Source organism: Haematobia irritans, chromosome 1, assembly GCF_050003625.1.
Source record: "Haematobia irritans isolate KBUSLIRL chromosome 1, ASM5000362v1, whole genome shotgun sequence".
Lineage (NCBI taxonomy): Eukaryota > Metazoa > Arthropoda > Insecta > Diptera > Muscidae > Haematobia > Haematobia irritans.
The window spans coordinates 8,027,257-8,258,795 of NC_134397.1; the positions used below are offsets into that span (position 1 = coordinate 8,027,257).

The 231,539-nt window shown below is 33.3% G+C and overlaps 12 protein-coding genes and 1 long non-coding RNA gene across 24 annotated transcripts; 5 read left to right on the top strand and 8 right to left on the bottom strand.

Annotated features, from left to right (window-relative positions):
• Positions 1–14,917: 14,917 nt before the first annotated feature.
• LOC142220912 (uncharacterized) lies at positions 14,918–26,019 on the bottom strand. Its single transcript, XM_075290328.1, has 7 exons — positions 25,780–26,019; positions 25,370–25,519; positions 25,196–25,304; positions 22,628–25,129; positions 22,254–22,552; positions 17,585–19,797; positions 14,918–16,572 (listed from the first exon to the last, which is right to left on the bottom strand). Exons 1-7 carry the CDS (start codon positions 25,786–25,788, stop codon positions 15,036–15,038), a joined length of 6,819 nt encoding a protein of 2,272 aa, XP_075146443.1. The 5' UTR covers positions 25,789–26,019; the 3' UTR covers positions 14,918–15,035.
• Positions 26,020–28,375: 2,356 nt separating this feature from the next.
• LOC142220155 (uncharacterized) lies at positions 28,376–41,346 on the bottom strand. 3 transcript variants are annotated; one of them, XM_075289130.1, is made up of 8 exons: positions 40,847–41,346; positions 39,458–39,732; positions 38,556–39,224; positions 34,679–34,837; positions 32,770–34,603; positions 31,715–31,990; positions 31,316–31,638; positions 28,376–30,578 (listed from the first exon to the last, which is right to left on the bottom strand). In XM_075289130.1, exons 1-8 carry the CDS (start codon positions 41,160–41,162, stop codon positions 29,019–29,021), a joined length of 5,412 nt encoding a protein of 1,803 aa, XP_075145245.1. In that variant the 5' UTR covers positions 41,163–41,346; the 3' UTR covers positions 28,376–29,018. The 3 variants fall into 3 exon arrangements, with proteins under 3 accessions (XP_075145245.1, XP_075145244.1, XP_075145243.1); XM_075289129.1 differs by having other exon boundaries at positions 32,770–34,615; positions 40,847–41,345; XM_075289128.1 differs by having other exon boundaries at positions 32,770–34,837.
• An 815-nt stretch (positions 41,347–42,161) lies between these two features.
• Positions 42,162–44,541, top strand: Alg9 (alpha-1,2-mannosyltransferase Alg9). Of its 2 annotated transcripts, none has more exons than XM_075289132.1 (5): positions 42,162–42,377; positions 42,445–42,822; positions 42,884–43,098; positions 43,160–43,422; positions 43,478–44,541. In XM_075289132.1, the coding sequence occupies exons 1-5, from the start codon at positions 42,259–42,261 to the stop codon at positions 44,354–44,356; spliced, it is 1,854 nt and encodes a 617-aa protein (XP_075145247.1). In that variant the 5' UTR covers positions 42,162–42,258; the 3' UTR covers positions 44,357–44,541. The 2 variants fall into 2 exon arrangements, with proteins under 2 accessions (XP_075145247.1, XP_075145248.1); XM_075289133.1 differs by having other exon boundaries at positions 42,162–42,371.
• A 356-nt stretch (positions 44,542–44,897) lies between these two features.
• Clbn (Nuclear export mediator factor NEMF homolog Clbn) lies at positions 44,898–48,058 on the bottom strand. The gene has a single exon (XM_075289131.1). The coding sequence runs from the start codon at positions 47,981–47,983 to the stop codon at positions 45,002–45,004; it is 2,982 nt and encodes a 993-aa protein (XP_075145246.1). The 5' UTR covers positions 47,984–48,058; the 3' UTR covers positions 44,898–45,001.
• A 2,574-nt stretch (positions 48,059–50,632) lies between these two features.
• On the top strand, positions 50,633–51,295 carry mRpL51 (mitochondrial ribosomal protein L51). Its single transcript, XM_075289134.1, has one exon. The coding sequence runs from the start codon at positions 50,732–50,734 to the stop codon at positions 51,266–51,268; it is 537 nt and encodes a 178-aa protein (XP_075145249.1). The 5' UTR covers positions 50,633–50,731; the 3' UTR covers positions 51,269–51,295.
• A 2,499-nt stretch (positions 51,296–53,794) lies between these two features.
• On the top strand, positions 53,795–57,026 carry Mcm2 (DNA replication licensing factor Mcm2). The gene is made up of 4 exons (XM_075289135.1): positions 53,795–53,953; positions 54,013–55,047; positions 55,111–56,202; positions 56,264–57,026. The coding sequence occupies exons 1-4, from the start codon at positions 53,948–53,950 to the stop codon at positions 56,783–56,785; spliced, it is 2,655 nt and encodes an 884-aa protein (XP_075145250.1). The 5' UTR covers positions 53,795–53,947; the 3' UTR covers positions 56,786–57,026.
• LOC142220162 (putative ATP-dependent RNA helicase DDX55 homolog) lies at positions 56,981–59,038 on the bottom strand. Its single transcript, XM_075289136.1, has 3 exons — positions 58,868–59,038; positions 58,415–58,810; positions 56,981–58,357 (listed from the first exon to the last, which is right to left on the bottom strand). Exons 1-3 carry the CDS (start codon positions 58,967–58,969, stop codon positions 57,041–57,043), a joined length of 1,815 nt encoding a protein of 604 aa, XP_075145251.1. The 5' UTR covers positions 58,970–59,038; the 3' UTR covers positions 56,981–57,040.
• A 760-nt stretch (positions 59,039–59,798) lies between these two features.
• On the top strand, positions 59,799–73,370 carry LOC142220164 (meckelin). 2 transcript variants are annotated; one of them, XM_075289147.1, is made up of 9 exons: positions 59,799–60,136; positions 66,991–67,697; positions 68,780–69,103; positions 70,552–71,196; positions 71,268–71,540; positions 71,601–72,119; positions 72,253–72,340; positions 72,398–72,561; positions 73,189–73,370. In XM_075289147.1, exons 1-9 carry the CDS (start codon positions 60,121–60,123, stop codon positions 73,267–73,269), a joined length of 2,817 nt encoding a protein of 938 aa, XP_075145262.1. In that variant the 5' UTR covers positions 59,799–60,120; the 3' UTR covers positions 73,270–73,370. The 2 variants fall into 2 exon arrangements, with proteins under 2 accessions (XP_075145262.1, XP_075145261.1); XM_075289146.1 differs by lacking the exon at positions 59,799–60,136 and adding an exon at positions 63,787–64,170.
• A 1,207-nt stretch (positions 73,371–74,577) lies between these two features.
• Positions 74,578–155,773, bottom strand: bon (tripartite motif-containing protein bonus). 8 transcript variants are annotated; one of them, XM_075289138.1, is made up of 11 exons: positions 154,460–155,773; positions 83,407–84,502; positions 83,064–83,342; positions 82,782–82,874; positions 82,233–82,645; positions 82,039–82,165; positions 81,708–81,982; positions 81,228–81,402; positions 80,312–80,675; positions 79,546–79,681; positions 74,578–78,638 (listed from the first exon to the last, which is right to left on the bottom strand). In XM_075289138.1, the coding sequence occupies exons 1-11, from the start codon at positions 154,667–154,669 to the stop codon at positions 78,282–78,284; spliced, it is 3,525 nt and encodes a 1,174-aa protein (XP_075145253.1). In that variant the 5' UTR covers positions 154,670–155,773; the 3' UTR covers positions 74,578–78,281. The 8 variants fall into 8 exon arrangements, with proteins under 8 accessions (XP_075145253.1, XP_075145260.1, XP_075145259.1 ...); XM_075289145.1 differs by having other exon boundaries at positions 80,312–80,648; positions 82,782–82,871; positions 83,061–83,342; XM_075289144.1 differs by having other exon boundaries at positions 79,558–79,681; positions 82,782–82,871; positions 83,061–83,342.
• On the bottom strand, positions 97,114–97,649 carry LOC142237259 (uncharacterized). The gene is made up of 3 exons (XR_012722413.1): positions 97,575–97,649; positions 97,414–97,507; positions 97,114–97,343 (listed from the first exon to the last, which is right to left on the bottom strand). It is a non-coding gene; the product is annotated as an uncharacterized LOC142237259 (long non-coding RNA).
• Positions 155,774–157,321: 1,548 nt separating the features above from the next.
• Vps39 (vacuolar protein sorting 39) lies at positions 157,322–160,559 on the bottom strand. Its single transcript, XM_075289148.1, has 6 exons — positions 160,401–160,559; positions 160,073–160,341; positions 159,786–159,989; positions 159,211–159,723; positions 157,848–159,149; positions 157,322–157,786 (listed from the first exon to the last, which is right to left on the bottom strand). Exons 1-6 carry the CDS (start codon positions 160,468–160,470, stop codon positions 157,478–157,480), a joined length of 2,667 nt encoding a protein of 888 aa, XP_075145263.1. The 5' UTR covers positions 160,471–160,559; the 3' UTR covers positions 157,322–157,477.
• Positions 160,560–162,940: 2,381 nt separating this feature from the next.
• On the top strand, positions 162,941–173,362 carry Sptz (zinc finger FYVE-type containing 26 spastizin). The gene is made up of 8 exons (XM_075289149.1): positions 162,941–163,335; positions 164,077–165,912; positions 166,963–168,241; positions 168,296–170,040; positions 170,665–170,917; positions 171,108–172,285; positions 172,344–172,468; positions 172,723–173,362. Exons 1-8 carry the CDS (start codon positions 163,273–163,275, stop codon positions 173,162–173,164), a joined length of 6,921 nt encoding a protein of 2,306 aa, XP_075145264.1. The 5' UTR covers positions 162,941–163,272; the 3' UTR covers positions 173,165–173,362.
• Positions 173,363–174,731: 1,369 nt separating this feature from the next.
• Positions 174,732–179,716, bottom strand: LOC142220168 (uncharacterized). The gene is made up of 2 exons (XM_075289150.1): positions 178,212–179,716; positions 174,732–175,217 (listed from the first exon to the last, which is right to left on the bottom strand). Exons 1-2 carry the CDS (start codon positions 179,347–179,349, stop codon positions 174,775–174,777), a joined length of 1,581 nt encoding a protein of 526 aa, XP_075145265.1. The 5' UTR covers positions 179,350–179,716; the 3' UTR covers positions 174,732–174,774.
• Between the last annotated feature and the right edge of the window lie 51,823 nt (positions 179,717–231,539).

The window sequence follows — 231,539 nt, forward strand, 5'->3', positions numbered from 1 at the left end:
ATATACCTAATATGGTTGTAGCTGGCATGTGGTTGATTACCAAGACGGTCTCAAAATGTATGACGTTTCCACATGTCTTGGGCCGGAAGTCTCAAATGACTTAATTTAACCAATGTTTATTTCTGGTTACGTTGCAAGTTTCATACAACTTTTGAGTAGCAAGCAAGTGACACCCAAGGAGACCCACATTTGTAGTGCATATATAATGTGGCTCTATAGAGTTACCATAATGTATTTTTGAAATAATGGGAAAATTGAATAGGCAATAGATAAAGGTACAAGTCCAGTACAGTCGTCTGGGTATATCCGAAAAAAATTATAAACCTTTTTTTATTTGCTATAGTTTACAAAGTCTTAAACTACGTTCACAATATACTCAAAGTCTCTCCGTTTCGAAATCATTTTCCCACACAAAAATCAAAAATGCCAAAAAACACAAACTTCTACCTTAGTGCGATCGTCGTATTATATAGTTTTTTTACGTTAACTTGGCAATACTGGTATCTTCATACAGCACTTTGTGTTATCACTTAAACGTCATGTTGAATGGCCCTGTAAATAAACAACAGTGTGAGTTGTCTATGCCTGTGTATGGATGTGCATGTGTGTGCGTCTGCGGAGAGTCCATGTATGAATGTGCATTTTACCGGAAATCAATTTAATGAAACGACTGGGATTTTTTTGTGCCTCATTCATACAAATGTCATGTCTAGCCTTGTATGTATGTGAAATTTAACTCTCTGGTGGGTCTCTGCTAGAGTTATGAACTGTTTTTTTAACATGACAGTTTGGCTTAAATTACAATGTAAGCTCACTCTCGCGTTGTTTGTGTGTGAGAAAGAGTCATAGTGGCATGCAATGCAACTTTAATTGTTGCCGTTTGTAATACTGTAGAGTATTTTTCTCGTACTCAAGCTCAACTGCTCGTGTGGATTAAATACTACTTGCCTGAATATATTTCATGGTTCATGTCTCAACAATTAATGTGACTTTGGTTCTTGCTAACAAAGTCACCATAAAATTGTTTCTTAACAATTTTCTTGTCATTTATGAAGTTTTTGTTTACCTTTTTTTGCAAAGTGTGCTCGAGTATATATGAAATGCATAAAAATGGATAGTTTCTCCATCCACTTAAAACTCAATTAAAATAGTTAAACAAAAATTGAATGGTGAAAGATAGTTGGATGTATAACGCTGTCATAGTTAAAGAATTAAAGACATTTATTATACCGTAGGACATCGAAATATTGGCCTCAGGCCCCATAAAGGACACATATTCTATGAAATTCTGAGTCGATCTAGCTTCCGAACGAAACAACTTGAAACGTGGCACAAGGTGCTATTATCGATGTAGGTCGGGTGATATTGAGAATCGGACCACATTTAGGAATAACACCTGTAAGAACGGGAGGAGCTGACGTTTGTTTTCTTTAAACAAAGCTTCTTTGAATCTGCTTTCGTGTGTGCCCTACAAACTATCCTATTAATATAACTACCACAAATCTGGCCTATAAATAGAATTAATTTGATTGAGATTTATTTTCACATCCTATGCAAGAGTTAATGTTTATCACAAAAAGCCTATTCGTCTACCAAACAGAGTTCTTTACAGCGAAAATAAAAATTGTAAACGTGCTTGTTTGTCTATATAAATTAAAACAAGTATATACGGCCGTAAGTTCGGCCAGGCCGAAGCTTATGTACCCTCCACCATGGATTGCGTAGAAACTTCTACTGAAGACTGTCATCCACAATCGAATTACTTGGGTTGCGGTAACACTTGCCGATGGCAAGGTATCTTAAAACTTCCTAACACCGTCTTCTAAATTATAAGGTAGTCCATACGTAGTATATATTAAACTAAAAAAGGCCGATTAAATACGTATATAATTAAGTTTAAAGTTTCTATAGAAATAAAATTTTGACAACATTTTCTATAGAAGTAAAATTTGGACAAAATTTTCTATAGAAATAAAATTTGGAAAAAATTTTCTATAGAAATAAAATTTTGACAAAATTTTCTATAGAAATAAAATTTTGACAAAATTTTCTATAGAAATAAAATTTTTACAAAACTTTCTATAGAAATAACATTTTAACAAAATTTTCTATAGAAATAAAATTTTCACAAAATTTTCTATAGAAATAACATTTTGAGAATGTTTTCCATAAAAATAAAATTTTGGTAGGTTATTTTTGGCTCGAGTAGCAACCATGAATATGAACCGATATGGTCCAATTTTTGTGTGATTGGGGATCGGCTATATATAACTATAGACCGATATGGACCAATTTTGGCACGGATATTAGAGCCTTATACTAACACCACGTTGCAAATTTCAACCGGATCGGATGAATTTTGCTCCTCCAAGAGGCTCCGGAGATCAAATCTGGGGAACGGTTTATATTGGGGCTATATATGATTATGGACCGATATGGACCAATTCTTGCGTGTTTGTTAGAGACCACATTCTAACACCATGTTCCAAATTTCAACCGGATCGGATGAATTTTGCTCCTCAAAGAGGCTCCGGAGGACAAATCTGGGAATCGATTTATATGGGGGCTATATATAATTATGGACTGATATAGACCAATTTTTGCATGGTCATTAGAGAACATATACCAACACCATGTACCAAATTTCAACCGGATCGGATGAAATCTTCGTTTCTTAGAGGCTCCGCTCCGCAAGCCAAATCGGGGGATCGGTTTATATGGGGGCTATATATAATTATGGACCGATGTGGACCAGTTTTTGCATGGTCATTAGAGAACGAATACCAATACCATGTACCAAATTTCAGCCGGATCGGATGAAATTTGCTTCTCTTAGAGGCTCCGCAAGCCAAATCGGGGGATCGGTTTATATGGGGGCTATACGTAAAAGTGGACCGATATGGCCCATTTGCAATACCATCCGACCTACATCAATAACAACAACTTGCGCCAAGTTTCAAGTCGATAGCTTGTTTCGTTCGGAAGTTAGCGTGATTTCAACAGACGAATGGACGGACGGACATGCTCAGATCGACTCAGAATTTCACCACGACCCAGAATATATATACTTTATGGGGTCTTAGAGCAATATTTCGATGTGTTACAAACGGAATGACAAAGTTAATATACCCCCATCCTATGGTGGAGGGTATAAAAATATACATTTCGTGGTACATTTCGTAAATACAAGATTGCAACTAAGTTCAAATTATTTTTCCCAATATGTGATTGATTGAAAATTGTAATATCGTTTGTCTTGAGCATGAAATTTAAACTGCATACTATATTCAAATTGCATATAAACTTCGAGTAATTTATATGCCAAAAGTTTACCTCTGCACAGAACATTTCAACAATATGACTCCAGGAAGAATCCCATAAATTCCAATAGCTACACATAAACAACTCATCCATTACAATGCATTTTTCTCTTTACACTTGGGCTTGTTAGGGTTAGTTCACACGGGGCAAATAAACCCACAAGAATAGCAGTAACGTAGAGTTGCCAGAATTGTTAACCATACCAGGAAACATTTAAAAATTTGTTCTAAACGATACCCAGCAAAGAATGGAGCACTATTTCAGCAGGATTGTAAGGGAGAGCGGCAGTACCAATTGCTTACAAAACAACCGAATCAGCGCTGATTTTTGTGGACTATGTCCCGATTTAGCGCAGCTTCTACATAGCGCTGATATACTTGCTCATTTTAATAGAAATGAATTGGTTACAATAACGTAAATGAGTGATCATAAACTAGTTTGATTACTCGTTTACGTTATTGCCACCGATTCATGCAGTGTGGATGCACTGCCTACTTTTATGTATACCAAAAAGCGCAACTAAACTTTTACTGCTGAAGTATTTTATGCTGGGAAGTTTGAATAAAGTGCCTTTTTACTATAAAATAATTTCATTAACGTTAGGCTTTTACTTCCACCCAGCAAAAAAAAAGCGTCGCCAAAAAAGTAGTGAAAATGTTCTCTTTGGATCCGGAAGTGGTGCCAGATTGACGCAGAAGCGACGAATTTAACATGGGCTTGTCATAGGACGGATGTCCACCATTCAACAGCCGCTGCACTGAATTTGCGAGGCGAATTCAGTGTTTTGGATGTGAAGTAAGAAAATTTGTGATATTTTGACAAATAAATAACTTTTAATTTTTTTTATGATTTTTAACGTATTATAACGCTTGTCTGAAACGTTTGTCATCAAATGTTTTTCTAGAAAGGATTTTGCATTTTTTTCCGCAAAATTTTAATAATTTGTACCATTTTATGAATTCTTAACCAGTTTTTAACCTATTTGATAGAAAAAAATAAATTTCCCATTAAAAATACGAAAAAAGCTAGTTATACAAAAATTGACTCAAATGAACTTCCTGCGCAGTTAACATAAGGAACATCTTTGGGATGTTCCTTATTTTAACTATTCTCTTAAAGTTGTGCCTTGAGAAGAACTTCCAATATTTTTTACTGGGCAGTTAAAAGAAAGTAAAGTGCAAATATCTTCTCTCCGGTTAGGTTAGGTATAGTGGCAGCCCGATATTTCAGGCTCACTTAGAATATCCAGTACATTGTGATACCACAATGGTGAATTTCTCTCTTATCAATGAGCTCATTGGAAAAGGACCCCCTTTTTATAGCCGAGTCCGAACGGCGTTCCACGCAGTGAAACCACTTAGAGAAGCTTTGAAACACTCAGAAATGTCACTAGCATTACTGAGGTGGGATAATCCGCCGCTGAAAAACTTTTTGGGGTTTGGTCGAAACTGGGTTTGAACCCACGACCCCGTGTATGCAAGGCGGGCATGCTAACCATTGCTAGATAGATATATATTGGCTGACCCTTTAGTTTAGGCTCACATAGACTACAGAGTCCATTGTGATACACATAGACTACAGAGTCCATTGCAATACCAATAATGGCGGACTTATTCACTTATTTTCAAACAAAAATTAATCTGCAATTTAAAAATTATTTTTTTGACAATAAAAATGGCTTTAGATCAAAGACATACAACTTTGAATGAGGGACTCAATTTTCAAATATGAGTATCCGAAATTTAATGGAAAATGTATAGCAAAGATTATGGACTTTCTCTTAATGATTATTATTTTAAAAATATTTACCTTAGTTAAATTATTTAGGTTACTTAATTTTTCCCATTACGTCAATAATCGATTTGTTACCTCGTGTTCTCGATTCTTCATTTAGATTACATTGTCAGTTTTGGGTCGCCAAACTGGTGCTACTCTCTAATCCTTTCATTCAATTTATTTGGTCCTTGGGCAGAGCTTACATAAATTAAATGCAACAGGATGCTTTACACACCTGAAAGAAATCCTTATATTCACATTACATGCCATTCGTTTTGCATTAATTTGACAATATTTCATTGTGGCATTTTCACCTCTTCTCCTCCTCCCATTTCCAAACACCTCAATGGGCAAAAAGAGTCCTTGCACCAATAACTGTGATGACTTGTATGCCATGTATATGGGGGTATGTGTGTTTCATCGAATATGCTTGGTTGACTGGGTTGGATATCTTGAAAACTTCGTTGGTTTACAGCTTAAGGCAAAGAAATAATCGAGCAAATGGAATGAATTTCACGCTATGACTACCGTCTGCCTACCCCAAGGAACTCGAAAATTTCACTGAACATGTGTGATTGAAGATTATTGAGTTTTTGTTAAGGTCGTTTAGTGGCGAATTCATGAGTAAATTTCCCATAATGGTTTAAACATTCGTATGTCGTTTACATTTTAAAGATGGAAGTGTGAATATGGAAAAAAAGGAAAAAAAATCATTCGTTGCATATTTTTATTCACATATCCTTGATAATTTTTATATATTCAATTCAAAAGCTTGGAAAAAGTTAAAAAAATTTTTAAAGTACATCTTTAATGTGGGGTATTTGTTTCTTTATCAATGGCATACTCTCAAAATGGTTGAGTTGTCCAATATTCAAATAAAATTGGCATCCCATTTCTCTCTTGGGTATACCATCCGGGAATTTTAATTTCTTCAAATTGGTACAGAAGATCGAATAACTTGACCGTAGAGTCTATCTATAAAGAAAATGATTTATTATCACAATCAACCGGCTATTGTTGATTAGCTCAACCACACCCTCACAAAAAATCGCCTCTGTAACATATACTCCCAAACATATTTTGCTTCAAGCATATACATTTTTGGGTATTGCCCAAACATTTATATGTTTGATCTCTTCCAATATATAATATGTTTGAAAGCATATTGGTCTAAACAATATATGTTTGGGTAGTCTAAGTTCCAAACATTTCGTATTTTTGCATCCAAATTCAATAATGTTGTCTTCCAAAAAACAATATGTTATTATGTGACCATATAATATGTTTGGAAGCATTTTGCACCCAAAAATATTATATGCTTAAAAAAAATTCTCTTAAACAATATTGTGCTCAAAATTTTATTTATTTATTTATATATTTACAATCATAATGAATTATGAAAATAAACAGGTAATATAGGTGCTAACAACATAGGTTTTCGACCTGAATGCTCAAAATTTTGTTTCTGACCAATTGTATATTCCCCCACATCTTTCTCACTTCCACGAGATTTTTTAGTTCTTAGCACCTTTTTCTGTAATACAAACATTGTAGAAGAAATTATTCAATTTTATGATTTTTTATTTTATTTTAATTTTACCTTTTGCCGGACGGGGATTCGAACAGCGGACCACACAGTTTGTAAGGATCAAAGAAGTAGCTGATCAATTGCCCAAGGAAAAATAAAATGTTAATTTTGTAATAACAAGCAACAACCACCAACTTAATTCAATATCGCTCCCTGTTAAATAGCGCTCCAAGCTACTAAACACATATATGTTTATAGGCTATTTCTAAATTAATATATGTTTGCATTCAAGCATATTATATTTACAAACATTTTATGTCCCAAACATAATATGTTCTAACATATTAACATATATGTCCCAAACATGTTATGCTAGATTATGAACATTATATGCTTGAACTCAAAAATATTGTGTTTAAAAATTTGTGTTCCAAACATATAATGTTTATAGCCAAACATATGAAAAACAGTCTTTTTCAACCGTGCATTCAATGTGAACACAATGTTTGCGTATGACAACCACGGTTGCCACTCGCACGGACGAAGAAGACTGTTTTTCATATGTTTGGGTGTAAAAATTATATGTTCGGAACTCAAAATTTTTAACACAAGCATATAATGTTCATAAACTAGCATAATATGTTTGGGACATATATGTGAATATGTTAGAACATACTATGTTTGTGATATAAAATGTAAATGTAAATATAATATGCTTAGATGCAAACATATATTAATTTGGAAATAGCCTATAAACATATATGTGTTTAGAAAGAGAGACCTAGAGAGTATGCTGCAAAAATAATGGAAGTAAAATAATGGAAGTAAGCAATTGGCGCCATAAAAACATATCCACACAAAGAAAATTTCATTAAAATTTTTTACTACCAGTGTATGCACAAACAATATTTTGTTTGGACCAATCCTGAAAATATATATGCTTGAAGCAAAATGTGTTGGGGCTATATGGTGCGAGCCAAAATCTAGCAAAATTTGGGGAAAATTTGGCCAAAAAAACTACCAAACAAAGAAATCTTATTTTTCAAAATTTTTATAGATTTTTTTTAATTTTATTTCTATAGAAAATTTGGTCAAAATTTTATTTCGATAGATAATTTTGTCAAAATTTTATTTTGATATAAAAATTTGTCAAAATTTTATTTCGATAGAAAATTTTGTCAAAATTTTATTTCTATAGAAAATTTTGTCAAAATTTTAATTTGATAGAAAATAATAATAAAAAATTTTGTCAAAATATTGTTTGTATGGAAAATTGTGTTAACATTTTTTTCTATGGAAAATTTTGTCAACATTTCTTTCTATGGGATTTTTTTTTCTGTGGGAAATTTTTTCAAAATTTTTTTCTATGGAAAATTTTGTCAAAATTTTATTTCTATGGAAAATTTTGTCATTATTTTGTTTCTTTAGAAAATTTTGTTAAAATTTTAATTTCGATAGAAAATTTTGTCAAAATTTTATTTCTATAGAAAATTTTGTCAAAATCTTAATTTGATAGAAAATTTTGTCAAAATTTTATTTTGATAGAAAATTTTGTCAAAATATTGTTTGTATGGAAAATTGTGTTAACATTTTTTTTCTATGGAAAATTGTGTCAACATTTCTTTCTATGGGATTTTTTTCTGTGGGAAATTTTTTCAAAATTTTTTTCTATAGAAAATTTTGTCAAAATTTTATTTCTATGGAAAATTTTGTCAATATTTTGTTTCTTTAGAAAATTTTGTTAAAATTTTAATTTGATAGAAAATTTTGCCAAAATTTTATTTCTATAGAAAATTTTGTCAAATTTTGTAAAAACTATTGTACTAAGCACTAAGATTTCATGTCCTTAAAATGTGAATGTCATTTTGCGTTGCGTAGAAAATAGATTTCAAAGTTGATAAACTTTTCATTGAAAACGTTTTGTCCTTAGACTTAGGTAATTCGACTTTAATAATTAAAATTAAGATTCGATGATTTTTTGTAACTTTGCTATAAAGAAAAGCATCCAAAAAGATTCTTAAGAATAGTTTATACTTTTAAGTTGTGGTGAACATAGTTTTGAAAAACTTTGATTTTACACGACGACAAAAGCTGAAAAAATCATAAATTTAAATTGGTTTCCTAGTATTAAATACGCACAACATAAATTTATTAAATGTATAGCTACTGTATTTTCACGAATCGTAATCAATACGAAAATAATTAACGTTAAGAACTGGGTACACTTTTTTCAGTGAATGAATTTGTTCACAATGATATATAGTTTCTTTGTGAACAAATCATAACACTTCGTGTCTTCAACCCCGTATTGATCTTCTTTGAATAATTTTCAAATCAATATCAAAAGGGTAAAATCTATACATTTGAAAATATTCTCGATGCATGCAATCTCAATGATAGCTTTTAGCACTCTATCAAATATGAGCAATATTATTTCCACTGTAATTACGGTTACTTAATGACACTGAAAAGTATGGACAAAATTAAGCGGAGGCAAGTATGTACTGCATTAATATTTATTAAAGAAATATACGTCTCTCTAATTATATGCCAAAACGTATGAACTGAATTTTATACAACCGTTTAGACTATCCTTTTACATTTATTATTTACACTATACATTCAGGAGTCCTTCGTTCCTTCCTTCATATTGGGTTGACAACGATTACAACGCGAATCCAAAAAAAAAAAAAAAAAAAAACAACAAAAGGATGAAGCAAAGAAGAAGTAAGTAAAACCAAAACAACAATCCGGTCATGCCACTTAATTAAAAACAAGAAAATTATGCATATTAAATAATTTGTTTGCAAGTGAGAATAAGCTTTTTAGTATCAGTGTGCGTGTGTGTGTGCAACGATTTAAAGTAGCTAACGATACTCGAAGGACTATAAAACTGAGCAAAAAATGCATAAAATACAAACACAACGTGTACACACTCAACTCATAAACTCAAACCGACGTGTACTCTACACTAAGTATGAGTACAGTGATAGCATAATTCAGGTATAAATCTCTGTACGCATATATATACAGGATAGCGGAAAAGTAACGCAACAAAGTAAAGCTCTATTCTTTTTCGATTTTTTTTTTAATTTTATTGTTCAAAAGCAAAAAATGTTGGAAGACAATTTGTTCAAATTGGCTAACTTTAGAACGAAATATGGCCGGTGATGCTCCGTCTTGGGATCAGAGATGGTCTGTATCAAACTTTTTTGGGTTTGCGACTGTCGCAAAGTTGTAAACGTCGTAAACGTCACATACGCGTCGTAAATGTAGAAAAAGTAACAAAAGTCGCAAACTGAAAATACTTTAGTCGCGTCAGCTAGGCAGCGAATTCGATGATATCCAAGACGATGGTATGTGCGAAGAAGTTTCAATTCTTAGGAATGTTCACAATTTTCGGTTTTAGTCCCCCAGTTCCCTATTGCCTTTTGCACGAGTACAGGGTAACCGTGGATTTTTCTCGTCCTTTCTTAGCTTTAAGTTCAGTCTCCTGTCCAATATAACCCCAAGGTATTTTGCACACTCACCAACGGGAATTTCGATACCACCTAAGAAAATAGGCTTGACCATGGGAAAACTTTCACAAATTTCTGCAGAAACTCACAGCGAATGCTGTTAAACTAAATTAAAAAATGTTCAGGATTTCTTCTATACAAAATTTGGTTTTCTACAGTAGGTTTACGACCGTCGCAAATGTATGTCGCAAAAGTCACAGTTTGTGAAAGGCCAACCCTGCTTGGGATGATCGACACTTTGGTATTTTTTAGTGGCAACCTTACTCTCTCTTAATTGCCCCAGACGAAAAAGTCCAACGGATTGCAATCCGGAGATTTTGCTAGCCTTTGTGATGCGAGGAACCTCCTTTTTAAATGATTCTTGGTTGACGCGTGCTGAGTGCGATGGTCCTAAGTTCTGTTGGAATATTCATGGCCGGTGACCGAAATATTTGTCTGCCCAAGACTTCAATACGAGGGTTGTCTTTTATATTTAGGAATCGTGCAAACCTAGTGTTGCAATCTGCCAACTTACACTTTATCGTCTTTTTTTATGTTCTAAGTACTCAGAACGTTTTGACATACGAGCGCTATTTGCGTTGTATGGCGAATTCAACCGAGGTCGTAGTTCACTCCAAGACAAATTTCATGAAGGTCGTACAAAATCAGTTGTTGTTCCGGAAACCATTGGTGGTGTCAACTATGCAAGGTCGTCATATTGAGACAGTTTTAGGCATTAGTGAGACCAGCATACATTTAATATAGCATGAACATTTTACCGTCAAAACAAATTTGTTCGCCTTGAATCCCACACAATTTGTCAATCGAACTAAAAGTGGCTCTTGTCGATTGGTCGAAAGAAATGCTCCGAAAATACGATGGTGTTGCTTCGAAAAACTGGACATGTCGCATAGAATAGTTAATTCTGAGTGGTACGCAACCATTTATTTGCCAATTGTCTTACAAGATATCAGGAAACCCAACCGACGAAGACGGATCACACTTCACCAGGACAATGCGAGCTCTCACACATCGAATCAAACAAATGCATTTTTGAGTACTCAAAACATCGATTTAATGGATCATCCGCCGTATAGTCCTGAATTGGCACCGAATGACTTCTTTTAATTCCCGGACATGAAAAATAAAACGTTTTTCGGCACTTGAAAAAGCGGTAGATGAGTTCAGAAAGCATGTTTTGGAGATATCTCATTCAGAGTGTCAAAAGTGCTTCGACAATTGGTTCAATCGCATGTAAAAATGTATAGATCTTAATGGGAAATGTGGTGAGCTCATACACTTTTTGGAAATTAAATTTTCAATATATACTGCATTCGTTTTCAGGTCACGAAAAAGTTTTTTACCACTTCGGCATGGAAATCGTCATTTCTGGTGTAGTTACCGTTTTTTCGTTCACTTTTTGGAATCAATGCAACACAGCCAGTATCACGGTGACGACCAGTCGTACCAAAAACAAAAGATTTATTCCCATTTAAATGCTGGCGGGCTCTAACGATAGCCACTTATGGTTTTCCAATCAAATATAAAGAAATCACTCTATCACGCCTGCTTTCCGTCACGAATAAATTTTTCCTCAATGCAAATGAACAAAATGCTTTTGTAAGCAGGTAAGGTTAGGTGGCAGCCCGATGTATCAGGCTCACTTAGACTATTCAGTCCATTGTGATACCACATTGGTGAACTTCTCTCTTATCACTGAGTGCTGCCCGATTCCAAGTTAAGTTCAATGACAAGGGACCTCCTTTTTATAGCCGAGTCCGAACGGCGTTCCACGTTGCAGTGAAACTACTTAGAGAAGCTTTGAAACCCTCAGAAATGTAACCAGCATTACTGAGGTGGGATAATCCACCGCAGAAAAACTTTTTGGTGTTCGGTCGAAGCAGGAATCGAACCCACGAACCTTGTGTATGCAAGGCGGGCATGCTAACCATTGCACCACGGTGGCTCCCTTGTAAGCAGGTAAATATTAAAATAAAATCTCACTGGAATAAATATGTCAGTTGTCACATTTGGAAAAAAAATCAAAAAGTTAACGTTTTTCTAAATTTTGAAAAAATTTTAATAGCTCACTCCACAATTCGATATGTCCTGCCAGTGCAGTATACATCTTACATTACTCCTTTTGGAGAGCAGTAGTTCATTATTATGACCATTGTATTATCGTGTTGGGGTTTAATCGAATGGGCCAAGAAACAAAAAAAATATTTTTGCATATAAATTGCATGCATAAGCGATTGTCGTTTTCGTTCTTCTATATTTTTTTGTTTTTTTCACTTTTGTCCATCATTAAAAGGAATGTGTTAAAATGGGATTTGCTATTATGGACACAACAAAAAACAAAACGAGTCTGAGGCAACAAAAATGGTAAAATACTTATTTACGCATTTTCAATTGACTCGAGAGATGATGTATGAACGTTGTGGGGTAAATGGAAAAAGGAAATTTCACATTCAACAACTTCATGTAGTTGCAAATGAAATAATTCATTTACTTTATTAAAGATCTTAGTGGTTGATGATAATTAATGGGATAATCATTATTAAATGTGGCCGTAGTCATAATTAAGTGTTTGTATATTCCTACACAGGAAAATAATTTGGAAGTTTTCATTACATTTAATGTACATATATATCGAAAAATTCATCTCTTATAGAATAACTTCACAAAAAGTTGCTTTGAGGTGATATATAAAAGTCTTTAATTTTAATCAGATTTTGCAATAAATTTAATTTTCTGAAACTTTACCATTACCATTTAAAGATTACCATAGAATATGTGCTAGTATTGTTGGGAGTTACACAGCTACGTTACGATTCGCATCATCTTTGAAAAAGTACAGTCCAATAATGCCACCAGGCCATAAACTGCACCAAACTGCGACTTTTTCTGGATGCATTAGTAGCTGGCAATGTTTCTGACTGATCTTTACTCCAAAACCGACAATTGAGCCAAAAATGAGCTTCGTCGCCGAACTGACCATAAAAATGAAGAAGCGAGCGATGAATTTTCTTAGCAGAGCACTTTATAATAAAATTAGATTTTATAATAATTTTTTTAAGACGATTCATGGTTAAATTTTAGACCCTATTTGACAGTAAAACAGAATACTGTCTAAACCAGTGTTGCCAAAAGATAATAGCTAAAACATTACCTTTTATAAACCGAAAACCTCAAGAAAAATTCTAATTTTTTAAAGTTTTTCCTTTCTTTTTTTAAATTAAATGCGAAAAACTATTTTTTTTATAGAGATACAATTTTGATAACATTTTGACCACATTTTCTATAGAAATAAAATTTTGACAAAATTTTCGATAGAAATAAAATTTTGAGAAAATTTTCTATAGAAATAAAATTTGGACAAAATTTTCTATAGAAATAAAATTTTGAGAAAATTTTGTATAGAAATAATATTTTGATAAAATTTTCTATAGAAATGTTTGGTAGATTTCTGGTAAAATTTTCTTCAAATTTTGATAGATTTTTTTTGGCACGAGTGGTAACCGTGGTTACAACACATTGTTAAAGATTAATCCTTTCCGGCTTCTAATTTCCTCCTATAGAGCCACCAAAATGTAAAAACTATTAAACATTGTGCTGAGTGAAAAAGTCCCTATATTGTGTCCCTAGGTTATGTTAGGTTAGGTGGCAGCCCGATGTATCAGACTCACTTAGACTATTCAGTCCATTGTGGTACCCCATTTGTGAACTTCTCTCTTATCACTGAGTGCTGCCCGATTCCATGTTAAGCTCAATGACAAGGGAAATCCTTTTTATAGCCGAGTCCGAACGGCGTTCCAGTTAAACCACTTAGAGAAGCTTTGAAACCCTTAGAAAAGTCACCAGCATTACTGAGGTAGGATAATCCACCGCTGAAAAACTTTTTGGTGTTCGGTCGAAGCAGGAATCGAACCCACGACTTTGTGTATGCAAGGCGGGCATGCTAACCATTGCACAACGGTGGCACCCTAAATCCCAAAAAGACGCTAAATATTAGAAAAAAACCAACATATAGGGAATTTCCCCTACTTTTGGCAACACTGGATTCGATTTTGCAACATTTGCGTATCCAAAAGAAATATCTATAATGTTTTTTTACCACTTCGAAAAAAGTGGTTTTTATCCCCAATATGCGCTCTGGATATAGTGCAAATTTGGATCATATCCAATGAATTTTAAATGGGCTTGTAATAGGATACCATACACTAGATCTAGTCCCCACTTACATTTTAGCTTTTGGTAATGCTGCAAAGAAGTACTTTCCTGTTGAGACATATCCATGAGAAAGTAAACAAAATTTCCATTTCCAAGATTATAAGGCAATGAGAGTTTTTGCTGGGCGTCAAGTGATGGTAAATCATTATTCCCAAACAGATGGTATTGCTGGGGGTATGGCATAAATTCTCTTGGTAATAACTTTTTTTCATTTCAACTAGATTCCCAGTTTTTGCAGCAATGTTTAAAATGGATCTTTTGACCTATCCACTTACTAGAATTTGTTATCAGAAAAAAATCGACCTTTGCAAAAAAGGATAATTAACTAACAACTTTAATTAAAGATGATTTTCGACTTTTTAGAAAATTGAAAACCACGATTTAAATTTTGGATGTCTTCGAGAAATTGAAAATTGGACATTTCAAATAGACCCAAGTATTAGCTACCAGGAATATATTTTAATATAAATAAACTTTAGATAATTTTTTTTTCTGTAGTTTAACTGCACTTTAGCCTCCTTATCTCAAACCGTCAGACTAAAAATAAAAAGAACACAAAAAATTTAAAAATTTTTTCCATTTATTTGTTTTTTTTCACATGATTTCCTTAACAAACTACATACATACATATACAATAAAGGTACAAATATGTAATGCAAAACAAAACAAAAATATCAATGTCAATCCTGGTCCTCGTCAAAATTAAAAATACGATCCAAATCTTCTGTTATGCGATGACTAAATTCCTTACTTTGTCTTGCCTCCTCTGCTGCCTCCAGAGCTGACCAAAAGCTTTCCCTTTTACGGGGGGCTGTATTATCCTCTTCTAAACTGGAATCTTGAAATTGCTCCCAATAGCTTTTCTCGGGAGATGGTGTAACATTCACTGGCTTTTGATATTGATGGTCACTGTTTTCTTCTTCTTCTTCTGCTTCGTCATCATCATCACGCATATCATCCCAAAAACTTTGTTTGCTATTATAGGTTTGTGTGGTAGACTCATAGGATTCTTGGGAAGATTGTTGAGACCATGAGAATTGAAGAGAATCGGTCATATCATTCTGATTGAAATTATTCTCCTGATGATTAATGACATCATCATTCTTTTGACCAAAACTAAGAACATGATCTTGATTTTGCTTTTGTTTTTGGAAACTGGAATAATAAGCATGATCTTCATATTTCTTTGGGTAACTGGAATGACGATCATGATCCTCATATTTCTTTGGATAACTGGAATAATGATTCTTTCTGTGGGTTTCAAAACGATTATCTTCTATTTTTTGTTTATTATTTTTACGATCATTTTCGTATTCATATTTATTTGGATGACCATCTGCTTCCTGGTGATTATGATAATCATGATTATGACCTTGTGATTGGTATTTAGTTTGCTGATCATGTTGATTTTCATAATTAGCTGGGAAACTATAACGATTGCCAAATTCTCGTTGATAGCGATCATGATTTTCTTTGTCTTTAGAATAATTATTTTCTCTATCTCCAGGATAATTTCCATACTCATCCTTATCCTTTTCTTCTCGACCAGATTGTAGTTGATAGAGTCCCATTTCATTTAGGCTTTTCTGGCCCATCGTATCGTATCGTTTTTCCAATACTGGCTTCTGATCAGTTTTTATTTTCTCCATTAGATCCTCAAATTGATTTATCTCAGCAGCGGCCAATTCCAAATTGGGATATGATACATGCTCAGGAATCTCTGGTGGTATTATACTAAGCGATGTATGCTTATCACCCGTTAGATGACCCATCATAGTTTTATAGAGAAAGGGATAATTCTTTTCAAAATTCATTTTAATACGCAACAAACGTTCCAACATGGATGGCGTGAGGACATGCTTACTTTGTGGAACAGTTGGAGGCAGATTAGCGGAGGCATGGTAAGCAGGATTTGTAGAAGTATTTCGGCGAAAACGATTCAATAGAGATTCAAAAGTACCACCTCCTGTAAAAATGGGTCTATACAAATCGAAAGGTTTATAATGCCATGGATCGTCTTTATGACTGATGCCGTGTAAACCCATGAAAGGTCTCAAAAGTTGAGGATGGTAACCAAACAGGGATCTTTCACGTTCAGATAACTCATTTTCGTCCTCATATGAGTTGGTATTGACAGATGAAATGGTCGGTGATGTTGAAGATGGTAACGATTCTATGAAGGATGATTTTTCTGATGAATTTGATGTTCTTGCATTACTATAGTGATGATCATTAGAGGAGGAGGATGTCATATTGGATGAATGGTTTATGCATATGGGCGAAGGCGGTTTATGTTTTATGAATCATGAAATATAAACGAAAATAAATAAATAAATAAATTAAAGAAAAATCAAATAAAAATGAATAAAAAAATGGTTTAACATATTAGGGAAATTACAACAGATTTTGGATTGGTCGCTTGAAAGTATTTAATTTTTTTTTGCTGAAATATTTTACTCTTCGGATCAACTATAAAATTATAAAAAAATTAATTTATTTAAAAATAAAATAAATTAGGGTAATCAGTAATCAGAATATAAATCTCAATTTTTCGACCTTTTGTATTTTTATCGAACTTTACACTTTTTAAAAATCTGACAATGTTGACATTTTGAGTTTTCGACTTTTTAAAAATATGGAATGGTCGACTTTTCATGTTTTTAACATTTTGAAAAGTTTATTTACGATCTTTTGAAATTTTGAAAAATGTAGTTTTTGACTATTTCTAAATTTGGAAAAATCGATTTTTTAATAATTTTGAACTGGGGAAAAACCGGATAATTTCACATATTCATATTCATCGTATGTTTGTCCAAATATATTTGGAAAATTCTACTTTTAGACATTTTGAAATTTTGTAGGTTTAAACCACACTAAGAAGCTTAAATTGCAGTCTAAAATATACTTTCTGTTAACTGATATTTAAAGCCTAACAAAGCTACATGAAATAGTTTTCAAGCATCATTAAAATAGTAAATCAGTGATCATACCTAGCAATAAAATGTCTTTTGAGTAAAAAATAATATTTTGCAGAGATCTTCCTCTTAAGACCTAATGACAAAGAAAATATTAGCTAAGCTACTTTAAACGCATCCAAAAATCTGTTAAATTTCCTCAGTTTGTTTTTGTGATGCCTTGAAAGGAATGCTAACTCTATACTAGTGTCTAATGAATACGCTATGACTTAAAATTAATTAATTAAAAATGGCCTATGATTAAAACGGAAATTTATTTTTCCGAATCGGATGTTTCAATTGTCGACGTCGTCGATGGTATATCCTTGGCTATGGCATTTTTTGTTGGTCTAACTGAGGATATTCTAATTTTTCGACGCTTCGGTTTTGACGACGATGACACAGGAGTGGACATTACACTTTTGTCTGTGGTAGTCGAAGATGACATCAAATTTTCGCTATCTGCCACCGTTGATCCAGTGGATTTTGTTTTTCTCTCCTTACTAACTTTACTTAGTTCATGGATAAAGTCTAAAATCTCTTCTATGTGTTGACTTTTTTCTTGTTCATTCCCTTCTGGGGTTTTGCTGATGGAGTTCACCAGTGACTTGGATCTGTCATTTGTGCCTAATTTTTTGGAATGTCTCCTGTGATGACCATCATATTTATTGGAAAAATGTTTTCCTTGAGTTTTCGATATGGCATTGCGCTTATTCGGCTTATATTTTCCCCTTAAGGCATAAACACTGTGGGTCGTCGATTCGGCTGGCTCTAGGATATGATTGCTTTTGGAAGACTTCGAAGAAGCTTCACCATTAGCAATTTTCTCTTTAATGTTATTGGCAGGTTCACTTCCAGATTCTTGCATAGTTTCCTCGCCATTATCCTCATTGAATCTTTCCTCCTCCGTCATAGCATCGTCGGTTGTATCACTTTCGGCTATTGTGGTGTCCCTTTTAAAAGATTGCGTGGATTCATACATACCCTCATTAGAGTTCTCATTTTCCGGAAGGGACAAATGGAAGCGACCATCGGACATGTATTGACGATGCAGATCTTTACTCAAATGAGTTTTCTCATAGCCCTTTTGGGACATATCATCTATCCATTGTTTGAATGTTTCCTCATCCTCCTTACGTATGGTCTGAGTTGTAGTCTTTGTATCATATGATTTCTTTTTGGGGGAGCTAACTTCCTTATGACCCACATCCGAATGTTTCAATGCATCCTCGAGAGTTTTCAATAGCTTTTCTTTACACGCAATGCAACAATCGGACAAACGCTTCTTCAGAATGTCATAGATATTCTCAATACTTTTGTCACAAGTTTTGATAGGCTTATTCTGCGTTGGTGGTTCCAGCTCCGAGTACTCTATGCGAGAACTTTTATCAATGGAGTTACGTGATTGGGTCCGGCCTGCGGATGATGGACCCAAACGCACTGCATATTTATTGGGTTCATAAACCCGGACCAAATTTCCTCTCATGCTATTGGGAATTGTTGCCAATTTCACCGCCAAGGGTTGTTGGACTGGACCAGGACCGTAGCTAATCTCTGGCAGTGTATAAGTGAGAGGTTTTCCAGGATTTAGGGCGGTATATAAGCCATTAGCATTACTAACATGATATGCATTCGCATTAACTCCTCCGTATTCATCTACAACAGCCACTGTAGGTTCATAGGGATTCATCACTGATATGTAAGGAGTTTGAGGTATGCTATGCTGTACCGCATTAGATATAGGGACTTGGGGTTTATGTATTGCAGACATTTGGACACCCGAATTTTGTTGCGATACAAACTGATTGTAATGATGGGTATTTAAAGGAGCCGAAGGACCAGATGTTGCAGGACTATGAATTTGACTTTGTTCATCGTTATGGGTTTTGGGTGAAGCCCTCATATATCCACTCTCTGCCCCATATTGATCTTGATGAGCACCTTTATCATCTATCTCCGCAGTATCATCGCCTGCTGAGATTTCCATTGGTGTCTTATTGGCCTTTTCCAAGGCTTCTCGTATTGACTCGGCATTATAGCGTTGCAGAGCCTGCTCGGGAGTCTCATTGGGATTCAATGTTATCTCTTTTAATGAATTCTTATATGTCTTCCTCAACTCACTCAGCGACGACTCATCAATGGGTTCGAGAGTGGTATATGGAGCCGAACGCCTTGAGCGTTTACGTGATTTTTTACCCGGTCTTACAACTATAAGAAAACTTTTATAATTGGCAAAATCATTAGAAGCTAACCTTTTTGTTTGATTTTTCAAATCGGCATTTCCGGTAGAAGTGTCGTCTAAGGATTTGGATGTTGGTGCACGTATGCGGTTGTTGTCATCGGATCTGGTCAGCAATATCATTTTCTGAAAAGCGTCATCTGTTATTGTTGTATTGGGTGATGATGGAGATAAACAGTTTTTGTTGTTGGTGGTGGATGCAATGGTGGGGAGAGCAAGAACAGCATCGGGTGCAGAGAGAGAAAAATGCTACTGAACATGAGTGAGATTTTTTAAATTGGGCGATAATGTTAGATGATATTTGCGGAAAAAAAGAGTATGAGATATATGTTATAATCAAGCAGAGAGTGAGAGAGGGAGAGTGATTAGTGAGAGATATATAGTCATTGAGCGCAATCGATAAAAAAAAAAAAACTACAACTACCACAGATGTATGAGATAAAGAGAGAGAGAGAGTTTGATGGGAAAACATAGATAATGGATTGTTTATTTTCAAATTGAATGTTTGAAAGCGAGCTGAATTTTAATATTTTCCAAATGTTTATGTATATATCAAGAGCGCATAAAAATAAAGAAACAGTTTGAAGGGAAAACATAGAGAATGGTTTGTTGAAAAAAAAAATAAAAACAAATTTCCAAATTGAATGAAAGCGAGCTGTATTTCAATATTTTGCAAATGTTCGTGGTTATTCAGGGTGGTATAGATATGTAGTGAAAAAATCAATGGATTTTTTGAAAATTATTTAATTAATTTGAAAATTAGTTTTGTATATGACTTTAACGTTTATTGAAGCAGCATTCGATGTCATATATCCTAACGAAATTCTAAGCTTCGCATTAAGACAAATGTTTGTGAACATAACTATCCATCAATATAATTTTTTTGGCCTACTTGAAAATATAGACGACTTCGTGGACAAATACCCATACATAAATAGTAACATTAAATGAAGAAACAACCACATGATAAAAATATGGCCGAAGGGTTTTTTAGCACGGAATCCTGCTAAACCAAGATTTTACCTTAGTCCTATATTATGGTCAAAGAAAGGCGTTGCTATAGACACGTGAAGGCTATTAACACCTTTGTAATATTGCAGTGGGGTCTGCTCCCATATTTTAGATTAACAATTAGGGACCTATCTCTAATAGTTGAGGTCAAACAGAATGTTACAATATATGTGATAGATTTTAGAGAAACTTTGAAGCCCTATGAATGTAGCTTCGTGTTGTACTGTATCGGAAGGTAGATTTTAAATACATGACTACCATGAATCCATCCTTGGTTATGCTTTTGGGGTCATATTTATTTCTGAGTTTGGATCCGATTCCCATGGGAAATGCCTGTCGATAACTCTTTTTACAATTTTGTTACAAAACGAGAATAATAACAAAACAGTGTTATCGTCATGAACATTTTTTATTGCCCAGCTGTTAACAGAGTTTTAAACAGAATTCTTTACGACAAATAAATGGATGGCCAAATATGCTGCTTAATATTGTGGTTGTTGATGATTAGGTTCATTACATTTTTCTTGAACCGGATGTGCATACCAATGTTTTTTTTTATCAATTAGCTAACAATTTTTTTAAAGCATTTTGGAGTTTAAATGTTGGCTCAGAGCACGGTGTATACCCATGCATTTACGTACACACCGATTAATTGGTATAGCAGTTAATATTTATCGTTAAAAAAATATGAAGTATTTAGTCAAATCATTTTATTCTGATCTCATAGGCATACAAAAATCGAAAATTAACTTTTCGACTGTTTTTGTTTTTTTTTGTGATAATGTGACATGGAAATTAAGGACCAAGGAAGAGCGAACAAGTGTGGGAGCGTAACATCAAAATCCTTAGAACAGGGATTATTGAGATTATTGTGATCATGAGATTATTGTGATCATGTTATACATATATCTTCAATTATTTTAGTATTCGTGCCTCTGGACTAAGGTGATGGGTTGGGATTGATTCTGAGCTGCCGGAAGTCACTTTATTACCACGATGAAGGGCACGTAACAGAATTCGATGTCAACTTTTTATAACCTTGAAATTCCATTAATCGACTTTTGAAGTTTTTGAAAATAAACTCTAAATCGACGTTTGATGTTGGTCAAAATCTAATAACCGACTTTTAAAGAAAAACTCGAAAAGTCGATATACCATAGCCTTAGATTATTTTTCAGCCAAATTAAAGCATAATTTGAGCCAATCGATTTTATGTAACTGTTTTCAAGGGTTTCTCTTTAAGCAAATATTGACCTTTTTCCCTTTTTCAGCAAATTTTTCTGCTGGCCCTATTAACAAAGGTTTTTTCACTCGCCTGAAAGCCTTTCAAAGTATCTCTAATATTACGAACCTGCCTAATTGGGGATTTTAGTCGGACACCTTGACTGCATGTAGGTTAGGTTAGGTGGCAGCCCGATGTATCAGGCTCACTTAGACTATTCAGTCCATTGTGTAGTCCACAGTGGTGAACTTCTCTGACTGCATGTAAACCCTTTTAATTCTATGTCACTGAAACTATACCAGATGGATTCTCTATACATCCGAGAAGTTTCTAAGGATAAAAGACGCTTATGACTTCAATGCAATGTAGTGATATTCAAAGGCCTTCGAAAAATGTAGGGTGCAATTATGGAATTGAAATGCTGGCGTTTATATATATCCATGGAATTAAGACAACTAAATCTTATACTCACCGGCATCGTTTGATGTTCTCTCAACATCTCTTCGATTTCAGCATCGCCCGTTGCCGTTCGATAATAGCCTCCAGACCCATAAGCATTTGAACCGTATGCGCCACCACCATAATAATGTGAAGAACTGGGTTTAGATGAACCGCCATAACCGTAGCCATAACCAGGATTAGAGTAATGGCCATAAGTGGGACGGTAACTACTGCCACCGCCATTGTAATAGTAATTTATGACAGGTTGAACTTTATCTTTCTTATCCTTTTTATCCTTGCCAGTTAGAGAATCGAAAAAGTCTTCCAAACCTGAACGTCCATGATGTGATGTTTGAAAAAAATCTGGATTAATATTTTGATATCGCAGAGAACCAAACAGATTACCTTTATGACGAGCCTTTCCTGCATTTTCAGGCATTTGTGGTTTGGCCTCACCACCGACGGGCTTAGCGGGATCATATAACCCCATTTGGCGTTCAACATCAATGTTTGATGTTATGGGTGTTTGATCGGTCTTCAAAACATCTTGGATATTTGATTGTCGCTGAATTGTAGGATTGGAAGTATCAATGGATGATGTTTGACCCGATGTAGCCGCATTACCATTATTTGTCATAGGCATTTGTAGGGGATCTGCCATATTTATCATTTGACGTTGTAGCTGTTGTTGCTGTTGGCTTTGTCCAATCATATCCATTGAGGGATTAGTGAATATTCCAGTGTTTGTCATGGGTTCAAATTGTTCTCCGCCACTATTGATATTTTGCCTCATTTGTTGGGTATCTACCGAGCTGGTAGACTGCAGTTGACTTTTGCCATCCATGGTAGGCATCCATTGTTGTTGTTGTTGTCTCATTTGCTGCATGCTAGTTGTATCACTTGGAATGGCCATATTTGGTTGTTGAGCCATATTCATTTGATCCATTTTTTGTGTTTCTCCATTACTTCTGCTGCCTTCGAACCATCCACGTTGATTAGAGATAATCGATTTTTCCATAGGACTTTGTATTTGTTGTTGCTCGGGAGTAATAGTCTGTGTCGAGTCTTGACGCATTTTTTGATCTTGTGCCACTTGTGGCATGTCTTTTGTCATTGACGATCCTTGACGGAGTTGTTCCTGCTGCATGGGCATTGAGGGCGTTGGTTGACCACCACTGGTCATCATATCCGATGTTTGCATATTCGTATTATCTGTTCTGCCAATGTGGTGATGATGAACAAAATGAGCCGCTGGTCGACCGTAATTCAGAGGATGACCATAGCTTGTCGGGTGACCCCCAAAGCCTCCGTAATGCGATTGGTCGAAATGATGATAGTAAGGATCGCCAGGCGTTCTTTCATTGTTGTCTTTTGGCATTTCCTGTTGCTGTTTGTCTGTCATCCATTGTTGTTCGCCAGTTTGCTGACGTTGCTCTGTTTGCTGGATGGGACTTGTGAATTGCGCAGCTGCTGAGACATCCTGAGTATTCTGTGTTGTGAGAGTGTCTTGAAGCCATGACATATCTGGTCCGTTTGTAGCAGCCACACGATAGGCATAGGCCATCATTTGCATCAATTCATCCTTATTGATGGGAGATGACGTTGCTGTTTGTCGTTTGTTTGGAATTCCCGATATATCGCTACCAATATATTTTCCATTGGGTGTCTTGTTTCTTAACAGTTGGTCCTTTTTCTTAGCATTGGAGGCCATTTGTAAAAGCTTCTGGACATATTCATCCCTCAATGTATTCTCTATATCGGCCAGAGTGATCTTATAAAGTGGTGTAGAACTTAAAGTCAAAGGTTTCAACGACTTGTCGGCTTCGGCTTTTCCTCCTTTGGCCTCTAGCTGAGCCTTCTTGAGGGCATTGGCTAGTTTAACAACATCCTGCAATTGCTGCAGCTCCACAATAAGTTTCCTTTCGAAGGCTTCCAGTTTCATTTGCATTTTCATATCTTCATCGGTAACCGATGAAGATTTGCCCTTGGCCAAAAGAGAATCTCGGCCATTTATATCTGCCTGGCGGAACCATAGAATAGGTATTGTTTTCTTGGTTAGAGCATCTCTCATAGCAGCCCTCAATTTCATTTCATTTATTCTGTGCGAGATTGCTTCTTTGGGAGCAATGATATAGGGCGATGGTGGTGGCGTGTCCGGTTTAACGCGTACTTCTGAAATGTCAGAAGCTGCTGCTGCTGCTTGTGTTTGTGGTTGGAACCAGGATAAGTATTGTCCTGGATTAAAATTGAATGGAGCATTTCTGCCCCCTTCCGAGGATGGTGGAGGCAAAGTTGGCGGCACAAACTGTTGGAATGATCTGAACAAAGGATGATCCAAAAGCATGGAACTGTCAAAGGGTAATCCTGGCATAGAATTACCAGAATTATCGTTAGCCTTAGGGGCAAGTTCATTCTCCACCCGCTGTGTCATTTCTGATGCTGATGGCGCTTGTGGTGGTGGTGATGTCGTTTCTGTTTCTGTTGCTGGTGCTGGCGTTGCTGATGCATCAAATGACGGTATAGTTCCATTCAGGATATCTCCCATACCAGGGAACATTCGTTCGGGTAATATCGATTGCCCAAAGGTTTCACCCAACCTACCGTAGTCAAGTCCACTAGCTTGTTGAGCAGCACCCAAAACAGGGGCTTGTGATAACACCTCGTTGAAGCCCTCCCCCATGGTCCTTCCCATGGCTGGTACTTGTTGTTGTAACTGATCCCTTATGGTGCTCATATGGCCCAAGAACTGTTGGAAAAAGTCTGGATTGCGGACCATACGCTTTAGAGTTTCCTCATTGGGCATGGGTAGAGCAGGCTTTGGAGATTTATCAGATTTGTCATTTGCCAGAACCAATACAACTTTCGAGGCTTCTGCTTCAGAATCTAAAGGTGCTGCAGAAAGGGGAGCTTGAGAAAACCAATATGACATGAGTGTTTCTAAACCGGGAAAGATCAAATAAAAGTTATCCATACTTCTTCCTATATTGCGGCCAAAGTTATATCCAATATTATGACTGACACTCTTGAAGGGATCATAGGAGAATGAGGGCATAAAATTCGATGTTGTTGAACGTTTTCCCACCTAATATGTGGTTGTGTACTAAAATTTATAAAGGGGACCACAAGGATATTGATGAGGACACATACCTGATCAAAATGGCCAGAGCCATAGTTGCTTCGGGCCCTACTCGTTTCATGGCTATCAGTCAATTGTTCCTCTTCAAAGTTCGCACATGAGACCAAGAGCCAGGAATGGCAGGATATTAACAACACAAATAAACCAAATCTTATATTGAACTGGAAACATTTTTTAGGAACACATAGGAACATTTAATATTTAATCTGGAGCAAGTGTCTTTTATGGTACGGTCTCACTGGGCAAATACTTGGCTCAAAAAAATCAACTCCACATTGCAACAAACACTTTTGTTCAAATTGGATATAAAACATCATTGTATACTGGATGGATACTGTATCCACTCATTTCGAAAATGGTCTTCTCATTTTGGTTAAATATTTGCCTAGTGTGACCATAACCTTATTGTTTCCACACATACCCAATTCATACTGCAGGCATTAATGGACAATAGTATTTGTTCTCTTCTCACTTCTTCACTAGATTCCTTTCAATAAGGACACTTTTATCGATTCACAATTGTTTTTGTTTTTTTATGAATAATCCTTTGGTTTTTACGAACTAACACAGACACTTGAATATTTTATTTCTCCACGGAACCACTTAAATGGACGGAGCAATTATTTTTTATTTCGTTACGTTTCGTATCTCTTTACCGTTCCGTTAGCCAATTCAAACTGAGCTTTTAAGTGGCAGCCAACCGTAAGATATAGACTACTGCCATGACCCTCTTTGCTAAAAGTGCATACCGGCCATGTTTTTGTTGCATTTTTGTGTTAACCTAATTATTTGTGAAATTTTGCATTTTTACCACCAATATAACCCAAATACCCATTTACAATTGGCTGTTGATGATGTTTTTGCGAGAGTTTGTTTTTTTCCTATAATTGTGGGGGTTCTATTCCAAAGTAACCTACTATTCTTGTATTTCCCGGTAGAAAATTGAGCGATCGCGATCAGGGACACTTCTATCGAATTGTTAGTTTTTGGCATTTTACTCCATCCACCATGGTTGCTTAAGATCACGCATTTCTTGCTTGAGACATGTCATAATACATGGTCATAGACGTCGAAGAATTTGGCGTTCATTCTGCATCGATAGCAACAACAATGGACTACTGGCATATATTGTAAAAGCATTTGGTCACACATTTTGGCTATATTTCTGTCATTTGATCACCAAATGAGATTTTCGCATATCTTTGCATATTTTGCGCAGTTCCAGTGGGCTGCTGATAAGAACCCAATGGATGGGTACACAGAAAAAATTTAATTTTTCTTTTGACTAGAATTACAAAAAGTTGAGAAATCTTTGATCGTAAGGAAAATCAAAATGTTCACTTTTCGATGTTTTCAAAATTTGAAATAATCGACAATTATTTGTTTTTTTTTTCAATATTTTCAACTCAAAAAACGACATATCGATGTTTTCAATGTTAAAATAGTCCAATTTCGAATTTTACAAAAATTAATTTGTTTTCTTTGTAGACGCGATGCAGTCAGACTGCGTCACGCTATTTTATTTTCATTTTTGTGACAAGTTTTTTGATATATTTTATACTGTAATGTTATGGATATGCGGAAGCTCTGTGCAAAATGGGTGCCGCGCGAGCTCACATTTGACCAAAAACAACAACGTGTTGATGATTCTGAGCGGTGTTTGCAGCTGTTAACTCGTAAAGGAAAAACCATCAACAGTGACTATTATATGGCGTTATTGGAGCGTTTGAAGGTCGAAATCGCTGCAAAGCGGCCCATATGAAGAAGAAAAAAGATTTGTTCCACCAAGACAACGCACCGTGCCACAAGTCATTGAGAACAATGCAAAAATTTATAAATTGGGTTTCGAATTGCTTCCCCACCCACCGTATTCTCCAGATCTGGCCCCCAGCGACTTTTTCTTGTTCTCAGACCTGAAAAGGATGCTCGCAGGGAAAAAATTTGGCTGCAATGAAGTGGTGATCGCCGAAACTGAGGCCTATTTTGAGGCAAAACCGAAGGAGTACTACCAAAATGGTATCAAAAAATTGGAAGATCGTTATAATCGCTGTATCGCTCTTGAAGGGAACTATGTTGAATAATAAAAACGAATTTTGACAAAAAAAATGTGTTTTTCTTTGTTAGACCGGGGACTTATCAGCCAACCTGTTATATGAACTCAGACCTGTCGAACTTAACGCTGTTATTGCTTCTTAGAAGTTTATCTTAAAAAGAACTTTGCTAATATCTCGTTAAAATAATTACATCCCCATACCATTTTTCTAAAAATCCATTTAATTTCGTAAAGTGTAACAACAAAATTAACCACAAAAAGAAACTGACTCACAACAAAATTGCAATCTCAGCACTCAACCTCAATATATATTTTTGTGATTTCTACAACTACTAAAAAATGTAAACATTAAAAAAAAATACAAAATATGTGCTTAATTGCAGAGAGGAAAAGAAACTAAAACGAACTAAAAATATGGAAAATAAAACTACTTATATTAAAATCACACGAATTTTCAACATAAATATGAATATATTAGGTATGGTCAGGCTGGCCAACCAATAAAAATTCCAATAATTTTCAGTATTCATTTATTCGTGTTTGAGGCCATATGTTTTTTCTCACACTTGAAGTTATATTCTCTCAATCTGTGATTAGTTTTTACACGGAGGATATAACAAAAGTTAGTTGCAATGTTAACACGGTATCAATTGTTGAGTTATGACCCTAATGAAGATTTCGATTCTAGTTCAAAATATAAACGTCTTTTTCAATACCTTTGAATTTAGGATCCCTCTCAATAGCAATGGCTTTAGAATTACACTTTCATTTGGGCAACACTTTTTCATAAAAGCATATGTGTGAAATGTGTTACAAATTTCACCTGGTTAATCACCTCACCTCTATTTTCTTCCAAAATCTCCGCTTTCCAATTCAAAAACATAAATAATTTTTTTCTGTTAACAAAAACGTAAAATGCTTTTTATTCCTCAGCAATTGAAATATGAAAATTAAATTAACATTGAAAAAAATAAAAAATTGTTTTTAATTCAGTTCGTAAGTAATTGAATATAAAACTAGCTAAAATTAAATAGAAGAGAAAGTAAATAAAAATACAAATTTCTTGTATCGAATACACACATAGCAGTGGGACAATTGATATTCTTACTCAGGGATAATTATTAAAAGAAAACCATTTGTAAGTATTAAGTCAAGTTTTGTTCATACGTATACAGATACTATTACATAGAAAAGTTTTTAAACGGAAATTATTATGGTTTCTTATTCATCGAATTGCAAGATTTTGCATTAGTACAACTCAAACCGGAAATGATTTGTCTATTCTATGTAGCTGAGAGTATTTCTTCAGTACTGACCTGCAGTTGTTTTTATGGCCGAGGGCCAAATAAGAGTTAATAATTCGTTATACCTCAACCCTCCTCGATAATGGAGGTGCTGTTCCGGTTATTTCTCACAGCTATTATGTCAAACTAATTAAAATTAAATTAAAAAAATATATATAATCTGTATGGAAATACAGATGACTAAGTACACTTGTTATACTTTTTAAAAGTACTTGAAATACATATAAAATCAAATTTAATTCATATTTTATGATATGGCCTTAGAATAAAAGGAACAAACGTCTACTTTTCACGTTAATATGACTAATCCCAACATTCTTCATCGTCATTGCTTTGGGGTTTTGATTTGACTGGAGAATTAAGAATGGGCGATGATAGTGTCGATGTCCGTCTGGGTGAGGAAGGCGGAGGTGTTCTTTCCGCCGGTGGTAGAGGTGATGGAGATTTTTGTTTATCGCCATTACGCGGTGATGTTGAGGGTGATGATGGCCTGCCACCATAGCTGGACTTATTATTGCTATCAAAATCGGAATTGTTGTTAAAATTTTTGTTTCGATTGAATTTGTTTCGGGGAGATGTTGACCAAGAGGTTCCTTCATTATTATTCTGTGATCGCCGGTTATTAAATCTTCCTCCTCCCCTTCCTCCCCCTCGACCACCACCAAAGCCGCCACCCCTACCACCACCTCTACGAGGTGAAAAGCCATTATTGTTTGGTGGCGACGATGATCTTGTGGGAGAATACGATGATGATTTGAAGTACCGAGAATTGTCGTTATTACTATTGTAAGGCTTGTCTGATTGATTTTGGTTATACGGTTTTCTAAATTGATTATTAGGATTTCCATCACGACGGTTGTCATTGTATGTATCCTTTTTCGGTGATTGGTCGGTAGTATTTTGCACATTTTCCTTTTGATCGTGATGTTTGTGGTGTCCGCTACAACAACAATTCGATGCATTGGCCTTTGGTGGAGACACATAACAGCTGACAAAATTATTGTGCATAGGAAGAGCGCCTCCACCGCCGCCACAAATGTTTGGGACCGTCATTCTTGGCTGTGATGCACATTGTGGGGTAGATGCCAAGACCTGTTGTAAGAATCTATTGTATGTGGCACTACAAGCTGTCCCCATTGAGCATGCATGTCCGCTTGAACAACCTGGTACAGAACCCATAGATTGTGTTTGAACTGGTTGGGGTCGTGGGTCAACCTGCTGTTTACCTATATTGCCATACATATCTACAGTAATGCCCAAATGTTGCATATTATCCAACAGCTCTATGGCATTATCCAGTTTGAATATATCGAAAATTGCACCAGGGTGTATACGACGTTCCCGGTGATAATTGTTCAAAGCTGTAACCAGATGTGTCACCGATTGACTTACCGGTATTTTTGATGTGCTTGGCAGATTACGGAACCATTCCGATTGCTGTATAATTTCATACAAAATCATATTTGGAGTACGTTGAGACGGTAAAACATTCATAAGAGGCGAGGGCATAAAAGTTTCAACAGCGCCACCCATTACTGTGGGTGATGTTAGTCCAAAGTCGGTATGTGTATTGGCAGTATTATAGGTAACCACTACTGAGCTGGATGGTGTGTTGGGGCTATTATAAGATACTATAGCGTTTTCATAATTGGGTGGTTGTTGTACAGTAATATTTCGTTTTCGTGGGTCGAATGGAGAAGTAGATGGATAAGAAGTTCCACTTCCAAGGTATGGACTTGAATGCATTGTAATAACTTTTGGATCCCGTCGAAATATGCGAGGATCCAATGATGAGGTTTTAATAAGTTTGTCAATGTGTTTGGGCTTGTTTACAGTTAATCCAGATAAATCGATTTCCCAGAGCTAAAAAAAATCACAAATAAAACAAACATGCTGAATGATAAACGTCATTGTTTGAGAGAGTGATGAAAGACGAAATCCCAAATAAACTATAAAAGCAATAATGAAAACATTTGTTTTTCTGTCAGAAAATTTCCAAATCATTGGAAATCATTGTGAAAACCAAATCAAAATTTCATTCAGTTGGAATCAATGGTCATTTTCTGCAAGTTAGTAGATAGTTTGGCAACTAGTCTTCTATTTCAAAATTGTAAATGATTTGTTTTTTATGCTACAAAATGGAATTTCTAATTTTAAACTAAAAATTACCACAAATTGAGTTAAATATTCAGCTTAAACCTTAAAGCTAGAAGTAAGTTTTGCTGAATACAAAATACTTATTTAATTTTTTCAATATTAGAATGTCATTTATTTCTAAAACAAAAAAGGCAGTAGCTAATTTGCAATTTTTGTAGCAGACGAAAAATGAGTTTTTTAATTTATTTACTTCTATTGTTCTTTGAGGTGACGATGTCAATTCAATCGCCTCAATTAGTTGTGGTTTTTCAAATTTCTTCGGTTTATTTCACTCAAAGAAATTTGTTAGTATACACATCAGACAAATCTGCTGCAACATTAAAGTCTGCTGAAAAGAAAATGTAGCGATTTTATGCAAAAATCTAATCTATTCAATCTAACTTTTCCTATGAGTATAATAAAAGATGATTTGTATACCAATATCAAATGAACATTTTACTTACAAAGTATGGTCTATAGACATGTTTAAGACGTGCATCAATTTCGCCTAGTTCATATTCGGGGAATACAAGCAAACCTCCAGTTCCTTCCCCCTTGACAGGTGATGGACTTGCTATATTATCCAGATGTGTTGGCGATGATATTGGGGTTATAAATTGTCGGGGATCGTCCAAGTCAACCTGTTTTTTGGTCAAGTCTGTAGATGGTAAGGTGTTATATTTTGATGTAGACCTTTTATGGTGTTGGTTATTTATTTCGGGTTCACTTCTAGACTCCTCATCAGAACCATATTGAACGATTTTTCTTCCAGTGAATCTATGTTGATCTATCATGAAAACGGAAAGTTAGATATTTTTGAACTTTTTTATCCCTCGTATCTCCAAATAGAGTATTGCTTTTACCTGATGGTGATTTTTTACTCGATGTAGGCGAACGAACTACCAACACACATCGATTTTGATGTTTGACATTGTGACTGCTTGAAGAACTATGATGCTGTTCTTCTTCATCTATTTGATGTTGTAAATCTTCACTTATATCTTCATGTATTTCCTCTTTTATTTCCTCCACTTTGCGCTGCTTAGTGTGTTTTGTTGTATTGGAAGAAGGAGAAATTGGCAATGTAACAGATGGTTCCTTTTCATTACTTGACGAATAATAGCCAGTTGTACTGATGTCTATGGAAGCAGAAATTGTAATAAATATCATTTTCACAAAACAAATCACATAAGCCATAAATAAATATAAAAACTAGTAGAAAATTTACAAAAGGTGATGTAATAAATTATTAAGAAATGGTAATTTAAAATCGAATTTGTAAAGAATAAGGAAGACATGTCTAACGGAATGAGCCAACAAAGTATTGGTAATAACGATAACTTTATCCTTATTCAGAGTTTTGGGGTCTCGTATGTATATAGGTTAGGTTAGGTGGCAGCCCGATGCATCAGGCTCACTTACACTATTCAGTCCATTGTGATACCACATTGGTGAACTTCTCTCTTATCACTGAGTGCTGCCCGATTCCATGTTAAGCTCAATGACAAGGGACCTCCTTTTTATAGCCGAGTCGAACGGCGTTCCACATTGCAGTGAAACCACTTAGAGAAGCTTTGAAACCCTCAGAAATGTCACCAGCATTACTGAGGTGGGATAATCCACCGCTAAAAACCTTTTTGGTGTTCGGTCGAAGCAGGAATCGAACCCACGACCTTGTGTATGCAAGGCGGGCATGCTAACCATTGCACCACGGTGGCTCCCTTATGTATATAACTCTAACTCTTTGAGAAGAGTATATAAACGACTGAGTTCTAGCAATTTTTAAAACTCCAACATTTTAACAATAGTTACTGGCTAGATCAAGCAGATATCGACTGCTGTTTTTTTGCAGACTTGTTTCAGAAGGAAGATCAAAAAACACGAATTTAAATTAAGTAAAATTTATGTATGCTCTTACCTTCGATAACTAAATTTTTGCGATATCGGAAACTACGTAATGTTGATTTAACAAGCGATGATTCACATGCCAGACTATCTTCTTCCAAAATACCAATTGAATCCATTTTTGGCATCTTATTACGAATAACTGGTTCGCTTTCAAGATCCTTTTCATCGTACGTAGCGGTTGTAGGAGAAGATCTCTTTTGGCGTAAAACATGAGATGTGCCATCACATAAATTAGGCGACGCATTACATGATGTTTCCGATGTTTTGCCATCTGCGCTCGTATCTGTGCATACATTAATAACATCTGTTGTTGATGTAATCGAAGTTCTATAAGAAGTCTCTTCGTGGTGATCTTGCACTTGCTTTTGCAACGATCGCAAGAGTTGAGGTTTTAATTTTGCCACAGCCACATAAGGTCTTTGTAAATTCTTTAAGGCTACTTCTGATGATTTAGTCGAATTTGAGTTTGTACGCAAAGTATCAAATAAAACCTGGCGTCTAACCGATTTTGTAATTGTTATATTTCTGGGACGTCTTGTTTTCGGTATGCCAACTGTATTTTTTACCAATAAAATTTTGTTTTTCCCACTAATTTTTTTGGATACTATAGTTTTTTTGTTTTTTTCGTCTTCATTTTGTATGTCAGAGTTATTTTCTTTGGAATTCAAAATGCCAGCATTATCCTCCAAAACTTCATGATCACCATACATGGCTGACATAAGAGATTCAACACTTGCGTCGTTCATATCAACACTTTCATTTTGTAGTTTAGAATCGTCTCCAGTTTTATTTACTTCTACATTCGTTTTTGAGCTATCAAAATTCAATTTTTGTGGTGAATGTTTGTCCAAACAGACTTCATTATCAGATCCAAGTTTATTTTGGCTTTGTTGCTCATTTCTCAATCCATTAGCCGAATTTTTAGAAGTGGTCGATTTACCTCTGGGAATTTTTAGTTTTCTTAGTTTGTGAGTTATTTTAAGGTTTAGTTTTTTTGTGTCAGTTTCTTTTTGCATGTTCGACCGCCGACGGGGTCCATCTCCAACAGCTACCGGAGATTTTATGGGAGACTTTGGTATAGATTTTTCCGAAGATTCTAGTTCCTCATATGGGGGTGAATCTTCGTCAACTTCCTCCGATTTTTCTATAGACATATCATCAATTATTTCTTTTTCCGAAGGGTTTATTTCGAGACTGAATAAGCATTCGTTTTCATTTCCATTATCGATGGGGTTTTCGTTGAATTTTGTATTAGACTCATTGGCATCAGGTGCTTCTTGACTGTCGCTATCTTGATTTTTCTTTGGCGACGGGTTATCAGATGCAATTTCGTGTTCCCCCAATAGAACATCTGCAGAAAGCAATTCCACCGCATTTGTATCTTTTGTGTTTGGTAAACTCTCATTTGCAATAGTCTTTTCGGAATCCATAGAATTGATACTTTCACTAAGACATTGTGTCGACAAGGTCTCCTTTTCGGTGTAACTTGCTTTGTTATCATTATCGATGCAAATATCTTCAACTTCGGCATGTAAGATTATACAATCATCCTCTGGAAAAGATTCCTCGACAACAGCCTCACAGGGGTTTGCTGCAGGAGAAATTGTATTTAAATCATCCCTTGAAATGGCCTGATTTTTCAAAACATTTTCTTGTTGAATTAGTTTTTCATATATAGCTTTTAGTTCTAAATCTCTTTCTTCATCAGGATGTTTATTTTCTTTAAATTTCTCCATACTTTCCACACATATATCAATGGTCTCCTTCACGTTGTTATAACGTTGATCTACAAAGTTTTGTGGTGAGGAGGTTGTATCTGGTTCTCCATTTGAAATTTCCTCAGGCTGTAAATCTCTCTTTATAAGTTTTTCCTGTTCATTTAGTTGTTCAAATATATCAATTAATTTCAAGGTTTTTACCTCATTCAGTACCGTCGTATTTTTCAATTCATTCAAACTGTCTTTTAGTGAGTCCAGAACTTTTTTCCTTTCGTCCACATCGCAAGTGTTGTTCATATCATCTTTGGATGTAGTCGTTGAGTCTACAACGGCCGATGTTTCGTTGGGGGGTTCTTGTAACTGGAATATTAGAAATAAGATTTTTATTCAAATACACATATTTTAGGCTATTTTTAATAAATTCTTACACAACTAGTACAAAGTTCCTGTTTTTAAGTTTTTATTCTTTTTATTTTTTTAGTAGTAGTGGATTTTCCACCTGACCTCTTTTAGTAGTTCAATTTCAATTTAAATTACCTGCCATATATAATCCTTGTTTCATTTTTTGTATTTTTTCTATTTTTTTTATACTAACTATACTTCATCCTAAAAGCTGATATCAAAATTCAATTTTAGTAGATTTTTGTTTTTTGCTTTTCTTTTAAAACTAAGTCTACTCTTCGTATTTCAAGTATTTGATAATTATTTTTGATGTCTGCTTTTAGATAGTAGTTATAATAATTTCCTGGTAACGTTACTTAATGAATGAATTATATTTTCTAACAATTATATATACATATTTATGGATCTTAGTAATTTAGGTGATATTATCCATGACAATTCATTTTTACGTTCCCAATTGTCCTCTTTTAATAACAACCTAAATTTTGCTCATTTTAATGCACAGAGCTTCAATATTAAGCCAACGTCAACAAAATTAGCAGAAATTCGAAGTATTGTTGAGGGTAGTCTACTCGATATAGTCGGCGTGAGTGAGACATGGCTTAAGGGCCAAAATTCTAATGTCGTCAAAATATCTGGTTATTCTTCCTACAGAAATGATAGGCCACTTCGGAGAGGAGGAGGTGTTGCCTTATTTATTTCCAGTCGACTTACGGCAAAGGTTGTACATTCTGGTCTTAATTATGGTGTGGTGGAATGCCTTTTTGTGGAAGTGGTAGTTGGGAGGGAAAAAATTTTGGTTGGTGTTGTTTACCTTCCAACTGGGGACTTCGAGTCGCTCGAGTCAGAACTTTCTGATTTGCTGGTACGCTATTCTAACATTATAATAATGGGGGACTTCAACAACAATTTATTTGACGTCGCTAAGTCGTACAACCTGAGACGTGCATGCCTAAGAATGGGGGTTTCCTTGGTTCACAATAATGTACCAACGCATTATGACGCATTTCATCAGTCGTCTTCCCTCATTGACTATTTTCTGATTTCTTGTCCAGAACGTAAGCGTGCTGGTGGGCAGTTTATTTCACCTGGTATTTCAAAGCACGCTTTCATTTATTTATCGTTAGATTTTAGTGTTCGCCAAAGCAGCGACATCTATGAGTATTTTGATTACAACAATTATGATGATCAATTGTTGCGAAATACTATCTCGTGTGTTGATTTCTCGAATTTATACTTAACCTCCGATGTCGATTTGCAGCTGCGTGTGCTTATGGCTGGAATTGACACAATACATTCTGCTTTTCCTAAAAGAAGAGCAAAGTTTTTCAATAACAGTCGTGATGACTGGATTAAGTCTCCCCTTGTACGCTACCATCAGTCATTGGCTGATATAGCTTATAAAGCTTATCTTCGTGACAGGAATCAAGAGAATTGGTCAAATTATTGTAGGGCCAGAAATCGGGCTAAAGCCGTCAAAAGGAGGTTAAAGAGGAATTGTCATGCCGCTATGTTTGATCGCTGTGGACACCTAAGGAATTTTGGAACATAATTAGGGATAACGGCATAATTGGAGGTGAAGTATCCCCTATTCGTACAGATAATGTTAGTAGTGTTGATGACCTGAATGATGGATTTGTAAGTAACCAGTTAAATGTCGTGGGGGATTTTGGATCGTTTTTAAAATCTTCACTTGGTGAAGCGGGATTTTCATTCAACTGTGTTACTATTGACGATGTCATCTGTGCTTTTTCGTCCGTTAAGTCTAATGCTTCTGGAAACGATGGATTTCCACTCAAATTCTACAAAATAGTAATACCACATATCGCCGACCACTTCCTTCATTTGGTCAATACCATTATCATGACTTCTAAGTTCCCTCGTGAGTGGAAAACGGCAAGAGTGTGTCCGATTAAGAAAAAGTCAAGTCCGAATTGTCATGAGTATAGGCCGATAGCGCTAATGCCTGTTTTATCTAAGGTATTCGAATATATTTTGAAAAAGCAACTTAATGATTATCTAGAATTTAATAAGTTACTTTCTGATTGTCAATGTGGCTTCAGAAGTCATAGAAGCACAACAATGTTACTGCTTGGCCTAACTGATGCTATAAGGGGGAGTTTCACGCATGATAAAGTATGCGTTTTACTTTCATTAGACTTAGAAAAGGCCTTCGATCGCGTAGATCATTTCATATTGGTAAAAAAGCTTCACCAATACTTCGGCTTCGGCTTTAGTGCCTGCAAACTTATTGCTTCATACCTTACAGGTAGAAAGCAATATGTGCAGATCAATGGAGAAAGATCAAATATTTTGTCGGTAAGGAGTGGAGTCCCACAAGGCTCAATTCTTGGGCCTATGCTTTTCATACTTTTTCTTAATGATTTATTTGCGAATCTTGATATGTTTTGCTCCACTTTTTCGTACGCCGATGATGTTCAGTTGCTTTTTCGGGGGGATGTTAATAATTTAGATGTCTTACAAGCTAAGATTGATTTTGTAACTAATAGTTTATACAGTTGGATGTGTCTCAATAATCTTTCCGTCAATGGTTCTAAGACAAAAGCATTAATTTTTTCATCTCATCCTGATATTGGACTAACTCTTTCTTATAATGGGTGTGATATTGAAGTCGTCCACAATTTAAAATGTTTGGGGGTTACCATTGACGATAGACTTTCATTTGATCTACATATAGACAATGTTATTAGTCAAACGAATTTGACTCTACGTCAATTGTACAACTCTGATTTGATGCTGCCTTTTTCATTCAAAAAGAGACTTGTACATGCTTTGGCAATGCCCAATATTCTATACGGCATTGAGGTTTTTTGTGGCACAAATGCTGGTAACATAAGGAAAGTTAAACTAGCAATTCATAGAATAGTCCGTTATCTACATTCATTGCGTCGATATGACCACATATCTCCTCATGTCCAGGATTTCCTGGGGTGCCCATTTTCGAGTTTTATTGACTTCAGATCACTTGTTCTTTTCCACAAAATTTTCAGTGCTCAGTCACCTCGATTTCTCGTGGACTTATTTTCATTTGGCCGATCGCGGCGAAATCAGATTGTTGTACCTCTTGCCAGAGGTCATATGGACAAGTCATTTCAGGCTAGAATCGCCAGATCTTATAACTGTCTCCCTACTAATTTAAAGGACTTCTCGATTTCTGATTCGACATATCGTAAAAGATTACTCGATCATCTTGGATCACCTGCATGAAGCTTATCCAAACTCGAGTTAGTAGTGCTGCTTTGTTGTGCTTGTTTGAGTAAATAATATTTTCTTATTTTGTCTTTTTTCAATCATAATGGGAACTAAAAATGTTTTATCATATTTCTTTTTTTTTATATATTTTTTATCATATTATTAATTATAATTGTCATATTTCATTTTTTGTCATATTATTAATTAATCTATTTTATACCTTATATATGTAATTATACTTTTTATATACTCGCATATATTTTCACATTGTCATAACTTCAATTATACTTTAGTCACGGTTAGTAGTCCATTGTAATTTACATAAATTGGCCGCTATGTGGCTTCAAATTACATAATGAAAATAAATAAAAATAAAAAAAAAAATGCTTACAACTATTTTAGCCACAAAGGAAACTAATCCCCCTGAGGTAGTAATTTTAAATAATTTATTTATAGTACTTACATTGTTTTTCGATTCACTGGAATTTTCGTCAATCACTAATCTAGAATCACAGTCATCATCGTCATCGTCAACTTCTATAATCTCTGACACAACAATAGACACAGGCTGATTGGCGCTCTCTGACACTGGAGTATCATTTATCAAAGTAGATAACTCTTTTTCCTCAATCAAACAAATAGTCACTGGCACATTTTGCCCATCGTTTGTAACCACATAACTATCCCTTGCGCATGGGCTTTCTGAAATATTGGGATCACAGTTCAAAGTATTCGGTTCATTATTTCCAGCCATTTCTAAAGGTGATGTGTTTTCGGGATCCTCAGCCACAATAACCGATCCATTTATTAATTTACTTTGAAATTCATTTATCATTGTCCAGAGTTCACCAATTCCTTGAACTTTTTTGATAAAGTATTTGTCTGTTTGTTTTTCTAAAGTATCCAAGATGTGATCTCGTAATGCATCTTTCATCATTTCATCCAATATGCCATTATGCATAAAATGACAACTATTTGCATGAGGACATTCCAGACCCAAATAGTAGTACTTGCATGGAAATTGAGAATGTGAAAAGGGACACCTTATTTCATTGGGACACTTTTTATTTTTTATTAAAATGTGACAAGGCTCCATAATTTTATTGGTCGTTTGGGAGAACTTTGAAACATTCTATTGCATGAAAGATAAAAAAAACAAAAATCGTTGAGAATTTCATATACATACTAGATAATGCGAGGCAATGAATTTCACAGTATGCCAAATATTGAGTCTACTTATAAAGTAAAAGCTGTAAAGATTTTCAAATACTTCATTATATTCATTGATTTGAATTTTAACCTTAAGTAAATATTTTAAAATCTTTTAAGAAGTTGCATTTACACTGTGTTAAATCATGTACTTACATCATTAATATTTCTTTTCTTTACAACTCGACTGCCAATACGCCTCTTAGGTATTTCACGAGATTTTGGCAGAGGGTTTTTCTCTTTTACATTTTTGGAGACATATTTTGATTTTGCCGCGATGATATTTGAAGATTTTGTTGTCTCATCTTCTGGACACTGTTTAGATATGGACATTTTAGTTTGATCTTTAGTTTCGTCTTTCTGGGCAGGAGCTTCCAAAGCGAGAACACTCGGTTTACGACTTCGTTTAGTGGATTGTTTAGCTCGGGAAACTATTTTTATAATTTAAAAATAGAAAAGATCGAAGTTCAGTTTTACAAGTAATTTTGTATTGTTGTCAATAAATTTCTCTTCATAGAACGCGATTTTGGATTGATAGGAAGCGTGCATGCAGAGGATGGGCTTCAAATCCAACTAAAGGAGGAAATCGCAAATGAATGATTCTGAGGACAAGGAATAGAATTCTGCAAGGTATGACCCATTGTGGAATTTGAAGTAAATACGAATAAATAGAAAAGCTTATTCAAAAAAATTTCATTTAAAAAATTCAGCTGAAGAAGGGAAAGCAGCCACTGTTTGTTGAAGTAGCAATTTTTTCTGCTTGTATTTAATTATACGTGCCCCAGTAAATTTTTAAGTTTGGCAGAATTTAAAAAAATCTATGATCGTTGTAGAAAATTAAAAGTAATAATAAGTCTTACACTTTCCCACATTTCTGAAATATCTCGGATAATTTTGGAGCGTTGGAATAAACAAGAAACCCCACGTAAAGATATTATGAGTAGCAAATCCCAAAATTTTCATTTGACGATAGTAATACTAAAACATATACAGTAAAACCTCTGAAAGGTGGACACCCATGGTCGCCTAAATTTTGTCCACCTTTGACAGGTTTCCAGGTATCAGAGGTTAATTTTAATGTGTTAATATAGCAAACGTCCCCGGAAAACTGTCCATGTTTGGAATGTGTCCAAGTTTGAGATGTTTCACTGTACTTAGTCTCATATTTTTCGTTACAAAAGTATTTAATTCTTGCGATATGAAATTACAAGATATTTACAACAGCCACCGACAAAAAACAGGACTTGTTAAATTAGAAATTGAAATTGCTTTTTTAAAAGCAAATTGTTTAAAATTTTTTTCGTTATCTAAAATTTTATGTGTCAGATATAGTCAGATTCCAATGTAACCTCAAATACTTTCTACAAGATACATAGATCTAAACAGTTGGTCCTGCGCATCACATGCAATTTGAAAGATTTGCTCGGCTTAAACAGTGGGATAGGTCATAATTATTTCAGACTCGCATTGCTTTCCCAAGGACACCCAACATCACCCCTCGCCAAGAATTGATCTCGGTCGTCTGAATGTAGTTCTTTCGCTTACCCATGAAATTGTTTTTGGCATTGTTCGCAACACTGGTAGATGTACAATGCACAAATTGAATATCAACAACCGGTCCACTCGATCTGCTTACGGCAACAAAAGAACTATCATGTATAATTGTATTTCCGACAAAAGAATGTTGTTGAGGTTCATCTGACTTCCGAAAGACTTGAACAGATTTCCTTGTTTCTTGGACTGATAGTACGCTTGAACTTCTTGTTCTACGCAATTGGCGTTTTTGCGACATTCCTACTTGTGAAGAAATTATAGCCTGTTCTTCACCAACATCGTCTTCAACCCATTTCAAGGCCTCCATGTTCTTTAATCAAGGGAGATATGGATGGAAATGGTTATGTTCAAATTAAATCACTTTAGTGTCACACATCCTCCGGAAAATCGAACGTTTTCCTGTTATAGATTGTTTGAATTCTTTTTCCAATTCGAATTATTTCAATACATAGATTTTATGTGCAAAATTATTGAGAAATGACGCCAATTCCTAACGGATCTTTACAGTGTTGCCAATGTTTATTAAATTATATTATAGAGAAATACTTTAATACAACGCTTTTGTAGTTTTTACTCATATACACGGCCAAAAAGGTGAGTAGTCGATTGTTAAAGTGCAAATATAAGTTAATTTGTAGCGTATATCTATAAAATGTAAAATACAGCGAAACACTAATATTTACAACTGTTGTTAGCACCCTGTTTTGCAATATTGAGTTTATTTACAATGTAGAAAATGGAGTCGCAAAATGACTTTTTGGCAACTTTGTGATCTGTTGTCGGGCAAAACGAAAATACAAAAAAATTGAATAAAATTCTTTCTATAAGTTTCATTAAGGCCGGTATGCACCTCTAGCGAAAAATTTCATTCTCATAAGAAATGCATTGCTATTTATGCTAACGAAATTTTCGGTAGCGTTCAATTTCGTAAGCTGGTACGCACCTCTAATGAAAATAACAGGGTTGTCAAAAACATATTTTGGCAGCAAACATTTAATTTATTACAATCATTGTGTGCGTAAAAGTTTTAAAAGGTCTGTAAATAATAAACTATTTATTTGAGGAATATTTGGAACATATATTAACAATTTTTAAAAGCGATTAGCTGGTTTAAAATTTGTGTACACAGCCCTGTTTTTTTGTTGTAGACTTAAATAAATTTTTGCTACCGAAAATTTCGCTAGAGGTGCATACCGGCCTTTAACAAACATTTATTTTTGATTTTTGCAGCTGTTGCCGTAAGTCTACCATTTTATTGCACCATGAAACCATAACTCTATTGAAAATATTTAGACTTGGCTACCCTATATTCTTCCGTCCATTTTTTCAGCTGATACAATTCTACGACTGCAGGTTTTAGGAGATTCTCTGGAAAAAAATATAGTTTTATTTTCTTTGGAATAATGGCGCCTCCCGCTGCTAGACAGAGGTACAATGCCAATAAACAAGAGAATGCTTTGACCCGAAAACCGCCCAAGAAGCTTAGCTCAGGCGCATCCAAGAAGGAAAATAAAAAGTTGGTGTGATTAAATTATAAAACAACAACAACCGGCTTTAACATCTAATACATATATATATTTTTTTTCAAGTCCTACGAAAAACAATGAAAAGGACGTGAACGGTAGTTCTCCGGATAAAACAAATGTGAATGTTGTGCCATCTGTTCATACAGCCTTTAAGACTTTTGTAAGTGCCCGTTTATGTAGTGCTATCTGGGCGTACATATCTGACTGTGATGAGACCTATAATTATTGGGAACCCCTTAACTATATTATTAATGGTCACGGACTACAAACATGGGAGTATAGTCCACAGTATGCTTTACGTTCATATACATATTTGCTTTTACAAGGAGTCCCCGGATGGATTTATCAGAAAATTTTTAATCCAAATCCAGTTCTTATATTTTATATGGTGCGTTGCATGTTGGGTTTTGGTTGTGCGGTAATGGAGCGATTTATGTACAAGTGAGTATTTTGAATTATTATATGCAATAAAAGAATATAAAAACGAAACTGTATTTTTCAGATCTATTTGCCAAGAATTCGGGATACACATCGGTCGTTTGTGGTTAATTTTCCAGCTATTTAGTGTAGGCATGTTTATATCTAGTACGGCTCTTCTTCCCTCTTCTTTTGCAATGTATTTTGGCTGTTCAGCCCTAGCTGCATGGTGGACACAGAAATACCCTCTAGCAATATTTTTCGTGGCAATAGCATCATTATTGGGATGGCCTTTTGCTGGTGATATATTTAAATACAATTTTTATTGGATGTTTAGTTTAAAACTTATTTTATTCTGTAGGTCTTATAGGGGTGCCAATAGCCGTGGATATGCTGCTACGTAGACGTATGTTTAGGACTTTCTTTTTATGGGCAGGCATTTCGTTTGCTACTATAGCAATACCAATGATTGTCATAGATTCCACGTACTTTGGAAAAATTACCTTTGCACCTCTAAATATTGTCTTGTATAATGTCTTTACAAGCCATGGACCAAATATATTCGGAACAGAGCCATTAAGCTACTATTTGGTGAATGGCTATTTAAATTTCAATATTGTTTGGGTAAGTTCTTAATAATAGCACAGACTGAAAACAAACTTAATTTCTATAATTTCAGTTATTGTCACTGATTACACCAGTTATGCTGGTAATCGATTACTTTGTAGTACCCGCAAAGTCCAGCTCTACCCTACATTTTCCCCGTTACATCACTTTAGCACCGTTTTATCTATGGCTTTTGGTTTTCTTTACCCAACCGCATAAAGAAGAACGTTTCTTATTCCCAATTTATCCCTTAATATCTTTATGTGGAGCCATTACAGTGGATGTATTTCAACGCATTTTCTTCCGCCTGAAGACATTACTTGTCAACATGAAAAACTCCTCAAATGGAACGCATTATCTTGACCATTCCATGTTCATAGCCATATTGATAATGATAATTAGTACGCTTACAGGATTATCGCGTGTATTTGCATTATATCGTAATTATCATGCACCCATGGATCTCATGATGGAATTAACCCAATTCAAAACATCGCCTCAGTATAGGGCAGATCAGATCTATAACGTATGCATTGGGAAAGACTGGTATCGTTACCCAGGAAGTTTCTTTTTCCCTGCTCAAAATTTTAGATTACGATTCCTTAAATCGGAATTCAAAGGAATGCTGCCGGCTTATTATTCAGATGGCGAAAATGCCACGCAAATTATTCATCCCTATTTCAATGATATGAATCAAGAAGACCAACGTATGTATTTTCCCTATGAAGATTGCCATTTCTTGATCGATTTTGACGAAGGAAAGTATACCGATCTAGAACCCAGTTATTCCAAGCGTAGTAAAGATTGGACGATTATGAAGAGTTTACCATTTTTAATACAAGAAAAATCGCATCGTTTCTATAGAGCATTTTATATACCTTTCATCACTGATAATTATACATCTTATGGTAATTTTAATTTATTGAAAAGAAAAAAGATGAAACATAGTTAATTGCTTGAGATAGTTTTTGCAAGCATTTTTATTTGATATCTGGTTATGATTTCAATACATTGACAACGAATGATGTTTCATTTCAACATTTTGTAAATGTTTTATTTGTAAATACCAGAAATAACAAGACCGCATATATACAAGCCAAAGAATTAAGTAAAGAGAAAATATAAATCTTTTTTTTTTAAGAATTTGCACATTGTGTTCTCATTTTCGGATTTTAGTAAGATTTTACAAACGTTAAATAAAGTAAGGTGGGTGGCTGTTTTCACATACTTAAGGCTGATATACAAAATTCTTGTTATTACAACAGCTGGTCGCATATAACGGGTTGTTTATCCTATCGGTGGTTACAAATCAGATGATGAAAACGTGGCCGGTCATTAGACAATACATCTTTAGTGGTGATGAAGTCCAATACTAATTAGCACAACCCGATAAAAGATCCTCATCTAGATAAGAACTCATTGAAACATCCATATATAGAACTGGCATCCCTAATGTAGAACATTTTACAATAAATAATAAGAGACCCATGGTATCCAATTTGTCAACGCTGCTTTATTATAGGCAATATATTTTTACATTTTGATTTCTAGATCGATTATTTACATTACCTTGCTTAAATAACAATTTAATTTCAATTCATTTCTTAAATTTCTGCAATTGTGGTGCAGAGAGTTTTACTTTTCCAGGTATGTTGCGTGCTAAGGCTTCTTCTTTAATACTCTTTAGTAAATCCTTTTCGCGATTAGTACACATTTTGTCTTTTGAAAACATAGTTAAGGCGGTTTTCGCTGCTCGTCCACGTTTTCCAGTGCCGGGTGTGAGTTTTACTTTATACTTATAGTGTTGTATGGATTGGTACGGGGCAATCATAGGGATAACAAATAATAATTCGTCATCTTCAAAGGGCTGACCTGTTAGTGAATCAATCATGTCGACATCAGCACCTGTATTCTTCTCATCAGCATCATCATCATCTGGTTCCTGCATGGCCAAATTTTTCTGTTCGAAGGGTTGCTGCTTCGGTTTGTTATTCTTTAATGCCATAGCACATTCTTCCAATTTGGGATCTGTTACTGTTGCTGTTTTCTTTCCTGCAGATTTTAGAATTTCCATTCGCATTTGTCTTTCTTCTTCATCTTGATCCTTATATTTCGATCTGATTTTCTTTAGTTTTCCCTTTTGGCCTCGTTTGGCCTGGTTATTGCGATTTTCACTGTCTTCAGAAGCCTGTCTTTGGGCTTGCTGTTGCTGCGTCTTTCGTTCTTTCTCTTCTTTACGTTTCTTTGCATTCATCTGGTGTTTTTTACGAGATGGGGCTGCGGCTATAATCGTTGATTCTTCCTCTTCATTGGGTATTTCTAACGCCTGCGTTTGTTCCTTGTGTACCTCCTGCGCTTTTGATTTCTCTTCATTGTTAATTGTTATACGACCAGTATCGTGTTCAACTTTAACCTGTATATCTGGAAATTCAGAATGGGGATCTTCATTATCTTCCTCCAGTTCAACTTCAACTTCTTCCACATCTTCAAGTTTTTCGTTTTCAGTCAATACTTGATGTTCGTTGTTTTGTTGCTCCTCTTCAAAAGTGCGTACCTTTCTTTCACCACGATGTTTTTCTATGAAACTGTCTTCCAGTTTAAAAAGTAGTGTTAGACCCATTATCAGGTGACAGGAGGGCAGAAAGTTCTTCTTTCCACGTATCATAAAACTACCCGTACCAAGATATTCTCCCGTAGGCGCTGTTTTACTTACTTGATCACTACGCACCCAATAGGCATTCGTCACTACTTTTGCATCCCATGCTACACTGTAGGAAATAGCCATTGTTCCAGCCTCAATAAGAGTCTTTGGTGGAACATCAGCGCCACTCGGGTTGCGAACAATCACACTACTTGCACCTTGAATCTCTGCATGAACATAGATATCTGTCGGTCGCATATATCTCTTAACGATTAACTCATTCTGTTGGGCATCTCTTCCACCAATAACTAGAAAATTTTCTGAACTTATAAACCAATAGAATTTTTCAAACCAATAGACTTTGCGTGCTTTCGATATAGTTGAAATAGTCCTGACATCTTTCAATGTCTGCTGCGTTTTTCGTTCTGCAGATTTAAGGGCCTTTTGGGAGGCATCAATTGTTTTTTGCTCCTTTTGTGCTGCTGTCCTCTTAAGGTCATAATATTTCCGGGCATTTGCCCATGCAGAAAGTGCAAGGTCAACATCAACAAGAAGAGTTGAAAGGGAATTTTCCTGGTCTTCGTCGTCACTTCCGTATGGATCACTTAATTTCAGTGTAATGTGGTTTATTTCCAATTTCAACTGCTTAATAGATGCTGCTGTAGGATCACCATTTGCTTGGGCGGCTTTGACTAATTCGTGTATATCTGGCCATGACATTTGATTAGCAATCGCTGACCTTATGGCCAAAATAGCATTGTCTACAAGTAATTGATTAGCGGTAATTAATTCAGCTTTCTGTTTATCTTCTTCCTGGGCTTTGGTAAGATTCTCCAAACGCTTAGCATGGTCAAGCTTGACATTGGACAATTTTTTCAAAGCTTCCTTTTCTTGTTGCAAGGTTTTAATATCGATTTTTTGACCCTCCAATGTTGAGTAGAATTCGTCAACAGCCAGCATGAAAGTCTCAAAATTTGCAATAGGCTCGCCTTCATATTGGCAAAATATAAGAGGATGATATTCAACATTTTGGTAAAAATGTTCCACGTCGCCACCGCTCTGTTCGGTTGTTGGTTTCTCAACTTTTTTCTGCACTATATAGCCTTTGCTCGGTTTCTGACGTGCAGCTTGGAGTATTTCATGGCCTTCTTTTAGAGCGTGCATAAGATTTTGCAGGTCTGTTTCGATATTAAATGGTCTGGAATTAGCTTGTTTGGTAATATCGCGTTTGTTTTTATTTTTCTTCGATTTCTTTTGTTGTTCTGCATCATCTACTTTGTTGCCATTGTCGTCCTTTGCACCAATAAAACAGTTATCCAAGCCATGTTTTTTTAGAAGATGTTCCACCACAGCCGGGCCGCAGTCTATGAGGGACATAATTGTGTTTTTCATATTATACGAAGGTTCAGATGAATTAATGATCTCTATCAATTTCTCCTCGCTAGGCATATCCTCCTCTTGCTTGGCTCTATGCATAGGATATTTCTCACGAATAGCAAAACGTACGTCTTCACCTTCCTGGTGAGAACGTAATATATATGCTATTGTCATTTCATGGTCTGTTAGGATGATATTTCCTCTATCATAGAGTTCCAATATGATGTGATAAGCAGCTTCGCCCACTCCAAATTGAAAATCAACAATACGATCGGTTCCAATCTGCGAAAGTTTTTCCAAACGCTTGTTTTTCAAATGCTTCCTGAGTTTCATACTGAACCCCGAGGGCGCCATATTTTTGGGCCATTCGAAGGAAGTGGTATGAAATCGTATACCTGATTCGATCAGCAGCACTTTCTTATTTCCTTCTCCACCACCTTGAAGGCGTATCAAATATGTCTTATTATCGATATCATAAATTTGATTAACACGGAGTCCCACGAGACTCTGGAGCTCCGTGACACCACATATAATGTCAAAGGAATTAAAACGTAATTTCATTTCTTTGCTTTCTAATATCACAAAAATAGAACCAAAAATAATTTGTGACACGACACGCACCGAAAAAACAGCTGATTATAATTCATAAAAGATTGGCGAATGAGCAGGATTGCCAAATCTAATTTCTCATTCTGTATGATTAGATTCGAAGTCATTCGTATGGACCGTTCACATTTGTAGCTTTTAGCCACAATGTAAAATTCTATACAAACTAGGGCTGTCATTCGGGATCGATTTTTATATAAATCCCATGATTCGGGATTTCAAAATATAGAATCCGGGGTTCCCGGGATTTTTTTCGGGATCCCGAAATTTTCGGGATTTTTTAAATATTTTATGTAATAACAATATTTTATATACTAACAGCGCCAAAAAATTGTTGTACATTAAACCAATTTAGTTTAATTCAATTTTATTAACATAAAAATAACATGAGGGTGAATTAAAACCAATTACAAATTGCTATCATAGTAAACGAACACTTAGTCCAACTGAACAATATGAAGTAAAGAAAAACAAAAAATTATGAAAATTTTTATCTGATAAACACGATCTTGCCATCTTGTCGACGGACCTTTTATCATTGCTTTTTATTTTATGTGGCACAAATTGCATTTCACATGAACTCATTGTTCAAAGGAAGACCTTATCGTTAGTTCGATTTTTGATGAAATTGTGCTTTTTATAGTATATCCCTGCCAGCATTTCAAAGTTCCATTTCATCCTCATCGCTACCATAGACTCGTAAGTGACACTACAACAATCGCCAACTGTGATGGGGGAAGCGTATCAAAAAGTACGGAATGTACATAAAAACATTTTGCCATCACTATTGTTACAAGAGCATTTTATATTTTGTGAAACACCAAGCGCAACTAGCTTATTATAATTTATTTTAATAAAAACGAAAATTAAGTGTTAAAAGCATAGTTATTGCTCTTAAAATTGTGAAAGTTATATTGGTGAACAATTTTCGAATTCGAAATGGAATAGTGATAGTTTTTCAATTATTTTTTCAGAAACGCTGCCTCCATCGAGAATAAACAAACTGGCTGATGGACGCTGCAACATGTAACTTGCTACTTTTAACACAACATCGTTCTTTTATGAATGCAAAATATTATGTTAAATGTGATGTGATAGTCGTATAAATGTTATATTTATAAGAATTTATAAATGTTTAACCAAATCAATAAACACTTAAACCCTGCCAACATTTTTTGAATTTGGGGGCGCTTCTGAGAATCCCCACTTCGTCGAAAACAATCATATACGACATCAAAAACTCGTCGGAAAAGCGCCGTCACTATTGAGAAGTTGTACCACGCCAAGTTACTGCGAAAAAGTTTCTTATCAGTGCAATATTAGGTGCCTATTTAGATCAATTTCGAAGGACGCCAATAAGAACCCCTGCAAACTATCAGAAAAAGTGAATTTTAACGTAATTGTAGAAGAATCATTGTGGTCAAGGAAAACACGATTGTGTAGATGTTTATTGATTTGATTAAACATTTATAATTTCTTATAAATATAACATTTTTCGGTTTATCTCATCACATTTAACATAATTTTTTGCATTAATAAAAGAATGATGTTGAGTTTTAAGTAGCAAGTTACATATTGCAGCGTCTATCAGCCAGTTTGTTTATTTTCGATGGAGACAGCGTGCCTGGAAAAATATTTGAAAAACGATCACTTTATTCTATTTGGAAAGTCGATAATTGTTCGCCATATACCTTTCACAATTTTAAGCGTAATATCTATGTTTTCAGAACTTTATTTTCGTTTTTATTTAAATAAAATATAAGAAGCTGGTTGCGCTTGGCGTTTCACAAAAAATAAAATGGCTCTTCTAACAGTAGTGATGGCAAAATACTTTCATGTACATTTTGTACTTTTTGATATGCTTCCCCCATCACAGTTCGCGATGGTTGTGGTGACATTTACGAGTCTGTGGTAGTGAAGAGGATGAAATGGAACTTTGAAATGCTGGCAGGGAACATTCGTGTTTTACTTGAACACAATAATTCTTTTACAACTATCTTAAAATACACTTTTTCTGATAGTTTGTAGGGACTCTTAATGACGTCGTTCTAAATTTATCTAAAATGGCACCTAATAATTACACTTATGCGATACTTTTTTGCAGTAATTTGGCGTGGTTTTGGATATTTTATATGACTGTTTTCAACGTGGTGGGGATTCTCAGAAGCGCCGTCAAATTCAAAAAATGTTGGCAGGGATAACTCATGTATAATACATTCTTACTCAAGGTGTACCATAAATGTTTATTAACTCAATTTGTCGGGTATGAAATCTAAGGGCCGTTTGCGCTGAATGAAGATTCCAATTTACTAATAAATAATGCTAAAAAAACACCAATGAAATAAATTGGAATAAGTTTTTCGGGATCCCGAAAAATCCCTTGATTCAAAATAAAAAAAATTACGGGATTAATCCCGTCCCGAAAATCCCGGGATTTCGGGACGGAATTTATCCCGGGGACTGCCCTAATTTCTCAATGGTATTTGTAAATCAGTGTACTAATAATAATTAATCCATTTCATTCCCATAGTGTAAATGGGACATTGGTAGGACTACCATCTTTGAATCAGCTGTAACACTTGTTATTTGTTGGGTCGTCTATGGTGCCCTTAAGTTGTTCCACTGTTGTTTTTTTGCTGCAAACAGCAGTAGAACGAATTATCTAATTGCTGGAAACACGGTTTTGACCAAATAGTTAACAAAATGTCCATAATAAATAACATTATTAGGACAACAATGTCGAAATTGTGCAACGCTCCAGCCGCACTGATGAAATCATCGTCTGACAAAATTTCTGGGCCAGTAGTAATTCATAGTCGGTGTCTTTCATGGGAAGAGAAGAGAGCACGAGGGCCACTAGTGCGCCGGTATGGATACAAGGATCATATATTGCAAGGTGGTTTGTTGCCTCACTGGGACAATGGTCAAAAATTGCCTATGCCAGTATATCGTCCCAAGAATCCTTGGACTTCAAAGCGAGCCTTGTTTGGCCAAAATGATTACATTGATATATTGGGAAATGACCGTTTGCATCCCACTAAAGTGTTGTATTCAGTACCATCGTGGTTGCGAGGCGTATCTGGAAATGAATATCAAGTATTGTTGCGGAAACGTAAAATGTTGTCGAAAACAGTTGCTCCAATAGCCCGGCCAACAAAGTGGAGGCAGATGGAGAAGCGTATATTGTATTTGTACAAATTTTTGAATCGCAAGACAAAGACGGGTTATTCTAAGCAATAAAGCTAAAAAAAATTTGTTTTTTCGTAATTTTTTTTATGTCATTTCCACGTACTGAAAAAATTTGTAAAATAGTATGGCTTAGGAAGGTGAGTTGCTGTATTCGAATTGATATACTAGTTCGGGAAACTGCCCTCCAGGAAGGCAAAAGGTTTTCAGATATGGATTTCAAATGTGTCAATTCATTAATTTTCCCTTTTATATGATCCATTTTTATAGTGTCCATACTTGTAGTTGTTTTACCATAATCTTTTTAAAGCGTGTCGTATCTTAAGAAGTCTTCAATTATGGTCTAACCGTTACAATTTTTATTAAAGATGCTTTCCAGAATTTCATTTGCGGTATAATCAACTAACGCGAATTCAGTATTAGGCCAGAAAGGCTTTGCTAAGAATTAACTTAGCTCATATATACCGTAATCGAAGAGTCAGAAGATCGTCTCTAATATTCATAGTGAGAAATTGTGGACTATTGTCGAAGCCGTTTTAAGATACAGCAAGGTTTTAGAATATGCAGCAGGAAAGATCGTCTCTAATATTCTTAATGAGAAATTGTAGATTATTGTCGAAGACATTTTAAAATAGAGTAAGAATGCATAGAATCTATATGTCAAGGTGAAAACCGGTTAATGGCCACTAAAGTGCAATAATTGTTCAGTGAATAAAGAAGAATATGCATAATTATCATAATTGGAGTTTCATTAGTTTTATTGCTGGTTAATTTAACCCTAGACAGACATCTTTCGCTTTTCGCGTTGATTACTTACTTCGGGCCTTTTGGAGAAGCAAATTTCAAATCATGCTAAAATTGATCAATATCCAGGTTAGTCATATGTTTGAAGGAGACGGTAGAGACAATATTGTCCATCCGTAACACATTTTTGTAACCAAAGTCCAGGTCGCAATTTTAGTTCAATCGACATCAAATGTAGCACAGGGTCAGAATAAAAACCTATTGATTTTGGAAGAAATCGTTTCAGTTTTAGTTATAGCTCCCATATATATCTTTAGCCCGATATACCAGAAGCCAGAATTTGTGCTTTGAATTTTGCACAAGGAGTGCAATTTATAGTTTCGTAAAGTGTGCTGAATTTGGTTTATCGTTTAAAATACCCATAAATATGTTTTTTCGATTTCAAAAATTGCCAAAATATCCACATTTTTCTTGCAAAATCGAAGACGCGTAAAACATACCCTATTCAAAATATATGTCAAAATATTAAGATAAGTTTCATAGAAAAAAAGGAATAACCAAAGGCTTTTAAGAACATGGACATGTGAAAATAACATACAATTTTTTCCCCTTTGCGCTCGCGGTAATTATTTGGACAAACGTTGCATATATGTGAATTTCGAATAAATGTGAATTTCTAGTTTCCATGGTAACTGTCAAACTAAAACATCTCAACCCGGTGTGAACGGTGAAATGTTTTGGAAAAACGAAAGAGGAAAACGAGTCGGTGGGAACATAGCATTAGGCTCGAAATCTACTAAAAGTGGATTTGAAATCCCATTTTATAAGGCAACTGACAGTTGAAATCTAGTTAAAGTAGATTTTGAATGTGTAATGTGTATGAGGTTTAAGGCAAATGACAGTTTAAATCTAGTAAGTGGATTTTGGAAGTGTAAAGGTGGGTATTAAGTTCGAGTTTAGCCGCTAAAATCGCTAAAGTGAAAACTAAATCAGTAAAAAACGGCATAGAATTATAAATATTTGTTGCAAATTTTATTATAACTTGATGGGGAATACCCCAAAGCATATTTTTACAAAGTTTGTATTCCTTAAGGTGGATTAATTAAAAAAAAACGGCATAGAATTATAAATATTTGTTGCAAATTTTATTATAACTTGATGGGGAATACCCCAAAGCATATTTCACAAAGTTTGTATTCCTTAAGGTGGATTAATTAACAAAAGTAATCGTGAAAAAATGGCGATTTTAGCGGCTGAACTCGAACTTAATACCCACCTTAAAAACGTAATTTTTTCACGATTACTTTTCTTTAATAATCCATTTTAAGGAATACTAACTTTGTGAAAATTTGCTTTGGGCTTTTCCCCATCAAGTTATAATAAAATTTGCAACAAATACGTATAATTTCATGCATTTTTCTTACTGATTTAGTTTTCACTTTAGCGATTTTAGCGGCTAAACACGAACTTAATACTCACCTTTAATGTGAATATATAGTTTGCGATGTCGTTTTATGTTTTTGTTTGATGGATAGGGACACATGTAGGTACTTTAACATATTTAGGCATCATCATCCAAATTTCCGTGGGATATTTTAATTATATTCTAATGGTCTTTTGATTACTAAAATTAATTTGAAGATCTGAAATTAATTAATTAATTGTTTGAAAAACATTTGAATTTTTGCATTTTTCAAGTGATTGTGTTTATTGGGATTGTATTGAAGATATTGGGTACTCATTTAATTGTAACGAGTAGTCAAAAAATTAGTCAGTAACGAGTACTTGTAATCAAATACTCGTTACTTTCCCAACACTATTTTGCGCGCCAAATTTATTATTAATTCGCGTGTATCAAGTTTGTTGTGATTGAGAAAAATTCATTACATTGTGCATCTCGCTGGTGATTGCAGGCAAATACCAAGCACTCCGTTCGTTATTGTTAAGTTTTGTAATTTGTTTATTGTTGAATAAAGCTGCATAGCAAGAATGGCTGTAAGTATTTCTAAATTTGTTGGGAAAATCTTGCAGCAATCATATAAATTTCTTTATAGGATTTGCCTAGTTCACCGCCTCCAGCTACTCCCAGCGATGCTGTGGATAGGCGTGATTTACGTGCCGCCATGACTTCTCCGGTGGGTGACTTCGAGCCATTTGAAAATGAAGATGAAATTCTGGGTGATCAAACCGTACGAGACGAAGAGGAAGAAGATGGAGAGGAATTGTTCGGCGATAATATGGAAAATGATTATCGCCCCATGCCCGAATTGGACCACTATGATCCTGCAATGCTGGACGACGAAGAGGATTATTCGGAAATGTCCCAAGGGGAACGTATGGCAGCCGAAGCGGAGATGAGAAGACGTGATCGTGCCAAAGGTATACATCGTGATGATCGCGATCTTGGATTTGACCAGAGTGATGATGAAGATGATGTGGGTCCAAGAGCAAAACGAAGGGCTGGAGAGAAGGCAGCAGCTGGGGAAATGGAAGATGCCGAAATGGTTGAATCGATTGAGAATTTGGAAGACACCAAGGGTCACTCGACCAAGGAATGGGTCAGTATGTTGGGTCCCCGCACAGAAATTGCAAATCGTTTCCAGTCCTTCTTGCGTACATTTGTCGATGACCGAGGTGCCTATACCTACCGCGATCGCATAAGACGCATGTGCGAACAGAATAAATCGTCATTTGTAGTTTCCTATACCGATTTGGCTAACAAGGAGCACGTTCTGGCTTACTTCTTACCCGAAGCACCATTTCAAATGTTGGAAATATTTGACAAAGTCGCCAAAGATATGGTATTGTCAATTTTTCCAACTTACGAACGTGTAACCACTGAGATACACGTGCGTATTTCCGAGTTGCCATTGATTGAAGAGCTGCGTACGTTCCGAAAATTACATTTGAATCAGTTGGTTAGAACTTTGGGCGTTGTTACAGCCACTACTGGTGTTCTGCCTCAATTGTCGGTAATTAAGTTCGATTGCGTGAAGTGTGGCTATGTTTTGGGTCCTTTTGTGCAATCACAAAATACTGAGGTGAAGCCTGGCTCTTGTCCGGAATGTCAGAGTACAGGACCATTTTCTGTAAGTAATTCTATTTGCATGGCCCTTGTACAGATTTTAAATAATTTAAATTTTCAATGATAGATAAATATGGAGCAAACACTTTACCGCAATTATCAAAAAATTACTCTTCAAGAATCACCTGGTCGTATTCCTGCTGGTCGTATTCCCCGCAGTAAAGATGTCATCCTTTTGTCCGATCTTTGTGATCTCTGCAAACCAGGGGATGAGCTCGAAGTTACCGGAATTTACACAAACAACTATGATGGCTCTCTTAATACGGATCAAGGCTTTCCCGTTTTTGCCACTGTTATCATAGCCAATCACATAGTTGTCAAAGATTCTAAGCAAGTAGTACAATCCCTAACAGATGAGGACATTGCTACTATTCAGAAGTTGAGTAAAGATCCTAGAATAGCTGATCGTATTATAGCTTCAATGGCTCCATCGATTTATGGTCATGATTACATCAAAAGAGCCTTAGCATTGGCACTTTTTGGTGGTGAATCGAAGAATCCGGGTGAGAAACACAAGATCAGAGGAGACATAAATTTGTTGATTTGTGGTGACCCAGGTACTGCCAAGTCTCAATTTTTAAAATATACTGAGAAGATAGCTCCTCGCGCTGTATTTACAACTGGTCAAGGTGCTAGTGCTGTGGGTTTGACTGCTTATGTAAGACGTAACCCCGTTTCCAAAGAGTGGACACTGGAAGCTGGTGCTTTAGTTTTGGCAGATCAGGGAGTATGTCTTATCGACGAGTTCGATAAAATGAATGACCAAGATCGTACTTCTATTCATGAAGCCATGGAACAACAATCTATTTCCATTTCAAAAGCTGGTATTGTGACCTCTTTACAAGCGAGATGTACAGTTATTGCAGCTGCAAATCCAATTGGAGGTCGCTACGACCCTTCAATGACATTCTCCGAAAATGTAAATTTGTCAGAACCCATTTTGTCCCGTTTCGATGTTTTGTGTGTCGTAAAGGATGAATTCGATCCAATGCAAGATCAACATTTGGCAAAATTTGTTGTAAACTCGCACATCAAACATCATCCATCAAGTGAAAATGAAATTGATGATTCGCAACCTAATTCCGTAAACGAAATACCGCAAGAACTATTGAGACAATATATTGTTTATTCCAAAGAGAACATTAGACCTAAGATTACGGTAAGTAGTTAAAGCTGACTGCTGTAGCAAATGATATTTATTGATAAATTTTCCCTTATAGAACATTGATGAGGACAAAATAGCCAAGATGTATTCCCAATTGCGTCAAGAGTCATTTGCCACTGGATCTTTACCAATAACAGTCCGACATATTGAAAGTGTTATTCGAATGTCCGAGGCCCATGCTCGAATGCATCTGCGTGAAAATGTTATAGAAGCCGATGTCAGTATGGCCATACGCATGATGTTGGAATCATTTATCGAAGCCCAAAAATTCAGTGTTATGAAGAAGATGCGGGCAACCTTCCAAAAATATTTAGCCTTCCAGAAGGATCATTCCGAACTGCTATTTTTCATATTGCGTCAGCTTACTTTAGATCAGTTGGCCTATATACGATGCAAAGATGGTCCTTCGGCAACTCATGTCGAAATTATGGAAAGAGATTTGATGGAGCGAGCCAAGCAATTGGATATTTTCAACCTGAAACCATTCTACGAGTCGGAAATTTTCAAACAAAATGGTTTTGCATACGATGCGAAGAGGCGTATTATTTTGCAGATAGTAACAGAAGCTGCAGTATAATTCGCTTAAATCTCTAATTATTTTAAGTTTATATTCTCTATTGTGAGAGTAAATACATAGTTATAAGCTAAGTATTCAAGATTTATGAAAATTGTTTATATTTTCCTTGTTTCTCTTACCCTGTTTTTTTTTATTGAGACGACTTTTATAGATTTAAAACCAATCTCACTTTGGTAAAAAAGTTTGAACAAATGCTTAATGGTCTATTACTATATTTACAATAAAAAACAATTTTAAATAACTTAATTGCGTTTATTATTCGTCGTCTATACCCATTTCCTTGTTGAAATCTTCTTCGGATATTTTATTTTTCTTGAGTCTTTTAAATAGCCGAATGTCGTTGGCTAATTCATCCAAATCTTCTTGGGTATATTGAGGTTTACGTTTCTTCGCTTTTGAGCCATTCGCCGCTTCGTCGGCCTTTTTGCGTTGTTTCTTTGCTTTCCTTAGCTCTTTTTTGGTCTTTGAATCCATTTTCGCCTTTTTTGTTTGTTCCCAAGATTCAGTTGCCTTTTTGTGCTTCTTTTTGCCTGGCCATTGACCAGTTTCTTCATAGGTTTTAACTTTTTCCAAACGGGCCTGCTCTTTTTGTGGATTCTTGTATGTTAGTTTGGAAATATCTACATCGAAATCTGGTCCAACAAAATTGTCAGCATTTAGGGTTTTAAGTTCGGGCATACGAGGCATTTGCAATAAACCATAACCGGTGGCTGCCTTGCCCAAGTCCATGTCCTTTAAACGCAATATAGCATTGCATTCGTGTTTACTATAGGCTTGAATATGAGATACAAATGCTCTCACAGCTTTATCATATATACCCTTGTCCGATACTTGCAACTTGTGTAACTTATTTAGAGTTGCTTTCAATTCTTCTTTTTTGTATCCATCGTCATCCATGAGATTTAATTCCACTTTTTGATTGATTCTCAAAAAGGTCACATATGCATCTTCACTGGGTAGAAGAAATACTAAAGCATTACCATCGTTCTCTTGGCGAGCTGTTCGACCAACTCGATGAACGAAACTCGCAGCATTGGATGGCGGATCCCATTGCACTACCCAATCTATTTCTGGAACATCCAAACCACGCGCCAACACATCAGTGCATAGTAGGATGGCTTTGTTGTCTTTTCGGAACCTTTCGATGACATTTTTACGTTTGTTTTTCATTTTACCATGTATACCGAGTATAGTCCGCTGCTTTACAAAATGCGGCATTACCTCTGACCAGTATTCTACACATGCACATGTGGGAAAGAAAACCATTACTTTGCAATTGTTCGTTTTAGGGGATTTGAGAAAATGCAGTAAAGCTATAAACTTTTCATCAGCCTCAATTATTTGGTAGAAATTTTGCAAACGTACTGGTGTATTAATTGTAGATTTCTCTTTGACGGCCACTAAAACGGGATTACGAAGACCAGCTCTTATGAGATCTGTAACTTCGGTTGTTTGAGTTGCGGAGAAGAGACCAGTTCGTCTCTGACGGGGTAAATAGGCTAAAATGTTGTTGATGGTTGCTTTGAAGCCCAAGTCTAATAAACGGTCAGCTTCGTCGAGTACTAAAAATTCCTAAATATTATGGAACCGTTAACTTGTTATATCAATTTCAATTGTCTATGCACTTACCAAACTTTTAACTCTTGCGGCCAAGTTTAATGCGCCCTTACGTTGAAACAAGTCCTCCAGTCGGCCAGGTGTGCAAACCAATACATTGGGACCATCGGATATCAGTGATTTTATATCATCTTCTATACTATTACCACCAACAATTAGCTTTTGCTTAATAAATGATAGTTTATCATGCTCCAGAAATTGTTCCAAAACTTCAGATATTTGTACAGCTAGTTCCCGTGTAGGAGATATGATAATTGCACCGATTTCCTTGGGTAGCCATGGTGTTTCCTTATGACGTCTTTGTAACATCTCCAAAAGGGGAACAATGAATGCTAGCGTCTTACCAGAACCAGTAACAGCTTCAGCGGAAACATCTTTCCGGGCTAATAACAAAGGGATCGTAGCAGTCTGAAAAATGAAAGAACAATCATGTCTATGTTATTATTCATATTCAGGTGGACTTACTTGGACCGGGGTCATTAGGTCGAAATTCATATTTTGAATAACTTCCAATACGGGCTCCGACAAGGATGGATTGTTTAGTGATGTCCATTTTTTACGAGACATTTAATTTTGATTTTATTTATTTATGAGTTTTGGGTGTTTGTTTTGATTTGTGCTAACACGTGGTAATGTTGCCAACTTTTCCAAAATGAGTTTTTATGTGGAGATTTGAGCGTGTTTGAATAAGGTTGCTTCTTTTAACCCTCTAATGCATAATCCCGCCTTTAGGCAGGCTTCGTAAAATCAGGAAGCTTTTAGTAAAACGCACCTTAAGACAACAAAAATGGATAAAATAAAAAGAGAACTTAGTAAAATCTGTTCAAGAGGCTTTGCATCATATACTGAATTTTACCACATAAATTATTCTTGTTTCGTTTTCTTACTTTTGTGTCGTTAACATTGAATATTTAATCAGCTGGCAAAATAATTCATGCATTAGAGGGTTAACACAAACTGCAATACAACCCTGTGTTGCAAGCCAAGCACTTAAATACCGTTATACGACTGATATATAAATTTGAATATGCAGTTTTATAAATTATTTTTTTTTCTTATATGTGATATATAAATTTATTATAATCATTATGTACCACAAAAAACAGCTGGTTGCCAAAGAAATAAATTTAACCCGCACGAAGGTGTTTAAGGACGACAGGAAAAGAACACACCGCTTCGCTTGTTTTTTCTTTCGGAAAAAAGTTGAAACGTGCATAATTATATGAGTGTGCGCACAATAAATGTAAACTTGATGCCGAAGTTAAATATACTTAAATATACTTCAGACAAAAAAAAACACATTTGTTTACAACCAGGTTTGTATACGGAAGTATGAGTTTGTTTTTTTTATTTATTTATGAAGCAAAAATAAAGAATAATGTTTTAAGTTATTAGATTGCCTCCGCCTGTTATTGATCCTGGGACCATTCTTCTGATTTGTACACTTTCGGAACTGTTTAAAGTGCGGTGTAGGAGTGCACCCCTTGACCAGGGTGCCGTAATTAGAATTATGGGGACTGTATTCGAAGCATCTTCTCGACTCCATTAATGCGGTGACCGTTTTCTTCATAACATCAGCTCTAATTTTGTAAGTTAGGCCTGACATCCCAGAGAAAACAGCGGAACTCGAAAACGAACGTGACTAGTTTGGTTCACTCTGACAATCCTAAATCTAGGGAACTCACTCTAGTCATTTAACGGACATTAGCCGAACTCGAATGCATATATATAGTAGTAAGTAATTTTATGTAGACTCTTCAAACTATTTTGATAGAAAAGGCATTCATTCCCCTGAATGCTGCAAATTTTTGATTGGTGTCAAAGGTCAGAGACTTTGTTCGCATATTATGTAATATGTGAACACATAATAGTTTTCCAGTCACTGGTGATTCAGCAGCACTTCAGTTATTAGGATCTCTTGGTTATTGCAGCAAGAAAGCTGTTGCTGAGTTTTTTCTATGAGTATCAACGCAATCAAGTGGCGGTCTCAACAATGAATTTGAATATTTAATGACATTTAGCGTTGGTACTTTTATGTAAAACCATTTTCGTGTAAAAATGGTAACAGGTGTAACCGGCATTAACAAAGTGCAGGGCCGCCATTCCTAAAATTATTTTCAACTTATATCAATTTTTTATATTGAATTCGCAAAATTTGTAGACAAAAATAAGTCGACCTTAAACTAATCAATGAAAATTAAACTAATAGCACAATGCCAATTTGAATCACGCAATGTGGTATGTATGTAAAATTACCACCGTAGTCATCGTCTTTTGAATGTAATAACAAGTAAATGCATTATCCTTTAAGGGTGGTTAATAGACGAATATACGCATACACATACAAGTGCATAGAAAGGTAAGCGATAATAAAATAGTTACCTGTTACTATGGCTACTACATCTTGAAGAAAGCTTCGGTATTGAAATAAGTAAGAAAGATATAATCTTGGGTGACGACGACTCTTTGCCAGGCTACACCAATAGTGGTGAACTTCTTTCTAATCACTGAGTGCTGCCCGATTCCATGTTTAACTCAATAACAAAGGGCCAAAAATAATCACAGAAAAGAAGTGAAATCTTACATTTTTAATGTATGAAATGTTGAAATAGTAATAAATATTTACTGCTGCGATTATTTACGACACTGTACCACTTTGGATTTCATGTTTTTCGATAAATTAGTCACAATAAATTGCTATTGTAAATCGAAGAAGCACCACTTTATCAAAATACAACCTGACAACACCGGCGCGACTTGCACTGATGAGATGTTCTGGATAGAACACCAGTGCAACTATGTTCTGGATAGCACATACAAATGTTGCATTCAGTGCTAAAAGAAAACAGCCCTATTGTTGTGTAGGGTATGTACACATGAAAGGGTGTTGCTAACAAAGCGATGTAATATTATGATTTGGTAAGATTTTCTTCACTCATACCCCATCCATCATTACTTTGGCATTACATTATAGTTCTTGATTGCAGTAAAAGAACCCGCAATACTCTAAAGACATGAACTAAAAAAATAAAAAAAATTTTGTTATTCATAACAGCAAAAATGTTTCCTAAAACAGCAGTTTTTGTCTGCTGAAAAAGAGAAAGAAGAGTATTCAATGTTGTTGTTACAACAAATGTGTATGCTAAAGGTTTTTGTACACTAGGAATGCAACTACCGAAGACTGTGACACGTGAGATTTTGTGGTCCATGACAAATATTTCTGCTGGCCACAATTTTATAGATGTTTAGTGTATACAAATCTCATGGTCCGTTTATTTAAAAAATGTTTTTACTAAAATGTTAATGACACACAGAAAAAAATCTGATGCTAAAATGAACTAATATTTATTGCACAAAATTTATTTTATTTTAGTTTATTTTTAAAACTTGGTAAGAAATTTTCCCCAGCCCAACGACTTTTTTCTTTATTCTCAAAAATTTTATGAACTAAATGGCAGTAAAATTTCAATGACATACAAATAGGTTCAAATCTAACTAAAACATAAGAAGTTATATGCAAAATAATTTATTGACAGTTTATCGAACGAATTTATATGGTAAAAGTAGGCTAGAAGTTTTCTTTAACTTTTTTGCATGTAAGTGAAGAAGTTTTTCGTACACTTCTCAAAAATAGTAAGAGTGAACTACAGCGTGGTTAAAATGGGAATGATCTGGCGCGTAAGATTTTTTCTTTATTTTTAGTTCATTTTCGCTTTTCGAGAAACCTGCATTTCGTTAATGGTAGTTAAAAATTCAAAAAATGTTCGTTAATTTAATGAATCTAAAAATTTAGAATACAATTTAGTTGTAATTTTCGCACGAGATAATTAATTTTTACCATAATGTAGTTTACTTTTCTTCTGTGCACTGAAAGCATACCGGTTCCAAAGATTTTTTCATTACACTAATGATTTTGGTATAGATTCTCAGCCAAAAAAGCGGAGAAGGACACTTTTAAGACACAATTTTTCATGTGCTTTCAAAGTCCATTAAAAAAGTATTAACGAAGACCAAATTTCCAAATTCACACTCGACTACAAGAAAAAAGTTTGCTGCTTCAAGTAAAAACGTCTTAAAATGAAAGTGTTAAAAAATTTCCTATTTTCAAAATTTTAGCCAAAATGCAAAAAGGCAACAAATTTAAAGAAGATTTCATTAATTTTGAAGGTTTTTTTCAGAAGTATCACAGCCAAGTTGACCTTAGTAAAAATATAATTTCTTTTATGTTAGGATACTCAATTTTAAGTCGAATCTTTTAACTATAAAGACAAATCAACTTCATTGAAAAGTTTATCGAAATTTCGGCAAGGAAAAAAACTTAATATCAGAGAAATGTGTTTTCTATGCTAAGCAAAATTCGTATTTTAAGGACATGAAATCTTTGGCCTCACAACAATGTTTTTTTTTTCAGTGTACGATCTCCGTATCGGTCATGTATTATAAAGGGCGACTTGATTACAAATATTATTGCATAATCAAAAACTAATATTTTTTTAATGTTTGAATTTTTTTAAATGTCCAATTTGTACCATCCGACTGTTTTGGGCATATTGCAATAGTAATTCTATTATTTTAATTTTATTTCTGCATGAAAGTATCATAGTCGATGAGACCCTGAGATGTCAGACAGTCCGGAGAGAATTTGTAATTGTATTCGAATCAGCGGAAAATGTCAGCAAACTACTGACTTTTCAATAGTATATCTACTTTTCCAAAATAGCAGACTATTTGCTTTTTTAGCTAAAAATGTTTCAGTGAGTTTTTGCTATATCGAACAGTCTTTTTTCTATGGGTGTAGAAAATAAGGACGCAATTTTGCTTAATCCCATTTTTTATAAACTAATTCATTTATTTACTTTTATATTTACAATCATAATAAATTATGAAAATAAACAGGAAATATATTGAACAGGTCGAAAACCAGGTCAACTGTGTCCGTCTTGAACTTTATATGGTATTGAGTACATGTTTCCAATGAGTGTAGTATTCATTGTTATCAATTTCAGACAGAAAATACTGCGAGAAAAAAAAAACAATCCGCAAATCTTGATCCTCAGATATTCCAGAAGTGCGTGCATGTAGAAATATTTTCACACCTATATATCTCCCCTTTTACTTCGTCAATTACCAACTATACCCCCATATATATACACAAGCACGTGTATACTTACATCAACTTACATGTATAAAGTTTTGAACTTATTTACATAAAACAAGTCTAGAACAATAACAAAAACAAGGATACCTATGTGAAAACGTGATTGGTACAAAACCGTGCAAGGTGTTTTTCGCCTAATTGCGTGGTTGTTGTATTTACTGTTTGTTGTTTATTTAAATATCAAAGAATGTTCGTCCTGCCATAGAGAAGTAAATTCAGTTATTTTTAAGGGTTAAAGGACGACGGTTGTGTTAAACAAAAAGAAAAAAGGAAAAAAACTTCGAAATCGTTTTTGTGCCTATTGGGTGTGAATGAAACTTACATAAATGTTTTTGTAAAATATTTCAAAATAAAAATTGAAATTTATTTTTTTATAAAAAAGGATAACACACAAGAACCATGATCTTCCATTTTGTATATGTGTTATTTTTAACGGTTTTTATTGGTCATGTGGATGATGTCGTATGCCATGAACGTGATAAACTTTTTAATCGAACATTATTCGCCTTCCATGAAGTCAATTGTGCTAAAAATGAATTTTACGATATTAATTATTTCTCTTGCGTTCCCTGCCATACGCTTGGTGAAAATTTACAACCTACCGTTGATAGTAAGTCATTTTTGTGATTAATTTTGGAATGCAATTTCCTGCAAGGTCTAAAAGGAAACATTTCTAACATCGAAAGGCAAAATTCGATTTTCATCTAAATAAGTGACAAGTGACTAATTGTAAAATAAAATCTAATGGAAGATATAAGGGAGCCACCGTGGTACAATGGTTTCTATTACCGCCTTGCATACAAAGGATCATGGGTTCAATTCTCGACCCAACACCCTCTCAGTAACGCTGATGAGATTTCATAATGGTTTAAAGCTTCTCTGAGTGGTTTTACCATTGCGGCGAAACGCTTTTCGTTTCATATATAAAAGGGAGGTGTCTTGTCATTGAGTTCACTATAGAATCGGCCAGCACTAATTGAAATCGGTTCAAGACTTCAAAGAAAAATGCGTGGATGTAGGCCAGTCATTTTGAAATTTGGTTCTGAAAATGTCAATGAAAAGGATGTGGACCTGAAGAGCTATCGTGGTGGCAATTTGGCAGACATTGCTTTATATTCGTGCCTGTTCTGCTACACGTGTATGACTGTCCTGAGGTGTCACACTTAAGAGGTTTGGAATACACTTCACATAATGAAAAATTTACACAATTTTTTTTCTGTGTGGGCCAAGTATATAGCTATCGTATGCAAAATTGGACAATTCACTTGCATATGGTACGAAATATGTAAAAAAAAACATACAATTTGAACAAAAATGTCTTCTGACTGAATGTGAATGTTTAGAGTTTGTTTTTACTTTTTTTTTTTGTTCCACAGTCTACTGTAAATTACCCAAAAAAATAGGTTTAATTTATAGTTTCTGTCGGCAAATAAAACTGTTTACAACATAACATCTCCTCTTTTTAATGAAATAATAATCCGATCATATATCTCAAAATATGAAATTTTATTTTTTCAAAAACAAAATAACAATATTTGTGGGAATACTCTGTATTTTGCGATACATCTCTATTTCCATGAGTAACTCCCTTATGAAGATACGTTTAAATATTTGAAGAAGGCGACGGAGGGGAGATAACCACAGAAGAAATATTTTGTTCACAGAAAAAAATATCACCAAAATATTTCCAATTAAAAAGTTAATTGAAGTTGAACATTTTTTCAATTAATAAATTAATTGATACAATTAACTTTTTAATCATGATAGAAACATTAAGTTAATTAAGTCAATGATTGAAAATTTTAAAATTTTTAATTAAAAAATTAATTGATACAATTAACTTTTTAATCAAATTCGGAACACTAATTCAGTTAAAAAAAGTGCTGATTTTTTTTAATTTTTCGTTCAAAATGTATTTCAAACAATCATTTGTTAATCCAAATAAAAACTCTAAGCCAATTCAGAAAGTAATTAAAAATAGTTACCTTTTTTAATTAATAAATTAATTGAATTTTGCAATCAACATCAATTAAATTTTTAATTGAATCAATTAAAAAATTAATTGAAATTTACTGAAAAAATCTATTAATTGTTTAATCAAGAATCTATGCCCAATTAAAACTGTGATTGATACTATCATTTTCGTGATTTCAATTAAAAAATTAATTGGATCAATTAATTTGGTGATTGAATCAGAAAAAAAATTTTTTGTGTGTTGGTATTGATCATTAATCTTGCTGTATCTGAAATAGCAAATGTTTGGGTAATTTTCTAGCAAAGCGAACACTTCCTATTTCAACAGACAAAAATTGCTGAAACAACCAACATTTTTAGTTGATATAAAAACTTTTTCTTTTGAGTGTGGTCAAAAGAACACGATCAGCAGTTTTTGTTCGCTGAAAAACCTTCGTTTTTATTACTAAAAATTTCTTTTGAGTGTAGTAATAGCAAAAACAATACGGCTAAAACAACAAACATTAACTGCAAAAAAAAACCAAAAATAGTCTGATGTGTTGGAACTTTAAAATAGCATATAATTTTATTAGAGGTATTTGAAAAGTTTATTCCGTTGGAAGTATTTGATTAATTGGTATCGAAATTTTCTTTTAGCAATATGAAAATCTTAAAGTGACATTAGTTAACGAAATCAAAACTTTTAAATTCCTTGGGTTTATGTCGATAAATAGACTTTTTGAGTGCAAATATAATGGGATTTGAAAGGGTATCAAAAGTTCGAATTCCAGGATAATAGTTTCTTCCGTTGAATGAAAAACAAGGATTATGAAAATATTTGTCGAAAGTTGACCTACACTCAAAGTAGGGACAGCAGAAAAGTCTGCTAAAACAGTCGATAAATAGACTTTTTGAGTGCAAAGATAATATGATTTGAAGGGGTAACAAAAGTTAGAATTCCAGGACTAGTTTCTTCCGTTGAATGAAAAACAAAGATTATGAAAATATTTGTTGAAAGTAGGGACAGCAGAAAAGTCTGCTAAACAGCAAAAAGTCTGCTGAAAAAGTGACTGCAGCCACTGTTTGCTGAAATATCAAACATTGTCTGCTATTTTTTAAGGTCGATTACACTAAAACATGTTTTAGTTTGGCTGAAATAAATAACACACAATTAAAAAATATTTTATGAATATCTATAGTATTTGCCCAAAAATCTGAATATTTATCAAATTGAGGCATAACAAAATGTTTGCTGATCGCATTTAGGAGCTTGTATGTATATCACAGTGCAAAAATATACCAAAAACTATTTTTGGTTCTTAAATATGCTTTGGGGAAAATGTATAACCTAAAAATTTTATAATTTGTTGTTCGTTAAACCCTGAAGTACAATAATATAACAGCAGACATGCTGCTTCTGGCAGACTTTTTCCATGAGTGTAGATATTTAATAAATTTAAATATTTTCTGATTCCAGAATTCACGTGTGCCTGTAGGATGTTTTCCCTTTCACCTACCATAACCACAATTTATGATACCATAAAACCATATCGAAGCTGTGGTAATATTTGCAACAATACTCAAACTCAAAAAACCAATAAAAACGTGACGCTTCTTACACCACAATATTGTCAGACAAAAGAAGAGACGCTACCAAAACTCAATTGCAAATTTAAGTACGTAAATCGAACGCATACATTTTCAGAACGTGCACCGGTGGATGTATCTCGATCAATCGAAGTGTCTAACCTCAATGCGCAATACGATGGACTATGTGAAAAATGTGATTTGCAATACAATTTCCATTATCAGGATTATTGTATTGCTAATGGCTTGCTAAGACCATTTCTAAACTACAATTCCTTTTGGCAGGCAACAACACAGCACTTTGGGGATTTGAAATTTGTTGCCTTCTTTTGTATGGCCATGAATAATAATACTGCATGTAATCATTTGGCCAATCTGTGTGTTCTCTCGTTCTATTCATTCGATAAAAATTCTCCCTGTAGTAAATTTCTTTTGTCACAAGCCTCCGATGTTGTCTACCGTTATGGTAGTGTCGATGAACAGATGTCCCATCAACAAATAAAACCATTCCTCTACTATCGCAAGGGGAAAGATATGGCAAAGGAATTGAGGGAGCCCATAAAAGATGTACACTACAGTTTGAGTGATCACGACAAGGTGAGTAAGAAAGGGTAATACACTACATGCTTAGAAAAAAGCCAGCAGTCGGTGTCTGCTGCTATATTTTTGTATATTTAAAAGCTTTATTTTGGCTTAAAAAAATGCATACATATTTAGCTATTTCTACAAGCAGTGACTGCGTCCACTTTTTCAGCAGACTTTTCGCTATTTCAGCAGATTTTTAAAACAAATTTCTTTGGGTGTAGATACCAAGTTATTTTATGGACCATCAGGATAGAACTTTTGAAAAAATTGATCCCAAAAGTAGATTTGGTGTAAGACAATTTTGAATTTAAAGGTCTCCTTTTAAATCTCATTGTTTCCAAATTCAACTCGGAGAATGAAAGGCTAGCGACAGTTTTATGCTCATACTTCGACCAAAGATAAGAATTTTGTATAATATATTTGTTTACACCTAACAAAATTTGTTGTATTTGAGTCGTCACTTGTCCGATTTATGTCGACGGCAAAATTAATTTACACTCAAGAAGAGTTGTTAGTAGAGACAGCAGAGAAGTCTGCTAAACAGCAGTTAAGTCTGCTAAAACACCAAAAAGTCTGCTGAATGAAAATACTTTGGGTAATATTTTAGAACATACAAGTTTTACGAATGATTATTCGCTGGGCCACAAAGTACAGAAATATAACAGCGAAAAACTGCTGCAGTGTTTTGCAGGCTGTTTTCTATGAGTATGTGGAATTAAGAGATCATACTGAATATTAAACTGCCAACTTTTGCGATTTTTTAGCACCTTTTTCTAAAAAGATCACAAAAATGTTAAAACATCAGTAGTTTGTCTGCTGAAAAGAAGTAATCAGTGTTTGCTATTATTGGCAGAGTTTTTTCTATGAGTGTAAAACAATTTGTTGTTAAAACAACATGTTGAAAATTGGCAATAAAGGAAAAGTCTGTTGAAAGCTTATTTATATTTAATAAAATTTTTTTCTTATTTTAAAATACTAAAAATAAATTTGACTCTGTCATATTTACTAATTTAACTCTGCCATATTTACTAACCTTTTTTTTTTAATTCCTTTATCTTGAGATTGATAATAATTTACCTTTTTATATTTTTCAGAACAATCGTTTATATTTCTTTAGCGTTTCCTACGCTTTAGAAGGAACCCTACAGAGATGGGGCAATTTGAAATTTAATGACTTGATTTTATGTCCATACCTTCCTCAAGAGTCAAATATTGCGAATGATAATTTCATTAGATTTGGTAAAAATTATGATGTCATCGAATGTGACTTTTCGCTGGGATACCTTATGGATATGACCAAAATTTTTGGCAATAGGAGATTTACCAGTTTGTTTCTAAACTATACCAGAAACGATAAAGAGAAGATGTTTCTACATTCGATACCAGTCTTGATTGAGGATATTACGCTGGAGAATAAGGTAAGTTTTATAACCTTTTTCTGTAATTAGATACGTAATTTTTAAGTAACAATCCATGAGAAAGATATGTAAACTGAGATTGATAGCAAAGACAATTGTTATACACCCAAAAAATTGTTCGTAGATACAGCAAAAAATTTTGCTGAAAATACTAAAAAATTGTAATGAAATATGTCTAATCACACGTACAGAAGGGACACGATAACCTCTTAGAGCAAAATGTTATTGTTGGATGGGGAGAAAAAAAAACATTTTTGCCGCAAAAATGTTTTCTCGTCAAACAAAAAATTGTTGTCGAAATCAGACATACATATGTCCGAGAATATAGCATGATACCGACAAACATATTTCACGTTCACCGTCCAAAAATAACATTTTGCTGTAGGAGGTGATCATATTCCTTCTCTGGGAGCAGAGGCAAGAGGTGGGACTCTTCGTGTTTGAATTCAAAGAACTTCGTTACCGGGAGATTCCTTCCGGCAGCGACAAAACCTTGGAATTTTCACAGAGACCAGTCGTATTTGGTAAGGCTCGATGAAAGCGGATTTTTTGGCCGAAGGCAAGTTTTTATTTTTATTTAATTATTGATTTGTAGTACATCGAGACAAATATTTTATAACATTGTACTAGAATCAATTTTGTTACTACACAATATTCATTTATTTAAAAATTTTTATTTTTTTTATTTTCTCGATTTTGTAATTTGAAGCCATGGGCCGATATAGATTAAATTACAATAAAGACTACTCCAAAATTTAGAATACAAAATTATAAAAACATAATGACTTAAGACTAAAAATAATAATAATAATATGGGTAACAATTATTTAAAAAAAGGAAACAATATATAAATATAAATTTATGTTTATAAAAAAAGAAAAAATACTATAAATAATAATAATTAAATCACATATTTATTGATTAGTGTTAATAATTGTACATGACGATCATATTAAGCGGTAAGACAAGTAATGGACACTGCATACTATAAAGTTTATTTATTTTTATTTTTTTTTTATGTCAGATTAGCAAAATGAAGAAGTAGCTTTTTTCGATATGTAGGACAGGAAACGTTGCATGTTCTCAAAGTTGAGGGTAGCGCGTTAAAAACACGGGCTACTCTGACCCCGAAAGATCCACCCAAATAGGGCAGAACTCTAGGTATAATCAACTGATTTGCCCTGACCGAGTGACAGAACGTAAAACTACTAACAAGAAAAGATGGAGTACGATTACGAAATATTTTATAATTAATTATTAAAAATTATATTTTACCCAGCACCCTTGCAAATTAAGGATGCTGAGTTCAAGCCCATTTACGACCAAACACCAAAACTGTTTTTTGAGCGGCGGATTATACCCCCGATATTCATTAAATGAGTGCTACACATACACTCATATAGTTTCCATTTTATTTACGAAAATAATTTCAATCCTTCTGATTTCAGCGACCCCAAAAAGAGGACTGGCAATTGGTGAAACGATTTCAAATGATTGAAGTTCATCCTCGACATGGTTCAATATCATCAAAAGTTTCTCCTGTCTATGAGGATGATCACAAACTTTTAATTTATCGGTCCGTACGTTATGCAGAGAAAGTGCAATTGCATTACGATATACATAGTGATAATCGCATTTCAATTCCTGTGTTGAAATTACGCTACCGTCACATTGAATTCACAAACAATACCACATTGCAAATGCCACTGAAATTTAAATTTATTATTAGCTATGATCGAATTCAACAGGATACAACATTAAAAGGAGCTGGATTAATCAATGAAGTTGGCTTACCCTTGCTCTTGCTATTGGCCATGGTGATTGCCTTTTTGAGGGCACGAAATACACGCAAGAGACGTTGTTTATCGGGGACAAATGACAATGGCGAAGATTTTTGTCATTTTGCATATTTTACTGAATTTCTTTTACATTTGATTTCCTATATGGCATTGGCATTTCTTTTGTGTTTTCTCTTGTGCATAACCATAAACTCGTTGGCTTATCTCACTCAATCGACTGTTGACTTAACTTTGCCCTTGGTTAAAGATCAAAGCTCCTTGGAATTGTTGGTATATGCAGCTTTCGTTTTGAAGGTAGGTAAACATGGAGAAATCAGTTGTGATTTCCAAATATTTTCTCATGTGGTATCTACTTCCCATTTCAGTTGATATTCGTTAGCATACACCTTTGGCGCTTATCACATTTCAATATCTTCTTCATTGATTGGGAGAGACCTCGATGTGGCGATTCGAATCATTTAAGTGTGAAGAATAATCTGGAAACGTCTTCCGTTTGTTCTAGTGTACGTACCTTCATCAGTGATTCAAATGTTTCGGCTTGGCGAAGTATATTTTTGGCCAATGAATGGATACGATTGAGCAGTAAACAACAAACTTCCACAATACTGCAATGTCTGGCAACATATGTGGTGGTACAGGTAAGTCATAATGAGATTACAATCTTATTGAAAATTCTTCATTGATCCACTTTTCTACAGTTCTTTAACCTTTTGGCCAAGGCTCACAGTGATATAACATTACAAATATTCTTTATATCAATGGTTTATTTGACCATATATGTTAGCCAATATGTAATAAAATCTTTGATTGCACCACGTATCTGGGAGAATCCTATCAGAAAGTACACAGAACATTGCTCTCTTGCAAACATATCTGTTTTTGCATTGGTAGAACCTTCGTATGGATATTACATTCATGGCCGATCACCACATGGATTTGCAGATTCGGATATGGCAACAATGCTTATGCAATTGCAACGTGAAACCCAGAGTATGTGTGGTCGTCGCGGCTTATTAAGTGATACGGATCAATGTTATACCATAATGCCACCAAAGAATCTAAATAATTATTTCGATAAATTACTATTGCCATATCAGCGTTCATTTGGTCAAACTTCCAATTTCCAAAAAGAAGTCAACACCGTGGAAGGTTCGCTGGAGAAAACCTCTATAGCCTATTCGAGTGTCAATCGTTTCTTTTGTGCATTTATAGATCATGTGAGTATATATAGGGAGTGTCCTATTTACAGTGGGGTAAAATGGAGAAGATGAACGTCAAGACATATTTTTACACCTGAGTTGCCTTAATCACAGGCTTATTTATGCTCCATTTTTTTTTATTTTACCCCAGGGCGTTAAAGACATGGATTACATTATCAAGGAAAAAACTCTTCTGGAATCTCTTTTCAAATGCGAATTTGAAAATTATCTAACGGATAGTAAGTTGAAATTTCTTTAAAAAAAATACAATCTAATATTTTTTTATTAAATTTTAGATAAAGGCACATTTTATATTGATAATGCGTTTTCCTTTAGACAAATGTTTCTGTACGGCAATGAAATAGAGATTTTCATTTTACAACTTTTATTATTTATCGCTGTGTATTTAATGACCCATTCATTATTGGCTACTGTGATTGTGGTGTATTTGTTTAACAAGGTAATTATTATAATATCACATATTAATATTACCATGAATCATGGAAGCCCGCAGACCCATAGGATCGATCTTATATACAGGGAAAAACAAAAAAAATCGATTAACCGACTTTTTGTGAACAAAATACCGATGTCATCGTTTTGTAATCTTCATATTCGCTAACTGAATTTTGATCTTTTTAAAGAGCCGGGAGGTTAATCGGCACGAAAAGACAACTTTTTGAATCAGATTTTTTTTTAAACCTGGGTCCCCCACATTATAGATGTTGAAGATCGAACTTGACGTTTCTTTTTATATCTTTTTATATCTATGACAGCTCTGTTCATCCAAAGAAAAACTAATTTCCTCTCGAACAAATCTTGGCTACATGTACATACCTGACATTATTCAGACATTTATCATCTTTGGTCACATCACAATCGAAATAATCACATGTGGCCCAATCACAACTAAATCCCAGTTGAATTAAATTTGTTTGAACCGCTATAGAATTCCACTTTTAATGTTGAACCATTTTTTGTCCATAATGTGGATAAGGGTGTAATAGATGAAAACTAGTATCAGTCATCACACACCATGTATTATTTCAGCAACATAAATGACATGGATTTTATATTTTATTTTCAGATTATTCAATGGTTGTTTGTTGGTGCAGTAAAAGATAATATTTCCATCAAAACATTGATAGATAAACGATTTTTAATATAAACTCCTATTAATGTAGTTAGATTGTTTCATATATAATTAAAAATTCTTTTAAAAAATAAAATTAATATTTTGTTAAATACTTTATGCAATCGAAAAAAATATTTGATAATTGTTTCCTTCCCTGTACTAAAAGTTCAGATGAATTATGTTATATTTACTTCCCCATATCAGTGGATATGTCTTTAATATAGGAAACATTTTATGCTGCATAGTGTAATCGTCCGATATGTTCATAATATGTTGGCTTTCCGTGTTTAAAGCATAGATTAATAAAATTAGGTTAGCATTTTCTAAATCAGTAGATTTGTTCGAATTGGCTTTTTTTCAATTTTTACCCATACAATAAAACTACATTTGTATTTTTTTACATGTAATACGAAGTTTATTTATAAGATAATATGTATATGCATTTTTATTTGCTGTCGTTTTTTCACTTTGTAATTATTTAGATAAATTTAAGAAAAAAAAAAACATTTTACATGGTGGTGAAAATCAATAATAATAATAATAATAATCAATATTAAATATTAAAACAAATTTTTTTTATTTATAATTGTATAATAAAAAAATAATAAATTCAAAATCATATCATTAGAAAAATTGAGTAATAAAAAACAGAGAAGAAAACTCTATGATTATAGAGTTATGGGGAGTGTGGGAAAGGGTTTCTTTTCTTATGGTGGAGAACATGAAAGAGGAGAAGTTTTTTTTTTTTGGGGGGAAAGTTGATACACTTACAATGTACTAGTTGAAATTGTATAACTACTAGTTTATTGTTATTATTATTTTGCAATTATAATATTAATAATAACTTTTAAAAATACAAATTGGGAGTTTCAAGTGTTTCTTTTTTTTTTTGTTTGTTTGTGGAAACATTTGGTAAATATTATCCTTCATTACAAATTTTAGGTTTAGGTCTGGTGTTAATTGAATTTCTAATTTAGAGGGTGTTTTGGGTATTAAAGAAATCTAGTAATTTCTTAATTACTTTTTTTATTTTGTCATGTTTAGGAGGGAAACTGAAATTATATCCCTTGTCATTGCCATTAGCCATACAATTAAGACTTGACATTGTTGCATTCTAAAATCCCAGCGATTTTTTTTATGATTACAAATACATTTTAAGGTGTATGTCAATGCTATACTATAAATAGGTTCCTATGGATGTTAATTTATATTTTGGGTGGTTTTGTAATGATTGGAGTTGAGACAGATGGAGCTCAGTGTAATGCAATCAATGTTCTTTCATCAATAATTCTTAATAAATTATTATTTTTATGTATAGGGTTTTATTGTAAAATATTAATATTTTTGTTTTTTATTTTGTTTACTTTATTTTGCCAATTAGTTTTTAAAACTAATGAGTTTCAGTGTTGTTTCCATTTTGCGTAACTACGAAATTCCTTATTTTTCTTCACTTATTTCTAGTTCATGTTATTCTATTCTAGGATGTATAGTGCTGTTTTTTATCTTAAGATAGTTATCTACTCATATATAGTACATATAGTTAAAGAAATTGGAAATTCTATATTCTAATCACTATTTAAAAAAATGAAGAAACATAATAAAAAACACAAGTCCAAATTCTATGCGAAATCTTTCTAATTATTACTTAAAACTATTTTTATAGTTTTTATGTATACATTTATTTATATTTATGTTTCTTTTATAATGTTTCCTTCTTTGTTTAATTATGGTGGTTTCCATTTTATTAAGCCTACATATGTGTATGTATATATTTTTGTATTTATAGTTTTTTCTTATTATATTTTCTTTAGATGTAATAATTTTTATTAATTCATCATACACAACAACAATACTTTTTTCTTTTTGGATTATGTGTCATATTATATTTTATTTATATTTTGTATTTTTTTTTTTAATATTCTGGTGTCATTGGAAATGCAAATGAAGTGAACATTTTTAGGATATGTTTTGGAAAAATGTATTTGTGTAGATTCACTAATGGAGGCATTCAAGTATGTAAGTGCATGTTATATTTTAGGGTATTAGCTTAAATTTGAAGCACATGTGTTAATTGGAAGAGGGTATGAGGAATAATAATAGGATTTGAGGAATAATAATAGGATTTCAAATCACCAATTCCACCTATGTTTAGTTTAACTACAATTTTTGGAAAATCCATTTTGATTTGTTATTCCAATTTTCACCATTTTTATTCTCAGTAGTTAATATCTGTCGTTTTGTCTAAAAAAAATAATCAGAAATGATCTAATTTCTTTACTTCGTTAAAAATAATTGTCACTAAACAACAAAAGATTTAAAAAACAAAGTATTTAAAATTCCTTGAATTCTATTTTTGATCCAAAAGTAAAAATTAAATTTACTGTATATGATTGCCAAATTATAGTGAATTGTACTCGATTTTAAATTGCCTTACATTCGACAATCAGGACCAACAATTGAGATATTTTCTTTAACATTTTAGTGTTTCTAAAGTCATAAAATAGGAATTTGTTTATTTTTGTAATAAAAAGGTAATTTACCAGCAAGTTGAAAAGTTGGTGTACCCGCATTGAACATAGGGGTGTTCAAATTCCTATTACTCCTATATTCCTTTCAGGGTCTCAGTTTAATGAGTTCTAAAGGCGTGCTATACTTTGTATAGGATTACATGGAGAAGAAAAAAGTTTCTGCAGGTGATAAATTGCAGATGGGACAATTTTTGGCTCTTTACGGCCCAAGACGAGATTAAACCTAGAGGGTGGTCCTTTGTATGTAAGGCAGCCATAGTAACCATTTCACCACGGTGGTTCTCTGGCCCTATGTCGTGTTTATCTAAGCATTAAGCCTAACAACTCTTTTGGATATTTTTCTCACATTAGAAAATATTATTGTATTTTTAGTGTAATCAAAAGGAATTGGTTTATTTTAGGTGATGCTGAACGGTGCACACTTTTTCTTTGTGTACTTACGGATTCCATTTTTATCTCAATGATAGATGTTTAATTAGAGATGTGGGTCAGGCCGATTTGTACGGGATTGAATATCGTAAAGAAATAATTTAATAAATTTTTGAAATAACTTGCTTTGTGAATATATAATTAATATTGCAAAATTAGCGTGAATATATAAATATATGCTTAATAGTAATGTCTTCTAAAGTAAACCGTATACATTGAACATTTTGATTTCATTTTAAACTATAGCCTAATAATCGGCTTGTGACGATTTTTCAAATATTTTCGTTACTGTCGATAATAACGTACCAATAACAATTTTGACGTTACGAATTGTAATCATAAGGAAAAACTACAAAACTTTTGGAATTGACGACTTTTGAAGTTTTGAAGGATTGTAATCACAATCTTCAAAAAAAAAAAAAAAATAGTCGAATTTAATATTAATAAAAGCCAATTTTTGTGGGAGATGAAAACAGTTTGTAAAATTGTTCATTATTATTCACTATCCATAGATAAGACTGTTTTAAATTAATTTTCGAAAATTGTTCATTATTATTCACTATCCATAGATAAGACTGATTTAAATTAATTTTCGAAATTATGAGAAGTCATAAGTGGATTTTTTACATTTTATCTTTCTTTCTTTAAGATTCTTAAAGTGAACTCTTAATAATCGTACAAACGATATTTCAGTACACACTTGAAATATGGTTTTCGTTGGAGACATGTAACAAATTGTGCCTCAGAAATGAAATTAACTGCCAAACCCATTTTAAAACCCTTGGTGAAATTTTCGTTTCCATATCAATAATACAGTTTTAATTCGTATTTCTGACAACTTTTAATAATCCATGATAATACCTCACAGATTTTGTGCTTATGGTTAGCATAGCGAAAATAACCGCAGTATGCACATAAAGACAAAAAATTGTCTAATAAAGAACTAAAATTAAATCAACTAAAAAAAAAACAAGATGTATTTGTTTATGAGAAAAAACTTATGTTTTGAAAATATTTGCAAAACTATCACAATATTAATATGTAAAAAAAATTACGAAAAGTGAGTAGGAAGTATACAACTGAATTTTACAAATAGTATTCGCATATACCCTTCTTCTATTTTTTTTATGTGAAGCTGTTAAGAATGGTGTTGGGGAATTGGTATTTTATGAAAATCTTTGTTTATGTGAATATGTAGATTTATGTATGGTCATGATTGATTATTGTGGTATGGTTTGAATAAATAAAAAATTGCAATGATTTTTTAATTCTTTATATATAAATATATTCAATATTTTCAAATATTGAATGTTGTTTTTTTGTTGCCTTTTCCACAATTAAAGGAAAAGTGGGAGGATGCTAAATATAATATAAAGGGTATTACAGATAGCTTAACATATAAATGTACGCGAAATTTGTTTCTGAGTAGTAGTTGTGTATTTACATTAATCTTATTCTTTATATATAAAATATATATGTTTATTATGTTTTCTTAATTTGTTCATTAGTTGCATATTTTATAGAATGCTATTACTATCCATTCATACTTCTTTCTTTTATACAGAATGCTCTTAGACGTCTCTTCGTGGCTAAGGCTTTTTGCTTAATTTAAATTTTTGTTTTTAGGTTTGGTATTTTCTATCAAATCTAATTTTATAAGTGGGGTTTGTCTTTCCAGTTGGTTTGTTGGTTTGTTGGTTTGCATTTTTTGCCATTTCATTGATAATCGAAGCCATAGATGTTACTTGATTATATGAAATACAAACGAAGGGCTGTGAGATTATTAAAGCTTTTATGCTTCAATGAGAGATAATTTTTCAATACCTGTCTCCTCTATGGATTTATAGCCTATCATTTCTTTTCGTTGAAGTTACAATCAAAATCACTAAAAGTCAAACTTTAGTTTCTTATTTCACGTAATATTACATTATTTATGCGCATAGACATTGTTACTTTGCTCATTATCTATAGGCTCTTGAGTTTTGAGTTCAGTTACTGTTATTTTGCATTCGGTTGCAAATGGGCATAATGCTATATTTTATGTAATATTTCCATGAATATATTAAGATTGTCTTCAATAATCTTACCCTATTCGGTCTGTTTACGCTGTCTCTTTGCCGGATTGCACCCGTCTTCAGTGTTGTCATCACCTGACCGATGTAATGATGCATTACTGCCATTGCTGTTCGTATTCATGCTGACTATAACGGAATTTACACTTTTACGTCCACTTTGGTCCAGCGATGGTGAAGGGGCACCAGGCGCTGGGGATGCTGATGTAGAAGCATTGTTACTGTTGCTGCCACCATTTGTCATTGTATTCGAGAGTAAAGTATTGGAATTGTGTGTGTGATTCTTGTTGGCAAAACTTGGTAACCATTTGGCTAATTGTTCTTCAAAGAAATTTTCCAAGTATTTGGCATTTGTATAGGTCTTGGAATCCTCCTGAAAAATAAATTAAACATTATAAAAGACCTAATAAACAAAGAATAATCAACGAAAAGAATGAAACACAGATACACCACTACAAGTAATTTACAATTTTAAAAGCAAGAATTTGTTGATACACGTTATTGGTGAGCTAGGTTAGTTGTAGTAGTAGTCTAGTATTTTAGGTTCACTTAGACTAATCAGTCCATTGTGATGACACAGTACTACTCTCTTGTAGAGCTAAGTATATGCGATATTTGATCTTTGGGTTTCGAATTGCTTCCAGCATTCTCCAGATTTTGACCCTGCTACCATTTTCTAGTTCTTAGCTCTCAAAATAAAAAATCGCTCTAGCCACTTCATTCATCGGACGGGGTCTTTTGTAGGTTAGCACCAACTAATATGTTTTCATAAGTCACACTAATTCTGGTTATGCCATCATTATGTTACAGCCTGGACTCGTCAATGACTTCTTATTTTTGGGCTCCACTACCACGGTATTTTTCAGAATTGGACATCAGGGACCATTTTTGTTCATTAGTTCTCAAAATAATAAATCGTTGGGAAGAACTTTAGACCCTCATTCAAAATTCTATAATTCTGATTATATAATGTTAGGCCTTGCACTTCTTATTGCTGCACGCCACTTCTACAGAACGACTGTTTACGGACGGAAGGTTAATTTAGAATAACAAGACGATACTATATGTTATATAGTATATATATGGAAGGAAACTCCATCCCATCCCTATATAAATCTCTACCTTATTCCTAATCTTGAGGAAACGAACAAAACTTGCTCATGCAAAGTTTTACCATGCATACCAAACATAAAAAAAGAAAAAACAGTTAAGGTTGCGACAGTTAAGGAATAGTTAAGTGGAAGACATTAAACAAACAAAAAAAATTTAAACTTCATTACCATATTACTCACTTGATAGAATAGGTAAGTATTCTTAAAAATCAAGCGAACATCTGATATAAACGAAGCAATGTCCTTGTAATGATTAGGACTTGAAGGATCCAAGCGTGTGCGTATAACATCCAAAGACATGGGGCTGAAAACAAAAATAGATATTAATTTGATTGAGAAATTGATTAGAAATAACAATAAAAATAAGTCTGCTAAATCAATAGAACAACTGCTGTTAAGAATGACGTCTTAAAACATTGGAGAAACATTTGCCGAAAAATTGAAACATATTATTATCAGTTAAATTAATCAAATTGGAGTACGAAACTTTCGATTAGATGTTGATACAATATGAATAAATAATATACATTTTCTAATCTGGAAAAAATGTATTAAGTCTATGACTCAAGCAAATTTCGTAGTTACATTAAAAAAATCTGCTGAAAATGGGATGATTGCTAAAACAATCAAAATATGGTATTATTTAATTTTTATAAAAGTTAATATTAAAAATTAATTTTGAGTAACAACAAAAATTTAAAAATAATACCGAAAATTCGACAAAAATCAAATAAAATTATTCTCTATGTATTATTACAAGAAACGCAAAAATTAAAATGTTCATTATTACAAAGTTTTAAAGTGATTTTTCCAAAGTCTTAATAAATCGAGAAAAAAAATCACGAATTTCCTTTCATTAAGTCAATGTTTTAGCTAACACCCACTACAGTCAATAACAGACTTATTTGTTTAAATTTCATTAATATATACTTACTTGCATATGATTTCATAGTAAGCCGTATTTGATGGTGGTTCCGGCTCACGGAAATGTAAACTTTGTTCATATTGACAGAAAAGCTCCAGGCATATACGTTGTAGTATCTGCAATTCCAAACGGCTAAGTTCTCCGGCATTCTTTTGTAGGTTTTCTGGATTATTAGCCAATTCTTTTAGGTTGACACATAAAAGACATTGCCAACTTTCACTTTCATCGGGTAGTGAGGAGATGGCAGGAATATGACAATTCTGATGGAAAACTTTAGGGCACTTGTCGCAGCACATTAATTCACCTCCATCCAAGCATACGGCACACCAATCCTCATTTGGGTCATCTTTTTCGGTAGTTTTATTATTATGAACTTTTTATTAGTTATGTGTTTCAAAATATTTTTTTTTTGCATATTGGTTGATATTGATGTGATTTTAGTATATGCATATATATGGTTGTTATTTTTATATATGAGAATTGAATTTGATGGCAATATGGATTAGATACATTTCGATTTTTTTGGTTATTGGTTTGGTTTTCAATGATCGATATGTTTATGATTTGGATTATTTTCGAGAAAAGAAATAAACAAAGCAAAGTTACAAGTAATTATAAAAACACTACCAGCAGCTAAAATTTAATTTACGTTAAATTGTTAATTATTATAAACAATAATGTTGGATTTGTTAGGACTTGTATGTGTAAAGATTAAGGATTATTCAAAAAAGGATCTTTAGCAGGCGTTTTAGGATCTGAAGGGGGCAAGTATTTAAGAACTCATAAACATGTGAACTGTACAAAAAGAAAAATATATCTCAACTCAGAAGTAACCAAAAAAAATAAATGTGTTATTGGATAATGGGACATAACTAATTGAAGAAGCATAACGTTGCAAATTAATTTTGAAATAAAGACTACATACCTTCTTGCGTATTGGATAAATCCGTTGAACTGTGGACCTGTGGCGAGGTTGTTTTTGTACGTCCCTCTGGTAATACCTGGACACCATTTGAATCTAATTTTGCAATTGTTGCCATTAAATCATTTATAGAATCGTCTCGTACTTTATCAATGGGTTCAGTAAAATCCTTTGAGTTCTGTTTGAAGAAAAAAAACATAAATGAAATATGTTATTACCATTAACTAAGATGTTCGAAAAAGCTTTTTCCATAAAATTATAAAATGAGTTTGAAAATCCCTTCTAACTTAGTAATAAATATTCCAGTTTTTTTACTAATCCAAATATAGGTTTTAAAAAATTGAAAATTGGAATTAAATAGGTTTGTACGTTTAAATTGGAGTAAGAGTTTAAAGCTGAATTTAATGGAATCAAATGGAATAATCAACCCATTTATGTCAAAATCCGACTTTTCTAAAATTTGTTTGTTTTTTATCAATTTACCTCATGTGTACTGGGACTCGGTGTTTTAGGATTTGTCGATGTCACATTTGGCAGGATGGAAACGGCTGGACTTAGACCCAACGATGCGGCATTTATGAGAGAATTTGTATTATTACCAGCGCCACTGCCACCAGGCATACCATGACCAGCTGAACTACCTGTTGTGGGAGGTGTTGTATTCTTTAGAGTATTTGGTGATTTTAGAGATATCTTAAAATTTTCATTTTGCCGGCCATTGGCAAACCCCATAATATTAGGACCTTGTTGGGGACAAGCTGTAAGAAATAAAAATTATTAAAGACTCCAGACAGGACTAAACCATTTGTATTACTTTGAGCTGATTGAGGTATATGCCATTTAGCCATATGCAAACTACCACCACTATTGCCACTTAGTTGGGGTGATGTTTGCGGATGACCGGGATTGTAGTTGGGTTGGCTTCCGTGAAACCCCATGTTCTAAAAAGAAAAAAATTATATATAGACTTGCAAATTTCGAACAAAAACAGGACAAATATATACTTACATTTTGCATTGGATTATGATGCATTTGAGGTCTCTGCATGGGTCCAGGAGAGGGGATCTGACCACCTCCTCCTCCACTAGAAGCCATTGCTGCCACCGCCGCTTGTTGCTGGGCATGACTGGACATACGTTGGTAGGTTTGGAATCGAGCTGCTGCCGCCGCAGCGGCACTATTGTTCATGAAATTGGGATTATTTGGTCCACCAGGCGGCGTTTGGGGGAAGTTCTGGTGTTGTTGACCCGGTGGACCTCCCATAAAATGCTGACGCATTTGTGGGCCCATTTGTTGGTGCGGTGATGGCGCTCCTTGTGGTCCACCTGGATAACTTGGTGGACCATTAAATGGTTGCATATGAGGCGGTTGATTCGGACTTTGAGCGGCTTGATTATTTAATAGTCCTCGAAGGCTTATGTCTTAAATAAGTTAGAAATAATAATAATAATATTCATTAAAAATGCAAACAAAATTATTAATTAGAGGGGACCAAATTTTTTTGGAAATCTACATTTGCTCAGACGAGTATGCTTGCCTCTTCTTTTCTCTACTTACCCATATTTTGTGGATGTGTTGAGGAACTAACATGTGGCTGTCCTCCTTGTCTTTGCATTGCTAATGTTGGTGGCATTCCACTGTAGCGCACTGTCGTCAATTAATATGCAAATGAAAATACAACAACAAAATCATTTAAATATTATCATCATTATAAAGAGTAGAAAACATGTTCTCTTCCATGGCGATTGCTTGCCATTGGCGTGAGACGTGAAAGGAAAGGGGAATAAAATTGAAATACTAAAAGTGACTTTGTGAACGATTTTTGCCTACCCTTACCGTGCCCCTCTCCAGGAAAATTGCGATTCATTTGCATGTTATGAACATGTTGTTGTTGCGAACTACTACTATACAGGCCAGGACCATTTTGGGGACCACCAAATGGTCCACCAGGGGGTGGACCACCCGGTGATAATCCAGACGGCATTCCAGGTGGCATTCCCGGCCTTAGGGGTGGTGCCATATTGGGACTGGGTTGTTGGCGAACTTGTTGTGGAGGAGGTGATGGTTGTGGTGGATAGGGTTTGCCATCAACCAAAATGCTGCCAAGTCGTGAAATTTCTGTAAAAACAAGGAATTTAGCATCAATATCAATGAAATGAATTTTAAAATGGTGGACGCATACCTTTTTGCAATTGTTGAATTTGACACATTTGTAAATCAATACGTAATGGTATATCAGGATTGGGTATATCTGCCCGCTGACATTTCAGTTTCTGTAAATGTCGCACCAACGATTTCTTGCTCGACAATATGGCATAATCGCTGCCCTTATCCAAAACATTGTTGATAAATTCAATGCAATAGTCCGTATTATCCGAGAGTGAAATAAGCGAATCACGCTTATCGATCAGCAGCTTCAACTTGCCGTCGCACACCTCATTGAGACGCATTACCAATTGTTTGCCTCGCATATTCACAGTATTGGTTATGGTCACCACCATGGCGGTGATTTCTTTGATTAGTTCCTTTTTCTTATCCGATATGACCTTTTGACGTTCTGCGATAACTTGCATGGCAGACGAAAGTAGGAAGCGTTTATAATTGATTTCGGCCACCATAGAGTTTATAGACTGCCTAGTCTCTGTGGCTATTTCATGGGCAAATTTGTATTTATGATCTCTGTGATCGGATAATTGGCAATCCCTACAAGTGAGTTTCTCGCAGGTTTCACAGTATAACGATAGTTTTTCCTGGGGATGCAATATACACATGTGTAACTTGTCTAAGGCCGAGCTGGGCGATTGATCTGAATTGGCCTCCTCTTTGGGTTTGATTGTGTGATCCTTGGTGATTTTTAAACGTTGATGTGCCTGCACACAGCTATCACAAATATATTCGGAACAATCAACACACCATGAAGTGGCTATGTTATTATCCGAACAACTGCTGCATGGTATATTGGCCGAGGCTTTTGAGCCCCCCGATCCATCGTTGGGATCATTTAACATTTCCCCAGCCGTACAATGCTCGATAAGAAATTGATTATCGATTATGAATTCATTTTGTGATGCCATATTACACATAGGACAATGTATCAAAGGTGGCATTGTGCGATCCAATTCGGCAAATTTTGTACTCATACACTGAGAGCATGTGACATGCAGACACTCCAGCAATTTTGGACGATCATTAATGCCCAATGTTTGTGCACAAAAGACGCATTTGGTGGCTATGGGCTTGGAATTGTTCGATGATATCGATGTAGATGTGGATTCCGACTATAAAGAGAAGAAAGAGATTTGAAATTAATTTGATATTAGTAACAGAGCTGAATGGCAACAATATGGGATTTTTGAAAGTAAAATTCAATCATTGTTCTATTTTTGCTTTGAAAGCAAGGATTTGGGAGTGAGTGTTTGGGCATATCAATGAATAGCTTAGATTAGATAAAATGTATATGTATCAGTTTTACTTAAATAAATAATCAGCCTGTCATATATCTTTTCTTTCGTTTTTCGTGTACCTCAATTTAATCTTATCTTGATTTATGAGCTGAATAGAGAAAGATAAGAATTTCACTTCATTATATATAGGGGTGTTTACTATCGTTGTCGGCATCGACAGATAACACAATAATCTTATCTAAAGGACTTTGTTAATGACTTTGTCAACAAAATAATATTTTCTTTTAATGACTTACTAGTAATAGTTGTCTACCAAAAATGAGTTTTTGAATATTTAAAGGGAACGTTGGAAGAGGATGTTATTTAATGTCACTTCATTGTAAATCAAAAGATTGGAAATCAGAAATGCATTCGCAAGGAGATATTCAATTATGTAAGCTTTAGCTAAGCTTTTTTTTCAAATGACAATATTGGGATAAATTGACAGTATAAGAAACTCATGGATAATACAAAGCCCAGCTATTGGCATTAGAGATGGTATCGTTACTGTTAATTGTTTATAAAGATATATGGGATTTAAAGAAATTTTTTTTTAACAGTTTATGAATTTCTAGATGTTTTGAATATTGAGGATAACCTAATTATAGATAACGTATAGAGAATAAAGTTCACACAAAAACAATAAAGTGAACCACCTATTTCACTAAAACCAATTTAACTTTATTTTAGTAAATGGAGTTATTATGTTCGGAGAAAGTTTCCTGTACCCTAATGAATGTTTGCGTACGTTAGTTTTATATATATATATATATATATATATATATATATATATATATATATATATATATATATATATATATATATATATATATATATATATATATATATATATATATATATATATATATATATATATATATATAAAGGGTGATTCTTTTGAGGTTAGGATTTTCATGCATTAGTATTTGACAGATCACGTGGGATTTCAGACATGGTGTCAAAGAGAAAGATGCTCAGTATGCTTTGACATTTCATCATGAATAGACGAACGATCTGCCACAACGTCGAATTTTCAGTGAATGGGCCCTAGAAAAGTTGGCAGAAAATCCGCTTTTTTATCGACAAATTTTGTTCAGCGATGAGGCTCATTTCTGGTTGAATGGCTACGTAAATAAGCAAAATTGCCGCATTTGGAGTGAAGAGCAACCAGAAGCCGTTCAAGAACTGCCCATGCATCCCGAAAAATGCACTGTTTGGTGTGGTTTGTACGCTGGTGGAATCATTGGACCGTATTTTTTCAAAGATGCTGTTGGACGCAACGTTACGGTGAATGGCGATCGCTATCGTTCGATGCTAACAAACTTTTTGTTGCCAAAAATGGAAGAACTGAACTTGGTTGACATGTGGTTTCAACAAGATGGCGCTACATGCCACACAGCTCGCGATTCTATGGCCATTTTGAGGGAAAACTTCGGAGAACAATTCATCTCAAGAAATGGACCGGTAAGTTGGCCACCAAGATCATGCGATTTGACGCCTTTAGACTATTTTTTGTGGGGCTACGTCAAGTCTAAAGTCTACAGAAATAAGCCAGCAACTATTCCAGCTTTGGAAGACAACATTTCCGAAGAAATTCGGGCTATTCCGGCCGAAATGCTCGAAAAAGTTGCCCAAAATTGGACTTTCCGAATGGACCACCTAAGACGCAGCCGCGGTCAACATTTAAATGAAATTATCTTCAAAAAGTAAATGTCATGGACCAATCTAACGTTTCAAATAAAGAACCGATGAGATTTTGCAAATTTTATGCGTTTTTTTAAAAAAAAAAAGTTATCAAGCTCTTAACAAATCACCCTTTATATATATATATATATATATATATATATATATATATATATATATATATATATATATATATATATATATATATATATATATATATATATATATATATATATATATATATATATATATATATATATATATATATATATATATATATATATATATATATATATATATATATATATATATATATATATATATATATATATATATATATATATATATATATATATATATATATATATATATATATATATATATATATATATATATATATATATATATATATATATATATATATATATATATATATATATATATATATATATATATATATATATATATATATATATATATATATATATATATATATATATATATATATATATATATATATATATATATATATATATATATATATATATATATATATTTAAATTTTATTCATTCCATTAAGTTTTCAATAAAAGAAATTAATCACAAAAATTAATTCAAATTTTTATTGCATTAATTATTTTTTAATTGATGTCACTCATAGATATTATCAATATGAATTGATATAAATAATGAATATCAAAGTATTTATAACTTGTATTTAGAAAGCCTTTTTTTTAAATTCATAATAATAATTGAACAATCTTTATTATCTAGATAATATTACACATTTGGTATTATTAAAATTCGTTTAAATGTATTTATATGTATATTGACATTAATTAGTAGTTTAATAATGCATGTTTACTAATTAATAATCTTCATGAAATATACAACGTTGCACCCTCTGCATATATTTTTCGTTGCTACCTTGCCAAACAATCTAGAAAAAAAGTACTAAAATTGTTATGCCTACTTAAGCCAAAAATCAATGTTTTTTTTTTTGCTTGGAGCAACACAAAATAGGAAAACACTTGGATATATTGTAAGTTTCGTTACATTGTGTAGATTTTGACCTAGATTTCAAAATTTGAATACATGCAAGCAAGAAGTCACATGTTTAGTTAACGTACTTATGTATAGTTTCCGTATCTTGCGAAATCGTTAACACTGTCTTTAAGATAAATTGTATCAGTGGTACAAATATTGTTTTGCTATATTTATAAAAAAATTCTCCAATGTGTTATTGCATTGTACAATTTTTACTTATAAGATCCTTAAGACATACGATGATCCAAATATTTGGTTCTGACTCCATAAAATAAAATTAATAAAATTATTGGCCAGTTTGATATTCTATCCGCCCGTTTGTTTGCTGTACCCACACTTTCAAAAGTAATTAATTACAGTCAAATAGTTTGTTGTTTCAGCAACTTTTGTTTGCAGCATTATCTTTTGCTTAAACAGCAAACTTACTATAGTTTCGACTAAAAAATGTTTACTATTCCAGCAATCAGGAAACTTGACTGTTGAATTAAATGATTGTAATATTCAACTATAAATTTGATGAGAGAAAGGTTCTTGTCTATTTTTTTTATTTATTTTTAGTTGCAGCAAGTCTTCATTCATTTATCATTAGTTTTAATCTGTAACATAAGAACACAAAATATTTTCAATTTCCTTCTAAAACAACTTCGTGGAAGCTGTAAAAGAATACACTATTAATTAATGTAAATATACTATGGGCTATTTCTCTCATGACTGATGGACGGAGTATGAAACTTTTGCAAAAGCATAGAATGGGTCTCAATAACAATGTCCATATTTCATTAGTTTGAAACAGCAACATTCGATTTGCCTTAAATTTTAAATATTCAATTGCAATCCCATAAATATAGGGTTTTCTTTTTCCGGACTTTTTGCATTCCCGGGAAAGCATGAATTTTTTTCGAATTTCCCGGGATCCCGGTCAAAGGGAAACCTGCTTTGATGTGGAATACATTTAAACATTTGAATAAATTAGAAATCGCCTAAAGCTACGATTATAAGGGGCTCTCTGGACAACTAACAATATATATTATGTTGTTCTCTTACATCAGCCATAAATCATACTAAAACACGAAATATTTTGTAATACAAAGCATTCTCACAATAGTTAAGGCAGTCTCTTTCGGTATAGTTTTCGGAAGAACACTATTAATATAGTGGGATTTTTTGTAACACTAAAAAACTGTTTGGAAATGAAAGAAACATATTTCGATTTCACCATCGTTAAAAGGGGTCAATAAATGCACATGTTCAGTTAATATTCCCAAAGGGGAAACACTACCAGGTAATACGACATTCACATTACACTTCCAAAATCCACTTTAACTAGATTTCAGTTGCCGTATGCCCTATAAATAAGGGTTTTAAACCCCAATTCTAATAGATTTCAAGCCTAATGTATATAAGGTATAAATTTGAAATTAAAGTAATTATCTTAAAAAAGGTTGGAATTTTCTTATTCCATAAAACAAAACATACTTGCAATAATTATGAAATTATGCAATTGCCAACGTGGGTTACATAAGGTAAAATGTCCCGTTGTTTTTGAAGGTTTACTCAGTCTACCAGTCTATCGGAATGTCGGTTTACAGAAATATGACAATCATAAATTAGGAAGTGTAAACTTCGTGGGTTCTAATCCGTTGGATTCTGGATTAGAACCCACGACTATGTATGTTCCACAGGCAACTACTACGACTTGCTGCCCTAGTTATTCACATTACACTTCCAAAATCCACTTTAACTAGATTTCAAATGTCATTTGCCATATAAAACTCTCTATTATATATAAAATATTGTAAAGAAAATTTCCCGGGAAGCGGAAAAAATAGAAATTTCCCGGGAATTCCCGGGATAACGTTTCTGGGAAAAATCCTACATAAATATGATCGTATAGGTCCATTAGAAATATATTTACTAGAATAAATCGTATATTTGAGTCCCTATCAATACAAACATCTTTAATGCAAAACAAACAAGTCTAAAGTTCCATAGTTTCCAAAAATTTTCTAATGGACTTTGAGAAAAAAGTAGATGATATAATCTAAGGAAAATGATGAATTCTCTTATAAGCACAAAAATTTCTTCAGTTTATTTGTACTGCTAACTTCCTGTATTAAATGTGAAGAATTGTTTTTATACACATTCAAGGCATATCACTGTTGATAGCCTTCTCTATTTGAAAATTTTACATGCAGTGATGGTTAAATTGAATTTAATTAAATTAGATTTATAACTATAAATGTTAGATTGAATGAAATGAAAAAGAAACATTTTTGAGTTTTTTTTTTTAGAATTTAGCTTCATTAAATTAGATTTATCAATATAAATGTTAGATTGTACGAAATGTAAAAGAAACATTTTCGAGTTTTTAGTTTACTGTCAAAGTAATGTGTTTTCCAAAAGTTTAAAATATTTTCCAAACTGGTACGTTTGTTTGATAAAAATGTGGAAAACAAACTTAAATGCACCATTGTATTCAATGTGAATTTTGAAGTAGCAAAACAATATCTAAATGTTAATATATACTGACGGAAAGTCGTATAAGTTTGATTATGATAACAATCCCTAGAGCACAGTTTGTTTCCAGGAATTTCTGATTTAATATAAATTTAATAAAATATTTGGCATTTTCAAAGTATACTCGTATATAATCCTAAGTGAAACTTTTGTCTTTGCCATCAATGTAGACATTTAAGTCTTTAAACTTCGAATAAAACCGAAAATCGAACCTAGTACTTGCCTAAAAATACTATAGTAATAAAATAGTTAGCTTGCAATAACATCTTCGGTAAAAACTATTAAAGAATATTATCTCTTTACTGACGTAATTGATTGTAAAATCCAAACTCTTCCGAAAAAACAAAAACATTGCCACACATATTTACACTACGAAACTAATGGGATGGGGAAAGATCATTTCATTTTATACGCTTATAAACTATCTACATACTCTGGGTTTCATACTGCATTTAAAGGAACGGAACATAGACATAATCAATCAATAAGATTTATGTACGCTACCCAAAACTCATTCAGATAATACTAATCAATCTTAAGCTGTCACAGTTCACAAAATGGCGAGTGAGTATAACGTTGGAATGAATGGATGTACACCCAAAAAAATAAATTTGTTATTAGTTGCACATGTTCCTTGTTGTTGTATATTAGAGAGGGTTAGAATTCAGACTTATCAACATTTGAATTGCTTCCATAGGCAAATTGTGGGGTTTCTTCTCTTTTAATTTCTCATTTCTGATATAACTGGATCCGAAGTATGTTAATTAACAGTCTTTTAAATATCTCTTCATTTGACTTTTCCCTAGAACATTTTCGCAAAAAATGCTCTTTAAATTTTTAAAATCTTTGTTTCTAGCTTCTTGCGCTTCTTCCGACAACTGTCCAATTGGAAGTAAAGCGTGGTTAATTTTTTCTGCTCCAAGTAATAAATATTTGTGCACAGTTGGGGACATATAGTACCAGGGGTTGAAAAATGTATTTCCATTTAATTTCAAAATGTGCAAAAAAGTGCAGACAACTTTTTCATCTATGCTTTCAAAAGAGTTTATTGTTTTAGAAAAAATTAACTTTTTTACTTAATTTGGCTTTATTCACAACTATTTGTCGACATATTTCTCGAAATCCTCTAATTTAAAGACTTACGAGAGAAACTAAATTTCAAATAATAACACAAGTCACATATAAAAACAAAAAACACAAAAATAATCTTATTAACCTGAGGATGAAGGTTCCATTATTTTTTTAATTATCGCTTTAGAAAAAAGTTGCTTCACAAAAGACGCTCTATCTCACAAACTAATTGACTTACAGACGTCAAATTTTGACACGAATCATTTGAAGGTTGGTACTATATAAAAATAATATGCATTTAATACTAGCGATGCCTTCTGTGTGTCAGACTAATACACGATATTTGTTTTATTGAGAGTTCGTATTGTTTGAAACGATCAAAAGTAATGTATTTGCGTCTAAGTTAATAAAAAACGAATGTTTTTTTGGGACTTCACGTGGGTTTATTTTAGAATATGCCAACTACAATATAAAGGGTTAATTTTTAAAGAGCTATAGGAAAACACATAAAATTCATAAAAAAATTCATGAAATCTTTGAGTCGATGGTACGGTCCATATTTGTTTTAAGATTTTTTCTTGGTACATCCAAGCATGTCCGTGAAAATAAAGTTAACTTTAAAATTTATGATAACATTGTCTTAACGTTAACAGAGCGTTAACAGTGCTCTGCTAAGTGCTTAACAGAGAAAAAATAAAGTTAACTTTAAAAAGAACAAATAGTTAAAATAAAAAAACGATCATTGTGCCAAAACTATAGAGGGGGCAGTATACACCCATATACCAAATTGTAGGGCACGATGAGTAGAATCTAAATCCGAAATAATTTCATAAGGTTCATTGCCAGAATTCGAGATATTTTCAATTTTAGTGTCAATTGAGTTAAAGTTAAAAACAAATGTGACCACTGTGCCAAAACTATAGAGGGGGCAGTATACACCCATATACCAAATTGTAGGGCACGATGAGTAGAATCTAAATCCGAAATAATTTCATAAAGTTCATTGCCAGAATTCGAGATATTTTCACTTTAAGTTGCGATTGAGTTAAAGTTAAAAACAAATGTGACCACTGTGCCAAAACTATAGAGGGGGCAGTATACACCCATATACCAAATTGTAGGGCACGATGAGTAGAATCTAAATCCGAAATAATTTCATAAGGTTCATTGCCAGAATTCGAGATATTTTCAATTTTAGTGTCAATTGAGTTAAAGTTAAAAACAAATGTGACCACTGTGCCAAAACTATAGAGGGGGCAGTATACACCCATATACCAAATTGTAGGGCACGATGAGTAGAATCTAAATCCGAAATAATTTCATAAAGTTCATTGCCAGAATTCGAGATATTTTCACTTTAAGTTGCGATTGAGTTAAAGTTAAAAACAAATGTGACCACTGCCCCTCTATAGTTTTGGCACAGTGGTCACATTTGTTTTTAACTTTAACTCAATTGACACTAAAATTGAAAATATCTCGAATTCTGGCAATGAACCTTATGAAATTATTTCGGATTTAGATTCTACTCATCGTGCCCTACAATTTGGTATATGGGTGTATACTGCCCCCTCTATAGTTTTGGCACAGTGGTCACATTTGTTTTTAACTTTAACTCAATTGACACTAAAATTGAAAATATCTCGAATTCTGGCAATGAACCTTATGAAATTATTTCGGATTTAGATTCTACTCATCGTGCCCTACAATTTGGTATATGGGTGTATACTGCCCCCTCTATAGTTTTGGCACAGTGGTCACATTTGTTTTTAACTTTAACTCAATCGCAACTTAAAGTGAAAATATCTCGAATTCTGGCAATGAACCTTATGAAATTATTTCGGATTTAGATTCTACTCATCGTGCCCTACAATTTGGTATATGGGTGTATACTGCCCCCTCTATAGTTTTGGCACAATGATCGTTTTTTTATTTTAACTATTTATTCTTTTTAAAGTTAACTTTATTTTTTCTCTGTTAATTACTTAGCAGAGCTCTGTTAACGCTCTGTTAACGTTAAGACAATGTTATCATAAATTTTAAAGTTAACTTTATTTTCACGGACATCATCCAAGCTAGTAAATATCGGACAAGAAATTACTGATACACGATATTTGTTTTATTGAGAGTTCGTATTGTGTAAAATCATCAAAAGTACAGTATTTCCGTTTGAGTTAATTAAAAACGGAAGTTTTTTGGAGCTTCATGGTGGGTGTATTTAAGAGCTATAGGGAAAAACATAAAATTCAGAAAAAAATGAAATCTTTATTTGAGTCGACGGTCCATATAATTTAATGTTTACAATTTTTTTCATGGTACATCCATTTATTCCAACTTTTGGTGTACTCTTTCTAACATTTTGACCGGTAACTCACGAGTAAATGCTTCAATGTTGTCTTTAAATTAAAGCGGGATGTTATTAAGAACAAATTATATTATTTTTGGATGGGGTCTATGTAACATGTTGTCGCAACCATGTAATTTTCTCGGAAATTGTGTATCTGATTTCTGCAAGCATTTTAAGTTTGGCGAGACAACATTTTTGCGGCAAAAATGTTTTGCTCTTCAAATGTGTAGCCCCACAAAAAATAGACTAACAGTCTTTAAATCGCATGTTCTTGGTTCTTGGCTGGAAAATTACCGCTACTATTTGGCAACATCCCAAAGTCAACAAATTGTTTGTGCATCGCACCCTAAATTGTTATAATGATACTGAAAGTGTTGTCAAACGTCCATAGTCGTTGTCCATAACGACTGCAAAAATACCTAAAATCGTTCAGAGAATGTTGGACCGAATTCATCATAGTCTCGCCGAAATGGCAGTTAAACGAAATCAACAAAGGCAACAATTTGAAATAAAAAAATGTTCTTTTGGATTAGGTATTACTTCGGGTCAGCTACCCTTTATATGTTTTTGTTTTCGTTGGACTTGTTTTATCCTCTCTAATAATTTTTTTATGAGGCTATCAATGAATTTATGTTTGAAGCACAACTTAAATAAATAACAATGTCAAGTATACATGTATTGTATAAAAATATAATATAGATGGATCCAGTGTCATTCACAAAAACAAAACACTGACCATCCCGACCTATAAGACCGACCGACAATCAAAAATACACAGACAGGCAACCAAACTACACTCAAAATCTACAAAAATTGAAATTGAATTTTGGTATTCAATTTGAGAGCGTGTGCAGAGAATGAAGCCGACCCATTTTTGTCGGCGGCGGCTAACACTAAATTTTTTCCTACGGCGGCGGCGGCTTGACGGCTAAGCCGATAAAAAATTGTTTGTTCGGCGGCGCAAAATTATCTATTATAAAATCAATTTGAAATTTTCCGAATTGTAATGAGATTAGTTGTACAACCAATCCTACAATCAAATTTACATTTCATTTTGGTATTCAATTTGAGAGCGTGTGCAGAGAATGAAGCCGACCCATTTTTGTCGGCGGCGGCTAACACTAAATTTTTTCCTACGGCGGCGGCGGCTTGACGGCTAAGCCGATAAAAAATTGTTTGTTCGGCGGCGCAAAATTATCTATTATAAAATCAATTTGAAATTTTCCGAATTGTAATGAGATTAGTTGTACAACCAATCCTACAATCAAATTTACATTTCATTCAAATTTTTTGAGCTAAATTTTTGTAAAACTATTGTAGCAACTTGATACTAATTGATTGAAGGTGGAAAGTTCAAAATTTTGGCAAAAACTATAACAAATATTATTAAATTTTTCTGATATAAATCAATATTTTAGATTAATTGGCGGCTAAATTTGAGTCGAGATGAGTCGACATATTCGGCGGCGGCGTCGACTGCTAAAAACGGGTCGGCGACGGCTAAAATCGGCGGCGCGACTCGGCGGCTTCATTCTCTGAGCGTGTGGCAGCGTACAGGCAGTACAGTAAAGTTTTAAGTGGCCATGGATGCGTATACGTGGATGAATCTATCATAAATGAACGAAATGAATGATTTCAATTAAATTTTTTGTTCACTTTCAAATGACTCGTCCATTTCAATAGGGATATTAGGTTATCATATAAACTCAAGTACTTTCTGTGGTTTTGAGATAAATAAGGTCAAATGTTTCTGGAATTTATTGTTTTATATTTATTTTATTGCTTGAACTATTAAAAAAAAACGTTATCTACGCATCATAAATAATTTATAGGTCTTATAAAATAGGTCCCAGGCGATTCAATTGTGTGTATAATTTTATAGCACTCTATATTAATACAATATTTTTTGTTTTTAAATTATGGATGCTATTTTCTCAAAACAGAGAGGTTATAAGCAAAAGCTTATAAACTTCTTAACAAAAACTCTGATTAAAAAATAATATTAAAGTTAGCTTAGTTCCGAATTGGTAACAAATTATTATTAAATGTAAATCCTGGTTACTTTCACAAGGGCATGACCTATTTAGAAAGTACTTCTGTACAGCATTACCAACAGCTAAATTGTAAGCATGGTTGATATAAGAGGCAGCTTTAAAAGCAAATTCATTTTAACTATACAGGAAGATCTTTTAATTCAAAATTTTATTATTCGCTTTTTTCATATTTTAATGGATATTTTTTAAAATATGTTAAAAACGGTCAAATTTAATAAAATTGTATAAATTATTTAAATTTGATCGAAAAAAACTGCTAAATCTATTCTAGAAATTTTTGAAAATATTTGAGGTCGTTTCAGACAAGCGTTAGAATGCATTAAAAATTATAAAAATTATTTATTTGGCAAAATATCTCAACATTTCGATGTGAATTAATCCAAATCGCTGAATTTCTTCATTATATTGAAGAAAACATATAAAGTTTAGAAATTTCGTATAACCATATATATGTTTAGAAACGTCAGAGAGAGTACGCGCAGTGAAGAAAACACGGTCATATTCGAAGAGCAAGATAATATTATAGGAGCTATTTTTGCGACGACCATGTAACATTTTCACCTGCAATCATGTTGACGCAGTGAACATGGTTCTAAGAAAAATAAAATTGTCCTCATCTAAAATATTATTATATTGATAAAAAGAATTTTGTTTGAATCAAAAGACAATGGTCACGATCTAAAATATTATGGTATTCGTCAAAAATGTTTTTCTTCCAGTTAAAAGAACATGGTCAACTTTATTTATTTGTTTTTATTTATTTATAAACTAATTCATTGTTTATTTGTATTTATAATGACGTGCAAGCAGACATCACATATTTTTTACACACTCTATTTTGGTTCAATTTCAATAATAAGTAATCATTCCATATTTACTTCGTGTCAATCAAATTTACAAACGCAGACATCATGTAACTGCAAATAAAAATAAATGATACCATATAACAAAATGCAGAACAAATGCAATTACACTTTCCTTTTTTGTGTTCACATAAAACCGCGTACAACTTCTGAATAAATAAATTAACACAAATCACAGTAATTCCGTATTCTCCGTCCATTCCAAGTAACAATCAACACACGACTGACGCGCAAAATGAAAATCGTGTGTACCTGCTAAATGTTTTTATATTTTTTTTTCGCTGCAAAAAAGTTAAAAAAATAAATGGTCACGAAACAAATGTACGTGGTCTTTATGGCCAGGTAATGGTTCTAGACATATCTATACGTAACCTATAAAAATATTTTTTTCTCTGCAAAAAGTCAAAAAAATTTAATGGTCAGGTACATACACCGAAAAAAAAAGTTTACTATTGTTTACGAAAAATAAACTAACCCATAGTAAGAATGACCATGATTTGGCGCCAAAGATTTTTTTCATCTAGATAAGTTCATGATTTTCTTATAAAAAAGTTTATGTATTGCATCGTATTTTAGATCATTCTTACTACGCTGAGGGAAGAATGTACTTACACTCATTCAAAATATTCCTGCTATCCGGAAAAATGAACAAGTTTTTGGGAATCCTATATTTAGAAATTGGTTTCAAATAAACTATTTATCAGTATAATTTTCAAAGAAGTAAATAAATTGAGGAATTAAAGGTACAACAAGCCTGTATACAACTAAGAAATTTTTCGTACAATAGAAGACCATTTTTCATAACTACCAGTATTTTATTTCAAATTTATTTATTATATTACATAAAACTATGGCTTATGATATACAATAAAAGAAATGTTTTTATTTGTACGCTGTATGTTGTTACTTTTCGGTAGTTAGTAATTGCTTCTTCAAAAGAGTAATATTCTATGTTAGTAGAATGAAACTAATTAATATCAATTTCCATTTTCTATCCATATGAAAGATATATGCCATAAGTTGCTATTTTCATTTCATTTTTGTCCAATTTCACCGATTTCGCTAGTTTTTGTTGTGTGGATTTGCGTCATAAGCCTCTGAAGTTAAAAAGGTATATGAAATATAAAAATATTATCAAATTCTATGGTATTTTGATCTTTAACTTACAAGAGAATTTTCTTAGAGCCAAGAGGGATATCAGTTTAGTTAGCATTAAACAGTAAGAAGATTCCAAAAAAATACCATTAGATTTGCTGTCATCCTGCAAATGAAAATTATTTTTAATAAATACAAAATGTGGATTTATTACAAATGGACGAAAAACTTACCACATTGAAAAAAATCATCCAATTACTACATTAGTGGAATCATATCCATGCACAAATGGGACATTTTTGAAATCCTTCTCAGAATATAAATGAAATAAAAATATTATAAAATTAGATATAATTTCCACTTGTCAATATAGCATTTAGTATTTATGGTGGATATTAAGTTCGAGTTTAGTGGCTAAAATCCCAATTTTTCATGATTAGTTTTCTTTAGAAATACATGGGAACAAAATTGAACCGTTTTTGTGTTCATTTAAAATTTATATCAAATTTTTAGTAATTTGAGGTTGCTGAATCCAAATTTACACTTGTTTTTTTAAGAGCTCGACTTTTTGAGATATACGGTTATGTTCAAAATTAAGGCACTTCCGCTATATATATTGGAATAACTTGAAAACAATTCATCATATTAAATTAAAAAACAGCGTTCTACATAAGCTTAAAAACGATTTTCTGTTCTTAATCGTGTAATCCATTTAAAGAATATAAACTTTATAAAAAACTTGTTTCGAGCTATTCTCCATCAAGTTATATTTAAATTTGCATCGAAGGCGTATAATTTTATACTTTTCTTACTGGTTTATTTCTGATTTTAGCACCTAAACTCGAACTTAGTACACACCTTAAGGACTCGCTATAACATAAAAATATAGACTCAAAAAATTGTACTGTGATCCAGATGTAGAGTAAATATAGATCATTTTATTACCACTCATTATGAATATTTTCATGTAAACCAATTTAAAACCGCACTAATTTTAAATTATTAATAGAAATATACAGTTTCTTAATATATGATTTATTTTAGAGTTATTTATTTTTTATCAATATAAAGTGTTTTTGTTTTCTCTAACATCACACCATTCACTTATCAGTTTCTAAAATGTTACGAAATAAATGTATTTTTATTAATAAACACAAATACCGCACGCAAGCGCACCACGTGTGCGCTTCATAAATGCATCAACAGAACTGAATGCACCAATAAAACTCAAAGCCACAAATAGTCATAAAAACAACTCCACACACACATGATCCCTTTCTGATCTCGCTATTGCAACAAAACAACTATCACCACAAAAGATACCAACAACACACATTCCATAACATCATCGCAATAACAAACACAAACAAAAAAAAGATGATGCAATAATTTCATAATTTCTTCTCACTTCAATTTCCAGTATCACGTTTATTGATTAGTTGGTATTCTATCTATAGGATAAGGTAAAATATATTCAAAATTTACGAGGAATCCATAAAAAATTATATACACCCGTCAAGGATTAAATTAACTACTTTTTATTCCACTTTATCTAAAATTTTCAATGTGAGGAAATATACTCCAACTTATAGTAAAAACCGAAATAAGCTGTAGGAAGCCGCCATACGAATCGGTACTGTGGTTAAGTTAATTTTTACTACAAAAATTTTTTTCCATACAAAAATTTTTCTTAGTTAATTGTCCACATTTCGTAGTAAGATTTTTATATTGCCTATGTCTTTTTATAATACAATCAACGATGCATTAACTATTGTATTGGAAATTTATTTAAGGAAAAATCCGTCCCATTTCGTAGTTAGTGAACTAAAAAACATTTACTGAATTTTTATAAGTTTTCCTTTAGCTAAGTTAATTTTCGCAGTGGTTACGAAAAATGAACTATATTACAGTAAATTTTTTGAACTACGTGGAAGTTAAACTGGTCCTAAAATTAACAAGACACCTTTTTTTCTGTGTAATTTTCCCGAAAATGTAATGGTCTTAAAATCCAACATTTAAATAATAGAACATTTTTGCGGCATTTGAGAACCATTTAAATGCTTATTACCAACATACATTTTTCGCTGCTCGAAAATTATTTTCACAAAGACAAAATACATGGTTTTCGCGACAATTACATCCCCTAGATAAGCATTAAATAGATGCGAAAACCATTTCCAAACATGTTTTTTCTGTGCGAGTAGAAAAAAGATAAATTTGGCGACGGAGATAGATAACGAAATACATATATAGTAATATTAATTATAACAAAAGTGTAGATTGCTGAGTACTCGTCCATGATTGCTTATCGACTTACATTTTTGTTGCAAGCAAACAAATGTTTAGAAACTGGAATTAAGTATTTGGAGCCTTACACAAAGATATGCTTAGGGTGAAACATAACATGTTTGCACAGCGCAAACATTTTTTTGTTTGAATAAATTCTGAAAATATATATGCTTGAAGCAGAATATGTTTGGAAATATATGTTAAATTCATCGCTTTTGCGCCAATTTTTCACCACTTCTGGATTCAGAAAGAACATGTATTTTGTATGTGGTAGTACTGAAGAAAATTTGACTTATGGTAATCGAAATCTTCCGGTGATGGTAAGTCCTTATTCTCAAGCATACGGTGTTGATGGGCATATTGCACAAATGGTCTTGGTAAGCCGTTTTGACCTCGTCTATTTTTCCACTTTTTGCTGGGTTTTTGTAGGTATCTAAACATTGGACTTGCACATAGGGATTTTGGTATTGATTTCGAACCAAAGGCATGACTTTTTCAGAATAAACAGAATTTGAGAAAATCTCTCAACGAGGACTTATAAAACTATGATAAAGATTTCACCACAAATATCAAAGAGAGCAAGAGTGGTGCAATGCTAAGCATGCCCGCCTTACATACAAACGGTCGTGGTTTCAATTTCCTTATCGGCCGAATATCAAAAAGATGTTATTGAGTAAAACATAGAATCAAGCATACCTCAACGATAAAAGTTCAACACCTGTGGAACCATAATGAAGCGAATAGTCTAAGTGAGCCCAAAATAATGGGCAGTCATTATACCTAACCTATCTAACATCCTCAAAAATAAATGTCTTGCTTTTTGCTATACTTTGTGCTTTGTGTAGAAACTTAATTTAATGTCATCACAAGATTTATTTTTGCAAAAATTAAAATTAAAATTAGAAAAACAGTTTGCAAAATCATTAAAACAATGCTACATAAAAAACTTGAAGTTTAAAAAAATTATTCCTGTTTTGTTAAAAGATTTCAATTTTATTGAAGACAATTTCTTTTTAACTCCATAGAAATTTTACATTAAATAAATTTGAACCAATTTTAAGGACTAAACAATGAAACGTTATTGGTGATAACATTACAAAGCTTTGTGAAAGAAAGATATAAAATATATACGTATTTCGATAAGATTTCTTCTGGTGTATTTTCAAATTCATATTTCACGATAGATATACTATGTATTCTTTTAATTAAAATTGTCTTTAATTAAATTTTACCTTTCTAATTTGACTTTTATGGTTTCGTATAGATAATGGGCTTAGATTGGCATCCTTTTGTATTTTAGAAATTTTCGTACATTATTATCTTGGTGTGGATGTTTGATGACTGGCTCTCCGTCGTCTGCATCTTTATACTATTGAGTTCAATTACATTATTGATGAATGGACTAACCGATATGACTTGAATACAAAAGAGACTGACTTGACTGGCTACGACAACGACATTTCAAACCTATGCGTCTAATCATTATGCTCCGAGGAGATACGATGCTCATGTACATTCGTTATTGTTTGAAATCCTATTGTTAGTTGTGTGTCCTGAAAACTACAGGAAAGAGCAACAATACGAGTATTCCAATTTCATATGTGTATTCCTATTAAAAAAATCTTTTTATGAACATTTTATGTAAATTTTCGACAGTATTTTTCAATTTCTCTTTGCCCACAATGCATTTTGATTGTCAGGAAGAAAATGTATTTTTGGCATATGATGCAAAGAAATTTGCAAAAGGCCTTTCTATATGTTAATTTAAATTAAACACAAATAAAATAATATTTCTTCAAATGGCAATTTTCCCAGACTGAATTTTGATATGAAATGTTCGTTTATCTTGAATATACTTTAGATGGGAAATGATAAACAATGTGGGGGAAAATATATATAACCAGCTCTGATTGATGTTTTGGCAATATAGAAAATCCCAAACTCGCTTCCGAAAAAACGGAAGGTGTAAGTAACCGCCAACTCTGCTCAGAGCTATTGAAAAAGTCCAGTAGGAAGGGTTTATATGTACTTTTTGGCACACAATTTCTTGATAATCAGCAATAAAACAGAAATCGGCAATAAAACAGATCCGTGGCTACATTCAGACCTGCTGTGCTCTTAATGCAAGGGCAGGTATTGTGAACATCAATTACACAAACTGTTTCGCTCGATTCTGAAACTCAATTTCAATTATAATTTTGACTCTCTCGTTAGTGGTTCGAATCGATTCAAACTCACATCACCACAAAGGCCAAAAATTTCACTCCGATTTGTATGCAATCTCGTATATTTGATATTTTAGCTGCGTGTGGCAAATTTGCTTAAAAAATCGGTTCAGATTTACATATAGCTCCGATATATTTTTCCAATCGACGGTATTATTTAAAAACAAACGTTTAAAAACTTTGCAGAAAAGAAAAATTTTACTTAGTAAAATTGTATTCACCTCTATGGATCCCATTAAGTTTTAATATTCTCATTTTTTTGTCAGAACTTTTAAAACATTAAAAATGTTTCATGTCAATGTCTTAACCACATTCATATCCATCACTGTCACTGTCATTCTTCTATGCAATGTGATCACCCTTCATAAAATTGAAGAAGAGGGTAATATGGGCACTGGACACATCTGTGAAGCTAAACATGAAAGCACTTGGAGAAAGTTGGAATTGTCATCACAAAAAAAAGTGTTGTATATCCAACAATTCAAATGCAATTGGGGGTTCTTGGTACATTCTATATAGTACAATGTCATATTTTCTAATTTAAAACTCAAGAAATATTTAATATATTGGAATTTATATTCAACTAACATTATATTCAATTAACACGACACACTATTTTAAGTGAGTTGTAGAAATTCGACATTTGGCTAGTTTTAAAGTTCTTCAAAGTTGTATTAAAATTTATTCAAATATGGAGTTGGAACAAATACATGTTCTTTTCAACAAAAATAAAGTATTGACATAATTGATATTTTGTGGATAGAATAATGCTACATAGATATTTTACGGCTAAAACATAAAATAAATGCCAAATTCAGCTGCAAAATTGCCACACTTTTAAATTGAGTAAATAAAGGGATACGCTGAGAGAGGAAGGGTGTATTATATACTATATACTTCTCTCTCTCAGTGACTGCAGCCTATTTCCTTAACAGCTTCTGTAAATCCAATTTTCATTAATCTGTTGTGATAATGTTTTAACCTAACCAACCAAACATATCAATAACTTCACATTGCGATCCAACCTCGAACAATTAAATGTTTCATTGTACCAATTAATTTCGTTTTTTGTTTTTTTTTCTGTATCATAAAATGGTAGAATGATTTCTTTTTCGTTTTTATATTCGATACATTTTCAAAGGTAAATGAACTTCCTTTTCAGGCATTCAACCTTCAACTGTGGATACATGATATCTACACCCATATTCCTTTCATGCAATTAAAGAGGCAAGGTTGTTGTTTTAATGCTGATTTTGCAAATGACTACAAATCAAAGAAAACAAAAAATTAAAACTAATTTAATTAGGAAACACCAGTTAACAACCCAAACATTCGAAACATTTAACACATCCCAACGTTTCGAAATATCCAGCGATGGTGGAAGGTTGGGAACGTCATAGCTCCGCAAAGCGACGACGAGTGAGCGTATGGATTGATGTTCTATCACCACCAGCAGGCGGCAGCAGCAGCTCCAGCGAAAAGAGAAAGTTTTTCATTTCCATCAACAATGCCACCATCAAATGTCTGTACGGTATGGTATGGTAGCAAAATGCATGGCCACCATGCCATATGATGTACTAGTATATTGTACTTACTGTCGAGCATCGAGCGAGCAGCTTATGGATGAATGAAGAAGCATTCGGTGATTCATAAATCATTTGACACCATCCATTTTCAAAAAGTAATGCACGCAGGCAAGCCAGTCAAGCAAGCAAGCTACCAGGCAGAAACTGGCAGAAACTTGTGTTTGGAAGTAAAATAAAATAAAATAAAATAAAATGAAATTTATAATACCAACTGAAATCGAAATATAACAACTCATGCCTGTACCATTTGTTATGGCTGCTGAAGCAGACCCAAAAGGATGTGAGATGATGATGCCATAAACTATGAGTATAGCATCGGCCCAGATGACCGACCATCTCGACCAGAAATGGAAGGAAACCCAACACGCCCGTGTTTGATACTGAAAAACGCCATTATCACAAACAGAATCTTCGGTTAGCTTTGCCAATAGCTACGTGGCGTTGATGTTGTGCCCCAACGATTGCCACTGGCCATATCTCAGCATGAAAATCATTCATCATGCTCTATGAACGAACGGACGAATGGACAGGCCGACATATATAAAATGAAAACATACTCGTATATCATTGTTTGCAGCGGAAAATTAAAGAAGGAATAGTAGGGGTCTCCATCGAGGGTAAAGGTAGATTCTCCGGAGTAGATTTCTTATATTTACTTCATGTCTTTTAATTTCCGAGGAAATATGATTTATTATCACAACCGATGGCCATTTATGGGACGAATTCTATTGAGCCCATACTACCCATAGAGATATAATATGCAGACTTCCTCTTATCAAAAAAAAAAAAAAAGAAATGCTATCCGATTCTATATTTAGATCAAAGATAATCAATATGTTATTGTTAGACGTCGAGTTTGAATGGTTTTGACCTTCAATTTACAATTTTGTTGTTTTATAATTTAAAAAATGCAAAAATATATATATAAGGATGGCAATGTGTTAACTGATTCTTGACATATTCAATATGTACGTTTAAAATTGAATATTTTCTTTACATCAAAGAAATTTGATTTTCTTCAAGGAAGCAATCAATTCACTAAATCGTAGTAAAAAACAATGCAGAACATACCTAACGGTAATAATCGGCAGCGAACTTCCAAAATAAGGATGGAAATGTGACATACTGAATATGTATGTTTAAAACAGAATATTTTTCATAAATCAAGGAAATCTGATTTACTTCAAGGAAGCAATCAATTAATTCAAAAAATCATAGTAAAGAACAATGCAGAACATAGCTAACGCTATGAACAATTATGCGATCAATGAGTATATAAAAAAAATTGTGAATAGAGTTTATACAAACTAACCTAATTGATCATTTGAATATACAGTGAGCGTGAAAATAAATTACAAAGGATTTGTTCTAATAGTTTAGCATTGTTGAGTTTTTCATTTTTAAGTTAAAGTAGAGACTTAAATGATCTATAGGTAAACCATATAATGTATAATAAACCGTAAATATAAAGGTTACAAACTAGTTTGAAAGAAATTTGTATCTACACTTTATTATGCTGCTCTCTGTATATCACCCGATTTTAATAAATATGACCGTACTACCAAAATTGTTAAAGCGGTCATCATCTAATCACTTCTCACAAGTGAGAATCATTGCAATATCACCTTCAAATGTGATATAAAATCTTATATGTTGAACACTGATTACTCAATGGCATGCCATAGGGTATATTTAAGTTCTGTAGGGTATTTTACTTGGTACTATATTTTTTCTAATTTAAATTAAATTTTCTTATATGACCTACTCTATATACATAGAAAAAGTATCAGATTACTTTTAGAGATAGTTGTCAGATTTAATGAAATAAAATATTTTATTTTTGTTCTCCATTTGTACATAAAGCGGTACATAAAGTTTATACATAAACCCTCCCCATAAATAATGTGGTGTGTGTGTATGTTAGAGCTCAAATTACTTTCCTACAAGGAGAAGGGAAAATATAAGGCAAAACAACAACAGCAACAAATCCATGAGCGAAATATCACGTAATTAGAAATGTGAAATCGTGATTGTAGCGGATACCTAATAGTCACGTCTTGAGGTTTCTCATTTGGCTCTTCATTCCGTTTACCAACAAATTGCCTTGATGGCATTGATTTTAGCCACTCCTCTCTCCCTCTACAGCTAACTAAAGTTAAAAGTTTACAAAAAAATTTAAGATATTTTCCACTGATATTCACCTCGAATAATTTTTAGATGGGGTTGATTCTGCTCCTTTTATCTTGTGAATATACCAAGTAATATTTCAAGTCCCTAAATGACATGGGAAAATATTGCGTTTTTGGTTATTGTAGTAATGACAAACTTTAATTACAATTTAATTGATTGATTATTCTTTAAGTTATTTATTTTTTTCTTGTTATTTCTGTTCTTTTTTGCTTGGCTGGCTAAAGCTCTGATGTAGCCTGACAAAGGCAAAAATGCCATATTTCAATTCAAATTGTTTTTTAATGATGATAATCACATTTCTCTATATGTAACCATTCTTGATGTGTGTGAAAATAAATTATAATGGATCTCGTTATAAAACCACAAAATAAGCGCCCCCTATATGTCAAATTTGGAACTAAAGTTACATTGTAATGGATTTATGATCAAAAAATAATTGTAACAAAATGCAAAAAACGCGCAAATTAGTTAAAATAATATATCATATTGTATAACATAGGTCGAACTCTACCCAATACTCCATAACAATCAGTGGTGTGGAGATATGGCCACTTGTATGCAGTGGGTCACAGACTGCAAACAAACAAGTGTGGGTTGACAAAACCAACTGGGGATAGAAGTAGAAATCGGGATCTACCAAACAACACAAGCCTTGTGTTCCAGACCCGCTGGGGAGCCGAGATATTGCCCACTTTGTGTTATGGGCCACTCATCCTGGAAAGAAATTTCCAAATTTCTTCCAAATGGAAATATGTGGGCTGACCAAACCAACGTGGAATGGACGTAGAAACCGAGATCTACTCAAAAACACAAGCCTTGTGTTCCAGACCCGTTGGGGACCCGAGATATTGGCCACTTTGTGTTATGGGCCACTCATCCTGTAAAGAAATTTCCAAATTTCTTCCAAATGGAAATATGTGGGCTGACCATACCAACGTGGAATGAAAGTAGATACCGAGATCTACTCAAGCACATAACTCATGTGTTCCAGACCCGCTGGGGACCCGAGATATTGGCCATTTTGTGTTATGGGCCACACATCCTGGAAAGAAATTTCTAAATTTCTTCCAAATGGAAATATGTGGGCTGGCCAAACCAACGTGGAATGGAAGTAGAAACCGATATCTACTCAAGCACATAACTCATGTGTTCCAGACCCGCTGGGGACCCGAGATATTGACCATTTTGTGTTATGGGCCACTCATCCTGGAAAGAAATTTCCAAATTTCTTCCAAATGGAAATATGTGGGCTGACCAAACCAACGTGGAATGGAAGTAGAATCCGAGATCTACTCAAGCACATAACTCATGTGTTCCAGACCCGCTGGGGACACGAGATATTGGCCATTTTGTGTTATGGGCCACTCATCCTGGAAAGAAATTTCCAAATTTCTACCGAATGGAAATATGTGGGCTGACCAAACCAACGTGGAATGGAAGTAGAATCCGAGATCTACTAAAAAACACAAACCTTGTGTTCCAGACCCGCTGGGGAGCCGAAATATTGGCCATTTTGTGTTATGGGCCACTCATCCTGGAAAGAAATTTCCAAATTTCTACCGAATGGAAATATGTGGGCTGACCAAACCAACGTGGAATGGACGTAGAAACCGAGATCTACTCAAAAACACAAACCTTGTGTTCCAGACCCGTTGGGGACCCGAGATATTGGCCACTTTGTGTTATGGGCCACTCATCCTGGAAAGAAATTTCCAAATTTCTTCCAAATGGAAATATGTGGGCTGACCAAACCAACGTGGAATGGAGGTAGAAATCTAGATCTTCTCAAAAACACAAACCTTGTGTTCCAGACCCGTTGGGGACCCGAGATATTCACTTTGTGCAACTAGCGGGACTTTTGACCTTAGTGTAAAATCTCAAAAATGAAACTTTTTGAAAATGTTTAAAACAATATATTTTTACGTATTTTTTGTGAATATATTTTTTGTCGACAGGTATTAATTACATATTGATTTAATATATTAAATTTGTTTATGAAATAAAAAGTTATTAACGAGACAATATACCATAACAAAATTTCAAATTATACTTTTTATACTTTTTATCAATTTACAAATTGTACAATATTGTTAATGCGTATTTGTAATGTAATATATTGAATTTGTTTTAAACTTTGAGTTTTTTTTTTAATTGTAATGCATGAGATCGTACTAGAAATGTGGCTAAAATTGTTTAAATCGAAGTACAGTTTTATTAAGGTTTCTTAAATTGAAGTACAATCTTATTCACTTTCTTAAATCGAAGTACTGTGTTATTGAATTATTTTCTCTTAGGTTTTTAGAGTTTTTTGCTAAGAGCAACGACTAAACCAACAATTAATAAAAAAAGAATTTCGAGGGAATGGAGAATATTGAACACTTCCATAAACATTAAAATTATATTTGAATACAATTTGAAATCATTCAATTCAATTATTGAAGAAATTTGGAAATTTCCTTCCAGGATGAGTGGCCCATAACACAAAATGGCCAATATCTCGTGTCCCCAGCGGGTCTGGAACACATGAGTTATGTGCTTGAGTAGATCTCGGTTTCTACTTCCATTCCACGTTGGTTTGGTCAGCCCACATATTTCCATTCGGTAGAAATTTGGAAATTTCTTTCCAGGATGAGTGGCCCATAACACAAAATGGCCAATATCTCGGGTCCCCAGCGGGTCTGGAACACATGAGTTATGTGCTTGAGTAGATCTCGGTATCTACTTTCATTCCACGTTGGTATGGTCAGCCCACATATTTCCATTTGGAAGAAATTTGGAAATTTCTTTCCAGGATGAGTGGCCCATAACACAAAGTGGCCAATATCTCGGGTCCCCAACGGGTCTGGAACACAAGGTTTGTGTTTTTGAGTATATCTCGGTTTCTACTTCCATTCCACGTTGGTTTGGTCAGCCCACATATTTCCATTCGGTAGAAATTTGGAAATTTCTTTCCAGGATGAGTGGCCCATAACACAAAATGGCCAATATTTCGGCTCCCCAGCGGGTCTGGAACACAAGGTTTGTGTTTTTTAGTAGATCTCGGATTCTACTTCCATTCCACGTTGGTTTGGTCAGCCCACATATTTCCATTTGGAAGAAATTTGGAAATTTCTTTCCAGGATGAGTGGCCCATAACACAAAATGGCCAATATCTCGTGTCCCCAGCGGGTCTGGAACACATGAGTTATGTGCTTGAGTAGATCTCGGTTTCTACTTCCATTCCACGTTGGTTTGGTCAGCCCACATATTTCCATTTGGAAGAAATTTAGAAATTTCTTTCCAGGATGAGTGGCCCATAACACAAAGTGGCCAATATCTCGGGTCCCCAACGGGTCTGGAACACAAGGTTTGTGTTTTTGAGTAGATCTCGGTTTCTACGTCCATTCCACGTTGGTTTGGTCAGCCCACATATTTCCATTTGGAAGAAATTTTGAGATTTCTGTCCAGGATGAGTGGCCCATAACACAAAATGGTCAATATCTCGGGTCCCCAGCGGGTCTGGAACACATGAGTTATGTGCTTGAGTAGATCTCGGTATCTACTTTCATTCCACGTTGGTATGGTCAGCCCACATATTTCCATTTGGAAGAAATTTGGAAATTTCTTTCCAGGATGAGTGGCCCATAACACAAAGTGGCCAATATCTCAGGTCCCCAACGGGTCTGGAACACAAGGTTTGTGTTTTTGAGTAGATCTCGGTTTCTACGTCCATTCCACGTTGGTTTGGTCAGCCCACATATTTCCATTTGGAAGAAATTTGGAAATTTCTTTCCAGGATGAGTGGCCCATAACACAAAATTGCCAATATCTCGGGTCCCCAACGGGTCTAGAACACAAGGTTTGTGTTTTTGAGTAGATCTCGGTTTCTACGTCCATTCCACGTTGGTTTGGTCAGCCCACATATTTCCATTTGGAAGAAATTTGGAAATTTCTTTCCAGGATGAGTGGCCCATAACACAAAATGGCCAATATCTCGTGTCCCCAGCGGGTCTGGAACACATGAGTTATGTGCTTGAGTAGATCTCGGTTTCTACTTCCATTCCACGTTGGTTTGGTCAGCCCACATATTTCCATTCGGTAGAAATTTGGAAATTTCTTTCCAGGATGAGTGGCCCGTAACACAAAATGGCCAATATTTCGGCTCCCCAGCGGGTCTGGAACACAAGGTTTGTGTTTTTGAGTAGATCTCGGTTTCTACTTCCATTCCACGTTGGTTTGGTCAGTCCACATATTTCCATTTGGAAGAAATTTGGAAATTTCTTTCCAGGATGAGTGGCCCATAACACAAAGTGGGCAATATCTCGGCTCCCCAGCGGGTCTGGAACACAAGGCTTGTGTTGTTTGGTATATCCCGATTTCTACTTCCATCCCCAGTTGGTTTTGTCAACCCACACTTGTTTGTTTGCAGTCTGTGACCCACTGTATAAAAGTGGCCATATCTCCACACCACTGATTGTTATGGAGTATTGGTACGCCTTTTTGGGTAGAGTTCGACCTATGTTATACAATATGATATATTATTTTAACTAATTTGCGCGTTTTTTGCATTTTGTTACAATTATTTTTTGATCATAAATCCATTACAATGTAACTTTAGTTCCACATTTGACATATAGGGGGCGCTTATTTTGTGGTTTTATAACGAGATCCATTATAATTTATTTTCACACACATCCATTCTTGGCGTTTATAAAACGAAAACAAAAAAAAAAATCAACGGAAAGCGAAAAACACTCCAAGATGTATTGGGGAAATCTTGAAGGCATTTTGGGTAATAAATCATACATATTTTGTTGATATTATATCGAATGTAAATTGATTGCATAAAATATTTTCTTACAATTAAAATTTAATTTACTACCCCAGTAAATATAATTAAGAAATAGAAATATCATCTTATAACTCATCGAGTACGTTTTTCGTTTTTCGACTTGATACACGCAAATACTTTCTTCTGGAACGAAATTTTAGACAAACGAAATTCCCCTTTGTTATAAAGTTAATTTTCATTTGGAGAAAATACACGCAAATTTATGTACAATCTTTCTCATTTGCGTTCAAAGGCACTTTTTTAGCTTCAAAGGAAAACCTTAGTGTTTATTTACAATTAAAGAAATTTCTTTATCACAAATAAGAATATCGATTCACGTAAATTTTGTTCGGGCGAAAAGTATTTTTCTATTTTCTAAATATTATATCCAAAAATAACATTTAGCAAATAATATTTTTATGGTTTTTTGTCGCCAAACATAAAATTATTGTGGAAAGTAGATACATTAGGTCCAAAGACAATACACTTTAGAAGATGAGAAATTGGCTTGCGTCATACCAACTGTTGCATTAGCGCCGTCAAAGGTCCGTACATGTTTGTAATTTTTTTAATTGCGTTTTTTTTAATGAAAAACTACATTTTTTGAATTGAACAATGTTAAATTTTGAGCAATAAATAAAAAATTATATTTTCCCGTTTATTCCAAGATAATTCCAAATCTTAATTTCTTTTTATTTGCATTTTAATGTGTCGAACCAAACACGCAAACGACAAGTAGGTACCTAGAGCCGTCAATGGTTTGATGTTCTCAGCAGCCAATTTCCCATCTTCTAAAGTGTATTGTTTTTGATTAGGTCCGATAAAATAACATGGTTGCGATAAACATGTTACATGTTCACCATCCAAAAATTACAATTTTCTATATGACGTGAAATTTCTTCGTGTGTAGTGATACAAAAACTAAAATTTATTATTTTATTTTAGTAGGTAGGTAGGTTAACCTCTTCCTTACATCGTATTTCGGTGCATATTTCTATACAGTGTAAATGTTTCTATGTTAGTATATCTTGATTCATACTCGGAGGAACAGTGAGTTCCCAGAACTCATAAAAAAACATATGTTTCATTTTAAACGTTTGTTATTTTTCAAGGAAATTAACCCTGTATCCACACAAGTGTTTTAATTCAAACTAGCTTCTTCAAATATAAAAAGTAAATAATTCCTAACTATAGACCTTTGGAAAGGACAGATACTGCAATGAAATGGATATCAAGCTATCTTTTTTACTGAAAGGATGGCTCAATCAACCATTTTATCTTAAGTAAGGTGAGGTAAATGCAACTCAACGGAAACAATTCATTTCTATAAATTCGGTTTTATTGCTTCATATTTTTGTCTACATTTTGCCAATTACTATAATAATTTTTATGCTTGCATAAAAACTTATATATTTTGCTTTCCCTTTCCTTATAAAGTATTTTCTTTGAGAGCAATTAAACCCGAATTTATGACAAACGATTCAATAATTGTTTCTAAACTGTTTTTGTTTAGCATTGAAAGAAGAAGTAATCTGCGCTTGTCTAAAATGTCATTCCTCGAAAAAGAAAATTTTTAAACAATAAAAAAATAACAAGTACACACAGTAGTAAGTTCGGCCGGGCCAAATCTTAAATACCCACCACCATGAGTTTTAGAGAAATCATAAAGATACGAGTATCTTGTAAATCTGTAGATTTACACCGCCATTATCTAAATGATTACGAGAGGCAAAATCAGGAAAATTTACTTTCAGTTTCAAGCAATTTTTATTATCAGTGCGCCCGCTATACCCTCAAGAAGTGAAATCGGTCTATATCGATGCCTTACATAATGGACCGGTAAAAATAAATGCGATACAGATTTTTGAGAGTCTAAAATACCAGTATATTTACATTTTCGGGCAAATCGGATAAAAACTACGGTTTCTAGAAGCCCAAGGAGTTAAATCGGGAGATCGATCTATATGGGGGCTATACTAAAACATGGCTCGATACACACCATATTTGGCTGGCATATTTGTGGTCCTAAAATACCTAGGTTTCCAATTTCAGGCAAAGTGGATAAAAACTACAGATTCTAGCAGCCCAAGAAATAAATTCGGGAGGTAGATCTATATGGGGGCTACATCAAAACATGGACCAATTCTAATTTCTGGCAAATTGGATAGAAAATACACTTTCTAGACGCTCAAGAAGCAAAATCGGTCCATATGGGGGCTATACCAAAACATGGACCGATAGGCACCATTTTCGGTACACTTTTTGATGGTCCTAAAATACCTCTAGATTTCCAATTTCAGGCAAATTAGATATAAACTACGGTTTTTATAAGCCCAAGATCCCAAATCGGGAGGTCGGTTTATATGGGGACTATATCAAAACTTGGACCGATATAACCCATCTTCGAACTTGACCTGCCTGCAAACAAAACACGAATCTGTGCCAAATTTCAGGACGATAGCGCCATTATTGAAGGCTGTAGCGTGATTACAACAGACAGACAGACGGACATGCTTATATCGTCTTAGAATTTCTCCTTGATCAAGGATATATATAATTTATATAGTCGGAAATCGATATTTCGATGTGTTACAAACGCAATGACAAACTTATTATACCCCCGTCACCGTTCTATAGTGGTGGGTATAATAAATAACTACTTGCTTGATATTGAAATGTCACCATTTTATAGTTTCTACAAATTTGGTTTTATTTATTTTTCTGATCAAAAATGTGTATGCAAGAGATTTTTTCCGGAAAACCCGAAAAACCGTTACTACAGCCCAATTATTTTCTGGTGGAATATTTTAGAAAATTTCATAATTTCCTTAAAAACATATATAAGTACTTTTATTTACTCACTGCCATATTATTCATTCATAATAAATATTTGTGTAATATTTAAATGTCGTCAACATACCTGAAAATAAAGAAAGGAACATTACTTACAATTGAAGAATAATATGCTACGGCATGTTAAAACGAATTAAAATAAATATTTGATCGTCAATGATCACAGCAAAAGTTTTCAAAAACCAATCCATACAATATTCGTTACGGAGAACTGTATTATCTTCTTTCACACACTCTGTCGATGATTGTGACTTCTACACGATGAACAAATTCAACATAAAATTTTGATTTTGACAGTTAACGGAAAGTATATTGCAAATATCTTCTCTCCGGTTAATATGAACTGAAAAATGTTCACCAATTCAGTTCCCAGATGTCTCCATAATACTGTTTAAAAGTTCGTTATCTAATGTAGCACTAACGAAGCTTTATGGAATCGGGGGTGAGACAGGTTGGCATTCAAAATGAATTCTACTATACTTGAAATATACAATCAGTAGTTTCCTCTACGTAGAAAATCGTAGATGATGTTGCAAAGTCAGTTTATGGGAAATTCCCAGAAACAATTAGAGATATCTTATAGACTCACTCATGACATGGAAATTCGAGAAGACCTGTATGCATTTAACATCAATTTATTCCTCCAGACTTAACAAAGTTCTTTGGCGACAAAAATGACCAATAAAAGAAAACTTTGTTGTTCTAAAATTTCGTTTAATTTGTGTGTATTTGAAAAAGTTTTGAGGAAGGCATATAAGTTTCGAGTTTACATTAAAATTTGAAGATATCTTTATAGATATAATCATCCATTTTCCCAAAATATGAGAAAAGCAAATGACCTTCGTACATTTTGCAAGTGTAGACATCATGTAATACGTATTTTTACATCATGTTGTGGCACATTGTACCTATAATGATCCTGATTTTCTTTATATAGTCAGTCATATATAACATAATTAGTTTTTTAGTAAACGAAAAAAAAATGTTACAACGAACAAGGTCTCTTTTCTCCTTCATGTTCGTTAATGGCAAATAAATGTCATTTTGTATTATAAAATATTTATTTTGAGGACTCATGGAATCTTTGCAATTTCCATATTATTTCCATATTGTTCAACTTCCGTTGTAATTGCACAAGCAATTTGTAAGTTATCAGAAAAACTGGAAACCCACACTATACTACTACTATATATTTTCTTTACACCCACTATTGTATAGCGTATATAAGTTTAAAAATCTTTATACAGCAAATTACTTTCGTTTTGTAGTGGAAGAAGGAGATATTAAATAACACGATGGACTACGATATTTCATATATTACCATGAAATATCGTAGTCCACCCACGCGATGTATACACTCCTACAAACTACAATTAATTGCATGTTTGTTAAATATTGTATTTCATTTATTAGCGGTTAAATTAATTTCATTTAGATAGTGTTTGTAAATTAATTTTTAGTTTGTTTCTGAGTATAATTTTAAATATCATAGTTTTGAATTGTGTCGAACAAATTAGTTTTCCGTATATAAAAACACACGTTGAATGATATCATCAAAATAATTACATGATGAGACTAATTTTGGAAAATTCTTTTTTTAATTTGAAATTATTCGAAAATAATTGAGTAGTATACAATGGATAGCATAGAAGATAATTTTAATAAGATAATTATTTTAAAAATACACTCATTATGTAACATCCTGTGTGTGATTTGATAATAATACCAATTATTAAGGTAAATTGAGAAATGTTATTAAAAATATACTTTCAAATATTTTAAACATTGACCCAATTATAAACTAGCTTATTTTTATTAGACTTAACAATTATATTATATTTTAATTATATTTTTCTGTTTACAGTTATTATAATTAAATAATGCCAGTCGAAAATAGTTTAGGAACTGTTTCAAATCTATTTTTCAACCAAGGATAAACTGTATCTATTTACTTATCTAATACATAAAGTCGGGCTTTAGTGTCCAATTTTGAAGAATTTTACTCTATATTATGCACTGAAAAAATATTGTCTTAGGGGCAAAAAATATTTGTCCCTACACCCTAAAAAATCGCTTCTGTAACATATACCCTAAACACATTTTGCTTCAAGCAGATATATTTTCAGGATTGGTCCAAACGAAATATTGTTTGTATTGTTCAAACATATTATGTTTCACCATAGGACATACACTGGTAGAAAAAAATGTTAATGAAATTTTCTTAGTGTGGATATATTTTTAAGGCGCCAATTGGTTACTTCCATTATTTTACTTGCAGCATACTCTCTAGGTCTATCTTTATAATCACATATATGTTTATAGGCTATTTCTAAATTAATATATGTTTGCATCTAAGCATATTATATTTACATATATTTTATGTCCCAAACATAATATGTTCTAACATATTAGCATATATGTGCCAAACAGGTTATGCTAGTTTATGAACATTATATACTTGCACTTAAAAATATTGTGTTAAAAAAATTGAGTTCCAAACATATAATTTTTACACCCAAACATAAGAAAAACAGTCTTTTTTGTCCGTGTACGAATGCATTTTTTTCGTAAAATAGATACTTTTTTTATAAGAAGAATTTCTAACTTGACGAAAAATCTATAAAATCGGATTCATAAAGCTCTGCCGATATCCAAAAATTCCAAATGGAATAATAGAATAGAAATTGAATATTATGAATATCGAAAATTGTATTGGTCACCTCTCTCCAATTTGATATTATTGAACTAACATTTTATAGTCAAAATCCTGGTGAATGTGGCTGTGACAATACGAACCCCCTAAAAACAATGTAAGTATACTACAGATGAGAAAATCTTATTAACTTTTATGAAAGTGCTTTAAACAGCAAAAAACTGCAACTTTATGGGAACACACAAAATTTTAGTATATCTCATAAAACTTAATGGCCTCTACCGGTCTCCTTATTTGTATGTACCATTTCGTGCATTTTATACCATTTCGACATTAATAGCCATAAAAGTTGTGAATGTAAGCAAGGAATAAAAAATTTTATTGTGTAGTATATTTTGGGAAGAATGAAAAAATATAGCATTTTTCTGATGAAATACAGAAATAAATGGTCTTTCAAATTATATATAAAAATAAAAGTTTTAAACACAAATAAAAGTTAGTTTTTATTATATTGCGGACAATTTTTTGTCCCAAAATAGGACGTAATACGTGGAAAAAATATTTAATAATAAAAAAAATAATGAAACCTACATTGAAAAAATAATTGACTTAATATGAAAGATTATGCAACTTTAAATTTAAGGAAATGCATTTTAGACAAAATTAAGAAAAATGTAGTTTAAAATAATAATAATAAATACTTTTTTGGATGATGTTCCTTTACCTAATTGGGCCTAGCGCATTGATGTAAATAAAACAATTTTAATTACATGTTTCGCAACGTTTCGTCGATGTATGTCGGCATTATCAAGGGATTTTTTATTGTCTATAAATTGAAAAACAATTATTGCTGATTTTTTTGTTATTACATATAAAACTTACAACGAAAAATGTATTTTTTACATTAGATTGATATTATTGTTATTATTACATATAAACGTCCGACTTTTCCGAACCCACAACATATCCAACTATCACTTTTTCTGTTGCGTGTTCGCAAAAGTCGTTGGACGTTAAAAGGAAGATCATCCAAAAAAGTATATATAAAAAATGGTAAAGAATTATCACACTGAATAATAATTAAAAGTTTATAATCTTTGCTTAAGACACGAATCTTAGAAATTTGTACTCCTCTATTATAGTCATATGTTTTTAACCCATTACCGCCCTCTGTCCCTATACGGGGACACCTGTTTAAAGTCAAACAGCTATGAGATACCCGTTTAAGTTTATTTTTTAAAAAAGTTTAACATTGTACTACCAGGTAATGGCAAATTTCATACTTAATCTGCCCGATTTCCCCACTCGGGTACAACCTTTTTTCTAAAAATTTTCAGTTTTTTTTATTTAAATCTTTTTATTTAGTCGTCACTAAGTTAATAAAAACCTATAAATTAAATTTTTGTCCGGCAGTTTCATTTTGGGTGTTAATGGGTTAAACTACGGTAAAAAACATTTTTGATTTAAAGAAATCGTCCTTAAATTAACTGATATATTGCATTTTTAGATTTAGGATAAAAAAGCTTCGTTTATAGGCTAAGACTTCCTATGAGGATTTTGCACCTTTGCTTCAAAGAATTTTTGGAATTAAGAAAACCTGTTTGAAGCATCGGTTATAGTTTGGATTTTTAAACTAGAATTTGTTTGTACGTGAATAGCTAGCTTTATTGGTCTATCGCTCCCAAAATCCTTAAGGGAATGTCAAATTCTTTGGATCAAAGTAAAACTTCTGTTTTTGGTAGTAACTTAAGTAACCTTTAAATTTTACAATACTCTCAAAATTCAATTAACAAATTTCTGACATATTCAGAATTTCAACTTGTATCAGAAGCGACCCAAAGCAAAATGCTGATAATATTTAATGTTTTGCAGTGACAATTCGTTATGAAATTAATTGGTAGTTTTCCTAAACCTTACTTGGTAATAACTTTAATATTCAAACTCAATGTACTTTTCCAATTATATAACATCCCTCAAAAATTCTACATATTTACATCACTATGTATTTGAAGCTTTATTGTATTTAATTTCTTTTATTAATATAAATGATTTTAATTTATATTCAATTAAATTTAAATTAGTTTTCCCAGATAAAAGCATTTTGTTTTTGTGATAGAAGATAACAACAATAATTTTTTTGTAATAAAAATAAATGAACTTGAAATCATTTAAATTGATGCCCTAATGGATTTTATGGTTTGATTGATTCCTCAATTAAATTGATGTCATGCTTGCCAGATGTGATCAATGGCATTAATAGCTGAAATCGTGTAGATAGAAGATAGGCACTTAAATACTTTATAAAAGCATCCACTACAGTAAAATGTCGTAGTGAAGTTATGATATGTTGCAAAAAGATATCAATATATATTTTCATCTCTTTCCATACTTTACTATAATAAAATTTTATTACGAAAGGAAATTTCACAAAGCAAATATCTCCACACAGAAAAAAAGTAAACTGTCTAATAGGAAGAATGAACTACCTCGTGCGAAAACTGATTTAAATTTACTCCATATTTTGAGATTTTCACAAAGCGTTGTTAAAACTAGGAATGCCCTGTTGTAATTTTCAACTGCACTTCACGAAATTACACCCTCTCATGGATGAATTAATGAACTAAAAGTAAAGGAAAACATCATTGACACCAAATCATTTTAACCTTACAGTTGTACATTCTTACTATTTTTCGGAATCGTACGAACATTTTCTTTTGCTTTAGTTCATATTGAACTTATGCGCACAGTCATTGAACTTTATACCCACGTTTAGGTCATAAAATGTTTGAGACATACGTAAAAAATGAAAATTTCATTAGACTGTGGAAAAAATATAAAATTTAATTACAAACAAATGATTTTTTGCAATAAAAATGACTTAGATTTATCGTTAGTTTAACCACGGACTTTTTTTCAAGGGTATAAAATTTTTCTTGTTGGTGTTAAAAGTGTATGGAAAAAATAAATGTATATCAAGGGCAACCCGTTTTTCTTTAACTTGTCTATGTTTACCCAACCAATCTAGTATCATCCAATCTGATAGCCTTATCACTCAGTAAAGGTTCGACACAGGGATACCTATAGATTATATTTATCTTGTACTCTTAGCTATCTCATCATCTATCAGGGAACAATATTAGATTGAGTGGTCATCTTGGCTAGAGAATGTCGGCAGTCGATGGCAGTTTTAGGTGCGATAAACAAATCTTCATTTTAAGAGCAACATGAACATTTTTTTCAGGTTTCACTTCGTGCATATTATTAAAGCGAATGTTATGATTGAGTGAGCGAAAAAGTTTTTTGTCACGTGCCCATCTCTAGAGCATAGGAAGAAACTTCCTTCATTCATACAATAAATATGTAAAAATCTGTATGAGTTCGAGTCTTGTGTCAAGTTATTTCACCGCTGACATGCCCGATTTTTTTCTTTGCATCTTCTGTATTTTGTATTTTTGGGTAATTGATTTTTGTTTCGTAATTGTACTTTTTGCGGTTTCTTTGATGTCAGCAATAAAATCGAATGAAAAAATCATGAAAATTGTTTACATACAAATATACTCTTCATATTGAAAACGAGGGAAGAACACCATGACAAAGTAAAAATTTCACGAATATTTCATAAACTGGCAACAGTCGAGTACTTGTTTTTTTACTTTTATTTTATTTTCAAAAAAAAAATATTCAGTCCCATTTGAAGTGCGAGCCCCTGAGAAAAATCGATTTGGTTTGCTATGGCACCAAAAAAAAAAAAAGTATAAAATCATGACCGTGACGATTTTGTTAATAAAAACGAAAAGAAGACCTATAGTTGATTGCCAGAGATGATTCCAGACTAAAAAAGATTAATAATTTTCCTACTCTAAACAATGATGCCTATAACCATGAATTAGAATCTACATATATGTAAGAAATAATACTCAAGTAATGATGAAGGTACCATGAATACATATAAGAAATTTGTAAAATTTCGAAACATACTTCTTTATATATTTTTTAGGTTTAAAACTTCCTAAAAGTCTTAATATTTTAAATAACAATATCTCATTGACGTTCTTCAAGCAGAATATTTTTTTATTGCACCAATATAAAAAAAGAAAAGTTAATTAAAAAAGTTTTAATATTTTTGCTTCTTGTTGTTCTGTTCATTTGTGTGCACTTTATGGTGCCTAATGCAGAAAGAACCCTTAGCAATAAATTTAGGTGAAACGAATTTTATTAGTTTTAAAAAATTTATTACGCTTGAATATTTATGATGCTATCGAAATACATTTTTGCCAGTATTGCAATGTCTAAGCAAATAAATTTTCTATAGGAGGTCATTCGCAAGTGGTTTGGTTTTGAGATCAATTATATGGTTTTAATTATAAATAAATGAATATTGTAATAAACTTTATTGAACCAAATATGTACCATTTTGAAGAGACCACATTTTGCTATGTTTCCACTAGAAACATTTTGTGGTTTCTCGGTGTAAAACTTTTGTGGTTTCTCGTGACAAGTATAAATGTTCAAATTCTCTCGGATGGAGCATTGAATTCAACGAAACAGTACGACGGTACCAGACCAAGCCTATATGATGGACGTATCTAAACTTCCCAGTCAAACTCTATCGGTGTATGCCGAGTCATCACTTTGGCACTTTTTACTTTGTTTCACTTTTTGTAGTACCCACGCGACAAATTTGGTTCGTTTTTTAAATTTCTTTAAAGTTCATAAAATAAAATATGAACGATAGTTGAAACTTATATCAATACTTTCTGAAGAAGAAATCCAAAAAAAAATGTGAAATATTGAATAAATAAAAGCATATAAATCTCAAGCTATATAAAAAAAACATAGTATTTTCATTTGAAAATGTTATTTGTGAACGCCTAAAACCTGTGGCGAACTTTTGTCCCAGCAGAGAATATAATATGAATACGTCCAATGAAACAAATCCTAAGTTACGCTTTGCTAGACATGATCATCAGCAGCTGATTCAGTCTTGAATGGCCTCAGTTCCATTTAATTTTTTGTAGGACTTTGGCTCCAACCTTCAAAATATTGGATATTACTACGATTTTGGTAATTGCAAGAAACAAACCGTAATACGTTTTAATTTAATATCTTTTTCACACATTATACCCGAGAGGCACATTGACTCAATCGAGAAATTTTTGAATTACAGCATTATTTCAGGAAATACCCGAACAGCTTACTGTTAATTCTTCAGTGTTTCCTTGGCTGCTTACGTGACGATTCTGTTCAATTTATTTATTTTTTTAATTTCAACGTCTGTTTCACCGATAGGACGACCAGAGTGAGGTGAATCTTTCATATAGAAACTTTCAGAACGGAAACGAGCAAACCATTGTTGTGCTACACGATATGATACAGCATCGCCTGCTTACAAATTTTATACGCGGCTTTTGAGTCATTCTGACCTTTAAAAAAAATAAACGAAGCATATCACCACTCTAACGCCATACCACAATGCGATTGGTAGCACTGGATATAGACGCCTCCTACGACTCCTATTAAAAAATACTTTTTTCGAATCTTATAAAGATGCTGCGTCTATAGCTCGGAACCGAATAACAAAACTCTAGACATTTTTGGATCCAAGTCCGATATTTTTCGAGTGTGTTAAAACAAGTTTCCAAAAAGTTATTGATTTAAAATGCCAGAAAAATTGAAATAATGTACACGGGGACAGAATTTTTTACTGGTCATGGGGAAAGTCCCATTTTTAATCAATATCCGCCATTTAATTTCTGTATACCACTTGGTGTAAACTCTTTTTGAAAAAGAAACAACGCATATAGGCAGACAATTGAGGTAAATAATTTAATTTGAATTTCAAATTGAATTTGTTTGGGAACTCCATTGTAGACATGGTCGATCATCATGGTGTTTGTGGAATTTCACCCCAAAGTGAATAGCGGAAAAAGGCATATGCAAATGAAAGGGTTACAGTTTTGAACCTGATTTGAATAATAAACATTTGTATTGGACCAGCCAATGGTCACAAATGGTTATGGTTATGGAATAATAAGATAACTCATTGTTAAAACATTAAACAGGATTGGGAATACAAGAATGGCATATGGAATATTTGTTGTTTAAATCTACAGAAGAATAAGATGAAGACTTGCTCTCCTTTACAGAGAGAAATAAAATAGGAACAATACCAACATTCTTAGATGTAAGCCATCTAAGAATTTTGGTATTGGACTACACCAAATGTCTGCTTCCTGTTCAAATCAATTTTTTGAATTACGATTCCTTTTGAAATTCTGCCACGCTTAGTTTCAGCATGTTTGAAGGGTGGAGCAAAATAATGAAAACATTGGAAAATTTTCTTCAAAAAATCTATATTGTAGTGCTGAATATTTCCAATATTCTTCAGATTTTGCTCTATTCTCAGTTTAAGAAATTTTAAGAAATTATTCATGATATTGGTTAATTTGACCAGCATTTTGTATGCATGTTTTTCGATAACATAGATAAACATTTCGTCTGGTATGATAATAATAGCTTATACAGGATTAATAACTTTATACCACGGGTCCAAGGACAATTTCCCAATTTAAATTACGACGACTGAAGTACTGCATTATTTTTAACACACAAAAATGCAATTGGGTAGTATGGTCACTTTTATAAGCTCCGCACGTGGTAGCCGGAAGATTTTATTAAAATTCAATTACATAATAAAACACATATTTACGTTTTCTATTGTTCATATGTGCTTATCAGGGCAAAACATTTTTTCCATGTGTGCTTATACAATAGAAAAATATATCACTTTAGTCTCATATGCTGAACATATGATGGATATGACCTTAGCAACAAAACCTTGGAGCAGTAGTTTAAGGAAGGGGATTGGACAGACCGAAACAAATCAACTTTCAAGTGTATCAAATTATTCTACACCGAAAAAAATGAACTGTTTTATAGGAAGAATGAATTACAACGCACGAAAATTGAACTAAATTATACTCCACATTTTGAGATTTCCTCAAAGCGTTGTTAAAACTAGGAAATTTTAATGCTCTGTTGTACTTTTTAACTGCAGTTCACGAAATTACATCATCTCATAGAAGTAAAAATTAACTAAAAGTAAAGAAGGAAATCATTTGGGGATACATACTTAAAAAAACGAAAATTTAATTGAGCTGTGGAAAATTTCGCAAAAAGTAATAAAATTTAACTACTGACAAATAATATTAATAAATAATTTTTATACCCTCCACCATAGGATGGGGGTATATTAACTTTGTCATTCCGTTTGTAACACATCGAAATATTGCTCTAAGACCCCATAAAGTATATATATTCTGGGTCGTGGTGAAATTCTGAGTCGATCTGAGCATGTCCGTTCGTCCGTCCGTCTGTTGAAATCACGCTAACTTCCGAACGAAACAAGCTATCGACTTGAAACTTGGCACAAGTAGTTGTTATTGATGTAGGTCGGATGGTATTGCAAATGGGCCATATCGGTCCACTTTTACGTATAGCCCCCATATAAACGGACCCCCAAATTTGGCTTGCCGATTCTCAAAGAGAAGCAAATTTCATCCGATCCGGCTGAAATTTGGTACATGGTGTTGGTATATGGTCTCTAACAACCATGCAAAAATTGGTCCACATCGGTCCATAATTATATATAGCCCCCATATAAACCGATCCCCCGATTTGGCTTGCCGAGCCTCTAAGAGACCCAAATTTCATACGATCCGGCTGAAATTTTGTACATGGTGTTGGTATATGGTCTCTAACAACCATGCAAAAATTGGTCCACATCGGTCCATAATTATATATAGCCCCCATATAAACCGATCCCCATATTTGGCTTGCGGAGCCTCTAAGAGAAGCAAAGTTCATCCGATCCGGCTGAAATTTGGCACATGGTGTTAGTGTATGTTCTCTAACAACCATGCAAAAATTGGTCCACATCGGTCCATAATTATATATAGCCCCCATACAAACCGATCCCCAGATTTGACCTCCGGAGCCTCGTGGAAGTGCAAAATTCAACCGATTCGGTTGAAATTTGGTATGTGGTGTTAATATATGGCCTCAAACACCCATGCAAAAATTGGTCGAAATCGGTCCATAATTATATATAGCCCCAATATAAACCGATCCCGAGATTTGGTTTTGGAGCCACTTGGAGGAGCAAATTTCATCCGAGTCAGTTGAAATTTGGTACATTGTGCTAGAATATGGCCGTTAACAACCATGCCTTGCTACACCCTAAAAAAATCGCTTCTGTAACATATACTCCCAAAAATATTTTGCTTCAAGCATATACATTTTTGGGTATTGCCCAAACATTTATAGGTTTATAATATGTATGTTTGAAAGCATATTGGTCTAAACAATATAATATGTTTGGGTAGTCTAAGTTCCAAACATTATGTATTTTTCCATCCAAATTCAATAATGTTGTCTTCCAAAAAACTATATGTTATTATGTGAACATATAATATGTTTGGAGGCATTTTGGACCTAAAAATATTATATGCTGAGAAGAATTTTCTCCCAAAGAATTTTGTGCTCAACATTTTTTTCTGCCTAATTGTATATTGCCTCACATTTTTTTCACTTCCATGAGTTTTTTTAGTTCTTAGCACATTTTTCTGTAATACAAACATTGTAGAAGAAATTATTAAATTTTATAATTTTTTTTTTCAATTTTACAGTTTGCTTACGGCGCCCACGAGCCGATGCAAACATAACATTGTTTAACAACATAACATTGTTAAACATACATTTGTTGGCAGCGTGGATCAGTGGTTGGTCGTCCGCCTTGCGTGACAAGGGTCCTGGGTTCGATCCCTGTTTCGACCAACACCATTTTTTTAATATATTTTTTAACATATATTCCAGATTCGTTCGGAAGTTCCCGAGAAGGTGTTCAGCATTACATACTATTATATTAAATTTTTACTACGAAATTGTAAAGTGTGTTTTATAAAAGACTTAAAGTCAGAAAAGAAAAATGCTTGCTATAAACGAAATGGACTGAGTTCAAATCAAATATTTTTTTATTGCAAAAATAAAAATTGTGTAACAAATAAAGGTTTTTGTATACAAGTTTAAAATTTTCGAAGAAATTCAAAAACTCTTACAAAAGTAGAACGTGAATTCGAGTATATAAAAATATTTTTCCATCGAATCCTAAGGTTAACGATAACCATTCAAAAGCACATTATATTTAAATTCTAAACAGTAATTTTACAACAGCACATAAATTTATTTTGGTGTGAACAATTGTTTTCTAGCATGTAATACCATTAATTTAGAAATACAAATAAATATGAATTTTTATTAACAAAAAATTTTGTACTTAATTTAATTCTTAAGGCCGGTATAAATTGGTATTATCGCGTTAAAATGGTCATGTTTACCCTTTTACTTTTCTTTAATAATTTATTTTAAAGAAAATAACTTATTCAATTGTTGCTTTGGATCTTTCCCAACCATGTTATAATACAATTTACCGGAAAAAGTTGTAATGTTATTCTGGTTTTGCCGCTAAAATGAGAAATAATTTTAGCGGCAAAACTCGAACTCAATGCCCGCTTGTATTTTCGAAAAAATCCGTCAACTCCTCTTGGACTACTCATTAATAAAGAGGAACTAATCTTTGTTTTTATAGATCTTACTGTTTAATTTTTGACTGTTTCGCCCTGTTTTCATTTTACTTTCACAACTCTAAAAAGAGTGCACTGAAAAAATATTGTCGTGAGGCCAAAGAGTTCATGTCCTTAAAATAAGAATACAACTTTTGCTTAGCTTAGAAGACGCATTTCTCTAATATAAAGTTTTTTTCCATGTTCAAAGGTCCATACTTTCAATGAAGTCGTGTTGTCGTTATAATTAAGTGATTTGACTTAAAAATGGGTATCATAACATGAAAGAAGAAATTTTTGGACTAAGGTCAACTTGACTTTAATAATTCAGAAAAATTCTTTAAAATTAATGAAACTGTCTTTAAATTTTTTGCATTGTTGCATCTTGACTAAAGTATTGTTTTTCAATACTTTATTTTAAAGACACTTTTTACTTGAAACATAGCATAATTTCTACTGGAAGTCTTGTTTTTAACGGACATTTTATAGCATATGAAAAAAAGCTGAAAAAGCGAAAAATTGAAATGTGCTTCGTAGAGTCAAGTACACAAAACCCCATTTAAAAGAGAATTGTGTCTTAAAAGCATCCTTATTTGTATTCTCCGCTTCTTTGGTTCGGAATCAATACCAAAATTGTTAAAGTGGAGACACAATCTTTGGAACCGGACATGCTTTTTGTTCAGTGTATAGTGCCCTTTCGTTAGTTTTTATGAAGATCCCTTTAATTACCTTTGTTTGAATATTTTGACTTACTCGTCGTACGTTCCGATTTGTTTTGACGAAACAAAAAAATTGTGCCCGTAATGCGAAAATGATAAACAAAACTCATGCTCTTTTTTTCAAATATATTTTATCTTGGTTCCGAATGAATTTTCTCTCCGAATACTCATTTTACTTAAGCATATACAATTTTTGGCGAAGTCTTATATCACAACATATATATGTTTACTCATAATATATAAATTTTTACTTGTTTATATTCATACGTAGTATTTTTCCTATATTTAATGAAATTTTCTTTGTGTATATATATTTGTAATGCGCCAATTGGTTACTTTCATTATTTTACTTCCAGCATACACTTTGTCTCTCTTTGTAAACACATATATTTTTATGGGCTATTTCTAAATTAATATATGTTTGAATCCAAGCATATTATATTTACAAACATTTTATATCCCAAACATAATATGTTCTAACATATTATCATATATGTCCCAAACATATTATGCTAGTTTGTGAACATTATATGTTTGCACTCAAAAATATTGTGTTTAAAAATTTGAGTTCCAAACATAAAATGTTTATACCCAAACATATGGAAAACAGTCTTTTTTGTCCGTGTAGGTCCATATCGGTCTATAGTTATATATAGACAGATAAATAGATCCCCAATCACACAAAAATTGGTCTATATCAAGTTCATAATTGTATATAGCCCACATATAAGCGACCCCCATATTTTAATTCCGGCTCTCTACGTACCGTGCAAAAGTCCATATCGATTTGTAATTATTTGTAGACTTACCTATACATATCTTTTTTGTCTAATATATACCACGTATGGACTAACTCACAATTTAGAGAACGATGTTAAGAAGTTTTAAGAACCCACAACCCAATTAATTCGATTGTGGATGACAGTCTTTCTACGCAATCCAAGGTGGAGGGTACATAAGATTCGGCCTGGCCGAACTTACGGCCGTATATACTTGTTTTACAATAAAAATAAGTTAAATTAACTACGGATTTTTTTCTGTGTATGTATATCCGAATTTCAAATATTTGTTAATGAAATCTTAATAAATATAAGTTCCAATATTTCAGTTTAGTAAACCCTTTTCAAATAGTTCATAACTTTCTACAATTGAAGATGTTGAAGAAATCGGCTCTCTCGAAACAGGTGGTACAAACGGTACTATACTGTACTGCTTCTTTATTACTATATACCCTAAAAACAAGTTTAAATTGGAAAAAAGAAATTTCTACAAGTAAAATTAATTAACTTTCAGCAAAATTTAATTGGAATTGGGAATTTTTTATCCACTTTTTACACCCAAAAAAGTAAACGGACTATGAAAGACAAATCAGGTTTATTTTTATAAACTAAAATATTTTACTAATTGTAACATGATGCAAAAAAATTGAATAATATTTATTAAAAACAATATTGTTTTGGAAAATTTGGCGTTTTGAACGGAAAATTTTAATAAAAAATTGAAGAATTTTCTTTAGCGCTATATGAAGGCCAAGTGAGACATAATTTAAGTACTCATTTTAGAAACCTATGATCCAAATTTCAGTTTATTAAAAAAAATATACTTAAAGTCAGCAAAAAATAATTAAAATCAGTTTTCTAGAGAAAACGCCGAGAAGTCGAATTCGACATTCTGTAATTTAGAATTTCTTCTAATATAATTTTAATATTTTTAATTACTACGTTGATCATTCGATTACAAATAATTAATCAATTGTTTACGTTATACAAAATTTTCGAGATTTATATCATTCATTCAATTTTTTTTATACAATAAACATTGCAACCAATCAACTAAAAACATTAAGTGACAATTTCTTGTTTTTATTTTATTTTCCAGAATTGTCATTACAATCTGTCACTCCAACTGTCGGTTGTCTATGTGGCATTTGAAATTGACTATCGAGACACATGTTCGTTTTGTTCGATTTTGTCTGCACCTAAAGTAAACATTTCGAGATGCAATTGCGTTTACCTTCCTCTCATCGATAAAATATAAACTAAAAAAATATTGCAAATGTATAATTTCAATATATTTCTCTTAGTATTATTATAAAAAAAAAATTATAAATTATTTATATCAGAAAGAATACAAAATTAAAGGAAATTATAAATTATTTATAAAAAGCATACTCTCACAATCTAACCAATGCATCCACATGGAAACGAAACAAATTCACATTCCTTTTCTACTTATATGAATTGCAATAAAACTTTTTTTACGGCGAAATGGAAGTTGCATTAACTGTGGTATTCTTCAAGACATAGCAGCAAGCAGCCAAACAAATTTCCCTCAAATACCTTTCGAACGTTATTTATCGAACAGTAAAATAGAGTAGGACAGAGTGAAGAACAATGGCTACAAACTTGTTTACGGCCAAAACAACTGAATAAGTTTTACAGTGGATTGAAGAAATTTACTTTAGGCCGGTATTATGTTCCCATTATAGCGCTAAAACAATCATTTTTCGTTATTTTTTTCTAATTCAATTTAAAGAAAATAAACTTTTTCAATTGTTGGTTTGGATGATCACTCCCCCAATAAAATTTGCTCAGCAAGTTTTAATTTTATTTCGATTTTACATGTTTATTTTCGATATTCGAGTACGACAACTTCGTCATGATAAACAAACGCACATCCTCTGGCAGTGTTTTGTCCAATGAAGGGAAGTTATGAATACGTGTAAATCCGAAAGTGTGAAGTCTTCTCAACACTTCAGTTAATAAATAAACCTGCTCATTGCGAAGAATTCATGATCATAAATTTTTATACAAAACTTGATGTTGAGATCAATATAGCATAGAATCGTAAGCTATGGACACACAAATAATGTTCTTTTAAAGTTATCTTAAAAAGTATGAAGGTTGCACCTTCAGCTTTAAATTTTTGGAGCATTTCTTTCGGCCAACCGACACCAGCCTTTTTTGAGCGATTGACAAATTGTGTGGGATTCAACGTGAACAAACTTTTTTGAGGGTCATATTTTTATGCAATATAGAATGTCTGCTGGCCCTACGAATGCCTAAATTTTCATATAATCTCTCCTATACAGAAAAAAATTATTTTCTTCAATCATGAAATTAATTTGCGTTGTTCAAACTTTTTCAATCACAGCATCAATCAACAACTTCAATCAAAAAAAAATAAATAATTGATACAAACATTTTTTAAGATTGATTGCTGTTTTAATTAAAAAAATAGTTAATTATAATTGATACAAATATTTTTTAAGACTGATTGCCGTTTTAATTTAAAAAATAGTTAATTATATTTTTAGTTGGTTTTTTCTAAATTCAATTAAAATTTAATTGGAATATTTTTGATAATATTTTTTCTGTGTATTAGATTAATTACATTTTTGTGTGTTATTCAAGTTTCAATTTAGTTTTTTTTTTCAATTAAATTTAACATGCACGTTTAAATTCAAGTAACAGCAATGCCATAGAAATGATGACGGTGACACTATATTTTATTTTATTATATTTTTTTCTAATAATTGAAGAAATAAGTATTTGCATGAAAATCATATTAAGAGGAAAATACATTTTTAGCTTAAATAGTATAAACATTTTCGAGGACGACAACTATTTGTTCAATCTATTCTTTTAAGACTTTGTACACTGTGTTCCCTTACTCCTTGAATACAATATAATAATAACAACTATAACAAAACCACAAAATTTTATGCACGTTTGAGAAAGGCCATCAAAATTCGTTTGGTATAACGACGAGTGGTTCGAGTAAGCAGAAAAAACACGCAATTACAACAACAATAAAGTCTATATGGTTATATGCCATCGATGGAAGAGGCAATGAGCCAAACTTAATTGCTATCATTTCCGATGGTGGAGCAACTACAGTAACTGTTGCTGTATATCTCTCTCTATCGACATTTGTCGCCCCTTACAATCAAACAACGAACCGACAGACCAACCACCACTACCAACCACTATGCCATTTTGATGGTCATAATTATTGCAGCAGGTAATTAATGGACAAAATGAAAGGAACTCGGCCACAATTGATTTTTCTCTATATTAGCTGGGACCATGATGGGAAGGTCTATGAGCGGAAATGAGGAGTAGGGTCGTAGGAAATGTTGACATCTGCAATGGAATCATTAAGTAACTTCCGGTAATGGAATTGTTAATTACCAATTCCTAGTCTAGAGAGTTTAGGACTTGGGATACTTGACATAATGAATCAAAAATCGCAAAAGGGTTGTTCTACAAGAACTATATTCCACGATAACTACAGTATATTGCTGGAATACCAAACCAAATATATAACTACACAGAAACAATTTCACGAAAATTTTTCCAATTAAAATCTTAATTGAGATTTAAAATATACTCAATTAAAATTTAATTGATTCGACAAATTATTTAATTGAAACAAAAATCAATCACAAAAAAATAGTATCAATTAATTTTTTAATTGACTTTCAATTAATTTTTTAATTGATACTATAATTTCTGTGATTGAAGACATTTCAATTAAAAATTAATTGGATCAATTAATTTCGTGATTTAAGATAACAAATACTTTTTTTGTGTGTACATAGATCACTCCACCGAGGTGCAACTATTAGCATGCCCGCCTTGCATACACAAGGTCGTGGTGGATTATCCCACCTCAGTAATGCTGGTGACATTTCTGAGTGTTTCAAAGCTTCTCTAAATTGTTTCACTGCAATGTGGAAAACCGTTCGGACTCGGCTATAAAAAGTAGGTCCCTTGTCATTGAGCTTAACATGGAATCGGGCAGCACTCAGTGATAAGAGAGAAGTTCATCACTGTGGCATCACAATGGAATGAATAGTCTAAGCGTGCCTGATACATTGGGCAGTCACCTAACCTAACCTAGATCACACAATAAGTGACAGCTAAGAAATTTTCTTGATTGATAGCTAATTATAGTGCTTACAAGACACCAAAAGCATGTTTATCTGACACAACTGTCTATTGTGAAAAAATCCCATCGTATATTGAAGAATGAACTCACGGTAAAGCCTTACAAATTCCGAAAGACACACTATCCAAGAAATAATTTTCATTACCCAATAATCTTCGAGGTAACTTAGATAAAAAATGGTAACCAATTAAATCTTTACTTCCGCAAGTGCATGTTCTATGGGGAAAGTACTTCTCTGCAGCATTACCAAGAGCTAAATTGTAAGCGTGTACGATATATGAGTAATCAATGCAGTTTCCAAAATAAAACAACACGGCAATAATCATGAAAATCTGTCGCATGGTAACTGAAACAGACCTTTGATCGTAAGTCATTATTCTCAAGCATGTGGTATTGCTGCCGTATGGTGCCAAAAAAGTTGTTAGTAAGATGTTCTTACCAACTTCTTACCTTGTTTCTTTTTTGGAGAAGTCTACCTTTTTTCTTCACATTACATTCCCTACGTTAATAGTGTTCGGTATGTAATTTGATGTTATTACATGGGCAATATTATTATGCATTGTCCCATCCGATTTTGTTAGTACTTTCTTTTATCAATTTAACTTCTATATAATAGCAAAGAAGTTCCAGAAAAAAAAATTGTGTAAGACCATCAAATACATTGTATACCCTGTTCGATAAAGTATTTATACTATAGTTGAGAGAACATTTATAGTCTATCATAAACGCCATTAAAGGCAGTTAAATTTTAAGTTAATGGATTTCACAATGCAATACTGGCTGCTATAATTGTGATGACTTTTAATAAAATTTCATTTTGTGTAATTTAAAAGCATACAACGTACGCACATTCATTGTAATGGAATTTTCCAATATTTTGAAGGTGAAATTATATAGTGATGTGCAAAATTATAGAGAGATACTTTGGAAACAATTAATCTTTCGACTTATCCACCAAATTGCCTTCGCCAAACTAGAAAAACAGATTCAAAGATATATAGAATTATTAAACGATCTGGAATTTGCGATTCCAAATGTTTAATGAAATTTATATTATAGACTACCCAGCAAAAAAAAGAGCTTCCAAAAAAGTAGTTTGGATCCCCAATCTGTGATCCGGAAGTAGTGCAAACTTGGATCATCTCCAATGAATTTTACATGGGCTTGTCATAGGACAGAAGTACTCCCTTTTTGGATCCTTTGCATTGCTTTAGAAGTTGTGCCCTGGAAGTTAATTTGAATGAAGAAATTTAAAAAGCAAAAAAAAAATTTTTCAACCAATTTCACTTTTTCTTTTATCCATATGTTTTATTACACTATTATTTTCCTATTATCTAATTTTTAAAATTTGAAAAACTTTTTCGCTCCGACCCGGGATTGAACCTGGGTTTGCTGGCACCATAACAGAACGCCTTAGCACACTCAGCCACAAACGCCATTGAACATAAAGCGTCGAAAGGTCAATTCAAATGTTTGTGATATGATCGTAATACGACACCAAGAAATAACATTCTAATTGCTTCTCGAGATGTTCTTTATTAGTATGAACGAAAAAAATAAGAAACGCAGGTTCAAATCTCACCAGCGGCAATTTTTTTATCAAATATTTTTCTAAAATGGTTTTTTTTATTTTCGGCATATATTTTCCTATAAATTTATTTTTTCCATTAAAAATTCTCGTAATTTGCAAAACCTTCTCAAAAGAACTTCCATGGAAGCGAAAAAGTCAAACGGCACAGGTTCAAATCGCAGCGGGGAAAAAATTTATTCGTTTTTTATTATTATTTTTTTTATTAATTTTCTATTTTTTTAATATTTTTTATTAGTTTTCTATTATTTTGTAAAATTTAATTGTCCAAAATTTGCACTTAAAATAGCCTGATTGCGTTCTTTCTAATACTTGTCCACAAGGACTGCAACGGAAGTAGAAAAAAATCATTGAGGGATCCCAAGATGCGCTTTAGAAGAAATGTTTGTGTACTTGTCCAAAGTACTACATTGGAAGTGGAAAAAAATCAGTGGGGGATCCCACGATGCTCTTTAGAAGAAATGTTTGTGGACTTGTCCAAAAGGACTGCATCGGAAGTTGGAAAAACTCGATGGGGGATTCTGGGATGGGCTTTAAAAGAAATATTTGTGGAACAACTTCCAATTTTTTTTGCTGGGTAGTGATAATTAAGTTTGTAATATTGTTATCGGACTTGCATTCTTACTGTCAAAGAAAATTTTCAAAAATTTCCCCATATGATTAAGCTATCAGACCTAAGGTTGTTTTTCGCAATTAAAAATCGTTTTTATTGCATTGTTTGTTTCATGTTGTTTTTTTTTTTAATTTGTTTCATATTTTATTTTTTATCTTTACACTCAAATTGCTCTTTTTGCACATAAGTTATTCGGGATTCTTTTCGTATGTGTTTTTAAGAGATAAATAAATCAACACCAAAGCTAATAACTGTCATCCATGGTGAAGTGGACGAAGGCAACAATAGAAGTTTAAATGAACGGTTCACTGACCGACAGTAAATTAACTGTCCGAACTAGTTCACTGATCAGAAAAGAACTGAACGATCATTTAACACCAATTGAGGGACAGATTTTATCGTGTCACGTGTACATTATGTCTCTAATCTTTTGTACATTACTGTGTAAATGAAAAAATCGATGCAGTTGTACGAGCTTTATTATATTCTATCTATGATTATAGCCACATTGGCCAAAGTAATGACCTCATAAAAGAAGTATTTCATTGGCTGATTTCAGTGGCTATTAACAACTGAGTGAAAAAATACAGGATTGCAGCATAATCTGCAACAAATATGAAAAAGGCTAGGAGGTTTACTCCATTTATTTTGGTTATGCAAAAAAGTCTACCGCTACTCAAATTTCATTTCAGTGCAAAGTATTTTTTTTTTTCAATATATATGTACTCATGTTTCAGTATAAGATTTAACAACTTCAAACCACTAACATCCTTTCAAATAGGATATTTGTTTTAAAAAGAAACAAAACCGCTTTAAAACCATATCAGACGGCAAGAGAGGGATAGATGAAGTTACTATTTCCAATACAAGAAGCTGGTTAGAAACCACAGTAGTACATACATTTGAGAAAAAACCGCAGAAAACAAACTCCATTTTGTATTTACTAACCGCAAAAATAGATGACACAAAAGGCCACATGCACGTTTGTTTAAAAACCCAAAAATAGTCGAGCAAACAAAAAAAAAAAAAAACAAATACAAAACGCAGGGATCCTAGAAGTATAGACAGAAATATCTATACTCCATCTTAAGATGTATGGTAGTATGGTGGTTAAATTGTAAGGGCCGATGTTGAATGTGAACCACACCTAAACGCCAAGTTTTTTTTCCGAATTTTATTTGACATTTCTCTATTTCAGACTTACTCAATTTGAGCCATGGAGAGATACACAATCCAACAACGTGTTAAGTTATCCAGACTTATTATGAAAATGGGCGTTCAAATCAAAATGCATATCGTGCACTTCGTGATATTTTTGGTCATTTGATCGTCCAAATGTGCGTACAATCGCAAAAATCGTGGAGAAATTCGGTCAAACCGGGTCTGTAGAAGATGTGAGAACACCAGTGCATGCTCGTACAGCTCGTACTGCAGAAAATATTGCTGCTGTTCGCGATAGTGTGGCTGAAGAGCCGTCCACCTCAACTCGTCGTCGTGCCCAACAATTACATCTCTCACGCTCGTCGTTGATGAACATTATGCATAAAGACTTGAATTTACACGCTTACAAGGTGCAATTGGCTCAAGAACTAAAGCCTCTTGACCGTTCCAAACGTCGTGTATGGGCAGAATGGTTCCAAGAAATGGCAACAGTGGATGATCAATTTTCGAAGAAAATCATCTTCAGTGATGAGGCACATTTTCATCTCAGTGGATTCGTCAATAAACAGAATTGCCGCATTTGGGCGAATGAGAATCCAAGAGTGCACAGAAAAAAATATCACCATCATATTTCCAATTAAAAAGTTAATTGAAGTTGAAAATGTTTTCAATTAATAAATTAATTGATACAATTAACTTGTTAATCATGGTAGAAACATTAAGTTAATTAAGTCAATGATTGAAAATTTTAAAATTTTTAATTAAAAAAATAATTGATACAATTAACTTTTTAATCAAATTCGAAAGACTAATACAGTTAAAAAAGTGCTGATTTTTTTTTAAATTTTTAATTAAAAATGTATTTCAAACAATCAATTGTTAATCCAAATAAAAACTCTAAGTCAATTCAGAAAGTAATTAAAAATAGTTACCTTTTTTAATTAATAAATTAACTGAGTTTTGCAATCAACATCAATTAAATTTTTAATTGAATCAATTAAAAAATTAATTGAAATTTGCTGAAAAAATCAATTAATTTTTTAATCAAGAATTTGTTCTATGCCCAATTAAAACTGTGATTGATACTATCATTTTCGTGATTGAAGACATTTCAATTAAAAAATTAATTGGATCAATTAATTTGGTGATTGAATCAAAAAAAATTTTTTTTGTGTGTGATTGTCGAAAAACCAATGCACCCACAAAGAGTGACTGTTTGGTGCCGTTTTTGGGCTGGCGGCATCATCGGGCCGTATTTTTTCCAAAATGAGGCCGGTCAGGCAGTTACTGTGAATGGTGTTCGCTATCGTGAGATGATAACGAACTTTTTATGGCCCGAATTGGAAGATATGGATGTGGACGATATGTGGTTTCAGCAGGACGGTGCCACTTGCCACACAGCTAACGAAACAATGGCTCTTTTGCGCAACAAATTCAATGGCCGTGTTATCTCACGTAATGGCGATGTCAATTGGCCGCCAAGATCATGTGATTTGACACCGTTGGACTTTTTTCTTTTGGGTTATTTGAAAGAAAAGGTGTACGTCGATAAGCCAGCAACAATTCAAGAGCTAAAGGATGAGATAATTCGGCACATTAACGGCATAGAACCTCCATTATGCCTCAGCGTCAGCGAAAAGTTGGACCATCGGAGGTGTGCCACCGAGGTCGCGGCGCCCATTTGGCCGATATTTTGTTCCATACATAAATGAGTAATACCAATATATCATAATAAAATAAAATTACAATAATTTCCTAAATAGTTTGTGTTTTATTCAAAATCAACATCGGCCCTTGACAAATATCTCAATGACAACACAAATATTTTATAATATGAAGATATTCCTGCAGGTATCTAGGGAGTAGTACTCTGTAGATAACCCGGCAAAGGCTCTCATACCCAAGTACTCTTGAAGTTCAAAATTGGCAAGTAAATACTATTAAATGGAAATACTTTTTACTTTTGCGAGGTCATGTCCTGTGAGGGATGTGCTAATATGCAGCATTTCCTACAGCTAAATAGTAAGCGTGGGCGAGATAGTGTACATAGTAGTACAGATAGTATAAATCTGGTGTAACCGATACGTAAACAATCTTTTCTACAAAATTTTAGTGTATTTGGTTGCAATTATTTGTGACATTTTTGATTTATTCAAGTTCTCCATGGTCTTATCATATCAAACAATATTCACCGATATTTGTGCCTAGCGAGTGATGTTTCTACTTTTAAGAGACAAAATATAAGTAGTATGGTTCCAAAACAGTTGAGATAGGGCATTCGTTCGGCCCAATAATTCGACCACAGTCCTGTGGTCGTTTTACTCTACTATAGGAAGTCTACCATGTGGATCTCTCTTTGTGAATCCCACAAAACAGTGACCATTATTCTGCTAGGTTTAGACCATTGTTTCAATCGATCCAATGTCTCCGCTTGTTGTTTGCAGTGCGCAAATGCGACACTCATACTGACACACGAGGCTAAATGCTTGTTTTTTGGTGCTTACTTTCAGCAATTTAATGAAATCAAATCTATTATCTATTTATCAATCTTCCCTCTGTCGTATAATCCAACTAATGAGTGTACTACTAAAAAGTTCATTTGTACGAAAGGATACAGGAAGGATTTTTAAAAATTGTTTTGATTATACTCTCAAAGCTATTGGAGATCAAAGCTTGGAGAAAATTGCATAAAATATAGGAAATAAATCCTGCCATCTAAAGTGAAACCTCTCAAACTTGGACAATCTAAAAAGCGGAAACCTCTCAAAAGTGGACAACTTTCGTGAGACATTTGTTAAAAGTAAAATTAAGTGAACATCTACCAAATGTGGACATAATTTAGGCGATTGCGAGATGTGAGATGTGTCCCTGTAATATCGAATTCAACTCAAAAAAATAAATGCCTCACCATATTTTGATTACAGTTTCCTTATTACATTCAGATATATCTATGTAAATGAATTGAAGAAAATGTATCGCATTTTGGCCTTCGTGCGCACAAATTGATAAGCCCCTGTGCTGTATTCTTAATCTGCAATAGTAGGCTTATATTATAATCCGATTTGTCTTGATCGGATTAACACAGAGGCAACCAAGGCATGAATATAGGTAAAATTAAAATTTACCTGTCATTCTCTATATGACATAGAGAATATTTTCAGGGGCTTCCTCTTAATCTCTAAAATAATTGATGGGTATTATTTGTGTGTTTGTAAATATTAAAGAAAACAGATTTTTTAGGAGTCGTAGAGAATTGCCATAGGTTAAGAATGCAATGAAAATCAAGATTAAATTAAGATGAACATATGGAGATTTACAACTAAAACGAAATCGAGAAAATTAAAATAAATCAATGTAGTCATATGTGTGCTTCATAGTCCTATTAAACGATATATAACTCAATAGGAATGTGGTTTACAGATTTAAGGAAAACAAAAGAATAATTTCAAAGAGATTTTTGTATACAGCTTTATTAGTTGGGTTAAGCCTAACAATTCTGATTGCTACATTTGAGCCGCTGTGGTTGAGTCGACAGGTTTCACCAGCGTCGAAAAATTTTTAATATTTGTCAATGTCTGGGAAACCATGATTATATAAACCTTTTCCAAATCAAGTGAAACCTTTTCCAAATCAAGTGAAACCTTTTTCAAACAAAATGAAACCTATTTCAAATCAAATGAAACTTTTTCCATTTCAAATGAAACTTTTTTCAAATCAAATGAATCTCTAAAACCGAAGGAATTCTTTTTTGTGAATGAATTTATAATTAGCCCGCAAAATTATTTTCAAAGGAGTTGTTATTTCGGTAGAAGCAAAAATACACTTTTTTGAAGAATTATTTCGTTAAAGACTTATGTGTTACTTTCTTATTTGTACACTCAAATAATGCTAAAATTATTGATTATCCAAGTCTTAATTTAGTATTGCACGCCCTTTTAAATATAAGCTCGTTTTTAATGGAATATATGGTAAATGTTATTCAAAAATTTGTTAGGATTTTTAATTAAATTGAAGTCACTATTACTAATAGATGTCTAATATTCTCTTGGGAAATTTCATCCAATCGAAAATCCATAATGAGTTATAGTAACTATTGTAATTTTTCATATGAAATTTAAAAAATAAAACAACAAATTCTTTGAAGTTGTAAACTAAGGGTTGGTGACATTATAAGTCAAAATATGTTTATACCCTCCATCATAGGATGGGGGTATATTAACTTTGTCATTCCGTTTGTAACACATCGAAATATTGCTCTAAGACCCCATAAAGTATATACACTCAAAAAAAAGTGAACTCTCTATTTCACTAAAGCCAATTTAACTTTATTTTAGTTCATAGAAATATTATGTTTGGAGAAAGTTTTCTTTACTCTAATACTTTTTTGTGTACGTTAGTTAAATTAACTAAACCCGATGAAAAAAATATACTCAAATGAAGCATAAAGATTAACTAAATTCGTGTCTTCCACAAAATAGTTCAGAATTTCTTTAAATTTGTAAATTTTACCAAAAATGCGTCCATCGTGAACTTCGTATGTCACTAAAGACATTCTTGCAATTTTGAACTCCAAGTTTTTTCTTCAAACTACAAAATTTTCTTTAACAAGTGAAAATACTTAGTTATGTCTAATAAATTTTCTTGTATTTGTCGAAAAATATTTACTTATTTTTATGACATCGGCGTGATGCCAACGTTTGTAATACTGTTTAGTTAAAATTTTCTACAAATATTCAAAATTTTCTAAAATTAACCTAAAGTTTTCTTCCTGCTGGGTTCACTGTTTTTTCAGTGTATATTCTGGGTCGTGGTGAAATTCTGAGTCGATCTAAGCATGTCCGTCCGTCCGTCTGTTGAAATCACGCTAACTTCCGAACGAAACAAGCTATCGACTTGAAACTTGGCACAAGTAGTTGTTATCGATGTAGGTCGGATGGTATTGAAAATGGGCCATATCGGTCCACTTTTACGTATAGCCCCCATATAAAGGGACCCTCAGATTTGGCTTGTGGAGCCTCTAACAGAAGCATATTTCATCCGATCCGGCTGAAATTTGGTACATGGTGTTGGTATATGGTCTCTAACAACCATGCAAAAATTGGTCTATATCGGTCCATAATTATATATAGCCCCTATATAAACCGATCCCCAGATTTGGCTTGTGGAGTCTCTAAGAGAAGCATATTTCATCCGATCCGGCTGAAATTTGGTACATGATGCTCGTATATGGTCTCTAACAATCATACAAAAATTGGTCCACATCGGTCCATGATTATATATAGCCCCCATATAAACCGATCCGCAGATTTGGCTTGTGGAGCCTCAAACAGAAGCAAATTGCATCCGATCCGGCTGAAATTTGGTACATGGTGTTGATATATGGTCTGTAACAATCATGCAAAAATTGGTCCACATCGGTCCATAATTATATATAGCCCCCATATAAACCGATCTCCAGATTTGGCTTGCGAAGCCTCAAAGAGAAGCAAATTGCATCCGATCCGGCTGAAATTTGGTACATGGTATTGGTATATGGTCTCTAGCAACCGTGCAAAAATTGGTCCACATCGGTCCATAATTATATATAGCGCACATATAAACTGATCCCCAGATTTGGGTTGCGGAGCCTCTAAGAGAAGCAAATTTCATCCGATCCGGCTGAAATTTGGTACATGGTATTGGTATATGGTCTCTAGCAACCGTGCAAAAATTGGTCCATATCAGTCCATAACTATATATAGTCCCCATATAAAACGTTCTCCAGATTTGACTTCCGGAGCCTCTTGGAGGAGCAAAATTCATCCGATCCGGTTCAAATTAGGAACGTGGTGTTAGTATATGGTCGCTAACAACCATACCGAAATTGGTCCAATCACACAAAACTTGAAACTAGAGCCAAAAATAATCTACCAAAATTTTATTTCTATAGAAAATTTTGTCAAAATTTTATTTCTAGAGAAAATTTTGTTAAAATTTTATTCGGTTCATAATAAAATTTTCGTCATTGTTAAAATTTTATTTCTATAGAAAATTTTGTTCAAATTTTAGTCGGTTCATAATCATGGTTGCCACTCGAGCCAAAAATAATCTACCAAGATTTTATTTCTATAGAAAATTTTGTCAAAAGTTTATTTCTATAGAAAATTTTGTTAAAATTTTATTTCTGTAGACATTTTTGTCAAAATTTTCTTTCTATAGAAAATTTTGTGAAAATTTTTATTTCTATAGAAAATTTTGTGAAAATTTTATTTCTATAGAAAATTTTGTTAAAATTTTATTTCTGCAGAAAATTTTGTCAAAATTTTATGTCTACTTTGTCAAACTGAATTATATACGTATTGGATCGATCTTTTTCGATTTAATATATACCACGTATGGACTTACATACAATTTAGAAGATGGTGTTAGGAGGTTTTAAGATACCTTGCCATCGGCAAGCGTTACCGCAACTTAACTGATGTCCGTGAAAATAAAGTTAACTTTAAAATTTATGATAACATTGTCTTAACGTTAACAGAGCGTTAACAGTGCTCTGCTAAGTGCTTAACAGAGAAAAAATAAAGTTAACTTTAAAAAGAACAAATAGTTAAAATAAAAAAACGATCATTGTGCCAAAACTATAGAGAGTTCATTGCCAGAATTCGAGATATTTTCAATTTTAGTGTCAATTGAGTTAAAGTTAAAAACAAATGTGACCACTGCCCCTCTATAGTTTTGGCACAGTGGTCACATTTGTTTTTAACTTTAACTCAATTGACACTAAAATTGAAAATATCTCGAATTCTGGCAATGAACTTTATGAAATTATTTCGGATTTAGATTCTACTCATCGTGCCCTACAATTTGGTATATGGGTGTATACTGCCCCCTCTATAGTTTTGGCACAGTGGTCACATTTGTTTTTAACTTTAACTCAATCGCAACTTAAAGTGAAAATATCTCGAATTCTGGCAATGAACTTTATGAAATTATTTCGGATTTAGATTCTACTCATCGTGCCCTACAATTTGGTATATGGGTGTATACTGCCCCCTCTATAGTTTTGGCACAGTGGTCACATTTGTTTTTAACTTTAACTAAATTGCAACTTAAAGTGAAAATATCTCGAATTCTAGCAATGAACTTTATGAAATTATTTCGGATTTAGATTCTACTCATCGTGCCCTACAATTTGGTATATGGGTGTATACTGCCCCCTCTATAGTTTTGGCACAGTGGTCACATTTGTTTTTAACTTTAACTCAATTGACACTAAAATTGAAAATATCTCGAATTCTGGCAATGAACTTTATGAAATTATTTCGGATTTAGATTCTACTCATCGTGCCCTACAATTTGGTATATGGGTGTATACTGCCCCCTCTATAGTTTTGGCACAGTGGTCACATTTGTTTTTAACTTTAACTCAATCGCAACTTAAAGTGAAAATATCTCGAATTCTGGCAATGAACTTTATAAAATTATTTCGGATTTAGATTCTACTCATCGTGCCCTACAATTTGGTATATGGGTGTATACTGCCCCCTCTATAGTTTTGGCACAGTGGTCACATTTGTTTTTAACTTTAACTCAATCGCAACTTAAAGTGAAAATATCTCGAATTCTGGCAATGAACTTTATGAAATTATTTCGGATTTAGATTCTACTCATCGTGCCCTACAATTTGGTATATGGGTGTATACTGCCCCCTCTATAGTTTTGGCACAGTGGTCACATTTGTTTTTAACTTTAACTCAATTGACACTAAAATTGAAAATATCTCGAATTCTGGCAATGAACTTTATGAAATTATTTCGGATTTAGATTCTACTCATCGTGCCCTACAATTTGGTATATGGGTGTATACTGCCCCCTCTATAGTTTTGGCACAGTGGTCACATTTGTTTTTAACTTTAACTCAATCGCAACTTAAAGTGAAAATATCTCGAATTCTGGCAATGAACTTTATGAAATTATTTCGGATTTAGATTCTACTCATCGTGCCCTACAATTTGGTATATGGGTGTATACTGCCCCCTCTATAGTTTTGGCACAGTGGTCACATTTGTTTTTAACTTTAACTCAATCGCAACTTAAATTGAAAATATCTCGAATTCTGGCAATGAACATTATGAAATTATTTCGGATTTAGATTCTACTCATCGTGCCCTACAATTTGGTATATGGGTGTATACTGCCCCCTCTATAGTTTTGGCACAATGATCGTTTTTTTTATTTTAACTATTTATTCTTTTTAAAGTTAACTTTATTTTTTCTCTGTTAAGCACTTAGCAGAGCTCTGTTAACGCTCTGTTAACGTTAAGACAATGTTATCATAAATTTTAAAGTTAACTTTATTTTCACGGACATACTTAACTGCCACTTGTGGGTGGCAGTGTTTAGAAGAAGTTTCTACGCAATCCATGATGGAGGGTACATAAGCTTCGGCCTGGCCGAACTTACGGCCGTATATACTTGTTTTTTTGTACGGAACTTATATCGAAGTCCGAACTTTTTTTTGAAAATTTTTCACATCCCACCAAAAAATTCGAAAGTTCTTCCTAAGTCATTACCCGTAATGTACATCCAAAAATGCTGTTCTAGAGATGGGCCTAATTTTCACATTACGATACATAAAAATTCTTTGTTTTACTATGTTTTCGCAATAAATTAAAATTTTCTGAATTTTACCAGATATAAAACCCAGCAAGGATAGCAAAATTATTGGATATTTCCAAAAAATATTTAAGAAGTGTACTTATCCATTTCTCGGCAAACGTGGAATTTGCGATCAAATATTTATCAGCGTTATCTAAAACTCCTCTACGTAAAGATACAATTAGAAGATGTTAATATTTTTTTTATGATTTTCCTTATTATTATTATTTTTTTTTTTTAATGAAATCTAAAATACTAAAAGATCAAAGAACATTATCATAGCGTTTTTACTAGGTTTTTTGCTGGTCTTCTTCAGTCTTAAAGTATAAATTGTTTAGCCATGTCATTTGTTTCCTTCATGTACACAGTACTTACGTATACCCCAACCATCAATGATCTATATATGAATTCGAATAAAAATCTGGATCAAAACTTCATTAAAAATTCAAAAGATTCATTTGATTTCAAAAAAGTTTCATATGAAATGAAAAAGGTTTCAATTGATTTGTAAAATGTTTCATTTGATTTGAAAAACGTTTCATTTGATTTGAAAAAGGATTCATTTGGTTTGAAAAAGGTTTCATTTGAAATGTAAAATATAAAAATGTTTCATTTGAAGTGAAAATACCAAAGTAGTGTACAACTATAATTCTCAAATCAGTGTCTTACAGCGAATCGGGCATTGAAACCAGAAAAATCAAAGTGAGGAAAATACAACTATTCGCGGGGAAGGGGTGTAATTTGGGAATAATTTGTCCTGATCACCTTAGGTTAGGTTAGGTATATTGACAGCCCATATTTCAGGCTCATTTAGACTATTCAGTCCAATGGTGAACGTCTCCCCCAATGGTGAACGTCTCTTATCACTGAGTGCTGCCCAATTCTATGTTAAGCTCAACGACAAGGGACCTCCTTTTTATAGCCGAGTCCGAACGGCGTTCCACATTGCAGTGAAACGACTTAGAGAAGCTTTGAAACACTCAGAAATGTCACCAGCATTACTGAGGTGGGACAATCCACCGCTGAAAAACTGTTTGGTATTTGGTCGAAACTGGGTTTGAACACACCACCCTGTGTATGCAAGGCGGCCATGCTAACCATTGCACCACGGTGGCTCACTTTGAAAAAAGAAGGATTGTCATTGACAACAAGCTAATGATCAATAGCAAACATTCGTGAACTATAGCTTTTCAAAGTTCTCTCTCTCTGATATTTCAATGTGAAAGGGAAGAAAGGAAATTACTAAACAAGACAGAAAAATATCTGCTTTCGTTACAATTCTAATTTTACTTTTCAATCATTAAATACATATTGGACAAAGGTTTGTTTTTATCTTAATTAGACTCTTGTTTACAATGTAAGATTTTTTTTAAAAGGAACGATTTTGACAAAAAAACTGTGCTTAAAACTTGTTCAAAATCAAAATAAATAAAGACCTTACATTTTTTCCACTTTAATAAAGCACCATATAGGGTGGCTAATAGGTATTGCAACCATTATCAGATTGCTAATCGCTCGTCTGAGAGATTTATTCCAGTAACAATTCATTTTATTGTTTATAAGCTTACAAAAAAGCATTTTGATCTATTGCATTCAAAGGTCCGTCGAAAATGTACACCTTCGATTGACCACCAGAACTCAAACGCCGCCAATGATAATAGTGTGGATCGCCGTAACGGACGATGGTAGCTCCTTGCTCGTATTCATCGATCGTGGAATAAAAATTAATGCAATGAAAATATCCTGAAGGCAGTATTGAAGCTCTGGACAGATAAGCACACGCAGAGAAGGAATATGATCACCTCAAACATGTTTCAAGAGCAAAATTTTATTTTTGTATGGTGACCATGTAACATGTTTGCACTAAAATGTTATTTTCTCGTCAAATATAATCTGCTTGCGGAAATCAGATACATGATTTCCGAGAAAATAACATGTTTGCGAAAACCATTACATGCTCACCACCCAAAAATAAAATTTTGCTCTTAAAACATGGGCATTTTGGAGAGTAAGGATGATATTAAAAATACCAATGTCTCCGCAGAGCCACTTTTGTGCAACGAGTGATTGCTTTATCGGCAGTTTTGTGTCAAGTGAGTCAACTCGAACAAACCTAACTAATTCTAAAATTAATTTTATTTACGATTTTTTTTTTATAAATATATACTGGAATTTCGTTTGCTTTTAATATTGCTTTTTTTGTGTGTAGGAGTTTAGACATTTTTAAAATAATTTGAAATAAATATCACCATAGATCGAAATAAAATGTCCACAAAACTATCAAGGATACTACAATATTTTAGGTGTTTTTCCTCATGCCAACATTTCAAAGCCACAAAATGGGGAGAATAGTAGAATCATGTCTCGTGAGTCGAGTGGAAAACGCCACTGCACGACCTCTGATACACGATCATGAGAAACAACAACAGCTGCCAAACTAAACAAGGAGAAAACAACAACTACGCCAAATAACCTTTCCAAGATTTCTAAAATTGATAAAGAGAGCAACAAAAACAACAATGAAAAAATGGACCCATAAAATTTGTAAAACGTGCCATAAAACACAAGTTGTCATTTGCCTCTTTTTGTATTTGTTTGTTCGTTGCTCACTCGGTTTTTCGTTCGTGCCACATGTGTATATAGATATGTACAAAGAATTTCATATGGCGTGTATATGAATATGTGGTTGTACTATTTTTGTTGTGAATGTTTCTCTTCGATATTTGCTGTGAATGGCTGTTGTGAATGCACAATCTCGTGCGAAATTACGATAAAGAAATATAAAATAACATCAAATAAAAATAAATTTTATGTAGAATGTGTGTTACCATGAATGAATGTGCGCGCTGGCATTAAACAAATGTAATATTATAATAGTAATAATGTTTTACTACTTGCTACACATTACCGTAGAAGGTAGCAATGTAGATAAAAATAATGACAGCAAATAAAGGAATATGACAAATCGAAAGTGTTCATATAGGAAATGTATTTTTAAGAAACAAAATACTGAAAAACAAAATCAACAAAACAATGAGTATAAAATAAATAAATTAAATATGTGATATAATTTACTTAGGCAAAGGTTTCTAAAGCCTTCGACTATTAGAGATATAATAAATTCAGTACTTCCTTGTGTTAATGTACATAGAACAAGGTGTACCATAAATGTTTATTAACTCAATTTCGGGTCAGGTATGAAATCCAAGGCGGTGAATGTAGAATCCAATTTATTAATAAACAATCCTAAAACACCACAAATTTAACAAATTGTGATTATTTTTCCGGGATCCCGAAAAATACCGGGATTCAAAATAAACATATCAGGGATTCAGGATTTCTCGTCCCAAATATCCCGGGATTTCGGGACTGGATTTATCCCGAATGATAGCCCTACTATTAACATAGTTTTAGGAAAAAAAATAACAACAAAGTCCAACCCGCCAAAGAGGTGTCTGCTTCTCTTTGGCGGGTTGTACTTTGCGGTTGTTTTTTTTCGCAAAAATTATGTTAGTTCTTAATACTGCAATGAAACCTTTTAATTTTAGATGTCTTACGAAATGTTGGCACTAGAAATCAACAGAGCAATCTTCCTTCGCAAAAATACGAAAATGTGCCGTATAGATTCCAAAATTAGAGGATAGATTCAGTAATGCCAATTTCATTGAAAAAAAAGGAACTTCGCAATAGCCCCGATAACTAATAATACACTACAAAAATTATTTACTAATCTAAAATAAAAAATTGACAACATGGACAAATCAACTCTGATATACAAAATAAAGTGCAATGGGTACGGAAAAAAATATTGTAAAATTTTATTGGATAATAGAGTTATAAGCTAGTCGCTAATTCGAAGATGTCCATACTCATATATTACTACAAATTTCTTCATAGTTACCAACTCCACTGTACTGTTAGCCCTGGGTATACTTCAGAATATTTCTTGTTTTCATTATAAAGGGTGATTCTTTTGAGGTTAGGATTTTCATGCATTAGTATTTGACAGATCACGTGGGATTTCAGACATGGTGTCAAAGAGAAAGATGCTCAGTATGCTTTGACATTTCATCATGAATAGACTTACTAACGAGCCACAATGTCGAATTTTCAGTGAATGGGCCCTAGAAAAGTTGGCAGAAAATCCGCTTTTTTATCGACAAATTTTGTTCAGCGATGAGGCTCATTTCTGGTTGAATGGCTACGTAAATAAGCAAAATTGCCGCATTTGGAGTGAAGAGCAACCAGAAGCCGTTCAAGAACTGCCCATGCATCCCGAAAAATGCACTGTTTGGTGTGGTTTGTACGCTGGTGGAATCATTGGACCGTATTTTTTCAAAGATGCTGTTGGACGCAACGTTACGGTGAATGGCGATCGCTATCGTTCGATGCTAACAAACTTTTTGTTGCCAAAAATGGAAGAACTGAACTTGGTTGACATGTGGTTTCAACAAGATGGCGCTACATGCCACACAGCTCGCGATTCTATGGCCATTTTGAGGGAAAACTTCGGAGAACAATTCATCTCAAGAAATGGACCGGTAAGTTGGCCACCAAGATCATGCGATTTGACGCCTTTAGACTATTTTTTGTGGGGCTACGTCAAGTCTAAAGTCTACAGAAATAAGCCAGCAACTATTCCAGCTTTGGAAGACAACATTTCCGAAGAAATTCGGGCTATTCCGGCCGAAATGCTCGAAAAAGTTGCCCAAAATTGGACTTTCCGAATGGACCACCTAAGACGCAGCCGCGGTCAACATTTAAATGAAATTATCTTCAAAAAGTAAATGTCATGGACCAATCTAACGTTTCAAATAAAGAACCGATGAGATTTTGCAAATTTTATGCGTTTTTTAAAAAAAAAAAGTTATCAAGCTCTTAACAAATCACGCTTTATAAAATTAAAACAAAATATTTTCATTTAACATCGAACTGTCAATCAACTATCACACATCTTCAATAGCAAAACAAGAAACAACTTCATAACATGACACAAGGCAGATATTAGGGGGCACACACATAGACAACGGCAACAGATGTTTTTAAAATATTTCTAATCGATAAATATACACAGATATCAATCACTTCTGTCAGATAGATTTTTTCCCAATATTTTAATAATTTTTTTGCGAAAAAATACTTCAAATCACTTGAAGAATATTCGATTTTTTACCCTTCACCATAGGATATATTAATATATTGGTCTAAGACCCCATAATCAGACACCCAAATCACACAAACTTTCGAACAGGACAAGTTATCCACTTGGCTTCTGGTACAAGTAGTTGTTATTGATGTAGGCTGGATGGTATTGCAAATGGGCCATATTGGGGAGAAAATTTTTATTTGGTAGTATTCTTGGCCCTTTGTTATTTATATTATATTTTAATGATGTTCAATTTTGTTGCCAGTTTACAAACTGTTTGATTTATGCTGATGACATTAAGATATTTGCAAATATTAAGTGCTTATCTGACGTAATATTGCTACAATGTGATTTAGATAGATTATTCTCGTGGTGTGAATTAAATTTATTGCCCTTGAATGTTTATAAATGCGTTCACCTATCCTACTCGAGAAGAAATAATGTTCTAAATTCTTCTTATCTTATAAATGATCAGGAACTGTTAAAGGTTGATAATATTCGTGATTTGGGGGTTGTTTTTGATGTTAAATTATCGTTCAAATTACATATAGATTATATAATGCCTAAGGCTTATGTGATGTTGGCATTTGTCAAACGAAATTCTAAAGAATTCTTAGATCCATATACTAGAAAGATATTGTACATGACCTTTGTGAGATCTAGGCTGGAATATACCGCGATTGTATGGAATCCTATATATACTGTCCATTGCGATCGAATTGAAAGATTGCAGAAGAAGTTCATAAAGTTTGCACTATCGTCTGTGCCTTTTACGGATCCATTGCCTTCGTATGAAGCTAGGTGTAGACTAATTCATTTGGATTCTCTTCAATCCCGTAGATTAAAGTTTTCTGTTTTGTTCATTTATAAAATGATTAATGGATTTATAGATTGTCCGTCTCTTTTAGAGTTGATTGGTATCGATGTACCAGTACGAAGACATGATTATTTTACAAATCCTGCTCATAGAACTAAATATGCATCCTTGGAGCCTATTTTAAGATCTCTAAAGGAATTTAACAATTTAAATAATAACTTTGATTTAGATTTTTCAATTTCCCTAAATAATTTTAATTCTATTTTAGACTTAAATTATTTTTAGAATTGCTAGTCTGAAAGGAATGTATTAGGTTAGGTTAGGTTAGGTTAGGTTAGGTGGCAGCCCGATGTATCGGGCTCACTTAGACTATTCAGTCCATTGTGATACCACATTGGTGAACTTCTCTCTTATCACTGAGTGCTGCCCGATTCCATGTTAAGCTCAATGACAAGGGACCTCCTTTGTATAGCCGAGTCCGAACGGCGTTCCACATTGCAGTGAAACCACTTAGAGAAGCTTTGAAACCCTCAGAAATGTCACCAGCATTACTGAGGTGGGATAATCCACCACTGAAAAACTTTTTTTGGTGTTTGGTCGAAGCAGGAATCGAACCCACGACCTTGTGTATGCAAGGCGGGCATGCTAACCATTGCACCACGGTGGCTCCCAAGGAATGTATTCCATAGACTGAATAAATAAATAAATCCGGTTGAAATTTGGTACGAGATGTTATTACCACTCCTTAACAACCATTCAAAAAATTGGTGCGCATCGGACCATACTTATATATAGCCGCTTAAAAACCGATTTCCAAATATGACTTTCGAAGCCTCTCGGAGGTTCAAATTTCATCCATCCGAAAATTATATGGATCAATTTCATTATGATATATAGGCCCCATATAAACGAATCGCCAAATCTTACACATTCCTTCCAGAAAAGCAAATTTCATCCGATTGAAATAAATAAATAAATAATTATATATAGCCCACATATAAACCGACCCCCAAAAAATGATTTCTGGAGACTAATGGAGGAACAAATTCCATCCGTTCCTATTGAAATGAGGCTCTCTAATTACCGTACGAAATTGGTTCATACCGGTTCATAATTATTTATAAACTTCACTATATAAACCAATCAAGAACTGAATTGGCTAATGTATAGGTATTTAATCTGCCTTTTTTTCTAACATAGACTCCATATGGACTAATTTACAATTTAGAAGACTATGTTAAGAAGTTTCAAGATACAATGTTACCACAACCCAATTAATAATTGTAGATGACAGTCTTTAGCAGAACATTCTATGCAATCCATGGTGAAAAGTACATAAGATTCGGCCTGGCCGAACGTATGACCGTATATACTTGTTTTTAATTATAGGCAATTCAAGAGCAATAATGAAGTTTTAAGAAAATATATAATCATAAAACTACAATATTTGGGAACTACTTTAGATCTATGAATATTTTATTTGTTGCTCATTGAAGTTTGGCAATTTCATGGCAGTTTCATAGTTAATAAAGAAACTTTTGTTAAAATCTGGTTATGGCTCAAAACTTTTAGTTGTTTTGGCTAAGGGCCACAACTTCATTTTAAATTAAGACTTCTCTGGTTCCCAGCTCGATCAAATCATAATTTAGTTTTTCGAGTTACCAACAACAATGTGACAAATTCCGTTATAGTAAAAAATCAGTTAAAAACTATCGAACCATAAATTCGTGTCCGGCAATTTCAAAATGTGATTTTCTTCTTAATGATGCCTACAACGCGGTGCAATGGTTAGCATAAACACTCTGCATAAAAGGGATTGTATGCCCTGCTTCGAACGAACACCAAAAAGTCCGCGATTAAATAATTATATTAAAATCTCACAAACTTTTATTCTAGGTATAGCATATGGATTTTCATATTAATATTAAAGGCGACTTCAAAATCTTCCCAATTAATGTTTTGAGAATCTACCTATTGAGTACAAAACTATTAAATGGTTTAGTTTAATAATGAAATGGTTTAGTTTAATAATGAAATAGCATTATATTTCAGACTGTTGGTCAATCCATTATGCTAAAAATACATTCAATATCTCTTTAATTGATAACCTTTGATCATTTAAATACTAATTTGTTGATCGCAATTTCACATGTGTAGAAATAAAACTTTAAAAATTCTATTTTATGGCTTTGTCATGACCCAAAGGCGATCAAATTTTGTGATTTTTTTGTAACAATGCCGGATTGTTGTTGACACTATCACAAAGTTGTTGAAACATGTTTATGTAATTAGCGTTTTACATTTCAAAAGTTTTGCAAAAAATTGATCTTTATAAGCGATGTATTAAGTTCCAACTATTTTGGGACGTTAATGATAGGGATTGTAATCAGAATCAAAACTATTTTTAGACTTTCAATTTTTTTACTGCGGTTAAACCGGGCAACTTCGCACAATTATTCACAATTCTTCGTATGTCAATACATATGTATCAACTTCTAAAAAACTTTTAAAACAAATGATATCGTCAAAAGATTCCCTTTTAAAACCAATTTTGATTTTTAGTTTAAAGTGTATTTGTCTATTTGAGTTGATTTTTAAAAATAAAGCATTCCTTAACCCTGGAAAGTCATCCTTATTTTTTGTACACTAACGTCATCCTTCGTCATTTTGACTACGGCTTATTTCACGACGCTATAATTTGCATCGTGAGCAAAAATTAGAACCAAAATTGAGTTTATTTCCTTATTCAATTTGTTTTTAATTAGTATAAGACAAAAATTCATAAAACGGTTGAATTAGTATAACTTAAATTTATCATTTCCTAATCGGCCAAAATATATTTTAAATCGAAAATGAAATTACGCGTCGTCATTTTGGCGAAGGATGACTGTCCAGGGTTAACATAACCCTCATATATATTACTTCCTATAGCCATTTTTCCTGTCAAGTGTTTGACTTCACATTAGTTAAAAGGACTAACGGTATGAACGTGTTTTTGCCTGGATTGTTTGATTTTTAACTAGGTTTTTATTTCGGTGAGAGACCTTTTCCAACTATCCTTTTCTGAATATGGATCTTTAATTCAAATGTTTATGCCTGTCAATTTTGTTCATTCTTATCCAATCAACAGAATAGAGTATTCAAACGATAAACGTCTTTAAGCTTGCAAAAAAATCATTTCGATAATTGAATTACTTATTTATTATAAGACAATAAACAGAACTTTTGCTACAACAACATTTACAGCTGCAACATAATTGAGGTTCTATTCAAATATTTATAGTAGTGATATAAAGATTAAACTGATCGTTTGATGTTAAGTAACAAAATAGACGAGTCACTTTAGTTTTTTATTGCTATGGAACATTTGTGTATTTAAAGGGATCCAAGTTTACATGGAAATTACACCATTACTTAAACTCTTAATAATTAACTTTATTGAACCAAAAACGCACCATTTTGTTCGATCCAGTTTAGCAATTTTTCCACTACAGACATTATTCAATCAATGTAAAACATTTGTTGTACAAAGAATTTTTAAATGTCTCTCGATGCCAATTTTATTCAATTAAGGAATTTATGCGTTGTTCAACACAAATTGTTATCCAATAGTGCAAGATCAGTGTTATATGGCGTATGCATCAAAAATCAAACCAAGCCGTAAAAATACTTTTTCGACTAACCAATTTTTCTCTATTTCTATGTCATATCATTGACTGTTGATTCTGATTCTATTTTCGCAGACATGGATCAGAAAAAAAAACCAAATTTTTATAATATATAATTACAGGGATTTTTGAAAAATTTCCTTTCGACTATTGTAGTGTCTACATGAAACATTAACAACATCGGCTAAACTTTTTCTAATGAATGTTAGATATAGTAGCGGCCATATTCAGTGCATTGTGATACACACAGAGGGGATCTTCTCTCTTATCACGGAGTGCTGCCCAATTCTATGTTTAACTTAATGACAAGGACCTCATTTTAGCAGTGTACGAACTACGATCACAATGCGGTAAAACCACTTAGAAACACTCTGAAACGTCACCAGCATTACTGAGAGGGGGGATAATCCTCCCTTTTTCCAATGAATAAATCTAAAAGTGGGCTTTGAATTTAAAGGAGAATTACATGTTATTTTTATGCCGTGGATATGTAAAGGTAACTAAGGTTTGATATACATGCTTGAGTAAAATTTCTCGCGTTTCACAATAATAAACGCACAGCCGCACATATACATTACCCATGATTACGTACCGATCGGTCAGTCAACTTATTTTTTTATCATTATTTTTTATCGTTTTATTGTTCTTAGATAATAGTATTTCTAATAGCTGATAATGCTGCACTCACAAGTGATTTTGGCCTACTGCGAAGGTTTATTAGTAAATTTTGGCCGATATTAGAGATCGGTTAGTTGGCCAACATTAATAGTCAATTAGACGATATTGGAATACACCAAAGTCAGCTTGAGGAATTTGATGATTGCCAAAAAACGTCGTCAAGTGGTCGGAATGCTGTTGTTGAACTTCTGCTTTGCCTAGCTATTAGTACTAAGTTTGCGATTTTAAAACAAAAAGTTTCTCAATTTTATGTCTCCCTAAATTTTCATTTAAAGAAGAAAGACATGCAGAATTGCTACTTTCCGTTTTATAGTGAGATTTGGCAAAAAGAGAAAAAATATGTTTTCGTCCTTTGGGTTTTCTTTCAATTTGTTTATTATGTTTAAAACTTATTATTTAATTGGGTTCGAAACTCACCACTTCTTCTCTAGGGAAAGCTAAACCAAGAATTCTGCATGATCTTAAATCTTAATGGAATAAAACAATATACGTTCCTCTCACTATTAATTGATATCATTTGTTCAAATAACACAGTAAAAGTTAAAAAAAAACCTCACTCATTGTAATCATTCAATCAATAAACGTGCAAAATCTAGTATTTTCCGTTTTATGGGCAAGTGGAAGTGGAAGAAGACATACATATAAAACGGAAGCAATGACTAACGAATGCTAGACGAATGTATTCCATATACACTATCAGTTAGAAGCCAAAAACCACTAATGCCGCTGGAGTGCTGAAAATAAATTTGTAAACAAAGCTTTTTTCATTTCCAATCGACGACAGCAGATTGTGCTTCTGGTCAAGCAGACAGATGTTAAAGTGTGTACTTGATAGTGTATCAACATCTCTGAGAGTAAAAATAAAATAAAAACAATCAACATATTTCCATATAACAAAACAAGTGGGCTTACCCTTTTCTCTGCACTATCACAGGGATTGACAATCGATGAAGATGTCGAAGACAGGGCTGAGGCAGCAGCGGCTGATGTTGAAGCAGCTGTGGCGCCCAAATGATCTTGTGTATCCATGTCTGAGAGTCCAGTATCCAATTCTTGCTTAATCGCTGGCATTAGGGGTAAAAAGTCATTTTTACTTAAATTATTAAGTTCTTCCAACTCCATGATGGCGACACTATGCGGTTGGATTAATTGTTTAATATTTTGCAAAAACAAGAATCAAAACACTTTCTCAAATGACCGATTTAACCAGATTCAATGAATGTGTCATCATTATGGTGGAGGGGACTGACTGACTGGTTGGTGGCTGGCTGATTGGTGTGTGTTTGTTTTTGTGGGTGATGATGCCTTTTGTTTAGTATTGGGGAAGGTTGTTTCGCTATTTTGTTTATTTGTTTTTCTTTTCTTGTTTCTTATTTGTTGTTATGGTAATAAGGGAGCACGTCACGGCGTGACAAAGACCATATAGACAACACTATGTTAGGGACCATCAATGACGTCGGCGTCGATGTCTCCTCCGTTGTTTTATCTATTCTATACACACCGCACCGACCGACTCACACACACACTCAGTGGCTCGTTCAAGTAAAACACTCACAAATGCGAATTTGCGGCAGAAAGCGTAATGCACGATACCCGAAGTAACACCGAGTCTATGTGGATGTTGATACTGTACGCTTTGTACGTAACGTGGGAAGAGCAATTTGGCATTAACAAAAAAAGGCGTAAATATTTTTTGTAATAAGAATATTCATATATAATTTAGCCAATCTCCAGATCCTTGTGGTGTATTTTTTTAGTAGTCATAGAACAGTAGTTTTATTATTATTGCACCACCGAAGATCGAATTGCAATACACACACACTTTGTATTGTCACATTCTTATTGTGACGAATTTTGATAATTTTTCTACAATTTTTGTTGTAGCAATAATTGAAATCCTTTTCTTTAGGCGCTTATTGTGCCCAACCAATTGTGCCTCATACAATAAATTATTTAATTTTATAACCTTTTCTTGCTTTCAATTACACTCACTAACACATTCATTACACACACCAAAAAAGTGAAAATTTTCATGGCTCATTTTGCAACGTCTCTGTTTTCACCTCATTTTTAATGAGTTTTTTTACACTTCTTTGCAAAATTCATTTATATTTTGTGTACATTTTGGTTTTGTATTGTTTTATTAAAGTAAACTAATTTTAGTTTATTTATTTTGTGTAAAATTGTCGAAAAACAAGTTCTCAAATTTTTCTCGCGTCTCTCCGTTGTCAGAAGCAAACCGATTGTAATCGAAATATTTTTCGATTATTCACTAAATTAATCAATCGTGTAAACTACATTTAGTAGTAGTAAACCGATATTTTGCAACCGTGGAAGTTCGATTTTAAAACACGTTCACTTAGTTGTTTAAGTAAAGTAACGCAAACTGTATAGACTAATTAGTCCATTTCGTTTTAAACGAGTAACGTAACGGTAGTTTTTATGGGGCCTTGCTAATATACTTAAAACGTCAAATAAATTAATTTGATAGAATTCAATAAAGATATAATCAGAGAATGAAGCCGCCAAGTCGCGCCACCAATTTCAGTCGCCGCCGAATATGTCGACTCATCTCGACTCAAATTTAATTAATAAAAATATCGATTCAATTCAGAAAAAATGTATATATAATTGACTTACTTTTACCAAAATTTTGAACACAACCAATCATTTTCAAGATGCTATAATAAGTTTGCAAAAATTTAGCTCAGACAATTTGAATGAAAAGAAAATTTGTTTCTAATATTGGTTGTACAAATAATCTCATTGCCATTGGAATAACTTCAAATTGATTTTATAATGGATAATTGTCCACCGCCGAATGGACAAATTTATATCGACTTAGCCGCCGCCGCCGGCTTGACGGCATTTATATTTTTGCACTTCCAATTTATCGTTTTGGTGGTAAAAACGAACATAGTACCCACCTTCTTCCTTCCTGTACTAAAACCGATTTCAAATGTCAAAAATAACCCTACATTTCAAAATTTAATACCATCCTCACATTTACTATAGACACTATTATTTAACTATGTCGCTATCAATAAACTAAAAAGCTATAAATGAATCAAGAGACGTCAGTATTCATAAGATTTTACGAATACCTAGCGAAATTTTCCTTAGAGATATCAATTCAATTTCTATTAATCTATTTAGACCCTTTTTGGACTACATATTGATAGAAATATATATATATATATATATATATATATATATATATATATATATATATATATATATATATATATATATATATATATATATATATATATATATATATATATATATATATATATATATATATATATATATATATATATATATATATATATATATATATATATATATATATATATATATATATATATTCCAAACTATGACACAGTTTTGACATGTATTTCTTATTCGTTAGAGGCGCATACCGTCCTTAAGAAATTAACTAAAATATCGCTAGGCAGTTTTTCCAACGAAATTTCGTTAGAATTATGTTATCGACGAACTATGAAAAAAGAACCACACACCAAAATTGTCCTATCGACGGGTAAAATAAATTGCCAGAGATTAAAAAAAACCGCGTTTCAAAACTGCTTTATCGATACAAAACAAAGTTGATTTCTAATTAGCATGACAACAATAATATTCCGCTTTAAAGCCTGATATGCAGTTCTAACGAAAATTAATGTTGTTTGCCAATAATGCAGCTTTCCAATGCATTTCATATGGTAGCAAACACAGAGGTGCATACCGACCTTAAAATATAAAAGCCAATGGTGGTTCAATTCTATTTATCGAATACTATTTATTATGATCTCTTCATAGAACAATAATTCTATTACTTTGTCCACGACTGTCTTTATAACTTATTGATAAAGTAAATATTAGATAAAATACAAATTTGAAAACTTATATATGTAACAATTGCAGACCACTTCAATTTGAAAAAAGATTCGAGGCCATAATACGTTTGTCATGACACGATAAATGCACAATTTCCCCATTCGGATAACGCACAAAAGCACTTTGATTGGCGAAGCGTTTTTTACATTCGGGACAAGCAGTGAATTCATTAATTTCAAAACTTATATTTTGTTGTTCTTGCACTAGATCGGTACATCGTCGTATCTCCGCTTGCAATAGAGCCTTTTTCATTTCCATGTGATGTTCATGGGCTGTTTTGGTGCGTATAACCGTATCCAGATAATTAAGCATACGATACACGGGCATATCATCGGGTAAGAACTAGAGATTGAAATATTTTGTCATGAAAAATTAAAATAAAATGAATTCTATTTACACTTACCGGCCATATTTTGCTTGGGTCAATTTTTGTAGCATATTTATTTAGTAATTCTACGGCAACGTCTTGGTTGGGTGTTTTGAAATCTGGGTGTAATTCAACACCTTCGTAGGGTGGCTCTTTGAGAGGATTCAGAATAGTTTTAAGCAAAATGAAGAATATGTCTGGTTCATCCTCATAGTTCCTTTCACAATACTTGGAAGATTTCTCAATATCCCCTAGAATTTGAACATAAATAGCTAAAACCTTTTCATGCTTCTTAAGACGTTCCAATATCAACGCTCTCTCTTCCAACATTATATTTATGGGGAAATCTTTAAGCACCACATCTGGTGAATAGTGGCTGGAACTTTCCAGCATATTATACAACTTGGATCGATATTCCTTGAGTTCATCGCGTAGCTTTTGCGATTCATCTTTTTCAAGTTCTTTGGTAATATTTTGAATTTTTTCCCTATACTGTTTTATTAAGACATTGTGCATAAGGGTATTGGTCTCCTTCCAATCATTGATCACATGTTCCAAATAGGGTATAACTAATGCCTTGTGCTGACTCAGCAAATAATCCAAAACATGGGCTTTTGGGAGATTTTCCACTTCTATAAAATCTTCGGTGAAAATTCTGAGACCTTGCTCTGGATCGGATTTTAGAACCCAATCGGAAAATTCTTTAATTAGTGGCCAATGTGAGGGACCCAATTGTTGAAGATATCGTATGGTTCTTTCATTGCCATATAAATTTGAACCTTCTTTGGTTGCTTGAGTTCTCAGAAGTTCCAATGCTTTCTTGTGTTGTCCATTAGTCTGGTAGAGAATAATTAATTCGGAAATTTTATCATGTTTTAGCAAGGTTTTCTCTGATTCCTCCAAATGACATTGATTCAAGCGCAATAGAGGAGCTATCAGGGAATCATTTGTTTGTAAATAACATTTTAAAAGTGTGGTATCGATTATAGATAGCAACGATTTGGAAGCATTTTTGGTATCACGTAGTTTAACTACTTCTTTCTGTCTGGCCAAAGCCAAAAACTCGATTAAAGCCAATAAAGCATTTTCTAAATCTTTGTCCTCCAACTGAGGCATGGCGACTTGAGGGACGGTAGCATCGAAACTATCAACGGCTGCTTTACTACTTTGATCCTGTAGTAGATTGGGAAATAGGCGTATAACATCATAAGGATTTGCTTGGGCCTTTTCGAATTCACTCATAGCAGCAGAGAATTGCTTTAGGCTAAACAATTCTTTGGCATAACGCATGTGAATTTGTCGTATGGTTTCTGCTTTTGAGGGTTCATCTGAAATATTCTGCAAAGTATATAAAAATTTTGGTTATTAATAGACCTAATGTTAGGATAACCTAACCCACCGTTAATTCAATTGCCAGTTGAAACTTCTTTTGCTGTAATAATTGTTGGCGCTGTAGAGTTATATCCACCATACGAATACACCATAGTTCGGAAATAGCTGCACAAAATATGATGCCTTGGCCGGAACGTACCATATGCTTGGTCTTGTTCAACTCTGGAATAAATTGGACTAGAGTATCCTTATTGATACCATTCGCTTCTAAACAACGAATTTCAATGCCAGTAGAGACACGACCAACTGCAAATGGTTCATCCCAAACCAAGGACAATAGAGGCCCGGACCAACTAATGGGTTTTAATGGATTTTTGGTTTTTCCCGACGATGTAGCATCGATTGCTTGAGGCTTAGATTTGTCATCTTTGCGAGCAAGATATTCGCTAGGATCTATAGTAACAAGATATTCGTCCTTTGAGACACCAATTATGTCTTTCAATAGACATATGCAGGGATCCATGCTGTGGGAGGATGAGGTAACGATAAGATCATGTTTCTCCGTTTTATTATATTTGATCTATTGTGTAATAAGAGGAAGGTTCAATAAGTTCGATTCTATGTAATTGCAATTTTACTTACATTGAATATTACATATTCATCTTTGTAGCCTACGCATATTAAATCATCGACCCAGCACAAAGCTTTTGGTACATCTTTAAGTTCAATGCTAAAATTGGGCGATTCCAAAACATCTGGTTTCCAATAAAAAAATTGTAAACGCCTCTTAATGGCACAGCAAACTCGAACCACATTGGCAGACTTCCCGGTAGTCGACATATATGTCTAAAAAACAACAAAATTTACTTTTAACTGGAGGTCTCCCATCGTTGTCAATATTGGCACAATTCGTATTTGCCTTCGTCTACCTTAACATCCATTGTAAAAATACTACATCCTTTAGTTAGTTCCGAACTGTGAATAAAGGTAAAATTTTTTTCCATATGGCTAATGTCACAAACATGTATCATTGCATCCGTAAGGATAAACAAAAGGTTTTCTTCTGGAATAACTTCCATTTGAACAATAGCTTTTTTGCTGAAGTTTTTGTTAAACATCAACATATCAACAGCTCCCTTTTCATCTACGGAATACATAATCAATTGACCACTTCGAGTTCCCAGGATTACATTGTTGTCTAGAGATAATAAAGTAAAACTATACATCGACATTTGTTCATAGCACGATGGGATTTACCGTATGCAGCAATGGACTCGATGTGTACCCCCTGTTTTAAAACAGATTGAATTTGATAGGACTGATGCATTCCGTATTTGTTCACCGCTCCTTTATTGCTGTATCTTAAGAATATCACAATAAACAATTAGTAATTGCTTACAAGAGGAAAACAGCTGCATTAAAGTAGTGTTGCCATTTTCCTCACACAACATTGTAGAGTAATAGAGTATGGTGATATAAACATCTGATTATGAACTATATAATTTGAACCAAGGCATATTAATTAAAGGTAAAGTCACGAGCAAACGTGTGTACACCCCATGATATTTAGAAAGTCAAACTGAAATGACAGATCACTTAAGTTGATATTTTGTGTATGTGTAGTGTTGTTGTATTGTTGAACGTTTGGACTTTGTTGTAAATTTAGATAATTATATTTAACAGTTTTTCAAGAAAGCTCTTTTATTTTTCTCCCCAGTTTCTAACACGTAGGCGAAAAGTTTCATAAAACTAAACCCATACAAACAACACAATGTAAATAAAAGCAATATTTATGTACACAAAGAATGTAAACAAACCTACTAAACGTAAACAAAGACTTTGACAAGATGAATGTCGATATTAGTCACCTGATTGCATGACTTTACCTTTAATTAATATGCCTTGAATTTGAACCAAGGCATATTAATTAAAGGTAGAGTCACGAGCAAGCATGTGTACACCCCATGATATTTAGAAAGTCAAACTAAAATGACAGGTCTCTTAAGTTGACATTTTGTGTATGTGTAGTGTTGTTGTATTATAACACAATGTAAATAAAAGCAATATTTATGTACACAAAGAATGTAAACAAACAAAGCCTTTGACAAGATGAATATCGATATTAGTCACCTGATTGCATGACTTTATCTCTTTAATATGCCTTGGTTTGAACTATATGTTTGAAAAATTGTTGAAATTTAGCATTTTTCAAATGTTTGTGTTTATTGGGTAGAGATGTCTATCGGGATGTGGGAATGGTGATATTTTAGGCCATGAAAGCTATAGACGTCTCAAGTCCATTCAATTGTAGTTTGTAAATGAGTGGTTTTTAATTTGTCTTTAACTTTGTTTCGTTTCCTTGTTTCTTTTGATAAAACAGAATTTTCTAAAAGAAAAAAAAAATGCTATACGTCTACCAGAGAATGAAGCCGACCCATTTTTGTCGGCGGCGGCTGACACTAAATATTTGCCTCCGGCGGCGGCGGCTTGACGGCTAAGCCGATAAAAAATTATCTATTCGGCGGCGCAAAATTATCTATTATAAAATCAATTTGAAGTTTTCCGAATTGTAATAAGATTAGTTGTACAACCAATCATACAATCAAATTTACATTTCATTCAAATTTTTTGAGCTAAATTTTTGTAAAACTATTATAGCAACATGATACTAATTCATTGAAGGTGGAAAGTTCAAAATTTTGGCAAAAACTATAACAAATGTTATTAAATTTTTCTGATATAAATCAATATTTTAGATTAATTGGCGGCTAAATTTGAGTCGAGATGAGTCGACATATTCGGCGGCGGCGTCGACTGCTAAAAACGGGTCGGCGACGGCTAAAATCGGCGGCGCGACTCGGCGGCTTCATTCTCTGACGTCTACACCTTTTTTTGAAGCAAATTGACTGATTTGTAAGCTAACTTATCGTTCTCAAAAAAAAGAGTGATTTCGAAATCCCGGGAATTCTTGCCATAAAAAACAATGGTAAAAGGTCGGTGTCACATTAATGCGTCTTACAGATTATAAGTTTTTCCAGACGGAATGTCTGTGTTTGTAAAGAATCTTACAGTGTGTCCAATCGATACGACAATTCGTTGATGACTAAATAATAGATAAATGTGTTATCGATCCCATAAACATGCAGCAGTATCGATTATGCCTTCGGACTTAACTTATAATGTGGTCAATATATGGGATATGTTCGACACAACCACCGTCGTACGGATAAACTTACAGTCGCATAATGCGCTTTACAGACACTCAGTTATTCCGGACAACAGTGCTCGTGTCGAACATATCCCATATCTTGTGCACATTATCAGTTAAGTCCGAAGGCATAATCGATACTGCTGCATGTTTATGGGATTTAGTCATCGCCGACAAGTCGTATCGATCCGACACACTGTAAGATTCTTTACAAACACCGACATTCCGTCCGGAATAACTGATAGTCTGTAAAGCGCATAACAACCAATTTCTCATATCCGAAACGAATGTTTTCATTCGACTAGAATTTAAACAGGAAAATCTGTATTTCAGTCGAATGAAAGCGTTCGTTTCGGATTTGAGAAATTGGCTGTATTTCTTGGCGGAATCAGCTAAAGGGGCTCTGGTAAAATGCACGATATGTAAAAATTTAAAAAAGTAGACTTTTTCAATTCATTTCCCACCAAGTAATATATTTTTCCCAAAAAAGAAATATATTTTTCCAAAAAAGCGGCAACTCTGTCAAAATAAAGATACATATGTTTCTGCATTCAACAGCTGGCAAGAGTGCAGCTACAGATTATTATTGTACTGATTCTCAAGAAGCTCATATCATCATATCATTGTAAAGCGGAGTGCGTCTAATGCCCAATATCATTAAACAAAAGATTTTCCATAAAATTTTTAATTATGTGAAACTAGTGGAAATTTAATCTAGTGATTCAACACACAATAAGAAGCTGGGTATATAAATGGTATTGAATAATCGAAGTAAAATAAAAGATAATTACAAAGCATCCTCCGATAAAACCACAGAGGTTGTGTTTAAAAAAACACTCCCTAAATTCTTATCTCTAAACTAAGTCAGTGTAGTGGACTGTAAATGGAATAAGCGTGTGATTGATTTCGCTTGAACTCAAGATGGAGAATAATATGGAACACTACTTACTTTTGCTTACAGCAGAAGAGCAAAAGTTCCTCAAGGTTTGTATGGAAAATTGGGATTTCAGACTTCTATCTAAAAATGTCTTGCACTTTAGTCTAGCCTTAATTTGTCCTATTTTATGGGTATTATACTGCGAAAAGAAAGGAAATATTTTATACAAATTATTAAGGCAAACATATTAGAAGGCTCAGATCTGTAAGAAACTGAACACAAAGGGCAAATACCCCTTTTGTCTAACATTCCGGCAGTTTCGAAAACTTTGAGATAGTAGCTCTAAGTAGAGTCTTGCTTAATTTTCTTACAAAACCATAATATAAAATACAATTACTAAACAAATTCTACCGTAGGTTTTTAATTTTAATAAATTTAATTTAAAAGATATATTTTCAATAAATAAATCAAAAAATCGGTGCGTAAGCTGTGCATAATTCCTCAAACCCAGAATCAACTATGGCAAAATTGTTAAGTCCGTACATCCGTCATTGCATAACGTAGTCGAAATAAAGTCGGAAATAAACATGAATACATTTTTCGAACGAAGGCCGAACACAAGAATGGACGGTTTTAATCACAGATTTGCTATGCACAACAATACACTGGTTATCACTCAATAAATGATGGGTCATTTTTTAACTTATGATAAACAATTCTTTCCTTCAATCGATTAGACATGTATGATAATCCTATTCTTATAAAAACCATATCATTTTTTTATATTTATTTACACACGTCCATTTCAAGTTTTCATCGCATACTTATTTTCCGCTTCTCTATTTTAGCTTTACCTACAAAATCCCGCAATGACAAATAAAACTCTTTTGCGAAATAAACCATTTCGTCTATTAGAAGAGAAACCTTATCCTATTTTGGATATACTACTATTGCAACCTCCCAATGTAATGGTCCATATTAAATGGGCTATAATTAGAACTTTTGAAGAAATGCTTAGATTAGTTGCAAAGACTGGTATAAATGTGGCATTCTTGCAATTTTTAATAAAAATACCCGATGACATTCTCAATGAAGCTTTGCAAGGTGAAATGCGTGAACAATTCCAACAATGTCTTAGCGAAACGAATTTAGGAGAAAATTTGTATTTAGCACTACTAAGCCGAAAGGATAAACAATTAATGGTCGACATTTTGGAATATCTTAAAGATACAAGATGGCAATTTTTCCAACAGCCTTTGGGAAGCAAAGAATTTGTGCTATACCATGCTTTAAAATCAAAGGCCCATTTCATGAATCCCTTGATAGAGGAACTACAGGCTTTTGAGAGCATTGAAGATCCTACGTTGAGAAATAATTTAATTATATTAAAATTGGTTCATGAATTTTCCTCCAAGGCATTTAAAAGCCTCAATGAATTAGCCCCAAATATGGAGTCACTATTGGAGTTAATGGATTTTGAACACGTCGATGCAGATTTGTTACCCATCTATACATATTTTTATCAAGACTTCGAGAGATTGATACTTCTAATGCGGTACATAGGTAAATTTCCCGAAACCTATTCTAATATCGAAGTTGAAGATCTATTGAATACAAATAGCATACTTGAAGTTATAACTAAACATCGTTTAATGAGCTCCTATGAAGAAATCCGAGATCTTGTAGAGTCCTATTATGCATGTCAACAAAATCTTCCCATGTTTTCTTTTAAGGAGAAAGAATTGGAACTGTTATGTTGTTATTACATATTAGCCACCACATATGATATCGTCACTGCTCCTGCCTCAATTGCCAATACTGATGGATTCTATAATCAAAAAATACAAACATTGAGTGGTCTGTTGAGACAAATAAAAAATTTTGATTTACTTTGTCAAACACTGGAAGATGTAATGACGTTCATTTTTCTTAGATGGGAACATTTTCATCAAGATTCAAAAGGTATTAAATATCGTAAATTGAATTACTCAGATTCCTCCTCACACACAGACGATGATATTGTCCAGGACTCTTCGGCGAAATCCTCAAACACACCTCAGAAAAATAAATCCAAAATATTGGGTAATAAAAATGGAAAATTTGGTTTTGTATGTAGACCCAAATCATTTGCAAGCCTCTTTAATTTTCTCAAAACCTATGTCACTAAAAAACTTCATTCACCGGATTATAAAATGGCTTCATCTGAAATGAGAAATCGTTTTCAAAGTATCGTCGATACGATTGGTGATTTTTTGTGGAAATTTACATTCTTTGAAAAGATGGAACGAAAACAAACCGAATGTGCATCTATCATACATTTAAATCCTGATGCATTGGTGAATATGGTACATTTCCATGCAGACTCCGATGAACGAATATCTAGTGACGATGAAGGCACTACTACCCATCATTACTCTATGGCTCGCCGTAAAGCTGTAAAAAAGAGACGCCGTGCTACATTTAGTGGCGCTGTTGGGCGTGATAAGAATCTACTGGAATCACGAGCAAGAGCTTCTGTTTTATCAAGTTCCATGAAAGTGCCATCAAAGTCGCAGAAGAATGAAATCCCAATTGATATAATGGAAGAGAAAAGTGTTGTTCCAAAACTTCTGAGTTCACCGGAACGTTTGGCATGTTTAGCCTTATCTTTTAAAGAAATTCATGAAACCAAGCAAATTATTGAGGTAAGAATTAATTAATGCATTAATTTTATTTATTTAACCTAAAAATGTGTGTTTTTTTTTAAATTTTAATGAAACCAAAAAGTAGATTTTACAGGTGTTTATCGAATATGTAACTGAGTTCAATATTTTCCCCAAATTAAACATGGTTAATATTGGTGAATAAATTTCTGAGCTGATGGTCTCATATAGGTTGTCTAAAACCGACACCGGTAAATCGGTTAACTGGATTTCGTTACAAAAACCGAACCCTGATAGTGAAAAAATTGTCATTCTCTGTTAATCCGAAAATCTGGCTTTGAGCATCGGTAGACCCATCAAACTGAAAGTACGGCATGTCTACTTCCTAGTCCATTTTTAAAAATTCATGTTGTTACAATGAACTGTTATTTTTTGTTGTTTTTACAACAAAACAAGTATTTAAAATTCATTTTCGTTCATTTTCATGTTTTTCGATTTTAACCCGTTTTAGGATTTCAAAAAAATTGAATTTTCTTATTTCTCTGAAACGTCAAATGGAAAGATCGGATTATAATTCAAAAGTAAACAAATTTTCCCCATAGAAATTTGTTTATTTGCAAATCAACCCAAACCGATTAATCTGCTTTGGATGTTACCAAATAACGACTATTCAATATTCCTTTTACGAAAATCATAATCACATAAACTAGATTTTCAAAATTCAAAGTAGGTTTTCAAGATTCATAAAGTAAGTCGAATTTTCTGTATTTGTAGAAAAAATATCTGTTTCATGTGATAATCACAAATATTAATTTCACACAAGCTGTTTGTGATCAATGTGACCTTTTTGCGATATTGAAAACTCACTCAATGTTGAAAAAAATGTTGGCCTCCTTCAAATCTTCAAAAGCTCCACCATTTCACACAAGGCTGTTAATGATCAATGCAATGACCATTGCACCATGATGATTTCCAAGAGAATAGTCTAAGAGTTTTGTAATAAATTCCATTCACCGTCATATAACCTAATTTTAACCTTTGATTGTTATATCAAGCTAAGGAGTTTTTAAGCAGTTTTTTCTATATTTGCAGAATTTTAATTTACACAATTCTCAATTAAATTTGGAATTGGAATATATGGAGCAACAACAGCGTGTTAAACAAAAACTTTCCGTGATATACGATAATTATCAACAACAGGAGAGAGATTCACTCGATTCCAATGAACCAGTGGCCACAGTAGATCGTATTCGTTCTGTGGCCGCCAAGGGATTTGAGGTATCAAAGATTATAAACATAATTGATAATTTTGCTCAAACGCAAAGCATAAAACAAACAGAGCTTGTAAAAGAACTGATAAGGAAACACAAGCAAAATCCCCAATATCGATTTCTATCACAATTCGAAGAAGCGAATCTAAAGGCCGCAGTTATTTGTGATTTAATATTGTGTCTTCCATTTAATCGTGATATAACCAACAGTATTTTAATGATTATTAAACGTCTTCAGCCCATACATCCAAATTTCAAAGACAGCGAAAATGTAGTGGAAAAATGTCAATTTCCCTCGAATATGGGACCATTGAACTTTTTGGAAAATATCGCAGATTGCATGGCTATATTGCGGAACAAATCTATAAGGGATATACTTTGTGATAATTGCTACTCCCTCAGACCCCAAAAACTTGCTGTGGAATTGGCCAAAGAAAAAATATTCTTTGAGGTATTTCACAAAGATCCAAAAGAGCTGAAGAGATGTGAAGATCTAAAAACTTTAATTAACAAATTTCAAGCACTTAAATCGAAATACAATTATTATCAAAGATTCTGTAATTACATGCAACATCTCAGTACATTGGAGAAATTAAGAAATCCCAAAAGAGATCAATGCATAGAAGACCTATTGAAATTGGATCCCTATGATATTATTGGGGATTTGATATTTTCTCGCAATATGACGCCCTTGGAAATAGAGGCGAATGTAACGGCTCTTAATTTGAATTTGGTACATATCATTGCCCTAAACATGTGTCCCGAAATTGTCGAAAGAAGTTCGTTGAGTAAACGTTCCATAACTTGCAGCAAAGAATCAACAATACTAAATTATATAGCCAACTATAATCGCTTATTGGTATTTCTGTTGCAAGGCATCAACGACGGTGTCAATTTTCCAAAGGATCCCAATATTAATGCTGGCTACTTGGAGAGACTGGTTCAGTTGCCTGAAGTGAATGAACTAGCTTCACTCCTTTATAATGGTAACAAAGTTATTGCCGCTTTAAGAAGCGATCAAGTTAATATCAATTCATTGGAAAAACTTACCTCTAAATTGGATCAATTGAAACTACTGGAATTGGATCTGGGCATAAAAGGTTGGTATTATCAACTTATTTGAAAGTTAGTACAAGCATCTTTCCTCATTGTAGAATTAAGATCCATTAAGCAAAGCCGCATAGACTGTCTGATAGCTGAATTAATTCGCGAAGATCCCAAGTATATATATCTGGCATCAAGAGTCCACAATATAACCGTCAGGGCCAAATTAATTCATGCAAATTATACTAAAATTTCTTCCACTCGCTTGGCTAAACAACTAATTGAGACTACGCTTCAACATCGTCATGCAGCCGAGAGAATTCCTAAAGAATTATTACAACAATTGGAAGTTATATTGGCCGACATAAGAGTTTATGCCCAAGTATCTGAGGTTTTGTTATTTGAGTCATGGCCGCAAGCCTATGATTTTGGCTTGAAAACTCCTGCAACAATTTTTGAACATTTGTTAAAATTAAATTTATACAAACTATGCTATGAGTGGTGTAAAGTTGTCAAGTTGTCGGAAAAATTTAAGCCACAACAATTCCTAAGTATACTTCTGAAATATCTTATGGATGTAACAGATGATGATGATAAATTGTCATCGAAAGAGGAAGAATCAATACAATCTTCGAAATACTTACTACGAATATTGGAGACATTTCATCCGGTCGATTGTAAAAGTTTTTTGGACTCGAATAAGGACAAATTTCGTTCTTTGATTTTGATTAAATTTGCCATTGAATATCTTGAACGTAGTGCCTCTGTTGAGGAGAAATACAATTATCGAAACTACAAGATATCATTGCTAATATTTGATCAATTGGCTCCAACAATGCGCAACATATTTTGGACTCTTCTAAAATACCCTCTTTTAATTATAGAGGAGTTGATAATGAATGCCAAATTCGAAAGTCTAAGTAAGGTATTGAAAGTCGTAAGACAAGAATTACAAAGTGATACCTATGGTTCTCACAAACTGTGTTCATTTTGTTTCGACAAAAATGGCAATGCCTATGACATTCATGGTCATCATCATGCCCCTAATTCGCCCCATAAAGTTCGCTTCCAGTTGGGTTCGCATGATTCGACTAAAACCTCTGCCTTTATATTGCTCAATTTTAATCTATATCAGAAGGAGCACTTCATAACCAACGATTGTATTGATTTGCTCTTAAGGATCTATGCAACAAAAGCCTTAGACTATCAAATATCCGATACGAATTCCTCCTCGGAACCATGTTCGCAGAGTACATGTGATATGCAACAATCACTGGATTCTCTATGTGGAGCATTTCAAATGCCTTCACAGGCCCCAACGAGAGAAGAATGGATTCGCGACGAAGATGCCTCACACTGTATGTGTTGTCGACGAACTGCTTTCTCTATGCTTATGCGTCGTCACCATTGTCGACGTTGTGGCCGTGTGGTATGTTTCTCATGTTCCACTCATAGAATGCGTATTCCCGAACTCTACGAAGATGTCGAAGTACGAGTTTGTAATGATTGTCAAAATCTGTGTGAAGATATAAATCAACGTAAAGCCAATCGTGACTCTCAGGCCGAAGATGTAGTAAATGCGACAAAAGTTCGTCTTAAGCCAGAGGAACGTTTCAAATGGAAACTGAGTGGTAATATTACTCATGATAAGCTATTGCGTGAGGAATTTTGTTATGAACACGCCCCGAGTGTGGCCTTGTGCTTGTCCATTTTGGAGTATCATTTAGGCAAAAAGAAGTGCGTCGATCTTTTATTATTCCATTGCCGAAAGTTGGAAAAGTTAATGGTCCCTAATCCAGAGGTTGATTATGAATTGGTGGCAAAGATGATGAATTGTTTGGCTTTAGCAGCAAAGGTAAGTTACCAAAAGAAGAACGATGTGATTTTATGTAAAATTTCCTGTTATTACCTTCAAAGGCGAGTGACTTGTTTTTTGTTAGCATGAAATTCCAAGTTTCTAGACTTTTCCGAATTGCTTTCTATTTTCTTATTACCACCACCACGGTGGAACATTGCGCCTTATTATTTGATTTTTATATCATTGTATGTAAGCTAAAGTGGTACTGTGCTCGAATTGATCTCTAAAATTATTTATTTATTCATTCAGAGCATGTTATAAGCAAAAAATAAAAAATACCAATAATGGCAAATGTTGCGAATGATATTTTTGTTTTATTTTATTTATTTTAGTACTACTGAAATCTTCAAGGCCCATAGATATATTAAGATATATTATATAGTTGTAAAGTAAATTGAAATGTATCATAAAAAATTAATTTGGGATTAGCTTCCTGTCGCCTACATTAAACACACATTGTGGTGGTCAATATTTTCTCCATTAATTTTTGTTTAAATATTTATTCCTTCTTATTCCAAAGAGATATCAACAAAATGATATTTCAATACATATTTTTTTATAGTTTTTTTTTCATTACATTAATTTTCTTTACACCGAGTTTTTATTTCTCCTCAATAACAGGTTCGCGGAGCTTCTGCAGAATTCGAAACAATACAAGAAGATTCCGAAATTATCATATCTGTTGTTCAAAATGGCTGCGAATATTTAATTCCTCCTGACCCTTTGAACAATTTATGGAAATTAGCTGAATCTTTGGTGGAAGCTGAAAAATGGGAATTAGCCTTGGAAGTCCATTTGAAATGTGGATTGTCAACAGCAGGTGTTATGGCTGCACATGGCATGTCTTGCCTTAGGGCAGGGTGCTTTGAAACAGGTAAATTTGCAGAAGGCTACATAAAACCCAAAGTAGTTTTCCAATAGCTTCCTAAAAGTCCATAAAGTAATCTTAAAATTGCTGCTTTAAAGCGAAATATGGATAAGCATTTGCAACAGTAATCCATGGATAAAATAATTTCGTTGAATGTTGTTTTTTCTTTTGCTTCCTTAATTTTGCCTTATTTCAGCACGTGAAAAATTTTCCCATTGTATGACAAAGTTGACCAATGAAAATATAATTTCCACAATATCAAAAATTATATTTAATCCTGTAATAAATGCCTACAATGATAATTTAGACAATGTCCTTGGTCTATCAAAAGATTGTGATATTAAAGTGATAAAACGACCTCACAACGGCCCTCCTCTGTTACAAGAAATTCTAAAACTTATCGAATCGATGCCATTCACTAAACCTCAACCAGAAACTTTACAAAGGGCTTCCATAATACGTAGCTCAAATACATCACTGGCATCTTTACTCTCGAGAAAAAAGGAACAATATGTCAAACGATCTCATGAACCTGCTATCAATATCCTAAATACTTTGTCCAACTTGAAACGTATAAGTAAGGGCCAATATACCCAGGGTACAAACACTAATAACAATTCCATTGGTAATCAGGAAATGCCTATAAAACGAAAACAATTATTCCGTAAAACTAGTGGCTTTGAGGAATGCCTTTATTATCTTTTAACCTATGGATCTCATACCGATGTCATACATTTTCTTATGAATCGTGATGAATTAGTGGCAACGCTAAAATATTATCTCTTGCAAAAACTTGATGCCGATATCTTTATAAATCATATATATTTGGTTTTATTAAGTCGCGGCAAGGTATCCTTGCTTATAAAAAATCTTTTGGAGTTCGATAGCCGCTTATTGATATGGCGTTCCACATTGTTGCAAACTTGTCGTTATTTGGAAACACAAAACCTGTTGAATTCGTTGTATGAGCTTCAAATATTGCTCAAAGATCCCATAAGGGCATGTATGACCTGTATCAAATTCTATTCAATGAATTGTGAGAATTTCCAACAGCTAAATTTAAATGCTCAACATTTGCGCAATGCCCGAATGCATTTGCAATCGGAACTTGACAATGCCGAATGGGAAAAGATAACCTTGAATGTCACAACAAAATCAAATAAAGGCAATAATAATAGTCGTCGGTCGAGCACATCAAGTACTACCGGTTCCATGGGAGGTGGTAATTTCTTCTTACAAATGGATGCCAGATCGTTGAATTCTCACATAACCACCATTGAAAATCAATTGGAAGTAGTAAAGTTTTTGGCCAAATGTGAAGAGGAAAATAGTAGAGGAAACGATATAGTTATTACCGAGAAATATTTAAAGCAGGTATGCTATTAAAATGAAATTTTAATTTCTGTATCTTAAAAAAAATATATTTATTTAGCTTCGTATTGATGCTGTCAAAACACTACCCACCTTATTCGACAAAGGTCCTGAGAAAATACAAATTTGTATTCTGATACTTGTATGTGGTAAAAATATTGAAGAAGGTTTTGGTCTATCATACAGGTCGGTATAATATGCAGGTATATATGCAGTTTTCTCAATTTCCGGTTAAATGTAGTTCTAAAGGAAATGTTGGTACCCAAGGGTGATACAATGAGAATACGGTTTCCCTAGCCATAAATCTTTTAAGAATAACATACATTTTGTTAATTGTTAATCGGAAGATTGACATATTGCCTATAGCCGGAGATTGAGAAAACGCCCCTTAAACGAACTATATCTAAAATTGTTTATATCTGTACATACATATATTACAGAATTATACAGCATTACAAACTGCCACCCTTAAAAGTCTATGCTGCCACTGCAAAATATTTAGCTCTAAATCAACGTCTTCCGGAAATTGAAAAACTTCTCAACTGTATTATTAGTAATAATGGTGGTACCAGCACTCAAGATATAGATGAAATTCTCACTGTTGCCATCAATTCAGCCGTTAATAATCATGAACCTGAAACCAAAGCCACTTTAGATAATCTCACGAAACGAATAAATAATATTGACATGCGTATAGCGGCGCATATTTTCATTGGTCAATTAAAATCGGCCTATTTATTGGCAAATAAATATGAACGATTAGGAGATATTCGCAAAATTTTAAGGCAAGCTGAGGCCACCAATCAAGTACACATAAAAAAATTATGTGAAAAGAAACTGCAATTGAACTTGTCCGGAACAAGTAGTAGTCAGTCGAAATAGATGAAATAATTTGAAACCAATGTGATATACGAATTTGAATATTGTGCATATTTCTGTATACTTTTGATTATAATCTTATATATATATATATTTTTTAATGTATCTATGAATGTTTATTTGTTATGATTATTATACACGTATGTATTGGAATATTATTAAACTTTATACAAAATAAATTAATGTAAACCATTTTATTTATTTGCCGTCTTTGGAGTAGGTGTAGCGGTTTTTATTTAGCATCGCCAAACAATGTTTAAGAACGTACACAAAATGTGAACTTTTCTTTGCGTACGTTCCTAGTATGTGGGCAGAATCTAAACAATCGGCAAAATCGCCCTCATGAAAAATTCAATTCTTAGGAACGTACACAAAATTGCCACTTTTCTTTGCGTACGTTCCTGGTATGTGAGCAGAATCTAAACGATCGGCAAAATCGCCCTCATGCAAAATTCTTTGTTACCGAATGCCCATGGGTAGCAGAAATTTCGTACCCGGGTTATAAGAAATATGGGGGACACCGCATTATCTGCAGGTAGAAGTAAGTTTAATAGTCGATAACTACTACCTAATGAAAATTTTGATAGCAAATTACGATATTTCCGGTGCTTTATAAGAAATTCATTGCTATAATTATATTCCAGTATGCAAGTGTGGGAAATTATGTACGCCGATAAGGCAGTGTTTACATGTGTTAATTAAGGGGATAAAATGTTATGCTCGTTGTGTCAAGTGAGGAATACAATTCTTACACTTTCACCGAAGGTGAATATCGGTAACAACCGCCACGAAATATTTGGTAGCATAAATAGAAATGCATTTTTTGTGGATACTACATAGTAGGCATATATTTGAGAATATCTCTTAAATATATAGGCCCAAATATGACAATATTGCCCCAATTTATCTAACTATAGAGAGAAAAAATAATTTTTAGTTTCAATCATAAAATTATTTGATCTAATTAATTTTTAATTGAAATTTCATCAATCATGGAAATGAAAATTTCAATCACCAACGCCAATTAAAAAGAATTCAGTTAATTATTGTGATTGATTTCTATTTCAATTAAAACATTAATGAAATCAATTAATAGTTTAATTGAATATTTTTCCTCATTTAAGATTTTAATTGAAAAAATATTGACGACATATCTTGTGTGCAATCTTATATAAATACCGTATACACCTCCTGTGACTTTTTTCAGGTAGATAATACAGTTTTATCAAGTATTTCTTATGTTGAAATTGTAAAGAATCGAAAACACCGAGCGTTTCGCTATCAAAATTTGGAAAATGGTCTAGAGCTGGTGCGGAAAATAATCCTCTAAAGCCTTTAAAATGAAACAATCATAGATGCAATAAAAAATAGTACAGTCATTTTACAACATATACGGGATTTGAACTTTTTTGCTTGTTATTGCGAGATAAACCCGAATTCGTAAACCAATTCATTTTAATATTATGGAAGTAATTTATTTTCATAATAAATAATTCATAATCGAATTACACAATATTTACACGGTCACACTTTTGAATGAAACTTAACACATATACATATAAATATTATTTACAATTGACAAAATAAAAAGAAAATCTAATTTATTTTACATTTTACGTGTCCTCCTCATCATCTATAATACTTTCCGCATCCATGGAGTCATTACATACCGACAACTCGGATTCGGTATCTTGTCTACTGTCGTTGAGATCCCTTAAATCTTCACGTTTGATTGGATCACAGTCTTCATCGTCCGTACCATCGATTTTAACGGGAGCTTGTTCGGTATTGCCTGGGACAATTTGTGTTTGCCTTAGTAATGCCAATCTCTGCTGGGTCATTTCCAGATGATGTTTACGCCATTTTATACGCCTATTTTGGAACCACACTTTCACCTGGGCTTCGGTTAGTTGTAGAGTGTGAGCTAAATATAATCGTTCTGGTCCTACCATATATTGTTGTCTCTCGAATTCAGCCTCTAAACGTTCCAGTTGTTCTGGTGTAAATATGGTACGTACACGTTTGTTTTTCAATGATGATTTTTTACTATTATTTTCTGTAAAGAAAAAGAAATTTTATTAGGGAAATAAGCAAAATATCTAGAATGCAGAAAAATAACATGCCAAATTAATTTCAAGCAATACTAAAATAATTAGGTTTGGTCAGCCGCTAAAAAAAATCTACTGAATGGAGCACACTTTTCATCAATCTCGAAAATATTGCACTTTTTATTACAATCGAATTATGGAAGAAAGACCGGTATGAACCTCTAGAGACATTTTCGTCACCGATAAGAAATTGTCCGTTTAAATTGCTAACGAGACATTATTGTTGACGTTTACTGTTTTCTGGGAACGAAAGTTCCCCAAAGAGAATCATACCGGACTCAAGAAAAATATGTACGTCTGCATTATCGACATACAAACAATGCTCTTAGGTTCGTTTCCCTCTTCTGACACTCCTTGCTAAAATCATGTCTATGCCAATAATGCAGTGAAAATATAAATAGTCGATAACTTTGTATAAATTCCTGGGCTTTAAGGTCGGTATGCAGCCCTTGCGAAAATTCTTTTTGTATGCCAATAATACAATTTTGCCATGTATTTCTTGTGGGAGTAAAATGGAAACAATTTTCGTTAACAAATGACAATGTTTTTCTAATGGGTAGCGGAAGTTTCGTTAGAAGTGCATACCGTCCTATATGGGAGGAAATGATCCATAATGCGTTTTGCTTTTGTGTCCAATTTGGCTACATTTATCACCAAAAACACATAGAGAAGATCACCCAGCAAAAAAAAAAATTCGAAGTTCTTCCAAAGGCACAACTTTAAAAGCACTTCCAGAAGATGCACTCCCAATGATGTTCTTTATTTTAACTACCCAGGAAGTTCTTTTAATTCAATTTTTTATAACTTGGTTTTTTTCATACTTTAAATGGGTAATTTTAACTTTTTTTGTTTCAAATAAGTTAAAAACAGAGTAAGAATATGAATGGTACAAATCATTTAAATTTTGCCGAAAAAAATGCTAAATCCACTCTGAAAAAATTGTGAATTTTTGAAAATATTTGAGGTCAAACGTTTCCGACAAGCGTTAGAATCAATTAAAAATTATAAAAAATTATAATAATTATTTATTTGACAAAATATCACAGAATTTTTTAATCTACATCCAAAACAATGAATTCGGATCACACCTAAAGAAGTGATGCAAATTCAGTGCAACGGCTGTTGAAATGACAAGCCCATGTTAAATTCATCACTTCTGCGTCAATTTTGCACCACTTGCGGATCCAAAAAGAACATTTCATTACTTTTTTGGCGACGCATTTTTTGCTTGGTCAATTTTATGAAAAGATTCCAAAACTAAAGACAATTTTAATATAAAGTCAGTAAGGAAAGTCTAAAATCGGGGGCCATCTATATTATACCCTGCACCACTTTATACACTGAAAAAAATATTGTCGTGAGGTCAAAGATTTCATGTCTATAAAATACGAATGCAAATTTTGCTTAGCATAGGAGACGCATTTCTCTAATATAAAGAGTTTTTCCTTGTCCAAAAGTCCTTGTCCAATTTTTGGGCTAGGGTCAACTTGACTTTAATAATTCCGAAAAATTCTTTAAAATTAATGAAATTGTCTTTAAATTTCTTGTATTTTTGCATCTTGACTACAAAGCAAAAATTCGTTCAAAAATAGCACATGTTTTTCAACACTTTATTTTAAAGACGTTTTTTACTTGAAACATAGCATAATTTCTACTGGAAGTCGAGTCTGAATTTGGAAAATAAAGTTGTCGTTAACTCGTTTTTAAAGGACTTTGATAGCATATGAAAAAAAATGCTGAAAAAACGAAAAATTAAAATTTGCTTCTTAGAAGCAAGTGCAAAAACCCAAATTTAAAAGAGAATTATGCCTTCTCCGCTTCTTTGGCTCGGAATCAATACCAAAATTGTTAAAGACAAAATCTTTGGAACTTTTTTCAGTGTAAATCTACGTTTTCCATACCATCTACAAACCTTCAATGTTAATTTTACTCCCTGTGCAAAAAATCACTTGAATCGATGTAAAACTTTGGTCTCCGTGGTCATATGAGTGTGAATCGGACGAAAGATATATGTATATGGAAGCTGTATCTAAATTTGAATCGATTTCTTCCTAAATCAATAGGATTCTATTCTAACAGATCTACGACTTTGATTATAAAAATGTGTACACAGACAGACAGACGGACAGACGGACATGGCTAGATCGACTTAGGGGCCGGCTCTGAGCAATATTGCCACAAACAACATGTGTCGATCTCGTCTCCTTCTGGGTGTTGCAAACATATGGACTAACTTAAAATACCCTTCTCCACAGAGTGGTTCAGGATATAAAATGATGGGCGAATGATCAGGACATTCAGTCCTAATGTTTCATTTTATATTTTTGTAAATTCATTTACGCAAATTAAAAAAAAATAAACAAGTAAAACAAAAGCAATCGTTATCTTTGCTTTAACATTTTTTTTAAATTAAATTATTTCATTATTTTGAATCTTTAGTTTATTTATTTTTTTTTTATGAAAAAAAAAACAATTTTTACATGATTTTGATTTTAAAACTAACTTTTATTTGTACACAGAATAAAATATCACCAACACTTTTCAATACAAATTTTTATAGAATTTTTAAAAGTATTGAATCATTTAATAGGTACTACTAATTTTTTAATTAAAACAAAATCAATTAAACAATTAATTGTATTTATTATGTTTTTTAATGGAATCAATTAATTTTTTAATGACATTGGTAATTGGTACAATCAGTTCTGTTATTGAAAAATTCCAATTAAAAACCAATTGGATAAATTAATTTCGTTATTGAAGACATCATTTTTTCTGTGTACGTCATCTTTGAATTAATACCAAAATCTTTAATGAAAGAACAAAAAATCTTTGGATCCAAGTAAACACTTTTTTAAGTGAAGCCATATAAGTATTAGTATGTTAACTTCTTTCTGTCTTCAAAACTCCAAGCATATTCTAGAATATCTTTTTTTTCTTACCTGATTTCAGTTTTTCCCGTTGAAAGCTTAGCGTACTCTGATGAGCAGCGGCATGTTGTTGATGCAATTGCTGTAGGCTCTGTAAGGCTGATGGAGCTGTTGCAACAAAACTATTCGCTCTAGAATGTGCCAGCACAGGTGTAGCCGCAAATGAGTTTGTCCCACTAACACCTGGCAAATAACGATTCATAAGAACCGTGGCCGCTGCACCTGCTACATTATCACAATTGAAGCTATTTACAGTGGAACTGTTGGAGGCGATCATATTGTTGTTGTTATTGGCAGTCGGAGTCGTTATATGGAAGCTATTGCAAATATTTGACGAGGACTTGTTTAGATTTAAGTTAGTAACCTCCCTATTGTTGTTGTTGTTGTTGTTATGGGCCAAAGAATCTCTCTGATGTTGGGCATGAGAATGCCGATGAAGCCTGTGTTGCTCATCTCCCGCAGGATTCCTTTGTATTCCGGGGGTGGATAGAATCTGTTGCTGTGGCCCATCATCGTTAATGTTGTCATGGTCTTCGTTCTGGTTGTAGATGGTGCTATTGCTCGAGCCACCATTTAATGAAAGGTTAATCACATTGTTGGTGTATTCCTTGCACGAACTTTCCATGGCACTCTTTTGTAAACCCAAAATGGCGGCTATTGTAAAGGATTTGCCAGCATCAAGGGTTGTATTCGCTGCCGCTGCCTCAATTAGTTGCTGTGTGTGTCTGGCATGCTGATGGCGCAGGATGCTGTGATTGTGGTTGGAATTGTTCTGAGGGGATGGGATGGTCTGATGGTCTGGTTGATGGTGGTGTGGTGGCGTGTTGTTTGTTTGGCTGGGCGAGTGTAAATTTTGCTGCTGGCTGGGCGAATTATGAGAGTTCGCCACCAGTTGTAGGTGGGTGTTGTGCTGATGCTGATTCGCTGCTAATAAGGCTGCTGCAGTCTGATTTTGTTGGCTGGGGTTCTGATGATGCTGGTGGTGGAGCAGAGGAGGTGGATGGTGGTGATGATGATGAAATTGACTGTGACTATTCGCAATTGTTGTCGCCAAGGTATGGGCATCCACCACATGATTATGAGAGTTTGCCTGTGAATTGTGCAAAGCCAGGAAATGTGACAAAGGATTCGGATGATATTTCTGTAGCATTCTTGGCTAGGGCAATCCTTGTATGGCTTTTGTCTTTGTCTCCTAGGCTCTACTTTCCCTCCCTCTCTGGCTCTGGTCTATTTCTCTGTTTTATATTGCAATCTAATAGTTTACCGAGTTGATGAAGTCTCCGTCCAGCTAGCTTGGGCTAAATATTTCGTTGGTATGCTGGACTGCATGCGTTGTTGGCACTTTGGTGTCACTTTTACATTTGAGGCCCACAGCAAAATATCTCCATTAGTTGAGTGACAATCTTTGGTTAATAGTTTGGCCCTACGCTTTGGTCTATTGTCGTCTCATAATGGTAGCTCAAATGTTTGGTGTAGTCTCGGTCAATGGTCTTCTTGTCCTGTGTCTATGGGTGGTAGGTTCGTTGGCTCCAATTTCTATAATGAGAAGAAATGCAAATAAATGAATGAAGTCCATTTTAAATTGGATGGCGTTAAATAATGTTGTTGTAGTCCCATATACGATGGTGGGCCTATGCTGCGATCAGATTTTGTGGCAAGTGATCATGTGTCACCTGATTGTTTTGTAGACAATTAACTTAAACCAGGTGGAAAGCGTAATATTCCATTTAAATTTACAGACCACTAAGTAATATTGTTATATTGCCAGTTGATACCAGAAAGTGGGAAGTGGAAATGAAGATAGAAAATCCCCATACTCGCACTCTAGTTCCAATTTAAATAACTACCCAGGTTGGATAATACAATATTAATGACTGATTTTGTATATAGAGATTGAGGGACAACAGCAGAGTCACAAAAACAATAAAAATAATTTTATGGATATTAACCGGTTGCTTAAATTAATATTGCAGCGATAATATTATTATCGGTGGTATTGATTGCAAAACCCAATTAATTTTTTAATTAACTAACTTTAATTAACCAACTATTAATGGAAATAGTAACTAACTTAGTGTTCTTAGTTAGATTAAACAATTGATTGTTTCAATTAATTTTTTTAATTAGAAATTAAAAAAATCGATAATTTTACTTGGTCTTTCGAGTTTGATTAAAAAGTTAATTGTTTCAATTATTTTTTTAATTGAAAAAGTTGAATCATTGACTTAATGTTTCTAGTTTGATTAAAAAAGTAAATGTTTCAATTAATTTTTTATTTTAAAAAATGTTCAGCTTCAATCAACTATAACGATTTTTGGTTCGATACTTAAATATTTTGTTTAGCTCGCCATTTAATGCGATAACACTGCCATTAAAAGAGCCATGTTGTTTTATCCTTAATAGGTTTAAAACGTTCCTTTTTTGGTTCAAATTGACCACTCTATATGTTGTGTATTTTTACGAAACATTTTGCAGATGTTTAGCTATTTATACCCTGCGCCACACTGTAGAACAGGATATTATAAGTTAGTGCATATGTTTGCAACACCCAGAAGGAGACGAAATAGACACATGGTGTCTTTGACAAAAATGCTCAGGGTGGGCTCCTGAGTCGATATAGCCATGTCCCTCTGTCCATCTATCCGTGAACACATTTTTGTAATCAAAGTCAAGGCCGATTTAATTGAAATTTTGCACAGGGAGTAGAATTAGCATTGTAGCTATGCGTGCCAAATTTGGTTGAAATCGGTTCAGATTTAGATATAGCTCCCATATATAGCTTTTGCCCGATTTACACTCATATGACCACAGAGGCTAATTTTTTGTTTCGATTTATTTGAAATTTTGCACAGGGAGTAGAATTAGCATTGTGGCTATGCGTGCCAAATTTGGTTGAAATCGATTCAGATTTAGATATAGTTCCCATATATATGTTTTTCTTATTTCGACAAAAATGGTCAAAATACCAAAATTTTCCTTGTAAAATCTCCACTCTAATTTTCCTAAACTTCTAATACATATATATAGAGCGATAAATCATAAATAAACTTTTGCGAAGTTTTATGAAATTATGAAAATCGACCCCAAAATAAAATTGGGGTTCATTTTCACTTATGATTTGAAAGACCGTATAAAAATGAACCCTAACTTATGGAAAAAATATAAATTTATAAGCAAAAAATTAAATGTGTTTTGCTGAGTACTAATCTCTTGGGAATCGCATTAACCCTAATTGGACTTCGTCTACAGAAAGTCTTAAATATGATTGGCACCATTGTGAAATCCCAGAAAGCGGTTTATTTTCATAATGCAAATGGGCCTCAAAAATAAAATGAAGTTACTCTCCTAAAAACATAAAAAAACATAGTGTTGTTTTGCATATGATTTTCTGGGGTCCCATTTTAGGTGATGTTGCACTTTTATTGCACCACCTTCATGGCATTTGGTAACACTACCAGTATAGCTATAACGATGTATGTATGGTTCGATACACACATATTCTGTTCACTTTGAAGTGTTTTAGCTCGCCAACAAAAGTCGGCTTAAGCTTTTCAGCCAAATATAACTCAATCACACTATATATAAATTCAGAGAAGTGTGTTTTCAATGCTAAGCAAAATTCGCACTCGTATTTTAAGGACATGAAATGTTTTGGCCCCAGGACTCATGGCGCGATTATTGAGCAAGGAGGAATTGAATAATTTGGGATAACAATTCAAAGGCTGAATTTTCTAATTGGCTGAAAATTTTGTTGAGATGAGCTGTCCGGAATTGTGAAAATCTAATATAAAGTAGTTTCACTGCAATGTGAAATGCCATCCGTACTCATCATTGACCTAACATGGAATCAGACTGCACTCAGTGATAAGAGAGAAGGTTACCACTGTGGTATCACAATGGACTGAATAGTCTAAGTGAGCCTGAAATATCGGGCTGTCACTATACCTAACCTGGATGAAGACTCCAGTTGACCTGGATGAAGACTCCAGCCGAATAATTTTTAGCAATTAAGGTTGCCGTGGACACTGCAAATCATTTCCCGAAACTTGAAGTGATGAAGGCGCGACTCCTGGAAATCGGTGATAAAAATGAGGTTAATTCAACGAAACATTACATGAGGAAGCAACAAACCATTTGATTCAAATTAGCAGGAAACCCACGTCCACCTTGGATGTACGGAAAGTATTCAAATGTTATTGACGCAAAAAGAGAGGAAACCAAAGCCAGTGAGTGTAGAGCGAAATTAGTGTTGAGAAAAAACGAAATTGTAGTCACATCTAACCATGAATGAGTGATAGCTAGTGGAGCGTCTTGCCACATCTATAATGAATAATCACTCTATTCATAGAACTCGCGGACGACAAAGAGGTATGTATCAAAGATATTGTCAAAGTTTTTATTTTTAATAATTCCTTATATGTACGACATTTGTAGTTTAATTTTGTGTCAGCTAGTAAGGCAGCAGATTACGGTTGTAAGGTAACCATGTAAGGTAAATAGACGAAATTTTAATTGAAGGATTTATAAAACATAATGTTTCATAAATCAAATTGTGGCATCATCGATATGGACACATAAATTGTAAAGATTTAAGTAAATTTTCGTCATTTGCGATGGTAAATTGGCTGTCAAAAAATGATTGCTAAACTTGTATTCGTAACACTTCGTGCCATCTCCCCTGTAGTAAATTACTTTAGCAAAGCTTTTGTACCAGGCGACGAGATTACATAGTTGTCGGACCATACCTGCTTATTTACAAATAATAAATCGAAGGTATTCTCGGCGCGGGCTAATTTTAAATAAGAACTTGATTGGTAGTTACCGTTCCCAACTGATATATTTACTAGTGTAACATTTGAAATAAAATTTCGCAACACCACCCTAATGTGACTCGAATTAATGTTATCACCCATCGTTATTATCAAGAGCCAACTGTCTTTTTGCACATCTTCATTTAGTTAATTCAAGATCTGTAGTACTATTTTCTAAATACGTATGCACTTAACCCTAATCATGAAGTGATTCTATTGCAACACTTTACAATTACGTGTAGTGCATACCGTCATCACACACACACATATTCACACACGTCCATTGCTTATAGATGTCTATATATATGTAAATACATATGCCACAGAAACTATCCATGGCACAATCTTCAAGTGTCTCAAAAGGTATTTGCACTCTGAACAAAATTCATATGTGTTGGGGGACAATAAGCTCTCTTCTTGTCCGTCTGTGTGTCTTCCCTACAAATGCCATAGGACACTTGAGTGACTTGACTAATATTTCAAAGTTTTGTGGTTTCGGGGTGTAAGTGACATTGTTTCATATACCGCATAATAAAGATTTCATTTTGCGGATAAATCGTAATTTGTATATTGAGAATAAGAATGATTTAACTTGAAGAACCCAGCAAAAAAATTTGGAAGTTCTTCTAAAGGCACAACTTTAAAAGCATTTCCAAAAATGTCCTCCCAAGATGTTCTTTATTTTAACTGTACAGGAAGTTCATTTAGGTAAATTTTTTATAACTTTCATTTTTCATATTTTTAATGGGAAATTTAAAAATTTATTGCTTCAAATAGGTTAAAAACAGATTAAGAATTAATAAAATGGTACAAATTATTTAAATTTTGCCGGAAAAAATTCTAAATCCGTTCAAGAAAACTTGCGAGTTTTTGATAATATTTGATGTCAAACGTTCCAGACAAGCGTTAGAATGCATTAAGATCATAAAAATGTCAAAATATCACAAAATTTCTTAATTAACATCCAAAACACTGAATTCGCATCACACCTTAAGAAGTGATGCAAATTCAGTGCAACGGCTGTTGAAATGAAGGACATCGCTTCTGCGTCAATTTTGTACCACTTCCGGATCCAAAAAGTACATTTTCACTACTTTTTTGGCGACGCTTTTTTTTGCTGGGAAGTTATTTTGACGTACAAAAATTGAAGTCGTATAAATGTTATATTTATAAGAATTTATAAATGTTTAATCAAATTAATAAACATCTAAACAATCGTGTTTTACTTCACCACAATGATTCTTTTATAACTATCTTAAAATGCATTTTTTTCTGATAGTTTGAAGGGGCTCTTATTGGCGTCGTTCTAAATTTATCTAAAAAGACACCTAATAATAGCACTGATGCGATACTTTTTTGTAGTAACACTTCTCAATAGTGACGGCGCTTTTCCGACGTATTTTGGATATCGTATACGACGGTTTTCGACGTGGTGGGATTCTCAGAAGCGCCGTCAAATTCAAAAAATGTTGGCTGGGTAGCTGCTCAGTTGATACCACCAAATACATAGCATAATTTTTCAATGGAAAAATTATGCTATATATAACGTCGTCGTTATATGGGGTTAAGCATATCTTTTTATACCCTCCATCATAGGATGGGGGTGTATTGACTTTGTCATTCCGTTTGTAACACATCGAAATATTGCTCTAAGACCCCATAAAGTATATATATTCTGGGTCGTGGTGAAATTCTGAATCGATCTAAGCATGTCCGTCCGTCCGTCTGTTGAAATCACGCTAACTTCCGAACGAAACAAGCTATCGACTTGAAACTTGGCACAAGTAGTTATCGATGTAGGTCGGATGGTACTGAAAATGGGTCATATCGGTCCACTTTTACGTATAGCCCCCATATAAGGGGACCCTCAGATTTGGCTTGTTGAGCCTCTAACAGAAGCATTGGTTATTGGTCCACATCGGTCCATAATTATATATAGCCCCCATATAAACCGATCCCCAGATTTGGCTTCCGGAGCCTAAAAGAGAAGCAAATTTCATCCGATCCGGCTGGAATTTGGTACATGGTGTTGGTATATGGTCTCTAACAACCATGTATAAATTGGTCCACATCGGTCCATAATTATATATAGCCCCCATATAAACCGATCCCCAGATTTGGCTTGCGGAGCCTCAAAGAGAAGAAAATTTCATCCGATCCGGCTGAAATTTGGTACATGATGTTGGTCTCTAACAACCATGCAAAAATTGGTCCATATCGGTCCATAATTATATATAGCCCCCATATAAACCGATCCCCAGATTTGGCTTGTGGATCCTCTAAGAGAAGCATATTTCATCCGATCCGGCTGAAATTTGGTACATGGTGTTGGTATATGGTCTCTAACAACCATGCAAAAATTGGTCCACATCGGTTCATAATTATATATAGCCCCCATATAAACCGATCCCCAGATTTGGCTTGCGAAGTCTCCAAGAGAAGCAAATTTCATCCAAGCCGGTTGTAGTTTGGAACATGGTGTTAGTACACGCTCACAAAAAATCGCTTCTGTAACATATACTCCCAAACATATTTTGCTTCAAGCATATACATTTTTGGGTATTGCCCAAACATTTATATGTTTGATCTCTTCCAATATATAATATGTTTGAAAGCATATTGGTCTAAACAATATATGTTTGGGTAGTCTAAGTTCCAAACATTTTGTATTTTTGCATCCAAATTCAATAATGTTGTCTTCCAAAAAACAATATGTTATTATATGAACATATAATATGTTTGGAAGCATTTTGCACCCAAAATTATTATATGCTTAAAAAAAATTCTCAACATTTTATTTATTTATTTATATATATACAATCATAATGAATTATGAAAATAAACAGGTAATATAGGTGCTAACAACATAGGTTTTCGACCTGAATGCTCAAAATTTTGTTTCTGCCCAATTGTATATTCCCCCACATCTTTCTCACTTCCACGAGATTTTTTAGTTCTTAGCACCTTTTTCTGTAATACAAACATTGTAGAAAAAATTATTCAATTGTATGATTTTTTTATTTTAATTTTACCTTTTGCCGGACGGGGATTCGAACAGCGGACCACACAGTTTGTAAGGATCAAAGAAGTAGCTGATCAATTGCCCAAGGAAAAATAAAATGTTAATTTTGTAATAACAAGCAACAACCACCAACTTAATTCAATATCGCTCCCTGTTAAATAGCGCTCCAAGCTACTAAACACATATATGTTTATAGGCTATTTCTAAATTAATATATGTTTGCATCCAAGCATTTTATATTTACAAACATTTTATGTCCCAAACATAATATGTTCTAACATATTAACATATATGTCCCAAACATGTTATGCTATTTTATGAACATTATATGCTTGCACTCAAAAATATTGTGCTTAAAAATTTGTGTTCCAAACATATAATGTTTATAGCCAAACATATGAGAAACAGTCTTTTTCATCCGTGTATATGATCTTTAATAACCGTGCCAGAATTGGTCCATATCGGTCCATAATTATATATAGCCCCCATATAAAACGTTCTCCAGATTTGACCTCCGGAGCCTCTTGGAGGAGCAAAATTCATCCGACCCGGTTCAAATTAGGAACGTGGTGTTAGTATATGGTCGCTAACAACCATACCAAAATGGGTCCAATCACACAAAAATTGGTTCATATCGGTTCATAATCATGGTTACCACTAGAGCCAAAAATAATCTACCTAAATTTTATTTCTATAGAAAATTTTGTCAAAATTTTATTTCTATAGAGAATTTTGTCAAAATTTTATTTCTATAGAAAATTTTGTCAAAATTTTATTTCTATAGAAAATTTTGTTAAAATTTTATTCGGTTCATAATAAAATTTTCATAATTTTCAAAATTTTATTTCTATAGAAAATTTTGTCAAAATTTTATTTCTATAGAAAATTTTGTTCAAATTTTTTTCGGTTCATAATCAAGGTTGCCACTCGAGCCACAAATAATCTACCAAGATTTTATTTCTATAGAAAATTTTGTCAAAAGTTTATTTCTATAGAAAATTTTGTTAAAATTTTATTTCTGTAGAAATTTTTGTCAAAATTTTCTTTCTATAGAATATTTTGTCAAAATTTTTATTTTTATAGAAAATTTTATTTCTATAGAAAATTTTGTTAAAATTTTATTTCTGTAGAAAATTTTGTCAAAATTTTATGTCTACTTTGTCAAACTGAATTATATACGTATTGGATCGATCTTTTTTGATTTAATATATACCACGTATGGACTTACATACAATTTAGAAGATGGTGTTAGGAGGTTTTAAGATACCTTGCCATCGGCAAGCGTTACCGCAACTTAAGTAATTCGATTGTGGATGCCAGTGTTTAGAAGAAGTTTCTACGCAATCCATGATGGAGGGTACATAAGCTTCGGCCTGGCCGAACTTACGGCCGTATATACTTGTTTCTCTTTGGATTGTCGTAGTGGATCCACTTTACTATGCGATGCAAAAACCGTTTCCTTTGCTGTTTTTGGAGCAGCTGTTCGCAGGCTTGCCGCAAATGTTGTTTTATGGGCACGAAACTTTACATATTGATAGCCTAAAAAACTATGTTGTTTACAGTCCGGACAAATGACATATCCTGAAATTAAAAGGTTATGACATGAATATACATACATACCCAACTCCATCTGTTGTCAATCACGCATTACTAATTTTCGTACCCGATATCTAACTATGTAGACATAGGTTAGGTATAGTGGCAGCCCGATATTTCAGCTCACTTAGACTATTCTGTCCATGAACTTCTTTCTTATCACTGAGTGCTGCACGATTCTATGTTAAGCTCAATGACAAGGGACCTCCTTTTTATAGTCGAGTCCAAAAGGCGTTCAACGTTGCAGTGAAACCACTTAGAGAAGCACTCAGAAATGTCTCCAACATTACTGAGGTGCAATAAAACTTTTTGGTGTTTGGTCGAAACTGGGGTCGAACCCACGATATTGTGTATGCATGGCGGGCATGCTAACCATTACATCACGGTGGCTCATATGTGGGGGCAGAGTTTAAATCTCGCGCATATTGTAATCTGATTTTCTTGCATTGGATTGCCTCCATATGTGTCCATTTCTGAATCCTTATCATGTAAACCGTTTATAATGATAGAATAATCGACCATATTACGTCCATACACCCAAAGAAATTTGTTAGTAGACATAAGAGAAAAGTGTGATGGAAAGGAAAATTTGTAACAGATTACTGAAATAGCAAATATTTTTTGAATGAGTGTTCTAAATGGTCATATCTGTGGTCACATATTTTCCGTACAGGAGTTTAAAGTTTTGAATCTTCACTTCAAATCAGGAGAAGGTGTTTTTTGGAAAACTTTGCTACACATTCCTAGAAGAGATACAAACATGAAAAATTTGGAGCAAATAAATTTAGATACGCTGAATACGATGGTGCTAATAACTCAATTGTGTCCTAACTCGAGTTAGGCTGTTAAGGGTTGTGACCACAGATATAAGAAATTTCCTGTCTTCAGCGATCTATATTGGCTCCTTCAGCCGAAGGAGCCAGTAACACTTAATAACAATAGCCTACCGACTAATGCTTGTTTTTAAGCAATTCAATTTAAAAGAAAAATACCGAGAAAATTCTTTACTTTAGTTAGTAAAGACTAATTTCCTTTTCAGGGGACTTTTCGCTATATCATCTGATATTGAATGTCTGCAAGGAAATATACACAGCAATATAATATACTATCCACATAATGCGGACCGTGCATCTGACACGATGTGTTAACAATTCAAATGACCACATGTTTTGTGTGTGAAAATAAGATATAATCTAAACTTCCGAATCCATACATTTTTGCTCAATATGACAACCTTTTGCCATTAGCAATGATCTGAGTCGATCAAAAAAAATCGGCTTCTAGGTGCACGAATAAAATCCGCCGCTATTCGGTGAATTTCTTTAGCAAATGCCATGGTAATGGTAGAAATGACTGCAGCAATACCTGAAAGCTTGAAATCAATTAAATCCACGGCGTAGGGGCTAAATGTCTCGTGAAAGAAAGTATGAAGGCTCTTTTCACTAGGTTGAATTTAGGATCGGAAAATCACCATATTTGTGCAAGCGTACCAACACCTTTTGAGCAACCATGGTGCTATGGTTATCCTGCCCGCCCACCAACAAGTTTTTCAACAATGGTTTGCTCCCTCTAAGTAGGGATGGTGGGATTTATGAATGATTCTAAGCTTCTCTATGTGGTTTCATCGGCATTTGAAACACCGGTTGAGTCCTCCGCTGCCCTTTACGAAGTACAAGGTCCTCAGAGACCTGTTAATCCTTTAATGAAAATGTATATCTACATTTTTATCTACACCCTCCACCAAGGTTAGGTTAGGTTATGTGGCAGCCCGATGTATCAGGCTCACTTAGACTATTCAGTCCATTGTGATACCACAGCGGTGAACTTCTCTCTTATCACTGAGTGCTGCCCGATTCCATGTTAAGCTCAATGACAAGGGACCTCCTTTTTATAGCCGAGTCCGAACGGCGTTCCACATTCCAGTGAAACCTCTTAGAGAAGCTTTGAAACCCTCAGAAATGTCACCAGCATTACTGAGGTGGGATAATCCACCGCTGAAAAACTTTTTGGTGTTCGGTCGTAGCAGGAATCGAACCCACGACCTTGTGTATGCAAGGCGGGCTCCCAAAGGATGAAGGATGGGTCGTGGTGAAATTCTGAGTCGATCAATCACGTCAACTTCCGAACGAAACAAGCTATCGGCTTGAAACTTCGAACACACCCAAAGAAAAGTAGACTTCTAAAATCAAGTTTCAAATTCTTATTTCTACCCTGAATCTGCACTTAAAATTTTAAGTACGCAAACTGACTATTTAATGCAACAAGGCCTCGAAAAGTTGAATTCCGCTGAGTTGCTTGCTTCGTGGTCCAAATTTTCTACTGACTTGGTAAATTAGAATACATATATGTCTTTATATTTTGCATTTTATTATTTATTTTTTATATTTCTATTATTTGTTATATATTTGTTTTTAAAAAATGTATTTTGTACTTGAATCATTTACAGATATTATAAATATATGTATTTACTTTTTCACCTAGGTGTATTATATGTATTATGTATTGTCCCATTTTACGTCATTTTCTTTCCGTTACAAAAGTATGTATTGATATTAACAAATAATAATAATAAATATTTTTTAAAAATATATGAACCAATGTTTATTTTATGGGTACATGGTTAGTAAAAATCACACCAAAATCAAGCCCATATAAAATAACATCGAATACGGTTCGGGATTAAATTAAGCATAGTGGGATTATATTCAAGAATAAAAACGATCGATCCAAGCCTTAATTACGCTTATAACAAGTTCGTTTTGGCTCAAGTTAAGCGCTAATTGGGTTTAATATAAGCTTAAATGCGGATTGAATCAAGTACAGATTAGGATTAAATAGAGCTCCATTAAGCTTGAATCAAGCACTTTCCGTACTTAAAAGAAGCACAAACACGATTGAAAATTTCTAAAATGAAGAAATCCGTACTTAATATTTTTCGGGATTGAATTAAGAATTTCGCACTTGTATTTAGAAAAACCGTACTTACCGTACTTTTGACACCGCTACGGCTTAAATCAAGTAAACTTTTCTCTATTAATTTTTTGGGTGCATGTAGTTGTTAATGATGTAGGTCGGATGGTCCATATGGGACCTCTTTTAGGAATAGCCACCATATAAACGGACCCCCAAATTTGACATCCGGATCGCCTTGGAAGAGCAAATTTCATCTGATCCGATTGCAATTTGATACACGTTAGTATGTGCACTCTAAGAACCGTGCAAAAATTGGTTCATATCGGTTCATAATTTCATATAGGCTCCATATAAACCGATCCCCATATTGGACCTCCGTAGCCTTTTGGAGGAGGGAATTTTATTCGATCCGATTGAAATTTGGAATGTGATGTTAATATCCGCCATGCAGGAATAATTTCAGTTTGAAAATGAAAAAGATACCCAGGGACCTTCTCACCCGTCGGAGGATTAAATGAACTTGAAATATGGATTGTCAATATGTCTAACCTAACCTATTTGTAAACATGGATTAGATTTTCGCGTCTAATCGTCCGAGGCTGCTTTCGTGATCGTGCAATTTTGCTACGCAAATGTTGGGTGTGAATAGAAATTTTTAATTATGAGCGCTAGTATAATCTTACGTGCAGCTATCCACCTTCATCAACCTGTTTTTACCTACACAGAAAAAATTTCACGAAAATTTTTCAATTAAAATTTTAATTGAGTTTTAAAAAATAATCAATTAAAAATTTAATTGATTCAACAAATTTTTTAATTGAATCAAAAAACAATCACAAAAATTAATAGTATCAATTAATTTTTTAATCGGATCAATTAATTTTTTAATTGGCCTTCAATTAATTTTTTAATTGATACTATCATTTCTGTGATTGAAGACATTTCAATTAAAAAATTAATTCCATAAATTAATTTCGTGATTGAACCAGAAAAAAAATGTTTGTGTGTATGATGTGACCAATGATCATGTGCTTATTTGGTGAGAACATAACATTTTCCAATATAACCGTATTATTTTTACTGCATAATTTTATCATAAGTTGCACATTGTTATGTGGTACCACAACATATTCTTAGAATTATTTTCCTCCATAAACTTTTTAAATGTATACATGTTGTGTGTGACGATACGAAAATTATTTTTATTTTATTTTATTATGTTATATAGAAAATATTTTTAATATTTTTACTTACCATGTGAGTATTATCCTTTGCTATAATTCCTTAATCGACCATAATCCAATAAAATTAGCCAAGATTTGTTTTCTTTTTCAAATTGTCGTAGGCACCAATTCAAACCAATTTTTGTAAATTCAGCTAAATATATATTTTTTGGTTGTAATTGACAAAAAATGTCTTATTTTTTAAGAAATCACTATATCACTAAATACTGATATCCTTCAACACTGGGCCGTCGGCATTCGAATATTATCCTTGCAATTAACAACCAGAAAATGCGTTCGATTGTTTGTGAGTGTTTTTTTATGTGGATTTATTATCCTTATTCCCATAGAGATTTTTGCGGGACATAAAACGTGTTATCACGAGCTTTTAACATTTCAAACTGAACGATTAAAATTTGTGCTCAGCATTAAAAAGCATCATCAACAACATCGTTGTAGCAAGGAAACAAGTGTAGTGGTAGTAGCCATTATGGTATGGTGTATTTGGTCGACAGACCGGAAGGTGGGTTGTTTTGGGTGGCTGAGAGGATAATAGAAAGTCATTCATTCATCCTTATTCGTATTCTCTTGCCTTCATGAAATGAGGGTTGAGTGTAGCAAGGATATGAAGAGGAAATTGCCCTCGTATGTCTAAAATTGTTGCTTTCTCTCATTGCTTTTTGTCGTTAGCTCTATGTGGATGTGTGAGTTTGTCCTTGTGTGTGTGCACATTTTTTTCTTTTGTTGTACAAGGATAATATCATTATAAACGCTATGATTACCATCATTTGTTGTAATTTTTACGTACAAATACACGATACTAAGGCTACGGACTAACCTCCCTACGCATCCTTTTTAGGGCCACGTGTATGAGGATACCATTGTCATAGATCCCGGTTGTAGTAACCAGCTCATTATCCTTGTTGATGGTAATTATATGAACACAAAAAGCCCCAGGTCTATATAAACGCAAGTGAATGAGAAATTATTAACCTTTTCATTAAGTATTTCATGAAATGATGCCAAAATTAGCATCCACTGTTATTTAATTAACGATGATAAAACTCATATATAAAAGATTGTAATTAATAGAAAATGAAAAACAGACGAGAAACATATTTAAGGTACTAATTGTGCACAAATTATGAGAAAATTATATAGCGCACATAGAGTGTTACCAATTCAAATGACCACACGTTTTTGGCATGAAATATGTTTTATTGATTGCCTTACTTGACTATTGCCACGCAAAAACAATTATTTTTGTCCGGAACGTTATTTTAGAAAAACGAAATTCCCCTTTCTTATTTATATAGTGTTGTCTTTAGGAGTGAAAAAAATATTTTTTATTAGCTTAAAACAAAAAAAAAACAATTTTAGCAAAACTTCGTTTCTCATCATTCCGTACACGTTTATGTGACAGTGCCGAGTCTTGTTAAGAGCCCACGGCTCCATTATACCTTCCAACGAAACGAAATTTTAGAAAACAAAATCCCCTTTCTTATAAATTAGTTTCTTCAAAAGCAGAAACATTGCAATCATTGTTTTGAAGAAAGTGTTTAAGCGTCAAAAAGAAACTGCGTTTTGTATCGCAAATTAAAAATGCGCGATTTTTTCAAATGTTTGAGAATTTATTCCTAGCCAGTACTTTTCCCTATCTTTCTCGCAACATACGCACACCACGACGGGTCTTGCAACATGCACTGAGTGTTATAGTACTGTAAAATCACCTTATCGGTCATTTCAAATATGTTGGTCGTTTATCACACAATGCTCGACTCAAACGCATCAATTGAGTTCAATACAAAGCTCCTGTGATCGTTTCACCCAATTACAGCAGCACAGCACAAGATTCTTTCCATGGATATTCGACTTTGCAGTCGACGTTGAAGCATGGTTGGGGTAACCATATGATCGCTTGCGATTGAATCTACTTTTCATCACCAGAGACGTTACCTTTGGAGCAGCTGGTCGCAAGTGAAAAACACGTACGGTATTGTTTGCTTTTTAATTATTCCCAATAGTTTCGATCGATGGGAAATGGCTTCGAACGAGTCCTCATAGAGAAATGCCTCCAATTAAATCACCTTCGGCTGTCCTGGACGTCCATTGTCTTCTAAAACGCACAAACCACCTCTCGCACGTTGAAATCAAAAGATAACACAGTCCATATTTGGTTACCTTTTGGCACGACTCTGCGGTATTTTGGCCCATTTCCGACATCTTGAAATTTGGTATTTTTTAGTTTCAACATTACTCTCCAAAAGTCCAACGGTTGGAGATCTAGAAATTTTGCAAGTCATTGTGCGGTAGGAATGAAGCGAGGAACCTCCTTTTTAAGCCATTTTTGGTTGGTGATTGCTGAATGCGTTGTTGCTAAGTCCTGATATAATGTTCATGTTCGGCGTTGATTTCGATCAAATCTGGTCTTCACACGAAGGAAAAAGAGTGTTTTTCAAATGTTTGGGTACAAAAATTATATGTTTGGAACTCAAATATTTTAACACAATATTTTTAAGTGCAAGCATCATAAGCATAGGAAGGCCTCTGGGGAGGGGGCTTAGACCCCCCAGAAAAATTTTACCCCCCCCAGAATTTGAAAACCTATTTACGATTTTACATTTTTATAAAAATTAAACAATTATATACTCCTACAACGCACAAAGTTCCACTAAAGACTTTCATGCACAATCGAATTACTTGGGTTGTGGTAGAAGTCTGATATTTATGAAATAAAGCTGTGGTTGAACTTATGATTTAGTTGAATAAAAAATAGTAATTCATATTAAAACTATTCTTTCATAAATTAATATCTTAATAATGCTGCAAAAAACGTCGCCAAAAAAGAAGTGAAAATGTTCTTTTTGGGTCTGGAAGTGGTACAAAATTGGCGGAGAAGCGATGAATGTAATATGAACTTGTCATGTCTACCGTTGCAACAGCCGTTGCAATGAATTTGCATCACTTCTTAAGGTGTCATCCGAATTCAGTGTTTTGAATGTGAATTAAAAATTTTGTGATATTTTCCCAAATAAATAATTTTTATACTTTTTTATGATTTTTAGTGCATTCTAACGCTTGTTTACCCTCGAATATTTTCAAATATAATCGATTTTTCTATAATGGATTTAGCATTTTTGTGGCAAAATTTGAATAATTTGTACCATTTTATTTATTATTACTCTTTTTTTAAACTATTTGAAAAAAGAAAACAAAAAATTACGCATTAAAATATAAAAAAAATTAATTAAAAAAACTTCCTGTGTAGTTAAAATAGTTAACTTCTTTGTAAGGACATTTTTGGAAGTGCTTTTAATGTTGTGTCTTTAGAACAACTCCCAATTTTTTGCTGGGAGAAGTGTGGAACTACCCTACGGGAAATGGATCAACCACAGAACTGGTACAGGACTAGTCCCTTGTGTGTATGGACCAGTCCCAGTTCTGATCAAAACGTATGGAAGGGACCGTCCACTTTAACATGAGTTTGTCATTGACGGAGTAAACTTACATTTTAGGACGCTTCTTGGACTCATCCCAAAGGACACATCCTGGTACAATTTAGCAGGAGCAACCCATAAACAGGTCCTCAGGAACCAGTCTTGGAAAAACTCTTAGAAATCTCTTTCAATTTGGGCTCCTAATCGAACCCGAAATTAAAAAAAAAAGTTTTGAAATATGTCGAACAAAAGGTTATTCTGATAATTTTATTTCACTAAATGTGAAAATTGCAACTAAGTGGAGCACAGGTACCAGTTCTGTGATAGGTCCGTCAGTGTCAATTTGCACCAATTTCCCGTAGGGTACTTTTAGTTGCATTATTATAAATTGATTGTCGAGTTATTTTGATGTATATTTTTTTCTTCAATTTTATGAAATAAAATATTAGTTGAACCTATAAGTTCAGTCTATAAAGTTTTAGCTAGGGGGGCTATAGCCCCCCCTAGGAATATCGTCTAGCTACGCTAATGGCAAGCATATAATGTTAATAAACCAGCATAACATGTTGGGGACATATATGTTAATATGTTAGAACATATTATGTTTAGGACATAAAATGTTTGTAAATATAATATGTTTGGATGCAAACATATATTAATTTAGAAATAGCCTATAAACATATATGTGTTTAGAAAGAGAGACATAGAGAGTAAAAGAATGGAAGTATCCAATTGGCGCCTTAAAAATATATATACACAAAGAGAATTTCCTTAACATTTTTTCTACCAGTGTATGCCTAAGGTGAAACATAATATGTTTGAACAATACAAACACTATTTTGTTTGGACCAAATCTAAAAATATATATGCTTGAAGCATATGTTACAGAAGCGATTTTTTGAGGGTGCACTTTTCGGAGCATTTCCCATGTACCATTTCACGGTATCCGAACAATGGTGCGAGAAACAAAAGATTTATTCACATTAAAATGCTGTACGGCTTTAACGTTAGCCACTTGTGGCTTTCCAGAAGTTGGTTGCAATACATATCTGCCACCCTCTATATTTTAGGAACTCTATTACCTTTGCTATTTTCAAAATATTTTTTAGTTACATTTTAGCCTACTAAAACACTATACTCCTTGACAGGTTTATTAAAACGTACGGTGCCATATTCATTCGATAGAGCTCATTTCAACTCATTTATCAGCTTATTAAGATCAGATGTCTGTCCTGTAACAACTCCATTACAGAACCAATTGCAAAAAAATTGAACCAATAATAACCCTTTAACCACCACCACCACCCACCAAAACGTACTCACCACCTTACGCAAGGACAGCCCTATACAAATCCACATGTACTATAGTATATTTAAATCTGGATGTCTCTGTTAGGATGCTTGGGAGTGGGTCGGGTGTATGTGTATGTGCGTTAAAAAAAAAAACAATACATTTCAATCATCATTAGTGCTAATGTACCCACAAATATTATGGGGGTGTTTTAACTGGACTCTTGATTTAGCTTTCAAGGCCTTCAAATCATGCCAAGAGACATCACCAACATGCTATACGAAATTGTTTTTGTCAAAATAAAGGAGAGTCCAAATGGCTGAGAGCGAACAATAAAATTTCTCCGAAATATGCGCAATGAAAATCATTTCTTTGCTCACTTCCCTTCCTCGTCTTTGTTCTGTAGTTGTAGAGAAAGTGAAAAAATGTAAAAATATTCAGATTTACAACAAAAACTCCTAATGAATGTAGCACAGATTTTGTTGGGAAAAAATGCGGTTTAAAAAATAAATAAAACTTGGGGTTATAGGGAGTCAGACTCCGTTGCCAATTTGAATACCCCACTTTCAAAAGGAGGTTTTGTGTTTGTTTTAGAAATTGTGGTGAATTATCCTGATAGTTTGTTATTGTAGTATTTTTCTCTGTAGTTAATACAATTTTTAACACAAGTTTCTCTTTCTCTCTCTGTTGCTTGTATAATACATAGTTCCCGCTCTCGCAATACAACAAAAGGCTCACACTCATATTCGTCATAAAAGGGCTCCCCATCACACCAACTCGAACGCTAAGAAGATGCACTGAAATCTCATATGGTAGAAAAAATTGTTTCCATAGGTTGGGGATGGTATGGTGGTTGAATTATTAAGCTGTTATACATCGATGTGTGTGTGTGTATATATGTTTGAGACTTGGTGGGGGTCACATTACACAATGGCTGGCCGCGGCGGTGGTGTGGTATGTTATTATGTGAGATTTTTGTTTCGCTTTTTTCTTTATCGGGTGGGAGAATGTGGGTGGTTCAATGTTTTATTTCATATGCCTGTGTGTTGCTTGTCTGTAATACTTGCTGACAGACAACGACGACGATGATACCGTCGCCATTGTTATTTTCCATCTTTTTAGCATTTTATAAACTTCGTTGGGTTTTTATCGTTTTCCTGTAATATTTATACGATGGCTATGTACTCCTATAACGATGGAATGAATGTTAAGCGTATGAAGTTCAGTTACTCTTGAGCACATTATTTTAAGGCCATAAAATATTGTTATAAACATTTTTCACCATCATCATTGTGCCGAGTTTTTTGCATATATTTTGTTGATGCTCTTTTGTTTTACGTTCTACGTTCTTCTGCTTTCGGGAAGAATATTGAAAGAGAACGGATATTGTGGAAATGTTTTTCAATTATTGTAAAAATAGATGGCGAAATAATATAAATCTTATGGTCTCATTCAATTTACTATTAATTACGAAAGATGTATAAATATCTTATACTTACAATATTTTTTGTTGTTTTCAGTTTTTTCAGTCTTTGCTAGACTTCATTGTAAATTTTATCTATGATGCGCCATGCAAAATGTTGTACGAAGTACTTTTGACGTGTCTTTGTACGTAATACGATTAATGCCATATTTGTTAGCCTACACGCAAAAAACTAATTCTTTCCTCCCAAACGAAATTTTAGACAAACAAAGTTCGTTTCTCATTTGCTTTTTGCTTTAAGGAAGTTTATTTGGAAGAAAAGTATACACTTTTTGTGATAAACGTTTATTGCTTTCCAGGATGTAAAAACAATTTCACAAAGACTAACTCAAAAAACAATCTTTTCTGGCTAATTTCATTTTCACATCTTTCTCACTTTCACGTGGTTTTTTAGTTCTTAGCACCTTTTTCTGTAATACAAACATTGTAGAAAAAATTATTTATATAAATTTTTTAAATTTTACCTTTCGCCTGGACGGCGAATCGATCCGCGGACCATGCAATTTGTAAGCCAACACACTATCCACTGGGCTACGTAGCTGTTATTGTCACCAATAGACAATTATCCATATAAGTTATATTTATATTGCATAGCTTGCGGCGCCCACGAGCCGATTAAACAAACTTTATTTAACAGAAACATACAATTAGTTGGGCAACGTGGAGCAGTGGTTGCTACATCCGCCTTGCATACCAAGGGTCCTGGGTTCGAGCCCTGCTTCGACCGAACACCAAAAAGTTTTTTGTTTTTTTTTCCATAATTCGGAAGATTCCGAAAAAGGTGTTCAACATTACATACTACTATATTAAATGCACACTATGAAACTGTAAAATGTGTTTTATTAAAGACTTAAAGTCAGAAAAGAACAGTGCTTGATATAAACGAAATAGACTGTTTTGTTGGATCAAAAATAATTTTTTTTATTGAAAAAATAAAAATTTTGTAACAAACTGTTTTTTTTTTGGTGATAAAAGTTTAAAATTTTGGAAGAGATTCAAAAAACTCTAACAAAAGAAAAACGTTTTCGGTACACGTTTTCCAAACGTTTTTTTTTTCTTTGCGTGTAGCTCCAATATAACTGATCCCCAGATTGGACTTCTGGACCCTTCTAGAAGAGCAAATTTCATGTCAGTATATGCGTTCTAAGAAGCATGCAAAAATTGGTCCATACACGCAGAGAAGGAATATGATCACCCTAAACATGTTTTAAGAGCAAAATGTTATTTTTGGGCGGTGGACATGTAGCCCCAATAAAAACTGATCCCCAGATTGGACTTCTTGGGTCATTTGAAAGAGCAAATTTAATTCGATCTGGCTGAAATCCGGTGCGTGATGTCAGTATATACAGTATGTCAAGAATGTCTTTTCATATCTTAAACAAATTAGTATTTTTAGCTTCGCAGTCAATAAAAACACATTTCTATTTTTATACCCTCCACCATAGGATGGGGAGTATATTAACTTTGTCATTCCGTTTGTAACACATCGAAATATTGCTCTAAGACCCCGTAAAGTATATATATTCTGGGTCGTGGTGAAATTCTGAGTCGATCTGAGCATGTCCGTCCGTCCGTCTGTTGAAATCACGTTAACTTCCGAACGAAACAAGGTATCGACTTGAAACTTGGCCCAAGTAGTTGTTATTGATGTAGGTCGGATGGTATTGCAAATGGGCCAAATTTGGCTTGCGAATCCTCTAAGAGAAGCAAATTTCATCCGATCCGGCTGAAATTTGGTACATAGTGTTAGTATATGGTCTCTAACAACCATGCAAAAATTGGTCCACATCAGTCCATAATTATATATAGCCCCCATATAAACCGATCCCCAGATTTGGCTTGCGGAGCCTCTAAGAGAAGCAAATCTCATCCGATCCGGTTGAAATTTGGTACATGGTGTTAGTATATGATCTCTAGCAACCATGCAAAAATTGGTCAGCATCGGTCCATAATTATATATAGCCGCCATATAAACCGATTTGGCCTCTTGGAAGACCAAAATTCATCTGATTCAATTCAAATTTGGTACGTGGTGTTAATATATGGCCTCAAACACCCATGCAAAAATTGGTCGACATTATATATAGCCCCCATATAAATCGATCCCCAGATTTGACCTCCGGAGCCCCTTGGAAGAGCAAAATTCATCCGATTCGGTTGAAATTTGGTACGTGATGTTAGTATATTGTATCCAACAACCATACAGGAATTGGTTCATATCAGTCCATAATTATATATAGCTCCCATATAAACCGATCCCCAGATTTAGCTTGCGGGGCCTCTAAGAGAAGCAGATTTCATCCGATTCGGTTGAGATTTGGTACATTGTGCTAGTATATGGCCGTTAACAACCATGCCTAACTAGGTCCATATCGGCCTAAAGTTATATATAGCCCTCAGATAAATCGATCCCCAAGCACACAAAAATTGGTGCATATCAAGTTCATAATTGTATATAGCCCCTACATAAGCGACACCCATATTTCAATTCTGGATCTCTACGTATCGTGCAAAAAGTCCATATCGATTCGTAATTATTTGTAGACTTACCTATACATACATTTTTTGTCTAATATATACCACGAATGGACCAACTCACAAATTAGAAAACGATGTTAAAAAGTTTTAAGATACCACAACCCAAGTAATTCGATTGTGGATGACATTCTTTCGTAGAAGTTTCTACGCAATCCAGGGTACATAAGATTCGGCCTGGCCGAACTTACGGCCGTATATATTTGTTTTTTTTTTTTTTTTTTTTTTTACATTTATTTTTTCCTATTTTATTATATTTATATGTAGCTAAAACAGTGGTGGAAACTAAAAGAATAAACATAAAAAAGAGGAAGAATAGAGCCAAAATAATATTTTAACCATTTTTTACTATGTCAAATTTCACTTTTCACAAAAAGATAAAAACAAAGGTAATATTTTAAAATAAAATATAAAATCAATATTCGTAATTTTGTCACTTTTTTAGTTGGTATGGCCACCCTTTGCATCTCAGTGCTGGTGTATCAATAACTTTTCCAGAGTTATCATACTGACCAGGTATTTAATGTTATTCTTGTACAGTTGCCAGAGAGCAAAACTGCGTCAGTAGGTGGCGTCATGAGGAAAATTTCTCTAATATCATGCAGTTTTTATCGACGCTTCTCTCAAATATCATACAGTTTGCGTCGGCGTCTCGCAGTTCAGTTCTCTGCCGGCTTAATGAAAGGTAAGGAAATATGATTTAGAACCTACTTTGTAATAATAAATGTTCTTTTATATAATTCTTTTCATTCTATAAAATTTTTAGCAGACAATTTGAAATTATAACTGCCGATGCCTTTATAAACAAATTATCCTAACAGCGCTTCGACCGCAACGTCGGTAATACCAAATCTGCAGGCATTGTGTGACATCTATACGGTTGACATTTGTTGTTTTTGTAGAAAAGAAATTTTCGTCCTCTTGTTTTCTTAATACTCTCTGCAGTTGCTGTTTTAAGAGTTGCCATGTTTTTAATTTGCCGTTTAGCCACCTTCTTCTTGAAATAGGCTTATAAATTTTCAATAGTGTTTAGATTAAGACTCTGTGTTGGTGTATCAAAAAACTTTACACAGTTATAAGAAGCCCCATACGCGCAATATGTGATTTGTGTTTACGGTCGTTGTCCTAAAAACGTGAACTTCGTCCAAATCCTAAAATTACCAAACGCGCCCGGAAACTTTCAGCAGAATACTTGCAAGGAAGTTTGTGGAAGTTTGTGCGGGGTTGCTGTTTCGCATTAACTTGTTCGCCAGATAAAAATTAGTATTTAAACCAATAATTTTTATTTATTTTTGATGTACATGTTTGTTTTGCTGAGCAAATAAAGTTTTTTGTTACTTATTTCCCTAAATCTAAATAGACCTTTATTTTTATTTTGTAGCTGGGATCTCAAGCTTTAGTTTAAGGTATAAATTTACTTACTTCAAATTTTCCATCTCGTTTCACAATTTATTATTTATTTCACATTGATTGGTGTACAACTTTTTTTGCTGACTGCATATTGCATCCTTTAATGGGATATTTTCAGAATTTTTATTATTTTATTCGAACCTTTGCTTCAATATTGGAATAAATATAACAATATTGGATCATCCAATTCTAAATATTAGGTTAGGGTTAGGTTAGGTATAGTAGGATCCCGTTGTTTTCAGGCTGACTTAGACTATTCAGTCCATTGTGATACAACAGTGGCGTTTCTAGAAATATAAACATAATTAAATCACTTTTTATTACATCTTTACTGAGAACAAAGAAAAATACTTCCCATTACCTTCAATACCGGTCCCGAGATGAAAACAAAAACAATGGCGAAAATTCTTCTATGTTACATTCTTTCAAACTGCTATACGAAGATAGTACTAATATTTTATTATCTATAAAACTAAGCCAATTTTAGCAGTCTTTTATGCACTATAAAGTTCACCATTTCCAGCGCATACTGTAAAGACCCTTATACAATTTGAACAACAAATTGTATTGTAAAGAATTTTGTTGTCTTTAGGCGTGTTTCATAAAAGCTTCTTGATTTAATGAAGCCTTGATCATTAGGTGAATAAAAATGTATGTTTTTGGTTTCAACCACAAAATAGATGAAATTAAAAATTTAATTAATGAAAATAACATAAGTTGGGAATCACTGTGAAAAAGATTCTCTTGCAATTTAGTATTATGATAAAATACTTTCCTAGTCAATAACATTAAAAAATGGGAGCCATCTTATTGCAAAGAATGTCTGGCTTGGATTCCTTAATTCCGGACTAGCAAATAAATTAGAGGTTGGTGAGATATTTTCTTGATTTTTAACTTCAAGGTAGGCTACTCAATTTTCATCAAAATTAACAGTCTATTGCTCGATTTGACATACAAGTCGGTATTCGTTTACTTCACAGCCTCAAAGTAATGAGAAGTTTATTACAACGATAACAATTATTTTTTTTTAGAATGAATTATATAGCTATAGTTTTGTATAGAGTATGCTAAAGACGTCTGTTACATTGAATGGATATTCTCATCACAGCTAATGTATATTGTTTAGGTATACAAGCCAATTTTGATAACATTATTCTATCTTCCATTCTCCATTTCCGTGCCACCATAGTCGAGAAATAACTTTGTTATTATCACCATTCTAAGTACAAATTATATTGTTAAGCATTAGCAAAATAAAATTGACTTGACTATGAGCTCCAGAATGGGGAAAGAACGAAACATTTGTGGTATGTTTTTAATAATGCTGTCCTATTGGATGAGGGTTAAAATCTCCCCCAAAAAGGCTCTCTTAAAATGGTTAGAGCTTTTGCAGTGTGTGTACGTACGTGTGTGTTTGCTGTTGGTGTTGCTAATGTTATCCCCATTATGAGTTCTACTCTTTCTTCTACCCGATGTAATGCTTTCGACATTTTGCTTTTGTTGTTGTTGGGGATGCTGAGAGTAAATTCAAAATATACTTTTTATGGCTTAATCCATTTTTTGCGAGAATATTTGTTCTGCTGCTCTTTTCGATGTGTTGGTGTATAGCATGGGTTTAAAAGGATGTGTTTACGATTTGTATATGTTTGAATGTAAAGTTAAGGAATTTTAGGCTTATAATCGGTTTATTTGTTTTTATTTTAAATATTTTTCTATAATAAAATAATTCAAAGAATTTAATAAAAGTTTCGATTGTTGAAATTGTTGGACAAAAAATGTTCGTTTGAAAGTTTTTTTTTTAACATAAGTATCGTTAGTACCATCGAATATGTACGAAATATTTATTTGAAATATTTGTGTTATCAAATAAATATGGAAGGGAAAAACGTGGATATTTATTACCGACGAAGGTAACATGAACCTTTCTATACGCGTATACATATGATATATACATGTACACGCTCACAAAAAATCGCTTCTGTAACATATACTCCCAAACATATTTTGCTTCAAGCATATACATTTTTGGGTATTGCCCAAACATTTATATGTTTGATCTCTTCCAATATATAATACGTTTGAAAGCATATTGGTCTAAACAATATATGTTTGGGTAGTCTAAGTTCCAAACATTTTGTATTTTTGCATCCAAATTCAATAACGTTGTCTTCCAAAAAACAATATGTTATTATGTGAACATATAATATGTTTGGAAGCATTTTGCACCCAAAAATATTATATGCTTAAAAAAAATTCTCCCAAACAATATTGTGCTCAAATTTTTATTTATTTATTTATATATTTACAATCATAATGAATTATGAAAATAATTCATATAGGTGCTAACAACATAGGTTTTCGACCTGAATGCTCAAAATTTTGTTTCTGCATTGTAGAAGAAATTATTCAATTGTATGATTTTTTTTATTTTAATTTTACCTTTTGCCGGACGGGGATTCGAACAGCGGACCACACAGTTTGTAAGGATCAAAGAAGTAGCTGATCAATTGCCCAAGGAAAAATAAAATGTTAATTTTGTAATAACAAGCAACAACCACCAACTTAATTCAATATCGCTCCCTGTTAAATAGCGCCCCAAGCTACTAAACATTTCTAAATTAATATATTAATATTTCTAAATTAATATATGTTTGCATCCAAGCATATTATATTTACAAACATAATATGTTCTAACATATTAACATATATGTCCCAAACATATTATGCTAGTTTATGAACATTATATGCTTGCACTCAAAAATATTGTGTTTAAAAATTTGTGTTCCAAACATATAATGTTTATAGCCAAACATATGAAAAACAGTCTTTTTCATCCGTGTAGGTATATAATCATATATGTGCATAGAACAAATATTTGTTTTGTATTAATTCTCTTTTTTAATTGATATTGTTTCAATAATAAAATTGAGTCAGTTGATAATTGTAAACATTCAATTAATTTCTGCACTGTTAGAAAAATATGTTTAGAGTTGGGACAGTAAAATGAAATAAGGAGGAAATAGTGAAATTACACTGTAAAATGTATAAAAACAAAGTTTAGTTCCTCTTTATTAATAAGTAGTCCACGAGGAGTTGACGGACACCTTCAAATATAAAAGCGGGCATTAAGTTCGAGTTTTGCAGCTAAAACAATTTAAAAAGTTTTTCTTTAAAATGAATTATTAAAGAAAAATAAAAGGCATTTTAGAGCGATGGTGTTAAATGCTAGTAAAAAACTGTTTGTATTATAAAATTATTTGTGTATGTTTATACTTCTTCTTTTGTTAGAGTTTTTGAATTCCTTCCAAATTTTAAAGTTTTAAAGTTAAATTAAAAAAAAGTGTTCGGTCGGAGCAGGGATTGAACCCACAACCCTTTGCATGCAAGGCAGACATGCTAACCACTGCTCCACGTGGCAAACAAATGTATGTTTCTGTTAAATAATGTTATGTTTGCATGGGCTCGTGGGCGCTGCAAACTATGCTATATAAATGTAACTTATAACGATAATTATCTACTGGTGACTATAACAGCTACGTAGCCCAGTGGATAGTGTGTTGGTTTACAAACTGTGTGGTCCTCGGTTCGATTCTCCGTGCAGGCGAAAGGTAAAATTTAAAAAATTTATAAAAGTGAATAATTTCTTCAACATTATTTGTATTACAGAAAAAGGTGCCAAGAACTAAAAAATTTCGTGGAAGTGAAAATTACGAGTATGTTAGGGAATGAGCACAATCGTCTTTGGAAAAAATTCTTCCAAGCATATAATATTTTTGGGCTCAAATTGCTTCCAAACATATATTATGTTCACATAAACAAACATATTAATGTTTCGGCAGTATCCAATAATATATGTGCTTCCTGCAAAATATGTTTGTAACATATGTTAAAGAAGCGATTTTTTTTGAGGGTGTGTGAATTAAAAAATTAACTAATTCATTGTAACTATTGGCGTGCCGTATCTAAATCGAAATCGATATGAATAGGCGATATATGTATGTAAATAGGATTTGTACCAGCAGCAAATGAAAACAAAAAATTAATGCTTTCCGCAAATCATCACTTTCTGGTACAAAATTCGATATTTTTAACACGATGAAAAAATACGCTGTTGTCTATTCAATGAATACTAAATATTTGTCGTAGAAAAAAATAGGGCTCGTTCACAACAAATGTTCCCTATCTAGACATACATATATCATATATCCTCCGATATTGGTGATTTTTTTTTCAAAATTGGAAGTGTACTTTTGAGAATTACAGGTTGTCCAATTTCAATAAGAATTCCAATTCAAAAGAATTTAATAAAAAAATTCTTTCCTACCAAACGAAATGTTAGACAAACAACCTCCGTTTACTAGTTGCTATTCGAGGAAAGGGTTGATAAACGTTGATCTTATTACAAGATGTGTTAAAAAATATAATAAGGACAAACAATTTTTTTTTAAATTTTCTGGCTATTTTCATCTTCCACTTGGTTTAGTTAGTTCTTAGTACTTTTTTCTGTAATACAAACAATGTAGAAATATGCGATTTTATAAAATTTTAAAATTTTACCTTTCTTCCAGACGGACAATTGAATCTGGGACCCTACAGTTTGTAAGCTACATGATCTACAAACGTAATGTTTGCGAATTTATGAGTACACAAAGAGGAGGAATGGAATCACCTCAAACATGTTTCAAGAGCTCAATGTTAGTTTTGGACGGGTACACAGAATATTTTTGTCGGAAAATATTTTCTTTTCACCAACCACAAACATGTTCATGGCGTGTACCAAAAACTGTGGGGACCTAGGTTCAACATCCGTATCAACATTTTTAACATTGTTAACATTTTTATTAGTTCTTTGAATACTAAACAACTAAAAACGGTTAAAAAAGGTGAATTTCGTTTGTCTAAAATTTTGGCATCTGAAAATGACATCAAGAATCATAATTTCCCAATCATATACACATTTCCTTGTTTCTATACCTTTTGTTTTATTTTATTGCTCCCTATACCTTCCATTATACTTGCATAAATCTCAAAAGATCTATTTCCATTAAATATCTAATAAATTAAGCCTATAGAAATCACAATGTAGAATCCTAATGATTTCAAATACAAAATTAACTACAAATCTGGGCATAGCATTCAAAATTACCCATTTAATTTTTGGGGCTAATAAAGCAAATCCTTAGTTTAGCACATATTCTACGCTCCTTTATAGATGAATGGCTCCGAGGAAAAAATGTTTCGATGGAAGTGGAGATTTGCTCTATAACAAAGCAGAAGCAGCAACATTAACTAAGCGATTAACATATTTCTAAATCATTTGGGTTAGGATGAGTCAAGATTCACAGATTCACCATATTACCACCCAATTGGTTGGCGTGTCTCTGAAGCTTTAGCATTCGATGGAAAAGGAGTAGGGAGAGAGAAATTATGGGAATTAATTGAAATTCCTTGGATGCCAAAGCTCTTGTATATGAGGACGAAACAAAATTACCATCATTATCATCGTTCCCCATACCATCCATCCATTCATCCTCCCCTCCCCATGTTATGCATTTCCTTTACACATTCATACATAAGCAAACATTCAGTGTGCTTCCCATACCCAGACCCAAACTTTTGGCGAAAAAAGCCCATTATAAAAATGTCAGCCAACCGACTCGGCGGCACAAGGATAAAGGAAAGTCCTTGCTTGGGTATGAGTGAATGTGTTTTTCTCTGAATGGTCATGTTTGTGGGTGGATGTATGTTCGGAAGCACTGCTTGACAAGTAAAGTTCCCAAGTAAGGACAATGTTAAAGTGAAACTGTATATGGTTGGCTGACTTGATAGCCAGCTGGCCTTATCATATAACTCCAGTGAGTTTAATTAATATTATCAATATTAATTTTGACCAGAAAAGATGAAGAGAAAAAGGACATCGACAACAAAAGTTCAACAACGTTATGCTGTAATTGCCATCATCATCATTATCAGCGATAGCGAACATCAGTAAACTAAAGGACTCTTTTAATGAATTTTTATTTTGTTCCTCAAATTTATGATCATAGTATTTAACGAGAGTTGTTTTGTAATTTTGGGGTCCAAAAAAATATTAAATACAATTATTATTGTTCCAAATACAATATACAGACCTCGAGCTCGTTTTATTGCAAATGGGCCATATCGGTCCACTTTTACGTATAGCCCTCATATAAACGGACTCTCAGATTTGGCTTGCGGAGCCTCTAAGAGAAGCATATTTCATCCGATCCGGCTGAAATTTGGTACATGGTGTTTGTATATGGTCTCTAACAACCACGCAGAAATTGGTCCACATCGGTCCATAATTATGTATACCCCCATATAAACTGATCCCCAGATTTGGCTTGCGGAGCCTCAAGGAGAAGCAAATTTCATCCGATCCGGCTGAAATTTGTACATGGTTTTGGTATATGGTCTCTAACAACCATGCAAAAATTGGTCCACATCGGTCTATAATTATATATAGCCCCCATATAAACCGATCCGCAGATTTGGTTTGCGGAGGCTCAAAGAGGAACAAATTTCATCCGATCCGGCTAAAATTTGGTGCATGATGTTGCTATATGGTCTCTAACAACCATGCAAAAATTGGTCCACATCGGTTCATAATTATATATAGCCCCCATATAAACCGATCCTCAGATTTGGTTTACGGAGCCTCTAAGAGAAGCAAATTTCATCCGATCCGGTTGAAATTTGAAACATGGTGTTAGTGTATGGTCTCTAACAACCGTGCCAGAATTGGTCCATATCGGTCCATAATTATATATAGCCCCTATATGAACCGTTCTCCAGATTTGACCTCCGGAGCCTCTTGGAGGAGCAAAATTCATCCGAACCGGTTCAAATGTGGAACGTGGTGTTAGTATATGGTCTCTAACATCCATGCAAAAATTGGTCCACATAGGTTCATAATTATATTTAGCCCCCATATAAACCGATCCCCAGATTTGGTTTACGGAGCCTCTAAGAGAAGCAAATTCATAATTATATATAGCCCCCATATAAACCGATCCCCACATTTGGCTTACGGAGCCTCTAAGAGAAGCAAATTTCATCCGATACGGTTGAAGTTTGGAACATGGTGTTAGTATATGGTCTCTAACAACCGTGCCAGAACTGGTCCATAATTATATATAGCCTTCATATAAACCGTTCTCCAGATTTGACCTCCGGAGCCTCTTGGAGGAGCAAAATTCATCCGATCCGGATCAAATTTGGAACGTGGTGGTAGTATATGGCCGCTAACAATTATTCCAAAATTGGTCCATATCGATCTATAGTTATATATAGCCGATCCCCAATCACACAAAAATTGGTCCATATCGGTTCATAATCATGGTTGCCACTCGAGCCAAAAATAATCTACCAAAATTTTATTTCTATAGAAAGTTTTGTCAAAATTTTATTTCTATAGAAAATTTTGTCAAACTGAATTATATACGTATTTAATCGGTCTTTTTTAATTTAATATATACCACGTATGGACTTACTGATAATTTAGAAGACGGTGTTAGGAGCAGTGCTGCCGCTACTACTTCAATCGAAGTATTTTGCTTCATTTTCACAAAATTTACTTCGTTACTCCTTCTTCCAAAAATCTGCTTCACTTTTTGTTCTGCTTAAAATTTTTAATTTTTTTATTTTTTTTTTTTACGATGAACATAGCGGTTTTAATCATTGAATTATTAACCGATGTGGACCAATTTTTCCATAGGTGTTAGAGACCATATACTTACACCATGTACCAGCCGGATCGGATGAAATTTGGTTCTCTTAGAGGCTCCGCAAGCCAAATCGGGGGATCAGTTTATATGGGGGCTATATATAATTATGGACCGATGTGGACCAATTTTTACATGATTGTTAGAGATCATATGCTGAAACCTTGTACCAAATTTCAGCTGGATCGAATGAAATTTGCTTCTCTTAGAGTCCCCGCAGGCCAAATTTGGGGGTCCGTTTATATGGGGGCTATACGTAAAAGTGGACCGATATGGCCCATTTGCAATACCATCCGACCTACATCAATAACAACTACTTGTGCCAAGTTTCAAGTCGATAGCTTCTTTCGTTCGGAAGTTAGCGTGATTTCAACAGACGCACGGACGGACGGACATGCTCAGATCGACACAGAATTTCACCCAGAATATATATACTTTATGGGGTCTGAGAGCAATATTTCGATGTGTCACAAACGGAATGACAAAGTTAATATACCCCCATCCTATGGTGGAGGGTATAATAAAATGAATTCTATTGTTTTGTTTTCAAAAATGTATGCTACTTCAATTTTATTCAATCTACTCCACTTTTTTCCAAAATCTACTTCACTCAATTTTTCACTAGCGGCAGCACTGGTTAGGAGGGTTTAAGATACATACTTTGCCATCGGCAATCATTACCGCAACCTAAGTAATTCGATTGTGGATGGCAGTGTTTAGAAGAAGTTTTTACGCAATCCATGGTGAAGGGTACATAAGCTTCGGCCTGGCCGAACTTACGGTCGTATATACTTGTTATATCTATCCCTATATACAGTCAGATCTGATGTGAGATCTCGTCATATATAGAATTATATATAATTATATAATTATATATAAAATTAGATCCCCCAATTTTTACACGGGCTTTTACAAATCTTTTTTCGATTTTGGCGGCTAAACTCGAACCTAATACCCACCTTAATGATAAAAATCTGTACTTTTCTCCCAAACAAACTTTTTTCGGCAAAAAGTGAACGTCCGTTTACGACGTATGAAAGGTTAGTTTGGAACGAAATAATTATTTTTGACAATTCCTGCGATTGACATGCATAATTTATGGTGAATTGGACGAACTAAAAAAAGAATCAGTTTTTATATAAAAATACTCTGGCTATTTCTGGGTTGATCCATATATTTAAAATAATTCACAGTTTTTGGTCATCATAATCATTCGACCATCGTATATATCTGCTTCTGGATAAACATTTAACGAAAAACTTTTTGTATGCTCAAAAAACAAACTCATTGACTTCATAACATTTTCGTTTGGCAAGCATACTTACACAAAAAACAAAGGTTCAGGGAGGGTGAGGGATGGCATTCTCATACTTAAAAATCAACGACGAAGAAAATAAAATGAACAACTTTATGGCATTCTTTTTATTTGTTTCGGTTATTAAAAATCATTCGTTTGTAAAGATCAAAAAGGCACCAACAATAACAACAACACAGCAACAAAAAATGGAAAAGATTTTTTTAAACCACATCCATGCACAACATTCCATAAATTGTATATGAACATCCAACCGTAGCCTGTATAGCAAAGTATCTGTATCCGCTTCCGCATGCTTTATGCAAGAACTACTACATACACCGACACACCCACACACGAACACAAACAAAGTGAAAGCTGCTGCCACACATAGAGATATTTAAACCCAAATGCGAATGCTTTTGAGAGAATTCGAATTTGTTGTAGAATTTTTATCCCTTCGTTAACAACTTATCATACATTTTTGGCAATAAACCCCGCCAATACAACTCCATAGCCATCTGGCAAGGACTGAAGAATGAGGTAAATGTATTGCGATATGTTGAATTTATGTTAGTTGTATATGTGATATATAGATATAGCATGGATGTGTTATATATTCCTTTGGCAAACCAACACATCCCCATTCATATAAAGTTTGTTATCCTTTTTTTTTTTTGAAAGTTGAATATTTTGCTCCTTTTATGCCTGCCTATCTAGCTCACTGTTTGAGAAATTTTGGGGGAAAAGTTTTATGGATTCAACCACCAAAAATATATATTTTTCATATTTATTATTAAAATTATACAATAATTGTGTAGGAGTAAAACTTTAGCACATCTTTGCATGAAGATGCAATATCCATATGACTATCAATCGACGCCAAGAAATAATACCTCAATGTTGTTATTGCATTTTGGACGAATGCATAGGTCTAGGTTTTGAAATAGACGGATCTCCAGATTTGACTTCTTGGGCTTCTAGAAACCATAATTTGTCTTCGATTTGCCTTAAATTTAATATTTAGAAATATTTTAGGATAACAAATAGGAGTGCCAAATACTGTGTGTATCTGTCCAAATTTTAGTATAGGCCCCATATAGACCGATCTCCCGATTTTACGTCTTGAAACCGTAGTTTTTATCAGATTTCCCTTAATTTGGATATGCATAGGTATTTTAGGACCATAAATAGGTGACCGAATATCGTGTGTATCGGTCAATGTTTTGGTATAGCCCTCATAAAGACCGATCTCCAGATTTGACTTCTTGCGCTTCTAGAAACCGCAATTTTTATCCGATTTTCTTGCAGATGGATATCTGGAGGTATTTTAAATCTGCAAATGCTTGTACTGAATATGTATCGGTCCATGTTTATAGATCCATGTTAAAGCTCCCATTAAGATTCTTCTAAAACTCAAAGAAAAATTGATCTTATAGTTTCCATCTATTACATTTAACTTCCGGAAGCGTACCGGATCTTCTTGAGGTAGTATGTTTATTGATTTTCACTTGAAAGTCTATCAATTTTCGAGTAACCCTCTACAATGAGAAATTTTCAAAGGACACTATATTTGTTTCTTGGTATATACACTGAGAGAAGAGTTTTCTTTTCTGAGGAACGAAGTTTTAGACAAGCAAAGTTTTCTTTTTTTACGCTAAAGAATTTTCTTTAAAGGCAAATAAAAAGAATTAGAGACAATTTTTGAATCCCATATCATAAGTATGAGTTTATTTTGTTTAAAAGAAAATACTTTGTAAGAAAGGGGAATTTCGTCTGTCTAAAATTTCGTTCCTGAGGAAAGTATTTTTTCTATTGGGTGTATTTATTATTATTTGGTTGATTTGATTGTGGGGCGGTGGAAAATTTCGTAAAAAATAATAAAATTTAACTATAAGCAAATAATTTTTTCCAATAAAAATAAGTTAAAATTAGCGGATTTTTTCAGTGTAGTAATAGTACGTTTTCGTACGATAAACTGTTATAATTCTTATAAAAAAACTTCCGCACGGAATAATAGTTTTTTTTTTTAACTTTTTCGAACACATATGTTATATATGCAATTAGATTTTTTTCAGAAAAAAAGCATGCATATTTCACACAAATAAGTTAGCAACCCTGCGTTTAGTACCATATTCAAGTTGATACATGTTAATATTCGTTTCGCAGAAACGGACTTTCTATTTTGATACTCGAAATGTCGACTTTCCTAAATGTTAAAAACGTCAATTTTTACAATATTTGAAAAAGTGAACAATTCTAATTCATGAAAAAGTTGAAATTTTGATAATAATCCTAAGTGATAACTATGCTGTAATATTGCCCATAAGTGTATATGTTGGAAATACTTATACAATATTTTTATTATTATCATCATCGTTGAGGTTGATTTTTGTGGGTATCTCAGCAAATGTTGAAGGGATGAAAATTGCAATCCAAATTCCCATGTGCTTCTTTATTGCACGGTCGTAGAGATTATGAAATCAATAAACCATATAATAATCCATTATAAAAGTCAAAATATTGAATTTCATGCATGGTGTGATAAAGAACAAGGGTTTTTGGGAAGTTCAAAGAGAGTGTGGGATGGATGGAAGTGGTGGGTGTAAATATATAAGGTCCTTCATGATGTACAGGTGGTTAATGTTTTGTCAGGAGGGACTACTATGCGAAAATATCTACAGAATTGATGATGAATTGATGCGCCATATTTTAAGCCGCAGTTGGTAGAATTCTACCACAAATGGTAGATTTTATACTGTTTGGTAGATTGATAGAATTCCTGATATTTTGGTAGATTTTGCAAAATATTCCTCTCCAACTAGAGATACAAATTTTCTATAGAAATAACATTTTGAAAAAATTTTCTATAGGAATAAAATTTTGACATTTTCTACAAAAATAAAATTTTGACAAAATTTCCTATAAAACTAAAATTCTGACAAACTTTTGATAAAATTTCCTGTAGAAATAAAATTTTGATAAAACTTCCTATAGAAATAAAATTTTGATAAAATTTTCTATAGAAATAAAATGTTGACAAAATTTACTACAGAATAAAAATTTTGACAAAATTTACTATAGAATTAAAGTTTTGACAATATGTTCTATAGAAATAAATTGTTGACAAAATTTCCTATAGAAATAAAATTTTGACCAAATTTTCTATAGAAATAAAATTCTGACAAAATTTTCTATATGAATAAAATTTTGATAAAATTTCCTATAGAAATAAAATGTTGATAAAATTTTCTATAGAAATAAAATATTGACAACATTTACTACAGAATTAAAATTATGACAAAATTTACTACAGAATTAAAGTTGTGACAATATGTCCTATAGAAATAAACTGTTGACAAAATTTCCTATAGAAATACAATTTTGATAAAACTTCCTAAAATAAAATAAAATTTCCTATAGAAATAAAACTTTGATAAAAATCACTACAGAATTAAAATGTTGACAATATGTTCTATAGAGATAAAATTTTGACATATTTTTCTTTAGTAATACATTTTTTACAAAATTTTCTATAAAAATATAATTTTTACAAAATTTCCTATAGAAATAAAATGTTGACAAAATTTTCTATATAAAATTTTACAAAATAAGATTTGTTTGTTTGGTAGCTTTTTGGTAAATTTTTCAGAAAATTTTGGTAGAATATTTTTTGCTCGAGTGGCAACCGTGGATGCAATGGTTAGCATGGCCGCCTTCCACACAAAGGTTCATGGGTTCAATCCCAATTTCGACCGAGATCACTGTAATGCGAAACAACGTTTGAGCTAGACTATAAGAAGAAGGTCCCTTGTCATTGAGCTACGCACAAAGAAAAAATACTTTCCTCTCGAACGAGATTGCAGACAAGCGATATTTTCTATTAGAGCAAATTTATGTTACTATGCTTTATGACAAGTGATTTAACAAGTGTCCCCGCTTTATTTGCCTTTAAAGATTATTTTTTATGGATAAAAGAAAATTTTGTTTACCTAAATATCCGTGTTATATTCTTGTGCAGCCTATAACATATGTTATGCATTGTATCTAATTTTTGGAAACTCAGATTTAATTATAAAAACTTTCCACCACAAAAAACGAATACAAATTAATTAATTGAACCCTTGATACCTTGATACCTTAAATGCTCAGTGGGAAAAATCTCATAAATTTGAAGAATAATTTTCGAAATCAAAAAAAAAAAACTAAATTCTATTGAAGCAAATGAAAGAGCATCATAATGCAATTACCCCAACCAAAGGTGGAAAACAGCACGTTTTAATTAAAAACAAATTACGCGGATAAAAATGGGCAAATATAATTGGCAACAGACCCATCATGGTTGCCATAACGAACCTATCTCTATTGCTGCTCTTATTCTATGATTGTTTGCGGTTGCCAAAGGAATCATGGCCGTGGTATACTCGTAATAATAGCCAGACTCTCAAACCCCCTACTCTAATTTGGGAATTTTTCAGATGGGATGATGTACCTTCCAGTGCTTAGCTCCTCCGCTCGTCATCATAAATGAAAACTTTCGTTTCTCGTTAGCGATTCACAATGCCAAACCATTAGAAACATCAATAAAATCAGTTTTCCGTGGCAATATAATGACCATTTTAGGTAATGGTGGAAGCATAGTTGACTAGGCTCTGACGTCTATTCCATCTAGCTTTGCAAAATGATGATTTACAAATTAATTTTTATTTGGCCACTTGACGCTCGCCAATAGCGGCAAATAGGTTGCCATGGATGCATGAATGGATGCAGTTTTTTTTTCGTCTCCTATAGAAGGCCAATAGGAAGGCAGTGAAATTCTAAAACTAATTTGAAAATTATTTGTTGTTACAAACATGCATACCGCTGGAGCGGTGGAGGACACAAAGCCATTATCAACACATACCGATAAACGATTGTTGGTACTTCGATGCTACTAATTTAAATATTATTGGTCATACCACAAAACAATTGATAGGACAACAAAAATCTAGGTGGCTAAGGTGTATGGTTGAAGTGAGATATCAAGGTTCTGCCTTAATGTTATAGAAAATATATATAATTTGTTTGCACTTATATGTGTCATTAAATTGAGCCAACGAACCATATTCGTTAATAGAACGAAATGTTTCATTATTACGATAAATTTTCTGTTAAACAATGAAACGTTTCGTACTATTAACGAAATTTTTCTATGGCTTAATGAAAACTTATCGTTGTATCAATGAAAAACTGGCGTTGGTTCAATATTAATGAAATTTTCTTTGTGTGTGGGATAACAGGTGAATCACGGAGACTTAGGGTTTTGAGAATGAACCCGGAGACTCGGAGAATCCGAGTTGTCTGGTCAAGTAGAGAGACTGAAGTACATAGGCGTGACCTTAGACGGAAAACTTAATTTTAAGTTGCAAAAAAACTCAAAAGATGGAATTTAAATCCAAAAATAAATTTGAAGTACAAATCGGTAGAGACAAAGTCTAAAATTTTCCAACGAGTTCAATGTACAGGTAAGCGAATAATAAAGTGCTCGTGAATCCCTGCTTTGAAAACGCCACAGTATACAGAAAAAAATATCTCCAATATTTTTCAATTTTAAATATTAATTGAAAATATTCTATTAAAAATTAATTGTTTTAATCAAAGTAAACCTGAATCACATACACCCATGTTCCGATATTCGGAATCGCAAAATTTTTTTTGATCATATTTTCTTAACCCTGAAAGGTATAAACCAGAAATTTGGCAATATAGTTCTCTTTTTTATTTCTATAGAAATTTTTCTCAAAATTTTATTTCTGCAGAAAATTTTCTCAAAATTTTATTTCTGTAGGAAATATTGTAAAAATTTTATTTCCATAGATTTTTTTTCAAAATTTTATTTCTATAGAAAATTTTATTACTATAGGAAACCTTGTCAAAATTTTGTATTTTCTATAGAAAATTAAAGCACCCCTTAGTTGGAGAGGAATATTTTGTAAAATCTACCAAAACATAAAAGAATTCTAGCAGTATACCAAACAGTAAGAAATCTAAAATTTTTGGTAGAATTCTACCAACTGTGGCAACCGTGGTCATGGTGCGGATTAGATTTAATTTGACATGAAAGCGGCACAATACTGACACTACTAATAAGCTGATGATACTAAAGACAAGATATGTAAAATTTAGGGTCAAACTTTTAGGGGAGAAATGCAGTTAGAGTGATCCCCTCCCGATAAAATACATTTACGCCAACATATTTTCCAGTCCTCGACAATCCTTTTCCGACATAGCCATCAGCATTTTCGTCGGCGGTTTTTTTTTGAGTTTTCGGAATAAATGGAAGTCATACGTAGCCAAGCAAATTCGGTAATTGCGGAATGATATTGCTGAAATTTTTGATAAAATCATCGCGAAAAACAATTACCGTATCATACATTTGATTATCGTGATGCAATAACCTTACACAGAGAAGGAATATAATCACCCCAAATATGTTTCAAGAGCATAATGGAACTTTTTTCTCGCAAACATAATATTTTCTTCCCAAATATTTTCTCAATACCAGTTTCCACCAAACAACAAAAAGTTTATCAACAGAGGATTACTCCCTTTCAATGATGCTGGTGACATTTCTAAGTGTTTCAATCTCACAGAAAAAATACTTTTTGTCTTCAATCACGAAATTAATTGCTCCAATTAGTTTTTAATTGAAATATCTTTTATCACAGAAATAATAGAATCAACCACCAAAGTCAATTAAAAAATTAACTTTTCCTATTAAAAAAACTAATTGATACAATTAATTGTTGAGATTGGTTTTTGTTTCAATTAAAAAAGTTGTTAAACCTATTACATTTTAATTGGAAAAAAGTGGTGATATATTTTCTGTGCATCTCTAAGTGGTAAGAAGCAATGTGAAATGCCTTTCGGTGCCGGCTATAAAAAAAAGGAGGTCCTTTGCCAAACATAGAGTCAGGCAACAGTCGTTGATAAGAGAGAAATTCGCCAAGAGTTCCATGGTGGGACTGAATATTCTAAGGGCGTTTTCGTTTCGCCCTTGGCAACATGCCTTGATCTTACACAACTTTTTCATATTTTGCAATCAATTTCGAGAATGTTGCACCTTTTTTATACGCTTCACCACTACTGTGGTACAGGGTATAATAAGTTTGTGCATTTGTATGTAACGCCAAGAAATAGTGGTCATAGACCCATCTTTTAGTATACCGATCGGCTTAGAATTAAATTCTGAGTCGATTTAGCGATGTCCGTCTGTCTGTCTGTCTGTCTGTCCGTCCGTCTGTCTGTATATGTAATTTTGTGCACAAAGTACAGCTCGTAATTTAAGTCCGATCGTCCTCAAATTTGGCATAGGGTCGTTTCTTGGGACAGAGACAATCGCTATTGGTTTTGGAAAAAATCGGTTCAGATTTAGATATAGCTGCCATATATATTTATCCCCGATGTGGTCATAGTTAGCGTGTTTATCAACCGATTTTCTTGAAATACCGTACATCCAAATATTTTATGAATCTCGAAAGTCTTGCAAAATATCAGCCAAATCGGTTCAGATTTAGATATAGCTCCCATATATATCATTCGTCCGATTTAGACTCATATGACCACAGAGGCCAAAGTTTACTACCGATCTTCGTGAAATTTTGCACAGAGGGTAGAATTGACATTCTACCAATGCTTGGTGAATTTGATTAAAATCGGTTCAAATGTAGATATAGCTCCCATATATATCTTTCGTCCGATTTGAACTTATATGGCCACAAAAGCCAGAGTTTTGTCGTGATTTGCTTCAAATTTTGCACAAGTGGTACGTTTAATAGTATCGTTAAGTGTGTCAAATTTTGTTAAAATCGCTTCAGATTTAGATATAGCTCACATATATATCTTTCGCCCGATTTGGACTTATATGGTCTCAAAAGCCAGAGTTTTGCCCTGACTTACTTCAAATTTTGCACAAGCGGTACTTTTAACGATACTATTGTATGTGCCAAATATGGTCAAAATCGATTCAGATTTATATATAGCTCTCATATATATCTTTCGTCCGATTTGAACTTATATGGCCTTAAAATTCGGGGTTGTGCCGTGATTTGCTTCAAATTTCGCACAAGTAGTACGATTAGTAGTATCGGTAATTGCCAAATTTGGCTGAAATCGGTTCATATTTAGATATGGATCCCATATATATCTCCCATCCGATTTGCACTCATAATGAATGTGAAGTAGTTGAGATGGTAACACAAATTTTGGCCTACATAGGGGTGAAGGGTATAATATAGTCGGCCCCGCCCGACTTTAGACTTTACTTACTTGTTTTTCAATCGAAATCCCCGTAAGTGATCCTAAAATAGCGGGCTACCACCATATCTAACCTAACCTTTTGGTATATTTTATTGAAACCAAAGATTAATCTGTGGTTTCCACATGGAAAAAATGTAGTCTGTCATAATTTGAGTCGTTCCATAAATTCTTCACCAGGATAATTGCAAATGTAATTACGTGTGCAAAGAGATCCTCATATTCATGGTTAATTTGAGATGAAACCTATTCACATTGTCTAGATGATAAGACAAAAATCTAATAAATCCCAACAGGACAATCAAAGTCATAAATTCTACCATAATAAGGGCCAATAACAAGAACAAAGCATAAAACAAATAATGTACGAAAGAAACCACGGTCAAGGGGGATGCAAACAGAAGTGAAATCAGAAAGGGGGAGAACACCTGTACTGTAACAAATCGTCAAGTAAACCAATTTTGAAAACCAAAAGCATTTATAAGCCAACAAAATCAAACAATCCACCCTTCAAATTAGACTTCATATCGGGCGGTAAGAAGGACCACAACAAAGCAACTGGTTCAGCAGTTAGCATACATCGCCTTCCCTTTGGCCATGGCAAAAAGTCAGATCAAAAACAAATACATATTGTTCTCATTCGTTCCAGTGTTGAGAAAGTATTAGCTATTCGGCTGTATTCACATAAAAATTACCCTTAAAAAAGCAAATTATAGCTCTGGAAACATATTGAAATTAATGTAATAAACGAAACTATGGCTACAAATATACTTCTTACTACTATGCTACACCAACATTAAAGTGAGTTATAAAAATAAGTGGGAGTGTAATTAAGTAGACATTAACCATGGAGATCGTAGAAGTTCGAAGGAAAACTTTGTTCTTATCTTGCAGTTTTTCTTTTAATTTTTTGGGATAAAAACCTTTATCACCAAAAAAAATTTACAAAATTTTTATTTTTGCAATAATAAAATATTTTTTATTCGTTTATTTAAGCATTGTGCTTTACACTTTTTTAGGTCTAATATAGTACTATGAAATGCCGAACTGGAAAGCGACCGTCTAAAGCGGTTTGTTTTCTCCAAATAAAGTTTCTTTACATCGACTTGTGTGTGTACAACAATGTGGTGTAGAAATAGAACCGCTTGCTTATGCGTTAATGACTATAGCGATATTGTATGTTGATGACAATAAGAGTTACACATCCCAGTGGATAGTGTATTTGCCTACAAACGTGTCATACGATTCTCCGTCTGGACGAAAGGTAAAATTTGAAAAATATAGAAATTCGACTAATTTCTTTCACATTATTTGCATTGCAATTGCTGAGCATTAAATAAACTACTTGAAATTGATAAAGATGTGAGGGAAGATGCTACTACCATGAGAATTAAAAAAAAGAGTTAGTCTTTACTACGTCAAACTAAAACCTCGTTTATTTAAAATTTCATTCATCCAAAAAGAAAACTCTGCTTCAGCGTAGTATATTATATAGTTGGCACTCTCAGACTGAAGTCATTAATTTCGTACATAGATATTTTTTACCCCCTCTAATATACAAAATATATTTGAGCAATAAAAGCCTGTTCTTACAAATGACAATTGTCACAAATCTCTTCTGAGGGATGGTATCATTAGCAGCCTATTATAGCGGTAATGTTAACAACCTATGTCGTAATGAAATGTTGATGCTGATGTTTCATGGAAGTTGTCAGAGATGTGCTATCTATACCTCTGGCGTACCATTCAACAAGAATTTGGAAATTTTTTTAAAACATGAAAAAATGTCTTTGTAGTTTAAGCTTTTTTTTATTTTTTTTATTCTATTGTTAAAAAGCAAAATATATCAAATATTAAAATGAGTTTAGACTTCGAATTGGCTACACTCAAAAAAAAGTTTATTTAGATCAAAAGATTTTGACCTTCCTTTAAGGATTTTGGTATTGATTCCTAGCATAAGATGCGGGTTCTTTAAAATAATGAAATTTTTTGCGACCTATCTGGCTTTAAATCTAGGATCTATAAAACTAAAATTAGGATACAGATCTCAATTATCGAATTTTCATTCTATTTTTCCGGTATATTAATAAAGCTAATCCAAATCATGACGGATACTTCAAAGTAAAAAATATTTTCTTAACTCAAAAAAAAACTTTAAACTTAAAAAAAAAAAAAACTTTGAAAAATACTAAATCCTCAAAATAAGTGTTAGCCTATATTTGAAGCGTTTTTATCTTAAATCTAAAGATTCAATATTTCAGTTAATTTAAGGACGATTTCTTTAAATCAAAAATGAGTTTCTTTACTTTTAGGAAAATTTGCCTTAGTTTAAAGACATGCAACTTTAACGAAGGGACTCAAATTTTCAAAATGTGTGTCCTAAATTTAATGAAAAAAATTTTTGAATCAAAGTTTATAAACTTTTAATTAAAATTTCATTATTTTAAATAAATGTGTCCTTAATATTGTGTAAATTGCGCATCCTAAAATTGAGGTTGCGTAATCGTTGATATCACATAAATATTTTTTTCAGTGTACCTTTGGTACGAATTTAAGAGCTTAAACGGCCGACAACGCCATAGCCCGCTGCACGATAGTGGCTCTGGAGTCTTTTGGTTCATTGTCGATTAAGCGCCGTCTTGGGATGATCCACACTTTGCTATTTTTCAGTGCTAACCTTACTCTCCAATATGACCCAGGTGCATAAGTCTAATGGGTAGAGATCCGGAGATTTTGGTGGCCATTATGTTGTAGAAATGAAGAGAGGAACCTCCTTTTGCAGCAATTCTTGGTTGACGCGTGCTGAGTGCGATAGTGCTGAGTCCTGTTGTAATGTTCATGCCTGCGGCCGAAATGTGTGTCTACCCAGGGCTTCAATTCTGCCTTTAGAAAATGTTCGCGATAATATTCGGCATTTATTTTGATCTGGATGAATACGAGCCCAGCAAAAAAAGCGTCGCCAAAAAAGTAATGAAAATGTTCATTTTGGATCCGGAAGTCATAGGACAGAAGTCCTCCATTTCAACAGCCGGTGCACTGAATTTGCATCACTTCTTTAGGTGTGATCCGAATTCAATATTTTGGATGTAAATTAAAAAATTCTGTGATATTTTGCCAAATAAATAATTTTTATATTTTTTTATAATTTTTAATGGATTCTAACGCTTGTCTGAAACGTTTGACCTCAAATATTTTCAAAAATTCACTATATTTTCAGATAGGATTTAGCTTTTTTTCGACAAAATTTAAATAATTTGTATCATTTTACGCATTCTTAAACTGTTTTTGACCTATTTGAAATAAAAAAGTTAAAATTACCCATTAAAAATATGAAAAAAGCATGTTATAAAAATTTAATGAAAAGAACTTCCTGTGTAATTAAAATAAAGAACATCATTGGGAGTACATCTTCTGGAAGTGCTTTTAAAGTTGTGCCTTTGGAAGAACTTCCAATTTTTTTTGCTGGGAGTTTGGAGCGACCATCGGCGGGCAACGCCAATACCATCGTCGGCGCTTGAATTCTGGTGGTCAATCGAAGATGTCAATTTGCACCTGTAAATACCACGGCGGTGTAGATTTTTTGAATGTGATGCAATAATGGCACGAGAAACAAAAGATTTTTCACATTTAAATGCTGGAGAGCTCCAACGATAACCACTTGCGGTTTCCAGCCAAATACACAGCAATCACACTTTCACGAATAACATTATTTATGAATGGATAAGATCACAATGCTTTTGTAAGCTTGTTAACAATAAAATGAAATGTTACCGGAATAAATCTATCAGTTGTCAGACGAGCGGTTTAGGAGTTGGTTGAAATACACATCAACCACCCTGTGTACAGTCCTCCACCACCACTCTTACCATTGAGCCTGATTCTATGACACAATGCCCCTTTTAATAGTTAAGTCCGAACGGCGTGTCACATTTCTAAGAGGAGATAAACTTCCGATGAAAATCATTTTCGTATTTGCTCGAACCTGGGATTGAACTCCCTACTAGGGTTTTTCCCGGGAACGGGATCCCGGGAATTCCCGGAAAATTGCTATTTTTTCACTCCCGCTTTCCCGGGAATGAAGTGCGGGAATTCCCGATAAATTTTCTTTACAATATTTTATGTATAATAGAGGATTTTATATGGCAAATTACAGTTGAAATCTAGTTAAAGTGGAATTTGGAAGTGTAATTTGAATAACTATGGTAACAAATCGTAGTAGTTGCCTTGTGGAACATACATAGTCGTGGGTTCTAATCCAGAATCTAACGGGCTCCCAATTGTTAAAAAGAAATTTGCACTTCCTAATTTATGATTGTCATATTTCTGTAAACCGACATTCCGATAGACTGGTAGACTGAGTAATCCTTTAAAACCAACCGGACATTTTAATTTATGTTACCCATTTATGTTACCTTTTGGGAATATTGACTGAACATGTGCATTTATTGACCCCGTTTAACGATGGTGAAATCGAAATAAGTTTCTTTCATTTCCAAACAGTTTTTTAATGTTACAAAAAATGTCACTATATTAATAGTGTTCTTCCTAAACCTATACCGAAAGAGATTACCTTAACCATTGTCAAAATGTTTTGTATTACAAAATATTTCGTATTTTAGTATGATTTATGGCTGATGTAAGAGAACAACATAATATATATAGTTAGTTGTCCAGAGAGCGCCTTATAACCGTAGCTTTAGGTGATTTCTAATTTATTGAAATGTAAATATTCCACATCAAAGCAGGTTTCCCTTTGACCGGGATCCCGGGAAATTCAAAAAAAATTCCCGCTTTCCCGGGAATGCAAAAAGAAAACCCTACTCCCAGGTGGCTTTACAAAATTGAGTGGTTAGTCCCAACCCTTTGAGGTGGCTTTAAAAAATTGAGTGGTTAGTGCGTAACGTAGTTGGTACATCACTGAATGTCATTTCTATTTCTATGTTTTGTTGTTTGCAATAATAAGGATAATCCCAACACTCAAGGACTATAGACAGTATTTCTATATCTGATGTAGTTAGTTGTCCTATAATAAAAGTGAATTTTTGTCGATGAGCTAACCTTACCATTACCAAGGCCAACCCTCTAGCTAACTCATCCCTCTTTCTGGAACAGCTAGAGCAGCCTTTGACAAACATTAGCGCTACGCTTATTACACCAAAAAATGACAAAATTAAATACCGTCAACATCATCATCAGTATCGCTGTGAACACAAAAAAGGGTGACTTAATTTATTTTCCTCCAATTGTCCGCAACCAAAGCGATTTAAACGATTACTCTACGAAATCCGTATGCTTTCTATTCCCCTTCAAGGGAAAATTGCTTCCTTCGTAAGGGGTTGGATTACCCACGAATCTTAGTAGGGAATTGCCTTTACTCTAGCACGTGTTCGCTCTTCAATATAAATTCAAATGAAAAAAAAAAACAAAAAACGAGTGTGGCTCATTCAAACCTTGTCAACGATTTTCAAATTACGATTCCTTTTTTATGGCCATTTCCAAAACAATAAAATGTCAATTATACTGTGCAGTAAGGATAGCAGTTATTGATACTATTCGGGCAGCTGATGCTGGCGCTAATGATACCAATGACAAGCGCCGATTTGTCAGATAAATGGGTGACAAGTGTCATAACATTCAGTACATTTAAAGAACGATACGATCTAGGCTTTAATGACTTCTCCCAGCAATATTAAGGGTATAAAGAAAATGTAATACAAACATAAGAAAAATGTGTGTTGTACAATTTAATATTACAAATATTTCGCAATAAGATCAAAGGATATATACAGTGCAGCACGTGTCCTAGAAAAGAAAATCAATTATATCCTTGAATGGGAAACTAATTTATAGGTACATTGGGACGATTTGATAATATACTATGTATGCAAATTTATAAAACCCTTAGAAGTTCTCTATGTAATTGGGATGAAAAACTAACGAGAAGAATTTGAAATGTTCTGAAGACAATATAAAATCGTTTAATTCAGCAGTTAAATTGTCTGAATCAACAGTTTTCCATTGCTAAAATAACTTTTGATTTGTGAATATAGCAGTAGTAACCCTGCCACCGTGTTGCAATGGTTAGCATGCCCGCCTTGCATACACGAGGACGTGGGTTCGATTCCTGCTACGACCGAACACCAAAAAGTCTTTCAGCGGTGGATTATCCCACCTCAGTAATGCTGGTGACATTTCTGAGAGTTTCAAAGCTTCTCTAAGTGGTTTCACTGGAATGTGGAACGCCGTTCGGACTCGGCTATAAAAAGGAGGTCCCTTGTCATTGAGCTTAACATGGAATCGGGCAGCACTCAGTGATAAGAGAGAAGTTCACCAATGTGGTACCACAATGGACTGAATAGTCTAAGTGAGCCTGATACATCGGACTGCCACATAACCTAACGATAATAGACGAACTGATGTTCTCATCCACTACCGATTATAGTTAAACGAACCGAATTTCTCATCCACTACTGATTATAAACGAACCAAATTTCTCATCATTCACTGAGCATTGAGGAGACGCGTTTTCATCACTGCAGATCATAAACGAACCGAATTTCTCATCTACACCCAGAAAAAAGTGACCCCTTCTTTAAGTTAAAATGAACTCATTGTGAAGAAAGTTGAACTTCGTATAGCGCCAACGACATTTTTATTTGTTTGAACGATGTGATTTTCGTAGAAATTAGGTATAATGCATTCCATATATTAGTTAACATTTTCCTATATTTATGTACCACTATACTACAGAATGAAAAAATTTAACTGATTTGAATTCATATATGGAATGATTTTATTGAAATTTTTTCATTCATTTGGGCAAATCTTACATATTTGTGGTAAAACTTTTACTTCATAATTAGAACTGCTTACCTCCGTTTTTAAATACAATTTTATTTATTTATATAGGCAATTTTATCTTCAATAAAAGACAAGTTTTATATATATATTGAATATATTTATTAAGAATCAACAGTATCGACTGTCCTTGAAATATTAGTTTATTATTCCACTATTTCCAATTTCCATGTGATATTATCAACTGTAAAACGCACTTTATCTTCTTCTTGTACTTTTCACTTTTAATAAGTTGCTGCCTAACGATTTTGTCCTTCTTTTACAATTTCAATACCTACAAATATAAAAAATCATAAACCATTTTTGATACAAAAGGTTAGCGTCACTGAATATTACCTGATAATTGAAGATTCCAAAATGAAGACAAATGAAATGAACATTGATAGATTTATTTTCAAGAAAAAGAACATTTTTCTCACTAATTTAAAATAACAAATATTTTATATATTTTATTTGTTATTTATTATATTATTTTACCATATTATTTTTTAACAATCTCTCCGTATGCCACAACAACGCGATTCCAACTAAAAAAACAACCCACGCGCAAACATATCGATTACACCCACGCGCAAACACATCGATTACGATGACAGGTATCGATTACAGGTAGAAAATAGAAATATAGGAAAATTTCCTATATTCTAACAAGTGTGTTTCCTTAAGTTTTGAAAGGATTGCATACTTCTTAGTACGAATGAACTAAAATATTTTTCTATGCCAAGTGTTGTTCGTATGTATGAAAAACTTTCTATTATAAAGGAAGTCGCAATTATCATTTTATAAGAAATTTTACTAATTTTGAGGAAACTTGGTTTTAGTTCGGATTTTGTTTATTTTTACGAATGCTTTGTTATCGGTGAATAAAATTTTCTTGTTCAGTAGTAAATTCTTATACCCAGCGAAGAAAACAGTATGAGTAAAATTCCATGCCTTATTCTAGTTAATGAACTATTCCTAACTGCTTCCAGTTTAGGATATTTTTACTGAAACGAGTAAATTTTATTATTTCTCACAAAAATTTACCTTAATGGAAATAAAATGGATAAACTATATTGATGAAAAAATTTTCCTTTAGTTTCGAAGGCACTTTTTTCTGGGTGTACTAGCAAACATCAACGAGCAGAATTTCTAATCAATTATCGACGAACTGACGTTGTCATACACTAACCATTATAAACGAACCAAAATACCGAACATCGAGGAATCGCGTTTCCATCACTGCACATCATCAACGAATCGAATTTCTCATCGACTACCGATTATCAACAAATCGAATTTCTCATCATTAACGAATCTCAACGAAACGACGTTCTCATTCACCGCCGATCATCAACGACGGAATTCTCATCAACTACCGATCATCAAGGAACTGACACACTCATCGGCAAACCCAATCTATCATCAAATTTCGATCATCAAGCAATCGAAGAATCAAAGTTCTTTTAACGTACCGAATATCTACGAACAGAATTCCTCCTTCATCTCTGCTAATAAACCAGGTCCTGATTATCTACAAATCGATAACATCGCTTATGCCTGCTACCATCGCACAAGTAGATTATAAAATACCATAGTTTCAATTAATAAAACCAAATTAATTAATATCTTACTTGAGAGATGTAGACACTTGTTTTCTTATCTCGTAAGGTTTAGTGGCTACTCGGAGACCCAGGAAGCGACTGAGCTTATCTCAGAAAAAGAAAACCCACGTTATACATTGGGGTCTTTTGGTGGAGCTTTTTTCTTTTGTAAAGTAATGATTTTTTTTAACTTATTTATTTATATATATACAACAATCATAATGAATTATGAAAATAAACAGGAAACATGTGTACACTGTTAGAAAAATATGTTTTTCATATGTTCCGATATAAACAAAATGTGTTTCGGGCACAATTTTTAAACACAATATATTTAAGTGCAAACATGTAATGTTCCTAAACTAACACAAAATGTTTGGGACACATATGTTAATATGCTACAATATATTATGTTTGGGGCATGAATGTTTCATAAAAATAATATGTGTGAATGTATACATATATAAATTTACACATTTCGAGTAAAAATATATATGTTGTGATACTTTATTCAGAGAGCGACAGAGAGAGAGAGAGAGAGTTAGTATAGAGAAAGGAATAGAGATGGAAACCGGGAGGGTTGAATAAAAAGATATCAACATAACACAGCGAGAATGAAATGAGAGCAATTTCTGTGAAACCGCTTATATGTTGTTTCGGAAAACTGTTTCATGATAAGGCCAACAATTTAATATGCTTAAGTCTAAATATTATTTAATTTGAATATTAGAATGAGTATTCGGAAAGAGAATAGACATTCGGAACCAAGAGAATAGACATTTGAAAAAAAAAACAGCATATTTGTATTACAGAAAAAGATGCGAAGAACTCAAAAATTTCGTGGAAGTGAAAATTATGTGAGGGAATGAGCACAATCTTCTTTGAGGATTCTTCCAAGCATATACTATTTTTGGACTCAAAATGCTTCCAAACATATAATATGCTCACATAAAACAAACATATTAATGTTTCGCAGTATCCAATAATATATGTGCTTCCTGCAAAATATGTTTGGAACATATGTTAGAGAAGCGATTTTTTTTGAGGGTGTAGGTGCTAACAACATAGGCTTTCGACCTGTAATGACTTTTGTTTTTACTTCTTTCTTCTTTTGAAAAAAAAACGGCAACATTTCTAAAAGCAAATATACCATATATTTCTGTACATCCAGACCTTTTTAAAATTACTTTTATTAAATATATCATAAAATTTATTAAAAATGAATTAGAAAATATAAAACCTGATTTTAATTTAAATCTACAAATAACAAAAATCGCAAAAGATTGATAGTTGGATGTTCAACTATATTTTTATTTATGTTAGGTTAGGTTAGGTTAGGTGGCAGCCCGATGTATCAGGCTCACTTAGACTATTCAGTCCATTGTGATACCACATTGGTGAACTTCTCTCTTATCACTGAGTGCTGCCCGATTCCATGTTAAGCTCAATGACAAGGGACCTCCTTTTTATAGCCGATTCCGAACGGCGTTCCACATTGCAGTGAAACCACTTAGAGAAGCTTTGAAACCCTCAGAAATGTCACCAGCATTACTGAGGTGGGATAATCCACCCCTGAAAAACTTTTTGGTGTTCGGTCGAAGTAGGAATCGAACCCACGACCTTGTGTATGCAAGGCGGGCATGCTAACCATTGCACCACGGCGGCTCCCATATATTTTTATTTAGCAGTTTGTGAATCAACAGTTATCCGTTTTAAGAAAAAAGACTGCAATACCGTTTTCAGCACAAAATTTGCAGATTTGGCGTTTCTTAATTGGTTCTAAAATTCAACGTAAAAATAAACGAATACGTGAAGATATTTATAGTTTTCAGGAATATGTTTTAGCTTTCAGGAAAATTCAAGACATTTCTCCAAAGTAATATTTCATTTTTCCCAAAAAAAAGTTCACTTGGTTTATTAAACATTCTTAGCCTATTAACATTAAAATTATAATATAAATTAATTAGTACAATAATTGCAAAAATAAATAAATGTATAAGTAATTAACTATTTATGTGTTGTTATATAAACAAATTTAAAATCGTCTAATCTATGCAAATTACCTATGTCATTCATTAAATGTCCAACGAGTTAGTTAAGCGTACCTGGTGAATATCATAATATGCCTGTTCGTCAAGCTTTAAGTCTTCATTTTCGAATTCATTCATTATTGTCTTAATTTGGTTTGGCGAACAAGAGAAGAGATATTACGAGGAGTAGAGTTAAATAATGATGCCAATGTGGCCCCCATTTAAATCGTTGACATACCAAGGGAAATTATTCTCAACAAAAGAATTTCCAAATTAGTGAAAAGTGGGTATGTCTGTGTGCCTACATATACATTTCAAACTAAACTATAAGGACCTTTCTTTACAGTCCTTTCTTTACTTTAGTAGTTCTATGGACGTATGTATGTATTTGTATTTAAGTGACATTTAGAGCTACCTATCTTTAAATACTTTGGAACATTGATACATAAGAGAAATGTCTAAATAACTGGTCGCGATGTTAATTTAACTAGAAAATAATGAAGATGATATCTTAATGCCAATTTAAGAGAGAGAAAAAGCAATAAACAATTTATTTCATTATTTGCTATTTATTGTTTTAAGCAGGGGAAGTGGTTAACATGTTTGGAAAAATGTTCGGATATGGCCGTAAATGGTGCATATAATATAGATTATCGGATTTGCCTAAAGACTTATACCCATATTCAAACCAATTTACTGAGAATATGTCGCAGAAGTTTATTTAAGTTTTTTGAATAAGTTAGTTAAGGGTTTACAAAAAATATCCAGAACCGTGATACAGGAACCGTTCTGATTTTGCGACCCATTGTGAGAAATGTTAAAGATTACGAATTATTACGAACGAATATTTTCATTGATCTAATGAAAAGTTTTTGTTGTAGCAATGAAAAATGTCGTTAGTCTACTGAAATTGCATTGCATGAAGTAGTTGGCTTTATTGAAGGCATTGTAGGTTCATTAAATATTGTGAACCGGAGCACAATACACACAAAATTCTCGACTTAATCACATCAATACTTAACCCTCCGATGGCTGGAAGTTTTTGTCTTTTATTGTTTCACAACTCTGTATTTTATCTCAAATGATCTGAAAACCTTTGTAGTTCATTTTAAGAAAATAAAACATTCAAAGATCACAAGGAGGATGTCTATAAACCTTATTTTAGAATATTGAAGTAGTCTTTTTCAAATTTAACGCAGGGGGGATGGACAATTTAAGGACAATTTCTTTAAATCAAAAATGCGTTTCTTTACTTTAAGGACAACTTGTCTTAGTTCAACGACATAAGACATTAATGGAGGAACGCAAATTTCCAAAATTTGTGTCCTAAATTTAATGAAAAAAATGTTTGAAAAAAGATTATAAACTTTCTTTTAATTAAGATTGCATTACTTTAAATAAATTTTCCTTTATTATTGTGTAAATTGCATGTCCTAAAAATTAGGTTGGGTAATCTTTCATGTCACGAAAATATTTTTTTCAGTGTTCAGTGTTCAGAAGTACATTTTCGTTCATAAAAAAACATTTTGGGAATTTTTGTGAGGATTTTGTGGGAAGTTTTGGGGACAAATTGGGCGGCAGTAGAATGACTACATTATTACCGGTCTCGACGCGGAGCAAGTGGAAGCAATCAAGCACCTCTTATAAGTGTCCAATAATGAGAGAAAAGGAACAGGAAATTGCAATATAACCTATGAACGGTTTTGGTTTTGTTGGCTTAATTTCTAATCAAAGCTTTCTCTAATATTACGAAGCATTTTCTATTAGTGCGGGAGTCCGCAACAGTATTCATTGTGTCTCCTGTATGTTTTTTT

Bases quoted from the DNA above. Each gene is read 5' to 3' on its own strand.
- LOC142220912 (XM_075290328.1), bottom strand. The intron at 25,130-25,195 runs GTATGGATAACT...GGTTTTCTCAAG, and splicing joins TGGCCGCAATATAGGAAGAA to CTCCCCTTTCTGCAGCACCT. The intron at 19,798-22,253 runs GTGAGTATAAGA...CATGTTCAGTAG, and splicing joins GAGAACATCAAACGATGCCG to CATTTTTCTCTCTCTGCACC.
- LOC142220155 (XM_075289128.1), bottom strand. From the start codon at position 41,162: ATGGAGGCCTTGAAATGGGTTGAAGACGATGTTGGTGAAGAACAGGCT. The intron at 39,733-40,846 runs GTAAGCGAAAGA...TTATAAAAATAG, and splicing joins TGCCAAAAACAATTTCATGG to TTTCCCGAGCTAAACAATCC. The intron at 34,838-38,555 runs GTAAGTACTATA...CTAATATTCCAG, and splicing joins CCAGTGAATCGAAAAACAAT to TTACAAGAACCCCCCAACGA.
- Alg9 (XM_075289132.1), top strand. From the start codon at position 42,259: ATGGCGCCTCCCGCTGCTAGACAGAGGTACAATGCCAATAAACAAGAG. The intron at 42,823-42,883 runs GTGAGTATTTTG...TGTATTTTTCAG, and splicing joins ATGGAGCGATTTATGTACAA to ATCTATTTGCCAAGAATTCG. The intron at 43,099-43,159 runs GTGATATATTTA...TTTATTCTGTAG, and splicing joins ATTGGGATGGCCTTTTGCTG to GTCTTATAGGGGTGCCAATA.
- Clbn (XM_075289131.1), bottom strand. From the start codon at position 47,983: ATGAAATTACGTTTTAATTCCTTTGACATTATATGTGGTGTCACGGAG.
- mRpL51 (XM_075289134.1), top strand. From the start codon at position 50,732: ATGTCCATAATAAATAACATTATTAGGACAACAATGTCGAAATTGTGC.
- Mcm2 (XM_075289135.1), top strand. The intron at 55,048-55,110 runs GTAAGTAATTCT...TTTCAATGATAG, and splicing joins AGAGTACAGGACCATTTTCT to ATAAATATGGAGCAAACACT. The intron at 56,203-56,263 runs GTAAGTAGTTAA...TTTCCCTTATAG, and splicing joins ACATTAGACCTAAGATTACG to AACATTGATGAGGACAAAAT.
- LOC142220162 (XM_075289136.1), bottom strand. From the start codon at position 58,969: ATGTCTCGTAAAAAATGGACATCACTAAACAATCCATCCTTGTCGGAG. The intron at 58,811-58,867 runs GTAAGTCCACCT...TTCATTTTTCAG, and splicing joins ACCTAATGACCCCGGTCCAA to ACTGCTACGATCCCTTTGTT. The intron at 58,358-58,414 runs GTAAGTGCATAG...CATAATATTTAG, and splicing joins CCGCAAGAGTTAAAAGTTTG to GAATTTTTAGTACTCGACGA.
- LOC142220164 (XM_075289146.1), top strand. From the start codon at position 63,960: ATGATCTTCCATTTTGTATATGTGTTATTTTTAACGGTTTTTATTGGT. The intron at 71,197-71,267 runs GTAGGTAAACAT...TTCCCATTTCAG, and splicing joins ATGCAGCTTTCGTTTTGAAG to TTGATATTCGTTAGCATACA. The intron at 71,541-71,600 runs GTAAGTCATAAT...ACTTTTCTACAG, and splicing joins CAACATATGTGGTGGTACAG to TTCTTTAACCTTTTGGCCAA.
- bon (XM_075289137.1), bottom strand. From the start codon at position 154,669: ATGGAGTTGGAAGAACTTAATAATTTAAGTAAAAATGACTTTTTACCC. The intron at 82,872-83,054 runs GTAGGCAAAAAT...AATTGACGACAG, and splicing joins TGGAGAGGGGCACGGTAAGG to TGCGCTACAGTGGAATGCCA. The intron at 78,639-79,545 runs GTAATGAAGTTT...TTTATTTTTCAG, and splicing joins TCTATCAAGTGAGTAATATG to GAGGATTCCAAGACCTATAC.
- Vps39 (XM_075289148.1), bottom strand. From the start codon at position 160,470: ATGCATCAGTCCTATCAAATTCAATCTGTTTTAAAACAGGGGGTACAC. The intron at 159,724-159,785 runs GTAAGTAAAATT...ATTACACAATAG, and splicing joins ATGAATATGTAATATTCAAT to ATCAAATATAATAAAACGGA. The intron at 157,787-157,847 runs GTAAGTGTAAAT...TTCAATCTCTAG, and splicing joins ACCCAAGCAAAATATGGCCG to TTCTTACCCGATGATATGCC.
- Sptz (XM_075289149.1), top strand. From the start codon at position 163,273: ATGGAGAATAATATGGAACACTACTTACTTTTGCTTACAGCAGAAGAG. The intron at 163,336-164,076 runs GTTTGTATGGAA...TCTCTATTTTAG, and splicing joins AAGAGCAAAAGTTCCTCAAG to CTTTACCTACAAAATCCCGC. The intron at 170,918-171,107 runs GTAAATTTGCAG...GCCTTATTTCAG, and splicing joins GGCAGGGTGCTTTGAAACAG to CACGTGAAAAATTTTCCCAT.
- LOC142220168 (XM_075289150.1), bottom strand. From the start codon at position 179,349: ATGCTACAGAAATATCATCCGAATCCTTTGTCACATTTCCTGGCTTTG. The intron at 175,218-178,211 runs GTAAGAAAAAAA...TTTTCTTTACAG, and splicing joins ACGGGAAAAACTGAAATCAG to AAAATAATAGTAAAAAATCA.